Source organism: Prionailurus viverrinus, chromosome D4, assembly GCF_022837055.1.
Source record: "Prionailurus viverrinus isolate Anna chromosome D4, UM_Priviv_1.0, whole genome shotgun sequence".
In the NCBI taxonomy this organism is placed as follows: Eukaryota; Metazoa; Chordata; class Mammalia; order Carnivora; family Felidae; genus Prionailurus; species Prionailurus viverrinus.
In genome coordinates this window covers 14,642,251-14,874,100 of record NC_062573.1, presented here as the reverse complement: position 1 = coordinate 14,874,100, position 231,850 = coordinate 14,642,251, and the positions used below count along the sequence as shown (strand labels likewise).

Here is a 231,850-nt window from a genome sequence, read left to right as displayed (position 1 = left end):
AAGTTTTATTTTTATTTATTCTGAGAGAGAGAGAGAGAGAGAGAGAGAGAGAGAAAGAGAGAGAGAGGAGGAGGGGCAGAGAGAGAATTCCAAGCAGGCTCTGTATGGACAATGCAGACCGTGATGTGGGGCTCCAACACACCAACTGTGAGATCATGACCTGAGCCGAAATCAAGAGTCGGAAGCTGAACTGACTGAGCCACCCAGGCGCCCCAACTTTCTCTTTCAAATAAAGAATTGAAAATGGGGTCCTAACAGCAAGGGGCAAAAAGGAGCCAAACTGCACTTAGCACTATGTTTCCAGAGACTACAGTATGGGAAGAGGTGGGGCGCAGAGTAGGAGTGACAATAGTAATGAAACCTGGCCAACACTACTTGGACCAGGTGATCAAGGTTAACATCGTGATGACAAATCATGCTGAGCGTATGCACCTTTGATATGATATGAGGAGAGTAGCACTTTACCTCACCTTTGTGGTCTTCCTCCCCCAAACCCATAACCCCAGTCTAACCATGAGAAAAACAACAGACAAACTCAAATTGAGGGCTATTCTGTAAAATGCCTGATGGGCCTGATGCCCCAGCGAGGGCATCACAAACAAGGAAAGTCTGAGAACTGCCGTCAACCAGAGGAGGCTAAGAGACATGACTGTGCAATGTAATGAGGTATCCTGTCAAGATTCTGTAACAGAAAAAAGAGCACTAGGGAAAAACTAATAAAATCCAATAAAGTATACCATTTATTTAGTTAATAGTAACGTGCCAAGGTTGGCTTCTCATGACAAATGTACCATAGTGATATAGAGTGTTAACAATAGAAGACATTGGATGAGGAGTATTTGAAAACTTTCACACTATCTTTGCAACTGTTCTGTAAATCTAAAATTATTCTAAAATTTTTTAATTGGGGGAGGGGAAGCATTTTTGCTAGCCACATCCTTCCTGAGGGAGTATATCTATGCCAAGAAAGCATCCTGCTTTCCCAAAGAGTTGGTGTCTCTGCAACCTCATGCTTAATTTGAACAAATTTTGTAGGTGGGTCAGAAATGAATTTTGAAAAGTCATTTCCTTTGTCCAGATTCCCCAGCCAGCTCAGAGAAGCTTTCCAGAATAACTGATTCTGGTTGTCCTGGCCACTCCATGCCTCCTATCTTAGGAAGTTCAATGGGTCACAATGACATCCTTTACCCCCTCTTGCCCCAAGATGCTGCTCAAGACCACCAGAAGGCTTATTTTCTCAACGTGTTGTTCCTGGTTCTTGAACCCTGATTCTCTTCTTCCCCACTGACACTTGCTTTCATCCTCCCCTCTCTCTTTGCTTGAGTGAACAAGCAAGACCCCTTACCCTGGTTTTTCTATCTTGGCTTCTCACCTTACTCACCTCTATCATTCTTGACTTCTGTACTACCCGAAGCGGCAGGTGAGAAGTATTCCATCTACCATCTTTCCCTGCCCAACTAGCCTAAGTCCCCTGGGTCTCAGCTGGAAGGAGCAGATACGGTGTAGTTTCTCTTACCCATGTAATGGAATACTGTTAGCAGCAATGTTATCAAAACTAAAAGGCATCCTCTCTACTCCTGGAAAATTAGCTTAAAAAAGTACGATTTGTAATTATGCTAATATATCAAATTATGATTTTGTAGCATAAATTTTTTATTAAGGGAGAAGTGGCATGATTTAGTTTCTGGTATCCCCTTAAAGTTTCCTGATCTCCAGATAGTACGAGCCACGTAGCCCTCCAGGGGGTTCTGGGTAGTACTGGTGCTGGTGGATGGACTGAAATCGGCAGAGCAAAGCTTTTTGTCCTGAGACTGTACAGAAACCTCGTGTTCAAGGTGAAGTTACAACTCTGCTTTCATTTCAGTGTTCAATTACTTTAATGGCATCATCAATAACCTCCTAAGATCCCACTCTGAGGGACTGGATGTGTGGCTCTTCCTAGGAAGAACTTCAGTCTGCTTTGACTTGATGACAACAAGCAGTGGAATGAGTGAACTTAGAAGATTGACAGCCTCACAAGGATGCTGACTTGGAGGAGCCAAGATACACTACACGCACTAGAAATTGGGAGTTGAACGAACCTTCATTAGTGTAGGACAGTGTGATTTAAGAAGTCTTGCAAGGGACTGGGTTTGATTTTGGAAAAAATGAGCATGCCAGCAGATAAAACTTCTAGAAGTTTCCATATATTGGCCTAAACTCAAAGGCTACTATTTCAACAAGCAGAGAGAACCAGATTAGTGGGTATGTGGTGAGTGCGGCTTCCTGAATCTGCTGTTTCCTTCATGAGTGGGTGGTGATGGTGGGCTGCCTGCCACATCAAAGGAGGCCCCCGAGTGGGAAGACCAAGCCTCTTGCGCTGACAATCAGAGAATCTGAAATACCAGCATGATCAATGACCTTAGCTAGCAGATGGTGTGGGCCCTGCCGTTAGCAAGTCACCTCACCTGGACCAAAAGTCTGGGCACTGAGTGTAACTTCCTTGCTGTGCCCCCCGGCACCATCTTGCTACATTGCCCATAGGTTCTACAGAAAGACAAGGCCTCTTGGGGAGCTTGGGTGGTTAGGCGTCCGACTTCGGCTCAAGTCATGATCTTATGATTCCTGAGTTCGAGCCCCGCGTTGGGCTCTGTGCTGACAGCTCAGAGCCTGGAGCCTGGACCCTGCTTCAGATTGTGTCTCCCTTTCTCTCTGCCCCTCCCCTTTCATGCTCTGTCTCTCTCTCTCTCAAAACTAAATAAACTTAAAAAAAGAAAGATGAGGCCTCTTGTCTGCATTCCCCTTACCTCTGTATAGTGAGGACAAGACTGTGGGCCCACACAGTCATTGATCACTTGGGTGACAAGGCACAGGATGGGCTGAGCAGAGCAGGTCTGGCTAGACCTACTACAGTGGTCCAATCTGGGCCAAGGTTCTGGGAAGAGCTGGTAGAATTCCGAGGCTTTGGGAAGGCTCAGAAGCTCAACCTTAGGAAGCCAGGAACTCTATTCCTCTTCTGTTCTACAGCTCTTCCCACATCTTTAAAATTTATTTATTCATTCATTCATTTTTGAGAGAGAGAGAGAGAGAGAGACAGAGAGAGAGAATCCCAAGCAGGCTCCACACTGTCAGCACAGAGTCCTACACGGGGCTTGAACTCACGAACCGTGAGATCACGACCTCAGCCGAAGTCAAGAGTCGGATGCCTAACTGACTGAGCCACCCAGGTCCCCTCCTGTGTCTTTAGAGAGCAGTGTTTCTCAACCCTTTATCCTCATCACTGCCCCTAAGGGGAAAAGTGAAGTAGGTTTAAATTTGCCAAAACAAGAAACATTAAATACTGAAGAATAAAATTTTGTTGGTCAGCTTTGGAGAGCCATAAACCATTGTAATAGCTAAAACTTTTTTTTGCCCTACTGCTACCCCAAGAACCGATTTTCACCCCTTTGAGGGACAATATGGCCCCATTTGAGAATGCATATGATGGAAGGATGGTACCACTGCTGTGAATGTTGCTACCCACAAGGGGGACTCTCTTCTGAGATCCTCTCCTGCCTTCTTGTATTGTTCTTCCTCTGAATTCCTAAGGATGGGTTCAGCTGCATGTCACAGGGGTCCCAATTCAACTGCCTGGGACCATAGGAATGTTTACTTTTTACTTAAGAAATTTGGAGTCTGGTGCCTTGGCTCAATGATGCCCGAGTACTGGGAATATCTCCACTCATGGCCACAAGATGGCTGTAGCGGCTCCAGGCACCAAGCCCTTACAAGACTGCGTTCAAAAGGGAGGGTGGAAGAGAAACAGACAACCACCAGGGGAAAGGACAAATGACTGGTAGGCAAATACTAGCTGCTGACATCGCTGTCCTTCTCCTTTTTCTTTATGTCCTCACTCCTTTGCCTTTGGGTTTACTTGAGCAAGTATTGCCCAAACCCACGTGTGAATCACTATGCATCCAAATGGAAGGACGCACTTAACAGTAGGACAGCAACAGCTGATTGCCCTTGAGCAAGTTACTTAATATCTCTGGGCCTCAGTTTCCTCATTTAGGAAGTGAGGGTCATAGACCAGATGCCTTTTTTACATAAACTTTTAATGCAGCCTAACATGAAGGCTCACAAAATATGAATGTGTCGTGTGAAACCAGTCCCCAGATAAGAAAATACTATCAGTACCCCAGAAACCCCCGCAAAGACAAAGGTAACACTATTCTGACTTTTAGCACTGCATTTTAGTTTTGCCTGTTTTTGAACTTCAAACCATCCGAGTCATAAAGTAGATACTCTTTTGTATCTGGCTTCTTTCATTCAATACTGTGTTTGTGAGGGGCACCTGGCTGGCTCAGTCAGTAAAGCATGTGACACTTGATCTTGGGGGTCACGAGTGCGAGTCTCACCTTGGGCATAGAGATTCTATTTTTAAAGGTTTATTCATTTTTCAGAGACAGAGGCATAGTGTGAGGGGGGCAGGGGCAGCGAGAGAGGGAGACACAGAGTTTGAAGCAGGCTCCAGGCTCTGAGCTGTCAGCACAGAGCCCGACGCGGGGCTTGAACTCACAGACCATGAGATCATGACCTGAGTTGAAGTCGGACGCTTAACCGATTGAGCCACCCAGGTGCCCCAGGCATAGAGGTTACTTAAAAAAAATTGTGTTTGTGGGGTGCCTGGGTGGCTCAGTTGGTTAAGCATCCTATTCTTGATTTCTGCTCAAGTCATGATCTTGCAGTTGGTGGGATTGAGCCTTGTGTCAGGCTATGCACTGATAGCATAGCCTGCTTGGGATCCTCTCCCTCCCTCTCCCTCTGCCCCTTCTCTGCGCACACATGCACATGCATGCGTGTGCGCTCTCTCTCTCTCAAAATAAACATTTTAAAAAAAATTGTATTTGTGGGGTGCCTGGGTGTCTCAGTTGGTTAAACATCTGACTCTGGGTTTCAGCTCAGGTCATGATCTCACAGTTCGTGAGTTCAAGCCCCATGTCAGGCTCTGTGCTAACAGCATGGAGCCTGCTTGGAATTCTGTTTCCCTCTCTCTCTTAAAAATAAATTAAAAAAATAAATAAAGAAGTAAATAAATAAAATAAAAATAAACATTTAAAAAAAAGAAAAAAATTGTATTTGTGCGATTCACTCACCATGTTGTTCCTCCACTGTCATTGCTGTGTAACATTCCATTCGTGTGACTATACCACTGTTGACGGTTGCATAAATTATTTTTAGTTTTGGCTATTACAAATGCTGCTGCTGTAGAGATTCACAAATCCATTTTTGATGAATATACTCATGCATTTCTGTTGTGTTCTGGGAGTAGAACTACTGGGTCATAGGATATCTGAATGTTTACCTTCTAGATGCCTTGTAAGGATCATTCCTAGCAATGGAACCAAACACTATCATGTAAGTAGGTACACAGCCAGTAAGTAGGTTTTCCACCTTATCTAAAGATTCACTACTAATGAGGCTCAATGCCTGGGCTTCCAGTATTTGTCAGCTCTGTATCTTCTCCAGCTCACCCTCGCTAATGGGTAGCCACCAAAAAAGAATATGTACAAACCCACACCCTCCAGAGCCTGCCTGTGAAGAAAGCCAGGTAGCAGGTATCCCTTGTGAAGGTGGTGAATTACCTTTCTATGGCCAGACGAAGCCCAGTTACCAGGAGCTTGCAAGGCCATCCAAAGAATGGCCTTTTTGGGTGCTTTGAAAAATACCCACTCTGTTGTGAGGCATTCCACAGGCAGAGCTATGAAATGAATCTCTCAACAGACAGTTTAGTTCACCGAGCTTCTTCTCCAAAATTTTAAGCACCTGGTAGATGCTCCATAAAAAGAACCATTAAAGTTTAGGGCAAAAGTTCCCTGTAATAGAATTCTGCAAAAGAAATTTGTCTTTTAAGAAACTTCTCAGCAAACAGGAAATTTCTCCAAAGTAAGCACTTAAAATGCTGTTTACAAAAGGTGGTTTGGAATGTCAGCTTATGGTTTAGAGAAATGGGTGGAGCTCAGAGAACAGTGTTTCTCAAAGTGCAGTTTACAGATCAGCATCAGTATCACCGAGAGACTTGTTTAAAAATGTTGATTCCAGGCCCACGCAGAATCAGAATCTCTTGGATAGGGCCTAAAAATTTTCATTTTAACAAATTCACAGGTGGATCTGAGGCACCAGCTCCATGGCCTGGGTTGCATTATCCACTGCAGAAGGTCTCAGTGCTTTGGGGGCCAGGAGTCTCGATATGGAAATACAAAACGATCCTATGATTTAGCCACAAGCCTCTCTGCTGGTTCTGGGGCAAGGTCCAATTTCTTGTTTACAAAACTCTTCAGATCCTGGCCTCAAGTGGACCTGCTGGCTTTTTCTTTTTCTTGGGACATCACTGGCTGAATTAGATTGTCCATACAATTTTGCCTGTGTTGGCGATAGTGTCTTCTCAGTTGCCCTCTTGTTTGAGACAGGCTTCTGTGGCTTTCTACATGTCATTCTGAATGCTCTTTGAAAACCCCCTTTGTCCTCATCAGCCATCCACTTCAGAAGTGGTGGTGTTATTTTGAGGCAGGGTTTGGGATGCCGTATAAAATAAAGCTACGATTGTATTAAAAACCAGGAGAGGATAAGCAGCTAACACAAACATGAATAAGGCCTAAGCACATGCTGTACCAGGGGAGAGAAAGAGAGAATGCTTTGTTGCGACTCTGCTTTGTTTCTGAGGTCTGGGTGCTCGTGTAAAGCCCAGATAGACTTGCTAGTAAGGTTTACAGGATTCCGGCTTGGCAAACTTAAAAAATTCTGGGGTCCAAGACCCTGTCTCATGAAAGGTGCCAGCCTAAGTGCCTAAGATTCCCTTTGGATGCCGGAAGGCTCCATCCTGTGTTCTTGGGTTGGTGGCATCTACCCTGTGCCCCCACGTACATATAATATCCAGTGTGTTCTTCCTCAGAACTCAGCCCTAGAGATCCAAGCTTCCCTCCATAAACTCCAGCAAAGACGAGAACCTTCCGCTCAGATATAAAAACTTCACATTTCCTCCTTCCCACCATGTTGCTCTGAAAACTTTTAGTAGCACAGTCACATACTATAGGACACTTAACGTTATTTCAGTGGCAGTTTCCCACCACAAGGAATACTAAAATACAACAGGAAGTGGTGAGTATGAATAGGCAGTTCTGGGCTAAATTTGAATGGTGGAAACTTTATACCAAAATGTTTTCCATGGAAGTTCACTTTCTTTAGTTTTGATGACTACCCAGTGGATCATTGTGGCCAGATGCCATTGACCAACCAGGAAACTGGAAAATAAATAAACTCTTTCGTATGGCCTTTTAGGAACTCTGGTTTTCTGGGTTTTATTTTTTGTTTTTGGGAGGAGCACAGAAAAATGGTACTCTGACCCAAACGAAGCAAACAGAGGAGTTTGGAGTACAGCATGTTCAGTTATGAAAACTCTATAATTATTGTTTTGTAACAATAGTAGAGAAAACCGGATAGAGGGGGAAAGGAAGGGAATGAACATTTAGGGAGTGTCTATTCTGCATCAGCATTTTGCTAGGAACGTTACTTGCAGAATATGCTATTTCACAGCCACCACCAAGGTAACTATTATTATGCGCTCCCTCCTTTCTAGGTTAGGAAACAGGTTCATTAAGGTTAGGAAACTTGATCATGGTCACCCACTTGTAGTGACGAAGCAGGAATCCAAATGTGGCTCTCTTTTCACTCTTTCCTGGTGACCTGAGGAGAAAGCTATGTGGAGTCTTCGTAAAATAAGATCTCTATTATGTTAAGGTGGCCTGGTTGTTAAAATAAATAACACTATTCTGTAAAAATCACCTATATTATACATCTATAGAACATTCATTTCTAGTTATATCCGTGCTACATACTTTGATGTTATAAGAACAGTTAATAGGGTCTGTAGTCATTGTAAGCAGCCCTTGAATATAAAAGTATTAATTTTACCCATCTCCAGGAGGACCAGACGTTGGCATTCCTGGGAGGTAGACAAGAAGCAGAATTTAAAGTTGTTCCCAGTGCCCTCCGTGTCCTATTGTCCCCAAACAAGGCAGACCCATGTGGGGGAGAGAAAAGCTGGTAACTTGAGGGCTAAGGCTCAGCGAATTACCCCAGGGGAAATAAGGTCTTTGAAGCTCAGCGAGTCTCTGAGTGATATTTTAGCTCAGCTTCAATTCTTTGCATTCTCCTCCAGCTGAAGGATCACTTGTTTCTTCATAAAGGCATGGTGGAGACCACAGTGAATCCCAACTTCAAGATCTGTCAGGTGAGGGGCGCCTGGGTGGCTCAGTCGGTTGAGCATCTGACTCTTGATTTCCGCTCAGGTCATGATCTCAGTTTCATGAATTTGGAGGCCTGAGGCTCTGTGCTGACAAGAGTGGATGCAGCCTGCCTGGGTTTCTCTCTCTCCCTCTCTCTCCGCCCCTCCCCCACTCGCCCGCGTGCTCTCTCTCTCTCTCTCTCTCTCAAAATAAACTTAAAAAATAAAATAAAATCTTAAAGATTTGTCAGATTAAACTGGACAAACCTAAAGAGGTTGGAAATCCATAGGCAAAAATACTCCCTACCCATTCCTTTGCTAGAAGCCATCTATTCTTGCGCAGACTGATGCCCCCTACTGACCTGGCCCTAAGAAAATGCGGAGACAGGTAAGGTGGTTAAAGTCGGTGAACTTCCACCCCAAACGGGTCAAGTAACGCCTTGACTATCTCCACTCTGCTAGCAAATAAAAACGAGAATTCAGCCCAGCCAAAGGCCTAGAAAGGAAGCACAAACGCATGAAAAATTGGGTTCTCTCAAAAGGCACAGTTGGGTCAAGGTGTGAGTCTGGGTCCTACATCATTTGTAGCACTCCCTCCCTTTCTGATGCTCCCTCCTCTGAGGTTCACCGAGAGGGCCTGGGGATCTCTAGGCGCGCTTGGTCAGAACCCTCACACGGCCTCCTTGAATTCCCTTCTAGGTTTCCCACCCCGTGTCCTCCAGCTCCTTTGTGCCTCACAGTCTTTTATGCCATTCCTATAATATGCGGCGTGATTCCTTCCATTTTGGGTTATCTTCGAGGCCAGGCGATCCCGACTCCCGTGCGGGCCCCAAAGCCCCCAGCCCCCCGCATGCCTGCCGCGGGCGCCTCAGTAAACGCGGGTGGAATGGAACAGGATGCTCCAACGTCTTTTTCCACCTCTGATTTCCGTTAAATATTTGTCCGGGGGCCGCGCGCAGCCTCCACAGGGTAGCCTCTTGGAGGCAAGGGTGGCCACGCGGAGGACAGCGGCCGAGGGCTCAGGGCGCACTTCCTGCGGGCGGCGGGCGGGGGCGGAGCTTCGGGCGCGCCTCATCGTCCTCCCTCCTTCTCTCCTCCCCTCCTCCCTCCCCTCCTCCCGGGCAGGCCGAGGCGCCGCGGGGGCGGGGCCGCGAGCGGGCTGGGCGGCGTGGCGGAGCTGGCTGGGCGCCCCCGGCCAAGGTGCGAGCGAACCGCGGCGGGCTCGGGCGCGGAGCGGGGGCGCGCGGCGCGGAGCAGCCCAGCCCAGCGCAGCCGGGCCCGGAGCCTCGCGGGTAGACACGAGCCGGCGGGCGGCGGCGGCGGCGGGGGTGGTTCTCAGCCCGGCCGGTGCAGGGCCTCCGACCGACCGCGGCCGAGCGGGGCCTGGCCGCGGGCGCCGGGGAAGCCCGCCGCGGCGGGCACAGGAGGAAGCGGCGGCGGCGCGTCCCGAGCCGTGCGCGCCATGTCGGGCGGGCCCCCCAAGGGCCTGCCGTCCACCGGGCCCCACTCCCTGCTCGACATGCCGCACCCGCTGGCCGGCTCCAGCAGCGAGGAGGCCGTGGGCGGCGACAGCACGCCCAGCCCGGACCTGCTGATGGCCCGCAGCTTCGGCGACAAGGTGGGGCGCGCGGGGCTGGGGACCGGGAGGCGCGTTTCGCTCTCGCGGGGGATGGTGGACCCGGAGCTCTCCCTCCGGGCCCCGGGCCGCGCCCACCCTGGCGCCCCTGCCCGGGGGCGGGCGTTCCCTGGCTCCCCAGAGCCATCGGAAAATCGTCCCTCCCGGCCGCCCCCGCGGGGTCGTAGCCGCAGGGGGGGGGGGGCGGCAGGAGGGGGCGGGCATGCCCCGCCGTGACGGGTCGCGAGCGCGGGTGACAGCTGGAGGGGAGGGGTCCTGGCCGCGTGGTGCGGCCAGTGGCGGGTGTGCAGTGCCCGGCGCGTGTGCCCTGGGATGGGGTCCCGAGTTCCTCCCGGTGCATCCGCGAAGGCTGAGCTGCCGGGTGACTTGTAGCTCCCCTACTTTTCTGGCACTGTAAAGAAGCAGGAGTTAATGGTTTTCCCTGGTGGGAGCGGCAGTGTTGGTCTTGCTGCCCGAGTCGTCTTCCTCACGCTCTGTCATGTGGGGAGTGATCTTTGTTTAGGTTTGCTGTGTGCCCCGAGGAGTCACCTGACTCAGACCCCGGCCGGCGGGTGGGGAGAGTCTCGCTGTGGTTTTCTGTCTGGGGCTCTTTCTTTCACCTCTCACGGCCTTCCACACTGTTTAGTTTTGTCAGAGGCCCGTTTTTTGTGGTTGATGGAAGGAAAGCTCGCCCTTTGACCTTCTTTGTGCAGAAGGAAGCTCCTGATATTCTTACAGCGGCATAATAATCCTGCTGCTTTGAGAGACAGCAGAGTACGGTGAAGGGCGAGGGGCGGCATCCCCATGACCCCCTGCCCCATGGCCATTTCGGCTGTGACCAGGACTTGAGCTGTGATTCTCTCAGCGCTGCTGTGGCCACCTACTCACCGATATGCAGAAATTAGAATTGTTCTCAACACTTGTGATCAGGACGCCCTCCTCCCAGTAAAATACTGAATGAATTCCTCCTTGTCCCAATGTTAAATGCAATCAGAGGGGACCTCTTTCCCCCGTAGATGGGAGGGCATGTGATACAATAAAAATGAGTATTAGTGCACTGAGCACTCAAAATGGCTATGGAGGGGGACTTGATGTACCTTCCTGAAAGAGTTTATGAAAGCCAGGAGTGGGGAGTAGAGCATTAGGAGCAAAAAGACTTAAAAAGCTAATTAAACCAATGAATTGAGCAGGTTGAGGTGTGTGTTGTGGGGGAGGGGGTTCCTTGTGATTATTTCTCTTTATTTTATAGATGACAAACTGTATGAAGAGTTATGTTGCTTGGAACTACCTTGCCCATATTTGACGTTCAATAAGTAATTGTCAAATGACTGAAAGAATAATTTGTTGCTCTCTTAAAGACAAATTGTTCCTGCATGCATGTGTGCATGTAGGATACGAAGTTAAACCTTCTGATTTCCTTCTCAGGATAGTGAATTAATTGTCTATTGCTGTGTAACAAATTACACCAAAATTTAGCACCCGCAGATAGTTTGTGTGGGTCAATAGTGTCATGTCATCCAGGAGCAGCTGAGCTGGGTGGTTCTGACTCCGGTCTCTTTTGAGGTAGCAGTCAAGGCGTTGACCAGGGCTGGGGTCATCTGAAGATTGGGTTGGGGGAGGATCAGCTTCCAGGCTCATTCACTTGGCTGTTGACAGGCCTTAGTTCCTCTTTATAGGGCGGCTTGCCATGGCAGCTAGTTTTCCCCCAGAGAAAGTGGTCCAAGAGAGCAAGTGATCCCAAGACTCAAGCTATACTGTTGTATGATCTAATCTTGGAAGTTTCATAATTCTGCCGTATTCTATTGATCACACTGCTAGTACAAAGTGGGAAGAGGGTATAAATGTAGGAGGTAGGGGTCCCTGGGTGACTCAGTCCGTTGAGCATCTGACTTTGGGTTTTGGCTCGGGTCATGACCCCAGGGTTGTGGGATCAAGTCCTGTGTCCAGCTCTGTGCTGGGCGTGGGGTCTGTTTGGGATTCTCTCTCTCCCTCTGCCTCTGTCTTGCCCCCATGTGTGCACACGCCTCACATTCTCTCTTTCTATGCCTCTCTCAAATAAAAAAAATAAATAAAATCTTTAAAAAATATATCAGGAGACAGGGATTATCTGGCTATCTTGAATGCTGGATGACACTGATTGCTATTTTAGTTATTTATTTTAAAGTTTTTTAAAATTTATTATTATTTACTAATTGCGATACCCAACGTAGGGCTTGAACTCATGACCTTGAGATCAAGAGTCACATGGCTCTTTTTTACTGGGGCAGCTAGGTGCCCCCACTAATGGCTATTTTAAACATTTGCTTAGCGATCCACTCTTGGAGGACACTTGTCTCAGAAATATGGGCATTTTACTAATAAATACTGGGAGGACAAATGCCCTGTACCACCAAGGTCTTGTTGGTGGGCAGGAAGTCAGGCCCAAGTCTAATTACTCCTGGCTTCCAGTTCTAGGAGAAGACAGTCTTGAAGCCATTATTATTAATTATTGAATATTTAATAAGTCTCCATACAGCTGTAAGAAGCATCAAAATGACATCACTCCCAAGGGCCTGATTTATAGTAAGCCACTTTTCCTTGGAGGCTAAGTAATGTAATTTCTTTCTCTGACTGGAAGTAATATTTTCCTTGAATCTTGGCGTGCATGTATGTTCTAGCAACTCTGGAGAAATTTCTGTAGAGAGAAGCTAGCATGCAACAGAGGTGAGTCAGGACCAGTGGAAGGAAGGCTTCTCTTTGCCCTGCTTTCTCTTGCCCAGGCAGCATGCGGGTCATTGGAGGACAGGTAGGAAAGCTGAGTGCTGTGATCGGTCTTTGAAAAGAAACCTGTTTTCTTGCCTTTTTGGACAGTGCATTGTGACCCTGGATGCCTGGTTCAGAGTCAGTTCTGGGATTGGAGAACGAGGGTTTGACAGGCTGCTCGTGGTGCAGGGTTATTGTATTATGCGGAGGAGAATTGCTTTCTGTGGGCCCAGGATGTTGCCAAGCACAGGGAAGTCTTGTGTCTCGGTCCAGCAGACGCTACTGAGTGGCATCTGGGATGCTTGCTTGAGAAGGAGCAGCAACCAAATATGCCCTTTTCATCCACTGCCTTTGAAAATCATCCAAACCTTGGAGTTACGGGAGAATCCTTCCTATCTTCCCAGGGTTGCGTGAATTCTTTTCATGCCAGCTGAACTCACCAGGCCTTCTATCCCCACATCCTTCATCTCCTCCTAAAATGTAAATAAACCACTTGACCTGCCTCGCTTTTTTACTTTCATCTGCAAACCACTCTGGGCTACTTCTCCCCTGACTCAGCCTCCAACTCCTGCGTGCCTCCCAGAACTTAACACCAAGCCCGCTCAAGCCCCAGCTGTGGTTAACAACCCTTCCCACATCCTCAACCTCTTCACTGAACTCTTCTGCCTACTTCCTGCCCTCTTAGGTTACTGCTTCTGCCAAAGTCTTCAAAATGGAGCTGTCTTTTCCTCCTGTACTCCACTTATATCAGGATCAGGAGATGGAGGTCAGTTTCCTTTCTCTCCACTGCCCTTTTTTTTAATTTAAAAATTTTTTTTAAACATTTATTTATTTTTGAGAGAGAGACAGAGCATAAGTGGGGTCGGGGCTGAGAGAGAGAGGCAGACACAGAATCCGAAGCAGGCTCCAGGCTCTTTCTGAGCTGTCAGCACAGAGCCTGATGCGGGGCTCAGACTCATGAACCGTGAGATCATGACCTGAGCTGAAGTTGGACGCTTAGCCAACTGAGCCACCCAGGTGCCCCTCCACTGCCTTTAATAAACCAAGCTCTGCTCCCTGGAGGCTCATGTCATTTTATTTGTTCATTCACGTATTTGAGGACCTACTATGAGATAGGCACTGCTCCAGGAACTTGAGATGAGTCAACCAGTGAATACCGCTGCCCTCATGGGGTACTTTTTGTGACTATATACTATGTTATATAAAAAATGCTATGGGAGGGAGAAAAAATAGGATGAGGGGAGTCAGGATCACTGGCTGTGGGAGGGGGATTTGGAGAGGCTTTACTGAGAACTTGAGATTTGAGTAGAGACTTGGAGGAGATGAGGGATGGAATTAGTGAGTGGAAAGCTGGAGGAGTGTCCTTCTAGGTGGAAGGAACAGCCAAAGCAAAGTCTTGAAGGCATCTGCCTAGTGTGGACTGGAAGAGCCCAGAAGCCAGTGTGGCTGGGGCAGAGTGAACAGTGGAGAGTTGGCCGACAGCAGAGAGGGGAAGGGTCCGGATTGTGTAGGGCCTCATAGGTCACCCTGAGAACAGGCCTTTACTTTGAGTGCCATTGCAGTGTCTCCAGCAGAAGGAGGGACATGATTTGACTTATATGTTGAAAAGGCTCACACAGGCTGTTGAATTGAGAATCCTTTATTTGGCTCTTCCACTGAATTCATTTCCTTTTAGTGAAAAGGACATAAACCAAGTGCAAACTGGCCGAAGGGAAAAAAAAAAAAAAAAGCCTCCTGGCTTATGTTTTTGAAAAGCCCCAGGTATTTTGGTTTCAGGAGTGGCTGGAACTAGGTATTCAAATGATATTGGGAATCTGTCACCCCATCTCTTGGCTTTGCTTTCTTCTGTGTTAGTTTTATTCTCAAGCTAGTGAAGGGATACCTTCTACAAATAAGCTTCACAACTTCAGCAGAAAGAGAGCACCTCTTTGCTGAGCGCTCCAGCAAAAGCCCTGGGCTGCTGTCTCATGGGCCTAAATCGGGTAAGTGCCGAAACCAAGCTCTGTAAGTCTGATGCCCAGACCTGCACCAGGTCCTCATCTTTGGAGAGAGGAGAAGGGAAGTTTTTGGTAGGTCTGTTTGTTTGAACTGTGAAATGTACATGCAAAGTATATAAAATGTATCCCTATGGTTTGAAGAATAAAATGTATCTCCAAGGTTTAAAGAACAATAAACACTCATGTTCCTACCCCCCAGATTAAGAGAATATTACTAGTATTTTATTTTATTTATTTATTTAAAAAATTTTTTTTAAATGTATTTATTTTTGAGAGACAAAGCATGAGTGGGGGAGCGGGGTGGTACAGAGAGAGAGGGAGACAGAATCTGAAGCAGGCTCCAGGCTCCGAGCTGTCAGCACAGAGTCTGACATGGGGCTTGAACTCATGGACTGTGAGATCATGACCTGAGCTGAAGTAGGATGCTTAACTGACCGAGCCACTCAGGTGCCCCTTATTTATTTATTTTTAAAGATTTTATTTTTAAGTAATCTCTACACCTAATGTGGGGCTCGAACTCACAACCCTGAGATCAAGAGTTGCACACTCTACCAACGGAGCCAGCCAGGCACCCACAAGAATATTACGAGTATTTTAGAAGCCCCACGTGTGCCTGGGGAGGATGGAGGTGGTTACCAAAGCAGGATCAGGAGGCTGCTAACAGAAGGAGGAACAAAGGAATGTGAGGCAAGCAGAAACAAATGTCCGTTATAGGCCTTCCACGACCTTTTTCTTCCCTGTCATTTCTAACTTGCCGGCCTTTCACTCTTCTTCATTAAAATCTCTAGACCCCAAGTCACTGTCTTCTCAAGTCATGCCCTCACCTCACGGTGACTCTGTTCAAAGCTACAAAACTATCAGCTTCTTGACTTGAATCTGCACACACCTTCACCTCTTTTTTAATTCAGTTGCCCTCTCCCTGGCCACAGCCTTGCGCTATAATGCCCAGAACGGTTCGGGCTCAGAGATAATGCCATCAGATATCTTCTCTTGCCTTACCGTCCCCTCAGTTAGTCATTACTGCCTGCACCTGTTCTCTGACCACTTGTACTTCCCTCCCTCCTTTATTTTGTGTTTTTATTTTTTATTTAAGTAATCTCTACATCCCACATGGAGCTTGAACTCATGACCCTGAGATAAAGAGTCACCTGCTCTTCTGACTGAGCCAGCCAGGTGTCCCTCACCTCCCTCCTTTAGATGGGGTGGCTCATCTCATCAGTTGCTCCCTCCACTTCCTTTCTTCGACTCCCTTCTCTCCTCCTTTTATACCCAGTCTGGATCATTCCATTGCTTCAGATCTTTTCCTGCACCTTGAGAATTGCTGCCAGTGTAAATTCACTGGTTTTAACCATAACTGGGGCCTCAGTGGTGCTGGGCACTCCTTTCTTTCCATAGAGGCTCCCGTTCTGTGCCATGGCTGATCTGACGCTTTTCTCTGTTCCTCACACCTCCCCCTCCCCCCATTCTACCCTCCCATTCTGCTGATGAGAAGACAGAAGCCACCATAAAAGAACTTCCTTTTTCCAGACTGTGAAATGATGTGAATCCGTAGCCATTGTTTCTTGGTTGCCCCAGTCGCTGTAGAAGGGATTCTAAGGCACCCCTGGACTGTATGGCCCGCCCCCTCTGGCCTCTCTGAGACTTCGCTCCGTTCATCATCCTCACCCATTTCTGTGTCTTCACATTCCCTCTCACCTGGCTCATTCTATCAATAAACATACTCAGGGCGCCTGGATGGCTCAGTCGGTTAAGCCTCGGACTTCAGCACCAGCGATGATCTCACGGTTTGTGAGTTCAAGCACCGCGTCCGGCTCCGTGCTGACAGCTCTGAGCCTGGAGCCTGCTTCGGATTCTGTGTCTCCCTCTCTCTCTGCCCCTCCCTGGCTCGTGTTCTCTCTCTCTCTCTCTCTTAAAAACAAATAAACATTAATAAACATCTTCAGGTCACCGTTGCTTCTTAAACCAGGAGTAAAGACAACTTTGCCGTGATGCCTTTTGTTTTCTTTCCCCGTTTTGTGATCTGTTTTGTGACTGCTCTTCACAGACAGACTTTTTGAAAGTAAGGTCTGCTACTCTTCCTAACTCCTCAGCCTGCCGCTGTCGGGTTTCTGACTTTACTAGCCGAGTCCCCTTGTGACTTCCTTCTCGCAAAATCCAGTAGGTGCTTCACGGTCCCTATCCATCCTGACGTCTTGGCAGGTTGCACTTGCGCTGTTGAGTACCCTCTTACTTGAAATACTCTTTGCTTGGCACTCCAGAGCCAGCTTGTCAAATCCCAGCCCCGCCCGTCTTCAGTCTTTGTGAACCTCTCTGAGCCTCCGTGTCGTCATCTGTAAAAAGGGGATAACAGAAGTACCTGTATCACAAGGTTGATAGGAAGATCTGGGGAGTTCATGCCTAGAGTAGTGCCTGATAAGTAGTGAGCCTTTAATAAATGTGAGGTGCTGATGGTGGTTATCCCCAGGTATTATACTCTCCGTATTTTCTTGTGCGTTTCTGCCCATTCTCTGTCAATGTCTGTGTCAGTCGTGGTCAGGTCAGGGTGAAAGGCCCCTTAGGTGTTTCCAGCTGAGAGCCTATAATCCAGGGAATTAATCACATCAGTGATGAAAAACGTGAGAAGTCAAGAAGATGGTGAGATTAACCCGGAGAGAAGCAACCGCAAGGAAACTGCTGTCACTGTCAGCGCTGGAGGGTCAATGGGAGGAGGTGGTGTAGAATCTAGAAGCTTCTGTGGGAACTAGAGCTGTGGCAGGGCTGCTCAACAAGAGTGGGGTCCACAGAGGGGGATAACCCTGGAGAGAAGCAGCTGCTGCCAGGGATGCTTATCTAAACCAGAGGGAAAGTGTTTCGGGGGTGTCGGGGGCAGGGGGAAACACACTGGCCTCTCTGGTCTTTCATCAGTATCTTCCATTGACCAAAATATCTTCCTTGGTGGACGTGAGACTCTAGCAGAGCCAAACAGTCTTTCTTGGGTCTTTGCTCAGATGGGTGCTGGTGGAAAGAGCATCTCTTTCTGGTAGCCCGTGAACCTCTGTTTGCTGCAGTGTGGAGAGTGCCCGCTGAAGAATGAGGCCAGAGAGGAAAGTGGAGCTGGGAGAGAAAGAGGGGAAAAGGCCCTGAAGACCACCTGAGTCCTGGATCCGCCTGTGCTGGCAATGCCTGAAGCTAGCACTGCCTCTTGGTTCCAGAAGGTCACGGATTCCCTTTTACTGACACTGTTTTGAGTTGTGTTTGTCACTTGACACTTCAGAAAAATGTTGACCGAGGGGCGCCTGGGTGGTTGAGCGTCCGGCTTCAGCTCGGTCCCATCTCGCAGTTCATGGGTTTGAGCCTGGCGTTGGGCTCTGTGGTGATGTCCTGTGCATCAGCTATGGTGCTCTGTTCCTGTTGGTCAGCCCCACCATCAGGGTGTATGCCTACGCATCAGCTATGGTGGCAGAGGTGGTGTCTTCACGAGGTCCTTGGAGTTTGGGGAGCCTTTTTGGTCTAAGTGGGCAAAGCGTCACGGGCTGAGGGAGTAGCTGGAGCAAAGCTCCTGAGATGAGAAAGACCTGTGCCCGCTGGAGTTGGGTTGAGTCTAGTCATGTGTTGGGATGGGTTTTGAGGGTCTAGAGTGGGGATTAGTGAGAGAGGAGGCAGGGAAACCGGTCAGGAGGTGACCGAAGACACGGGGCTCGGACTCACGATCCGGGAGATCGTGACCTGAGCCATCTGAGCGGAAATCAAGAGCTGGATGTTTAACCGACCGAGCCACCCAGGCCACCCCTTAGCTTTTATTTCTTAGGCAGTAGCCAACCCTGGAGGGTTTTCGAGAGGGCGAACGTGCGGTCAGCGCTTGGGACGGGGAGTGACTGGCAGAGAAAGATGTCGTGGGAGTGCTAGCCGGGGATTTAGGTTGGGGCCGTTGCCTGCAAGAGGAAAGAGTAGGACATTAAGGATGGCTTGTTTTGGTGCAGTGGGGGTGACTGGTGCCCTCCCGGAGAGGGGCACATGGACTGGGGAGCAAGCGTGAGCAGGAAGTGGAGAGATGACTAGGGTGCAGTTTGAGGTCAGGAGTCAGGACAGGGGTTATCTGAACCCCACCTTTGAAAGCCTTAGCACAAACGCTGCTTCTGGAAAGCTCTTCTTCATTACATAGACACGTAACCCCAGTAGATCCAAGTAGAGACGGCAGTGGACGATGCAGAAGGTGACGTGGAGACCGACAATCAAATGCAAGGCAGGGGGTTGTGGTAGTTTGGTAATAAGAAGGGTGGTGGCTGGAGGGGAACACAGGGTGAAGGGAAGGGTGTAGGATAGGGGAGACTTGAACATTGTTAGTGAGGGTTACAGGGAAGAAGACAGATGTCTTGTATGAAAATGCAGAAATAACAGCTTGGCGAAGGTGCGCTGATTCATGTGTGAGCAATGGGGTTTGTTTACTAGATACTAGAGGGGTCATATGCTGTCTGGTGTCAGCCTTGCCCCACAGAATTCCTTATTTTGGCCGCCAGAGCAGTAATCAAGAATTACTGTTCTGTGGTGGTGGCGGGGGTGGTCTGGGAGGGGGGTGTGTGGACGAGGGCAAGAGAAGGGGCACCTGGGTGGCTCAGTCGGTTGAGCTTCTGACTCTTGGCTTCGACTCAGGTCATGAGCTCACGGTTTGTGGGTTCAAGCCCCGCTTCGGGCTCTGTGCTGACAGTGCAGAGTCTGCTTGGAATTCTTTCTCTCCCTCTCTCTCTGCCTACTTCTCCCCTCAAAATAAATAAATAAACTTAAAAAAAAAAAAAAAGAAAAGGGCAAGAGGGATATGAGAAACGGTGTTTCAGGACTCCTGTTTGAGAAAAGACACAGAGGCAAGAGAAACAGCGTGTTTGGGTAGCAGTGTGCAGGCACTTTAAAAAACCTTTATCTATCGAGCACGTGCCTGCCTGCCTAGCTCTGCTAGATGCTGAGGACGTTGAGAAAGATGAAAAAAGTAGGAACCTCCCTCGAGAGGTTCTTGGTCCAGTGGAGAAGAGATGGTTGCAACAGAATGTGAAAAATGCTAAATGTATTTACTAGCTCTGAGGCCTGGGGCACAATTCTTAACCTTGTAATGCCTCAGTGTCCCCCTAGGTAAATTTTGGGTTATTTTACGGGGGTGTCCTGAAGGTTGGGTGTTTAGAATAGTGTCTGGCACACGGTAAATACCGCGTAAATGCCCGGTGTTTGTATTGCCTTAGAAGCTGACCCTGAGAAAGGATTTAACTGCCAGTAGTTTGTTTGTGAGGTAAAGGAAAGTGAGACAGGGAACAGAAGGCACCAGTAAAAGGTAAGCTACCAAGCCGGTTTCCACTGAGCCCGGCTGGGTGTTACCCTGGGAAGCCTTGGAGCCTGTACCGAACACACGCCTCCGTTACCCACAGCCCGGGTGAGGCAGCTGGGTCTTCAGACAGTAACCTTGTCAGTCGTTGGTTGAGCGCTCCATGGATGGGGTGTTTGGGCATTTAATCCCCAAGCACTTTCCAGTCTGCTCCGTGGGTGGGCAAAGTAGGGGAGGCAGTCAGGCCGGGAAAAGCAGGTGCTGGCCCTTGGAAGTCAGGCCAGTGGGCACTGAACTGGTCAGGGCCAGGAGATACGGGTGGGTCACTGACAGTCTTGACTATGGTTATGATGGACGTAAGACGCAGGGATGCTTAGGGGGATGGTGGCTTTTCTAAAGGAGATGATGTTTGAGGTGACGAATGGAGAAGTAGTTCTTTTACAAATGGACAGAGGAAGGGACAGTAACCCGGGCGGAAAAGCTAGCGTGTGCCAAAGCTTGGCAGCGTCTGGTTGCATGAGTGGCCCGTGAGAGGGCTGCTGAGTAGTGCGGCTCGAGAGGTAGGTAGTGGGCAGCTGGCCGGCTATAATGGCAAACAGGAAGGGCTTTATCCTGAGCGATGGGGAGGCCAGTGGTATTTTAAGCAGGGAAGGTGCAGGGCCACGCTTGTTAGGTCACTGTGACTGAGCTCCAGCTGGGATAGGATCGGTCGACTCAAGAGGCTGGTAGTCCAGGGAGAAGACTGTGGCAGCAGAGGGTTGGGGGAGGAGACAGTTTAAGTGGAGTTTTGACTCACTGATCTCAAGGAGTGTATTACTCAGGAGTTTTGTTTGCAAATGAGAGAAAGCCAGCTCTCACTAACTTAATAAGCAAAAAGGTCAGCCTGTGGACGGGCTCACTTGAACCACAGAAATGAGCTGGAATTGGGTCCGAATGTTCCCAAGGGTCCGTTTCAGGCTCTCAGAGCAGCTTTATCCGTGAGGGAGGGAAATGGGGCAACTGGCAGCTCCCATCCCTCACAGTCTACAGCTGTGCCTCCAGAGGGGGAGTGAATCTCTCACACAGGGAAAAATCTCAGGGAGACCTGGCTTGCGTTACACCCCCAGTCTGAGACCAATCTACTGGGCCAGCGGCCTGAAGTACTGTGATGAGCCAGACTTGGCCCAGAGGTCTGACTGTGGGTGGAAAGAGTCTGAAAGTCAGCTCTCACTCCAGCTACACGGTCCCCGAGCAGCTAGGAGATGTACTGGGCAAACAGTAAAAGACTACTTACAAGGGAGACTCTCGAGTCAGAAGCTTTAGCGACTGGCTGAATCATCGTGGCAAGGATAAAACAAATTTTGAGAGAAACAGGTCAAAAAGTAAAACTGTAGATTTCCTAAGGTGTAAATGCTTTTCAAAAGAAAAACCGAGATATAATTCACAGACTATAAAACCCACTTTTTAAAAAACACACAGTGTGGTGGTTTAATATACTCACAAGGCTGTGCAACTGTCACCATTTTCTAATTCCAGAATATTCATCACCCCAAAGATACCTCATCATACCCATTAGCAGACACTCCCATCTCCCCCCTCTCCCAACTCCCGGTAACCACCATTCTATTTTCTGTCTTGATGAGTTTGATACCTCTCCCTTAGACACCTTATATAGATAGAATTGTGTAGTATTTATCTTTTTGTGACTGGCTTGTTTCCTTAGAATAAGATCCTCCAGGTTCATCCATGTTGTATGTAGCATGTGACAGGATTTTCTTCTTTCTAAAGACTGAATAACATTACATTGTGTGGGTCTGTCACATTTCTTTATCCATTCATCTTCTGGTGGACATTTAGTTTGCTTCTACCTTGGCTCTTGTAAATAATTCTGCAGTGGACATGGATGTATAAATATCTCTTTGAGATCCTGGTTTCATTTTTTTTTTTTTTTAAATACAAAGCCAGAAGTGGGATTGCTGGATCATATGGTAATTGTGTTTTTAATTTTTAAGGTACTTTCATACTGTTTTCCATAGCAGATGCACCATTTTACAGTCCCCCCCCCCAAAAGTGCACAAAGGTTCCAATTTCTCTACATCCTCATCAACACTTGTTATTTTGATAGTAGGCATCCTAATGGATGTGAACTTGTGTTTGATTTGTATTTCTCTGATGGTTAGTGCTACTCGGCATCTTTTCATATGCTTTCTGGCCATTTGCGTATCTTCTTTGGAGAAATGGCTGTTCAAGTCCTTTGCTCACTTTTATATTGGATTATTTGACTTTTTATTGTTGATTTATACGAGTTCTTTTTATATTCTGGATATTAACCCTGATCAGATACATGATTTGTAAGTATTTTCTCCCATTCCACAAATTGCCTTTGTGTCTTTGGCACAATTTTTTTAAGTTTTCTGTAATCTGGGGTGCCTGGGTGGCTCAGTTGGTTAAGCGTCAGACTTTGACTCAGGTCATGATCTCACGGTTTATGAGTTCAAGCCCTGTGTCAGGCTCTGTGCTGACAGCTCAGAGCCTGGAACCTGCTTCAGACTCTGTGTCTCCCTCTCTCTCTGCCCCTCCCCTGCTCATACTCTGTCTCTCTCTCAAAAATAAGTAAACATTAAAAAAAAAAAAGTTTGCTATAATCCCACTTGTCTATTTTTGCTTTTGTTGCCTGTGTTTTTAGTGTCATAGCCAAGAAATCATTGCTAAATCCAATGTCATGAAGATTTTCTCCTACGTTTCTTCTAGGATTTCTATAGTTTGGGGTCTTAGGTTTGGGTCTTTAATCCATTTTAATCTATTAATTTTTGTATATGGTGTAAAATCAGGGTCCCACTTTATTCTTTTACATGTGGATTTCCAGTTTTCTCAGCATCATTTGTTGAAAAGGCTGTCCTTTCCCCATTGAGGGTATATATATATTTTTAAAGCCGATTTCTTACTAAAATCAATAAATCATATTCATATTTGAAGTTCTAAGATGAATTTATTCTACAAGCATCTGAGTGACTTCTCTGTTCTGTGCGCTATGTAAGGCATGTTCCTTGGGAATGAAGATATCTCAATTCTGGAAATGGCATTAGTCTGGGACACGTCTATAATTAGAATAAACATGTTTGTGGAAAACTGTTTTATTGCAAACATGGAAGCCTAGGCCTTCTTTAGGGCTATTTCATTAGGGCAGATGTGTGATCTGAGGAACTGGGTGTGTGGTCATTCTGCTGGCATCAGCAACTATGCTGAAAAAGTGCAACATAGCAGCCTTTCTCTGCACTGTCTGGTCAAGCAAATCTTGTTTGTTTCGTGACTTGTATCAGCAGTTGTGAAGGGCACTTGGACTTTTTGTTCGTTTCTCGGAGCCTTATTTGGGCCTATTGTGTGTCATACCTGGGGGATACCTAGATGAACAAGATGACCTTACCTTTAGGCAGTCAAGGCCCAGGAAAGGAGGCAGAAGAGACACAAGTGAAGCGTGGCAGTTTAAGATGATGATAGGGGTATACATGGAATGCCACAAGGGTAGTCAGAGTGATTTTTTGAGTTGAAGAAATTCTAGAGTAAAGCATGTTTGAAGGAGGCATTGGGGCACCTGAGTGGCTCAGTTGGTTAAGCATTTGACTTCGGTTCAAGTTCTGATCTCATGGTTCATGGGTTCGAGCTCCGCATTGGGCTCTGCTTGGGATTTTTTTTCTCTCCCTCTGTCTCTGCTCGTCCCCCACTTGTGCTTTCTCTGTCTCTCAAAATAATTAAACTTTATTTTATTTTATTGTATTATTTAAAAATTTTTTTAATGTTTATTTTTGAGAGAGAGAGAGAGAGAGAGAGAGAGAGAGAGAGACAGAGCATGAGCAGGGAGGGTCAGAGAGGGAGAGGGAGACACAGAATCTGAAGCAGGCTCCAGGCTCTAAGCTGTCAGTGCAGAGCCCAATGCGGGGTTCAAACTCACAAACCATGAGATCATGACCTGAGCTGAAGTCAGACACTTAACTGACTGAGCCACCCAGGTGCCCCATAAATAAACTTTAAAAAAAAAATGAAGGAGGCATTGGGTTACCTATTACAGGTTTTATCTTTTTCATGGTCAATGTTGGGATTTCAGTGAGAATCTGAATAATTGTTTTCCGGTCTGATATAAATGGGAAATTATGATTTTTCAGGGCTTAGATTTTATTATGCACATGTTAATACGGTGAATGTTCTTTACTAGTGTATCCAAGATTGGCTAAGTAATTTGTGGGACCCAGTGCAAAATTAAAATGCTTGTCCCCTTGTTAAAATTTTTTTAAAGAATTCAAGATGGTGACAGCAGAGCATTAAACCCAGTGCAGAACCCTTCTGAGTACAGAGTCCTGTGGGAGCACAGGTCACACGGCCATGGAGCCGGCCCTGACTATCTCCTTTAGAGGTTTCCAAGTCCTGTTAAAATTACCGCTTACCATTTTAGTGCTGTAGGTCAGGACTATTGGATTCCTTGGGTGTGCTTGTGATGAGGCCTGCTTCCTGGGGCTTGCTTCTCCAGTCTGGGTTGATGGTGGCGCTTGCCTGGAATACTCTACTGCATCCCCTGTCAACATTCTAGCATTCCCTGTTTCTAGAAAAACAATGTGATCTCCCCCCATGCCCAGCCTTTCATGTTTAATGTGTGCTTGAGACTGTTTTTCATTTTTCTAACCCTTGCTTCTACTTTCTTTTCCCTTTGCTCTGGCCTCTTTCCCATAGAGGGTGCCCAGCATATATGTTCCCTCCGTTATCTCCACCTTCACCCAGAGATAACAACAGGGTATGCTTATAATCGCTGCTAACATTTACAGCACGCTAACTTTGGTTGGGAGCCTTGCTGTATCATCTCTGTGCATTCCCCTATGCTATAGCTACTGTCTTGGTCCCCTTTGACAGCCAGGAAAATGTAGAGAGGAGAAGTAACTTGTTCCAAGTCACAGAGCTAGAGGAGAGGTGGGGCTGGGAACTTGGGTCTGTCTGGGCGCCTGGCTGGCTCAGTATGAAGAGTGTGGGATTCTTGATCTTAGGGCTGTGAGTTAGAGCCCCATGTTGGGGATAGAGATTTAAGACTTTAAAAATCTTAAAACAAATTTTATCTGACTTCAGAGCCCATTCTTCTTAACCACTATCACTGCTAGAGAATTGGCATCCTTCCCCAAGCCCCCTCCCTGGTTTCTGAGGACTTACGCACATTAGGCATTATACGAGGCACTGCATGTTGCATTTCCTCTGAAGGGGTGGGGAATGAAACCAATCTCTCCTGTGTCTTACTTAGCTCCTGTCTCTTCTCTCATTTCACTTTCTAGCTTTTTCAGCCTTCGTCCTCACCATGCCAGTCTCCCTTGTTAGGGAAGTTTCCCAAGGCTTGCTGGCTTCTGCCTTCACTCTCCCCATCACCGCCAGGCTCCTCGGATGAGCGGTCTTTGCGCACCTCTCCCATCTGCCTCGCCATCTGCCTCCTCTTGCCTCGGTGTCCAGGTCTGTGGTCCAGGTCTGCCCCTACCGCTTGCTACTGCAGAGACCCGCAAAGGCTGTTTTCCTGATGTGGAGTCCCAGGCAGTTAGAGCTGCAGAGGCCCACCCAGGACCGTCTTTTTTCACTTGAAATTGTGGCCCTGAGAGAGAAGCGATTGGTCAGACCAGGGCCACCCAGCTAGCTCATGGCAGAACTGAGGTTAGGACCCAGGTTTCCAGACCACTGGTTGAGTGCCCATTTTCTGTGACTCATGATGTTAACCAACCTCCCCCCCTTTTTTTCTTCACTCTCTTTTTTTTCTCAGGGTCTCATTCCGTTCACTGCTGTTATTTCCCTAGCGTGATGCCTGGCACTTAGCAGATGCTTAATAAATATGTACCGAATGAATTGATTCTGTCCTCTCTTGGTCCTTCCCTGGTCTACCCCTGCCTCTCTGAATCCCCCCTCTTTTTCCTTCCGACTCCAACTGTGGGTCCACCCAGTCACGGTCCCTGCCCGTCGCTATCCTCCCGTACCATCTCTGGATGGACTTCACTACCACATCAGGGTTTAGGATTCCCAAATCTTCTGGTCTAGCTACAAAGTCATCTTCCCAAGTATTTTTAGGATTCTTGTTTTCAGCACCTTAAAATCACTCTGTGGCAAGAGTACTTAAAACCATACCTTTCTTGGCCTCACCTCTTAAGTATCTCTTTCCTGTACGCAGCATCGCTGTCTTTTTTAATATCTGTTTTCATTTCTATTGTCCTAGTCAACATCCTAATTAAGATGTATGATTATCTTATCTCATTTTCCTGCTTTTACTCAGCCTACTCTTTTCTGACCACTGTAGCCTGAATTCACCTTCCTAAAAATACTGCGTTGTTGTGTCATTTCCCATCTCTGAAGCCGTGCGGCGACCTCCCATTGCTTACACAGTGATGGTGCAAGCCCTGGCCTTCTGTGTTTGGTACCTGTTTCTCTCTCTGATCCTCTCCTAGGGCGTTATGTCCCTGCCAAATGGTTTCACTCATGAGCTGCCTGGCATGTTGTGGGAATTCTCACTTGCCCACCCTTGCCACGCTTGTCTCCACTGTGTTTGTGTCTCTTACTATTACTGTGGAACCTTGCTACTCAAAGTGTGGTCTGTGGACCAGTGGCATTGACATTAGCTGGGAGCTCATTGGAGATGCAGAATCTCAGGCCTAATTTAAGACTTACTGACTCAGAATCTGCATTTTGACATGATCCCTTAGTTATTTGTACGCACATTACAAATTGAGAGGCACTGTCTTAGAATAAGGTTATCAGGCTTGACTAAACATTCACATCATCAGAGGACTTCTTAGATGATGCTGATGTTTGGGCCTCACCTCAAGAAATTTGGATCTAATGAATCTCGGATGGCCCAGAGACCAGTATTGTTTTTTGTTTGTTTTTGTGGGTTTTTTGGTTTGTTTTTTAAATGTTTATTAATTTTGAGTGAGCATGAGTGACAGTATGCTGAGAGAGTATGCAAGTGGGGGAGGGACACAGAGAGAGAGGGAGAGAGAGAATCCTGAGTAGGCTCCACGCTGTCAGCACAGAGCCCTGACTCAGGCTCAAACCCACCTTGAGATCATGACCTGAGCCAAAATCAAGAGTTGGTTGCTTGACCGACTGAGCCACCCAGGTGCCCCAAGACCAATATTGTTAAAAATGGTTTTTGGGGCACCTGGGTGGGTCAGTCGGTTAAGCATCCAACTTCAACTCAAGTCATGATCTCATGGTTCATGAGTTCAAGCCCTACGTTGGGTTCTGTGCTGATAGCACAGAGCCTGCTTTGGATCCTCTGTCCCCCTCTTTCTCTGCCCCTCCCCCACTCGTGTGTGTGTGTGCACATGCACACACACTCTTCTCTTTCAAAAATAAATAAACATTAAAAAAAAGGTTTTTGTACGTAATTCTAATTTATAGCCAAGGTTGAGATCAGTTCCTCTCATTCGCCCAGTGGGAGTTTGCTGTCAGACATGTATATCTCCTACACTGTGCTCTAAGCTCCTTGAGAGCAGGGACTCTATCTGATTTGCTGATTGCTAGAATTTTAGGGCGTGAGCAAAGCGTAGGATGGGGTGGGTACTCACATGTTTGTTGACTCAGTTAATGGACATGTGCTAAATGATGTGTTTATAAGGGTATTTGTTGCAATATTATTTCTGATATTAGGCAATAAGAAAGAGCCCAAATATGCATCAGTAGGGAGCTATTTGTAAACTGTGTTAATTTACAAAATGCAGTGTTAAAGGGAATAAATAAGGCAGCCTTATATACACTGATATGCAACAATGGCAAGATATTTTAAGTAAAAAAAAAAGGAAAGAAAGAAAAGGTTCACACACACTGTGTAGTCTACTATTGTTCGTGTGTGTGTATGAGTGTAGGTGTGAATGTGCATACTAGCCTTGGAAGGATGCAACATTACCTCTCAGAGGGTCATGTTCTGACCCTTTGAGAGTGTAGTCATCCTCCCTTGGAGGCTATTTGATCAAAGTAGAAAGAAGCCTCCTACTCTTTTTCTAATTTGGTTAGTAATAGTTGATACTGATTAAAAAGGAAAAATTTTACTAACCAACCCCTGACTAACCCAGATCCAATTTCAGACAAACACAGAAAATGAAACTGTCACTGGTAGCTCTGTTGAGTAGATGTGGATGTTGTCACTGCTTGAAAACTGAACCGTAACTACTCAACACCTAAAAGGGATAAGGCTAAGCTGTTAACTGAAGGGATAAAAGAGATAATGCTTTTCTGGTAGTTTTTCATCTGTTCTGATCAAATACAGGTGAAGAGTAGCTCAGAGTGATCTTTACCCTTTTCTCCTGATGGCCAGTTTTTTGAGCTACCTTTTTTTCCTGAGTTAAGAAAGTCTTTTCTTTCCTGGTCCAGGTCAACTGTTGTTTCACTGGCTGTCCAGACTTTCCTGGACCCCCATTTCACTCTCTTGCCTCTGTCCCTCCTGCCAGAAGGGCTTCCCTGGCCATTGCCTGTCTCAGTGAAAGAGGAGGGGATGTTGTGTTTTCAGTCCAGTGATGGGAGCTCTTGTACTTCCCAGTTTCCCTGATCACAGTCTTTATCTTGGTGACATTGTAGCTTCCTAGAGAGAGGGATGGCCAACTTTCAAACAAGTGTAAATGGAAAAAGTGGTACTGAGAGGTGGTTATGTTAGTGATGAGACTGACATCTCTTTGTTAGGTGGTACAATTGAGTTGACTTAATTCTCTTGGTGTAACCAATACTCCTGGGGAGACATGGCTCATTATTTAGGTCTGTGAAACTTTCTGAGTAACCTAGAAATTGTCTTACACAGTATGGATAGACTAGACTGTGTAGGCTTTCAGACAGAATGAAATCCAAATTTGGGGCTAACATGCACAGCTACAGATTTCTAAGTGTGTCTCAAATGCCATGGTTTGAGCAAAATGGTCACATCTCCACTTTCAGCTGACTCTGAAGAACAAGGTAGCCACTGCCTTTGTTGTTGTCCTTATTTGTTTTGTTTTTCTTAAATTACTCTTATTCTCTTGGACCTTGCTGTGTCCAGTGCTAAGTGTTGAGTGGAAAGGGTCACATTTATTAAAGATGTATTAGGGCGTCCCAAGATTATAAATTATGGAAGCAATGTTTACATTTTACAAAGATCAGCTTCGGTATCATATATATGAGTATGTTTTCAAGTGTTGACCTTGGTGTGTTTGCTGCTTAATTTAAAACAAACAAAAACACAATACTGTTCATTTTAAACTTTCTTTGTCGTTAAATTATGATAAGGCTGAGGGAAAAGTCTTGCTGTTGATTTATATGTGAATCAAGAAAACATCTATCTATAGGTTTATGATTTTGCAGTAAGTGGATAAGAGGATCTGTTAATCATGAGAAATATTATTACCAGTAGCTGAGTGGATAAAGTTTATTTGCTACCCCTGTTTCCAAAGCAAGGAGGTACTCTATGTAAAGAAATTTAGAATTTACATTGGAGATGTTAGAGTAATGTAGGTTCAAAGCAGGTGCAGCTAAGTAGAAAGAATGGAGCCTTTGGAGTTAGTCAAGGGAATCCTAATACAGTCACTTACTGCTAGCAAGTAACTTACCTGCCCTGAACTTCTGTTTTCCTGTCAATAAAATGGGAATAATAATAGTGCGAACCACATAAGGTTTTCTGCTAACTTAATGAGATTATGCATTATGGGTCCCCAAAACTATTCTCATAGCTGATTTTCATTACTGATATGAGCAACATGTTTTAGACGACTATAAAGAGTATTCTTTGCCTATTGATAGATATTGATGGTAAGGATAGGTGCATCTTGTGGTGTGAATATTCAGAAAATAAAAGATGAAAGAAATGGAAAATGCTTTCTATTACCGCAAGGTTGTATGATGAAGGATTTTTACAAAACAACAGAAAAAATAGACCCAGTTCTTCAGAAGAGTATCTAAATTGTGGTAAAGAAAATCTTGAGTCCTTGCTAGGATTATTTTTTATAAAGTATGACTCCAAGGCCAAATTGTAGATACCTTTAACAAATAAATAGCCTACAATAAATATTCGCAATTATGTTCTATTACATTACAATTGATCTGATTATTACCATGATCTGATTATGGTAGATGTTTTCATTTCCTCTTTTTATTTGATTTTTATTTTGTTTGACTAAGTGAATCACTCTTGGCTCATTCAACATGATGCTGAAAAGCAAAAGAGGAATCTTTTTGATATGTGAGCTATATACCTTGAGAAGAAAGTTTTATTTCGTTTGGTATGAAAAGAGAATTCCCTCCCAAAGGAAATAGACGAGAAGAACCAGACTTAATCAGGAAGTTCATATTCCATTCACTTATTCATCAAATATTTATCTAGTGCCTGGCACTGTTCTAGGTGCTTATAGCCAAATCCTCTTGGGATAGTCTAATGCATTTCAGGGCTTTTCAGGTTCCTGTTTCTCTTCCCCTACCCCAAAATTAAAAGATAAAGGTTTAAAATCAAAATTGTTGCTGTTCTCTTCTAGCTTATTGCCAGTATGTCGGAAAGCTATTGATTTTTGTAATTTTATCTTGCATCTAGCCACCTTACTGAATTCATAATACCTTTCAAATCATTTTTCAGTTCATTGTCTACTTAGAAAAAAAAGGGATTAATATATTTTGCAATTCAATGCTTCCTTTCAAATAAGATTTTCCCCCCCATTTTATTGCATCGGTCAGGACCAATGGATACTCTAAATAGTGAGGGCATGCTTATGTTGTTACTTGTTGAAGGGAATGTACTAAGTATTTTCTCACTAGATAAACGTTTGCTGTTGGTTTCTTATCAAATTAATAGTTTTTTAAATTCCTAACTTACTATTTAAAAAAAATCAGGAGTGGAATTTGGATTTAATGCCTTCTTAGCATTTATGGAAATGGTAATTTGATTTTTCTGCATGAATTAATATAATTAATTGATTCTTAATACTGAACCTTATTTACATTTATACTTAGGGTGAATTTTACTTGGTTTGCGTTCAGTTTGCTAATTTTTTTTTTTAGCTTTATTTATTTTGAGAGAGAGAGAGCACGAGCAGGGAACAGGCAGAGAGAGAGAGGGAGAGAGAGAATCTCAAGCAGGCTCCATGGTATCAGCACAGAGCCCAGTGTGAGAGGCATGACAAACCATGACATTATGACCTGAGCTGAAACCAAGAGTCGGATGCTTAACTGACTGAGCCACTCAGGCGTGCAAGTTTGCTATAATGTTTTATATGGTGTTTTAGATTTATTATTTTCTGTTTATTCTGTCCTTTTTTCCCTCCCTTTTCTCCATTTCTTGACTTTGGTTGGATTGATCAGGTATGCTTTGTTCAATTTTATTTTCCCCCAAGTTCTATTTCCTGTTTCTCTTTGACCAATGTTTATATTTTTCTACTATAGGCAAGATTTAATTAGTAACTATAATTTTCTTCAGAACAGGAAAGACTTTGGGCTTGCTTTTACTTCCCCTTCAACGTTTTATTGAAATTATCCTGAATTTGAGTTCCTGATTGTGATAGATCTTTTTTTTTTAATTAATGCCTCTTCTATTTTATTAATTCATTTCTTAATTGCATCAAACCTCACAGTAACATCAGCTCTCCATTAAAAACTAATGTGTTCTTTCTTGAGCAAGGCTTTACTCTGATTTATTTTTCAGTATGCTACATTATGTCTGAAGTTAAAAGAGAAACCTTGGATGATATACATTATATGACAACACCTGAAGAATATACGTTACTCTTTTCTGAGTGGTAATTTGGCTGCGTTTTTCCCCTTCAGACACAAATAGAAGTTGCTCCATTGCCTGCTTAAAAAATTTTTTTTTGTAATGTTTATTTATTTTTTGAGAGAGAGAGAGAGAGACAGAGCGCAAGTGGGGGAGGGGCAGAGAGAGAGGGAGACACAAAATCCAAAGCAGGCTCCAGGCTCTGAGCTGTCAGCACGTTCAAGATACAGAACATCATCTACACAGGTTTTCTTCTGCCCCTTCATAGTCCATCCCTTCCTCCAGTCTTAGCCCCAGGTGACCACTGATTTGCTTTCTGTCACTATTGTTAGTTTACATTTTCTAGGCTTTTGTATATTTGGAAACATAAAATATATACTTTCCTGTGTCTGGCTTCTTTTACTCAACATAATGATCTTCATCATATCGTTATACGTGTAGCTTGTTTTTATTATGGTCAGTATGCCACTGGGTGAATGTACCACAATTTATTCATTCATTAATGGACATGTAGGTTGTTTCTAGTTTGGGGCTATTAAAAATTTAGCCACTGTACTTGGAAAAGAAGAGCAAACTAACCTAAAGCAAGCAGAGGAAGGAAATAACAAAGATTAGAGTGGAAACCAATGGAATGGCTAGAGGGTAGAAAAAAACCAGAAAATTAATGGGACCGAAATATTGGTTATGTGGGAAAAAAATCAACAAAATTGACAGACTTTTAGCAGGATTGACCAAGAAAAAGAGAAGATTCAAGTTACTAAAATGAGAAATGAAAGAGTAGTCTTTACTATGGAACTAACAGAAATAAAAAAGGATTATAAAGAAATATTGTGAACAATTCTATGCTAATAACTCAGATGGAATGGACAAATTTTTAGAAAGACACAATAAAGGGTTGCCTGGGTGGCTCAGTCTGTTAAGCATCTGACTCTTGATTTTGGCTCAGGTCATGACTTCATGGTTTGTGAGTTTGAGCTCTGAGTTAGGCTCTGCGCAGAAAGTGAGGAGCCTTTTTAGGCTCCCTCTCTCTCTCTACCTCTCTCTCTCTGCCCCTCCCCTATTCGCACGCACTCTCTCTCTCTCTCTCTCTCAAAATACATAAAACATAATAAAACTACTAAAAAAGAAACATACCCATCACCTCCAAGTTTTCTCCCACCCTCTTTGTATTATTAATACTATTATTACTATTTGTAACAAGAAAACTTAACATAAGGTCTACCCTCTTAGCAAAATTTTTTTAAAGTAGGTTTTACACCCAACACGGAGCCCAGCTCAGGGCTTGAACTCATGACCCTGAGATCAAGACCTGAGGTGAGATCAAGAGTTGGACACTTAACTGACTGAGCCACCCTGGCGCCCTGCTCTTAGCAAAATTTTAAGTATACTATACAGTATTGTTAACTGTAGGCAACTAAGCTGTACTTTAGATCTCTAGAATTTATTCACTTTGTATAATTGTAACTTTGTACCCTTTGACTAATACCTCCCTATTTTCCCCTCCCCCATCCCCTGGCGATCTCCCTTCCAGTCTTTGCTTCTGTGAGATAGACTGTTTTAGATTTCTCATATAAGTGGGATCATGTAGTATTTGTCCTTATGTGTCAGGCTTAATTCATTTAGCATAATGTCCTCCAAGTTTATTCATGTTATTGCAAACGGCAGGATTTTCTTTTTGAAGGCTGAATAACATTCCTGTGTGTATATGTGTATGTGTGCACTTACCCACTACATATATATTCTTACTGAGCTCTTGATATATTCTGGATACAAGTCTTTGTCAGATACATGTATTATATTTTCTTCTACTCTGTGGTTTGTATTTTTACTTTAAATTTATGTGTGTATATGTGTGTGTGTGTGTGTGTGTGTGTGTGTGTGTGTAAGAGAGGGAGAGAGAGCAAAAGAGAGAGATTGAAACTGAGATTTTCTTGTGTGTAGGCAATGCATCCAAATGGCAGAAAATACAGAAGATAACAAAATTTTATCTGGTGGTAAAGTGTCCCTTTTGCCCATCTCCTCCCTTCCTCTGGCAGCTGGTTCCCCTCGGCAGAGGCAACTAATGTTACCAGTTTCTGGAGAAACTTTCTAGAGACCTATGTTACGTTTAAATATAAAAATGCATACATCGAATCTTTTTTAAAAACTCAAATGGTAGGGGTGCGTGGGTGGCTAAGTCAGTTAAGCCTCTGACTTCAGCTCAGGTCATGATCTCACGGTTCTTGAGTTTGAGCCCCACATGGGGCTCTCTGCTGTCAGTGCAGAGCCTGCTTCGGATCCTCTGCCTCCCTCTTTCTCTGCCCCTCTTCTCTCTCTCTCTCTCTCTCTCTCTCTCTCTCTCTCTCTCTCAAAAATAAACATTTTTTAAAAATTAAAAAAGTAAATAAAAACGCAAATAGTAGCATACTTTAGCAGTGTTTTGTATCTTGCTTTAAGCTTAGCCATAGATCTTGGAGATTGTTCCATGTTGGGACATAAAGTTCTTTCCTCCCCTATCTTGCTCCTCTTTCAATGATGGCATAGCGTTCCATTTTTTCAGTGGGTTTAGCACTTAACACTCCCAGATAAGAAGTCTGTGCTGGTGATTCTTTTTCTTCTTTACCTAATCTTCCACATATTTCTAGATTTTTCCTTCCTAAGTTTAGACATTTCACCAGCCTGCTGCTATTTAGAGGTGTATTTTTCTTAGGTATTTCCCCTTGAAGCCCTTTCAATTTTACTGCTTTGTCTATGTCCTTTTCATTCTTCATTCCCCTTTTCAGGGAAAAGGACCGTCTGGATTTTAGTCTTTCCTTTTTGGGACTTCACTTTTTCTTGGCTCATTCTCTCATTTATATTTTCAGTCTTTTGGGAGGATTCTTTGATTTGATCTTCTGAATGATGGATTCATTTTTTATTTCATTCCCTTCCAATATTTCTACTTCTCTATTTAAATTTAATCTCGCTTCCATTTGTTTTAGCTCTCGTTTTTGGACCTGCTCTCAGAATGTGATGTCCAAGATGAGGATGTTGACTTAGGGCAGGAACTGACCTCCTGTAGACTGGAGTGGAGTTTCTGGTCTGCACATGGGGGGCCTGCTGCTTCTATCTTCTTGGAGAGGCACATGCTGTTGCCTCACACAATGAGACTTTGTTCTTGTGCTGCCACTGGGGTGTGTATTTGTGTGGTCATACGTGTGTGTGTGTGTGTGTGTGTGTGTGTGTGTAAACATGTCCATATGTATGCACAAGCAGTGCACAGAGACTCTATGGCCTTTGTCCTGACTGCAGTGATTGGGTGGGGAGGTAAGGAATGAGGTAAGGAGAGGATAAAGAAGAGACACTTGGAATTACTCTTGGTGGCCTTCCTGTCAGGGTGTGTGGCTGATAAAGGACAATAGGCTAGATGGACTACTCTTTTTTTTTTTTTAATGTTATTCACTTCTGAGAGAGGGAGAGAGAGACAGAGCACGAGCAGGGGAGGGGCAGAGAGAGACGGAGACACAGAATCCGACGCAGGCTCCAGGCTCCAACCTATCAGCACAGCGCCCGACGCGGGGCTCGAACCCATAAACCGTGAGCTCATGACCCGAGCCAAAGTCAGACACTCAACCAACTGAGCCACCCAGGCGCCCCTAGAGGGACTACTCTTAATTGAGGAAGTGGGGCCAGAGTTGCCCTACAGATGGAGAATTTCACAGCTGATCCCAAAGTATGCCTCCTCCTTTCTTTATTCAATTTGCGCTTCATCATCCCCCCCTAACCATCTCAGGGCCTGCTCCTGCTATGAGTCGCTGTCATTTCTGAATTGGGTTTTCTTCCCCAGGCCCTGTGCAGCTAGTCCCATCTCTTACTGTATCCCCCCGTTCCCACTGTGGCCCATTTCGGTTTTGGTTTCTCGACTCTGGCTAAGTTTGATTTTTCTGTAGGTTTGATCCTGTCTGCTGTACCTTTTACAGAAGCCCCTCAAATTTTTTTTTTGACTGATGGCATACCTCCCTGTTTTATGGCTTTTTAAATGGATTTATTCTTTAAAAAAATTTTTTTTTACTTACTATTTTTACATAGTGTCCATGCCCAGCCCAGAGCCCATCGTGGGGCTTGCACTCATGACCCTGAGATTGAGACGTGAGCTGAGATCAAGAGTCGGATGCCTAACCGGCTAAGCTACCCAGACCCCCCCTAAATGAATTCATTCTTATTTTTATGTTTCTTTTGTCATTTCCTTGGGATCTGAGTGACACGAGCAGCAAATACAGGGCTCAGCCACCACCATTGTGGACTTAGTGTTCCTCATTGCTTTCTACTGGCAGGGGTGTAATAGGCCCTTTAACCAGTTTCTCTCCTTGTTTATTCTCTATCCACCAACTTTTAATGATAGCGGCAGCTACTAAATTGTTTGCTCTGTGCCATATATTATGTCGGAGCTGATTTAACTGTTCTTTCATTTTGTACCTCCTGTGTACCATGCAGATATTATCCTGGTTATGCACTGCTGCTTAACAAACAACCCCAAAATGAAGTAGGTTAAAACACAAATTTATTCTTATCTCTTGCTGTTCTGTGAGTGGCCTGTCCTCAGCTATGTGGTTCCTGCTGGAAGTCTCTCATGTGGTCATCTGAGGGTTCAGCCGGACTGGATGCCTAAGATAATACACTTGTGGCTAGCAGTTGACTAGAGTGACATCTCTACGTGGCTTGGGCTGCTCAAAGTGTAGTAGACGGGTTCCTGGAGGACATGTCCCAAGAATGAGCATTCCAAGAGACAGGGAATGCAGCATCACTCCTGCGCTGTTCTTTCGGTCAGAGCAAGCATAGGGTCCACGTAGATGGAACAGGGTGGGTTGATGGACTCCAGCTCTTGATGGGGAAGCAGCCGCCTCACGCTGCAGATAAGCATGTGGGATATGAATTGCCACAGGCACCATGCTGAGGTACCAAGATAACTGATACCAGGTCCATAGTTCCTCACACCTTAGGGTTCCGTGGCAGGAACAGGTAGGTAAACAGGCGATGATAGTGCGAAAGACAAGTGTTATGAAAGGGCGAGGCCCAGGGGCCCGTTGACCGCATTGTGAGAGATATGTAACCCATACTGGGAAAGTGCTGGCGGACTGTGGATGGAGGAGGTCGGTTGAGAAAGAACACATCTTACCAGGGATTTTTTTGGATCCAAGTCTTGAAGCACACATGGGCATTGGCTAGGTGGACAAGAAGGAAGAAGGCATCCCAGGACATACCCACACCATGCTTCTGTCTGAGATGTGCATAGCATTAAAAATGTTCTCACACTGCTTCAGCACAGCATTTGGCCAACTGCCGTTTGTGTCCTTTGCTTTCTTGGGTGATTTTGAGGGCTGTGTACTTTCCTGGGGCTTGAATTTCCATAGTGAGATGAAATACACTGGCTATCAAGATTACCGTCTGCCAATAGTCACAACTGACAGAGGAAAAGCACTTGGGACATTGAAGACAAATGGATGTGGGTGATGTCTCCTGCACTTTTGTCCTTGGCGTGAGTATCAGTGACACTGAGGCATGGCTGAAGGTTAAAGAAGGGGACATCGGTTCTGTTGTCAACATTTTCTCTGTAGCTAAGGCAGTTCAACCTGTCACAGATTCCCCTAAACCGAGTATTGTCATTCAGCCCATGCTCTCTCTTCTTGTTTACAAAAGCCTTCCTTGCTCTTTTGACTCTGAACAGAGCTTTGAAAAAGACATTTTATTTTGTAGTTGTCCTAAGTATTTTTTTAGTGCGGTATAGGAGAAACAGTGTGGCTTTAGAAGATTTTTAAAAGATTTTTTTAGGGTTTTTTTTTGTTGATGACTATTTATACATATACGTACATGTATATATACAGATATATACATGTACGTATATATATGTATATACGTACCTATATATATATACATATATATATATACACATACGGATATATATATATATTTTTTTTTCTGATACATAAACACACACACACACACACACACACACACACACACACACACGTTTTATCCAAGTATAGTTGACACACAATGTTACATTAGTTTCAAGAATACAGCATGGTGATTTAACAAGTTTATACATTATGCTATGCTTACCAGAAGTTTAGCCACCATCTGTCACCACACAACACCATTACAATACCACTGACTATTTTTCCTATGCTGTACCTTTCCCCTGTGACTTACTCATCTCTTAACTGGAAGCTGTATCTCCCACTCCCCTTCACTCATGTTACCCATGCCCCACCCCTCCCTTCTGATAACCATCAATTTGTTTTCTGTATTTATGGATCTGTTTCTGCTTTTTGTTTGTTTATTTGTTTTGTTTCCTAGATACCACATGTAAGTGAAATCATATGATATTTGTCTTTGTCTGCCTTGTTTCACTTAGCATAATACTCTCTAGGTCCATCCGTGTTGCCACAAATGGCAAGATCTCATTCTTTTTATGGCTGAATAATATTCCATTGTATATACATATCATATTTTCTTTATCATTCATCTATGGATGGACATTTGGGTTGCTTCTATGTCTTATAAATGCTATTGTAAATGATGCTGCAGTAAACATGGTGTGTATATCTTTTTGAATTAGTGTTTTCATATTTTTGGGGTAAATACCAAGTAGTGGAATTTCTGGATCATATGGTATTTCTACTTTCAATTTTTTGAGGAACCTCCCCAGTGTTTTCCACAGTGGCTGTGTCAGTTTACATTCCCACCAACAGTGCGAGTGTTTCTTTTTCTCTACATCCCTGCCAGCACTTGTTATTTCTTGTGGGTTTTGTTTTTTTTCTTTTTTTTGATTTAAGCCATTCTGACAGGTGTGAGGTGGTATCTCATTGTGGTTTTGATTTGCATTTCCCCGATGATGAGTGATGTTGAGCATCTTTTCGTATGTCTGTTGGCCATCTGTATGTCTTCTTTGGAAAAATGCCCGTTTAGGTCCTCTGCCCATTTTTTAACTGGATTATTTGTTTTATCCAGAGGTAAAATTTTTTTAATCTTTGCCAATTCAATGGGAAAAATATCTAGTTTTCATTTTTGTTTTGTTTGCTGTTGATACAGAGTAATTATTGTTATTGGTCATGTTTACATCCATTTGTCCGTTTTTGCATCAGGCTGTTTTTTTAAGTTGATTTTCAAAACCTTTAATATGTTAAAGCAAACAACTTATGTTTATATATGCTCACATTCTTTTCCCAGTTTGCTATTATCTTTTCATTTTTACTAGTTGTGTGTTTTTGATGTAGAGAAAAAAATATGTTCATCTCGTAGTCTTTTCCTTCACGGATTCTGCTTTTGGTTTTGGGCTTAGAAAGCTCCTCCCTATATAATAGAAATAGAAAGCCCCTATCCTATATAATACATAGGATTATATGTACTCTTCATGTAAGTCGCGAATCATCAGACTAAGGCTAAGAGGTAAGATCTGGCCAGCCACCTGTTTTTGTACAGCCCATGAGTTAAGAACTTTTTTTTTTTTTTTTAAATAATTATAGAGTCATGGGAAGTTACCAAAAATGTCTAAGGAAGTCCCAGGTGCCCTTTAACCAGTTTCCTCCACAAATATCTTAGTAATACCAGGAAATTAACGTTGGTATAATCCACAGAACTCATTCACATTCCCCAGTTTTACATGTACTCATTTGTGTGTGGGTGCATGTATATATTTCGTTCTGTGCACTTCTGCCACATGTGTAGGTATTTCCAACCAGGACCACCCCAATCAAGATACAGACTGTTTCATTACTACAAGGCTCCCTCCCGCTGGCCTTTTATAGTCCTCCCCTATCCCTCACCCCTGACACCATCAGTCTTAAAAGTTGTTTTCACATTTTTAAATGGCTGGGGGAAAATATGTATTTCATGATATGTGGAAATTAGTGAAATTCAAAATTCAGTGTCCAAGTCAAAAAAATTTTTTTTAACATTTATTCATTTTTTGAGAGATAGAGAGTGAATGGGGGAGGGGCAGAGAGAGAGGGAGACACAGAATCCCAAGCAGGCTCCAGGCTCTGAACTGACAGCACAGAGCTCGATGCAGGGCTCAAACTCAGGGACCGCGAGACCATGACCTGAGCCAAAGTCGGATGCTCAACCGACTGAGCCACCTGAGCACCCCCCAAGAAAAATTATCCTGGAAAATAGCCACACTCATTCATTTACCTACTGTCTATGGCTGCTTTTGGACTACGACAGCAGACTTGAGATATTGCAACAGACACTGTATGACCTGCAAAGCTGGAAACATTTACTATCTGGCCCTTCACAAAACAAGTTTGCTGAACCCGATATAAATTGTCATATATAGGGCACCTGGGTGCCTCAGTCAGTTGAGCGTCTCTCTCTCTCTTTTTTTTTAATAAAAAAATGTTTATTTATTTTTGAGAGAGAGGGAGAGTGAAAGCAGGGGATGGGGAGAGAGAGAGAGAGTGAGGGAGACCCAGAATCCAAAGCAGGCTCTGGGCTCTGAGCTGTCAGCACAGAGCCCAATGTGGGGCTTGAACTCACAGGCCTTGAGATCATGACCTGAGCCAAAGGCAGAAGTTTAACCGACTGAGCCACCCAGGCACCCCTTGAGCACATCTGACTCTTGATTTTGGCTCAGGTCATGATCCCGGGATCGTGGCACTGAGCCCCACATTAGGCTCTGCCGAGCTTAAGATTCTCTCTTTCTCTCCCTCTGCCCACTTCTCGGTCCCCCCAGCAAATGCTCTCTCTCTTTCACTCTTAAACTCTCTCAAAAAAAGCCAAAACAAAACAAAACACAAAGTACCCTAAATCATCATATATTATTACTTTTTATGATATTTACTCCTGATATTTATTTTTGCTCTCGGTATTGGAGAAGGATATAACTTAATTGTTTTCTAAATGGCTAACCAAATTCTCCATCAGTATTTATTGAATAATCTTTTCTTCTTTCATTATTTGAAGTTCCGTGGTTACCATGTGTTAACTCAGATCCGTTCTGCCAATTTCAGGAATGACAGGGTGAATCATCAAGCTATTTGGGCAGGGTCTATGTTACCCCAGAGTTCTCTGGGGATGAGAAGCCCTTACTCCCTGCATTAACACTGAATGTTCAAGCCAGATGTGCCCATGCACAATGGTATCTAATCACTCAGGTGTATTTCTAAGTGCAGAAGCTGTGGTGGGGTCTTGTTTTATTTTTCTGGAGTCCATGGAGATCACTGACAGGCAGATGGAGCTGTGTGTTAGTGGGTTTTGTTCCTTTGTGTTGGCTCTCTCTGGAGCTGGCTGGCTCTTAAAATCCTTTGAGAGAAGTAGCTTCATTTATTTCTCTGACACTGGCGGATCAGGAATTATTTTTAAGAAACGACCTACGAAGGATTGCTTACCACCAGGTGCTGGTGCAGATGCGAAGGCACATGTGGTGGTAGTGGGGGTCTCTTGTCCAGTAGGTGCCTATTTAATGAAATCTATGACACGGGGGTGGGTAGTGGAGGGCTGTTAGCCTCTGCTGTGGACTCTTGGAGCTGTGCCTCTGCCTTTTCCTGGCTGAGTGATCTTGGGCCCATCCTGTAACCTCCCTGGATCTGTTCTCTTATAGGAAAACAGGGATAATAAAGCTCACGTCCTTCTCCTTACCCCACCCCTGCGTTATTTTAAAGGTTAAATGAGTTATTTTAAGGGTTAAAGCTTGCATAGTGCCTGGCAGAGAGTATGAGCTTAAATTTCATTTCTTTACCTTCCCTGCATTTGACTTAGAGGTATTTGTGTAGGTGGCTGTGTCTCCAAGTCCTGTCATCTTTCTTAGCCCTAAGAGTTTGCTTTCTATTTGGGGGCTGTGTTTTGTGTCTGGGTCAACTCATAGCCCAGGCTTCCATGGTGCTCAGTTGGCCACCTTTTGCCATCTGCCTAGGGTTGGTTCAGAAGACCCGAGGTGTCCCTCTGGCCAGGTGTCAGAGCTGGGCCATGATGACAGCCTGTGGGCTGTTTGTCCATCTGGCCTCCTTAAACAGACAATGGCGTAAGGCTCCCCGTGGGAGTTCCTGCAGTGAGGGGTGCTGGCTTGCGACAGTGGAAAACTGACTTGGATCAGGTATCACTGAAGCAGGTGACCGGAGGTGAGTGGGAGGAATCCACCCAGGGAGGCAGCTCCCATGTGGGTAGGAATGTCAGGTACCTGGTGACCTTGGTCTGAGTCTTTGCTGAACAGTCATTTTGACAGGACTTGCCCTCTTGACCTAAGGTTGGGCTCTGAGGATTTAAGGGCAGCACGCAGGGCTGTTGAACTTGGGTTTCCTTGATTTTGCTAGAACTGCAGCAGTTTCTAATCCTCTGTAATTTACGTGTGTTTGAAACATGACACCCTGCCCCCTACCCCCGGCCCCCCCTAGTGTGGCCAGACTGATTTTTCTGCCTAGGAAACATTCCTCAGAGTATCTCCCTGGCCATCCAACCTTAGCGTTGGCTTCTCATCTGTCCTTTCCTTTCCATGGGCATCTACACCTGGTTCAAGTACCATTCGGAAGGGCGAGTGTGTCTGGGCAATTACAGCAGCTGCTGAACTGATTCCTCCCTGATCTCTTCTTTCTTTCCCTTCTTAATCCTTGTGCTTTTTCCAAGATCTTTTTTGTAAAACTTAACGTTCGATTGCCACGTTTCTGCTTAAACGCTTAGCCATTGCCTACAGGGTGTACCTCAAATTCTTAAGCATGGTATTTAAGATCCCTCAGAGTCTGGAGCCAATCTGCCTTCCAGGCCCTGTTTCCTACCTGCGGCTCCCCCTGGACGGCTCATGACCACGTCCTGTCCACGATGATGTTCCCCAGCTGTGTCTTTGCACCTCACCCCGTGGCAAGTTCCATGCCAGAACGCCTTTCTCTTCCATTAAGTGGCTCTTCACTGTTTATACAGACATGTTCAAGCCTCTCCAGACAGCCTAGCCACCCGGACAGGGTGGTCTTGCCATTTTCCAGCAAACACTGGTGAATTTAAGTGGTTTTCTTGCAGCCACATAGCTATTAGGAGAGCTGGAGTTTTTTTTTTTTTTTTTTAACATGTTTGTTTATTTTTGAGAGAGAGAGAGAGAGAGAGTGCAAACTGGGGAGGGGCAGAGAGAGGGAGACAGAGGATCAGCAGCAGGCTCCAGGCTGACAGCAGCAAGCCTGATGTGGGGCTCAAACTCATGAACCATGAGCTCATGACCCGAGCCGAAGTCGCTTAACTGACTGAACCATCCAGGTGCCCCAGGAGAGCTGGAGTTTTAAGCCAAGACTCCCACCATCCTACGAAGCCCAGGCAGACTGTCCTCTCTGAAGCCTTCCTCAGCAGGCAGAGTTACCGTGGCTTTCCCTAAGACTGGAGCACGGTGGGGTTTCTCCGTAGTTCTGCATTGATCACATTATATCCCATTGTTGTTTGTCCTGGGCCTGTGCCGCACCCCATGCTCCGCCCTAACACTCGATTCCTTAAGTAAATCCCTTCCCGACTTGCTTTCCCCTGCATCTAGGTAGTACCTGGCTCTTAGTGAGAACTCTGTGTTTATTTGGACAGATACATGAATGAATAGACTTTTCTTTCTATATCCTCTGATTCATGGTGGAGTATAGTGCCGTGGTACTTAGGCTACTTGAATCCCCCATGTGTTGGAAAACATCTCTCTTTTGGTCTATAGAATAAAGAGAAAGTGATCTTTATTTTGCCCCATTCTGTCTGCTATCTCGTAGAGACAATCAAGTTTTTTGTTTTTTTTTTTTTACTATTTGAAGAAGGATGCTTAAAGCATTTAATTATGTGCAAAAGAGGAATATGATCTTTAGCTAAGTTTTGTCAGACAACAGATATACCTAAGGAGTGGCTTTGAAGAAAGTGTGCTCTCCTTTAATCTATCAGCACCCCTCCCTTCCCTGGCCAGCAACCTTAGCTAAAAAAATAGCAATCTTCACATCGGACAGTTGACGTTCTTCCCTAGCATGTGTGAAGAGTAAAGAAAGACGTCTTGAGAAATCGTTGCTGTTTATTGATCTCTTGCATATTGGCTTCAGGACAGGCCTCCCTGCCTCTCTGTGTAGATGGATATCCCACAGCCATTGCCACGCTGCCACATGGGAACCACCCACATCCAACATTTTGTCCTCGTTGTAGGCTCGTAAGGTCATGAGATGTTTTTCCTCATTCTTTCCTTGACTTTTTTCCTTCCTCTGTTTCTGTCCCCCTGCTGCTACCTGGAGGGCTTATTTCTGCCTCTGAGCTGGGAACACCCACATAAGAGGGCCAGTTGACCTTGGTAAAGCCCTCTTCTTGGATGCCCCTCTTTCCTGTCATTTTTCTGCTTTCCTTGTCTGGTTACTTAGTTGCAAAACTCTTTTGAGCTGTTTTGGTTTAGGATGTTCTATTCCTGCTTTTTCTTTTACTGTTTAGACTGTGATCAGACTCTCAGTTATTGAGTGCCTTTTTCTATGCCAGTGAATCAATTAACCTTGGGAATTAAAAGAAATCCCTCACATCCGGTGTGAGTCACATCAGCAGGAATGTGGGAATTAGATCTGGAGCAGCCAGGTGGATCTCAAGTCTGGAAATGCATTTGCACTTTGGGGTAAGGGCCGGACACACTTAAGCCTTCTCAAAGGGATGCTGTGGGGAAACCTTTTCTCAGGCTTTGAAGAGTTCCACAGAAAAAGTTTTTAGCTCCTTTGTGGTAAAGTGCAGATTCCTGAATCAAAACGACAGTGCTGAATGCCACAAAAGTCGTATTGAGAGAATACTATGTATGCATCCTGTACAAGGAGAAAAACAATGAGGTAAAAACTTTTTGGGGGGGGGGGGGCGCCTGAGCAGCTCAGTCTGTTAAGTGTCTGACCTCGGCTCAGGTCACGATCTCACAGCTCGTGAGTTCGAGCCCTGCGTCAGGCTTGGTGCGGACAGCTCAGAGCCTGGAGCCTGCTTCGGATTCTGTGTGTGTGTCTCTCTCTCTCTCTCTGCCCCTCCCCTGCTCACATTCTGTGTCTCTCTCAAGTATAAATAAACATCTTTTTTTTTTTTTTTTTTTTTAATTTTTTTTTTTTCAACGTTTTTTATTTTTTTTATTTTTGGGACAGAGAGAGACAGAGCATGAACAGGGGAGGGGCAGAGAGAGAGGGAGACACAGAATTGGAAACAGGCTCCAGGCTCTGAGCCATCAGCCCAGAGCCCGACGCGGGGCTCGAACTCCCGGACTGCGAGATCATGACCTGGCTGAAGTCGGACGCCCAACCGACTGCGCCACCCAGGCGCCCCAATAAACATCTTTTTTAAAAAACATTTTTTCAGCAAGCGTGACCTATTTGAATATAGTCACATAATTCTTTCTAATTTAACAAATTCTTGTCTCAGATTAGTTTTAGGTTTGGGTTGAGGGTTTAAGAATATCTCCACCCCCAAAAGTAGGGTATATGGGTCACAAGTCATGGCATGTGAGGGTACTTTACGAGATGGCAGTTTGAAGTTGGGGAGCTCATGGAAGTTGAAATGTACTTCTGTTTCCTCTTTTTAATTTAAGGAGTTTAGAATCCACAGTGCTTATTATTTCCCCGTGGGTATTTTGGGGACTCTAAAAATGGTAGGTTCTCTCTGAAGGAGGATTCAAATTCCCATGTGCACACACAGAAATTTGCACATAAATTTTTGGCATGCGGTGCTTATGAATTCCTGAGAAAGAGTCCCTGTTAGAGAGGAATGGTATACTTGAAGTAATTTTTGAGGCAAGGACACTTTTAGTTTTACTAAATGTGCAAGGCTTTTTTTTTTTCTTTAAAGATTTTATTTTTTAAGTCCTCTCTACACCCAACATGGGGCTCGAACACACAACCCCGAGATCAAGAATCACATGCCTCACTGGCTGAGCCAGCCAGGAGCCCCAGTGTGCTAGGCTTTTTAAGCATAGCCGAGGGGTGCGGGCGGTAAGCGAGGACTGCACAGTAGCCCCCTGGCACTTGCTGTTGGTAGTTGAGTCCTGCCTTGTTCTGCTTCTCACTTGAAAGGTTGTTGCCTTTGAAAATGTTTGGTCCGGAAAGACGGTTAATCAACAAGTATTTGGCCACCTAGTACATATTCAGCTATGTATAGTATATTGTTTCCTCCAAGTCCTTGTTCTGAAAACCAAAAATGCCCCTTCTTTAAATTTTAACTTGTTCCATCGAATACGGAGCGCATCCAGATGTGTAGTACTGTGTCACATGGTAGCACGAAAATGTGAAAATCAGAACCAGGTTTTTGTTTTGGTTTTTAAAGATTCTATTCTTACGTAATCTGTACACCCAGCATGGGGCTTGAACCCACAACTCTGCCGACTGAGCCAGCCAGGTGCCCCTAGACCCAGGTTTTGTAAGATGAATGAATGGTACAGTTAAGAGACATTCACGAAGGATGAGAAAGAACCAACATTTATTGAGGGGTTCTTCTAGGCACGTTATGGTTTTTCTTTAATATGTACACCCTCCATGTCTAGATGGAGACATGGGGGCTCCGAGAGATTGGGTGCCTTACCCCAGGCCTGGCAAGGAGCAAAGCCAGAATGCAAGCCCGGTCATTTGGACTCTAAGCCCAGATCTTCCTTCTTTGCTTCTTTTGTTACAGATCAAAGTGGAAGGAGTGGGTTTGGGTAGGAAGAACGTATAAAGGAGGACCTTAGACAGTATCACAGTAGATTAACTTCCTGATCTTTATGAAATGTCACTGATCCTCTGTTGATTACCAATCATAATGTAAGTTTTTCTCAATTGATCTTTTTTCTGCTTGTCTACATCACTCACCTTCTTATGTAAGATACAAGGAGGAAGCATCTAGGTTGTGTAGCACGACCCTAGAATAGAGACCAAAGAGCTGGATTCCTAGCATTTCCACTTACGTGACCTCTTGCATGCCACTTCTAAGGCTTTTCTTATATCTGACTCAGACAACTTGGATGGTCTCTGAGGGGTTCTATGCCCCAGACCCTTGTGTAATTTGATGCAGAAACGTCAGTGGGGGAATGTCTTTACCTAGCTTTTAATTGATAGAGTAGGTCAAGATGGGCAAAAAAGAGCAGGTTTTCACATTTTCTTTGAATATGTGCTTTTTGGGGAGATTTAATCCACATTTTGATTTTATTTATTATTATTATTATTATTATTATTATTATTATTATTATTATTTTAAGTAGGCTTCATGCCCAACATGGAACCCAACACAGGGCTTGAACTCACCACCCTGATATCAAGACCTGAGCCAAGATCAAGAGTCAGACGCTTAACTGACTGAGCCACCCAGTCAGTTTAACCCACACTTTTAGAAAGCTGCCTTCCTGGGTTTTTGAGTCCTCCAGATGGCCTGCACATACCTGGCTAGCAATAGAGGCAAAACCTTTGTGTTATGAGTCATAGTAACCATTCAGTTAGGGACAGACTTTTGAAAATACCTCTCCTCCTTCAAGGGTTGTGATTTCTCAGCTTGGTCTCCCACACCTTTGTTTTGCCTGTGGGTAAATTCACTGCTCTCCTTCTCATGTTGCCCCAACATCCTTTGTCCCCCTCCTTTGTTTTTTTTTTTTTTTTTTTAATTTTTTTTAACTTTTATTTATTTTTGGGACAGAGAGAGACAGAGCATGAACGGGGGAGGGGCAGAGAGAGAGGGAGACACAGAATCGGAAGCAGGCCCCAGGCTCTGAGCCATCAGCCCAGAGCCCGACGCGGGGCTCGAACTCACAAACCGAGAGATCGTGACCTGAGCTGAAGTCCGACGCTTAACCGACTGAGACACCCAGGCGCCCCCCCCTCCTTTGTTTTCATTAGGACTCATATTGCCTTGCACCTATAGAGGTTCTCATGCCCCTTCACCCAGCTGGATTGAGTCCTCGAAACACTTTTAAAGTGTTTGGTGGCCCTTTTGTGTTTGTGTGGTAGCTCTGCATCAGCACTTGAGCTAATGTGTGTTAGGTGTTCAATATGTGGTTGAACGGAGTTTCCTCCTTGGAATGAAAAGGGGTCATGTTTAAATTCATCTGAGGATGGGAGAAAAACCCTTGCTCCTAAGAATCACAAGAATGTCTGGAGAAGTGGTTATTAGTCTGGAGATTTTTAGAAAAAGCATTGGAATCTTAGCCAAAGAATGTAGACCTGTGCTCCTTCATTTGGGCTTCACTGTGTTCTCGTTGGAGGCCTTCTTTTGCATGAAGCCAGTCGGTGGATTTTACTTGAAGGGCAGGTTTTCTGATAGAAAATCTAGGCAAATATTTTCAGTTTCTAAACAGCTTTATTAATCTACAAATAAAGCTTTGAAACAGGTGATTTCTTTTTCTTCTTTCTTTCTTTCTTTCTTTCTTTCTTTCTTTCTTTTCTCCCTCCCTCCCTCCCCCCCTCCCTCCCTCCCTCCTTTCCTTCCTTCTTTCCTTCCTTCCTTCCTTCCTTCCTTCCTTCCTTCCTTCTTTCCTACCTTTCAAGAGTGCACACACTCAAGCAGGGGAGGGGCAGAGGGAGGGGGGAGAGAATCCCAAGCAGGCTCCATACCCAGTGCTGAGCCTGGCACAGGGCTTGATCTCAAGACCGTGAGTGAGATCATAATGTGAGCAGAAATCAAGAGTCCCATGCTTAACTGACTGAGCCACCCTGGCACCCTGTAACAGGTAGTTTCTTAACCCATGTCTGAAGAAGAGTCTTTACCTCATAAGAAATGGTCCAGGGGCGTCTGGATGGCTCCGTTGGTTGAGCATCTGACTTTTTTTTTTTTAATGTTTATTTATTTTTGAGAGAGAGACAGAGACAGAGACAGAGACAGGGTGCAAGCAGGGGAGGGTCAGAGAGAGAGACACACAGAATTCGAAGCAGGCTCCAGGCTCTAAGCTATCAGTATAGGAGCCTGATGTGGGGTGTGAACCCACGAGCCATGAGATCATGACCTGAGCCGAAGTCAGATGCTTAACCAACTGAGCCACCCAGGCACCCCTGACTCTTGGTCTGAGCTCAGGTCATGATCCCAGGGTTGTGGTATTGAAGCCTGAGTCAGGCTCTGAGAGCCTGCTTAAGATTCTCTCTCTCTGTGCCACTCTGTCCTTCCCCCCTTCTCTAAAATAAAAGAAGAAAAGGAAGGAAGGAAGGAAGGAAGGAAGGAAGGAAGGAAGGAAGGAAAGAAGGAAGGGAGGGAGGGAGGGAGGAAGGAAGGAAGGAAGGAAGGAAGGAAGGAAGGAAAGAAAGAAGGAAGGAAGGAAGGAAGGAAGGAAGGAAGGAAGGAAGGAAAGGAAAGAAAGGAAGAAAAAGAAACTGTCAAGAATCCAAAGCTAGAAAAGGTAAGATGTTCAGGGAAGATGCCAACCTAGAAACTGCAGACTTGTGGGTCTTGGGAACTTGGAGATACTTGTGCAAGCAACCTTGAGGTTTTGGAGTATATTTGTGATAGGGTTTCCAGGGCAGAGAGTAGGAAGGAAGGAGGACTGACCTTCCTGCTAGTAAGCAAGTAGGGTCCTGGAACTTAGGAAATAGAGTTAAGATGTATTTGAATAACTCTATGAGAAAAAAAAAAAAAGATAATGTTTCTACATCTTAAAAGTTTCATATTGTTCATCTCACTATTCCATATCTAGATTTAAAAAAATATATAGGAATTTGTATAATTATATGTATTAGTCAGCCTTGCTGTGGTAGTAACTCCAAAAATTCAAAGGTTTGCAGCAAACATTATTAATTTCTAGGTTACGGTATGTGTCGGTGGGTATGAGTCAGTCACTATGGCTCTTGTCCACAAGTATTCCATTCTGAAGGAGCAGCCCCAGTTGGGTCATGCCAGCTTCAGGGCAGAGGAGAGAGAACAAGAGAGCTGGTGGAAACATGCAGCGGCTCTAATAGTGTCTGCTCCCATCTGGTATGTGTGTCACATTTGCTCATGTGCCATTGGTCGGAGCAAGTCACATAGCCAAACCAGAAGGCATTGGGGTGGAGATGTGCCCTCCCTGTGGGCAGTCACCTGGCAATGGTAAGAATGTATAGTCCTCTTTTTTTTTTTAATTTTTTTAATGTTTTTATTTAGAGACAGAGAGAGACAGAGTATGAGCAGGGGAGGGGCAGAGAGAGAGGGACACGCAGAATCCAAAGCAGGCTCCAGGCTCTGAGCACAGAGCCTGATGCGGGGCTCGAACTCACGGGCTATGAGATCATGACCTGAGCTGAAGTTGGACACTTAACCGACTGAGCCACCCAGACGCCCCGTACAGTCCTCTTAAAGGAAGGAAGTTAATAACTGCAAATGATAATGCCATCTACCATATAGTTCATGTCCTCTCCTTTGTCCCTGAACACTGTTTAGTTCAGTACTTTATAGCAATTCAGATTGATCATTTTAAAATGTTTTAAATACATTTTCTGTTATGGTTATTAAAATTTCATATAATTTGGGGGGAAACTGACCTCTTGCCAGGGAGTGATATGATGGATCACTGCATGTTTTTAAGTCTTTAAAAAAAAAATTTTTTTTTTTAACGTTTATTTGTTATTGAGAGACAGAGAGACACAGAGCGTGAGCAGGGGAGGGGTAGAGAGAGGGGGAGACATAGAATCTGAAGTAGGCTCAAGGCTCTGAGCTGTCAGCACAGAGCCCGACACGGGGCTTGAACTGACAAACTGTGAGATCATGACCTGAGCCGAAGTCGGTCGCTTAACCAACTGAGCTTAAGTATTCTTAAGTATTCTTTTTAAATACTTCAATACATGGAGCTTTAGTGTATGTGCATCATTGCATTAGCTAGAGTCTCCAGAACAATTTGAATAATGGGGTAATATTAGGTATCAGAATCTTGTTTCTGAATTTAGTAGACAGGCCTTTAATGTTTCATATTGTTTGTTGCTTTCCAAATATTATTGAGATCTGATTCATGTACCCTAAAATCACCATCTTAAAGTATACAGTTGAGTGGGTTTTAGTGTATTCACAGCATTGTGCACACATCATTACTGTCTAATTCCAGAATATTTTTGTGACCCTCAAAAGAAGTCCTATACTCATCAAACATCCGATTCCCTGTTCTCCCTTCCCTCAAGCCCCTGGCCACCAAAAATCTGTTTTCTATCTCTAAGGATTTGTCTGTTTTGGACATTTCCCATGAATGGAATGATATGTGTGGTCTTTGATGTCTGGCTTCTTTCACGGAATGTTTTCAAGGTTCATTGTTGATGTTTTCTGATATAAACTCTTAAAAATATTTAGGAGCTTTATTTATTTTATTTTTTGTTTCTCCCCTACCCCTCCGCATTCTCTTTAAAAGTCTCATCATATCCAGCCTGGTTCCTGGAAAAATCTGTGGTGGAACCAGTATTGTTTTTGTTTCTTAAACAAATTTTATGTATTTGTTTTAAAAATTCTAGTATAATTAGGGGTGCCTGGGTGGCTCAGTAGGTTAAGCGCTGGCTTCAGCTCAGGTCATGATCTCGCGGTTCATGGGTTCGAGCTTTGCATCAGGCTCTGGGCTGACAGCTCAGAGCCTGGAGCCTGCTTCAGATTCTATGTCTCCCTCTCTCTGCCCCTCCCCCGCTCATGCTCTGTCTATCTCTCTCAAAAATAAATAAACACTAAATTTTTTTTTAATTCCAGTATAATTAGCATACAGTGTTATATTAGTTTCAGGCATATAATATAATGATCCAACAATTCCATACATTACTCAGTGCTCATCATGATAAGAGTACTCTTAATCCCTTCACCTGTTTCATCCATCCCTCTTTCACTTCCTCTCTGGCAACCACCAGTTTTTTCTCTGTATTTAAGAGTCTGGTTTTTGTTTCCCTTTTTTTTCTTTTTTTCTTTCTTAAATTCCACATATGAGTGAAATCATATGCTATTTGTCTTTTTCTGACTGACTTATTTCACTTGACATTGTACCCTCAAGATCCATCCATGTTGTTCCAAATGGCAAGATTTCATTATTTTTTATGGCTGATATTCCATTATATATATATATATATATATATATATATATATATATATACACACATATATATATATATATATATATATAATCTTTTTTTTTTTAATATTTATTTTGGGAGAGAGAGCAAGAGAGCGCATAGGCAGGGGAAGGGCAGAGAGATAGGGAGAGAGGTAGTCCTAAGCAGGCTCTGCACTTAGCAGGCGGAGCCTGACGCTGGGCTCAATCCCATGACAGCAAGATCATGACCTGAGCTGATATAGACAGTCATATGCTTAACCCTCGGAGCCATGCAAGTGCCCCTACACCACATCTTCTTTATCTCTTCATCTGTGGGTAGACTTGGGTTGCTTCCATATCTTGGCTGTTGTAAATAACGCTGCTATAAACAGTAGGGTGCAAATATCTTTTAAAATTTAGTGTTTTCATATTTCTTTGGTAAATACCTAGTAGTGGAATTACTGGGTCATATGGTAATTCTTTTTTTAATTTTTTGAGGACCCTCCCTACTGGTTTCCACAGTGGCTGCACCAGTTTGCATTCTCATTAAGAATGCAACAGTTCCGGGGCGCCTGGGTGGCGCAGTCGGTTGAGCGTCCGACTTCAGCCAGGTCACGATCTCACGGTCTGTGAGTTCGAGCCCCACGTCGGGCTCTGGGCTGATGGCTCAGAGCCTGGAGCCTGTTTCCGATTCTGTGTCTCCCTCTCTCTCTGCCCCTCCCCCGTTCATGCTCTGTCTCTCTCTGTCCCAAAAATAAATAAACATTAAAAAAAAAAAAAAAAAAAAAAAAGAATGCAACAGTTCCTTTTTCTCCACATCCTCCCAACGCTTGTTGTTTCCTGTGTTCTTGAGTTTAGCCATTCTGTCAGGTGTGAAGTGATTATCTCATTATGGTTTTGTTTGCATTTCCCCAATGATGAGTGACATTGAACATCTTTTCATGTGTCTGTTGGCCAAACAGAGATTATGTCAAAGAGATTACTGCCAATGTTTTTCTTCTAGGAATTTTATGGTTTTAGGTCTCACATTAATCCATCTTGAGTTTATTTTTTGTGTATGGTATAAGAAAATGGTCCAGTTTTGTTCTTTTGTATGTAGCTGTCCAGTTTTTCCAACACCGTTTGTTGAAGAAGCTGTCTTTTTCCCATTGCGTGTTCTTGACTCCTTTGTCGTAGATTAATTGACCATATAATTATGGGTTTGTTTCTGGACTGTAGATTTTGATCCACTGATGTGTCTGTTTTTGTGCCGCTACCATACCATTTTGATTACTATGGCTTTGTTGTACAACCTCAAATCTGGGATTGTGATACCTCCAGCTTTGTTCTTCTTCAAGATCGCTTTGGCTATTTGGAGTCTTTGTGGTTCCATACAAATTTTAGGCTTATTTGTTCTAGTTCTGTGAGAAATGCTATTGTTATTTTGATAGAGATTGTATTAGATATGTAGGTTGTTTGGGTGGTGTGGACATTTTGACAGTATTTGTTCTCCCAGTCCATGGACATGGAATATTTTTTATGTGTGTCATCTTCAGTTTCTTTCATCAATGTTTTATGGTTTTCAGATTATAAGTCTTTTACCTCCTTCGTTAAGTTTATTCCTAGGTATTTTATTATTTTTGATGCAATTGTAAATGGTATTATTTCCTTAATTTCTCTTTCCTGCTACTTCATTATCAGTGTACAGAAATTCAACTGCAAAGAAGTTTCACTTGTTTGCTTTTACTTTGAGCTTGTTTGCTTTACGTTTGAACTTTACTTTTATTTCTTAATTTTACTTTGAGATTTTATTGGAATGGCTGATACCAATTCATTACCAATGAGTGATACCAATAAGGACATGATTATATTCAACAATGATTATGTGATCAGTTAATATAATAAATTACATTAATAGATTTCCTAATGTTAAATTACTCTTGATTTCCTAGAATATATTCGACTTGATCCTGATATATTCTTCTTTTTTAAAAAATTTTTTGTATGTGAATATGCTTGTTTTAATTGAGTTTTACTTATTTTAGTTTATTTTAAAAAACATTTATTTATTTTGAGAGAGATTGAGAGCATGTGAGCAAGGGAGAGGTAGAGAGACAGGGAGAGAGAGAGAATCCCAAGCAGACTCCATTCACAGCACAGAGCCCAACATGAGGCTCTATCTCATGAATGTGAGATCATGACCTGAACCAAAATCAAGAGTCAGATGCTTAACCAGCTGAGCCACCGAGGCGCCCTGATATATTCTTCTTTTTAAAAATTCTTTTTTTAAAAATGTTTATTTATTTTTGAGAGAGCATGAGGGGAAAGGGGCAAAGAGAGAGAGAGGAACAGAGGATATAAAGCAGGCTCTGCACTGACAGCAGTGAGCCTGACATGGGGCTCAAACTCACAACCTATGAGATCATGACCCGAGCCGAAGTTAGATGCTCAACTGACTGAGCCACCCAGGTGCCCCTAAAAATTCTTTTAATATACCACTTGCTGTTACTTTATTGACATGTTTACACTTCTATCTAATTTCCTTTTCTGTACTGGTATTTTGATATCAGATATAGTTAATCCTTATAAAATGATTTAAAAGGTTTATTATTTCTTTTAAAAATTTTAAAGTTATTTATTTTTAATTTTATTAATGTTTACTTATTTCAGAAGTGGGAAGGGGTACAGAGAGGGAGACACAGAATCCAAAGCAGGCTCCAGGCTCTGAGCTGTCAGCACAGAGCCTGACGCGGGGCTCGAACCCACAAACTGTGAGATGATGACCTGAGCTGAAGTCGGACGCTTAACCGACTGAGCCACCCAGGTGCCCCAATATTTATTTATTTTGAGAGAGAGGGAGAGAGCACGAGCAGGGGAGGGAAAGAGAGAGGGGGAAAGAGAGGATCCCAAGCAGGCTCCATGCTGACAGCATGCGGGGCTTTTTTCCATGAGCTGTGATATCATGACCTGAGCCAAAATCAAGAGTTAGATGCTTTAAATGACTTAGCCACCCAGGTACCCCTCTCCATTTTTTAAAAGTATGTGTCTTAGAGTAATTGGATAAAACAGAACTTGCTCCTTGAGTTTCGGTGGAGCTGAGCTGTACAACCATGGGGCTTAGCTTACCTTTCAGTAAAAGTTCTGTGACAGCAGTTCTGTGGTTATTTAGATTTTCTACCTCAACTAAATTTCATTTTGGCCATGTATTTTCCTGCAAAGGTATCTATCTCATCTAGACTTGCAAGTTCATTGGCATAGTTTTTCACAGCATATCCTTGTAATTTATTTTTTAATTTTTTTATTAAAAAAAATTTTTTTAACATTTATTTATTTTTGAGACAGAGAGAGACAGGGCATGAACGGGGGAGGGGCAGAGAGAGAGGGAGACACAGAATTGGAAGCAGGCTCCAGGCTCTGAGCCATCAGCCCAGAGCCCGACGCGGGGCTCGAACTCACGGACCGCGAGATCGTGACCTGAGCTGAAATTGGGCGCTTAACCAACCGAGCCACTCAGGCACCCCTATCCTTGTAATTTATAATCATGCGAAGAGGTAATAGTTACTGCCTCTTCCTCTCCCTACCCCACCACTGTATATTGATCAGACTTCCTAAATTTTACTTGATCTAATTCATCTTTTAGAAGAAATGTATTCTGGTTTGGCTTGTAATATTTACTCTTTTCTGTTTTCAGTTTATACTTTAGCTTCTTTATTCCCTCTTCCAGTTTTGACTTTTGTTAGAGCCTAAAGTGTTCTATTTCATGAGGTAAATCATACGTATTTGTATTTATCTGCTCTTGAGGACTGGGCTACTTTCTTCATGTTTTGGTCTTCTTGGGTCTGAATGATGAGCGAAGATAGTCTGGATATATTTTTAGGTTTTCCTGTGTCTAATGAGGTAATGCAGGCCTGCCATTTGCCACCTATCAGAACAAGTGAATTAATGGATCCCCCCTTTTTCCCCATGATGTTAGAATTGTCTTCTCAGATCTTAGGTTATCAGTTGCCAGATCAGTTGCGTGATCTATCAGTGGGGAAGAGTCAGAAGGAAGAAAGCCAGAGTCCTGGATAGTCACTCAGGGAAACTTGGCCTCATTTCTCTCTGCATCTGGATCCAGCATAGCCTGGCTTCCTTCTTGTTTTGGGTTTTCTCCCCATCTCGGTGGAGCCTAGCTCCTTCAGTTTGCGGTCTCTGTGGTTGGTTGGATCTGCCCAGGGCAGCTGGCCAGCTGCCTTCATGTTCCTTTGGCTCTTGGCTTGCATTGGCATCTCTACCCTTCATGGTGAGAGGAAGCAGTGTGTGTGGGCAGACACCCTTTGCTGGTGGTCCTTACACGGTGTATCTGCCTGTGCTTGGCATCCCCTTGTCCACAGCAGCCAGATACTCTGGTGGTCCTCCTTTGCCCCGCTGTTGGCCCTCCCACTTGCCCATCCCCCCAGAAGTTTGCACTTTCAAATTAGAGTGTAGGTGAGGGCTTCAGGGCATTTTCTACTTCTTAGGAAACCTTGATAACCTTGAGTGACTTCAGGGACATGGGTTAAAGATACCTCTTAGTTCTTTTCCTCACTTGTGTCCCAATTATATCCCGTAGAAAACCTTTGGAGGTTTTAGCATTTGGATGGCATTCTTGCCTGGTTTCCAGTCTGGTCCAATTCTAGTCACTGCTTTTCTTTTTCTTTTTCTTTTTTTCCCCTCACTGCTGTTTCTCTTCCCTTCTGTAGCTTGTTAAGTGAGTATCTGGAGAATGGAAAGAGGGAGAGAGCAGGGTGTGTCTGTGCTCAGCTCACAGAGTTTATCTAGGAGTCTAGTTTTATAATCTTTAAATGAGTGTGTAACATTCCTATTAGTATAAACACGATCATTTCCTGGTTATCGAGCCTTTGGGATTTTTCCAGGGTTCACTCCGTGTTCTTTGCTCTGCTATGAACATCCTTGAACAGAACATTTTTGAGAGTTTCCCTTTGATTGTGTTCTCCAAAGTGGGCTTAAATTTAACTTTACGACAAAGTCAACAATCAGGAGTGTTCTGTTCAGTCTCTGTAGGACCTATTCATTCTTCAGGCATCTCCTGTGTGCCTGGCAGGAGGCAGGTAAATAGAGACGAGTCAGGTACATTATGAGCACTCTCCCCTTCAGTGTGAGGACGCCTTACATCAAGCTCTTCTGAAACTAGATCATGTTGCCCACTTCCCTCTCATAGTATCAAAAAGAGAGCTTTGAGTGTTTAAGCAGGACTTTTTTTTTTTTTTTTTAGTTTTTATTTTAGTCACCTGGTGCTCATCACAAGTGCTCTCCTTCATCCCCATCACCTATTTCACACACTCCCCACCCCCCACCCCCTCTGGTAACCATCAGTTTGTTCTCTATAGTTAAGAGTCTCTTTCTTGGTTTGTCTCTGTCTTTCTCTCCTTTTTTTTTCCCCTAAGCATGACTTTCTAAAAATCAAATCCATATTGACTCCTAATGTATACCACTTTCTTTTCATAAACCACGTGTATAATCTAATATAGAGTTTTGCCAGTGATTTATGTTAATTTAATAATCTGTCTTCTGCCTGGCTGACCACGATAGTGGATCTGGTAACTGAAATTCTTTGAACCAGAGGGGTTTCTGTAGCAGCTCATGTACGTATTTCTCTTCCTAGGTAAAAAGGGGTAGAGGGGGAGAAGAAATCCACTTATAACTGAAACCTGCGTTAGGTGAGAATTAATATTTGGGAACAACGAGGTGTTTTCATTTATTTATATGTTGTAATTTTCACAAGAGTTACTGTAGCTACAGGAAAATCATTAAGGAAAGTGTATTTGAGGCACCAGCGATGACTCCCCATACAGTTTTTATTTTCAGCAGCATTTGTTAAGTGTCTGTTGTGAGCCCAGCCCCATAGTCTACGGGGGGATGCAAGAATACTTGCAGGCAAGTTGATTTGGCTTTTTTTGTTGTTTTTTGTGTTTTAGTCTGTTACTAGTGTTGTAGCACCCACTGTGTTCCAGGCACTATTCCATCTGCTTCATGTACTAGCTAATTCAATCCCATTTTATAAACGAGGAGATTAGGGCATAGAGAGGTTAAGAAACTTGCCGGAGTCTACTCTGAACTGGGGTTCAGAACTGCCCAGTCATTGCCAGGCTCGGTGTCATTGTCATTTGACAGACCTTTATTGAGTCCCTTCTACTGGCAAGGGATTGAGTTGGATCATTTCTAAGACTCATTCATTTATCAGATATATGTTGAGTGCCTACTATGTAGAGGAGAAGAAAATATGACAAAGTCTCTCCTCTTGTCAGACCGTCAGTCAATACATAATAACTTTTCAGATGGTGAGAGTCTGTGACTAAAATAAAGGCAGGGAAGGCTCTGGGAAGTGATAGAGGGGTGCAGGGGTATTTTTAGATTTTTGTGGGCTGAGAAGGTGTCATTTGGGCAGGAACCTATTTTTTTTTAAATTTTTTTTAATGTTTATTTATTTTTGAGAGAGAGAGAGAACAAGTGGGAGAAAGCTAGAGAGAGAGGGAGACACAGAATTTGAAGCAGGCTCCAGGCTCTAAGCCATCAGCACAGAGCCTGACACAGGGTTCGAACCCATAGGCCATGGGACCACGACCCAAGCTGAAGTTGGACACTTAACCAACTGAGCCTGGCGCCCCTAGCAGGAACCTATTTGAAGAGAAGAGCCAGCCACGTGGGAATGTGAGGGGAGAGGACTGGTCCAGGTACAGTGAGCAGCAAACATGGAAGCACTCAGGTCTAGGTGAGCCGAGACCTGTGCATCTGGAACATGGTGAAGCAGGGGAAGAACGTCGAGGATGAGGTCAGGGGGAATGGTGAGGTCACATTGGCCCTCATAGGTTATGGGAGGGAGGTTGGATTTGATTCTGAGTGTGAGTGGGTGTCTTTGAGAGTTTTGAGCAGGGGAGTGACATGCTCTGATTAACACTTCTCAAAGAGCTGCCTGGCTGCAGTATGGAAGCCTGACCCTAGGGCAGCAAGAATGAACCAGAAGCCTTTTGCATTGAGCCAAGGATTCTGCCACTTCTCACATTCCATGGTTCATGTTGGTCAGAAACGTGCTGCTGTCCCATAGCACCTGCTCGAGAACTTAGGTCTCTCACTGTTGCATGCCTGCTGCTAGAGTACTGGACTGTCCTCTCTTCCTAGATTCTCATATTTTTGTTAAAATATTTTTTCTGAGGCGACTGGGTGGCTCAGTCAGTTGAGCGTCCGACTTCGGCTCAGGTCATGATCTCATAGTTTGTGGGTTCGAGCCCCGCATCGGGCTCTGTGCTGACAGCTCAGAGCCTGGAGCCTGCTTTGGATTCTGTGTCTCCCTCTTTATCTGTTCCTCCCCTGCTCATGCTCTGTCTCTGTCTCTCCTTCAAAAATAAATAAAAACATTAAAAAAATGTAAAATATTTTTTCTAATGTTTATTTATTTTTGAGAGACAGAGTGTGAGCAGGATGGGGACAGAGAGAGGGAGACACAGAATCCAAAGCAGGCTCCAGGCTCCTAGTTATATCAGCACAGAGCCCAACACGGGGCTCGAACCCTCAGGGCGTGAGGTCATGACCTGAGCTGAAGTCTGAGGCCCAACCAACTGAGCCACCCAGGCGCCCCTTGATTTTCATATTTTCCCATTTGCTTCTCATGGGGACCATATCTTGAGGGGGAGTCATTTGAGGGCGTAACTTGTATTAAGACCCTAAGGGAAGTGTTAGCTTTCCTTGACTGGCTTTGAAAACAGAAGCTTCATATTTACCCAGAAGGATTTATGGCCAGATGGTGGACATGAGGGATGTTGTTGGGTTGGAAAAAGCCACACAAAAGGCGTTCAGCTTGATAAGAACCTTGAACTCAGAACTAGAAACCTACGTTCAGCTCTTAGCATAGCAATGACTAGCTTCATTTGGACACATGACCTAACCTTTTTGAGTTGCCTCCTTCTTGGCAGAGACAGTATATCTGTCTTGCTAACCATCACAAGGCTGACATGAGCTGTAATGAAATAAGAATGTGGGGGCACCTGGGTGGCGCAGTCGGTTAAGCGTCCGACTTCAGCCAGGTCACGATCTCGCGGTCCGTGAGTTCGAGCCCCGCGTCGGGCTCTGGGCTGATGGCTCAGGGCCTGGAGCCTGTTTCTGATTCTGTGTCTCCCTCTCTCTCTGCCCCTCCCCCGTTCATGCTCTGTCTCTCTCTGTCCCAAAAATAAATACACGTTGAAATAAGAATGTGGACACAGGGGCGCCTGGGTGGCTCAGTTGGTTAAGCATCTGACTTCAGCTCAGGTCGTGATCTCCTGTTTGGTGAGTTTGAGCCCCACATCAGGCTCTGTGCTGACAGTGCAGAGCCTGCTTGGGATTCTCTCCCTCTCTCTCTGCCCCTCCCCTGCACTTGCGCATGTGTGTTCTCTCTCTCTCTCTCTCTCTCTCTCTCTCTCTGTATATGTGTGTGTGTGTGTGTGTGTATAAAGATTATATATATAGTCTTATATATATATATGTGTGTATATATATATATATATATGTATAGTGTACGTATATATAAAGAATGTGGAAACACTGTGTGCACATGTGCCATTGAAAGCTGAGCTGGGGGCTCCCATTTTAGGAAATTATAGACATTTGTAGGTCGTCGACTATTCATATGTGCTTACATAATACTCCGTGAAACACCTGATAGTAAGGGTATGAGTGTTTCCCTGGTCACGTAGTCCTGGGAGGAAAAAGTCTTCAGTGTGATAAGGTCTGTTTGACTGACTCTCCCTCCCCCACCCCACCCCCACCCCGACCAACTGACTTGAGAACAAGTTAACTTCCCACTGTCTGGCCAAGACATCTCAGACCTTTGTGTGGGCTGCTTTTGGAAAGTTATTGGCAGAGGTCCCAGAGCAAAGGTCAGGGAAGTTGGCTTGGAGTCACTGGGACACCTGCAAACAGATGTGTACACACACACACACACACACACACACACACACAGAGGTGAACAAGACAACAGTCACAGTTGTTGGGGACTCACAGTGTTTGTAGATGTTACATATGTAAATAAATGATTAAAACTGAAAACTGCTGGGGCGCCTGGGTGGCTCAGTCGTTAAGCGTCCAATTCTTGATTCCGGCTTAGGTCGTGTCTCATGGTTCTTGACTTTGAGCCCCGCATCGGGCTCTGCGCTGACAGTGCAAACTTGCTTGGAATTCTCTCTTTCCCTCTCTCTCTGCACCTGCTGTGTGCTCTTTCTCTTTCAAAATAAATAAAACAAACTTAAAAAAACCCCAAAACCCTGAAAACTGCTTCAGTGGTAGTATCTTCAAAGTACTGAGAAGGAGTAACTAATTTCTGCTAGGGGGTGGATCAACGGAGGATTCCAAGAGGAGAGTGCATTTGAACAGATTCAAGTGAGATACTTGGAGACCACTACATAAAAAAGAGGGGTAGCTTTGCAAGCAAAGGTGAGGAGCACGAAACAGCACGGTGGGTTCCAGAACTGAAGTCGTGAGAAACAAGGCCGGTAAGATCTGTCTAGGCCAGATGGTGGAAAGCTGCTGTCAGAGCCCATGTTGGCTTATCTGTCTAAAGATTTTGAGTTCTTTGTTTCTCTTGTGCAATGCTTAGCCATCGGCAGAGCCATTCTGAGGCCCAGTGTGCTAGTGTTGATGAAACGTAAGTAAGGGTGGGCCCCTGCAATGCCTGGTGCGGGCCGTGCCTGAGGTCAGTGTTTAAATATTTACTGAAATGATGGAGGCACGATGGTTATTATCGCAGAGCTCCAGAGAAGGTATCTTCTCAGATCCCTAGACGCTGGGGTATGGCCACTGCATGCCCTGTCTGTATGCTGACAGGGCAGTCAGATGAGCTGATGCTGCTGTAGCTAAGGTTCTACAGTCACGTCCACACTGAGGGCAGCTACTGTAGGGTTCGCCTTCCCAGCTGACAAGCCCTTGGGCTGACGAGAAGTGGAGAGTGGGGTCTTCTGTGAATATGGAATTTTTTTAACAATCACAAAAAATATTTTTGACATTGTGTAATCATGCATGTGATTAAATTATCTGCACTCTAGAAATGGAGACAAAGGAAGGTGCCTTATCTGTTTACTTTCCATCATCCATTGAGTTGGGTGACATTGCCCTTGACTCCAGACTCCACCTTGTCACAGCCCTCTTTCCAGCTAGAGCCCATGGATGTGACTGCTAGGTTGACCTCTCATTTCCTCTGTGTCCTCTTATCTGGGGGCTAAGTCATATCCAACCTGCAGACAAGAAGAGAGAATTCAAGGTAAAGCATCTCCCCATCTCCAACTTGTGATCTAATGACCAACAGGACAACAGTGTTTCCAAGGTCTTTTCCATGGTGTCATGTCTCTTATTGTATTCCTTAGTCTTTGCCTTCTGATGACTCCAAAGTGACATATAGATGCTCACATCTACTGCTAGACAGGGCTTTGTCTGTTATTAAACCTAAAAACCAAAAGAGGTAAGACTGACTACCTTTTTTGGATATTGCAGGAACATGATTTAATCAAGTGGCTTCCCACTGAGGCCTAAAAAGAGGTCCATAATTTAAAAAATTTTCCATCTCTTTCTTTTCTGTCATTTGTACCCCTCCCCCCATTTGAAAACTTGTATGTTGTGGACAAATTTATACATATACAAAAGAGGAGAAACCTACAGATACTGGCTTCTATAGTTATCAACCTTGGGGCATCTTGTATCATCTATATCTCCGTCTACCTATTCTTAATTATTTTGAAGCAAATACCGCATATCCTATCATTTCATCCATGAATATTTTTCTATATATTTCTAAGAGATGAAGTCTTTGTAAAATCATAATACTTTTGTTATCACACCTAATACATTTCTAAATTCCATCAAATAACTGATCAGTATTTACATTTCCCTGAATATCACCAAATCTGTTAACACTTTTTAAATGTTTATTATTTTAGAGAGAGAGAAAGCGAGCCAGGGAGGGGCAGAGGGAGAAGGAGACACAGAATCTGAAACAGGCTCCAGACTCCGAGCTGTCAGCACAGAGTCTGATGCGGGGCTCGAACCCACGAACCATAAGATCATGACCTGAGCCGAAGTCAGATGCTCAACCAACTGAGCCACCCAGGTGCCCCTAACGTTTTGTTTTAATCAGGATCCACTGCAGTTGTCAATAGGTCTCTCAGATCGCTTTACATCTCTAGGTGCTCCTTCTGTCTTTCTGTCTCCTTGCAGTTTATTTATTGAAGAAGCTCGGTCTTTGGTTCTCTTTAATTTCATACAGCATGGGTTTTTCTGATTTCATATTTATAGTATGGTTTAATATCTCCCTCATTCCTCTATATTTCCTACAAGTTGATGTTGTGTCTAGAGATTTATTCAGGATTCAGATTCAATATTTTGGCAAGTATACTTTTTAGGTGGTGGTGGGAACTGCTTTCAGGAGGCACATGATGTTGAGTGGTCTCTTTGTGATGGCTGATTGAGTTTTTAAATGTGCTAAGTATTTAAGAGGGTTCCAATGTGTTAATGTCTACCTGGGCCCAGGTGATCTTGAGAAAGGGGAAAAGGAGAATGCTCTTGCGGTGTGTGCATGGCATTCTTTCTCTGTCAAAGTCTGACGATGGTGGGGCTGTTATGTTCTCTGTCCCTCAACTGTTTGCTTCTGGTGGTTCCTCCAGTGCTTGCTGGAAAATGAATTGGCATGAATTTGGTGTAGAGTACTGCCACAGTTTGTTTCTATTAGTCACAGAAGACCTGTTCACTTAAAAGATGTTAAATAAAGGGCACCTGGGTGGCTCAATTGGTTAAGCGTCTGACTCTTGGTTTCAGCTCAGGTTATGATGTGGCGGTTCGTGAGTTTGAGCCCCACATCGGGCTCTGCGCTGACAGTGCAGAGCCTGCTTGGGATTCTCTCTTCCCTCTCTCTCTGCCCCTCCCCCACTCGTGTGCGCTCTCTCTCAAAATAATAAATAAATAAATAAATAAATAAATAAATAAATAAATAAATAAATGTTAAGTAAAGAAAGGATCAGTTTCTTTGAACATTACTTTTATGTTTAGAGATGTTTCTTGGTTTGGTTAAAGCAGCCACTTTTGCTGATGTTCTCCAGATGTGTGTTTTCATTTAATTTGTAAGGTGACTCTTCTCCTCTTTCAGGATCTCATTTTGCCCAACGGTGGTACCCCAGCAGGTACTTCGAGTCCAGCTTCTTCATCTTCCCTTCTCAACAGACTTCAGCTTGATGATGACATTGATGGTGAGACCAGAGATCTCTTTGTCACAGTTGATGACCCCAAGAAGCATGTCTGTACCATGGAGACCTACATTACGTATAGGATCACCACCAAAGTAGGTCCTGTCATTACCTTCCACCCCTGTTGAATAGTCTTAATGAATTGGAGGCCTACCTTCATGGTTCTTGCTTTCTTCCTTCCCTTTGTACGACTCGATTCACCTTCATTCAATGGTGGATGTGGCTTTTTGATACAGAGTAGATGTATTCAAATTAAAAGGATTATATGTGAATTTTTAATCTTAAAACGAAGGAGAAATTGTGACTGCGGTCTTTCAAATAAAACATTTAATCCCTCTGCTTTCACCAATTTTCGGTCATGATATTATTTAACGTTAATAATATCACATTACTATTGAAATTTATGAGTTGCTGTATCATTCGAAATCTCTGGCAAGACCATGGTTGTAATTTGGTGTATTTGAAATGGATCATAGGGGGAGGGGAAGAAGAGAAGATTAGGAACAAATATTTATTGCATTTTTGCTGTGTGCTAGGTGGGTAGTGGACAGGGTCCTGAGATTGTCTGGCTTAATGTTCGCAGCAACCCTAAAAGGTAGATCTTCTAGTTACAATTTTAGAGATGAGGAAACTGAGGCAGAGACTTTAACTTGTTCACTATTACAAAGTAGGTAACCAGGATTCTAAGTTGAATTTTTAGTACTATCAATCCCATATTTTTATTTTCAAATCCATACTCTTAAGCTAATTCTACTTATAAAAGAATAACTTTAATGTATCTTTACTTTTTCAATTGTTTTTTCAATATTTTAAGTAGCAGTACAATTTTAGGTTTCAAGCAGTGTTTCTTATCCTTGGCAGTATTGATGTTTTGGACTGAATAATTCTTTGTTGTGTGTGTGAGGGGGTGTCCTATGCATTGTAGGATGTTTCCCAGCATGCCTGGTCTCTACCCACTAGATGCCTGTAGTACCCACCTCCAACCTCCAGTGGAGACAACTAAAAATGTCTCCAGACATTGCCAAGTATTCCCTGGGGACAACATTACTCCTGGTTGAGAAGCACTGATCCAGAGGAAGAATAACAATATTTACACTATTAGGAGATGATCGCTATATATATATATATATATATATATATATATATATATATATATCTCAATACATAAACGTATACTTCTAACTGGTTTTACTCAGTTACCAGCTTATTATAAAAGGATACATTAAAAAAGAAACAAACCCGAAAATGGAGTCATTTGTTTCCCAGTACAGTAGACCAAGACTTAATTACAGTTTCAACCTATCTCAGGAGTCATCACTTTATATTTTTGAATAAAGAAAGTACTTTGTTCAGGAAACCATCCTGTTTGTTGGTATTCCCCCGCCACCACAGGCCACATGATGAAGAAGGATTTACAGATATTTTTAGAAGTTTTAATAGATTGAAGGTGGCTTTGTGAATGGTATTAGGAGAAGTGTTTATGAACATCCTCTCTTCTGTGCCTTTTCTCTTTTTCATTGTAGAAAATAAATGATTTTTAAAAATATTTTAAGGTTTACTTATTTTGAGAGAGAGAGAGTGTGTATGTGTGAGCAAGGGAGGGGCAGACAGAGGGAGAGAGAATCCCAAGCAGGTTCTGCACTGTCAACACAGAGCCTGATGTGGGGCTGGATCCCATGAACCGTGAGATCATGATCTGAGCCGAAATCAAGGCTTAACCGACTAAGCCCCCCAGGTGCCCCTGAATTAAGTTTTTATTTTGAAAATTTAGTAGGTTCTGTACTTGTCTAAATTCTTTGGGGGGGGGGAAGGCAGAGAGTAAAGTACACTCAGATTTGATCTTTTATTGGATGACAGTGCTATATTAAAAAAAATTTTTTTTAACATTTATTTATTTTTGAGACAGCGAGAGACAGAGCATGAACGGGGGAGGGGCAGAGAGAGAGGGAGACACAGAATCGGAAGCAGGCTCCAGGCTCTGAGCCATCAGCCCAGAGCCTGACGCGGGGCTCGAACTCACGGACCGCGAAATCGTGACCTGAGCCGAAGTCGGATCCTCAACCGACTGAGCCACCCAGGCGCCCCTGACAGTGCTATATTTAAAAAATGATGCGAGTACTGGAGCACTGTTTCAGTCTTTTAAGCCTCCAACTCTTGGTTTCGGCTCAGGTTGTAATCTCACAGTTCGTGAGTTTGAGCCCCATGTCGGGCTCTGTGCTGACAGCATGGAACCTGCTTGGGATTCTCTCTCTGCTCCTCCCAGGCTTGCACACTCTCTCTCTCAAAATAAATAAACGAAAACATTTAAAAAATTGTACAAGTACTATAAATACTTTATTTTGAAAAATAAAGTAAATGATGATAAAGACCAAATACAAGTCTCACTTAGCCCTTCTCACTTAAGTTGTTCTCGCTAAATGCTGCCATTGTTGAAATTTGGTATACATCCTTCCCAGTCTTTTTTTGTGTTTACATATGTGCATATATAGTTAAAATATATATAATTCAGATTTCACTGCAATATTGTTTTCTAGCTTCCCCCTCTACAATATTTTTGAAGACCTTTCCATGTTCATATGAATATAGACAGAGCTTAGTTTTTTAATCTCTATTTATGCAATGATTATAGAGTATCTTTTCCCTATGGACATCTCAGCCTTTGTCAGACGTTTCTTTGCTATTACTGCCCTGTCCTTTCTGCACCTGGTTCGCATTCGAAAATTTGTCCACGTATGTGTGCACATGTACATGCATCCACGCAATCTTCCCCTGTCACCGTTGACCCCGGGTGCCTGTTATTTCTCAGGCAGTGATCTAGATGCTTAGATGGATGTCAGGTCGTCAGAGGTCCTAGGTTGATACCCGTCTTCCCGTGAATTATTTCTGTTTTTTGCCCCAGGGCCAACTTATTTTTTACTCTGTAGTCAGCGAAATGCAAAACCTGTTTTTCTGAAATTTATGCTCTAAAACAGCTGAATGACGAGGTGACCGCCTCACTGGCACAGCAGTGCTCGCCAGCCTTACCACTTCCCACCCTCCTTGACTCCTCTGCCCTGCAGTGGACCTCCCAGAATGCTAGTACTGCGGGACCTCTGTTCACTGAGTCACAGGCTCAGGCGCCTGCTGCTGGCCACCGCTCTCCCCTGTGCCCGTCTGTTTCCGTCCTTCCTTACCCCCTTTCCTCGGTGTTCTTGTCTCTGTCCCTTCTTTGTGGGGTTATTTGATTCCCTGTAAGTCAGAACTTTTCCAAGTTCTAATTCCACATTTTCACTTCTCTGTGATGCTCCCACCTCTGGGTGAGCTCATTGCAGAATTAAGTTTTACTTCTTACTGTCAATTCTGTCTCAAACCAGAGTCCTTTTCTTTTCCTGGTTCAGGTAATGACACCAGGGTTAATGTCTTGGTGGTGCATTTGGGACCTTCTTTCTGAATGTTGCATTAAAGCGTATCTACACATATCACTACGTAGCCACGCACCCTGTGATGTGTGGGGATGAGAGGAGGATTACAAACAGGAACACAGGGTCTCACACACTGGTCTTGCCCTGGGACCCCCACTTCTGCTGTGGTTTTCTAGCAGAGATAGTGGTCAGAGGACGAGGTTGTACAAATACTTTATTACTTTGAGCTTTGACTCCCCTGTCCTACTTCAGATTCCTGATGACCAAAGCTGGACAAAGTAGAGAGCTGCTTTTGCTTGAGATAAAATGAGCCTAGGACTGAGAGCCAATGCAGGCAGAGCCCTTCTCTACCCCAACCCAAGTCATGGGCACCTTCCCTCTCCAGTGGTGGGGAGCCAGCCTGGGCATTTTCTTTTTTTTTTTTTAATTTTTTTTTTTAATGTTTATTTATTTTTGAGACAGAGAGAGACAGAGCATGAACAGGGGAGGGTCAGAGAGAGAGGGAGACACAGAATCTGAAACAGGCTCTGGGCTCCAAGCTGTCAGCACAGAGCCCGATGCGGGGCTCGAACCCACGGACCGCGAGATCGTGACCTGGGCCGAAGTCGGACGCTCAACCGACTGAGCCTCCCAGGCGCCCCAGCCTGGGCATTTTCAAGGCAAGCAGACAGACCCTGGCTCTTCTCTGCAGGCTTTTAGAAAGTATCATCATCATAGTAACTAATGACTGAGCACTTACCATGTGCTGGTGCTGTGCTTTTTTTGTAACAGAAACCTTTTATTTTATCTAAGTAATACGTGCTTGTTGTAGAGAAACTAGGAAATTCAAGTAAGCTAAAACAATAAAATAAAAGAGCATCTATAAGCTCACCAGCCGGAGATAATCATTTCTAAATTTCTGAGCAATTTGTCTCTATCCACGTCCAAAAATGAGTATTCTGCAGGCTGCCCATTCACTGCATGTGGTGCGGCATCTTTCTCTGCTAGCAAATGCCAGTAAGCACACCGTCATGCTGTCACTTCTAAGACGACAGCAGTGCTCTGCTATATGGGTGAGCTGCCATTTATTTCGTGCTAAGTGCTTTAAATATATTGTCAGTTAATCCTCTGTATACCGCTCACTGAAGCAGGTATAGGTGGTGTTTTTCCTTTGTGGATGAGGAAACGGAGACACAGACATATTAAGAAAATTACTCAAAGACATGCAGCTGATGTGTGATGGAGCTAGAACTTGAATCCAGATCTGTCTATGCTGTACTTCCACAAGGCATGATTTTCCAGAGAGGGATGGCTCCACCCACTTCCCCAGCACTGTGCACCGTCTACTACCTGGCCTGGCTGTTGAAACTGATGAAGTGGAAATAGACAGGAGCCTTCAGCTTCCTTTAGGAGCTGTCCTCCTCTTGTCTCTTACCCCATCTCCTTAGTAAGCACCAAGTCTTGTGCCTCAACTGGCTCTTCTCAGGCTAGGTGCCACTTAGAGATCAAGGATACACAAGGATTGCAAAGCGGGCATTAGATTTGATGACAAGAGGGCTATCCGTGACGGTGGTGAGCGCAATTGCCCTGGGGTCGTGGGGCAGAACCCAGTTGGCAGTGGGTTCGAGTGAGTGAGAAGAAAGACACGAGTGTTGGTAGTTTGCAGGTGAAGTGAGAACAGGAGCTGGAGGAGGTGTGGACTTGAAGGGAGGGGGGCGCTTTTTGTTTGGTTTTAAGGATGGACATGACCTGTGTAAGTGCCCAGAGCCCAGGGTTGCTAGGGGAGACATTCAGGTGAAGTTTGGAGGGGAGGATGGAAGCCGCAGAGCAGAGAGGGCGAATAGCCTGAGCAGAAGTGGATGGAATCAGTGGCCTCTTTTGGGGGAGGTATACTTTTTCCATTGTTTCTAGAGGAGGAAGGGAATTTTTGTCCTGTTTGGTTTTTGTGGCAGCAAGTTGAGGGCTCTGTGCTTCTAGCTGCAGTTTTCCCTCGAGGCCTTCTGCTAAGAAGGAAGGGGAGGTTTGGAAGTAAGGCTGAGAAGTTTTCAAGACTTCTACAGGCTTCTCGTTAACTGATGTGGAAAATGAGAGAGAAAGAGCTGACCAAGGAAGTATGAGACTACTTGGCAGTGTTGAGGGTCCAGTGGTAGATTTTATTGTGTCAGTTAGTGTGTTTGCCCGATGTTGCTTTTCCTCCAGGAGCGTGCTCACACACCTGGGTCTAGTAAAGCAGGAAGTGCACGGTTGCATTTTTGCCAAAGTTGTGTGAATGGACACTAGGAAAGGGATATTTAGGATATTGGCAAATAAAAGGGGATAGGTTATGGAATTGATGCTGAATAAGAAAGGAAGTAAATATGGGATTGGACAGAATGTCAAGGAATTGTAGGTTCCAAGAGGCTGCAGAACCAAGGGTGTCGGGAAATGGAAGAGTCTGAAATACAGGAGGTGCTGGTTGGCTAGAGGGAGGTCTGAACTTCTGCCAGGTGACAAAGCCTGATGGGAGTGGAAGGAGACGCTGGTGGCTCACAGGTGGGTGTTGTGTGCATGAACCACCTGGATCTCAGGGGCACCCAGACTCTGGAAGGGCTTTGGAAAGGAAGCCCGAGAGCTAGGCACTAGAGTCTTCTGGGAATCAGGAAAAGGATGGGTGTCAGCAGACGACAGGTGTGAGAGGTATAGAGACACATACCTTGATGGCCTGAGCCTCTGAAGGGTTTTCAAGGGGCTGGGGAGCGGTGTGGAGTGAAGGGGATAGCAACAGCACCTCTTGGTCTTGGGGGGTGGCGTGGAGTTTGTGAGATGTGAGAAAATGAGCAGCGTTCTACCTGATGGGACAGGAGGGAGGCTGTAGTCCCAGAGGAGAGCCAGCTTTCAGAATCCGAATAAGTGGAAGAAGGACAGGAATTTAATTATGGAATGGGTGTTCCAGAAGGGCTTGGTGTAAAATGAAGCTCTGAGAAAGGAAGCCCCGAGGAGTGTGAGGAGAGACCAGAAGCCTCCCTGGTCGTGATTCTCAGGTATTCTCTTAGGGTAGCAGGGTTTTGAAGCAGAATGAGATTAGCTGGCTAATATTTGGCAAGGGAAGAGGTCCCTTTGCAGGGAAGGGACGGGGATCCGGCTATGGCTTGGACAGATGACATTTCTGATGAAGACCAAATGTCTCTAGAGTACACTGGTTGTAAATTTTGGATTGAATGGGAATTCTCTGGAAGGGCTCCAGGCCACAGTAGTTAGGCACATCAGCTCCTGAGGAATAAGAGTTCTTTTGTGGTAACATGAGGCCCAATGGACAGATGCTCTGCGGGGTGGGGGGATTGATTGCCCTGTGGATCTGTGCTAGGTCTTCTAAAGTGTTGCATTTGCAAAACAAAAACAAAACACACACACACACACACAAAGACCACAAGTTGGCAGGGATGCCTGGAGATATTCACATAGAATGATGGCAAAAGTGAATATTCTTCAGTACAGCTCTTGCACTCTGTTACCTATTTGTAGATCTGACTTAAGGTGAGTACCCATGACCTTGTGATCTTGTGGGGCATTCTAGATTTTGGAGAGACACAAAACAGTATAGTGGTTGTCTCTGATTATGGAACTGTGGGTGTGCCCTTTTCTCTTTTTTATTGTTACTAGAAAATAGAGCAAAAAAACCCTTTTTACTTTATTTTCCTTACCAAGTTAGACCCTGAATTTCACAGAGGAAAATTTTACTACATGCTCCTGGTTGGAGTTTTTATTGGCCTGCATATTTTAGGAGCACTCTGAGTCTCAAAACTGACTGGGTTTCTCTCCAGAAATCCACAGTAGTGTCTGTGGCCCAGTTTTAGCAGGTGTGCAGAATTCCACGGTGAGTGTGCCTAGCCTCATTTGTGGCTCTAGTTTTTCTCTCTGTCCTTGTTTTTTTTTCCCTTGATCTTTCTCACCTACTTCTAATTTATGTCATTTAATCATATTTCATGTATCATATATCTTTTCTAGAACAAACTGTGATAAAAGTAAAGTATCATGAATATCCTTCTGCTTCATGATAGTTTTTGTTTACCTTATTGCTTTCCAAAGCATCAAATTTTTACTCCTTTATTTAAGCCATTATATCCATAAAGGAGCTTTATTTTTTGCGTGTGATTATGAAAGTATATGAGAATTGGGGCACCTGAATGGCTCAGTCGGTTAAGCATCTGATTTCAGCTCAGGTCATGATCTTACAGTCCATGAGTTCTAGCCCCGCATCGGGCTCTGTGCTGACAGCTCGGAGCCTGGAGCCTGCTTCAGATGCTGTGTCTCCCTCTCTCTCTGCCCCTCCCCTGTTCATGCTCTCTGTCTCTCTCTGTCTCTCTCTGTCTCAAAAATAAATAAACATTAAAAAAAATTTATAAAAAGAAAGTATTATATGAGAATGGTAGAAGATTTGGAAACAAGGATGGATATATGAGACACACTACCTAGTTTGCTAACGAGGCACCTAATAAGGATGAGTATAAAAAGGACAGTTGTCATTATGAGTTCTAGATTTTTTCTAACCTTTTATATCCATATTTTTATTTTTTATTTTATTTTTTTATTTTATTTTTTTTTCAACGTTTTTTATTTATTTTTGGGACAGAGAGAGACAGAGCATGAACGGGGGAGGGGCAGAGAGAAAGGGAGACACAGACTCAGAAACAGGCTCCAGGCTCTGAGCCATCAGCCCAGAGCCTGACGCGGGGCTCGAACTCCCGGACCGCGAGATCGTGACCTGGCTGAAGTCGGACGCTTAACTGACTGCGCCACCCAGGCGCCCCTATATCCATATTTTTAATACAAATGAAATCACAATGTATGTGCAATTAATTTTGAATCTTGGTGTTTTTTTCTTCAAACTATACTGAAGCAGGGGTGCCTGGGTGGTTAGCCAGTTAAGGATCTGACTCTTGATTTCGGCTCAGGTCATGATCTCACGGTCATGAGATAGAGCCCCGCGTCGGGCTCCATGCTGAATGTGGAGCCTGCTTAAGATTCTCTCTCTCTCTCCTTGTCCCTCTTCTTCTCACGCTCTCTCTCTCTCTCAAAAAAAACTATATTGAAGCATATTTGATCTTAAAGATGTCTTACAGACATGATTACTGATAATCATAGAATAAATATCCTATAACTTCACTGTTTTTATTGTTGGACATTTAGGTTGTTTTGATTCCTTTCCTATTTTATTTTACTGTATTTTAAAGTTCATTTATTTATTTTGAGAGAGAGTGCGCACAAGCAGATAAGGGGCAGAGAGAATGAGAGACAGAATCTCAAGCAGGCTCTGTGTCATCACCTCACGAACCATAAGATCATGATCTGAGCCGAGATCAAGAGTCAGACACTTAACTGAGCCACCTGAGTGCTCCATTCCTTTGCTATTTTAAATAGTACTGCAGTGAACATCATTATACAAATATCTTTGCTACCGTTTAAAAAGTATTTTCTAATGGTAGATTCCTAGAAGTAGAATGGTAGGAATTAAAGACAAAAATAAATAAACCATAAATAAAGGAGAGAACACAGGTTAATATTTTTAAAAGCTTGCAATGGGGACAGCATTCTTATTCATGACACCAAACTGTAGCCACCATAAAGGGGAATAATGGCTGAATTCTAAAATTCTGTATCAGAAAAACCCTTTGCTATAAAGAACTTACACAAGTGAAAAAGACCTGACTGACAATTTAAAAAAAGAAACTCCTCACAAAGAAAATCTATAGCCAACAATTATTTCAAAGGATGTTCGACTCCAATAGTCATTAAAAACAAAAGAAAACAGGGGCACCTGGGTGACTCAGTTGGTTGAGCGTCTGATGTCAGCTCAGGTCATGATCTCACGGTTTGTGAGTTCGAGCCCCGCGTCGGGCTCTGTGCTGACAGCTCAGAGCCTGGAGCCTGCTTCAGATTCTGTGTCTCCCCCTCTCTACCCCTCCCCTGCTCACACTCTGTGTCTCTCTGTCTCTCAATAATAAATATATGTTAAAAAAAATAAAACAAACAAAAGAAAACAAAGATGATGTACTGTTTTTCAGTTGTAAGTCCATTAAAGACAACCACTGGTTGAGGAGAAAATGCAGTTAAGAATATAAGCTGATATATTTCTGGAAGCAGTTTGTCAGTTAAAACTACACGTACTCTTTTCTCCAGTAATTCTGTCTTTAGGAATTTAAGAGATTCTTAGATTTGAACTTGCTAACAGAAAGATATCTAAGAATTGTTAGAGACTTAGAAAATATGAGTGAATGAATGGATATGCATAGAAAAAATATGGAAAGATATAAACCATAATACTAATCATGGGTTTTTTTTTCCCTCTTAATTTAAGAGAGTTTATGACCGATCTTTATTTTTTCTTCTTTTATTTTTCCTGAAGTTTTAAAATAAGTATGTCTAACCTGAATAAGTCGAAGGGGGGGAAAAAAAAGCCAGTTCCCCGACAGTGAGCTTGTTTACAGCGGAAACAAAACTTGTGTTTTATCATACTGCTTTTTATAGTTACCAAATACTGATTTCAAAGTTAGACACGTTACATAAACTACAATTTATGAAGAGGATTTTCAAAAGCATAATAAAGAGAAGTGATTGGTTGATAACATGTAACGTTTAGGAAGGCAAAAAGTAGACTCCTCCATCACTGCATTTACAGTGAAAACAGGTTGCATTTGCCACACATCACAATCCACCTTCTATGGGCCCATCGTCGGCAAGTCCTCAGATGGAGCCTGGTGGGGGATTTGAAGAATGTCCCTTCCAACCCTCTTCTTACTGTTGAGGAAACCTAGGCTCTGGGGGGCTTAGTGGCGTCTCAGGAATCTGGTAGGTGCTAGGAATGCTCCTGCCCAGGCCTTTCCTCACCCAGCCTTGGAAGGAGTGTCAGCCTACCTACCCTTCAAATTTCCATCAGCCTCATGCCTGAAAATTCATCAGCAGTGATTTTTTTTTCTTCTAATTCAAGCATTCTTTTTTTTTTTCCTCCCCAATTCCACAATGCTGATTCACTCGGGGAGTCTTCTAATAAATCACAAACACTTAGGTTGAATGAATTTCCTCACCTCTTCCCACCTGTACCCTCCATCATAGGGGAAGGTTGTGAATGGGACTTTGGAAAGGGGAAAAGCTACAGAAAGAGTTAATTGGGGTTCAGTCCAAGACCGAATCCTTTAATTTCACAATTTTGCTCGGACTGTGTGAGCACGGCTTTTGGGGAGGGTGAAATCATAATTTTCAATGCCAACACTGTTCCCAGCTTTTTCTTTGATGGCTAACTCTTGTTCATATGTTTTTAAGATTTTCTTAGGGTCATGGATTAAAACAGACTTCCGGCCTGAAAGAGTAAATTTATAAAATGTAGCTTGAGCCATTTTTATTTTTGACCTTTCATTTCTGAGAGCTATGACTGTGGTATACAGTCTATACCCTCATAGGGGAAAATGCTTTAGCTGAGACACGGTTTTAGTCTGGGCAAACTAACGTGTAAAAATCTTGTTTTGGTATAAATTAATTTCATTTTATTTAGCACTGGTTTTCATTACCAGAGTGCTGCAATCGCAATTTCAGAAAAATTAACAAGAACAGAGATGAGATGAATATTTTTCTGCAGTACAATGACATCTTGGCATTCCTTTCTAGTTTTTTTTTTTTTTCTAATCATCTAAAATACAATATAGTTCCAAGGTTATGGTTTTCGCAGAATATGGCACATGAAACAAGACGTTTTCTATTTTCATCCAATCTGGCTCTTGAACGAGCAGGTGTGCCCTTAGCTCTTTCTGTCTGCCTGTCTTCCCTCAGCCTTTGATAAAACTTGTCAGCATATTCAGCAGAAGGTGGAGACTTCATTTCTTTTAACAGAAAACATGGATTGGGATTCAGTAGCAATATCCTCAGAATTATTCTGCTAAAAGAAATCCTCAAAGTTAAGCCTGGAGGAAATGAATCAAATGTTTCTAAACACATTCTGAGTGATAGTGGAGTTCCATTTCCTAAGGGTAGGGGGAAAAAAACAAAAACAAAAGCCTCGACATTTTCATTCTAGATCCTGGACTTTTGAGCCGGGCCCTGGGGGCCTGGACTCCTCATTTTGTGTTGGTAATTGCTGCCTTTTGGCTGGTGCTTTGGTGGAAGGAAAGTGTGTTCTTGCCCAGTTTGGTTTCTCAAAGAGAGCTTTTTTCCTTCCTTTCTGCCAAGACATGGTACTATTCCCTTCGACTTACTTTGTTCCACCCTTCTTATTTGCAGAGTACACGGGTAGAGTTTGACCTGCCAGAATATTCTGTTCGTCGAAGATACCAGGATTTTGACTGGCTGAGGAACAAACTGGAGGAATCCCAGCCGACTCATCTCATTCCCGTAGGTACTAAGTCATTACAGCTGGTTCCTCTCTTTTCCTTCGTTGTCCTTCCTGAGGATGTTTACTCAGCCCTCACCCCTTAAATTCAGGGCGGATTCTGTCTTACCTTTTATACCACATTCTCCCACCAAACGTACATGAAACGTTTTCACAGATGCTGTCCAATGTATCACGTTCGGGGTTTTGGCTTCCGGTTTGCTGTCCTCATGCTGGTTTCTTGAGTAGGCTGGGGTAGATTTTCACTTTCATTATGACAGTTTTTTGAGGTATAAAGAGTCCTAATTCTGATTTGCTGCCACTGAAAGACTGTCTGTTTTACTACCTTTCCAGACATACGTTCTTGAGGTTTGGGCGGCTGCCACCAGGTGATGCCTTGCATGACAGCCAGCTGGGCTCTCTTTAGACACACGGGTAGTTCAGGGAGCAGGAATCTAGCACGGCGCCGTTCAATCCTAGTTTTTCATTTCAAAAACAGACCCCAAGCCACCTAACTCCGTTTACAGCAGCAGCATAATATTTATCTATTACTCATATCTACCCATTAAAAAAAAACAGAACTAGAGCAAATAAAATTTAAAAGACTACTTAAAGCTTACTTTATTTATTTTTTTTTTCAACGTTTATTTATTTTTGGGACAGAGAGAGACAGAGCATGAACGGGTGAGGGGCAGAGAGAGAGGGAGACACAGAATCGGAAACAGGCTCCAGGCTCTGAGCCATCAGCCCAGCCTGATGCGGGGCTCGAACTCACGGACCGCGAGATCGTGACCTGGCTGAAGTCGGACGCTTAACCGACTGCGCCACCCAGGCGCCCCTAAAAGACTACTTAAATCAACATACATATTGAGTACTTTTCTGACTACTTTTTTTCCCCCAGTAGAAATAACAACCATTTAGACCCCAGATGTTTCTTGGGTCTTTGGGGACTTGAGCGCAATTTGGGTCATAAAACTCTTCAGAGGGGCTTTATCTTTCAGTGAAACCCTTGGTTGAATAACTTCTTAGCACTGCCAATTTTCGTGTTGCGCATGCATCTTCCAGTGCTTTCCCGCCATGGTTTGAAGAGGCTGAATATGCCGTGATAGAAATGATGGAGTTTGCCGGGGACTGCATTCTTTCTCAGGGGAAGAAACTCATTTTTAAGCAGTTGGAACTGTTACTTAAAATAGAATCGTAATTGGGCAAAACTGGCAGCTGTGAATCATTTTTTTCATAGACTTTGTATTCGACAACAGTTTTAGATTTCCAGAATGATTGCGAAGGTAGTGTAGTGAATTCTCATATAGCCCACACCTGCCTTTGCCTAACGTTTTACATTAGTATGGCACATTTGTCACAATTAACGAACCAATAAGGATTCATGATTACTGACTAAAAGTCCTTTATTCAGATTTCCTCAGTTTTGCCTAATGTCCTTTATCGGTTCCAGGATCCCATCTAAGATGCCACCTTCCTTTTAGCTGTCATAGCTCCGTAGGTTCTTCTTGGTTGTGATACTTTCTCAGGCTTTCTTTATTTTCTATGGCTTTGACAATACTCAAAACTGTCAGGCGTTTTGTGGAATGTCCCTCATTTGAGATTTGTCTGATGTTTTCCTCATGATTAAACTTAGGGTAATGTGTTTTGCTGGGGGCAGGGGAAGTGCCGTTCTCATCACATCATACGAAAGGTACATGCTATCAGCAATATTTATCACTGTTGATATTAACCTCGATCACCTTATTTGACGTAGTGCTTGTCAGGTTTCTCCACTATCCGGTTACTCTTTTTTTCTCTCCTGTTCCATGCTGTACTGTTTGGAAGGAAGTCAGTCATTCTTTATGTTTAGCTCACACTGTGCCTGAGGGGGAATTATGCTCCACCTGCTGGCAGCTAGTGTATTTGAAGTTTGGTTAGACAGAGACACCTGCTGGTAGCACTCATGCATCGACCCTGAAGCCAGAACTGAAAGAGGATGGAAGTCTCCAGAATGCCTGGGGAATGAGTATCTTTGAGTATGGTTTCCTGTGGTCAGGGTAGAAACAATGAGTAGGAAAGTACTCTAGAAGCAAATGGAGACATAAATTTATTCATAAATTCTTGGTACGTGTTTGGGGTGGAGAGAGATATAATATAGGAAGGCATCTGTAACTCAAACATGAAAGTCGAACTGGAAACAAATTCTTGTTTTTCCCCTTCAGAAGTCATCCTCCAGCAACTTGACTCGAAAGTGTCTGTTATTAAGCATCGACTTTGTGTTAGTCTTTTACTAGGCCTGGTAAGTACTGTGGGGGAGGTCAGGGGTTATAAGATGGACAAGGGACCCTGCCTAGAAAGTTTGTTGTCAAATAGAGACCTAGTAGACATGCAACATAACTATTGTTTATATTTTCATTTTTTTAATCTAAAAAACGGGTTTATTAAGATATAATTCATACACCATACAATTTGCCCATTTAAAATATACAAGTCAAGGGCTTTTAGTATATTTAGTATTAGTATTTAGCATATTTGTATATCAATATTTAATATATTTAGTCTACAGAGTTGTGCAACCACTAGCATGATCAACCTTAGAGCCTTTTCATCATCCCAAAAGAAACCTTCCTCTCCTTGCTTGTAACTCCTAAACTTGTCTTTTCCAGCACCTGGCAACCACTAATCTCTCTGTCTCTATAAATTTGTCTATTCTGGACTTTTGTGTAAAGTAGAGTCGTACAGTATATCGTCTTTTGTGACTAGATTTTTCTCACTCTGCATAATGTTTTCAAGGCTAATCTGTGTTGAGGGACTTGTCAGGACTTCATTACTTTTTATTTTCGAATAATATTACATTGTATGGACCTGTCACTTTTAGTCTACCTGCTCACATTTGATGGATGTTAGAGTTATTTCCGCTTATTGGCTACTATGAGTAACGTGGCTGTGAACATTCGTGTGCAGGTTTTTGTGTGGTCTCATTTTTCTTGGGTGTATACCTGGGAGTGTCATTGCTGAATCATATGTAACTGTATATTTAATCTTGTAAGAAACTGCCAGGCTGTCTTCCAAAATGGCTGCATCATTTTGCGTTCCCACCAGCAGTGTATGAAGGTTCCAGTTTCTCCACATCTTCCTCAACACTGTTATTATCTGCCTCTTTGATTATAACCCTCCTAGCAGGTGTGAAGTGGTATCTCCTTGTGGTTTCGATTTGCATTTCCCTGACGGCTGAATGTTTTTTACGTACTTCTTGACCATTGGTCGTCTTCCCTGGAGAAATATCTTTAAGATCCTTTACCCATTTTAAAATTGGGTTATCTTTTTGTTATTGAGTTGTATTAGTTCTTTATATAATCTAGACACAAATCCCTCATTAGAGATAACAATTTGCAAAAAGTTTTACTGATGAATGAGTTGTCTCTTTACTTTTTTTTAACTTTTTAAAAATGTTTATTATTTATTTTTGAGAGAGAGAGACAGACAGACAGACAGAGCATGGGCAGGGGAGGGGAGGCGAGAGAGGGAGACACAGAATGCAAAGCAGGCTCCAGGCTCCGAGCTGTCAGCACAGAGCCCGACGTGGGCCTTGAACTCATGAACTGTGAGATCATGACCTGAGCCGAAGTTGGGTGCTTAACTGACTGAGCCATCCAGGTGCCCCTTTCTTTACTTTTCTGATGGTGTCTTTTGGAAGTGCAAACGTTTTTTAGTTATTTATCTGTTTATTCTTTCACTGTTTGTGCTTAAAGGTGTCTTATCTAAGAAATAATCGCCTAATCCTAGGTCATGAAGATTTACACCTGTGTTTTCTTTTAAAAATTTTACATGCTACAATCTTTTTTATATGCTAAATGCTTCTAAAATTTTATGTACTAAAAGGTATGTAGCTCATACCTTTTAGTTTTTTATCCATTTTGAGTTCATTTTTGTACAGTAAGTTTTCATGTCTTTAATGAGGCGGAATATCTTCCCATGACTTTATTGGACTTTGGCATTTCTTTTATGACTCGCCTCTTCGTTTTATGTTGTTTTTATTGGTTTGTAAAAACTCCATATCTGCAAATGAAGTTACCCTTCATTTTTGTATATTTAAAAAGCATTTGTTCTGGAGCGCCTGGGTTGCTCAGTCGGTTAAGTGTCCGACTTCAGCTCAGGTTATGATCCTGCGGTTTGTGAGTTCAAGTCCCACACTGGGCTCTCGTGCAAAGCCCGTCTCAGATCCTCTGTCTCCCTCTCTCTCTGCTCTTCACCCTCTCTCTCTCTCAAAAATAAACATTTAAAATTTTTTATGAAAACATAAAGAAGCATTTGTTTTGACGTGACATGGGAGGACCGTACTTTTTTCAGGTGGTGAAAACCACTGTTGTGTTTTTCTGTTTTCTGTTGTTCCAGAACCACTTATGAGTAATCATTCATTTTTATCATCATTTGTGCATCAGACCAAATCATGCATTAGACTTGGTGTGCCTGGGCTGCTTCTGATCCTTTGGTTCATTGATCTTTCTAGTCTGGTGCCCCTCCTACACTATCTGAATTATTATGACTTTACGGAACATTTCAACATCTGGTTGTACAGGTCCTCAACTCGCCTCCACCTGCCAATATACTTGTTTTCAGGGCTTTTCTAGATGTTTGCACATTTATTTTTCAAGATGAACTTTAGAGTCTTTTGAATTAGTTGGAAAAATTGGGAGAATGAGTTTCTGGGTATGTGTGTGTGTGTGTGTGTGTGTGTGTGTGTGTGTGCGCACGCGCCAGTTTAAGTCAGCTATGGTTAAAAATGTGTGAGAATTCCTGACCTTTCCGATTCTACTGCTTGTGTTAGGAACATGGAGATCAAGTTCGCATTTTACCTGGGCTTCATTGGGACCATAAGCAGTTGTAAGTGAACAGCCAGCCAGACTGTGGTTCTAGGGATAAACCCACATTCTTTCATTTTCCTTTCCCCATTGACTGTCCTCAGGCCTGTTTCCAGCCCCTCTGACTCTGAACTTGGCAGCTTCTGGGGCTGTACTGGAGAAACGCAGCCCTTTACTTCCTAGGCCAACCTTTCCTTTGCCTGAGTAGAATCACAAGATGGTCAATATTGACTGACTTTTCTCTCAATTCAGTCTTTTCTGCTTTGTGTCTTTAACAAATTCTGGCCTGTTAACAGTACTTTGATATTTTCTAGGGCTGCGGCACACACACATATATAAGTAAATATATATGTGTGCATTAGAGAGAGAGAGAGAACGCACGCACGCAAGAGGGGGAGGGGCAAGGAGAGGAGAGAGAGAATCGCAAGCAGGCTCTGCATTGTCAGTGCAAAGCCCCATGTAGGGCTTGAACTCACGAACCATGAGATCATGACCTGAGCCGAAACCAAGAGTCTGATGCTTAACCAACTGAGCCACCCAGGCTCCCTCTATATATTTTTTTCTTTTTATATTTATTGCTTTATTGCTCTGCAACTTGAAAAGCAGAAATGCTCACATGTTCTTAAAAGGTCACCTTACACCTAGAAGAGTGCTGGATGTGTCTGTCATCTAGTAGTGACAACTCACTGTATTATCTTTATAGTCAGAGTCACAGGAACGTCTTCATTGTAACATGGTTCTTGTTTCCTAGTTTATTTTTTGGCTCAGAAGTTGGTTTTAATACTTCTTTTGCTGGGGGCACAACCAGTTATGACAACAGATAGATCTCATGATTTGATGGGTGCGGATAGATTTTGGAGACGAAGCACAAGCATTTATTAAACTCTGTAGTGTTTCATTGTACTGGGAAATTTAACGTTTGCTTCAATTTTTGTGAAGGAAGCTTTGCTGGAAGGATGCATTCGTATTAATTATATACCCAGTTTGGTAGCGGTAAACTGGTAGGAATTATTAAGAAGAAATTTGGCATGCAGCAACTGTTTTTCTTAATGCGAAATGATCAGTAAAAACTCTAACTTCATTTTCTAGTTGGTCCTCTTTTTTGTACTGTTAAAAAAGCATATACATACTTTCAGCTTACTTAGTAGGTTAATAAGTAGTTGAACATTGGTTGAGGTTTCAAGTACTTTGAATTAAACCAAGCTTGATGGTGGTTCTTTATGGGGGTAAAGTTTCTTATCTTGATGCTCTTTTATTTATTTGTTTGTTATTTTTTTCTTAGGAGCAGTGTTTTCTGTTTGTTTGATAAGGGTAGGAAAATTAGTTTTCTGTCATGTAGTGGGTGTACTGCTAAGTATTTGTTGAATTGAAATGTGCCATTCATTGCAAATTAATATTTGACGAAGAAGCAATTTAAATGCTGACAAGGGGAAGTTGGACCGTTTCAAGATTGAGCAATTGAAATCTTTGTCCAGATTTCGCACTCCAAAATAGTAGCTTTCCATGACAATCTACAAGAAGCACGCTTTTGTTTCACAGATTATAAGATACTGTCTTATGAATTATTATGAAACATAATACACGTGAAAGTGCTCTACCAAAGTATCAAGTGCTATAAAAATGTAAATGTTTTATAAGATTATACCTTGAAATATTTAATGGGTTATTGTAATGCTTTGCAAATAGGATTTTTTGTAGGTTCAATATTTATGGGCATATGTAGTTTTTAAAAAACGTCTTCCTTATGGAAAATGTTAAATATACGAAAGCAGAGTGATTCAGTGCAATGAACCCCTCATGTACTCACACCCAGTTTCGGCATTTATCCCCAACGGCCGATCTTATTTCGTCTCTATTCTTACTCACTCCCCCTCGCATGAGCCAGCTGAGTTTTTTGTTTTTGTTTTTGTTTTTTTAAGTGATTTAAACAACAAAAATGTATTACTTTATAGTTCTGGAGGTCAAAAGTCCAAAACTGGTCTCAGTAGATTAATATCAAGGTGGCAGGGCTGCATTTCCTCTAGAAGACCCAGGGAGGAGTTTGTTCCTCGCCCTTTCCGGCTTCCAGAGGCTTCCTACATCCCTTGGCTCATGGCCCCTTCCCCCACCTTCAAAGCCAGCAGCACAGCCTCTTCTCTGCTCTCTGACATCTGCTTCCATCACCCCAGCTTATTTTAAAAATTGAGGTAAAATTCATATAACATAAAATTCACCATTTTGTTTTTTAAACCCTTTTTTTTAAGTTTATTTATTTATTTTGAGAGAGAGAGAGAGAGAGAGAGAGCACGAATGGAGAAAGGGCAGAGAGAGGGAGAGAGAGAGAATCCCAAGCAGGCTCCACACCACCAGCGCAGAGCCCGATGCGGGACTCGAACGCAAGAACTGCGAGACCATGACCTGAGCCAAAGTCAGACGCTTAATTGACTGAGCCACCCAGGCACCACTTGTTTGTTTTTTTAAAAGTAGGTCCCACACCCAACACAGAATCCAATGCACGCTTGAAGTTACAACCCCAAGATCAGGACGTGAGCTAAGAACAAGAGTTGGACACTTAACCGACTAAGCTACCCGGGTGCCTCTAAAATTCATCATTTTATTTATTTTTATTTATTTATTATTTGTTTTAATTTTTAGAGAGCACACATGACCAGGGGAGAGGGGCAGAGGGAGAGAGACAGAGAGAGAGAGAGAGAGAGAGAGAGAGAGAGAGAGAGAGAATGAATCCCAAGCAGACTCCATGTTCAGTGTGGAGCCCAAGGCGGGCACTATCCTGTGACCCTGGGATCATGACCTGAGCTGAAATCAGGAGTTGGACATTTAACCGACTGAGTCACTCAGGTGCCCCAAAAGTCACCATTTTAAAGTGTGCAACCCAGTGGCTGTTAGTGTATTCAAAGTGTGTTATAATCACCACCGCTATCTAATTCCAGAATATCTTCACCACCTCCAGAAGAATCCCGTACCCGCTAAGCAGTCACTTCTCATTCCCCTTTTCCCCAACCCAACTATTTTGAATCATGCTCCTTGAACATTGATTGTACAAGGTTTTGCTTGAACACTTGCTTTCAGTTATTTGGGCTGCATACCAAGGAATAGAATTCTGGATCTTATACTAGTTTTATGTTTAATTTTTTGAGGAGCCGCCAAGCTGTTTCCCACAGAGGCCACGCCATTTTACATTCTCACCAACCATGTATGAGGGTTCCAATTTCTCCACTACTTGCTTCCCGTTTTTTCCTGTTTTTTTTTTTTTTTTTACCCCCTTTTATAGCCATCCTAGTGGATGTGAAATGGTATACATATCCCAGAGGGTTTTTAAAAAACATTTTGGCCTAAAAGATACGTGGAAGTTCCACCCTTTGGTCCACTTCCCCTTTGCCTTCTGTTCTCAATGTTTAGAAGGTAATAAAAAGAGCTGGCATGCAGACGACATCTACCACGTGCTTGGAGCTTTGTTGAGCTCCTCACTTGCTCAATTACAATCTATAGATGTGCCTGATTTCATCAGCAACCCAGATTCCTCTGCACAAACAAGTCAGAAGGTAGAAGGTGAGGCTGATTGTAGGCATGTGCCCTTTAAGGCTTGAAATAGGAAGAAACAAATTTCTGAAGCCCTGTACCTTTGGGAATAATAATGGTTAGAAGGAAATTTCTGTTTGCAGAAGGATTCACTGCAGGGTTCCTTTAAATAGCACACTTCCCTGATTCATTAAACATAAAGTTCAATGTACTAAATCTGAAGAATGAATAACTATTTCAGATTATCTGTTATGTTAAATGAGGCACACCTAGCCACTTATCTGTTCATTAGGCTTTCCTCCCAAGTCCTATTCAGCATAAGCAAACCAGAATGTGTTCAACAGGATTCATGAAATACTAACAGAAAAATATCCACTGGATTTGATAATTAGAAAGTCATCAATCATCTTTAAAAGAGCAGTCTCCGGGGGCACCTGGGTGGCTCAGTCGGTTAAGTGTCCAACTCCTGATTTTGGCTCAGGTCGTGATCTCACAGTTCACGAGATTGAGCCCCATGTTGGGTTCTGTGCTGAAAGGGCAGCACCTGCTTGGGATTCTCTTTCTCCCTCTCTCTCTGGCTCACACAAGCACACTTTTTCTCTCTCAAAATAAATAAATAAACATAAAAAAAAAGGAGTCAGCATTGGATGGGGATAAGGCAGAGAAATGTAGCATTGAAGGCAGAACCAAAGACAGCTTTGTTTTGGGTGGAGGAAGGTTGTGGGTTGAGAAGTCAATGGAAAGAGTGGAAATTAAGATAAATGACTAGGGACACCTGAGTGCCTCAGTTGGTTGAGCATCTGACTCTTGATTTCTACTCAGGTCATGATCTTTTTTTTTTTTTTTTAGTTTTTTTTTAATGTTTATTTATTTATTTAATTTTTTTTTTCAACGTTTATTTATTTTTTGGGGACAGACAGAGACAGAGCATGAACGGGGGAGGGGCAGAGAGAGAGGGAGACACAGAATCGGAAACAGGCTCCAGGCTCTGAGCCATCAGCCCAGAGCCCAACGCGGGGCTCGAACTCACGGACCGCGAGATCGTGACCTGGCTGAAGTCGGACGCTTAACCGACTGCGCCACCCAGGCGCCCCAATGTTTATTTATTTTTGAGACAGAGAGAGACAGAGCATGAATGGGGGAGGGTCAGAGAGAGAGGGAGACACAGAATCTGAAGCAGGCTCCAGGCTCTGAGCTGTCAGCACAGAGCCCGAGGCAGGGCTCGAACTCACAGACCGTGAAATCAGGACCTGAGCCGAAGTCGGAAGCTCAACCAACTGAGCCACCCAGGCGCCCCTACTCAGGTCATGATCTTATTGTTCATGGGTTCGAGCCCCGCCTCAGGCTCCGTGCTGAACATGGAGTCTGCTTAAGATTCTCTCTCTCTCCCTCTGCCCCTCTCCCCTGCTCGTGCACTCTTTCTGTCTCTCTCTCAAATTAAAAAAAAAGAGAGAGAGAAACAATTCTTTCAAAAAGTTGAATGAGCCCCGAAGGAGAGTGGAGAGGATGTAAGGTCAAGGGGTAGTTGGGTTTATTATTTTTGGGTAGAAAGAGAACGAGCCGTATTTTTGTAGACTCAGGAACAGAGCCAGCCAAGGAGGAAATGTTGAAGATACAGGAAAGAGAAGGTATAATTAATTGATGACAACATAAGCATGATCGTGAAGTAACAGGTCAGAGACACAGATGGAATAGTTAGCTTTGTGGTGAGTTGGGGAGGTATGTTGTCCACAGGAACCTGAGAAATGGACGTGAGATGTCTATCTGTGGAGGAAGCAACATGGTTAGGGAATGTTTATGTGATGCCCTTATACCTGGTTCCTACTTCAGAGACATGGTAATCCGCTTAGTGTGAAAGGTTGGGGGTTGAGTGTAGTGTTTAAGGACAATGGCCATCTAAGGGAATGGGGGAAGAACTGATCAAAATAAGGAAGTTATCCTAAAGAACAACCATACCCTATTAAGACAGATTCTCCTGTGCTTTTGACTGGGCCAGAACACTGGGCTGGATAGTCTGTATATCTGACCCTGTCCTGTGTTTCTAATATTCTCCCCAGGCATGAGCTCCATTGGGCGTCCTACTTGGACATCTTACCTCCATGTGGCTCTGTAATTTTATTCTTGACCTGACTCCCCTCTCTTTCTTCATTTCCAAACCTTTCCACTGTGCTCTCTAGAACTCCTGATCTAGTTAAAAGAAGCCCCTCAGTTCATAGCCTCTTCTCTGCATCGTACTCCCACCATCTCAAGATTTCACTGAACATGCCTGCCTCTGAAGATCAGTATTTCCTGAAGCTTCTGCCACTCTGACAACAAAGAACCCCCCCTGCCTCCCCCCACCCCCCCCCCTCCCGCCACTGTTATTGGTGTTCACTCTGTGGCAGGAATTGTGTAAAGCAATTTCAGCCTAGTAGCTAATTTAATCCTCATAACAACACCAAGAGGCTGGCACTATTGCTAGTTTTTTTTTTTTTTAAACAAAGAAACTGAGGTACCAAGAGATTACAGAACTTGACCGAAGTCAGAAAGCTTGGCAGAGGTGGGATATGAACCCAGGAGGCATGGAACCACAGTCTTTATTTAGGAGTTAAATCATACTGACTTTCCAAAGCCCTTTCAAGTTGAGGGTTTTGGACCCCCTCATATCTCAAGTGCTGCATTCGAGGGGTGTTGATGTTGCCAGTTTCTAAGTCTTTGAAAGCGTTCTAAATCTGGATTGCTTCTTGATTTCCCCACTCCAAACACCTTAGGATTCCGCTTCTTGGGGTTGGTGAAGTCCTGTGTCTGTTTTTGTGTGTATGTGCGTGAACTTGAGGGTTTATTTATTTTTAAAGTTCATTTATTTGTTTTGAGAGAGAGAGAGACAGAGAGAGAGAGGGAGAGAGAGAATCCCAAGCAGGCTCCAAATTGTCAATGCAGAGCCTGACATGGGGCTCCAACTCACAAACAGTAAGATCATGACCTGAGCCGAGATCAAGAGTCAGATGCTTAACTGACTGAGCCACCCAGGTGCCCTGAGGGTTTATAATTTAAAAGAAAAAAAAAAAAACTCTGTATGGTCAGAATATGGGGCTGAAGGGGGTTGTGGACGTAAATGCTTGTTCCAGTTTTTCCAAATTGTTCTTTTCTTTGTTTTGCTGTTTTTCCTTCCTTCCCTCCCTTATTATGACCATTCTCATGGGTGTGAAGTGGTATCTCACTGTGGTTTTGATTTGTATTTCCCTAATGAGTAATGATATGAGTATCTTTTCAAGTACTTATTGGCCATTTGTAGGTCTTCTTTGAAAAAAATATCTACCAATCTTTTGCCCAATTAAAAAAAAATTTTTTTTTAACGTTTATTGATTTTTGAGACAGAGAGAGACAGAGAGCATGAACGGGGGAGGGGCAGAGAGAGGGAGACACAGAATCTGAAACAGGCTGCAGGCTCTGAGCTGTCAGCACAGGGCCCGACGCGGGGCTCGAACTCACGGACCGCGAGATCATGACCTGAGCTGAAGTCGGACGCTTAACCGACTGAGCCACCCAGGCGCCCCTCTTTTGCCCAATTTTTAATGCAAATGTTCTTTTAATATTTCATACCCCAGACATTTTCATATTGCACACTAGCAGACATGCAGTCTCCCTGTGACTGCAGTAACGAGAAAGGCCTTTTAATCAAGCATTTAATCAAGCTACTGTGGGAATAGGTCAAAGCTCAAAGATCCCTCAGTAGCCAGGTAGGTTTAAATTGCCCACAATATTGGCTCAAATATTACAGAGAAGTTTGTTTGGGTAAGAGCAACGGAAATTACATTAAAAATTTTTTTTTAACATTTATTTATTTCTTGAGAGAAAGAGAAAGAGACAGAGCATGAGTGGGGGAGGGGCAGAGAGAGAGACAGACAGACAGACAGAATCCGAAGCAGGCTCCAGACTCTGAGCTGTTAGCACAGAGCCCAACGCAGGGCTCAAACACACAAACTGTGAGATCATTACCTGAGCCGAAGTCAGCCGCTTAACCAACTGAGCTACCCAGGCACCCCAGGAAATTACATTTTTAAGACCTTTCTTTGCTGTGCAGGAGCTTTTTATCTTCATGAGGTCCCAGTAGTTCATTTTTGCTTTTAATTCCCTTGCCTTTGGAGATGTGTCAAGTAAGAAATTGCTGCGGCTGAGGTCAGAGAGGTCTTTTCCTGCTTTCTCCTCTAGGGTTTTGATGGTTTCCTGTCCCACATTCAGGTCCAGCCACTCTGGAAAACAGTGTGGAGGTTCCTCAAAAAATTAAAAATAGACCTACCCTATGACCCAGCAATAGCACTGCTAGGAATTTACCCAAGGGATACAGGAGTGCTGATGCATAGGGGCACTTGTACCCCAATGTTTATAGCAACACTCTCAACAATAGCCAAATTATGGAAAGAGCCTAAATGTCCATCAACTGATGAATGGATAAAGAAATTGTGGTTTATATACACAATAGAATACTAAGTGGCAATGAGAAAAAATGAAATATGGCCTTTTGTAGCAACGTGGATGGAACTGGAGAGTGTTATGCTAAGTGACATAAACCGTACAGAGAAAGACAGATACCATGTTTTCACTCTTATGTGGATCCTGAAAAACTTAACAGAAACCCATGGGGGAGGGGAAGAAAAAAAAAAAGAGGTTAGAGTGGGAGAGAGCCAAAGCATAAGAGACTCTTAAAAACTGAGAACAAACTGAGGGTTGATGGGGGGTGGGAGGAAGGGGAGGGGAGGTGATGGGTATTGAAGAGGGCACCTTTTGGGATGAGCACCGGGTGTTATATGGAAACCAATTTGACAATACATTTCATATATTAAAAAAAAAAAAAAAAAAAGAACTTTCAAGCATACACCTACACAAAAGATTGGCTTAGAAAAGGTATTTTTTAGCTACAAGGGTTTGCCTAATGTACTTATTTCACATTCATCAAGTTCTTTTACCCCTTGAACTGGGAATAGAATCGAAATATATTCAATTAAAATAATATATTTAAATATATTTAAATAAATTTTTGTGTGATTGATATTGTCTGCCTTCTCTCCTTAGACCATCTTTCCGGCCCTGACTCTCTCGTCGTACCCCCTGTGTGTTAAGCAATGTGTAGATAGCCATACTATCGGATTTACTGTCATCCTAGTGCAAAGGCCATGCTAACCTCTGTATTGTTCCAATTTTAGGGTATGTGCTGCTGAAGCGAGCATGACTGGATTTACTGGATAAATATTGACTGACTGTTTGCTGTATTCCAAGGACTATTCTCTAGCATCTTACTTCTTGAGTTCTAAAACTGAGAAGGATATTTGTGATTTACTACATCTCTGTGTTTCCGAAATGTTTCTGTTGATGCCTACCTAAAGAGCCAACTGAATAAGGAATATGTTCTTGGACAAATGAGTCCCAAGAATTATTTGCTAGCCTGTGGTTTTTCTTTCCACGGTCTTATCAATTACTCTGAATATTTTTCTTCCTGTCTTCATAGCCGCTTCCTGAGAAGTTTGTGGTGAAGGGTGTTGTAGATCGTTTTTCAGAAGAGTTTGTGGAGACCAGAAGAAAAGCTTTGGATAAATTCCTAAAAAGAATTACAGATCATCCTGTGCTCTCTTTCAATGAACACTTTAATGTTTTCCTTACTGCTAAGGTAAGAACAGAATTTTTCATATTCCTCCCCCAAATTAGCATTCTTCGGGCTCTTTTTTTTTTTTTTTCTTGAGTTTATTTATTTTGAGAGAGAGAGAGAGAGCATGCAGAAGAGGGGGTGGGGCAGGGGGAGAAGGAGAGAGAGAATCCCAAGTAGGCCTCACACCATCAGCACAGAGCCCGATACCGGGCTTGATCTCCAGAACCATGAGATCATGACCTGAGCCGAAGTCAAGAGTCAGATGCTTAACTGACTGAGTCTCCTAGGTGCCCCTCTTTGGGCTCTTTCTTAAAAGCTGCTTTGCTCTCTCACAAACCACCTTTGGGAATGGGCCACTATAGTGGATGTCATCAAATTCCTCTATGTTTTTGGTGTCCATTTGCATCATCCTGGTTTCCATGTTAGAATTCAGGAGAAACACCCCCACTGCAGCAGAGAGGAAGTATTTTCACTTGCCTAAACAAAGATAAGTGTTTCCTTGAATTCTTCTTGGCATTTCAATAGGTGAGGCCATTCTGACCAACAAGTGGGCCCTGAGGGAAAGAACATCTAATGAGTGTTTGATAAAGATGTTCTTCACCGGAACCCTGTGAGAGGTTACTCAACCTCTCATTCTACTGATAAGGAAACTGAAGTTCAGGGAATTGGTACATATTCAAGTGGCATCACTTGGGATTTAAAATTAGGTCTTTAAGGCCCCAGAGGCCGAACTTCCACTCTAAATCAGACTGCCTGACAAAGACTAGTTCAGTGTTGCTTGCCCGCAGCCAAATTCCTATTGGGTGGGCATTTTACAAGCATTTGCCAGAGAAACATTTGGGTCCCACACAGTTGCCGGATTCTGTGTGTTCACACCCAGGTTGGTCATTCACTGGCTTCTCTGTGCACTTCCGGTTGGCGGAACTGGCAGGAAGTCTGACACACTCTGCCCTCAATGTCTACAGAAATGGGATCTCAGGCTCACACTCTCATGCCAGCTCCTCGCGGCCCCATCTGTTTACTTTCGTGAATCATATTCCCAAACTCAGGCCACAGGTAGTTTGTTTCATGTTGGCAAGGGTGTTGAGGCTCCGGGATTCCCAGTTTTCTTTCTCCAAATGGCAAAATTGAGAAATATTTACAGATAACATCAGTCAATTTTAAAGATTTTAGAGAGGGTGCCGTTCTCCAGACAATGGAAACCACATGACAAAGTCCTTTAGTATTTTTTTTAAACCTCAGTTGACATTTTTTTGCCTCATTGATGACATGCCCATTCATCTTCTCTTTTTTCCCAGAGGCCTGTCCCCCACCGCCCATGTCAAACCCATGTTCTGTTTCAAAATAAGTATTTCCTGGTGAACAGATCCTCGAATATAGTTCTTTCAGCTCATATGCAGAGTGAAATCTATCCTGTTCTCCACACATGCAGCTCAGTGCCTCACCCATGTATCAGGTCGTTGTTCAGGCAGGCCTCAGTCTTGGTCATCTTTACTGAACAGAGAGACAATGGGAGAGAATGCACGGACCGTGGGTCATTAGGAATCTATGTGAAAAATAAAGTGGAAAGATTTGCGTGTGGTGGATGGTATTCAGTATGAAAGGTGATGTAAAAAAAAAAAAAAAAAGTCCTTCAGCGTCTTAATCAAAATCCAACTTCACGCGAGTGAATGCAGAGCATTGGCTCTAAAACAATCAATTCTAGCCCTCATTCAGTTCTACTTGCTGAATTAAATGTACCAAATACTCCCATCTTTTCTTTTCTTTCTTTTTGATTGTGGTAAAATACATCTAAAATTTACCACCCTAACCATTTTAAAAAATGCACATTTCAGTGGCGTTAAGTATATTCACACACTTACACGACTATTCTTCTTGTGAGCCTGAAACAGTGTACTGCACTGTGTGACATGAAACTACAGTGACTCCCCATCTCCCCCTCTCTTGTCTCCACCTTTTCACACACTTTGAAAACCTTTGTCTTGTTTTTTTGTTTTTTGGTTTTTTTTTATAATTTGTCGTCAAGTTAGCTAACATGCGTTGTATACAGTGTGCTCTTGCTTTTTGGAGATTCTCGTGACTCATCGCTTACCTACAACACCCAGTGCTCATCCCAACAAATGCCCTCCTCCCTTGGTCTTGTTCTTAGGCAAACCCTTTACATGTTCTGTCACAGCGAAGGAAGAGGTATTCCTCTTTCTTGGGATGACCCGATCTTGTTGCAAACCGGAAGCATCATTACAAAGAAGCCAGTAATGCTCGGAGAGGGTAGGGGAGATGCCCAGTATCAAGCGTGTTCGAATAAGTATTTTTCATCTTTGGCAGAATGCGTGCAGCAGTCAGATGCTACTAAATAGCTTCATTCTATATATGAATTGACTTGGTTAACTGGGGGTTCTCTTTTAAGCCTCTACTTGAAATAGAGCTTCTGCAGTCCACCGAGCCCTTTTGGATCTAGCCCCACTCCAAAAAATATTGTAGAAGCAATGCCAAGAACTGCCAGGCTTCGGTTAGAATCTTGTGAAAACCTGGTGTCTGCAGGGGTGTTTTTCGCCTAGAGTATCTGAGGTTGGAAGGGGAGATGGAATCTTTAGAAGAACATTCTCTCAGGTAGCCTGACTTCAAAAGGAAGAGGAGAGACTGGACAGGGGTGTGTGGAGGATGAAATTGCTGCCTTTTTGAAGATGGGTGAGCCCTGGCGTATTTTACAGACTCAAGGATTAGAAGTTGAAGATACAGGCGAAGTCTAGCTAGGAAAGAGTGGGATCAAGAGCAAAAGTGAAGGCTTTGGCTGCATAAAGAAGAAGGAGCAGACTATACTTTAGACACTTATGAAGATCGGAATCTGTGATTGTGTGTGATTGTGTGTTGTCACATGGGAGGACAGCTGTGTTAACCGCTATTCCCTGTTCTCGGCTCTATCCCTAAATCAGACGAGGTGACCAGAAAGCAATGGCCTTGTGCTATGTTCCCTTATCTCCCTGTAGACATGCCCTACTAGGACTGGGAATTACTTTTCTGTTTGTATTGAGGGTGGATATAAGGAACAGACATCTGATCTTGTGTAAAACCATTAACAATTTTTTTTAGAGAGAGAGCACCTGCACACACAAGTGAGGTAGGGCTGGGGTGGGAAGAGAGAGCAAGGGGGGAGGGAGAGAGAGAGGGAGAGGGAGAGAGAGAGGGAGAGGGAGAGGGAGAGAGAGAGGGAGAGAGAGAATGAATCTTACACAGGCTCCATGCTCATCATGGAGCCGGACTCAGGGCTCGATCCCATGACCCTGGGATCATGACCTAAGCCAAAACCAAGAGTTGGATGCTCAACCGAGTGAGCCATTAGGTGCCCCATGAAACCATTTTTGAAGGCATGACATAGAACAATCTGGAGATGCTACAGATTCCTCTTGGAGTTTGATGATAGGAAGTTTATTTGACCTGATAGATTAATATGCTCTTTAAATTTAGATACGGTAGATTATGTAGCTCAATGTATTTCCCGTTTTGCCCCAAAATGTTTTGTTGTTTACAACATCGATCCTTGGCTTAGATTTTCCTGCACTGCTTTTTCTGTCACTGTTTCCTGCGCTCACCCGCTTCTCCCTCCTTTCTTTATATGGCTTTGATTGAGATATAAATAAATGAATGGAATGAATTTCAGCTCTAGAATTTTTTTTTTCAACGTTTATTTATTTTTGGGACAGAGAGAGACAGAGCATGAACGGGGGAGGGGCAGAGAGAGAGGGAGACACAGAATCGGAAACAGGCTCCAGGCTCTGAGCCATCAGCCCAGAGCCTGACGCGGGGCTTGAACTCACGGACCGCGAGATCATGACCTGGCTGAAGTTGGACGCTTAACCGACTGCGCCACCCAGGCGCCCCGTAGAATTTTGTTCCTAAAGATGACTTAGGATATTTTGTATGGGAGAAAGAGACTTCTTCTTCTTCATCTTTGAGTTCGTTGTCTTCTTCATCTTCATCTTCTTCTGTCAGGGACGTTAAAAGAATCGTGTTAGAAATAGTGTTGAGTTTGAAGGACAGCATGCTCAGGTGCTCTGCTGAAAGCACACACCTGTGTGCTTGGTGTTTCCAATGGCAAGGGGAGGAGTACTGCTATGTACGTGGTCAGTCCTCTAACTCGGGTCCTTGTTTCTGGAGTCTTCCACGTCCAAGAAGAAACCACCTAAAGGAGTTGGTTCACCGAATCCTGGCTGTGGGAGTGACTGAGTTTGTCTGTTAACATGTCACCCTTAGGACCTGAACGCCTACAAGAGGCAGGGGATGGCATTGCTGTCTAGAGTGGGCGAGTCCGTCAAGCACGTCACCGGAGGCTACAAGCTGAGGAGTCGACCTCTGGAGTTTGCAGCCATAGGCGACTACTTAGATACCTTTGCACTCAAACTGGGAACCATTGATCGAATAGCCCAGCGGATCATCAAAGAAGAAATAGGTGAGCCCTTTGTGGAGATCTTGGTCATGCCCAGGGTGCGTGTGCGCATTCGTGTGTGCTCAGCAGAATCAAACTGCAGAAATACTGGCACGACAGAACGAGGCCGTGCTTCACTTCTAAAACTAATAAATAAATACAGGGAGCAGAGGAGGTCGCTGTGACCAGACTATAATTTTGCGCTCCATCCTTTGCCCTGCTCTTCAGCCTTGTGTTTGCTTTTGTGGCAAACAGCCACTTCTGAGCTTCCAGGCTTTTCCATGACTCTCTTTCTCTCTCAACTTTAGCTTTAAAAGTGGAGACATTGACTCAACTTCCCTTCATTCATAGGAATGATAATTTAAAAAGCAAAACTTTGGTACCTTTTCTGCCAGAAAGATGGTTCAAAAGGACAGCCTGGAGACCTGTGTTTGCCAAAGTTATGATCCTCATGAGCTTTCAACTTGAAATTGACTCACCTGCCCTACCCCTGCTTCATTTCAGACCCACTCTTCCTGACCTGGGGACTTGTTAGACCTTTCTTTAACCTACCAAGCTGTTACCACCACTTTCTCTCCAGCCCTCTTGTGGTCACCTGCTTCTCTGTATCCCAGAATGTTAGGACCTTTTGTCTTCTCACACATGTGGAGGCCAGAGAGATCAGACCAGTGTTGACAATCATGCTGGCCCAAGATCTGACACATATTGAAAAGAATTCTCCAGCAGCAGCCATCCACTGGTTACTAAAAAATGGCAACGTTTTGCTTTAAAGGCAAGAATCCTGGTGACAAATGATGGGCTAGATTTTCTTTCTGAGAGTAAATTGACATTTCCCATTGTTCCCTGTACTTTCATTATCCTCTACCCACTGATGGTATTATGGCTGCAGGTGCTAGAGATAGCTTTTGGTACCATCCACATCTAAGGAGCATGTGGAATAAATTCTGATGGGACCAAGGTGTTGGGGTTACCTCTGAGTGAGAGTAATTCTGCCTACGTAAGACCACATCCATATCAAAATACTTCCTAAAATCCCATTATTTTTCCATTGTGACTGGTTTTTCTTTCCTTTAAAAAATCCCTCTAAACCTATGTGAAACTCTGTCCCCATTGCTGCTAAAAATCTGTCTTCACTCTATGAGTAGGTGAGTGGTTATTTTTGAAGATAGTTGGTTGATGTAGCTCCTACCACTTCCCCCAGAAAGCACTGTGGTCCCCATTATCCAGAGTCATGGCATTCCCATTATGGGGTAAAGTCAGGTGATGTTATGATATTAACTATAAGATGGGTGTTTAGAGATTAAAAAAATTATAAACAATGTTGTGTTTAAAGGAGAGCACATTCAGTTCAGTGAATGGCCAAGGAAATACATCTGACTATAGGGAGTTCTTGTTACTGAGTCAGTAATACCAGTGATACCAGTGATTGTCTTAATTACCAGCCAAGGCTTAATTAGTTTCTTTTTCCCCTTCAGAGTACCTTGTAGAGCTGAGAGAATATGGGCCTGTGTACTCCACGTGGAGTGCGTTAGAAGGGGAGCTAGCTGAGCCCCTGGAGGGTGTCTCAGCTTGCATTGGCAACTGCTCGACGGCCTTGGAAGAGCTAACGGATGACATGACAGAAGACTTTTTACCTGTGCTCAGGGAATATATTTTATACTCTGACTCTATGAAGGTAAGTATGCTCACTTCTCGTGCACTTAAGTAAGTTCCTTGTTTTAGTCATTTTCAAAAAGTAACTATTGCCTATTCACACATAGTGTCGTTTTCCTTCTTCATGGGTGGGTAGGATCACACATATGGACTGACCTCATAGGCATATAAATAGAATTCGTGGTGAAACAAGGATGTGAATTAATGAAGGAAAAGAGTGTGGAAGAAACTCTTAATGTTCTCTGAGAGTTCATGAAGGTATAACATGTACTAAACAAGAACAGGATGCTATGGAAAAAGAATAATTGGATAATTAGAGCTCTTGGAAACTAAAATCTGACTTGCTGAGATGAAATTGAGGAGTAAAGTCGAAAAATGAGGCTGAGGAAATCTTGGAAAGTAAAATAAGGAAACCAAGTAGTTGGAAAGTAGAACAGAAATGTGAAAATACTGAAAATGTGAAAGAGTAAGAGACATAGAGGATTAATCTCAGAGGTTCAACATTTATCTGAGAAGAAATCCTAACTGGGAGAACAGAGAAGGCTGATGGAAGGGAATTATGAAAGAAATAATACAAGAAGATCTTCCAGAGCTGAGGGATGTGAGTTTTCAGATTAAAAGGGCATGCTGTAAAAAAAAAAATTAAAAAAAAAAAAAAAAAAGGCGGGGAGACACCTGGGTGGCTCAGTCGGTTGAGCGTCTGACTTTAGCTCAGGTCATGATCTTGCGGTTGTGAGTTTGAGCCCCGCGTCGGGCTCTGTGCTGACAGCTCAGAGCCTGGAGCCTGCTTCAGATTCTGTGTCTCCTTCTCTCTCTGCCCATCCCCCACTTGTGTTCTGTCTCTCTCTGTCTCTCAAAAATAAATAAATGTAAAAAAAAAATTTTTTTTTAAAAAGGGGGCATGCTGATTGCCCAGCAAAAGAAATGAAAAATGAGCCAACCCACAGCGTATCAGTACAAAATTTTAGAATGAAAGTTATAAGATTTTAGAAGATTTTAAAGAAAAAGGGAGAGGGGGATGATGCACAAATGGAATAAGAATCAGAATGGCTTTGATCTAACAGCAAGGGATGAGAAAAGACAGAGGAGCTGTGAGGACAAATGATTTCCAACCTCAAATTCTCCATGCAAAATAAGGATGGGGTCAGATGCTTTAATGCCTACCCCAGTAACTACTCCAGCCTGCACTTAAACCAGTTTGAGAGCATAGTTACAGGGACTCTTACAGTGTGGCATCAGCTAGACAAAAGGGTCAGGCTTCCTGACCAACAGAAAAGGACATTGGTTGGCTCTGTGTTGAACATCCCAAGTAGCCTCCTACCTCCTTCCCAATGGAGACCTCTGGTTTATCGATCTGTCTTTGGGACAGATCTAGGACACCCCTTTAAGAGAGGATTGACAAGAATCTCTTGAGAGAAACTCATCAGGCAACTTTGGGTTGTAAAAATGGAAACCCAGAAAGATCATGGCAATATGAAAGTATTCTATACCTTAAGAAGAGGAGTAAAAGGTAATGAATCAAATAGTTTAAAAAATTAAAAAAAAAACACCCTTATTATGGAAAATTTCAAGCACATATATAGAAGCAAAGAGAATAGTATGACAGACTCCCATATACCCATTACCCACATTCCATTTTGTTTCATCAGGTCTGAACCTTTTAAGGCTCTTGATACATGTTACGTTGTGGACAATGGAAACCGTTCCTGCTAGAATGACTCACTGTCTCTTGTATACTCTCTATAAAACTGCTAATGAAACAAACACTTTAATTAAAAAGACAAGGTTGGGTCTGGCTCTCACAGTGGGCAGGGAAATGATATGAATTTCCTTATCAGTAAGGTGGAAATGACGGTAGGTATGGTGATGATAAGGATAAAAGTCACATGTGAGATCATTAGCCTGAGGCAGTTTTGTTGGTAATTATCGGAACTGAGGCTGAAAACCACAGCTGTTGACTCCACGAATTTCCTACACATTTTTCTCTATTGCATTTTTTCTACCGAGACCCTCACATTGCATATTTAATTCTAACTTTCATTATAACTTCCAGTTATAAGTAATAAATAAGTCATGGGATGTTATGCACAGCATAGTGACCGTTGTTAATAATACGGTATTGTGTATTTGAAAGTTGCCAGGAGAGTGGATCTTAAAGTTCTTATCAAAGACAAATTTAGAGCCATCTGTGGTGATGGATATTAACTAGTCTTATGTGGGGAACATTCACAATATATACAAATATCCAATCATGATGCTGGACACCTGGAACTAATATGATGTTATATGTCAATTATATCTCAAAAAAAAAAAAAAGACATCCTGACTTGCTTAAAATGAGCCAGAATATTTTGCTTTACTTGTAAAGTTAATAGTATCTGTTTTTGTAAACAAAAAATTTTACAATCCCTGGGGTATCTTTGAATTTGTCTTTTATATAGACACATCCTCCATCAAAAATCCTCCCTTAACCTTGCTCGACTGAAAATCTGATGCATACACAGTCCTGGGATATTACAATACAAATTACTTTGTTCTTGCACTTGGCAAGTATGTTAGTACTTAATATATATTTGTACTTGAAGTAGGATTTCACGTTTGTCATTTAGCACAGGTTTATCTGGCGTCTTTATTAGAATATAATTATATAGTGAGATACAAGCTTATGTGAGTAACTGAAGTTCTACATCAAAGAAACACTTGTTTGTTTGCTCTCTTTCTTCACCCCGTGTATGAGGCATATGTATTGAGTTTCTTATTCACTGAGCCTGAAAACATATAATCAGGTTACTCAGGCTGGGAGAATGGGAGTGTATGCAGTGTTTTTTGGGAAGGGCAGAGGAAGGAGGAAGTGTTGACTGGAGGTCTCTGAAACCTTAGCTCTGTCCCATCGGTGAGCTGAGCTAAGCCCGGTTATAAAGAGACAAGGTCACCTGCTCCCTTTTTTCCAACAGGAAAAGGTCTCTGCAGAGTGGTCTGGGTAAGACAGGAGTCACTTGATGACAATGCCACGATGACATGGGTCCATGACCTCCAGCATTTTCTCCATGCAGGGCTAGACCAACACTCAACTATTTCAAATTCCTAAGGATTGTCAAGGTTCATGTGGCCAAGTCTAAGGACTTTGGGAGAAAGGAATAAGTGTCTTAAGTGGTTCCCTTGCCTTTGTCTCATGATATTGCTGCTCTTCAAGAATTCTTAGCTTGACTTTTTTTAAGTTTATTTAGTTTTGAAAGAGAGAGTGCCAGCAAGCATGGGGGAGGGGCAGGGAGACAGGGAGAGAGAGAATCGTGAGCAGGCTCTGTGCTGTCAGTGCAGAGTCCAATGCACGGCCTGAACTCACAAACCGTGAGGTCATCACCTGAGCCCAAATCAAGAGTTGGATGCTTAACCGATTGAGCCACCCAGACACCCCTCTTGGCTGAGTTTTATTCCTCTGAGAGAGTTATATGATTCCATTTCCAAACTAACTTTGTGATTTTGGAGGTAAGTGGGATAGACTTTGCTATTCAACATGAAAACGAAACATGCAGTAGAGAGCTTGCTGGAGGCCTGGCTGCGATGTGTTTGGTATCAACGACTGGATGTTTTTCAGGACTGAGACAGTCCTTCCAGTTTTGTTTTGGCGGGGAGGTCTTGGTGTGTTGATGTTTCATCAGTCTGTTTCTCTATGATGGTCTTGAGTGGATCAAAGTGAGAATTCGTCCTCATCATTTGGAGTCAGGGGCCTGGGCCGTAGGAATTTGAAGTACATGTGGGTCAGCTGATTCCCACATGAAGAAAATGTTGGAGATCATTGAGGTTCTCCTAATGGGGCTAAGGTGAAGGCTCCTCTCTGAGTTTGAAAAGGTCTCTGGGATCATCTTGTCTCTCTTGTTTACCTTATAGATGAAGGAATAGAGCCCCACTGATAAATCTTTACTCTGTTCCACAGCCACAGTTCTCAAGAATAGTCACCTGGTATCTGTGTCTTTACTATTGGCCAAGAAGCAAACCAGATCAGTTCCAGCTTTTCAAGGCTGAGTCTCAAATTGTCTCTCTTTAAATGCACTTGTGGGGTGCCTGGGTGGCGCAGTCGGTTAAGCGTCCGACTTCAGCCAGGTCACGATCTCGAGGTCCATGAGTTCGAGCCCTGCGTCGGGCTCTGGGCTGATGGCTCAGAGCCTGGAGCCTGTTTCCGATTCTGTGTCTCCCTCTCTCTCTGCCCCTCCCCCGTTCATGCTCTGTCTCTCTCTGTCCCAAAAATAAATAAGCGTTGAAAAAAAAAATTAAAAAAAAAAATAAATGCATTTGTGGCTGGGTATGTTCTGTTCCATTTGGAGGTAGAAAGAAAGCACAGAAAAGGTGGGGTTGTTATCAGGCCCTGTGGAACAGATGAACAATGTTCAGTGAACAATGAGGACAGCTTGTACTAGAAAGATGGTTGAAGTCATGTATTTCAAGGATGCTGAGGAGAGAGAGTGAACGATGTGTAAGAGGGAGGCGTACCAAAGTTACCCTCAGGTCCAAGACTCAAGTTAAACACCCTGAAGATATGTGCAGGTGAGCCCTTATATGGGATTTCACATCCTATAGACTGTGTGTAAAACATAATTAGGATAGTGATAGACTGGAAGAGAACATCTTAGAGTCCTTACCAAATTTTGGGCAGTGCCTTTTGAATACTGGCATCCTTATGACCAGGACATGGGTAGGAGAAGCTTTAAGAAGGTTAGGGTAGAACCGTCTTCTTTCCCACTGCCTTATTCATAGAAAAGTGGTCAGAAAATGTTTAATTGAATTTGACATGTCAGTTTGGAGCATTAATAATTATATAACGATTGTATGTCTCGTATCTTGTTATTTTTAAAAAATGGGTTTATCTACAACTCAAAGAGCATGCTTATCTCAGAGGTCTTGCTGAGTGACAAGGGTAGGGTGAGGGTCAGAAGAGGATGGTAAGGAACAGACACATGGAGGAGGTGGCCTCGGTTGCAGACTTGAATCAACATGTAGGAGTTAGCTGGGCAAGGACCAGAGAATTGACCATTTTAGGCAGAAGGAGTAGCTGGTACAAAGGTCCTAAAGCAGAATTGACCATTTTAGGCAGAAGGAGTAGCTGGTACAAAGGTCCTAAAGCAGAAATGACCTTGGTGGTCTTTGCAGACCAGAAAGGCCGGTGTGAGTGGAATCCAGTGAGCAAGGGAGCAAGTGGGAGGAGGCAAGGTCAAAGAGATAGGTAGGGGCCAGGACATGTATAGTAGTGTCTTCTTAAAGGCCATGGTTGGCAAGAGTCTGGATTTTAATCTTAGGAACAAAAGGGAAGGCATTTGGATTTATGCGGGTGAATGACAGGATACAATTTTTACTTTAAGCAGGCAGCTAGTGCTACAATGTGGAGAATGGGTTGTAGGGAATGATAGTGGAGGCAAGGAGACATTCAGGAGACCGTCACAGGGAGCCATGTGGCAGATAACCATGGTGGTAGAGCTTGGGCTACAGTGGTGGCTTTGGGTAGATTTTGAATGAAGGGCCAACCAGACTTGCTGCTTTATTAATGTGAAGTAAGAAAAGGAAGGATTGGTGATGACCTCTAGGTTTTTGGCTTTAGCGACTGGGTGGACAGTGGTTCCCGTTCATTGGGATGGGGAAGTTCGGGGCAGAACAGATTGGGCAGTTGGGAATCAAGTTGTCTGGGCCATATTGAGTGCAAAACTGCCTATTAGTCATTAAAGTAGAGATGTCATGGCAATTGGTTATGAATTTAATTCAGAGTGAGAATAGAAATTTGGGAGTCATTTGCGAATAGATGGTGTTTAAATCCATGGGAGGGGAGTAGACCATCTAGTGAGATGAGCTCCATGTGAATAGTCTAGGTCTGGCCCTGAGGCATGACAATATTTAGTGGCCCAGTACCTAATTATGAGGAGGAACAAGTGGAAAAGGAGACTCAGAGGATTGGTAGGGTAGTAGAAGAAAAAAAGTAGAGGAAGCCAAGAGAAAAGTTTTTAGGAGGATCATGATCAATAGTGACCATTGTATTCAATAATATGGGGGTCATTGGTGATCATGATTAGAGTTGTGAGATGTAGATGCAGAAGTCTGGTTTTAAAGACAGAGTTTTTCTTCGAGTTGGAGATACTTTGAACAATGTTCCAGGATAGCTTTTTTCAAATGTCAGTTATTTGTGTTTTTTTGCAGTCTGCCTACCTTTTTCCTTACAAGCCACAAGGTGGAGCTAATGAGTCAAGTGATGAAGCTTTACGTTTGGTCACTCGTAGTGCTTTTGGGTGTGGGGATGGGTTAAAGGGGTGATGGACATTATGGAGGGCACTTTTTAAGATGAGCACGGGTGTCATATGTAAGAGATGAATCACTGGGTTCTGCTCCTCAAGCTAAGACCACACTGTGTGTTAACTAACTTGAATAAAAAAAGAAAAAGAAAGAAAAAGAAAGCAAGGATGAAGATTTTCTGGAAAATTGAGTTGGGGGGGGAAGTCCTTTTTCCTAAACAAAAGTAATTATAGATTGAGGGCCTGATTTCTTGAAAATATGAAGAAGCAAGATGTAGAAATGTACATGATCTCAAATGTTTCAAAAAGTTAGAAAAATATGTGAAAATTAAAAATCTGAGATTCCCAGGGATGGCAGATTAAATATATAAGCTTCTTTTTCATGAGACCTCACCAAGATAACAGTAGAGTGTTTTTGTTTTGTTTGAAGTATAAGGCTGCAAAGATAAAAAGCAGCAGGGGAGGAAATAGTAGCAGTATAATGGGGACTGGAAAGCAAATTGAGAGGGGATAATGGTCTCAAGTGCCTCAGAAAAGCTGCCTTTGAAGCTGACTGTTTGGGGAAAAAACTAAGCAGCCACCTGGTTTATATCATAGAATCCTTCAAAAAAGGTCGAGAATCGGTAGTGCTAAGTAAGTAAGTACCTCTGGGATTGGGGGAGAGAAAGCTGAAGAGAAAAATTAGCCAGGAATCTGTTTAAGAAGTTAGAGGTTCTAGTTCTGACCTCCTTCCTCACACAGGGGTGACTGTCTCTTCTATACTCTGCCAGAACTGGAGGCATATTCTCTGGAGGGTAACAGAGAGGGTCTCTGGACACAGGGACCCCAGGCACCGTTGAGGATGAGGGCTAAAATCCTAAAATCAGGATGTTAAGTAAAAGAGTACCAAATGTTGACACTTTAGTCATCTTCCTGTGCTTGGTTCTCAGCCTTATATCTTCCCTTCAAGGATTAGAAGAGCCTTTTCTAGAAAGTCTAAACAGACCAAGAGAAGAAACTTGAAGATACTGGTATTGGAGAAGGTTCCTCAATGAAATGACCCAGCAGGGTCCCTGTAGAGAATTGTCAACAAGCCCTCAACATGCAGAGAGCTTTCAATTAGGTTTTTAGTGTTTCCCTATTGGATGAGTGGGCAGACAAGGTCACTGAATATTTAAGAGAAGGTTCTAAAATGAATACCAAGTAAAAACAAAGAAAAAAAAGTATTACCGAGTGAAACGTCATTGAGGGAGCAGAACATTTCCAAGAAAAAAGAATCATTAATATCTTCAGAAAGAGATGTCATAACAATAAAACAAGAATTTTTTAGCATCTAGAAAGCAGAGAGCTCATGGAAATTAAAACCATGATAGAAATGAGAAAAAAAAATTAGAAGTTAAGGAAGTCGCCTGTAAAGTGAAACAAAAAGATAGATGGAGGATCTGAGACAAAAAAATACATTTGAAAATGAGAGGACCAGAGACCTCAGTATCTACCATCTGAATAACAAGAGTGCCAGGAAGAGAAAACACAGAAATGGGAAGCATCAAAGAAGTCGTCCAAGAGAACAAACTAGAGAGTGAAGACATAACCGTGTTACCAGTTGTGCCCAGAAGATGAGAGGTCCCCTTCTTTTGTGTTTTTCTTTATATTCCAAATTTTCTGTAACAAATACCTTTTCTTTTAATTAAAAAATTTTAACTTTTGTAACAAATATCTCTTAAAACCAGGGGCAAATATGTGGTTTCAGTATTACCCACATGGCCTAGAAAATTTAACTCACAGGTGGTCCATTTCCAATAGAATGAATGTGTCAAAAGAGCATGTCAAAAGGGACGGCCTAAGTTCAATCATTTAATCAGAAATTATGTTACCAGGACCAAGGTCGGACTCATGTTCCTGCCTGCAGGTAAATACTCTCGTAGAGGGCCACCCAAAACCTAGCTACAGGGCTGTGTTGGGTGTTTGATTTTTATTCCCCTTTGAGCATCTTTCCTTATTACTGAACACTCATTATTCTACATGAATCCCCCTTGGGGGGGTGTTCTTTTGGGTCACCAGCCCCTGGCATATCACGGTGTGAACCATTCTGCTCTGCTGTTCTCTACGTGTGGCTGAGCAGTCCTCACTGCTCTCATCTGCCTCCTCAACCCTGCATCCTAACGTCCCTCTTACGAAAAGATTTGAAGCTTCAAAAACCTTCCGGACGTGAGGAGGCTTTTTGGTAGCTGCTGACCTTTTGCGTTGGGAGCTGTTTTTGCACTACCTCTTCCTCCTCCCACAAGTTTGTGAGCCCACAGTCTCACCGGCTGACCGACGACTGAGCGTGAGCTCTGGGGGTGGAGCTGGAATGTTGAGCTTTCCAGTCGATCCTGGCCATTGCGGTATTTTCCTGGAAAAAATCCAGTACAGAGATTGAACACCAAACCACAGAATGTGTCTGCTTTAACTTCCAGACACTGTTGTCATTGTAGTTAAGTGGTTATTTATTATTAGCTTGTTATTAGCATTTTGGATGACTGGTATTATATGTCCATTGTTTAACTTTCTTTTATTACGGAAAAATTGAAACGTCTAAAAGCAGAGTGGAAGTGTAACAATCCCCCACATCCCCATCTGCTTGCTCGAGCAGTTGCCCACTCATGGCCCATCTTGTTCTAGCTCTGTGCCCACCTGCTCTCCACCCCTTGGATTATTTTACTTTCATTTTATTTTATTTTATTTTATTTTATTTTATTTTATTTTAAGTTTTCTTTATTTATTTTGAGACAGAGAGAGGGAGAATGTGCACATACAAGCAGGGGAGGGGCAGAGAGAGAGGGAGAGAGAGAGAATCCCAAGCAAGCTCTGACAGCACAGAGCCCGACACGGGGCTCAGTCTCACCAGCCATGAGATCATGACCTGAGGTGAAACCAAGACTTGGACACTTAACTGACTAAACCACCCAGGTGCCCCCCTTTGGATTATTTTTTTTAATGTTTGTTTATTTTTGAGAGAGAGAGGGAGACACAGAATCAGAAGCAGGCTCCAGGCTCTGAGCTGTCAGCACAGAGCCTGACACGGGGCTCAAACCCATGAACCATGAGATCATGACCTGAGCCCAACTCGGATGCTCAACTGACTGAGCCACCCAGGCACTCGAACCCCTTAGATTATTTTAAAGCAAATCCCAGACATCAGAGCACTTCATACAAAAATATTTAGTACATATCTCTAAAATACAAGTGTTCTTTTAAAAAAAAGAACCACATTATCATCACACCTAAAATTTTTTCTTAAGATTTCTTCAAATATCCAGTAAACTGATAAACTGTAAAACTCCAATGAAGCTGGAGTGTTCATTCCCCAGGGTCTCAGGCACTGTTTTTGTAGGTGTTTTTCCAAATCGTGATCCAAATAAAATTCATAGTTTGATATGTTTCTTAAGTATTTAAAAAATCCCTCCCCATCTATTTTTCCTTACAATTTATTTGCTAAAAAATGGAGTCATTTTTTTTCTCTACATTTGAAAAGAAGGGTAGTGAAGTACCATATTACTAGGACCATTTCAAAATCACGATGAAGGGTTCTACATTAAGACAAACCCGCAGCATATGAGAGAAATTTATTTCACGTCTGATTAAAAGCCGCTTCCTCCTCGAGGCCCTTCCTGGCTACTTTGTGGACAGTTCTGTCATCCCCCAAACCCTTGGCGCTTTACGTCCTGCTGTCTTATTCTCTTTTTCCTCCTCAACGCTCGGCACTACCTCATTCACTCTGTATTAATATATTTTACTGTGTGATGTCTGCCTCCTCGCTGGAATGTGAGCTCCGTGAAGGCAAGAGTTTTGTGTGTGTTGTTCTCTGCTGTATCCCCAGGGCCTGGGTCACGAATGAAGACACAGAAAGGCAGGGCAGAAACAGGATGAGGACGGCTAGGTAGGAGAAGAGCAGACAGACGCAAAGTAGCAACGTGTCTCCATGCACGTCACCTTTGGGTTTATGGTACCCACTAGAATCAGGGACCCCTAGAGAGTTCTCTGAGACGCCCAGACGGTGAATATCTCTTGCTTGTCACTCAGGGATGGAGGGACCTCTCTGTAGCTGCTGACTGGGCCTCTTGGCCCCTGCAGTCTCAGGCTCAGGCCCCGTTAACCACAGGGTGGTCTGACCAGTTTTATCAACATAGCATGTGCTGTTTGGAGTACGAGGCTGCACCTTTCAGGTCATCACCAACCGTGAGCAAAGATGCTTCCAGCAAGGATGGTAGTCTTAGTTCAGCTGGATTCAGAACATGTTTCCCAACCTGTAGCGTGGTTGGGATCCCAGTCAGACTGGGAAACCCCACGCTGTGGGAACTCACTCAGGAACTGCCTGAGTGAGTCACCACTGTGCTGCTAGCAGTGTGACATCAGCCAGGTCCCTTGGCTGTACCTTAGTGTTCCCATCTATAAAATGGGGATAATACCCTTTTACTTCTGCAGGGTCGTCGTGAGTCTTTTCTGCTGCCCAGTGAGGTGGGGATGTACGTGCAAATCCTCCAGCAGCCTGCATGAGAAGGCAGCATTCTGGTCACTTCAGGTGACGTGGGGGTAGCAGGTGACCGAGGAGCCAGGGAGGGTCCACGCTAACTAGGGGAAGGAGTGTGGCTGAATCTGGGGATCCCCTCACCTGCTTTAGGAGAGGGAGAGGAGATAAATTTTGTCTGGTGTGGCTGTGTGAGGCTGACATCTCTTGCCATCCCTCCCCTTCTCGGGTCTTGGCATCCCCAGCAGAGAATCTTGGAACGGAACGGGGGGGACAGGAAGCCCCACACTGTGCTGACTGGATTCCAGGGCATTATTCTGAGAGCATTTCTAGCTTTGGTTATGCGGTTCTTGCCACAACTGACAGAGACTATATCACTGGAACAGCTCAACCCGTTCCTAGCCTGGGTATGTGCTTTTTCCAGGTGGATATGAGGTGTGCCATGAGGGGAGTCCATGGCAGTGATGAGGAGGCCAGTCGGCCCCTCCCTGCTGTCCCGTCATGCCTTGGGGAACCTTGTAAGTGTCTCCATGGATAGCACTGTGTGTTTCTTTCTCTTGGGTAGAGATTACAAGTTTTTATTACTGCTGGTACCAGACTAGTAGATTTAGAATATTTTCTGGGTTCTATGAAATCCATAAAAGACCCCTAACTTTTTTGTGTTTTTACTGTATGTATCTATGTGCTGTCCAATATGGCGGCCACTAGCCAGAGGTGGCTATTTAAGTTTAAATTCAAATCAGTTAAACACAAGTTTAAATCCAGTTCCTTGCTCAGACCAGCCAGTTTCAAGAGGTCAATCAGCAGGTGGGGCTAATGGCCCCTGTATTAAGTGTAGATTATGGGCAGTTTCCAGCACAGGAGAGAGTTGTGTGGAACAGCACTGCAAACATCCCTACTCAAAGCGTGATGGGTGTGGGGAGGGAACTTCAGAGCACTCAGGAGAAAGATGAGTGGCAAACAAAAGATTAGTTCTTGTAAGTTTTACCTCATGTTCTTCTCAAGGTAAAACTCTTCTCAAAGGAGATACTTCAGGGGAAGACTTGAGTTTGCCTGTGTTGGCACATTGCCTGAGAAGGTTTCCCCTCAGAGCGCACTCAGCTGTCCAGCTGCTCCTCACTCTTTAGCACATTATCAGGGACACAAGGTGCCCCCCGCCTAGCCAGGGAATGGCTCCTCCTGGCCTGACTCCATACTGTGCTGGAGGGTGCCTATGGGAAAAGCATGAGATTGGAAACTTCCGTAGCGCTTTGTGACTTCTGAGGTAGTGGGCGAGAAGATTCTTAATCACTCTTAATTTGCTGTTCATGCTTCTTACACTCAAAGAAGGAAAAAGAAACCCTTGGAGAAGCAGATGTTTTTCTAGACTGTGGATTGCATCCTTTTCTGTCCTACCGAGTGTGGTCTTAGCAGCTGAGCCAGAACCAGGTGAGGCAAGGGAGACGCCCAGGGCACAGATTTAGGGAGATGCTCAGCTCAGGTGCCGATCTTGCACTTACAGGAGCCCGAGAGAGATTTTTCTCCTTAAATTTTGCATCGTGGGCACCTGGCTTGCCTCATCCTGGTCCTGTCTAGGCTGGCCCTGTTTGAGCTCGTTTATCACTCACTCTAGATGACGCACCATGTGGTTCTAGGGATTCTGGACTTGTACATAGATGCAGCTCTGTACTATGCACCTCTTCCCTAGCTGGAACCCCTCAGGTAGGGGCTGTATCTCTTTGATCTTTGCATACGTGGTCCAGAGGGGTGGACAGATGAGCGGCTCTTGGATCAATGAGCGAATCAGTCCACCAGCGATCAACTCAATGAATCAGAGTCCAGAACTCTCCTGACATAGACTTTTCCGTAAACGGTTCAGAGAACATCCTGGATTGTCACTCTCCAGGCTCCACAGCTGAGTCCTCTCTGCACACGGAGAAGCTGAGACCTCTCATCAGTGTGGCTGAGGATGGGCAGTGTCCCCCACTTGTCCTTGCCCGGAGCTTCAGTTGCTTTCAGTATCAGGCTGTTACTGTGCTGGAAATCTCTGACAACAGGCCGCCCCGCTTCCACCCCACTTCCTCCGGAGTCCGTGTCACAAGCCTGTGTCACACCACAGCCAGACTGTCCCGGGAGCACGCGGCTGGGCCTCCTGCGCCGTGATTTGGGGGAGGAAAGGGGTCGTGAATCAACTGCCTGGGCCTTGGAGGCTCCTTTGTGAACTCTGTGTTACATTCTTCCCCTCTCTCCTCCCGCAGAGCGTACTGAAGAAGAGGGACCAAGTGCAAGCAGAGTACGAAGCCAAACTAGAAGCTGTGGCCCTGAGGAAGGAAGACCGCCCCAAGGTCAGGGGAGCCCCTGAGGGAGGGCTGGGCTCCACAAGGCTGCAGTCGCCTCGCCGGCGCTGAGTGAAGCCTTGTCCCCAGATCCACACAGCTAAGGTGGTCAGTGCCAGCTGGGCTGTGTTCACACTGTCATTTTTTCCTGTTTGTTCTCTTTGATGTCTTATTTCTGGAAGTTTCTTTTTCTTTCTCTTCTTTTTAATTTTTTTTTTTTTAATTTACATCCAAATTAGTTAGCATATGGTGGAACAATGATTTCAAGAGTAGATTCCTTAGTGCCCCTTACCCATTTAGCCCATCCCCCCCTCCTGCAACCCCTCCGGTAACCCTCAGTTTGTTCTCCATATTTATGAGTCTCTTCTGTTTTGTCCCCCTCCCTGTTTTTATATTATTTTTGTTTCCCTTCCCTTATGTTCGTCTGTTTTGTCTCTTAAAGTCCTCATATGAGTGAAGTCATATGATATTTGTCTTTCTCTGACTGACTAATTTCACTTAGCATAATACCCTCTAGTTCCATCCATGTAGTTGCAAATGGCAAGATTTCATTCTTTTTGATTGCCGAGTAATACTCCATTGTATATATATACCATGTCTTCTTTATCCATTCATCCATCGATGGTCATTTGGGCTCTTTCCATACTTTGGCTATTGTTGATAGTGCTGCTATAAACATGGGGGTGCCTGTGTCCCTTTGAAACAGCAATTCCTGGAAGCACGGGGGGTTGAGTTTTCTGCTGTTTCCTGAGTTGTTTTTTTTTTTTTTAAGACTTTCAGCGTTGCCATTCAAGGGCATTTCCTGTCTGTAAAATGGGATTGACGAGAAAGGGAAGAACAGTCTAGATCAGCGTTCTCACAAGTGTGGTTTGCTTACTCATCCATAAGCTGTCGCCAATCCATGACAGGAAAGGTGCAGAAGCTGAGAGTCAGCAGTTTTATAGCAATTTGACACTTGTTGAACACTGAGCATGAGTGTTGTCAAACTAGCTCATGTGGAGCAAACTACACACTAGTTATGCATAGTAGGTCTACAGCTCTGTCCTGTTGGGGAAAAAAGCCACCGAACAGTGGTTCTTTACCACAAAGTTTAAGGAGCACTGATTGAACTTAGGGAAGATACCCCCAGCTACAGGGCTCTGGGTCTAGATAGAGGATCATACTGTAAAAATGCATCTGGTGTACTAGTCCTTGCCATGTGTTGCCTTTTCCTTCCCCCAGCCGGGATTAAACACAAGAGTAGTAATAGCCGATGTGCGAGCGCTTACAACGTGCTAAGCTCTTTACCTTATCTCACTTACTCCATACGACAGTCATGTGGTTTGGGAGCCGTTATTATTCCCATTTGAGAGATGAGCAAACCAAGGCCCACGATCTCACAGCTAGCAAGTATGAGAGCCAGGATGAAATCCTGCAGCCTGACCTTAGCACCTTGCCAGTTACCATTATGTTGCTGTGTTCCTTTTTGTTTGCAATTGGAAGGTATAGCTGTTTTCTAAAAGGGGGTGGGGTAGGGAATGTTATTAAAAAAATAAATAGCAGGGGCCCAGGGTTCTGGGAAGTAGTTTTACATCAGAACTGTTTCTCTTCCTCTGCCTTGGTTCTTGCTGCTGTGGTAGCCATACTGTGATACACCCAGAAAGGAACCAGCTGCGGAAATTGGAAACCCAAACCTCAGAAGTGGCACACCCTGGCTCCATATAGCATTTTTTTTTTTTTTTAGTTTATTTTATTGATTTTGAGAGAGAAAGAGCGCATGAGTGAGTGTGCGAGTGGGGGAGGGGCAGATAGGGAGAGAGAGAGAGACAGAGAGACAGAGAGAGAGAGAGACAGAGAGACAGAGAGACAGAGAGAGAGAGAGAAAATATCCCAAGCAGGCTCCGTGCAGCCAGCGTGGAGCCTGATGCAGGGCTCAAACTCACAAACTGAGATCATGACCTAAGCTGAAATCAAGAGTTGGACACTTAACTGACTGAGCCGCGCAGGTGCCCCCATATGGTATTAAAATATATATATATATGTAAATTGTTTCACACGGTCACCACAACAGTCATCTGAGGCCCAGAGGGAAGGCATTATTCTTCCCCATTTCATGGGTGAAGAAAGAGCCACAAAACAGCTTGATGAATTGCCCAGCTTTGTTGATACCCAAGGTCTTTATCCAGTGTGCTGGGCGCAGCAGGCATACAATACATGCCTGTGGCATGGCCGCCCGTGTCACCCGTGGTGACCTACATGAGAGTGAAGTCTGCATACATCTGATGGAAATCCAGATGGTACGGAGAGGGACTCTTGTCACTGGCCCAGTGTGTGTAGCTGGGACTTGGCCAGAATGCTAGGCACCTCTCTTCCATTCCTCTTGCCACAGGCTGTTGGCCTGCTTCCGTCCTGTGTGTTGGGACCATGATGGGAATGCAGCTGTGTGCACAGCCACCCTCCATCTTCCAGCTGCCCGTTGCCTTGACTAGTTCCTAGCCATCCCTGTGATATTCTGGAACACGGTGCCATTTGCTGAGCCCATATCTCTGTCTCATTTAAAGGAATGACAAGAAATACTGTGTTTATAGATTTCAAAATTTCATTTCAACAATTTAGCTTTCCAATATAAATATAGAAGTCACTTTTCCTAGCTAGGGAGGGAGGGCTAGCACATTCTGTCACTGGCCTAGTTTGGAAGCCGAAGACCCTGTCTTTGGAAGATGTTCTGACAGCATTCATCGCTGCTCACCACTGAATACAAGCTTTCTCGCAGGCTGGTTTGTCATTTAATCTCTGTTGAGCTCCGTATGGAACAGTTCCTTTGTAAAGACAGGAGCCGAAGGTTATGAATAATACGCCAAAGTAAATGCTGACCTTGTCCTGGCTTGCCGGCTGCCTAAAGGTCACAGCACCTTGGAACAGATGGAGCCCAGGGAGCGGCCATTTCTGGCTCCCACGTTCCAGCCAGACGAGCTGCGGGGGCTCCTTTCTAATGCTCTCCACCTCTTGCCGGCCTGGGTGCCTCCTCTTCTCCCAGTGGGTGTCAAAATCTTCTTGCTATTGCCATCTTCACCTTCCCAGAGCATCACCTATACGACTCTTCTCTTGATCACAAGAGTTCTTAGAAGAGGGGGAAGGGTTGCTTCCCAGCCGGTGAGACTAAGTAGGTGGTCTAAACATGCCTCCGTTCTCTCACCACACTGTGGGCGAGCAGTCTTGGTCTGCCCTCTTTCTGGCAAGACACTGAGCCATGCCGGTGCTCATTTTGCCGTTTTTTAGCAATTGTGGTAATTAACAAAACAGGGACTGTCGTCACGGGGGTGGTGGTGCCCATGAGTGTGCTCTCACCGTGGGAGCGGCAGAAATTGCGCCTCCAGGTTTGGATCTGGGACAGCAGCTACTTTGGTGGGTGGAGGAGGGCTCCGTTGGCGGCCTCTGCAAATGGAAAAGGGCTTGGTAGAAAGAGCACAGAATTTGGACTCCGATCACCCTGGCTTCAGTTCCCCAGCTCCTCAGCTCCGTCTCCCCGCTTGCACCTGTTTGCTCATTAGCCCTGTGGGCTTCATACGTGTGACTTGTGGAGACGTGAAGGTCAGCGCAGCAGTGTCTGATGTAGGAGCCGACGCTCCACTGGTGGAGCCTCTGCTTCCCATACCAGCTCCGCTCGTCTCTAGGAGGAGTGCTGACCGAGAACCTCGTTTTCTGGTTTGTTGCCCTTATGGTTTTTGTTTTTAACATTGCTTTAAAAAATTTTTTTTGACTGCCCTGTTTCAGGCATGGTTTCCTTGCGTTCTAAAGTTTCCCCTGCCTTCCCAGCCCTCCCGAATGCCTGTCCTCCCTGACAGCCCATCAGAGGTACCCAGGAAGTGAGTAGCTGAAGGTTTTGCCGTGCTTTGTTTCGTGTGTGTGTGTGTGTGTGTGTGTGTTTATAAAGTTTATTTATTTATTCTGAGGGGAGGGGAAGAGATAGAGAGAGGGAGAGAGAAAGGATCCCAAGCAGGCTCTGTGCTACCAGCCCAGAGCCCGATGCGGGGCCCAAACTCTCAAGCCGTGAGATCATGACCTGAGCCAAAATCAAGAGTCAGACACTCAATGGACTGAGCCACCCAGGTGACCCTGTTTTGTGTGGTTTTGAGCTCCGCTTCCCAGAGCTACCACTGGTGAGAGAAAAGCCAGAGTGTCAGGAAGTGGGTTAGGGCGATTCTTAGCCCCAAGCACCTGGCGGACTCTGTCTGTGACTATGGCGGGAACAGCCTTGTTCATAGGACTGTCATGGGGATGCAGGAAAGAGAGTATCTTGCCCAAAGACGGGCAGTTTTCACAGGGGTCTGGGTGTGTTAACAACATCTGAGGGACGTAGCAAGCCTAGGGAATTAACCTGTTTTGAGGTTGAAATCTTGAAAAGAGGCTCTAAAGAGTGAGGGCAAGTTGATTTTTGTGAAGCCGTGGAGTGGCTCACTGATCAGTGATCACTGATCACCTTTCCAAAACCCAGAAGAGAGAAGTGGCCTTGCGGGTCTCCTCGGCCCTCACTGCGAATTTCACACCAGGGTGGCTGCTTTAGGAAGAAGGGGAGGGATCCTGTGGCCCCCCGCTGCTGGCTGGAAGCCCTGTGGCTGTGGCTTGTCCGTGTGCGGGGGTGAGCCTAGAGCTGAGGGCAAATGTTAGTATCATAGAACTTAAAGTTTTGCTTGTTGTTAGGGTTGAGAAAACTCAACAGACCCTGAAGAGGTTTCTTCTCAGGCAAGTGGACATTTGAATTATGTAGACTCGACTTACCTCATTTTAGCTTTGATGTCGGCGAAATGATAGGCACTTACTGGGCTGCCTTCTGCTGGACTTGTCAGGACCGCAGACTTGTGGAAATCCTCGAATATGATCCTCCCTAGAAGCCAGGGAGGACAGCAAAGCTGTTACTGGAAACAAAGAGGGGCTGAGGCATTGCATTTCAAACTGGACGGGAAGCTTATACGCTAACATGAACAATAGGAGTGAACGTGAAGGGAAGACTCCCTTCGACGCCAACATATTCATGTGAATTTCCTTCCCACCCTACTCCCCAACCCACAAAAATGCTTGAGCTCGTCCCACATTACCCCTCTCCCATCGCTCCAACAACCCATATTCTGTAACGAAAATTCTCACGAGAGAGAAGGGAGCCACTGTGACAAACGCAGCCTTGTTATCTACTTAGAGGTGTTATCTTTTGGAGTCTTACCTGGTGATTTTTTTCTGTGGTTGGTGTCTTGTGATAAGTGACAGCCAGCCGTCAGCATTGGGTATCACGATTGCCACGTCCTTCAGACACAAGATAGCACAATTCTGATGACACCTCAATCAAAAAATTAAAACACAGATGAGCAATGCTGGTTGTCCCTGGTCAGGGAACCGATGGTTACAAGGACACCATCCAGAAAGAAACAAAAGGGGGAACACCGGGAGCCTGAGTGTGTGGGCCGGCCGCCTTCCTCTTCATTAAGTTGGGCACCTTCAGTAGCTGGTTGCTTCAGACAGCTCATCCCAACTCCTGGTTCCTCTTGGTCCCTTCTTTTCCACCCTCCCCTCTCCTCCTCCTTCCTTCACCTCCTCCTCCCCTCTCCTCCTTCTCCATCCTTGTGTTTCTATGGCTCTGCTCACTCTGACTTCCTTCCTGCTTCTGGGCTCATTTTTCTTAGTATCCTTTGCTGATCCCCTTATTAACCCTACAGATTTAGGCTTCTCCATGAATTCCACCCTTTGACCCTCCAACCCTCTCTTTGATTTCCCCATATATTAAAAAATTTTTGCATCATGGCAAGATACACATAACCAAAATCATCGTCTTTACTGTTTTTGAGTATACGGTTCAGTCATGTTAAGTAAATCCACACCGTTGTGCAGTGGGTCTCCAGAGTACTTTTTTTATCTTGAGGAACTGAAATTCTGTACCCATTAAATTAGTCCCCATTTCCCCCTCCTCCCAGCCCCTGGAAACCACCATCGTGCTTTCTGTCTCTAGGAGTTTGACTACTCTATCACCTCTTGTAAGTAGAATCATATAATATTTGTTTGTTTTCATAACTGGCTTATTTCACTCAGCAAAATGTCCTCAAGGTTCATCCATGTTGTGGCATGTCAGAATTTTCTTCCTCTTTAAGGCTGAAGAATATTCCACTGTATGTCTGTACCCCTTTTTGTTTATTCATCCATCTGTGGACAGATACTTGAGTTGCTTTCACCTTTATCTGTTGTGAATATCACAGTGGATATGGGAGGACAGATATCTCCGTGAGATCCTGCTTTCAGTCTTTTGGTATTCACCCAGAAATGGAATCGCCAGGGATGCCTGACTGGCTCAGTCAGTAGAGCACGTGACTCTTGATCTTGAGGTTGTGATTTCCAACCCCCCCGAGTGGAGAGATTACTTAAAGATAAAATCTTAGGGGTTACCTGGGTGACTCAGTCAGTTAAGCATCCAACTCTTGATTTCAGCTCAGATCATGATCTCACGGTTGTGGGACTGAGCCCCATGTCCAGCTCTGTGCTGAGCGTGGAACCTTCTTGGGATTCTCTCTCTCTTTCTGTCTCTGTCTCTGTCTCTGTCTCTGTCTCTCTCTCTCTCCCTCTTGCTTTCTCTCTCTCTCAATAAACTTAAAAAAATAAGAATAGAGGCAACTGGGTGGCTCATTCAGTTTAGCATCCAACTTTGGCCCACGTCATGATCTTGTGGTTCGTGAACTTGAGCCCCACGTTGGGCTCTATGCTGACAGCTCAGAACCTGGGGCCTGCTTCAGATTCCGTGTCTCCCTCTCACTCTGCCCTTCACCTGCTTGCACTCTGTCTCTGTCTCTCTCTCTCAAAAATAAAATAAACCTTAAAAAATATGTTTTAAATAGAAAATTAAAAAAAATAAGATCTTAGAAAAAAGAAGTTGAATTGCTGGATCATATGGTGACTCCATTTTTGTTTTTTTGAGGAAGTGCCGTACTAAAGTTTTACACAAGTGCAGGGGTTCCAATTTCCTACATCCTGGCCAACACTTATTTTGTTGTTGTTGTAGTAGCCGTCTTAGTGGATTTGAGGTGGTTCTCACTGTGGTTTTGATTTGCATTTCCCTACTGATTAGGGATGTGCAGTGATTTTTTAATAGGCTCGCTGGCCATTTGTAGATCTTCCTTGGATAAATATCCATTTAAGTCCTTTGTCCATATTCAAACCAGGTGCTTGCTATGGTTGAGTTGTCTCAGCCCCCTCTTGGGTCGGGGGGTGGGGCTCACCCTTCCCGTGGCTGTAGCTGCCTCCTTTTTCTGGTCCACGGACCTGTCCTTTATCCTGAGCCCCACGATGCATTGTCGCCCCCCCAGTCACCCAGACTGTAAACTTCAGGCTCCTCTCTGACAGCTGTGTCTTATTTCTCACGTGCAGTGGGTTGCCACATGTGTCAGTTGTGTCTCCACCAGGTTAGTCTGATCTGCCGTCTCCCTTGTTGTGTTACAGCCGCCACCCTGGTTGCAGGGCACCTGGGGTGATCTCGTGCCAGTATATTTTGGTGTTGACTCATCTCTGATCTCTGGTGAAATCTCAGGGTGAGGTAGCATGGGTGAAGAGTGGTGTAAAGTATGAAAGAATATATTTAATAATGTTTTATATTTGGAAGACAAAAAAGAAACCTTTTTGTATGGCATGGAATAAAGTTCATAATGTTCATTCTTGCTGGAGGGGCTAGGCACATGCACTTACATCTTGTAAGAATAGCAATTTACAGTATCGATACTGATCCGAACTAAGAAATATTTGGGAGGCGTTTAATCTATGCCGGGCACCAAGTATTCTATGCATATTATCTTGTTCAACCTCATAGTAACTTTATAAGGTGGTTGGTATTATCCAGAAACAGAAGCTGAGGCATGGAGGCCCAACATCACCCATCTAGGAAGTGGTACCTGTGGTATTCAAATTCTGGAAGTCTGGCTCTAGAACTGTTTGTATAGTTAGAGGAAGCACAGGCTTTTCTATTTTCCAAAAAAGGGGGCAGCTGACCAAACCTGGCCTCAGGAACCCAGCCTTCTTGTTCTTTACTCTGCACCACTCCCCCCGCACTCACCCCTGCCTCCATCTCGCTGGCTGGCGTTCTCTCTCTATGCTTTTGTGGGCACTGTAGCCTGTGAGCTATTCCTGAGGTGGGCCCAGGTATTGTCTCCCTCTCTCACCTGTACATACTGTCACTCTGGGGTGCCCTCCTCCCACTGTCTCCTCAGCGTGATTGATTCTTCAAGGAGGCCCGATCCCTCATCCAAGCTGCACTGGCTGTCCAGGTCCCCCTCAGCATGCTTACCGCGGGGCTGGGTGAAGAGAAAGTACCAGTAACCTCTCACCCTGATGTCCAGGCACCTTTAGTGCCTTCCCGGCTCAACTGTAGGCAACCTGAGACGAGAGCCATCTACCGAGAGCAAGGTACCTCGGTCTTCCTCCGTGCCAAGCACAGAGTACGTCGTGAAAATGATGAGTCCCAAATGTTTCCCAAATTGAGGCTCAGGTAATCATAAAATCCAGAGCCATGGTTTTGACTCTTAACTTCTAAAAAATATTTTTTATTTATTTTGAGAGAGCGGGAGAGAGAGCGTGTGCGTGAGCAGGGGAGGGACAGAGAAAGAAAGGGAGAGAGAAAGAATCCCAAGCAGGCTCCACACTGTCAGTGCAGTCTGACACGGGGACCCAAACCCACGCACTGTGAGATCATGACCTGAGCTGAAATCAAAAGTCAGACGCTTAACCGACTGAGTCACCCAGCTGCCCCTTGACTCTTAATTTTTGTGGGTCAACCAGAATTCCCGTCTTCAGAACTGACCTGGGAATCTTTCCTAGAAAAGAATTCCTTTGTATCAGAGACCCTGGCCTCCCTCTTCTCAGCGGGCCCTGACCAGGTTCCCTTTTCAGACCTTTGCTTTCCCTCCTGGCCACAGCAGTTTTGTTAAGCAAAGAGGAAGTTGCTCCAGGGAACTTGCACCTTGATGCTTAAATGCGCAGGAGCCAGGAGAGGAATAAGGGAGGTGGACTGTGCCTGCTGGAGAGTGAGGCCCGGACACGCTGGCTCACGGGGCCTCCGCTGAGGCTGGTTCACTGTGTTACTGGGGAAGGCTCCGCTCCAAAGAGGCAAAGCGGGGGCTCACTTGGTCTTCACTTCCCCCCCCCACCGAGGTGGGCAACAAGTGACAGGTGAGGCAGCAGCGAAAGGCAGAGAGACTTCAGTCATGGCATCAGAAGAAAAAGTCAAGTCCTTTTTCTTTCTTCTTCCAGAACCTCAGCGCTTTGGAAAAGGCTTTTCTCCCTCTTCAAAGAAAAGTTCCTTACTTTTAAGTTTCCCGGGATGCCTCTCTCTGTTTCTTTCTTCCCAACTCCTTCTGCCTCACCCAAGCTCAGACCCCATGCCAGGCCAGCCTGAAACCCCCGCCCCTGGCTGCTCACGTTCCTTGCTCCCGCGTCTGCAGCCATCTCCACACGTTCTGTGTGGCCCTTGGCCCTTCTGGAAGCCCTGAATGTGTCCGGCTTCCTCAGCCTTTGCCTTCCCTTTATTGGTTTTTCTGGGTCCTCTACTTGCCTGTAAGGCCTGAGTATGAAACTTCCCAGGTTGGTAGGGATTGACCCCTCATGGCGCCCCACAGCTTGGAGACATTTGGGGTCACAGGCCTCAGCACTTACAATGTACAAGGCCTCATTTTTTTGTCCAGAAGCATCTGGCAGGTGGGCATCTGACCCAGTTTTAGGTATGTCGGCCCCTTGGCAGCCCTCAGAGGCTTGTGGTGCTCTTGAGTGAGGAGAGGAGCCAGCTTTGTGCTTTGGGGACCAGAGTAGCCACAAGGCCCTCCCTCCAACTGTGTAGGATGGATGAACTCACCAGAGCAAAGCAAAAGTCTAAACTTCTTTAAATAAAAGTTGAAATTGCCTGCTATATTTTTCTTCATGTTTCAGATTCTTTCGACATGCATAAGTGATCTTCTTCCTATTTCCTCAGAATTAACCTAACTTTGACTCATCATTTTTGATTATCTGCTCTCCGGGGGAGCAGAGACAGGTCTCTAGATTACTTGTACAGTGAGGTTCAGAGGAGCAGTGGGCCAGTAATCTTACTACAGTTAATTCTGTGATGAATGAGGGTAGTCATTATCAAATGTCGCATGTAAGGGAATAGCTCCTATGATACGGGAAAACCTTTTCTGGTTTCATTACAGGACCGAGGAGAATAGTAGGGCAATGCCCAATAAGTGCCGTACATTTGCAAAATCTACACGCGTTTTTATATAGGGATGGGTAAAAAGGGGGGACCAAAGATATTGGACTCTGTATTGCAGTGTTTCTTCCTGTTTGTAAACAGGGGCGGGGGTGGGTGTTTCCCCCATGAGTCTCTGCTGTGCTTGGATGGGTTCGAAGACTTGGGTCAGGATAGCACTTTTCGGAATTCCTTCTTAGACCTGAAAACCCAAGGCTCTGCCTTCAAATAAATGTCCCTCACCACCCCCCGCCGAGGAGGGAGTGTGTTTATGGCATTTAATGTAGTGATTTGGCCTCGTGCAAGGGAGCTCGAGGCATGAGTCACCAAGTTACACGTACAGAGCACCTCTTTAATGCACTCCCCTTCCAGGTGCCGGCAGATGTTGAGAAATGTCAGGATCGGATGGAGTGTTTCAACGCTGATCTGAAAGCCGACATGGAGCGGTGGCAGAGCAACAAGAGGCAGGACTTCCGGCAGCTGCTCATGGGAATGGCCGACAAGAACATCCAATACTACGAGAAGGTAATGAGTGTGCCGGCAAGACCCCAGCCCTCTCAGTGAGGAAGCACGTCTAATAGCCAGAGAGAGCCTGGGGCAAGGGCCTGCCCGAAATCCAGCAGCAGCCACCCCTGCGGGTCCTTGCCCCACTGTGCGAGATGCGGCGCCAGGTTTGGGAGCAGAGGCCCCCGTGGGGGTGCCCCCAGGGCATTCACGTGCACACGCTGCTCATGGAAGCGGCAGTTCTCTTCTCCCGGGCCCTTTGGGCCTGGCGGCTAGCTGCGCCCCTGAGTCAGGAGGCCTGCAGTCTAGGGAGAGAGCAGGACCCAGAGGGCCCTGGGGTCTCTCACTGAAAGCAAGCTCCTTGAGGCTCCTGGGGCTCCGTTACGTGGGGTAGGGTCTGAGTCTAGTTTCTACTCCAACCTCAGAGTCACCAAGGAAGGATGCATGGAGTAATTTTACCACTCCGCTCCCCAACTTGACCAAAGGATGCCTCTCTCCTCCTACCTGCTCAGAACTCCTTCCCAAATGACTCAGCACAAAGACCTGCTTCACCCCGAGCTCCTTCTACACAAGGTCTTGTGTGGTTCTTCTGTTGTGCCCTTTATGCAAGAGATTGCTCAAAGGGAGGATCACTTTGCCAAGTAGGGTGCTCTCAGAGGAGAGTGCCAGTCTTCAGGTTCTCGGCCCTTCACAAGGATCTGGAATGAAAGGGGATTGCTGCAGTGGAAAGAATATCCGCTTTGGCCACTTACTAGCTGCGTGTCTTAGACAAGTTACGTAACCACTCTGGGTCTCATCTTCTCCATATGAAGTGTGTGTGAGAGAGAGAGATGAGGAATAATGATCCTACTGCATGGAGTTGTGAGGACTAGCAATAGTGAATGTAAGATACATGATGATGTTTGGACCCGATGAAATGCAGTAAGTAGAGTTTCCTCCCCCTATATTCCCTGTTGGGAGATCTAAGAGTGGCCCGTTCAAGCAAAACATCTGAGGTCAGTAAGGAGGCGTGGGGTTTCCACCCACTCTGAGTCAGGTGGCTGGCTCACATCACCATCATTTACATCCTTGTGCAAGTCCTACCCACACCTGGAGCAAGTCTTCCTCTTGGCTGAGGACCTAGAGCCTCCCGAGGGCTTGCAGCTTGCCATCTTTTCTGCTTTTTGAAGGGACAGAATTTCTGCCAGCTGTGAGCTGTGTGGACGGTACATTAAGGCCTCATAGAGACCCCGCTGTCTTTCGTCTCAGAGACGGGGATGATATATTCAAAGCAAACACCGGCCACGTCCCCAGTTTCTAAGTGATGGATAATCCACGTAGACCTCGGATGTTACATTATGTACGTACATTACTTAGACAAGACATGAGACAGAGGTCACCCGGTGGGACTAACAATAAAAGGGTAGCTCAGAGAAGAGTTAAGAACCTGATCCTAAAATCTGATGTTGAAAATGTGTGTGTGTGTGTGTTGTCATTTCAGTGCCTCATGGCATGGGAGTCGATTATTCCACTACTACAGGAGAAACCAGAGGCCAAGTAAGTTCCTTCTTGGGACCGAGACTCTTCTACCTACACAGGGCATGGCACCCCACACCAGGACGTCCCTGTAGTGCCAGAGAGGTGGCACTGAGAAAACAGCCACAGAATCATCTCTCCTTTGTGTATTTCTCTCCCTTCCTGCCCCCCACCCACCTTTGTCTGACAGTGGTTCTCCATTAGTATTTATTCCTTGGTGGAGTCTGTAAGGCTATAATCATCTCTCAGCGAAAGAAGCATACCTCCGTGTTGTGAAGGAGCCCATTAAATCTGGAACACTAAGATCTGCAGCTGAGGGACGAGACAACCCAGCTGACGTTCTGACATCTCATTACAGTCTCCTGTTTGGGGACAGCACGGTTGCCTGCGGTGGAAGAGAGCCCGGTTCTTGCTTTTCCAGGACACGAAGAAGGCGGGCACAGAGGGCAGTCTCGTTTTCCACAGACACACGGGGACTCTGGAATTGACCTGTGTGGGCATCGACTTGTCTCAGCCTAGAAGGGGGTGTTGGCACCTCCACGGAAAGTCCTTAATGTACAGTGGCCTATAGCTGTGAGTGTGGCCTGCTGCCTGCTTGTGACGAGTGGCACCTCTTTTGTGGCTTCTGGTTCACATAGAACCATTTATATCAGCGTCTGTATGCGTCCGTGCCCAAATGAGCAAGCCAGTGTCCTTGTCCTCGTGCGATACCTCGGGGAGCCGAGGGGGCAGTGCTCCCCAAACTTGTTTCTGACACTAGAATGCAGTAGATTGGAAACTGTTTTTTGTGTAAAATGGGGGGGGGGGGGCATTTTTCTCTGTGAAGTTCTTCAGTGTTTTTCTTTTGCTTGTTCAGTGTCGTCAGAGTAGAGCTGAGGCCCGTGGTGGGAAGTCCGTGTTGTCTGAGGTCAGAGTAGCTCCCAGTAACTGGGGTCAGTGGGCGTACACTAGGCCCCATCTCCACGTCTGCTCTGTGCCGTCTGCCTTTACCTCACCCAGAACTCCTAATTTAGTGTCTCCTACCACGTCCACGGAGTGTTTGGGCGGCCTTTTGTTGAGAGGCTGGTGTGCTGTAGTGACACAGTGGAGGTTCTGGGAACTCCATGTGCATGTTCCATATGAAGTGCTTTAACCTTCGATAGTCCCTGGTCGGAAAGAAAAGTCGGTACCTGGACGGGCCTCGAAGATGACAAGTACTAACAGCGAGCCCTTTGCTTCTCGATAAGCTAAAACCTCTTCAACTTGCAGCCACGTTCCCCAGTGACCACTGGCTGCATCTCAAGTCTTCAAACCGACACGAAACCGACGAAGAGGATCTATCTTCCAACTCCTTTTCTTTCCTCCTGAAGTGAAGCTACCTATGCCACGTTTGCGCTCTCCCGTCTGTGGCTCATCTCCCCGTAAAATGATCAACCTGAGCCTCAAAGAGGCAGTTAGTGTTCTTGTCGCGACGCAGCCGGGCCGAGGCGCTGGCGCACACGCGGGTCGTAACCCGCAGGTACCCGGCCGCGTGCAGTGTGTCGAGGTTCCTCCACCCCCTCGCGCCCGCGGCGTTGACCTCGGGTGGCCACTGCCGTGATGCCAGGGGTGCAGCAGTAGGCCAGCGCAGAACAGTTCGGCTCTGTTTCATTCATGTTTTGAGGAAGTCACGGTTTCAGTTAGAACTTTTGTATCCGTCGGTACTTGCCTGCACCGTCAGACCCCCTCACGCCGTTCTCAAATCCTGCGATGTGAATTTTTGTTTGGTACAATTAGAAGTGATTCATCGAAGCAGAAGGGTAAGGACAGGCCATCTAGCCCGAGTGGTGAGTCCGTGTTTCATGCTACCTCTAAGCCATCACGTTGGTGCGGGTATGGATGATGGACGTCTGGGTCCAAGCTGACAGCTTGCTGGTAGAACAGGGTGTATATCCAATAACGGGTTGACGGCCCTCTCTTGATATTTCGTGGAAGGCACTAGACTGACCCAGCAGCGAGCGCTCATCTCCAGGAACGTGCGAAGCCTTGCCTTGTGGAATGCGTGCTTTAAAAACGTTGTCCGGTGTCATGAGTGCTTGGAAAGAATCGTGGAAAGAGTTGATGGGAAGACCGGGATCTCATCTGCCGCTAGTTGCCAAAGCCCAGGAGCATTCCCGTGGAAAGTTTAGTTGGAAAAGAAGGCAACCCTTCAAAACAGTCATGGGGCTCCTCTCTGGGACATACGGGAAGGGAGTGGAGGGGGGACGCAGTCGTTCCTTACGTTATTGGAGGCAGAAGACTAGCTCGGAGGGGACTCGGGCATCTTGCGGCTTGTCTTTCTCCATTTGTTTGCCATGTGATGTTTCTGTGCTTTAAGACACCAGGGAGAGCTGGGACACTGACGCCAGAGCTGGGAGAACCAGAATATGTTCCAGGCTCCCCTGGAGAAATGGTCTTGCCCGAGAAGGGACGCTTGCCCCTTCCTTCAGGCTGGCGGCAGATGAGGTGAGGAGGCCCAGGAAGAAGGGATGGTAGGCAGTGAAGGAGGCTCCCCAGGCCTCCCCGACCCCCATGGCTCGTCCAGCCTCTGCGGGTCAGGAGTCCCAGGCATTTGCCCTTTCATCTCTGTGAGCATGAAGGGGATTCCCTGTGAGAAGTGTGACCGGAGACTTCTGTGCCAAAGACTGCCTCGTAGAGGCTTCGTCACCCCGTCCTTCTTGGCTCCACAAAGTCGTGGTGCTGAGATCACTGCCTCCTCTCTCATAGTTGTGTCCCAAGAGGCTTTTGCTTGGGGACATGCTTGACCTCAGGCAGACAGACTTGGACAGGTTTTGAGTCTTGGGCACATGGCAGCAGAATGCAGAGTGACGCCTGTCAACTGCCTCTCGGGTGCGGGAAGTGAAGGGTTCATTCACCCAGGTTAAAAATCCAGGCTAAGGCAGAAGAGGAGAGAATTCCTAGAAACTGAGCAGATTTTAGAGATGCACTTGATGCTGAAGGGAGCACTTGTGCTTTGTGGCAGATACGGACACTGCGGTCTTCCTTGTCATGTGGTGGATCCACAAGGGGATTCTAGGCTACTCTGCCCAAAGCCAAAAAACCTCTGTTCTTCCTGAAGGAGGAGGGAACACGTTTCACAGCCAGGTTTGGGGTTGGGTTTTGTCCTTTAATAAGACTTACTAATGATTCCCAGTGACCTCAGATAAGTGCAATTATGGAGATGATTGGCTCGTATTTCACTGTGCTGCTCGTTGAACTCACCAGTCACCTTCCTTTAGGTGAAACAACAAAAGCCAGTAGGACTCCGGGGGTCGTGGTGAATGTAACGTTAAGTTTGTCTTCATGCCAAATTTCAGCCACACCTGGAGCGTGTTCTACATGTTGTCGAATTAAATGTCTTACCAGTCGCCATCCACATGAGGGATTCTCATTTCTCGTGAGGCCACCTTTGTTTTGAAGTGACAGGAAGTCCTGCTTTAGAGGAGGGCACGGTGACCTGACTGCCTGTCTGCAAGTGGAGTGTGTCTCTTGGGCCGGTAGGTGTCAGCCTGGGACACACCCAGGGTCCGAGTGACTTGGCCCTGCCGTCAAGAGCATTGACATTGCGGGCCCCTGGCTTTGTTTTCATGCCATTCATTACACTGCAGAGTAGTCCTTCTCTACCCTCTGCCCTGAGACAGGCAGGAGAGAGACATCGCCACAGCCTCCCGGGCCCATGTGGGCGTCGTCTGTTTGGATGTCGGGATGGGGTGACCTGGCCTCTCCTCGGGCTGCGCTGAAGGGTGCTCCCGCTCACGAGAGGCTGCCTGTGTTCAGGGCAGGGCACAGCAAGCCTGCGGCCCACCTTCCCGGATGCCTACTCTCAAAGGCCCGTGGAAACTGAGTAATCTAATTGTCAGGCTGGAGTAACACTGCAGTCCATCCCCATTTACAAAACATTTTGGGAATTTGGCTTTGCCTTCTCACTTTCAAGATGGCAACAGATTGGACATGGCCTCTTATGTTTTCTCCATTCAGATGGCAGGTGGCATTTATCAGTAAATTCGAGTAAAATGTCATGATGCCCTGGGTCAGACTGACCTATCAAGCTGGGTGTGTTGGAGTTGTTCTCTGCTTCCTCATGGGTTGTTTTTTTTTTTTTTTTTGTTTGTTTTTTTTTTATTTAGTGCATAAACCAGGAACCTGATTTTTCATCAGCCCACCCAATAGGTGGTTAGCTTTCTGCTTTAAGCATGTCTGGCCTCCCTACAGTCGCCTGGATGAGAGTGTGCACAGAGCTATCTGCGTTAGGAAAGGTGGAGGAAAGGCCTTTGTCACGGGGAGTTTGATCGTTGTTTCTTAATCGTATGTTTGAATTGCATTCCGGGTCTGGCTGTCTAACCCTTTCTATGTGGCAGAAAAATATGTTCTTCAGGCAGTTTTTACTACTATAGATAGCCTGTAAATAAGTACTTTGGAAAAAAATAACAAACCAGTAAGATATTTGTCTTATATAGAAACATTCTGTGTGTTTAGCACTTGAAAATCAACAAATCCAGACTTTTAAAATTACCACAGACTGTTGAAAGCCTAACTCTACTTTTTGAGAATTGTCAACACCTACTAATATGCCTTATTCTTCAACTAGTGTGTTTTAGATTCTGGATAGAAAGAATTTTTTAGAAACATAATCAGTTGTTCAGCTTAAATGCTAGAGGTCTAACATAGCCAGTCCTCAGCCCTCTTAAAGAAATAAGAAAGTGAGGTTCATAATTAGGGCTGCCTTTTGGGAAGAGAAAGCTAAGTATTGCTATTGCCAAATGATATTTTTGATAATGTAAGGAAACACAGGGACCACTGAACCGTGTGTGTGTGTGTGTGTGTGTGTGTGTGTGTGTGTTAAAGTGTGAAAGATTAACTTAGTGCCTTTTGGCACACTCTCGATTGTAGAGGATATATGGTATCAGCATTGACAAATCACGTAGATACAGAGAACTCTAGATGATGACAATATTAATGGTGTACCCCGATTCTGCGGAACAGTTTTTTAAAAGATAACTGGGGGCGGGGTGGGGGGGATCAGAGCAGCGTGTGTCAGATAGAAATTCTCCACAGGTTGAAATGCCAAAAACCTAAAACCCATTGATTCTTTAGTCCATTTTAATAGAGCTTTTACTATTAAAACCAGTGACGGAGTATTGCAACACGCATGTCCCTGGCAATGCCACCCCCTCACCAGGTGATTCTGGGCTTCCTGCATGCCAGGTCAGAGCAGGTCACACCTGTCCCCACCCCTGAGTAACAGGTTGTTCACAGTCTCAGACCAACCCTTCAGTCTCGATGGTACCGGAAGGAGAAAAGGGGGGTGGCTTTTTTCTGCAGTGTGGGAACGGGGAGGGGAAAGCAGATTGCCAACAAGATGAGAATCTGTATGACAAAAAGACACCTGTGTCAGCTGGGCCTTCGTCAGACAACAAACCAGCAGCTGTTAGCAGTCAGCACCACCACCTGGACACCCCTGAGGTCTGGTCCTGTCCCGTAGGCACCCCAACCATTGTACTTCCGTGTGCCTGATTCCTCGATGTCCGCGCATTGGGAATGCATTGAGAGATGATGTACATCTGATATATTTCCATAAAATAAACTGCCAGCAACCTTTCTAACTTGTATTTTAACTGTTGAAAAAGAGATTCAAAACTTTTGCTTAGGTCATGTCCAAAGTGTGGACTGTATTTCTTATTTTTAGAGGTCATTCTTCACATTTAAAATTTTAGAAGAACCCCTCCCCCCGCCCAAGGTATTGATGAAGTCCTCCCTCCGTGTAAATGTGTTCTCTTCTCTCCATGCTGCCAATAAGCCAAATCAGAAGCTGTGAAAAAAAAAAAAAAATGTGCTCAAGAATGTGTGTGGACGAGAAAGTGATTTATTCCCAGGTCAAAGTCTCTGTTTCATGAAGCTACCAAACTTTAAAAAGAATGTCACCTTTTTCTTTCTTTCTTTGTTATGGAACCCAGAGATTGTAAAAAGAAAAAAAAAGTTTTGTTGCATTTTTTGATGCTGGCACGAGGTTTTTGTCCACTTTTTTTCATATATCTGTGTATTAAAAAAACTGTCCATTGTTTACTATGAAATTAGTATTACATTTTGAGGTAAACAAAAGAATTTGTATTGCTTGTTAACTATTAGCTTGTAAATTTAAAAGGTTTCTTTACCTCAATTAACTTAAAGTAATGGACCAATAAACCTACGAATGATGCTTTCTTTACCTTGAATTGTGTTGTCATTTATAACACTTTACGCGACAGGAAAACACGTGTGCCTTGTATTTTGTTTTCTTGTTTTCTCTAAAGAGGTACGAGTTTGCCTGCAAGAATCAGGATATACAGAGCAACAGGAAAAAGATATAATTAAGCTATTTTTACTCCACTTCTCCGTAGATTTATCCTCAGTTTACCTTCTACACCCCACAGGTTGGCACCGATTTGGGGAAATGAAGAAACTACCTGGTGTCTGTTCACAACCACTGTGATTGGCGGGCAGCCTGGCAGCCAGCCCAGGTACTTTCGTGAGGATTTTTTCCTACTCCATCCCATAGCAAAGCACAACATCATCTCAGTCAGGACCAGTCATTTCCTGATTTTTTTTTTTTTAACTGCCCTGATGCTTTCAAAAAATCTGTTAGGCAAGAAGAAATGCCTGTGGTTCGTTAGGGTGTCAAGAGCGTGTTTCGAAGGGAGACCGGAATGCTCGGTTAATGACCCCAAAGTACTGGAAATGCACTTGAACTTACTGACAGTAGACATCACTAATCCAAGACTACAGTCATACACAATGAGGCAGCAAGGCGGGATAAGAGAGCTTTGGGATCAGATCTCAGCTTTTTCCACTCGTTACTTCTGTGGTTTTAGGCAAGTCCCATTTCTCTGAACTTCAGTATATTGATCTTTGCAATGAAGACGTGCTTTCCCTTGGTGGGTTGCTGATGGGTTTGGCAATAATGTATATATATAAAGCATCAACGTGTCTGCCAACACTTAGATGACTGGACTGCTTTTACGGGAAGACTCTTCTATTACTTGTTTAGATATGGCCAACTTAAATATCAAGCATTCCCATAACAATCCTTCCCGTTTGCTTTGTCAAATGAAAATTAAGGGGGGGGGGATATATATTTCTCGTAACTGCTTTAAGAAGGTGATGGAGATAGTAGGCTGGTGGACTGTGGTCAGACTGAAGCCCTGGGGAACAGATGGGAATAGATCATAAAAGTTGTGGCAATGGGCGATAGGAAGGGTGATGAATTTAAGAGATTTCTGTGGTGAGGGGAGGGGATCAGAGATGAGATGGAGTTTTCAAGCCTGGGAGCAGGGAGATGACGTCATTAACTCACACGTGAAAAAATCAGGAGAAAAATGTAAAGGTTGGAGTAGCTTAGATGGTGAGGTGGGAGAATAATTTGGTTTGGAATTATGTTTGAGGAAATCCAAGTGGAGGTGTCGACCAGATTGTTGGAAAAAGTGTTCTGGAATCCCTGAGAGTAGACTAGATTACTTGGGGAACATACCAAGGACAGAGCTTTATGGGCCTCAAGAATTAAGGATGGGGGCACCTGGGGGGAGGCTCAGTTGGTTAAGTGTCTGGCTATTGGTTTCGGCTCAGGTCATGATTTCCTGGTTTGTGGGTTTGAGCCTCAAGTCGGGCTTCACGCTGACAGCACTGAGCCTGCTTGGGATTCTCTCTCCCTCTCTCTCTCTTTGTCCCCCTCCCCAAAATAAATAAACTTAACAAAAACAAAAAAAATTAAGGATGCAGGAAGAGGAGGAGAGGGACTCAGGGAACATTCTTAAGAAGAGAAAGGCCCATAGATAACATTGGTTCTTAAGCTTGAGGGCTTGTGAAAACACCAATTGTTGGTCCCCACCTCTAGAGTTTGATTGGGGTGGAGCCAAATAATTTGCATCTCTAACAGGTTCCCTGGGGATAGTGAAGCTGCTGGTTCAGAAACCACACTTTGAGAAGATCAAAGGGGTTAGAACCTCTGTTAGAAGAATTGGTGACCTGTGGCAAGTGGAGAAGGGTCAAAACTGCCACCTTAGTGACAAATTGAAAAGGAGCCAGTGCTGGGGCTTTGAGAGCCCAGCTCAGGCTAAAACCCACAAGCGTATGGTGGGTGAGCGTGAGCAAATAAGGACATGTTTCTGGATGCTCCAAGCCAGCTTTTCAGGAGCACGAATGGAGCTGCCAATGATGAGATTCATCCGGGTTGGGGAGCCGATCAGGGGCTGGGACAGGAGGCAAGGAGCCAAGAGGAAGGAGCATAATCGGTGAGAATTTAGCAAGGTAAGCTTGGCCTTGAACTCCACTTCCCATCCCACCTCCGCCCATGTCGTCTGTCTCAGGGAGAGGCTCTGCCTTCTTCCTAGTTGCCTGAACCTCAAATCTGAGCATTCTTGCCTCTATCTGCCCCACCCTCTGCAGATCACCTGTCACCAACTCCTGCTGACCGCCAGCTCCCAAGGATTTCTCTAAGTCCCTCTACTGTTCTGCACCTTCACATCTTATCCAAAGTCAGTCCGCCATTGTCCGTCACCTGGGTTACTACCAGACTCTCTGCTCTTGTGTCCTTTCTGCAAGTCTTCTCTCTCCTTCTGCCCCTTCCTGCCCCAGTTCATTCTCAGGGATGCCAGGACGCATTCCATGCTCCTGCGTGAAATCTTCCACCAGCTATCCCTGTTACTTTAAAGAGAAACTTTCAGGGCGCCTGGGGTGGTTCAGTCGGCTAATCATCTTGACTTTGGCTCAGGTCATGATCCCTTGGTTCATGAGTTTGACCCCACATCGGGCTCTGTGCTGACAGCTTAGCCTGGAGCCTGCTTTGGATTCTCTGTCACCCTCTCTCTCTGCCCCTCCCCCTGTTGTCTCTCTCTCTCTCTCTCTCTCTCTCTCTCTCTCTCAAAAATAGATAAACATTAAACAAATTAAAGAGAAACTCTTTTTAAGGCTCTATATGTGTATTGTTGTTTCTCCCTACCACTCCAGTCTCCTGGTCTTGATTCTGTCCTTTTGGTACCTGTCCCTCCCCCTCTCTTTGCTCCCCTTATATTGAATTCCTATATCAAAAGATATTTTCACCTTCAGGCCTTCCAGCTTGTTATTTCTTCTGCCTGGACTGTCCCTTAACTTCTGGCCTGGGTGACTCCTTATCCTTCCAGGGTTACCGTAGTCCACTTCTTCTGAGAAGCCTTCCCTGCTCTCCTAAACCTGGTTAGATGCTCCCTTATGCTAGCATTTATTATAGGATATGTGGTTGCCAGCTGTTCTGTCTGTTCCACCTGCTGGACAGAACATTCTGTCAGGGCATGAGCAGTCACGTGCTTGCTGTATCTCAGCACCTAGCATGGTGCCGGGACTTTAGAAGACATGCCAGAAAGGCTTGTTTATTCCCTGCAAGAGATCAGAGGTGTAAACTCTCTGAGCCCAAACGCTTGGAGCTTGAAATGCATTCCCTAGCTTTAAGTTTTACCCCCGTATAAGAATGCCATGCCTGTAGTTATAGAGGGAGGCTGGCCAGGGAAGAACGATTCACACGCATACAGTAAATGTTGATTTTATTTGGAGGTGAGCCTGTTTTTCTATGTGTAAGTAAAATAGTCTGTAAAAATAGGTACCTCAAAATAAGACGGCTCTTGGCCTATCTCCTCTGCCCTCTCTCTCCACACCGCCCACTTTGGGAAGAAGTATTGTTGACTGAAAATATGCCATATAATAGTCACTAAAGAAAGTCGTTTGATATTTGCTTCTTAAAAACAACAGTAATGATGGCAGTAAAACTACCCTGAAGCCAAGAGCCTGAGCCCCAAATCTCTCCTGAGTGTTCACAGCTAACAAGGCCTCAGGGAAGAAAGCTTTTTTCAAGGTTTTATTTTAATTAAAATATATATATATATTGGCTGATGTTCACTGTTGGGAGTTCTTACAAAGCATCCCCTCTGCGCTCCCTCTAGGCTGTTGAAAATGCATGCTTTGGCTTGAGTTTTCCTGGGGGACCCCCAGCACGGCACCCAGGTGACTAGTTAGTGGTACCTTAGAGCCAACTCCTGGAAGAAAAGGGGCTGCTGTCTGAAGCCCTTTATGCGTCTCGTGTGACTGCGCACGGCCCCCTGCATCTAACCCTTGGAAGTTCACCCTCTACTGTCCCCAGAACCTAACCTCTGACAGGGACGTCTGAAAGCTGAGAAAGTTCAATCACCAAGAAAGTGCTTTTCCCCACCCGCCAGGGACCCCTGAGCCAGAGCAGCTCATGCCCAAGCCAACTCCGGCTGGAACCTGGGGTTTTGGAGCAGTGGCTTGCTTTGGTCACTAGCACCCAGTCCCTTCTTTTGACTTCAAAAGAAGCCATTGCTGGTATTTTCAGCTCCCGTCGGTCACCACCTTCATTTCTCTGCGATGTCTCCATATTGCAGCCATGAGGCTTGTTTGTAGGCCACGATGCTGTAAGAATTACAAGACAAACAGTTGGAATGGGGCAAAGGGTGTGCCTTTTCCTTCCCACCAATGGCCGCCTTTTTTATCACCTATAGACTGAGAGGCTCTGACCATTGTCCCCAGAATGTTGTTCTGAGTGGAGAGATGGCCCATTCCAGCCCTATAATATCTCAAGCCCTTTGCATCTACATTTTCCTTTTCCTGAAATCTCTCTCCATCTCACTACTGCCTGATGAACTCCCACATGTATTTCAAGATCAAAATTGGGCTAATCCAAGCAGAATTCGCTGCCTCATCTGTCCTTCCATAGCCCCTTTATCTGTTCCATAAATTCTCATTACATTGTTTTCAAATATTTGTAAAAGAAAAAAAAAGGGGGGGTGGGGAGGCCTGGGAATTAGGAGCTCTGACTTGAAGTCTCGGATCTGTGTGACCTTTGGCATGTCCTTCCACCTCTGGGATCCTCGGTTTTCTCATGCTTGAGCTCTAGGAACCTCAGTTTCTAGGCTACAGCAACCTCTTCCTGGCTGAAGGTCAACGCCTGGAAGCCGCTGGATGGGGTGCCAACTTCAGTCCAAACCTTCTAAGGGAAAGCTTTGTGGGAACTTCCAAAATCTCTGATGTCCCACCTTCCATGAGTCCCAGAGCTCTACAGGGAGGAACATGCACTGTACTTGAGACAAAACTCATTGTATTAAAGAGCTGGCAGGAAAGTCCAGATGTGGGCCAACACCAGATGGCAGCCCTGCCTCTGCGGCTGACCCCCCACTGTAAACCCCAGTAGCAAATCCAGGTGGCGATGGCTAGCCACTGTCTTCATGGTCAGCCGACAGGCAGCTCTGGGATACGGATGGCCAGCAATGCTGGCTAGTAGGTGCCACATCCTTCCAACAGATCGTTCATTAAACAAATACTTTTTGAGTACTTCTTCCAGGCCAGCCTCTCTGCTGGACACAGATGATATGTGCTGAGCCAAACGGCCATGGTTCCTCCCCTCAGGGAGCCTACAGTCTGGTGGGCAAGCGTATGAAAAGATAACCCCTAACCGTCAACTATCAGGCTATGAAGGAAAATGGAGGAAGCTTTGGGAGCATATGATAAAAGGACCTAATTTAGATTAAGAAAGGGATTTGTCTCAAAAGCTTTTTGAGAAAATGCTGCTTAAGACCACATCTAGTTGGGTTAAGAAGGAGGCATGGGCGCAGAAGGGGGAAGAGCATGAGGGGTCGCTCCTGGGGCTGACACCTGGGGTCGCGGAGGGTGGTTAGTGACAGAAACAGAAATTACGGAGGTTGGCAAAGCCAGGTTACAGAGGACCTTGTGGTCCATGGGAAGACATTGGGTTTGTATCCTAACAGCGGTGAAAGCCAAGAGCAGAGCTTTGAGCAGGAGATGATGTGATCTGTTTAAACACTTGAAGGAAATTGCTCTGAGCACCTGGTGGAGAGAGGATGGGAGGGAACAAGAGTGGACATGGGAGGAATGGTCCAGAGGCTAATCCGGTCGTTCAAGTGCTCTGGCCTAGGGGTGGTAGCAGTAGTGATTTAAAAAAAAAAAAAAAGGATGAATTTGAGGACTGTTTTGAAGGTAGAGTCAGTGAGGCCTGACGGATTGGAGGTGTGGGAGGTGAAGAAGAGGGCAGACTTCGATGACGGTTCCTCCCCCGGGTGAGTGGTGATGCCATTTAGGGAGGCGGCAAAGGCTGGAGGGGGAGCAGGCGGAGGAAGGCGTCAAGAACCCAATTTTGGAAACTCAGGTGGTAATTTGAAGTCTTGAAACAAGTGCTTTAGATTGCTTCGAGAGAGCATATGAAGCGAGAACCCAGAGCAGAGCCCCAAAGAATCTTCCATTTGGAGGTGTGTAGAGAAGAAGTGATGAGGTGCTGAGAAAGCCCAGTGACGGCCAAGAGTGAGCACGGGTGCTGGGGCCGCGGAGAAATCACGTGGGGTGAGATGAGGGCTGAGCGAGTCCACTGGATCCAGCTTTGAGAGTGGTCAGCGGCCCTAGTGAGAAGAGCGCTGCTGGTCGAGGGGGGACCTCGGACGTCTGGGCTGAGAAGTGAGTGGGCGGTGAGGACGCAGGCAGCAGGTGCACACGAGCCTTTGCAGAAGCTGACCGTGAGGAGGAGGTTGGGGAGAGAGAGGGTGGCCGCTCGCGTGTCCGTTCCGGTAAGAATCCAGGAGAGCGCAGCTAGCCCGCGGAGGGAGCTCTCTAAGGAGACGGCACAGGTGGCACCCTGGCACCTGGTGACTCTACTAAGAAGCAGTGCGGTGTAGAGGATCAGAGACTGCCTGCGTTCAAATCCTGTCTCTGCCACTTACTACGGGCTCTGAACCTTTGGCAGGTTACGTGATACCTCAGCGTCTCTGTATCCTTATTTGCAGAACAGTAATAGTAATTACGTCAGAGGGCTTTGGGGGAAGATTAAATTCATTAAAACATTTTAAGTAGTAGCTGGCACATGATAAGAGCTAGTTACAGGGTTGCTATTACTATTACTAAGAAACAGGTGGGGAGGGAGGAGAGGGATAGAGTGGCAAGTGGGTTGAGGATGGGCAGAGCCAGAAAGTTCTTTCTTCAGCATCTCCCAACTGCAAGAGGAGCAAGAGGGTGGGGCGCCTGGGTGGCTCAGTAGGTTGCTCATCTGACTTCGGACAGGTCATGATCTTGCAGTCCGTGGGTTTGAGCTCTGCGTCGTTGCTGACAGCTCAGAGCCTGGAGCCTGCTTTGGATTCTGTGGCTCCCTCGCTCTCTGCCCCTCCCCCACTTGTGCTTTGTCCCTCAAAAAAGAAATAAACATTAAAAAAAAAAAGAGGAGCAAGCAGGAGAGGGCAGGTTCTCACAGTCACGTGAAATGGGCTCACTCTGGTACCAGGCAGGCCTGGGTCACGGTCCCTTCTGGCAAGCAGGCTGTTGGCAGCTCTGACCCAGGGACCCCTCCTCCCCGCCTTCTGCCTCCACTGTGTCCTCTGCCTCCCTGCTCTGACATGCCTTCCTGGGCTTTTAAGTCATTGGAACGTAGCTTTTCTTTCTGTGGTTAGAAAGCTCTACTGGTTTTCCCTGTCGCTGTCACTTGATGATTGATGGTTCAGCCTTGGCCTCTTCTAGCTGTAAGAGTTTTTCAGGATCTCGTTTATTTAGTGACTTCACGGAAGGGAAAGGTAATGGAAACACTCCCTTTATACCAGAGTCCTCAATCTTGGTTGTATATTCGAATAACCCGGAGAGCTTTTAAAAAGGCCTGGGCCCAGGCTGCTCTCCCGATCAACCGAGTCAGAATCTCTGGGGGTGGGATCCAGACATCAGTGATTTTTTCAGCCTTTCTAGGTGATTCCAGCATACAGCGAATGAGGCTTTATTTGCACATGTGTCTCTTTACTGCTGAATGGCCACAAGACAGGGAAATAATTAGCAATTACTTAACGTGCCTCATTCACACAAGCACTCAGGTACTTACTCGACTGATACAAGATTCTGTCCCTGCATCTGTGATATAAGACTCTGTGCACGGAAAGTATGGCCAAGTCCAAGTGCGTGTTACACAGCGCACTGGGGTGAGACGTTCAAGGGCAGCCCACCTTCATGTGCCCTGAAGTCTCTTAACAAAGGCACAGGATCCCACTTAGTACGCACACGAAGCAACGAAACTGTGGGAAGGAAAACTGTTGCTATTTTCTCATGGCTTTCATTTGTTCGTTTATATCTCTAGCTGTGCCACCCATTAGTCAGACTGGTTTTCTTTTGTTTTCCTTTGTTTGTTTGTTTGTTTAGGTTAATGAGAATATTTCGCCCGTGTGCCAAATAGGGCTGGGTAAACTTCCAAGTGGCACAGCTACTAATCCATTACTCACTTGGACAAAAAACTGGGGCTCCTGACAGATTTGCATTGCGTGCTGAGTCTTGGTAGCTAAGCCCAACCCATTCAGCCAAGACTCGCATGAAAATAGGGGCACAGGAAAAGGCCTAAGGGCTGGGCAGTCTGAGGACAGGTCTGGCTCAGTCCCACACCTTGAAGAAATGAGAACTGGGCCAAGAAGGCCCTCATAATCATGCCGCTGCTTACACAGATTCTCAGCTGCTTGCCTGCCTTCCTTCCTCCCTTCCTTCCCTCCCTCCCCCTCCCTCCCTCCTTCCCTTCCTTCACTTCAAATCTTTCTTTTCTCAACTACGAAATAGAGCAAAGAGCCTTCATTATTGATGGCTTCTGTCTAAGGAGGCTCAACCTTCTATGTAGGCAGGGACCTACATTATGATGTGATGTGAGAATTCCAACAAGGGTCTTCCCCCCATCCACTTCCCACTTCTTTCAACCTGCCTTCAGTTATTTTCTATTCTGCTGCCTGTAATGCCACCATTATTGATGTGTAGACTTCTCTGTGCTACCAGGCAGACCCTTTAAAAATGCAAATCTTTGGGGCGCCTGGGTAGGTAGGTCAGTAGGTTAAGCTTAAGCGTCCGACTTCAGCTCAGGTCATGACCTCACAGTCTGAGTTCGAGCCCCTCGTCGGGCTCTGTGCTGACAGGTCGGAGCCTGGAGCCTGCTTCCGATTCTGTGTCTCCCTCTCTCTCTGCCACTTCCCTGCTTGCTCTCTGTCTCTCTCGCTCTCAAAAATAATACACATTAAAAAAAATTAAAAAATTAAATAAAACAAAATGCAAATCTTTATCAAATCCCTCACATGTTATGGTGGGTAGGTTTATTGTATTCCTTTCTCCTCTGGTGGGAGTGATACAAGCCTGAGAGGACCTCACTAAATGAGAAGGGGTAAACAGGCCTAAACAGGTTGAAGCTGTGCTGTCTAATGTAGCGGTCACTAGCTATGCCAGCCGCTTAACACCTGAAATGTGTTCAACCTGGGTCCAAACTGAGATGTGCCATCAGCATAAAACATGTAGCAGATTTCAGAGACTTAGTTAAAAAAACAAACAAACAAACAACAACTCATTGATTAATTTTGTAAATTGATGACATGTTGGAGTGGTATTTTGGATATGCTGGGTCAAGTCCAATGTGTTACTAAAATTAATTTCAGCCATCTTCCCATTTTTAAACGTCACGAGATGGTTTAAAATCACATACATGGCTTGCTCTTGGGACTCACGCTGGACAGGGCTGGTCAAAGACCATCTTGGTGATGTCCTAGGCTAGTGCTCTTACCGTGGAACCAGACTGCCTCTTTTTTTTTTTTTTTAACGTTTATTTATTTTTGAGACAGAGAGAGACACAGCATGAACGGGGGAGGGGCAGAGAGAGAGGGAGACACAGAATCGGAAGCAGGCTCCAGGCTCCCAGCCATCAGCCCAGAGCCCGACGCGGGGCTTGAACTCGCTGACCTCGAGATCGTGACCTGAGCTGAAGTCGGACGCTTAACCGACTGAGCCACCCAGGGGCCCCGCAGACTGCCTCTCTTGGGCTTCTCCAGCCTTCCTCCTGCTTGTTATCTCCCTGACCTGAGTGTTCTTATTTTACAAATGAGACGACTCCCCCACAGAGATCAAAGGAATTGCTCAAGTCCTACCAAGAGCTCCCACAGTCCAGGGGCATGTGAGATTCCGGGGCACTGCCAGGTGCCCAGCCCTTGGAGGGCGTGGAGAGAACACTAGGAAGTGAGGCAGGATGATTCTCCTCTAAAACGACCTCAGAAAAGACGTTGGAGTGGTTCAAGAGGAGATCTAATCCCAGCCTCTAATCAAAAGGAAGTATAAAACTGCCAGGAAGTAACCAGCTGATTGTGGCCCTCTATTCATTATTTACGAGTTCGGGGGTTTCCCAGATTGGCAGATTATTAGCTTGGGAGAACAGGAGGACGTCTTATTTATGGGAGAGCCCCCTCAGAACCCACTGCGTAAATGCTGCAAATAAATAATTCTTTATGATAATAGACTGGAGAGGGTCCAAGAGGCCCTGACCTAAGCCCAAAAGCCCCAGCCCAAACCAGACTCTCCTTTCTTACCCAATCGGGATGATGGCCAGGAAGGAGAGAAAGGAGGAGAGAGCAAAACAGGTGCCCACAAACTTCTCCATGGTGAGCTGATAGATCTTGTTGTACACCGTGGACGTCACCACCCCAGTCAGAGCCAGGGACAGCTGCAGGATGACGAACACCTTTCCTGTGGAAGGGACAGAGGTTACCAAGAAGATATGTTGCTGTCCCTTCCATTTTAGCTGCTAGCCGAGTCTCTAGGGAGCTCTCAGGAGACTCCGCATCCTTCCCAGGGCCGCCTCTCAGTCTTGGCTCGTTCCAGCGGGACTCCTGGCTCCGTCGGCTGCACCTTCCTGCAGCCTGCGGGTAGCAGTGTCCTCCTTTGACGGTGGCTTTTCAGTGACCGACTTTCTGAGTCTCTCCCATCCTCCTGGTTTCACCCCCTCTGCTCTAATGGACACCGGAGTGTTCCTAGAGTATGCCAGGCTGCTTCTGGCACCATCTCATGGGCCTTTTGCAAGTCCGAACCCTATGCCTCAAGCCAAGCCGCTCTGAAACCGCCCGGGCAGAGAACTTCTGAGAGATTCCTTTCACTCACCGTAAGAGGAGTCCTTTATGAGTTTGGACATTGCCGATCGGATGGTTGTGACGGGGATGAGAGCGAACAGCATGACAGCTCGAGCTGGAAAGAAATCACAAGAGAACACTCCTCGTCGTGCCCAGGCTTGGCCAAGGACTCAGTGGGAAAAAGCAAAAGCCTCACCAGGAACCTCCCCCTCACCCCACAATCCCCACGGGCTTGCCCCGCAGGGAGTGGTTTCTCCGCCTGCAGGCTGACACCCTCTCCGGGGCGGGCTGAGCCCCTGAGCTCTGACGGTGCCATAGATGCCGCAGACCCATCTGCGAGGTGGCAGGGCACAGCTGGCACGGTGACGGGTAGTGAAGGGTGTCTTCGTCGGCAGAGTTACGTGGCATCTAGGGAAGTAGAGCTGATGTCATGGGAGTGACTTTAGGCTCCTCTCCTTGTCCCTGGGACAGAGGTGTCTTCTGTCGCCATTCATGAAGCCCTCTGGTAGTGCCAGGAACTTTGGCAAACTGCATCCAGGAGTGTATACCACACGTACAGCCACCACCACCTTTCCTTCTCACATGCCTTATTCCTAATCCCAATGTGCTGTGTGTTTAAGTGTGGGGGGACGGGGGGGACGGGGGGGACAAAGGTAGAGGTGGTGGGAGGGGAAGGGGAGAGGGGTACTCTGGCTTTTGCACGTGGCCCGTTTATCTGGGAGTCGGCCAAACCTAAGTTGCCATTTTGTTAGGTGTCTTCTGAGATGTGTGACCTCAGCCAAGGGAGAGCCTCTGATAACCGTGTAGAGTTGTTTTTTTCTAATGTGTTAGCCACTGGCCACATGTGACTATATGAGTTAATTAAAATCAAATCAAGTCAAATTGAAAATTCTGCTCCTCAGCTGTGCCAGCCCCATTTCAAGTGCTCAATAGCCACACATGGCGTGCGGCTGCTTTTATCAGACAGACCAGATTTAGGACATTTCTATCAGTGTAGAAAGTTCTATTCCAACATTGGTCTAAAGAGCGCTCTGCTTGTGGTTGTCCGACCTGTGTCCTCAGGTGGAAACTTCATTCTGCTTCCTTGAAAGAATTTATTACATTGGTCGTGGAAGGCATTTGTGCCTTTTTTTTAATCCATTTTTGAGTAGCCCATGCTTGGCCCCAAATGACTTTAATTAAGGGACCTTTTCAGCCTGATTACCTTAATGTTTTATCCCTTTAAAATTGGAGAGAAGAAATCCAACCCCGTCTCCGAAGGCCAACCTGAAACCTTCCCTCCTGACCACGGGCCCCACCGACCAACCTCCGCTGACCTCCTAGAGCCACAGGCATCACTCTGAGGCCAATTCGGCGGGTAACACACAGATGACCCTGTAGACAGTACAACTCAGATGAACTCAACTGCACATGATCCTGTCTCCCTTGTAACTTCCTAGGCAGGGGGTATGGTCTCGGCTGCTGAGCCGGGGACACCGGACCACAGCATCCCTGGTGTCGGCCCCACAACTCAAGGGGCTGGCCGTGCCCTCGTCCTGCCTCCCCGAGAATGCCAGACTCACCGATGTAGAACATGTATGTCTCTTTCACGAAAGCCAAGAGGAGGGCTCCCGACCCAAAGGAGACCATCCCAATCATGATCATAGTGGTGTCCCGGAAGCAGCGGGAGAAGAGCAGGACGCCCAGGAAGCTGGTGATGAAGATGGTGTACCCGGCTGCCATACCATAGCCCACCTGCACTTGATTCCACCTGAGAGGCTCCCTGAGCACAAAAAGGGGCATCACGTCCACGGTGCCCACCACTGCCAGGTCATATATGACAGCACCCACAAAGAGCAGGGCGATGACAGTCTTTTTGGGCACTGCTTTCCCGGGAGATGGAGGGTACCCCTCCACACCCTGCTTGTCTGACTGATCGGGATCCAGGGTACGATACGTGCCAATTGTGCCTGACACCGTATCCACAGCGGGGAGTGCCGTCCTGGGACTGGCCGTCGACTCGGGGACCTTCAGCACCAAGAGGCTGTACACAAGTGCGAAAGTGGCACAGCTCACGCTGCAGGCCGTCAGCACCAGGCCCTGCCCCGAGTGGTGCCGAGTCATCTGCTTGAAGAGGTGCCCCGAGGCCATGCTCCCGCAGAATCCCGCCAGGCCCAGGATCAGGTCGAGGAGGATGAGGCGCAGGGAGCGTCGGTCCTCGGAGGAGCCGAGGGATCCCAGGGCCATGACGCCCGACCAGAAGGCGGAGAAGCCGCCGCACAGCCCGTTCAGCGCCGCCGCCCCGTACAGCACCTCCACGGGCCAGTCCAGCAGCACCTTGAGCAGCAGCCCCAGGCGGGAGAGCAGGAAGCCCAGCAGGGACACGCAGATGGAGATCTTGCGGTGGTAGCGGTCGCTGAGCCAGCCCAGCCCGTAGGCGGACAGCAGGGGCGTCAGGCCCGCCACCAGGTTGTAGACGATGTAGAAGTTGGAGATGGCCCTCTGCTGTTCGTCCTCCAGAGCGTCCCGGGGCGACGGGCTGGCGCTGTGGTTGGAGGAGGCCCCGGCTCCGAAGGACGCCTTCACCACGAGGAGCAGCCCCGCCTCGTAGAGGGAGGCGGCCACCTGCGTGGACGCCACCACGGGCTCGATCAAGGTCCTCACCCGGAGGCGAGGCAGGGGGCCGCTCCACGGGCAGGTGGCCTCGGGGCCCATGAGGGCTCTCGGAGACGGGCCGGAAGGGCTGGCGGGACTCGGTGCGAGCGCGACTGTGCGCCTTGCTCCCGGGTGCGCGCGGGACGGGGCCGAGCCGGGGCGCGTGTGACAGCGGCCGACCCTGTGCCGGTGACCCCCGGGCACGGCCACTCCTCCCGGCCTTTTAAGGCCGCGCCCCGCCCCCGCCCCCGCCGGCCGAGCAGGGCTAGCGGCCGCCCAGGAAGCCGGGCGCCGGGGAGCGCACCGCCCGTTTCGGCCCCCCGCGTCGCCGCCCTCCGGTCGCCGCGTCACGCTGCTCCGGCGAGCGCGGCCGCCTGACGAGGGCCGATTGCCCCACAGCCAGGCGTGCCCCGACCTTCCCCTAGCTTGTCCCGGCGGCCGGGGCTGAGACCCCCCCACCCACCCCCTCGCGGCAGGGAGCAAGATTCCACTGTTTCTGGAGGGCAGGTCTGGGCGCGTGGTGGGGAGGGCTTAGGATTCTGCCTGGGCTCGGGGCTTCGGTGTGAGGTTTTATTTTATTGGGTTTAAAAGCAACAGGGGACCCGTGTTGCTTGCTGTAGGGATCTGGGTAGCAAGACTTTGAGAGAAGCGCCACTATCTCTTTGAGATGTTGATTGCAGCTCTTTTGGATGAAAACCCAGCAGTGGGATCCCACGATCATAGGGTCGGTCTAGTTTTAATTTTTTGAGGAACTCCCATGCTATTTTCCATAGAAGCTGCACCATTTTGCATTCCCACCAACAGTGCACAAGGCTTCCAATTTCTCACACCCTCACTAATACTTGTTGTCTTGTTATCTTCTTTCTTTTTTTAATGATAGGATAACCATCCCGACAGGTGTGAGCGATTTCTCGTTGTGGTTTTGATTTGCATTTCTCTGATGATGAGTGATGTTGAGTATGTTTTCATGCTGGTTGGCCACCTGTGTGTCTTCTTTGGAGAACTATTCAGGTCATTAACTCATTTTCAATGGGCTAATAACCCAACTAATAATTGGGCTATTAGTTTGTTTTTGTTTTTGTTCTTACAATTAAATTGTAGGTGTTCTCTATATATTCTGGAGATTAGCCTCTTATCAGTTGGAAAGTGTGCAATATTTTCTCCCATTTTGGGGTTGTGTTTCACTCTGATGTTTCCTTTGCTGTGTAGAAGCTTTTTAGTTTGATGGAGTCCCACTTGTTTATTTTCAGGATCTTGAAGAGATGTCCGTACTCCTGTGTTCACTGCAGTATTGTTCACAATAGCCAAGATGTGGAAATAACCTGAATGTCCACCGATGGATGAATGGATAAACAAAATGTGATATGTGTGCATACAATGGAATACTATTCAGCCTTTAAAAAGAAGGAAATTGTGCAATTGGTGACATTTATGAAACTTGAGGACATTATGCTAAGTGAAATAAGCAGGTCATAGAAAAACAAATACTGCGTGATGTCACTTACATGAGGTATCTAAAATAGTCAAATTCATAGAGTCAAAGAGTGGAATGGTGGTTTCAGAGGTGGAGGAATCACTAATCAATGGCATAAAGTTTCTGTTAAGCAAATAAAGAATCTCCAGAGGTCTGCTGTACAACATTGTACAATGCGTTTTATACTTAAAAGTTTGTTAAAACTCTCGTGTTAAGTGTTCTTACCACAATTAACAAGCAAGCAAGCAAGCAAGCAAGCAAACAAAAAATCCAAACAAACAAAACCTCAGGAGAAGCTAGGCTCAGCCCTTTGACCAAGCCAAAGGCCTCTGGGAGAACAGTCCCGCTTCGAGTGCCTGCACTGGCGGGCCTGGAGTTAGCATGTGCCCCAGCCTGCAGGATCCAGCCTCAAACCTCAGGGCCAAGGGACAGAGAGGTCCTGCCAGCCCTAGGTGTCCCTCCAGATGACAAAACTCTCTGGCAGGGGGTAGATCCCACCAGAAAGAAGAGAGTTGCCAGAGTCATCTGCTCCCGAATAAAATCCCCAGGACCCTTTCTGTTTCCTTGCGATTGCTCTTCCGTTTCACAGGCTCGCTGCCCTGGATTGGCCTGAGCCCTCTGCTACTCTGGCTGCCTTGCTTCCTCCTTTAAGTGCACACTTCTGCAAAAAGGATCAGGCTGATGGGTGGTGCAGGGGCAAAAATGTACCAAGAAGGGAGCGCCTGGGTGGCTCAGTCGGTTAAGCGTCCAATGTCAGCTCAGGTCATGATCTTACGGCTCATGGGTTCAAGCCCCAAGTCAGTCTCTGAGCTGACAGCCTGGAGCCTGTTTTGGATTCTGTGTCTCCCTCTCTCTGCCCTTCCCCCATTGTTCTCTCTTTCTCTCTCTCTCTCTCTCAAAAATAAATAAACATTAAAAAAAAATTTTTTTAATGCCCCAAGAAGAAAGACGCTTCTTCAGGGTCACTGCAGGGATGGAGAGTCAAAACACACAACCTGTCTCCTTGTCTGTTTGGCCCCGACACAGCCATGGCAGCATGGACCAGCAGGACCCTGAAGCCGCACAAGGGAGACTCAGGTGTGCAGGGAGCATTTATAAAGTCAAACAGATAATGTATTCATGGAAGAAGGGACTAAACTCCAAATGAGTTTGTGCAGATATGTTTGCCTTGTAACTGAGCTATAATCTTCTGTTCCCCTCCCGGTCACTGCTCAGCCCTTTGTGTCCGACCCAGACAACTCTGCCTTCTGCAAATAGACCCATCTCCCATTAAGATGTGTCCTGCAGTCCCCCTCAAAGCTTTCTCATTCCCTTCTTCCTCCCCTTGCCTAGGCCCACCTTGGGAGGTGCCGGTTTCACCCAGCCCATGCCTGGCTCTCCCACTCCGTTCCTAACCCTGTTTTTTCAGAGGCTGCAGCGAACCAGTTCAAGCCAGCCTGTCCCTGTGTGGGGCAGAGGCTCCAGGGGATGGGTAGGTTACAGGAAAATGGTATTCAGCAGTCAGATATGGCCATGAGAATGGCAACCTGAACTGTATGGGCCACTTTGGCCATTTCATCAAGCAGTCTGTCTACTCTTGGGGTTGCAGACTCTAGAGGGTAGACTTTATCCTCCCTGGGAGGGTCCATGTTGTCTCAATTCTTCTCATCCTCTTATGAAACTAAGGAAATTTGAGGGGCCTCTGAGAGATTCCCCCCGGATCTAGGACAGGTCATCATGATGCTAGCCAGCCCCGGGACCCTCCAACCTTGGACCTCATCCTCTGACCCGGAAATGAACTAGACCCGGGGCAGTCTGTATTTCTGCCAGTTTCGGCCACTCTAGTTTGGATTATATTTTCATCATGTCCCACTACCCCCTCCATCTCTGACTGTAGGCTCCAGCTGAGTTAGTGCCTGGCCATCCTAGACTATTAGCAGGGTATGGCCTTGAGCCAAGGTGAACCCTGACCCTGCCACTTTAGTCTCTAGCTCAAGGTTGACTTTATTAAAGTACAAAAGTCACACTATTTGAGGAGAAAGGGACTTAAAAAAAAAAAAAAGAGGAGCAGCTAATATTTACTGAGCCCTTACTGTGTTCTAAGCACTTTACAGGAATGAATGAATGTAGTCCTCCCAAGAAGTCCATAAGCTAGTCTATCACTTCATTTTATGGTTGGAGAAACTGGGGCCAGCGAGGTTAAGTAATTTGTACAAGGCCACACAGCTAGTAAGTTGGGAAGTCAGTATTTGGCACTAGTCTTTGCAAGCCTATAGCTATTGGGAAAATACAAGCACTAGGGACTTTATTTGAGGGTGCCCTCTCAACCAGCACAGGAATGTGGAAAGGAGCAGAAACGCCTTAGTCATCATGTAATTATTATTGATCAACAGTGTATTACATAAGTGGAGAGGAACAAAGGAGTGGATGGAACTTTATTCATCAAATGTATATCCCAGGCACTTTACAATCAAGTTAGGAAACACTTCTGTTTTCTTAACGGATGGCTCCAAAATTCATTTTAGAAAGGAACGGTGTTTGTTGGGAAAACACCTTAGATCGGTTAGAAGGTGAAATCCCCAGGCCTGGGTTTCAGCTATGCACGAGGCTCCTGAGAGGGGGTAGAAGCTCTGTGAGTGAGTTGAGGACAGGGACTCGTCTGGTGCTCTCCAGAGGGAGGGGTGGGGAGAGAAGCGGGGGAGGGGGGGGGGGGTGCGGGGGAGGGGCGAGGAAAAAGAGGTGTGGGGAGGAAGTGAGTGAGTCTGGGGCATTGGTGGGATGGGCCAGGACAGGAATCCCCCATGTCTGGGTGGTCAGGACTTTAGAACAATAGAAATGTCTAATAAGGGTTTTAAGCAGATCGTTCCTTGTCTTCTTGTGTGTATGTGAACCCTTCCTGAGGCTGCTCCCTGCTCCCTCAGTTCTTTAGAAAAGTCTCCTCGGGAATGTTTTGGTGGAGTGAGTGCTGTGTTTGGTGGAAATGAGTAAAAAAGCTGCGGTTGGTGTCTGGGCGGACACAATGCTGAGCAGCAGGAGGAGGAGGAGGAGGACACCACAAGAACATCGATCTCCCAGGGATTTGCTGGAATCTGGAACAAGGCTTAGGACTTAATAGGCTACGGACTTGGGGAGTTAGGCCATTGATCCAGATCTTGAGGACCAGGGACACCCTTGAGGTGTTATTCTCTGTTGTTAATATTTCAGGGGCTGAGTTCAGTCTTTCCCCCAGACATTGCAAATGGGGAAAATCAGATGCCCTCGCGGACACAAAAATGTAATGGAACCAAGGGAAGATGTACCAACTCATCCTAGGAGGCAGAGACAAGCCCTGTCAGTGACCATCCAAGCCCTGTCTGTGAAGGGTTTCCCAGTGGCCAGTCCATCACCCCCAGCAAGAGGCAGCCTCAGTCCCCTTGCATGACCACGAGCAATCTTCTGGTCATGGTTTTTACTTCCTATGGTACTTTCCTATGGTAAATTATTAAGTTGACATTCTGGTTCATCTATCCGCCTTTGTAAGTTGGTTCACGTGGGACTCTATCTGGAAATGGCTTCCTCTCCACGTGCTGACGAAATGGAGTTTTTTTTTTTTTTATAGTGTCAGGCTGAAAGCTGGGCCCCGTCTGTAATCAATGTATCAACATAATGAGTGACACCTCTTGGGAGATTGTCTCATCGACCTTTCTGCTGGAGGCGGCCCTGTCGTGCTGCCCAATTTTATAGGTGAGAAAACAGAGACTGTGGGAGCTTGTCATTTGCACAAGCTCATACAGAGCCAGAATTCGCACCTGGGTTTGTGTGACTTTGGAGTCTGTTATTTTCATGGTGCTCCGTTTCTGACATAATTGAATAGAAGAGAGATGTTTTAAAAATGAATTTCTTTGGGGCGCCTGGGTGGCTCAGTCGGTTAAGCGTCCGACTTCGGCTCAGGTCATGATCTCACGTTCCGTGAGTTCGAGCCCCGCGTCGAGCTCTGTGCTGACAGCTCAGAGCCTGGAGCCTGTTTCAGATTCTGTGTCTCCCTCTCTCTGACCCTCCCCCGTTCATGCTCTGTCTCTCTCTGTCTCAAAAATAAACGTTAAAAAAAAAATTTAAAAAAAAATGAATTTCTTTGTTGAACACTTCCATCAAATACTGTGAACCTGTTCCTGCTGAGGATATTTTCAAACTCAGTGCTTCATTTGCTCATTCATTCATTATCCATCCATCCACCCACCCATCTACCTATCCATCCATCCATCCATCCATCCATCCATATACAAGCATTTTTTAAATATCAAGCCCGCTAGAAAGTACCAGGGATGCAAGATCCTTTGTCCTCAAAGATGTTTCAGTCTGTAGAGTTATCAAAAGGTACTTGTACTAATACTCCAGTTCTGCTTCACACATGACGTCACTGATGCCAGGCCAGACCAGGCTCTTCTTTCATCACAGACTCTGGCTTTATAGGATTCCTCTCTACCCCAGGCTATGCTTCCAACCTGAATAGCTTCTTGAACAACCTGCTCAACACTGCAGAAGAAGAAAGACATCTGCTGGTTTTGCCGGTCAGGATACATCGACTCTTACTCTGGTAACAACACTCAGCTCCGGCCCATCGCAGTGAGTGTCTTGGGATCACAGTGATTGGTTTAGAGAAGGAAATGTGACCCAGATTCAGACCAATAAGACTGAGGCCCAGGACTTTGGCTTAAATAGTTAGGGAAGAGAATATTGACTGGTGAGGATAAAAGCCTGGTGCTGGCAGCTGTTTTGCTGCTACCAGAGAAGAGCTTGCCAGAGATGGGAATCTGTACGGAGGAGAGCCTGAGCAGAGCACATTGAGCTATGCCTGAGGCTAAACCACTCCCTCTCCTTTTTAGTAAAAAAGCTTCTGCATTCTCTTTTGTAATTGCCAGTTCGATTCCGGTTTTCTATCAATTGCAAATGGCAGAGATTTGATGGAGTCAAACCCATGGCCTCTCATCTCTAGTGAACTTACCCCTTCGTGAGTCACAGACCCCCTTGGATTCTGGATCTGTTCATCAGCTATAGCTGTGTCACCTCCAAAACCATCCATGCAAAGATCCCACTCTGACTACAGCCTCTTCTTCTGTGTTGCTTGTTCAACTGCTTTCACGTCCGTGATTGTATGGTCCAATCAGGAGCCACATAACCCTATACTAATGTATGATTTTCCAAACCATAGCCTTTTCCTTCTCTTCCCTTCCTCTACTATTTATCTTTGATTTCTTGGAACATTATTTCAACAACACCCTCTAAAATAGATCAAACTCTCTGGTGCTTCTGTCTTTTCAACTCACATCAACCCCTTGATGAACCCAATGACCCTCTGGCATTCAAGTAACTGAGGACTGTTGGGGGAAGTGTCACCGTAGGGCAGATTTGAATGATACCTTCACTAACTCCAATGACAGTCCAACTGTTTCACAGTCCACAGTCCTACCTTGTTTCTCCAGCCAACCCTCAGTCTTTCATTCTCCAAAATCACACGTTCAGACTTTAGCCGTTCTTCTCAAGCTTTCAAGCCCTTCTACCATATTCTACTTTACTTCCAGCTCTTTCGTGTCAGAAAACAGGTTTTCTGAGGTCACCAGTGATCCCACATCACCCTACTTGACTCTGAGCAAACTTTGAGCATTTTGACCTCTTTCCTAGACCTTTCAGTTTACTCTCTTGTTTAGGTGACACCACACCCTCCTGGCTTATCTCTATGACCACTCTTCTCTTTCACTTTTGGAGATTCCTCAAACTCTAATCAGTCTCTAAAGTTAGAATTCCTCAGGCTCCTTTCATAGGCTTTCTCCTTAGTCTCTCCTCTAAATAATCTCATCCACACATGTAGCTTTAACTACCGTGTGTATGTAGATGACTTAAGTTGTCTCCAAGAGACACCCATGAACTACCTGCTGGATGTCTTCTCAACATAAGACCAAACTCACCCCCATTACAGCATTCCCTATCACTGTGACAGCACTGTCATTCATCCAGATGTATAAGCTAGAAGATGAAAGATACACTTGATATCTTTCTCTAGCCTTCTTGACACAATCCCTTACAAAAGCATATTGATTTAACCTCCTAAATATCTCTAGATTCTAGCCACTTCTTTCTGTTTTTAGCGCAGCACCCTACTTTGAGTTGTCATCTCCTGCTTGGCCCAACACAATAAACTACTAATTGGTTTATCTGTATCCATTTTCATTCCTCTCCTGGACTAAAACCAGATTTGTCTCTACACAACACACATTCTGTTCTAAAGCTGAGTCCCCATACCAGTGGCCTGCCAGCCTTGCATAGTCTGGTCATTACTTACTTTTCCCCCTTCATCTTGTACCATGTTTCCTTCTTATTGTCTTTACTCCAGCCATATTGGCTTCCCAAATGTTCTTTGCTCTTCCTACCACAGGCCTTTGCACATGCTGTTACTTCTATCTAGAACCGGCTAATGTCCTGTGTTTTGCCTAGCTACCATCTACTTATCGTTTGGGCCTCAGCTCCAGTCCTACTTCCTCAGGAAAGCATTTGCTGACTTTTCTAGATAAGTCATTGTTCCCCTCCCCCCCTTATAGGGGTCCTTGGTACTATATAACTCCTTTTCTTGTCACAGTTGCAATTTTTACAGTGGCTCTGGTGATAAATTTGATTCATATATTTGGTGCCATTGGACTGTAAAATCAACGAGGGCTGGGACCACGTTCTTGTTGCCATCAAAGCGAAAACACATCATCTGGCACCTAGCGGCATGCAATTCGTGGTTGTCAAATCAGTGAATAAATATACTCCGTTGATCTTATCTGAGGAACCCATGGGTTCAGACTTTTAGAGATAGGAAAGCGAAATGTTAGTTATTATTTAGACCAGCCTCCTGAAAAAGCTGAGGCCCCAAGTCCTCGTTAGTAAGGACTAGTCTTTAAGTTCTGTGACTCAGACCTTCCAAGGCATTACTTGCCCTGTCTCCAGCAGTGATGGTGGATACACTAAACTTAACCCTCCGGCATCTTAGCATGGATTTGCAGCAGAGTAGCATGTGGCCATGGGGCTAAGTTTAACATCCTTTGGGATGAGACTCTTAGCCTCATCAGTACTCACTTTGGACAGATTGTCACTGCTCAGTAAAATCTACAAAGGTCAACTCAGAATTCTGCTAAATTTCTCCAAGCCCCGATTTATTGAAAGCTTTGCAGTGGGGCCGGATGTACAGCCAGGAGTTACAGCCCACATTTCCATATTTCCTGTCTCGTTACCTCCTGGCAGCTCCTCATATATATACACCAAGAAACCTTTCTGGCAAAGGAGGCTTTGGGATCACATCCACCTCAGCTAACCAGCTCTGGCTGATCCTCTTTGGTTGGGATATAACAACTCTTCGCACACACACACACACACACACACACACACATTTGTGCTTCTCAGCTCAGCCTAACCACCCTAACCACCCTCCCCCCCCCCCAACTTCTATCCCCTCAGGAGCCTCACCACAGGGATTCTCTAGGATGAAAGATCCCACCTGTCAGGTGCTGATGGAGACTTGAACTTCCCTAATTTAGGGAGTGGGGCTCTGAGCTCTACTCCTCACCCAACACGTGATCAGCTACCTCGAAGTGAAAAATGCTCACAATGTTAAAAAAAAAAATTAAGAAATGAGAATAGAGTTTCCATTCCTAAGTACCTAAGCCCTGTCTCAAAAACCATGCCGTGTTATTTAGGGAAGACAGAAAGCAAGAAAAAAAGGGCAGCATTCCTTCTATTTTAAAACTGAAATATGTGTGCATATGAGTCACCCTGACTCAGTATCTGCTTGCCTGAACTATTATTTTCTCAGTCAGATCTCGCTTTGTGAAATAGAAAAAGTAGATCGTGGAGAAGCATGGCCATCACACTGTCCTGGAAACAGCTCTGTAGCTGATTAGGCACATAGTCACTTTCTGGTTTCAGGGAGTGAAAGTGTTAGGGACACACAAACCTGGTGTAAAAGGCTGAGGAAGAAATGGAACAGTTAAGGGGATTTCCCACATGTGGATATTGTGAAACTTGCAGAATCACAGAAGGGCCAAGAAGAAAATAATATGCCTCTGCTTCCCCTTCCAGGAGTCAAGTCCGTGTGTTGAACATTTGGGTTGAGTCATTGCAGTGGGAGTTTGTCACATGACTTCCCTTTAATAAAGGGGCAGAACGGCACTCTCTCTCTCCTCTTTCGACTGGTTTGCTTTTGGGGACTTCTCTGCTCCATGGGTTTTGCCTTCAATCGGATTCTATCTGCTCAGCATTTTCCAGATGTTCCTTGATCATCCTGGGTCACTGATGGCCTCTATCCTGTTTGTTTCTGACTCAATGGAGCTATTCTTATTTATGCTTATATTCCCTCTGCATTCAATATTTTGAGTGGAAGAAGGGGTAATGCGTATATCCATTCATCATCTTGAGATAAAAGCCATATTATATCTTGGACAAGCTTTCATATAATAAAGATAATCTGCAGCTCATTTGACATAAACCTATATTTGTGATTATGTTATGTAACTCCCGATTCCAGAACATTAAATGAAAAATATGAAATTAGTGTGATCCATTGCACTGGTACTCAGTGCGTGTAAAATTGTGTCCTCTGGCTGATCACTTAAATGTGTAGGAGATGTATTCTGTTGATATGAGGTAACAATTCTTGTCATAATTTTCTATAAATGTTAGACGACGAGATAGAAGTATACAGAATGGTTGACATCTTTCATGCTCAATTTTCTTCTTCTTTTTATTAAAAACATTTTTAATTTTTTTACCATTTGTTTATTTTTGAGAGAGAGAGAGAGACAGAGTGCGAGTGGAGGAGGGGCACAGAGAACCCGAAGCAGGCTCCAGGCTCTGAGCTGTCAGCACAGAGCCCGATGCGGGGCTCAAACCCATGAACTGTGAGATCATGACCTGAACTGAAGTCGGACGCTTAACCCACTGAGCCACCTAAGTGCCCCTAAAAACATTTTTTTAATGCTTATTTATTTTTGAGAGAGACAGTGTAAGGCAGGGAGGGGCACAGAGAGGGAGACACAGAATCTGAAGCAGGCTTCAGGCTCTGAGCTGTCAGGACAGAGCCCGACATGGGGCTCGAACTCACAAACTGGGATGTCATGACCTGAGCCGAAGTCTAAGTGACTGAGCCACCCAGGGACCCCTCTTCTTCTTCTTCTTCCTTAGAAGAGAGAGAGAGAGCACACAAGCCAGGGGTAGAGGGAGAGAGAGAGAGAACCTTAAGTTCTCAGCAAGGAGCCTTACATGAGGCTCGATCCCTTAACCCTGGGATCATGACCTGAGCTGAAATCAAGAGTCTCATGCTCAACCAATTGAGCCACCCTAACACCCCTAGATTTTCTTCTAATAATAAACATATAAATGCCATTTCTAAGGTAGATGTATGTTTTAAATAGGTGAATATTGAATATAAAATTATAAAAATAAATGCCAACATATAGACAAGCTCTGAAGAAAAAATAAAAATCCAATCCAACTGAGAGACATGACCACTGTCAACACTCTAGCACTTTGTTTTTAAATTTAAAAGTTTTTGGGGTGCTTGGGTGGCTCAGTCAAAGGTCTGACTCTTGACTTGGGCTCAGGTCATGAGCTCATGGTTCATGAGTTCGAGCCCCACATCGGGCTCAGTGCTGACAGCATAGAGTCTGGAATTCTCTCTCTCTTTCTCTCTCTCTCTCTTTCTCTCTCTCTGCCCCTCCCCTGCTCATGCTCTCTTTCTCTCTCGCTCTCTCACTCTCTCAAAAATAAATAAACTTGTAAACAGTTTAAATTTGAAAGTTTGTATTCTCACTTAATATATCAAGGGCATTTTCCCATATCATGAAATGACTATATGAAATTCTTGATTGAATATGGAAAGAAATATAAAGTACTCAATAGTTCATAGAGCTAATATTCTGATAACTAATGAATTACAAAAGACATGTGTATCAGTCATGATTGGCTTGGTTATGCTGTGGTAACAAATAATTTCCAAATCTCAGTGACTTAAAATGACAAAGATTTATTTCTCTCTCAGGCTACATTTCTATTACCATGGGTTAGCAGGAGGGCTCTGCTCACTGTAATCCTTCAGGACCACCACCAACTAAAACACTTCTGGTCACCATTTAAAGTGAGTTCTAGAGATACTCACATTGGCAATTAAATAGTTGGCCCAGGAAGTGACGTCCATCCACCACTCATGCTCAAAACTCACCGGCCAATTGGATTTCATCCAGATCAGAAACTTTTGTGTTCTAAAGAACACCTTCAAGAAAATTAAAAAACAACCCACAGAATGAGAGAAAATGTTTACAAATCGTATATATAATAAAGGACTTGTATCTAGGATATATAAAGAATGCCTACAACTCAATAATAAAAGGATAGATGACTCAGTTTAAAAATCGGCAAAGGATGGGCACCTGGGTGGCTCAGGTGTTAAGCATCTGACTTCAGCTCAGGTAACAATCTTATGCTTCATGAGTTTGAGTCCCACATCGGGTGAGCTTGAGTCCCACTTCAGGTAAGCCCCACTTCTCTCTCTCTCTCTTTCTTTCTCTTTCTTTCCTTCTTTGTTTCTTTATTTCTTTGTTTCTTTCTTTCTTTGTTTCTTTCTTTCTCTTTCTTTCCTTGTTTCTTTCTTTTTCTTTCCTTCTTTTTCTTTCTTTCCTTCTTTCTTTCTTTCTTTCTCTTTCTTTCTTTCTTTCTTTCCTTCTTTTTCTCTCTCTCTCTCTCTCTGCCCCTCACTCATGTGTGGTTTCTCTCTCTCTCTCTCTCAAAAAAAATATATATATATATATATATATACGGGCAAAAGATACCAATAGATGTTTCTCCAGAGCACATATACAAATGACCAATCAGTACATGAAAATATGCTCAACATCATCATCCGTCAGGGAAATGCAAATTAAAACTACATGAGATATCACTTCACACCCCCTAGGATGGCTATAATAAGAAAAAGAAAGACAATAATAAATGTTGCCTTGCATACTGCTGGTGGAGTGGAAAATGGTGTAGCCACTTTGGAAAACATTCTGGCAAATCCTCAAAAGGCTAGACATAGACTCAGCATGTGATCCAGCAGTCCTACTCCTAGGTATATACCCCAGAAAATAGAAAGCATATGTCCACACAAAAACTGGAACATAAAAGTTCGTAGCAGCATTATGTATAATAGCCAAAAAGTGGGAACAACCCATATTTTCATCAGCTGATGAACAGATAAAATGTGACATGTCCCTACAATAGGATATTATTCCATCATAAAAAACAATGAAGTGCACGTACATGCTATACCATGGATGAACCTTGAACGTATTCTAAGTGAAAGAAGTCAGACAGAAAAGGCCTCATATTCTGTGATTTCATTTATATGCAATATCCAGGTTAGGCAAATCCATAGAGACAGAAAATAGATCTGTGGTCACCGGGGCCTGTAGGGAGGTGGCAATAGAAAGGGTGCTGAATTTGTGGCAGTGGCTGCAGAACCTTGTGAATATACTAAAATCCACTACCTTGTACCATTAAAGAGAATGAATTTTATGGCGTATGAAGTATATCTCAGTAAGTCTTAAAACTGACTTATTAAGCACATTCTTCACGTTCAGTTTTTAAATTAAGGTTTTTAACGATGTTTCAATGATTTGTGTAGTATAATTTTAGAACCTTAATTTTTATTCTAATTTTAGGCATAATCTTCCTGTAAGACTACGCTCCAACTTTTAATGGCATTGGAAGATTTTAAATATGGATTTCCATTGTGTACAATTCATTAAAATAATATAATAGAAGAGCCATTTGCAGTCTGGCTTTTCACTAAAAAACCAGAAACTTCTCTGGGACCAATTTCTTAAATAACTATAGCACATTTGGTTTATGACTCAGTTGATAATTATGCCCCCATTTTTGTAATTACTGTATCAGTAATGATATGACTCACTGGAAAGTTGCTTGAGGATAGGAACCCTGTTTCAACTCTCCAGCACCAAGCAGTCTGTGTGGCTTGGAGCAGATTTTCAAGAAATATTTGTGAAAAATGAGTGGGTAACTGGTTAAAAGAGCCAGAATTTCAGAGCCTTTTCTAAAGCTATTTGGTACTTCCCGGACAATGATAAAAGATACTAGTAGGGAAGTGAGGTAAGATGGAGAGAAATATAAAGGAAGTCAGTTCCTTAAAAGCGATCCTTTCTCTGTTTTGGAAATTTGTCTTTTTAATTTGTTGAGCATCTCCAGCCATCTTCCAATATTTCTTAAAGATGAGCGACTTATTTTGGATTTATATCTGACTCTTCATTTGTTGTCTTAAAATATTTTTCATTTGGGCGTTATATTGGAATTTAATCAAGTGATTCTGAATTCTTTGGTTATCTTCTTCTCTAAGCCATTTTGGGTTAATTCCTTTTCATCATATTTTTCCCTTTCAAGTTTGAAGATAATTTTCTTTGTCCAGGAAGGCAGGGTAGTGTGGTCGCTCAGAGCACAGGCCCTTGAAGTCAGGCTAGTCTTTGCGTCCTGGCTCTGATGCCTACCGGCCATGTGATTTTAGTCTCCCCTACCTTTTTTCCTCATTAGTGGAATGGGAACAATGTTAGGACCTACCCTAAGGGTTGTCGTGAGGACAAAGTGAGTTAAAGTATGTAATATGTTTAAAAGAGTCTCGATAACTGTTGATTTTTGTTATTGTCAGCCTGATGGAGACTAGGGTGTTAATTTCTGGTTTTCTAGCTGCCAGGTTGTAGGTTTAACTCTTTCTTGTTTGTCTTCGTACTGTAATCAGGGCACCATCTCAGTGCCATCTTTTGCGTTCATATTAATCTTCCAGAAGCTTGGGCCCATTGAGGGATTTGGTCTTTATTGGCCAACTAAGATTGTTCCAAAAGGGGCAGTGAAGACAGTGAGTTAATATTTAGTACATCTGAGGACCTGTAAGAAGAATCATACCTTCTTAAACAGGAAGAAAGGAGGATGAAGTGATGAGGACAAGATGGAACAGTCTCAGTTGGCCAAAAAAGACCAAATCCCTCAATAAGCTCAAGTGAAAAGGAGGTGGGACAGCCCATTCCTTAATCTACTTAAAGGACCGCCATGTTGATGGGGAGTTGACTTGTTCTTTGTGATCCCAGAAGAAATTGCCAGGGCCACTAGAGGTAAGTTTTGCTTTGCTCTAAGGCAAGAATTCCTTGCAAACACCTACCTCCGTCCAAGCCACCAACTTCTCTCTCCCAATCTACTACAATAATCTTATCAATTATTTCCCACATCAGTAAGGCCCCTCCACTATGTTAGCCATGCTGCAGCCAAAGTTCTTTGTGTAAAGTGCAGACATGATCAAATCATTTTCCTACTTATTACCTTTCAGCGGTTTCCAATTATTGTCGGAATAAAGACCACAGTCTGTGTCATGGCCTGGAAGGCTTATTGGGTCTGGCTCTCCCTACTGCTCCTGTCTGCCCTCACCCCCACTCAACACTCCTTTGCTCACAGTGGTCCACCCACACTGGTCTTCATCATTTGCTTCCTCAAACTCCCCTCATGCTTTTATCTCTGCTCATGACATTCCACTTCCATTTTATCTCATCAACGCCTACTCTCCCTTCAGATGTTAACTCAGTCATCCAGTCTCAAGGAAGCCTTCCCTGGACTTCATGTCTTGAGCAATTAAGTGTTCTCATAGCATCGTGTACCTCTCATCTGCAGTTCTTTCCACTGTTACAGTTTAACGGTATTTGTATGAATTTTTGATTAATGCCTGCAAGGTCCATGAGTGTAGACATCATGCTTTTTTTCTTTTTATCCTCACCTGAATCCTCATTATAGAGCACAGTGCCTGATACATAGTAGGTGCTCAGTAAATGCTTCTTGAATGAATGTACAGGCAAATGACTGAACAGCAGATAAGCTGTTTTAGTAGGAATTATACTACTAGAGATGTTTAAAGCTGAGGCTATGCAAACTCAAAACTTTTTTAAAGACTGAGTCCAGGGATGCCTGGGTGGCTCGGTCAGTTGAGCATCTCTTTATTTCCTCTCAGGTCATGATGTCAAGATTGTGGAATCGAGCCCCACGTCAGGCTCTGTGCTGAGCGTGGAGCCTGCTTGGAAATCTCTCTCTCTCCCTCTGCCCCTGTCCCCCGCTTGTGCTCCCTCTCTCTCAAATAAAAAAAAAATAATAATAATAAAAATAAAATAAAGAATCTGAGTCTATAATCCCAGGACCCTTGTAATAGAGGGTTACTTGACTTAAAAAATGGTAATAAACTCACCAAATCGGTTTGGTCAATCTCTGAACCATCGGCACATCGTGCAGTTGAAAACTGCCTGAGCGCCACCTAGTGAGCAGAGGGAGCTCCCTTCCCCATCCATCACTGTTGACGCATCCCATCGTGTGCCCTCCTCAGCTCCAGGAGGTGGCATTCACATAGACCATGGTGTCAGCGGTGCCTTGTGGAATTCTGCAACATGATGTTGGCCTTCAAGCGTAGTTATTGGGGAGGATTTGGGACAGAGGGAAGAGAGGCACTGGAAAGGAGCCTGTTGAAGAATTAGGATGGTGAGGGATCAAGTAACGGATCAGGATTCTACAGTAAAGAGGAAGGACTGGAGGCACTGGAGAAGGCCACAGGGAAGAAGGTACTATGGGCCACATGTACATAAGGTATTACATGGGAAGAAGGCACCCTAGGGGAGAACATCTTGTGTTCTGGGCAGTTTTGAGCTTTTAAGCTACTCAAAGATAAATACTTTTTCACTGAACATGTCTTAGGAAAATATCACATGAGGCAAGTTTTCTCAAATTTACCACATTTCACCGAGAATAGGAGACCTGCTCTAATTGTTTTCTGAAATCAGAGATTCCTGCCTCTGTCCCCTTGTCATATAGGAGACAACAAGTGTAAGCCTAGACTTTTCACGGGGTTTGGGCTCAGAGGACACAGAGGAGTTCCTTTCTACTGGCTCACTTCCCTCAGTGTGAGAACTCTCTCCCAATTCCCTGTCAGCACATAGTCCTTCTTTTTCCAAAACCCCAGGCTTATACTGCCCTGTTTTGGTATCTTTGGACCTCAACCTTTTTTAGCTGAGGCCTCGGTTTTTCTTTAGAGGTAGGTAGATAGGGCTCAATTTCTCACCACCTTACCACCTCTGAGGACCAAGACACCAGAGCACCTATTTTAGAGAAGGGATCAGAGACTGGAGCCCCAGTCCAGGAGTTAGCAAGTGACCCCACTTTGGGTCAACAATCTCTTCCATATCATATCTTAGCTCAGAAGAGCAAGATGGGGAAGGAAGGTGAGGACAGTCCCATAATAAAGGGTAAGAGAGGAGGCACCTGGGTGGCTCAGTTCGTTGAGCATCCGACTTCGGCCCAGGTCATGATCTCACGGTTCATGAGTTCAAGCCCTGCATCAGGCTCTGTGCTGACAGCTCAAAGCCTGGAGCCTGCTTCGGATTCTGTCTCCCTTTCTCTGCCCCTCCCCCACTCATGCTCTGTCTCTCTCTGTCTCTCAAAAAATGAAACATTAAAAAAAAATTTTTTTTAACAATAAGACAGATATTCTCAGGTTTTAAAAATGGGCGCATACATTGGGTTCCCTATGGAGCGGACTCTGAGATAGAGATTTGTGTGTGGGAGGTTTATCATGGAGTGCTGCGGGGACCATCACCAGGAGGGAGAGGGAGAAGGGCCGTCAGAGGGTGGAAGTGAACTGCAATGCAGTTGCAATAAGGCCTCAGCTGACCTTATGGGGAGGTGGGATGATCCTTCAGAGCTGGCCCAGCTTGAGGCAAGGCCGCTAAGCCTTTTTTTTTTTAATGAAATTTATTGTCAAATTGGTTTCCATACAACACACAGTGCTCATCCCAAAAGGTGCCCTCCTCAATACCCATCACCCACCCACCCCTCCCTCCCACCCCCCATAAACCCTCAGTTTGTTCTCAGTTTTTAGGAGTCTCTTATGTTGTGGCTCCCTCCCTCTCTAACCTTTTTTTTTTTCTTCACCTCCCCCGTGGTCTTCTGTTAAGTTTAGGTCTCCCTCCCCACAACTTGATCAGCCACTGGGTTCAGACTGTCCTGGAGAAGGGGGTGTGACTTCCGGTGAAGCAGCTCTCTCCTCAGCTGAAATCTGTTCCCAGTAGCTCTCTCCTCAGCTGACCGCCGACAGCCATGAACCCTCTTAGCATCTGAGGGGCTTAATGTGTCAGTCCCGGAAGAGCGAGCTGGGGAGAGTGCCACAGATTCCACTACAGTGACCAGAAGAGTCGATTCAAATAGGAAAAGGTAATTTTCACCTTGAACAAGTGCTCAGCCTCATAAGTAGTGCCGTGTGCAAAATTTAACAGCATAGCACTCTTAGCCTATCAGATTTGTGATTTAATAAAAACGATGGGTCATGAATAACGGAGTTATAGCTAGCATACTTTTAGATCCTGGGATGGTAATGGTGATTGATCTAAGACATGGCATACTGGTAGTAGAAGCCGTGGGAATAAATGCGATCACTCAGAAAGAGTGTACATAAAGAACCCAATAATTCGACCAGCTCACAGGAAAATTAATATAAAATACACAGAATAAAATGTATTTAAGGAAAGCTCAATACCATTGTGCCTGGAAGGCTTTTCCCATGAAAATTTACAGAACTTACTTAAAGCCTGGCTCTGAAGTCCACAGGAGGGGCAAAGACATTCTGGTGAAGATTCCTTACCACAGGGTTAGGAAATTTGGCTCTTTTGACTAGTGGGGAGAAGCTTAGAGGCGTAATAGTAGTGATAAAGATAAAATATGCAGTGACCAACTATCTATCAATGACCAAAAAAAGAATATTTTTTAAACACGTTTAATGTTTATTTATTTATTTATTTTTAAATGTTTATTTTTGAGAGAGACAGAGACAGGGTGTGAGCCAGGGAGGGGCAGAGAGAAAGGGAGACAGAATCCGGAGCAGCCTCCAGGCTCCAAGCAAGCTGTCAGCACAGAGCCTGACGTGGGCTTGAGCCCACAAACTGTGAGATCATGACCCAAGCCAAAGTCGGACACTTAACCCACTGAGCCACCCAGGCACCCCTAATGCTTATTTATTTTTGAGAGACAGAGCTCGAGTCAGGGAAGGGCAGAGAGAGAGGGAGACACAGAATCCGAAGCAGGCTCCAGGCTCTGAGCTGTCAGCACAGAGCCCGACGTGGGGCTCGAACTCACAAATAGATCATGACCTGAGCCGAAGTCGCATGCTTAACCCGCTAAGCCACCCAGGCACCCCTGAGGAAGAATATTTCTGGCCTCTGGGATTAAAATGTAACCCAGACCAGAGAGAACAATATGATTAAAACTCTGTTAACCTACTCGAATTCCAAATTCCATGAAGGAGAACGTAGTGGATATTGCACTTACTGGAGAAAGGCTATGCCATCTATAGACTAGCGAACTGTGAGGTTGGGTGGGCCTAGAGCGATTTGTCATAAGATGAAGGGGGTACACTGGGATGGGACACAAGGAGGGCCAGAGGACGGCGAGCTTGCTGCACGAACAGGTGGCCCAGATCCCATGTCATCCAGTGCCTCTCTCTCAGCACTAGCTGCCTGAGGGATTTCTTAGGACAGCTGATGGAGGGGCAAAGAAAGTTGAGGTCGGTTCACAAATGTGTCCGTTTAATAAGCCCACGCAAGCCGAGGGTCTGCTGCTGTACCAGCGCCTTTCTCAGGAGTGATGCTGCTAGAGAGCAGGAAGTCCTCCCAACAGAAAATTTCTGGGAGGTATAGCTGGTTGTGTAAGTTTGCCAAGGTAGGAATGTTGCATCTGTTGAAAGTCCGGCCTGTTGGAAGCCGAGACCAGCACTGAGCCCCTGACAGAGCATCATCCCCACGGAAACTAACCAGCCACTTGACGGCAACTTGACTGTAATATGTCCCTTGTGCACTAGAAGGGGCAGCTATCGCCTTGACCAGGATCAATACATATTCTTTATATGGGTCTATCTTCCCTGATGTGGGGTCTCAGCCAGCACCACCCCCTGAGATCTTATAGACTGTTTGGTATCAGCAAGTGATCAAAGCTAAGGGTCCTACTTTGCAGCAAAAGAAACATGGTAGCTGGTGCACGGTCGTGGGATCCACTAGTTCTATCACATATTTCATCACCTAGAGGTCACCAGCCTGGTAGAGCGGTGGAATAGTCTTTGTAAGACCAGCCAAGATATCAGTTTAGAGTTAACATCCTGTCAGGATGAGGTACCATATCCAGGACATCCTAAATCAGTGACCATTAGAAGGTGCTTTTCCCTGTTCCCGGAAGGCAGAATGTATAGCTCTGGAAACCAAAAGATGGAAGTAGAAATGGCTCCACTTACCATCACTCCAAGTGACCCCCTTGGGGGAATTTGTGCTTCCCGTCCCTGTAGCTTTCACTTTGCGGGTCTGGAAGGGACCGCTTCCATCAGGGAACACAGTAAGAATTCCTTCGAACTTTAAGCTATGGCTCTTGCTCAGGCACTTCTAGCCTCGTGTGTCAAGAGACTAGCAGGCAAGAAAGGAAATTCAGGAGTAATTAGTGCTGCTGCTACTCAGTGGGGTAGGGAAGGATATGTTTAGTGCTCGAAAGATCCATGAAGGGCCAGTTTTAATGGTAAGTGGACAAGGGTAGTAGCCAAAGCCTGGGAAAGACAGTAGATTTAGGCACAGCCACCTTAGGGATGATGGTCTTGGTCATCTCTCCAGGTAAGTTACGCAGATCAGCGGGGGCTGAGGGGAATATGTAATGGGAGGTGGAGAGGGGATGATGAGTATCATTTATACCCTCAATTTAGCTGTGGCAGTGTGTGTGGGGGGGAGGGAGGCCTATAGTTTTTCTCACTAGCCCTTGTTTTGTAAGTTTCCCAGCAAACCAAGCCAACCAGAATTATGGAGAAGTCATTCCCAGATGCATCTGAGAGGCAAAGCATGAGCTTCAGTGGATATTGTAGAATTTACTCAGATCCCTTCTTCAGGGCAAATGCATCTAATATTGGCTGCTGGCAATATTGCCGGCCCATAGCTGTATTTCTCCCTAGTAATTACATAATCACACTCGGCACAATGAACCATTTTGCCCGAATTTCCATGTCATTCCCAGGAAGCACAGCTCCAGAACTATGGTGTCCGTTGCAATCCTACTGCAATCTCTCTGCTTCTGCCCAATCCTGCCTTCCTGATTTCCTCGTAGGGGTACCTCCAAGAACACTCCTTGACGGACCTTCTACATACTCTGTTTCAGAGTCTGTCCTGAGGGAACCCAGTATAAAACAGTGTCTGTTTCCATGAATGAACGGTCTGCAGGGATAATCATTGATTGGTTGAACCCAGCAGTTCTTTATCAAATGAAGAAAAAACACTTTAATTGTTTACACAGGGTTCTTTTCACTCAGAGAACTGTCTGTTGTTTAGGCAAATGTCTTGATAAACTGATTAATAGAGAATGGGACTCAAGAGCAAGAACGATGGTGACAAAGTAGGATGATTAAATGACTCTGCTACAATGATGAAACATGTTGGGATAGGTTGGAGAAGAAAGGATGGAGAGAGATGGTACGATTAGATGGGGTGTTTTGTGTGGGGATTTAAAGTATATATAGTTTTTAAAGTTTCTTTATTTATTTTGAGAAAGATAAAGAGTGGGCATGAGCAGGGGAGGGGCAGAGAGCGAGGGAGAGAGAATCCCAAGCAGGCTCCATGCCATCAGCATGGAGCCTGATGCGGGGCTTGATCCCACGAATCATGAGATCATGACCTGAGCCAAAATCAAGAGTCAGATGCTTAACTGACTGAGCCACCCAGGTGGATATTTTTGAGAATGGTGATATCTCAAGTTCAATATGAGGTTGCTTCCACTACTGAACTTGCGCCAAATTTTTGAGAAAATATAAAACACTTAAAATTGTTTGTGAACATGGGAATTCTGTGAAAATTGTAGAAGAGGCTGAGCAGAGAAAAGCAGCCCACAACGAGGCTGGAAGCCAGGAAAACTTGAGGACCCCCTGGGAACTTATAGGGAATATTGAGAAAGCTTTGGGCTTCTATAGACTGTTGGGGGGGGGGGTGGTGCAAGCCAGTGTTCTCTAGAAGTTAAAGGGCTAGGAGGCACCACCTCACACATGGATTACATTAATGAAGAACTGACCCACTGAAGTTTGAAAGTGGAAGATGACTTTAAATTTCTAGAGTTGAAGTGAGAATTCTTCAAAGGACAATATGGGAATCTGAAGTAAAATTTTGCATTACCTGAGGAGATCTGATCAAAATTGTATCCCTCAATTGGAAACCCGAAAGTTGAAAGCAGTGATCCCAGGTCTTGGATAATGTAGCCAATATTTCTTTGGTGATTTCTGAGGCCAGAATTGCTTTCTGGAAGAACTCACACCATCACAAAGCTGATAGGAATCAGGAATGTGAAGTTCTTTTCTCCACGTCTGGGCTTCATTGTCATGTGAACGCTCTGTTCTCTCATATGATTCTATGGCAACTGCCTCACAGCTATTCGCTCTGGAAAATACTGTACAAGGAAATGATGGCCCTGGAATGTCTATGGAAAGTAACCCGTCCCTGAGGTCAAAGGTGCCAAAGGAGACAGAGAGCTTTCCTTGTGTTCCCAAAGGAAGGAGAGCAGGGAGGAAGCCCTCAAAGTTACACTTCTAGGCTTTATCCTTCTCTGGGGTCACAAATAGTATGGTCTCATACTGAGAGGAGACCTCACTTTGTCCACAGCCAGCAGCTTTGTACTCCTGAGGCTTCTTGGCATGGTCATTCCTGACTGTGTGAAGCACTTGCCAGGTATCCGTGGAAGGTCTGTCTCTCCCGCGGCCAGCTGCCCTCTGGGTGTCCACACTGGAGTAGCTCTGGAGGAAAGTACACCTTGCTGCGAGGCCAGCCTCAAACCCTCCTATGATCTGTACAGAGCTTTCTAATATCGCTGTTATTCCCCCTCTTCAGGCAGAAAACGGCTTGGTGTTTCGATTTTAAAGTCGTGTAGCAATGGAAATATGTTTGAGATTTGACCGGAAAAGTCCAAGTGTACGTGGGAAGAAAACCCACAGGATTAAAAAGTTTAATTTTGTCATGCAAGTCATGTGAACACAAAATTTTATCATACTGTATTTGAGAAAACACTACCCTTAGGTAACTGGCCTGGCCTCCTCTGTTAGTATATACAGATTGCTTCATTTCTCCTTCATTCAAAAAATACTGGAGCGCCTGGGTGGCTGCGTCGGTTAAGCGTCTGACTCTTGATCACAGCTCAGGTCATGATCTCACAGTTGATGAGTTCGGGCCCCACATCGGGTCCTGTGCTGGCAGGGGGGAGCCTGCTTGGGATTCTGTCTTTCCTCACTGCCCCTCCCCCACTTGTGCTCTCTCTCTCAAAGTAAAGAAATAAACTTAAAAAAAAAGAAAGAAAAAGCGTTTATTGAACATCTGCTTGTGCAAGATACTTGCAATGTAAGGGAGACTGTCTCCAAGATCTTCACTTTTGACACCAATGGTGAGTTTGGAGAGTTCCCAAGACGACCTGCAGGTCTGATAATTCATTCAAAAGACTCGCAGAATTCAATGAAAGCTGTGATACTCACAGTTATGCTTGATTACAGCAGAAGGATACAGATTGAAGTCATCCAAGGGAAACAGGGCATAGGACAGAGCCTACAGCTGTCTTCTCTCAAGGGAGCCATGGACAACACCGGTTCTACTCTTCTGGAAAAAATGTGTGACAATATGCATGGAGTATTGCCAACCGGAGAAACTCACCTGAGCCTCGGTATTCAGAGTTATTATTAGAGCTCCATCATGCAGACAGAGTTGGGAGCCTGTGTGGCTGAACTTTCTTTAGTCTCTAGTCCCTTGGAGGTCCAGCTGAAACTGTGTGGCCTTAACCCCCCATCATAAGCCACGCTGTTAGACTATCTGGTATAGCCCAAGGCCCGTAGGTAAACCAAAGCACTCCTATCAGGTGGGATATTCTAAGGGCCTAGTGGTCACCTCTCAGTAACTAGGGGCAAAGGCCTCCTTCAGGGATCCTGTCCATCTGATGGATCTGAACACCTGTTCTCTGCTGTTGGGGACCCAGGGAACCGGTGTCTGATCCAGAGCTGAATATGCCAAAGTGGCCATGGAACACAGTAGAGTGTGCACTTGGAAAACAACTGTATTCCCCACAAAAGGCAGGACAAAACCCACAGATTCTCAGAAATGGTTACAGAAAATATTCATGATTAATCCAAGAGGATGACCTTCCAGGGAAGATTGTAGGACATATTATAGGAAGATGCTGGAGATGGATGTACGGACAGGAAGAAGCAAGTCAAAGGAGCCCTGGCTACAGCATGGGGTAGCAGTTAGGACAACCCCTCATGGGCACCCACACAAGAAAGTGTCAGCTTTAACCGCCTGCCAAGGTCAGAGAACACAAAGCCATCTTATGTAGTATCGGCCAAGCACTAACCTTTTCACTTCTCCCTGCAATCCAAACTCAGACAGGCTAGGAGCTGCCGTTAGGAATCTGAGGGACGAGTAGCAGGAAAAAAGAGAAAAAGGCATTCCCCTGAAGTCTGCAGTTGGCCTCAGCCCTAGGAGAAGGGAGAAGACCTATTTGTGCAACGAACATAAAAATGTCAATGAATATATTGAAGGGGACATTCTAATTTCAGGTTTAAGACTATGTGACCTAAAGTAACCCCTGGTGTATAAAGATGTGTTTTATTTAATGCTCCATTTTTGATGAGGGCACTGTGCAAACAGGCAGAGACTTAATTCTACCTCTCTCCCTCCTTGCATAAAGGTTTGATCTTCTCTTCCTTGGCCTGCAGCCACCCCTGCCTCTCACATGCTTTTGAGGTCTTGGACCGGCGTGCTCAGCCTGATCAGCCAGGAGCGTCCTGCCAGCGTTGTCTATTTCCAGCTTTGCACGACATCTCACGAGAATCCACTTTATTTGGGGTGAGTATGTATAAAATACAAGTTTATTAACATTTGAGCTCCCCCCATGTAAAGCCATATAAAAATTTCTCAGAGTTTTGATCAGTCTAGATGTTGTCTACATGATTAAAATAGCATATGATTTAGCATCTCACAATGTATTATTATATATCAGGAATTCTGTTAAATATGTGTGCTCACTTTCTGATCAAATATTTGAAAAGAATAATTTCTTTATTCGTACTTTAACAGGTGAATTAGTATAAAAGGCTTTTTATTTAAAAACATGATCTGAGGGGCGCCTGGTGACTCAGTGGTTTAAATGTCCGACTCTTGATTTCGGCTCAGGTCATGATCTCGCGGTTTGTGAGTTTGAGCCCTGCATTGGGCTCTGTGCTGACAGTGTGGGGGCCTGTTTGGGATTTTCTGTCTCTCTCCCTCTCTCTCTGCTCCTCCCCTGCTCGTGCTCTCTCGTGCTCTCTCTCTCAAAAATAGATAAATAAACTTTCAATAAATAAATAAATAAGTAAACATGATCTGAGAATCAACAGAAAAGTCCCTCAAGTTCAGCTTTTCTGTGTAAGAAGAGTTCCTCATCTTTCTCGTTTGCTCATGCCTAATCAAAACCTTTAAGGATTCTGGCATTTGGGAAATTAAGGCCAGAGACATATTAGTTTAGCTGCTGAATCAAAGTATTACACAACACTACTGTGTAATAGATAATACACAGTATTATTTATTTTTTAATTCAATAATTAATATTATATAAAATATAAATTTTAATAATATTTTAAAAGAATGAGACAGTGAGAGAGAGAGAGAGAGAGCATGTGTGGGGGAGGAGGGGCAGAGAGAGAGGGAGACACGGAATCTGAAGCAGGCTCCGAGCTGTCAGCACAGAGCCCATCGCGGGGCTCGAACTCACAAACTGCAAGGTCATGCCCTGAGCCGCAGTCACCCAGGCGCCCCGTGGATAATCCTTTTAAAGTGATTGTTTTCTAATCTGTGCTGCCCCAAACAGCTGCTGCCAGCGCAGGCCCATCTGGTAGACAGAGGGCAAAGATGGTTATTGAGAGTGTCTGTTTCTCAGGATGCCTGGCTGGTTCAGCTGGTGGAGCCTGTGACTGTTGATCTCGGGGTCATGAGTTCAAGCCCCCTGCTGGGTGTGGAGCTTACTTAAAAGAAGAGTGTCTGTTTCTCTCTGAAGAAAACCAGTAAATGGCTGAACTTGCTGTCACAAATAGTGGCGATTTGGGGCAATCTCAGAACAAAAAGGCATTTTAAATCAATAGTGCTAGGTAGTTTTTTGTTTTGTAATATAGGGGGTGGGCCCAGGTTGACTGTGGTATAGCAACAATACTGCTCCCCTACAGGAAACACGTGTGCACATTGTGAGCTAATTTGATTTACAAGCTGTACTGCCAGCATTTTTAAAAAATGTTTTATGCTATATGTTATGCCAAAAGGTGGTCTGATGCTTGAGTTAAGGCACCTTTATAGTATCGCTTATAAGTGAAATGAAGTAAACCCCCGTGTGTAAACACCTGATTGAAAAACTGTTAGCAAACCGATTAAGTTGTGGAATCATATAATGAATCGTTTCTACGGAGATAGCTTAAAGGGACAGGAAATCCAAGTATATGACTAAATAAACATGAAAAAAATTTTTAAGTTTATTTATTTATTTTGAGAGGGGGAGAAGGGAGGGAGGAAGGGGGAGGAGCAGAGAGAGAGGGAGAGAGAATCCCAAGCAGGTTCCACACTGTCAGCACAGAGCCTGACTTGGGGCTTGAATTCATGAAACCGTGAGATCATGACCTGAGGCGAAATCAAGAGTCAGACACTTAGCCACCCGAGCCACCCAGGCGCCCCTAAAGAACCGTCTTAAAGGGGAAAGTGCTATCAGGTTTTAAACAACCCTTCTCGTTGCGGTCTCTCCTGAAGTTTGGGTAAAGCTCACAGCTGGATCCCTAGCTCTTGAAAACCTGTCCTCACCTTTTCCCACTTGGACTCTTGCATTAGGCGGCCCTGGGTCTCCCTGATCCGGGGCTCCCCTACAAGGCTCATGGAAGTTCTGATCTCTGATCACGTTACTCCCTTGCCTAGGGCTCTTCTTGGCTCCCTGTTTTCTGCAAGAGAAAAGCCCCTTAGCGTCAAGACCTTTTGTGGCTTGCCCTCGGTTCCCTTCTCCAGCTTCATTACTGTCCCTTTCCCACCGCCCCTCCCCACTCTCCAGGCTTGGAGGGAAAGCACCTTGTCTGACATCACATTCAGACCCAAGTTTTGTGGGACCTGAGCTTATATAATTTTGGGGACCTTCTTAACAAAATTTAAAATTACTCAAACAAAATTAGACCCCAAAATGAGTACTTATTAAGAATAAGAAAATAGGGGTGCTTGGGTGGCTCAGTTGGTTAAGCATGTGACTCTTGATCTCAGGGTTGTGAGTTCAAGTCCTGCTGAGCATGGAGCTTTAAAAAAAATGGGAAAATAAATCACAACAAATTGCAAATGTCACAAAGCTAAACTGTACCTCAAATATCACAAAGCTAAAACATACCTCAAATATCACAAATTATATTAACTGCCTGACACATCTCTGTAATATTGGTTTTTTTTTTCCCCTTCAGGTTTGTTGCACACTGATCACTTTTTGACAGTGTGGGCAGTTTTATAACTGATGGTTTAGAAAAGTTCCTTTCAACTCCACAACTTATTAGTAACGTCTTGCAGCTTTCTGGGATTTTGTCAAATGTAAGCACCATGCAGTTCTTTACCTCATCTACCAAAAAATGTGACTCTATTGGCTACAGTGAACCTTTATCAGAAACTTCAAGTAACAGATCAGTGATCAATAGTACCCTGAGAACAATCCTCCTACTGTTTTCCCTACATCATTGACTTTTTGCCGCCACGATTTTGACTTTTTGAAGAGAATAGGCCAGGTGTTTGTTTGTTTTTTGTTTTGTTTTGTGTTTTAATACTCTACCTTCTGGAATGGTCTGTTTCCCCATTGTGCTATTTAACCTGTTCCTGTATCCCTTGCATGTCCTGTAAACTGGAGCCTAGGGCTAAAGGCCCGATTAACTTCAAGTTAAACATTTAGGGCAAGAATTTGTCATAGGTGATGCAGTGTGCTTCCTAGTATATCACACAAGGAGACACATCATCTCAGATTGTTCCACTGTTGGTGGTGCTTCATTTAGTCGTTTGGTTAAGAGGGTGACCACCAGATGTCGCCATTGTAACAGTTTTCATTTTGGAATTCTAAAGCGACCAGTGGGGTTGCTTGAAAAGTATTCTCATTGACAAATACTCTTGACCCCATACTGTAATGGATTTGGAGCTCTCTTGTCATCTTGATGCAGCGCTCTGTTCATCTGTGACTCAAACATATAGAAAACAAAAGGCACAGCATTATGTTAGACACCTAATGCATGGATTTTCATGTTGCCATGTTCAGTCCATCGCAGTCATCATTTGTTTTGGTGCTCCTCAGCAATATATTTACATTTAAAGATCACTGAAGATTTATTATTATCAATAAAAGCTGGTAGTGTGTGCACGTGTGACTTTCTTAACGGAATGAGGCCTGTCACAGTTGGAAACATAAATCAGGCAATGGTTTTAGTTAGAGGAAAGTGATGAAAGTTTTTTTAGAAAAGTAAAATTCAGCAAAAATAATTTAAAAGGCTTAATACACACATTATCTCCAGTGATTTAAAGAAGACAAAAAGGGGGGGGGGATTTCAAATCCTTTCTACCAGTTGTTTCAACTTTTAAAAAAAAGGTCATCTGCTTTTTTTTTTTTTTTTTTTTTTTTTTTTTAATTTGACATTTGCAGCAGGTGGTGCTATAGTCCTGCTGGCTGGTTTACATGAACCTCCAGAGAAAGACCCCAGAAGACCACCGGCGGCTTCTGAGAGCACCTGTCTGCCCGTTGCCTCACCAACACAGCAGATGGTCGGACTGGGGAGTTTCTGCCAATTGGATGGGTAAGAAATTGTATCTCGGTATAATTTTAACTTGTTTTTCTCCTCTGAGTGAGGTGCATTATCTCTTCATATTTAAGGGTCATCTGCATTTATGCTTCTGTGGTCTGTTCCTATTTTTTCCCCATTTTTTCTCATCCTGACATCAATTATTTTCTTTTTGAATTTTAAAAGCTTTTAAGAAAATTAGCAATATTCACACTTTGTGATATGTTACCAACATTTTTTTCTCAGTTTGTCAGTTATCTTTTGATTGTTCCATAGAGTATATTTTGTCATGCAAAAGCTTTCTGATTTTTGTGTGCAGTCAATTTTATCAATATTTTCTTTTATTGCTTCTCGTTCTTCTGGTTTCTCCCCCCTTATCTGTAGCTCTCTGAGCCATTTTGAAGCATATCCTAGTGTTCTCTTTTTCCATGGACCTAGTCAGTCATGGCAATACCACTTATTAAAAGTCTACCCTTTCCCTGGTGACGGGATATACTGCCTTATTTTATATAAAATTCCCATATGCGCTTGGTTACATATCTGGATTTTCTGTTTTGTTTTCTCCATTGGCCTTTCTATTTAGTGATTCGCCTGTTTTTTGGTCGATGCTTGATTAGTCCAACTGAACAGACTGCATTCCTATAAACAATTGGTCCCTTTTATGAACCGGAAGGTCACATCCCATGAGGAGCAGGAAGTTTGCAGTCAGTTCTTAGCTTACAGACATTTGGATAGGCAGACTTTCAACACTCCCCTCCTGAGCCCTGTTATTTGTGGGGACAGTCACCTCAGAGTATGATGTGCAAAAGACATGTTTAGCACCAGGAAGTGTCACTGAACTCTTAATTCTTAAAGTACTTGTATGAACAAGGCTATAATGTCTCAAGGTTTCCCATTTAATAGCACTGTGACTTAACATCTAGAGTTTTAAAAGATTTTATTTGGGGGTGCCTACGTGACTCAGTTGGTTAAGTGTGCAACTTTGGCCCAGGTCATGATCTCCTGGTCTGTGAGTTCAAGCCCCTCATCTGTGAGTTCGAGCCCTGCATCGGGCTCTGTGCTGACAGCTCAGAGCCTAGAGCCTGCTTCGGATTCTATGTCTCTATCTCTCTCTGCCCCTTCCCTGTTCACTCTCTCTCTCAAAAATAAGTAAACATCAAAAAAAAATTTTAAAGATTTTTTTTTAGGGGTGTCTGGGTGGCTCAGTTGGTTAAGTGTCTGACTCTTGATTTTGGCTCAGGTCATGATCTTGAGTTCGTAAGATCAATCCCCAGGTCAGGCTCTTCACTGAGCACGGAGCCTACTTGGGATTCTTTGTCTCCTCTCACTTCCCCTCCCCTGCTCACGTGCACACTCTCTATCAAAATAAATAAATAAATAAATAAATAAATAAATAAACAAACAAACATTTAAAAAGAGTTTTAAAAGATTAAATCAAAGTTTTAAATTTTCTATAACCACGGAATTAATGAATAATTTCCTTGTGGCCTAAAACATGACCACAGGTTGGGAGTGCAAGCTGGTGCAGCCACTCTGGAAAACAGTATGGAGGTTCCTCAAAAAAACTAAAAATAGAACTACCCTAGGACCCAGCAATTGCACTACTAGGTATTTATGCAAGGGATAGAGGTATGCTGTTTTGAAGGGGCACATGCACCCCAATGTTTGCAGCAGCACTATCGACAATAGCCAAAGTATGGAAAGCGCCCAAATGTCCATCGATGGATGAATGGATAAAGAAAATGTGATATATATATATATATATATATATATATATATGATGGAGTATTATTCGGCAATCAAAAAGAATGAAATCTTGCCATTTACAACTATGTGGATGGAACTGGAGGGTATTATGCTAAGTGAAATTACTCAGTCAGAGAAAGACAAATATCATATGATTTCATTCATATGAGGACTTTAAGGGACAAAACAGATGAACATAAGGGAAGGGAAACAAAAAAATATATAAAAAACAGGGAAGGGGACAAAACAGAAGAGACTCATAAATATGGAGAACAAACTGAGGGTTACTGGAGGGGTTGTGGGAGGGGGGGATGGGCTAAATGGGTAAGGGGCACTAAGGAATCTACTCCTGAAATCATTGTTGTATTATATGCTAACTTGGATGTAAATTTAAAAAAATAAAATAAAATAAACCCATGACCACAGGTATTATACCCCCCCAAAATAGTGAATATATGCTATTTTCATAGTCCTCTCTCTCTCTCTCTATATATATATGTATATATATAATATTTGGATTATTAATAATGATTATCTAAATTTTCTATATTCTTATATTTTGTTATTTAATCTGGAATTTTCCAAATAAAAATATTCTATAGTGATGGGTATAGAGTTTTAATATTATAAGTTGGAAAACATTTTGGAGGTGAGTGGTAATGATGGTTGCACAACCCTGTGAATGTACTTAACACCTGCTAAAACGGTACACTTGAAAATAGGTAAGAGGGTAAAGTTTATATCATGTGTGTTTTACCACAATAAAAAAAGAAAAAATTCCTTATGGTTACAATTTTACCCATTTCTGTTTATTTAGATCTTACAACCAGGATGTGAATGGGAAAAAGCAGTTGCAGAAGGAAAAGTGTGATGCCACATCGACATAAAGTTTTAATTCATGCAAAACACGCTATTTTTCAAGGAGCAAAAGGCTTATGTATATGCAGCAAAAGGCTTAACATATGAATGGGACATATTTTCCTTTAAGAGGAAAAAAAAATCCTTTTTTCATGCACAAGGGACTTACAATTTACGCCCAGGTGCACCAGTAACTTACTGAGAGAGGCAGAATCATCCTCACTTGTAGGTTGGCTCCTAGAAGGCTCCTGAACCAATCAGCCATGGGTCAGGGATTGCTGCCTCCTGTCTGCACAGCTGGGGTCAGTTGACTCACCTGTAGCCTGCAGTCCAGCCCCGCTCCAGCTTGGGGCTCATCTGGGGGAAAGTATTTAAGCACAGAAGCCTGACACTGCTAGGACGTTGAAACTCTTGGTCTTGGCGGTTCAGACAACAGTGAACATGGACTTCAAGCTGCTGGCAGTGAGATTCTTGTCTTGGGGGGAAACTTCAGATGGTAAGCTCTGTCCCGGGGTTTGGAAGAATGGCTCTTTCTGTCTCTCTCCCTCCCACGTACCCCCTGTGGTTGCCAGAGGGCAGGCTGAGACCAGCCTACAGCACACAGGACATATCAGGCCACCAAACCAGTCTCCCTTGGTCTACAAGATCTTGGCATTACTTAAAACCAAGACATTTCATGCACATCTCCAGGTTGCTGGCTTTTCTTGGAAAAGTAGGAAGCTCTGGCAGAGTTCGTACGTGACAGCTCCCGGTGGTCAGCAGGACCCCAGCACCAGCTCCCTTCCCCTCAATTGTCAGCTGTAACCATCAAGGTAACTTTTCTTCCCTATTTGTGTCCTTTTCTTCCCCTCCCTCTTACCACCGTCACAGCTCAACACCCAAGAGGCTGCTTTTCCCCTCAGGGCTTCCAATTATGGAGGTCTGAAGCTGAGGCCAGAGTGTGACCACTTGTTCTGGATTCTGTACGCCCCCAGGTGCCCTGGCCTAGGGGTCTGTTGCCTTACGAATAACTAAGGACCTGGAAGAAAGCTGCTTCTATCCACAGAACAAGGACGTGAGTTGGCCTGAGAATTGGAAGGGAATGTTAAGAGCGTTCTGTGTTGGTGAGTGTTTCTGAGTGACCCTGAGCTACCTCTTTCTGGTGCCCCCCAGTACTAAGGAGTGGGGTCACAACTGAAGCCCCAGACCAGATTTCTGGGGGAGTGTGAGGAGAGGCAGAGAATGAAGGTGACCTGTACGGAAAGCGCCTCCAGCTAGGCCACCGCAGCAGAGCGGGGTGGTGGCTGGAGGTGGGGAAGTGAGAGGTCAAACCCACTCCCCCCCACCCCCCCAGCAGTCCTCTGGGCTCTGGAGTGTTGTAGGGCGAGCGGGAGACCATTCCTCACTGCTTGGGAATGGTAATCCTCCCAGAAAGAGGAGCGGGGTACCTGCACTGGCCCCCTTCTTAGGAAGAGCAGCTGAGAAGAGACCAGGGAAGTGGAGGGGAGAGGACACGGGGCTGGGAAGGGCTTTAGCATTGGGGGCAGCAGGGGCTGGATGCCCCTGAAAGTCAGCACGAGCCAGCGGGCACTTGATGGCTGTCACTGCCGTCTCCCCAAAGTGAGAACAATCCCCCCTAGGAATTTTTTTCAGGGAGTGAAAAACAAAAATAAGGGAGAAATCCTGAAAGCATGGGGTACTAATCCAAAAGAGATTCAATCTCAAATAGAAAGGGTCAAAGTCTATTTTGAAATCAGGAAGACTATTTTCTGCTGGAGGCAGACAGTGGCGCTTCAGAGAAAATTATGGAAAATCTCTTTAAGCCTAATAGGGGATGTTCTGTGCACCCAGGGCACCTGGGTGGCTCGGTTGGTTGAGCATCCCACTTCGGCTCAGGCCATGATCTCATGGTTTGTCAGTGCAGAGGCTGCTTCCGAACTTCTGTCCCTCTCTCTCCCTCTGCTTCTCTCCTCATGCTTTCTCTCAAAAATAACAAACTTTTAAAAATACATCTAAAAAAACTCAGTGCACCTGTATGAAGTGTCTGAATGAGGTATTTCTGTGCCTTAAACGCCAACCGAGCTCCTCTGAGGGTAGACTTACACTCACCCCTTGCAAGGTTTCTCCTCCTCGGCACTACTGATCCTTGGGACTGTGTAATTCTTTACTGTGGGGGGCAGGTGGACTATCTTATGCACTTGGGATGTTTAACAACAACTCTGGCCTCCACCCACTAGATGTCAGTAGCATCCCCTTCCTAGCTGCAATAACCAAAACATGTATCTATTGCCAAACGTTCCCTGGGGACAGAAATCACTCCCCATGGAGAGCAACTTTGCTAAGGCTCTCTTCTCCCATTCGTTGGGTTGGGCCCGGGGACACAAAGGAAAACACCTGGAGCCTGGACCCAAGTAGGAAGTGTGAGGATGATGAGGCCTGGCTGTATGCTGAGGTTGAGCACTTGGCAAGTTTCACCTGTTCACTTCCGGGGTGGAGGGTGGTTTTAAGTTAATTTTGAGAGAGGACGTGAGGGGCAGAGAGGAAGAGAGAATCCCAAGTAGGCTCCACACTCAGCGCAAAGCCTGCTTGGGATCCTCTCTCCCTGCCTCTCCTCTGCTTGCTCGTGTGCTTGCTCTAGCTCTCTCGAAACTTAAATTGTTTTCTTTTTTAACAAACACCTCCACTTTTCTTCTTCACTCTCCTAATTGGCTTCGAATTCAATGATTCCCTAGGGCAGCCTTGGTCATCGGAGAGCCTCTCCTGAAAAATGAGCGCAGTGTAGGCCTGAGTTAAAACTCAGACTTCTCCATATCCCCCAGTCCCATTCTGCCAGCCGAAATACCAGGCCCCTGCAACCCTCTTCGCTCTCACCAAACCAGCAGACTTTCCTGACAGACCCCAGACTCCGAAGGCCTCAAACCTGGAATTTGAGGAAGTTAAATACTAATGGGGGACCGTGAAGACCATTAAAAAGTAATCTTCATTTGGAGGGAATGGGAAGAGAGCACTCCTGTCAGGACAAGGTAGGTCCCCTGGTTCTTCCCAAGAGAACACCCCCTGGGAAAGGGGAAGGAGTGTCCCCTGTGTGATGTAAGTTTGCTTCCACAGGTCCCACCCACAGCACTGAGCAAGTCAAGGGACCACATCCTCAAAGAAAAAAATGGAATCTCCTATACAAGCAGGAGGCCAGGCCATATTGTCAGAACCACAGCACGGAGCTGATGGGGAACAAAATGGGCTCTGGATTTCAGCCAGACCCAAGCTGAGGGCTGGTGTTGGAGGATCTAGCAAGATGTGGGAGGAGAGCAGTAGGAACTGGTAGGCACTGGTACCTCTATTGCAGAGATCCGTATCTCGCCGGAATTCCATTTGTAAGTCACTGAAAACTAAGCTGGTTTTTTCCTGAATACTCCTGAGGAAATGTTCTTATGATAGGTGGCTGAAATCCGCCATTTTGTTGGCAGCCTCTTTAAACTGGTGGGGTTTCCGGATATTAGGGTTCCTGTGACAGCCATGCTGTGCATAGAATCAACCTGAGCCTGATCCACGTTGCTGCCAGGGGACTTGGGGTGGGGGTGGGGGGGCAAAGGGACTCCAAATGTGAAGCTCCTGCCGTCTGCTGGGAAGCATGTAGAACGTGGCAGGTCTCCTTAGCTTACAAGCAAGATAGTCTCAGACTCTCCACAGTTCTTGATCGTTTTGATAGAGTGGGATGCTGAATGAAATGTGGCTTTCTGGGAAAGAAAGGACAAGACCCTTTGCAGCCTGGGTTAGGGGATAGGAGAAGCAAATACCCTGGGATCTGGTAGCAAGTGCTCTTGGCCCAAATGGTGATAGGCTAAGAGCCTCTCTCTGGCCTACCCGTGAAGGAGACTGACCGGTGCAAGGTGGGATTGAAACCTGAAGCCCAAATAGTGCTGTTGGTGGTGGCTCACTCTTCCACTGGGAGATGCTATGAGCAGTTGACGGGCTGTTGGAAACAGTACATAAGCCTTGCTTGCTGGTGCGGAGCTGGACTCTGCCTCTCCGCTGCTCCTGCATCCCTCCCACCAGCCACTCTAAGGAAAAAGCCATATCTAGGGAATACTGGATGGGGGCAGTGTGGGGACACAGGCACCAAAGTCTCCATCCTACTTGGGTCGAGGGCAGGAAGGGATGCCTGGATGGGGCTTAAGGTCCTGGTGAGGAGAAAAACTAATGTGATCTGGGTTATGGGATCCTTTGGGCTGACCCAGTATGCTTTCTTTGTTGTGTCTACATCTGACTGTGGGAGTTTAAATTTCATTTTTTATTGATCTTAAGTGTACTGCTTAATCCCCTTCACTTATCTGACCCATTCCCCCCCCCCCCCCTTTCTGGTAACCATCAGTTCTCTTTAGTTTTTTTTTTCTTCGCTCATTTGTTTAAATTCCACGTGAGTGAGATCATCTGGTATTTGTCTTTCTGACTTCTCACATAGCATTGTACTCTGTAGCTCTAGCCATGTTGTTGCAAATGGCAAGATTTCATTATGGCTGAATAATCACATACCACATATTTATCCGTTCATCCATCGATGGACACTGACACCTTACATATCTTGGCTATTGTAAATAATGCAATAAACATTGGAGTGTATGTATCCCTTTGAATTTGTGTGTGTGTGTGTGTGTGTGTGTGTGTGTGTGTGTGTGTGGTATTTCTCTGGGTAAATACCCAGTAGTGCAGTTACTGGAAGCAAGGTAGTTAGATTTTTAACTTTTTGAGGAAGCTTCATGCAGTTTTCCAGAGCTGTTACACCAGTCTGTATTCCCACCAATACACAATGGTTCCTTTGTCTCCACATCCTTGCTAACACTTTCTTCGTGTGTGTGTGTGTGTGTGTGTGTGTTTGCCATCCTGATAGGACTGAGGTGATATCTGTTTTGATTTGCATTTTCCATATGATGAATGAGGTTGAACATATTTTCATGTCTGTCGGCCATCTCTATGTCCTCTTTGGAGAAATGTCGACATCTGCCCACTTTTTAAATGGATTATTTTTTGGGTGTTGTCACTGTTCTTTATATACTTTTGTTGCTCTTTGTTGGATACATCACTTGCAAATATCTTCTCCCGTTCCTTCACTGTGCAGGAACTCTATTTTGGGGTAGTCACAATAGTTGTGTTGTATTTTTTGTTTTTGCCTTAGGAGACTGATCTAGAAAAACATTGCTGTAGCTGATGTCAGATTACTGCCTGTGCTCTCAAGGATTTTTGTGGTTTTAGGTCTCCCACTTAGGTCTTTAATCCATTACTGAGTTTTTGTTCATGGTGAAAGAGTGGTCCAGTTTCATTCTTTTGCATGTAGCTGTCCAGTTTCCCAGTACCATTTGAGACTTTTTCCCATTGTATGTTCATACCTCCTTATTAAAGATTAATTGACCACATAATTGTGGGTTATTTCTAGGTTTTTCTGCCCTATTCCATTGATCTGTTTACTTTTGTGCCAGTTCCATACTGTTCTAATTATTACTGCTTTATAATATATAACTTAATCTAGAATTGACACTTCTTGTTTGGTTTTTCTTTTCCAAGATTTCTTTGGCTACTTGAGGTCTTCTATGGTTCCATACAAATCTTAGGGTTCCATACACTTTAGGTTGTTGTAGTTTTGTGGAAAAAATACTGTTGGTATTTTTGACAGGGATTGTATTAAATCTGCAGATTGTTTTGTGTAGTATAGACATCTTAATGATATTTGTTCTTTCAACTCAAGTATGGAATGTCTTTCCATTTCTTTGCATCTTGAATTTCATCTGTTAGCTTTTCGAGTACAGGTCTTTCACCTCTTTGGATAAGTTTATTCAATAATTTACTGTCTTTGGTGCAGTTGTGGATGGGATGGTTTTCTTTGTAAATCTTTTAATGCTTATTTTTGAGAGTATGAGCGGGGGAGGGGCAGATAGGAGACCCAGACTCTGAAGCAAGGTCTGCTCTGAGCTGTCAGAGCCCAATGCAAGGCTCTAACTCCCAAACTGTGTGATCATGACCTGAGATGAAGCTGGATGCTTAACTGAGCCACTCAGGCACCCCATGAGTGGGATTGTCTGCTTAATTTCACTTTCTGCTGCTTCGTTATTAGTGGAGAGGAATACAAATTTCTGTACACTGATGTTTAAAATTGTTTTTCTTTAAACTCCTACCTCCCATATGGGGCTCAAATTCACCACCCCAAGATCAAGAGTTGCATGCACTACTGACTGAGCCAGCCCTGACAGGTGCCCCTGTATACTGATTTTATATCCTGTGACTTTACAGAATACAATAATCAGTTCTAATAGTTTTTGGTGGAGCTTTAAGGTTTTTTACATACAGCAGGTCATCTATAAGTAGTTTTATTTCTTTGCTAATTTGGATGCCTTTGATTTACGTTGTCTGACTGCTATGGCTAGGACTTACAGCACTATGATGAATAAAAGTGGACATCATTGTCTTATTCCTGACCTTAGGGGAAAATTGTTTTTCACTACTGAGTATGATGTTCACTGTGGGTTTTTCATACATGGCCTTTGTTATGTTGAGGTATGTTTTCTCTAAACTTGGCAGAGTTTTTAACGTGAATACATGTTATACTTCGTCAAATGCTTTTTCTGCATCTATTTGATCATGTGGTTTTCATGCTTGGTCTTATTGATGTGATGTATCATGTTGATAAGTGAAAACTGAACCAATCTTGCATCCCAGGAATAAATCCCACTTGATCGTGCTGTAGGATTTTTTAAATGGTTACTTGATTTGGTTTGCTTAAGTTTTGAGGATTTTTGCATCTATATTTGTGAGATATTGGCCTATGGTTGTGTGTGTGTCCCCCCCCCCCCCCACCCCCCCCCCCCCCCCGCCCCAGCCCTTCAGATGTAGGTGTAAGGTTAGGTCGCAGTTTTTCTTGAGGTAGACCTGTATTGCTATAAACGTCCCTCTTAGAACCACTTTTGCTGCATCCTGTAAGAGTTGTTGTATGCTTGCCTTTCCCCATTCCAGAGGGGATTAGCCTGCTAGGGGAAGAGCTCTATATAGAAAATCACTAGTAGGACTAACTCCACTGCCATCTGCTGCCAGTATGAGGGTCAGAATTCATCATGGGAGCCTCTACCCTCTGATGTCCGAAGTTCTCACTACATAGGCTTCTGACTGCCAACCAACAAGACCTCTGTTTCCATGGCCCTGACCAGTGTTACACACTTCTGTCAGCAGGGGTGGTGGACAAATCTGAAAAAATCCGAGGGGCTGGGTGCCAAGTAAAATTTCTTCTGTTCGTATAGGTGGGTTCAGGATATTCCATCTCTCCAGCACTCAAGGGGGAAAGGGGCTATCTTTGCCCTAACTTCTACATCCTAACCCCACAAACAAAGGACCCCTAACACCTTAGATTCTTTAAGCATTTGAGACCGAACAAGTTTGACTCTGCAGATTAGAGCCTTTAACAAAGGGAGACAGATTTTACCTGGACTTGCCCTTGGGGTTTTAAGACTTCTAGCCACATCAGAGGGACTCCTTTTGGAAAGCTGCTCTTAGCTCTTAGTGAGTTGGAATAATTGATCTGTGAAGGCCTTGTGATGCTCAGTTCTCAAATTGCCATTCTGGGGTTGGTTAACTTGGACTCTGAGACTAACAAGGGAGAAAAAGCCCAAAAGTCTTGTCAAGAAATGGCCTCATCTATTCAAGAACATTGCTGTCTTGACCCCAGCAGTATCTTGTCTTGTCTTGGGGGAAAAGCACACAATTCCTTATGGAAGCTTCAGTTACTGCACACACCCCGTTTGTCCCCAGCTGGAGCCAAAGACCCTAGCCCAGTGGGGCCATCTTCTGAGCCTACAACGCACTGGCTTGATGAGGTTTTAGAGAAGTTGAAACCTAGCAGTGTCCACTGAGCTGGTATAGCTGTTCCCCCTCAGAGCCAGCCCTGCAGTAGAAGTAGATGTGGTCACCCCATTGGGCAGAACACAGACGTGTGGGCTGTTGTCAATGGCCTGGCTGTCTGGGCAAGCTGCACTTCTCCAAGTGGAAGAACAATCAAAGATGTTATGCTTGCTGATTGAACCGTCTGGGTCACTCAGAACTGGCTTATGCCCAGGCATCTGAGACCTACTGGGATCAACTGTCTGATCGAACCTAACTCTGCTCTTGATGCAGAGGCTACTGTTGCATGTCAGCCTGTGACTTGAGCCGTAAGTTGACCTGCTTCTCCCACAGTGGGGATGGCCATATCGCAAGGGAGGTTTCCCCTTCTCCTGCTTTACAGATGGATTTCAGTAGCCCTTTGACCACCCCCACCTGTGGCAGTCAGGGCCTGTCTCGCCCCTGATAGTACTTCAGGTTGTTTATCAGCCTCTTCCCTGAAAGGGATGCCCAAGGGATTCCAACTTAAGTATCAAGTTTTATAAAAAGGTCTGTCTCTCACCTGATTCTTGATGAAAAGCTCGAATGAGTAAGGGATGACTGGACAGAAAGTGGCTATAGCTACTGACATGGGACAGAAGAACTGGGTGGTGGGGAACAACAAAGCAGCTCAGGTCGGGGAGGAAAGGGCATTAATGACCTGTCTTTCAGAACTGTCCTCAGCTGTGTTGTAGGAGAAAGTCCACGGTAGGTCCCTCCCAAATGGGTGAAAGAAATTTACTGGCTGAGTCTGCCCTCCTCGGTCAGATGGCTCTGACCATTCTATGATGTAGATAGATGTGACCCAGCTAGCACTGGGACAAACTAAATGGTCTTCAGACCTTCCAAACGGATGAGCCGGAGACCCAAAGACTTTCTGTCGGCTAGGAGGCCATGTTGGAGCTGCTGTCAACCTGTGCTTTCTGCAGAATGTAGATCCTAGTTCAGGGAACTTACCAAAACTAAACTCTTCCAAGGGCACTATATTCTCTCCTGGGATTGTATGGCTTATGTGGAAGCTACACATCAGCTTTTCTCTCTCCTAAAACAGTGGCTTACACCTGAAGAGGTCACCTGGAAGTGTTTAAGGAAGCACTTCCTTGGTCCTAGTGGGCACCCAGGTCAGCCTTAATTCTCTGGCTTGGGTTGTTATGGATGAGGGAATTACCCTAGACTTCCCCCTTGGGGGCCAAGGTAACTGCAATTGTTACTACATCCTGTACCTTGTGGATTAATGCTTTAGTTGATACAGAAACCTAAGGAAAGAGCCACTTATGTAGATGGACACTAGTGGCTTCGTGGGCTTGCTTCAGCTGGAACCCTGGGGTATACCTGAGGACAATATTGCAGATTCTGATATTGTTAGAGTACAAATTGAATGGATCTGGTCTTGACTCCTGTTGGCTTAACTATGCCAGTCAGTGAACCATTATGATTTTTCATAGGAAAACTTGCCAGAAGCCAAGACAATATAGAAATGAGGAGTGAATATTGTTTGGGGAGGGGAGCAGCCAATCTTCAATGGCATTTCCGTATGTGTTGTGATCACTTACATCTGGATTTTTTTCACGTGCCTGGGTGACAGACTGGGAAGACAGAAGGGTAGAAGGCATGTTAGTTTCCTGACCACTGATAACGGGTAATGGCTCACCATTGCCACTTGGATGTCCAGTAGGCATCTCAAACTTGTCTACATGTGAATGCCTGGTCTTTTTTAAACTTGTAATTTTCTTTCAGCTAACGTCAACTCCACTTTTCCTGTTGCTTGGGCAAAAACCCAAGATGTCATTCTTTTTCTCTTCCTACACGTACCATCAAGAAATCCTATTGGTTGTCTTTCAAAATACATCCAGAAACTTGCTACTCCTCACTGCCCTTGCTACTCTCCCCCTGGTACCAATCTGGACCATCTCCTTTCTTGGCTTGCCACAGGGGTGGTGCCATAGGGCATTTCAGATCTCTCGTACCAGATGTTCCTTTTGTCCCTTTTGTTCCGGAGTGCTGCATAAAAGATCCCAATTCTTCTTAGCTTTCTCTTTCCCCAGCAGATGCTGCATTCTGACTCTCTCTGGTTTGCTAACACAGCCTTTGATGTTCTGCTTGCCAACTCCCAAATCTGTTTTCATTCTTTTCTATTACCTCCTCTTATTCTTTGGTTTTTAAGGGATTCTGCCTCCATTCTCCTCTCAAACATCTAAGTTCGCTATAGTTGGGGTTTCAGGATAGAACACAGGCAATCCTGTGTCCAAGTTACCATGTTTAACTGGGAGCCCTAGCAGTAATCTTGTAAATAGAAGCAGCCTTCCAGGCCACATAGCTAATTGTGCTATTCTCTTAACACATTCTCCAAGCATTTTACAGATGTATTTGTAAACATGCCTTGAAGCAGTAAGAACGTTGTTGGAAACTTAAGCTTAAAACTGTTAAATACATCTAGAGGGTGGCCTGAGAAGGCTGAAGCATTTTGAAGATGGAGGCTAAGATTTCTAATGCAGGTAACATCTAAGAGTCACCTGGATGTAGAACTCTAACAGTAAATTTGTGCTTTGTTCTGTTTGTATCTATTCTTTTGTGATAACAACATGGTTCTCTTATCCATGTGCTTTTCTACAAATCTTCCTGCATATTATGTGTCATATTTTTGGTGCTCAGTAGGACTTCCTACTGCATGTGGTATACTGGAGTTACAAAAACAAAACGGTTTTTCTTCCCCCTGAAATTCCACTTGAATCAAGTTCCTGAGCTACCCAGGTGCCCCTCTTTTCTTTTCTTAATTTACATATAAGTTAGCGTAATAGTGCAGTAATTTCAGGAGTAGATTCCAGTGACTCATCCCCTACGTATAACACAGTGCTCATCCCAACAGGTGTCCTCCTTAATGCCCCTTACCCATTTAGCCTATCTCTCCACCCACAACCCCTCCAGCAACCCTCAGTTCTCTGTATTTGAAGTCTCTTATGTTTTGTCCCCTTTCTTGTTCTTACATTTTTGCTTCTCCCTTATGTTCTTCTGTTCTGTACCTTAAATTCATGAGTGAAGTTACATTTGTCTTCCTCTAATTTTGCTTAGCATAATACTCTCTAGTTCCATCCATGTAGTTTTCAAATGGCAAGATTTCCATTCCTTTTGATTGCCAAGTAATACTCCGTTATGTATATATATGTGTATATATGTACACACACGTATCTTTATCCACTCCTCAACTGATGGACATTTGGGTTCTTTCCACACTTTGGCTATTGATAGCACTGCTGTAAACACTGGGGTGCAGGTACCCTTTCGAAACAGCTTTGTTTAAAAAAAAAAAAAAACCACCAATGGAAACCAATTTGACAATAAATTTCATATTACAAAAATAAAAAACACAAAGATGTAAAAGAAACCTTGTTCCCATAAGATTAAAGTTATACAGGCTTGTACATACTAAGAACATAAGATAAATCCTGTAATGTTCTGGAATGTTCTTTGTCATTTGTAACTTTTTGTATAAAAACACCTATAACCCTGTACTAAATGTTCCTTCACTGGAGCACTCTTTGTGCCCAGGCAGCTGCCCTAACTTAGGCTAAAGACAAAATAAAACTTTTGTCTTTAAAATAAAAGTTTGTTCGTCTTTGTCAATAGGTTGATTCATATAGCACAAGAGTAGAATTAGATTAAGAAAGGCAACACACCTAATAACATAATTAGACAAGACTACAAAATACACGAGAATGTTAGGTATAACTCCATGGCAATATACTTGAAAACTTAAAGGAATTTTGCTTTCCTAGCAAAACCTGAGGGTCCATAATGGACTCCCATGTATTGGGCAGGGTAGGCCATGTTACACTGTGATAACAGCCTTCAAATCCCAGTGGCTCAATGCTATAAAGATTTCTTTCTCAAAGCAAACCACCATCACAAGTTGGAGCTTTGGGTCATCACCCTCTGGGACCAGGTAGATAGAGTGACTATTGAGTACTGGCAATGTGGCAAAGGAAGAGATGAATAAAATACATACTGGCTCTCAGAAAGTGATGTACATCACTTCTAATGATTACTGCTCGAACAAGCCACATGGTCACACCCAGCTCCAAGACGTGTGGTGCAGGGGTGGGTGGGTGAGTGGAGAGAGTAATACTAGGATGTACCCCAGGGGAAAACCAGAAATAAAGGCATACACTAGACAATGTTCCTGGTCTTCTAGTTTGCAATACCCAACTGTTCATGGAATAGTTGTATCAGAATAATGGGTTTGGGGACAAATGTTTAGGGAAAACTTACATTTAAAAACCACATTTTTTGAGGATGCAGAGAATGATTTTGCACTGTTGGTGAGAATGCACACTGGTACAGCCACTCTGGAAAACAGTATGGAGGTTCCTTCAAAAAATTAGAACTACCCTGTAACCCAGAAATTGCACTACTAGGTATTTATCCAAAGGATTAAAAAAAATGCTGTTTTGAAGGGGCACATGCACTCCAATGTTTATAGCAGTGCTATCAACAACAGCCCAAATGTCCAACTGATGAATGGGGTAAAGAAGATGTGGTATAGATATATACAAGGGAATATTACTCCGTGATCAAAAGAATGAGATCTTGCCATTTGCAACAACATGGATGGAACTAAGCAAAATAAAGACAAATATCATGATTTCACTTGTGGAATTTAAGAAACAGATGAACATAAGGAAAGGCAAGTAAAAATAAGATAAAAACAGGGAGGCAAACCATAAGAGACTCTTAAATGCAGAGAACAAACAGGGTTGCTTAGAGGGGTGTTGGGTGGGGGGATGGGCTAAATGGACAAGGGGCATCAAGGAGGGCACTTGTTGGGATGAGCACTGGGTGTTATATGTAAGTGATCAATCACTAAATTCTGTTCCTGAAATCATTATTACACTGTAAACTAAAATATGAGAAAGAGCAAAAAACCCCACATTTTTAATCTGTGGGGAAAGATTGAATTATATTCCGAATACAATTGGTAGAACTTCAGAATCAACAAAAGGGATACACATCTTTGTTCTAGGAAAAGCATCCCAGTCTTACTGAACACAAAGCAACCACGTTCATTTCTGGTGATGAAGCAATGTTTTAAGCTTTTTACATGCCAGTATTACAATTTACTGGTTTTGTAACTGAACCCACGTTCATCTGCCCGACGGGCAGCAAAGCCAACCCTGGAGACTTCAAGGAAAGTCCAAAGAAAGGGCAGTCAAATTAAGAGTCTGGAGAGCATGCCTCAAACCTGCCTCTGAGTTTTAGAATGGCTAATTCTTACAAGTGCTTGCCTTTAAACCAAGGAAATAAAGCTCTTTTTACAAGCTGATCTCAGCAATACCACCGAAGGTTAGAGAAAATATCTCACACTGACAATATACATGACCACATACAAATATGCAAATCAGGTGCAAACAAAATCTTAAAGGCCCAATTTCCAAATATCTCCTTTTTATAAAATAAAATCGCAAGATGGTGTAATTTACAGATCCATTATTGGCCATTTTTCTCCAGAGTCAAATGAATATTTCTGTCAAACAATGTTATAAAAAAAAAATTGCCCAGTTTTGGAGAATACAGCCCAAAGGGGCTGCAGGCAGGAAATGAATCGTCATTTCCCATTTTCCAGTTAGAACATGGCTGGTTTTATCTGAAGATACCAAAAGCTGTGGCGGCAAACCAAAGAAGCTCAGAGTACCTCTGTGAGCATTCATGTGTTCCTCTCTGAAAGTCGGGGCTTCATCAATTGAACCAAATGGCTTTCTAGTTAACCCCTTCTTGCTCCATTAAGGAGCAAGAAAAAAGAGGGTAAGAGAGCCAACCCACATGGGAGGAAGAAGAACCTACCCTCACGGGGTACTCGCCAAATGGAAACTAAAAAAGACCCAGAAACAGGTTTCTTTGCCACAAGAATTAAGCATCAAAGAAGGTCGGTGGCCCTCTGTCAGGGTGGAGTCCTGGGGACAGTCCCTAGGACAAAGAGCCTAGGCAGCTGCTTGCCTTCCTCATGGGACTTGTGTTACAGCTGGGGACCCATGAACCACAGGCAAAGAGCGTGTGGCTGGCTTGCCTAATTTGTAACTGACCCTGGCTTTGTGAGCCTGACACACAGCAAAGCCAGACTGTGGGATACCAAGGCAGTCAAATGAGGAGATGGGAGAACAAGCCTCAAATCTGTCTCCCAGAAGCAGGACAGTCAGGGATAGCTAGCTAGTTAGTTAATATTTTATTTTTAAGTATAATTTATTGTCAAGCTAGCAAACATACAGTATATACAGCGTACTCTTGGCTTCGAGAGTAGATTCCCATGATTCATCACTTACATACAACACCCAGTGCTCATCCAACAAATGCCCTCCTCAATGCCCATCATCCATTTTCCCCTCTATCCCCTCCCCACACCCCCCCCCCACCCTATCAACCCTCAGTTTGTTCTCTGCATTTAAGAGTCTCTTACGGTTTGCCTCCCTCTTTCTTTGAGACTATTTTTTCCCTTCCCTTCTCCCATGGTCTTCTGTTAAGTTTCTCAAATTCCACATAGGAGTGAAAACATGTCTTTCTCTGACTGGTTTATTTCACTTAGCATAATACCCTCCAGTTCCATCCACACTGTTGCAAATGGCAAGATTTCATTCTTTCTCGTTGTCAAGTGATATTCCATTGTGTCTATAAACCACATATTCTTTATCCGTTCATCAGTTGATGGACATTTGGGCTCTTTCCATAATTTGACTATTGTTGAAAGTGCTGCTATAAACATTGGGGTACATGGGCCCCTATGAATCAGCACTCCTGTATCCTTTAGATACATTCCTAGTAGTGCTATTGCTGGGTTGTAGGGTAATTCTATTTTTAATTTTTTGAGGAAACTCCACGCTGTTTTCCGGAGTGGATGTACCAGTTTGCATTCCCACCAACAGTGCAAGAGGGTTCCCATTTCTCCACATCCTCACCACCATCTGTTGTTGCCTGGGTTGTTCATTTTAGCCATTCTGACCAGTGTGAGGTGGTATCTCATTGTGGTTTTGATTTGTATTTCTGATGGTGAGTGCTGTTGAGCATCTTTTCATGTGTCTGTTGGCCATCTGGATGTCTTCTTTGGAAAAGTGTCTATTCATGTCTTGTACCCATTTCTTCACTGGATTATTTTTTTTGGGGTGTTGAGTTTGGTAAGTTCTTTTTTTTTTTTTTAATTTTCTTTTTTTTTTTTGAATGTTTATTTATTTTTGGGACAGAGAGAAACAGAGCATGAATGGGGGAGGGGCAGAGAGAGAGGGAGACACAGAATCGGAAACAGGCCCCAGGCTCTGAGCCATCAGCCCAGAGCCTGATGCGGGGCTCAAACTCACGGACCGCGAGATCGTGACCTGGCTGAAGTCGGATGCTTAACCGACTGCGCCACCCAGGCGCCCCGAGTTTGGTAAGTTCTTTATAGATTTTGAATACTAACCCTTTATTCGGTATGTCATTTGCAAATATCTTCTCTCATTCCGTTGGTTGTCTTTTAGTTTTGCTGACTGTTTCCTTTGCTGTGCAGAAGCTTTTTATCTTGATGAGGTCCCAATAGTTCATTTTTGCTTTTATATTCCTTGCCTTGGGAGACATGTGGAGTAAGAAATTGCTGCAGCTGAGGTCAAAGAGATTGTTGCCTGTTTTGTCCTCTAGGGTTTTGATGGTTTCCTGTCTCACATTTAGGTCTTTCATCCATTTTGAGTTTATTTTTGTATATGGTGTAAGAGAGTGGTCCACTTTCATTCCCCTTCATGTTGCTATCCAGTTCTCCCAGCACCACTTGCTAAAGAGACCATCTTCTTTCCATTGGATAGTCTTTCCTGTAGTCAGGGATATTTAAAGGCAAAGGAGGAAAAAAAAAAAAAAAAGGTCTGGGTAATAAGTTGCAAAGGTACTTAGTACATCTGTTAACCCTTTGGTTACCAGTTTCATTTCCACATAGGCACTTCATGTGTTTTCCTTGGATTTTAGGGAACGTTGGGAAGTTTGGGGTTCTGTGTAACACATTAATTTTTCCTACCTAAAATACCAAGTGGGGGCGCCTGGGTGGCCCAGTTGGCTAAATTTCTGACTTCACGTCAGAGTCACACAGTTCGTGAGATCTCGCCCTGTGTCAGGCTCTGTGCTGACAGCTCAGAGCCTGAAGCCTGCTTCGGATTCTGTGTCTCCCTCTCTCTCTGGCCCTTCCCCACTAGCGTTCTGTCTCTCTCAAAAATAAACATTAAAATACCAGGTGTTGGTGAGGATATGGAAGAACTGGAAATCTCATAAACTGCTGATGGAAACGTAAAATGATGCAGCCACTCTAGAGTCTGTCAATTTCTTTAAAAACTTAAACACACACCTAGTAAATGGCCCAGCTATTCCGCTCCTAGGTATGACCCAAAAGAAGCATGTCCATAGATAGACTTATACGTGAATGTTCATTGTGCTTTAGTTATTAAAGCCAAGTGTCCACTAACAGATGAATAGATTAAAAATTTTAATACATTGTAAAACAGGACACTATTCACCAATAAAAAGGAACAGACTACTGACGAGCACAAAATCAATGAGCCTCAAAATAATTACGCCAGCTGAAATTAGCCAGAACAACAAAAGAAGCATACATACTGGTGACAGCATTGACATAAATCTCTAGAAAATGCAAAAAATTATATGCATAACTGGGGCGCCTGGGTGGCTCAGTCGGTTGAGCGGCCGACTTTGGCTCAGGTCACGATCTCACAGTCCGTGAGTTCAAGCCCCGCGTCGGGCTCTGTGCTGACAGCTCAGAGTCTGGAGCCTGTTTTGGATTCTGTGTCTCCCTCTCTCTGACCCTCTGCCGTTCATGCTCTGTCTCTGTCTCAAAAATAAATAAACGTTAAAAAAAAAATTAAAAAAAAAATTATGTGCATAACTAATTCAGCCTTGACAGAAACATGGAGAATGAAGGTAGCTATGTTAGGTTGTGGGAATCCTGGCAGCTGGATAATCGTTGTCTGTGCTGTTGACCAGGTCTTATTTCCTGGCCAGGCTCTCCTGAACAATCTGGCACTCCAGCCCTCTTTCTTTACCAAAATTGTCTATTATTCTAATAACCAAAACATATCCATCATAAATTTCTTGAAACCAACAGAACAGTGTTTCTGAAATGCTAATTTTTAACAATAACAGCTAGTATCTTAATGGGCTTGCTTCCAGGAACAGACAGTTTCAACTAAAGTTCTGGGACAGGAGAAATCAAATGACAAGGTCCTCTAAGCCAAGAATAGAGATTTGGAATCTTTATCCTTGTCCTTGAAATCCCCAAATAACCTCAGGGTGTCCTAGTTTGATATTTACTCTGGGAGTTTATTTGACATTTATCTAAATTTCCTCCATTCAGGTTTAAGTCAGTCATGATATTTGAAGAAGAGCAGTAATGGGACAGCTTATAAATATCTCTTTCATCCCACAATCATGTATAATCAAATGCCCATCTTACTGAAAGCACTCTGAGGGGTTCAGTTTGGCAAACCTGTTTATTTGTGGGGGAAAGAGGCCATGTATAGAAAAGAGGACCGGCAAACTTCTTTCTCTAAAAGACCGCATAATAAATATTTTAGGCTTTGCAGGCCAAGAGGTGAAAATCAAAAATATTATGTAGGTACCAATATAATAACACAAAACGTATTTTCATATTTCTGATGAAATTTAAAATATATTGAGTATAATTTATTTTAATGTAGGTCTATTAGAATGGAATTGGAGGAGGGAATAACATTTTGCTTAATTGGGGTTGAAAATTAGTGTTTCTAATATCACATGGATTGCAAATGTTCTTGGCTCATGGGCTATCCAAAAATAGGCAGAGGGAAGGATTGGCCTGTGGGCTACAGTTTGCCAAACGCTAGTAAAGAAAGTGTGGTTTCAATGTTTAAAGTATTCCTGAGGTTCTGGCTAATGTTACAGGGAGAAAAGAGAAAAAAAGAGAAAGAGACGTGTACGGATTGGAAGACCTACATTAACATGTATTTGCAGATAATATGACCATATCTATAAAACCAACAGAATCCACAAAGTATTAGATTGATTTTATTGTAATTAAAAAATGCCATCAAGGTCGCTAAAGAGATCAACTTACAAAAATCAATAACATTTCTCTATACGAGCAAAAACTCATGGTAATAACTAATGGTTAAAAAACCCAGAAAACAAAGAGTGAAAGTATATGGGAACCAACAACCAAGAACACACAAGAAAATTAGAAAATTACTAAGGTGAAGGGCGCCTGGGTGGCTCAGTCGGTTAAGTCTCTGACTTTGGCTCACGGCATGATCACACAATTCGTGAGTTCGAGCCCCACATCAGGCTCTCTGTTGTCAGCACAGAGCCTGCTTGGGATCCTCTGTCTCCCTCTGTTCCTCCCCTGCTCGCTCACTCTTTCTCAAAAATAAATAAAAAACATTACTAAGGAGAAAACTTAAAAACTCTAAGAAAGGACATAGAAGATTATCTGAATAAATTGACAGACTTGGGGTTCACTTAGTTTTGGCCCAGTGGGCCCTGTGTCAGTCTTCTGACCTCCAAAATTTGTGCTGTTTTGAAGCCACTAAATTTGTAGTGATTTGTTACAGTGAACAGAAAATCAATCCGGGACCCATTTCTCCTGTCCAGCTGAAGGCCAAAGAAGAGTCTTCACTGCATTTGATGCACAAGCAGAGTTTCCTCGCATATACTTTTAACTCTTGGAAGGAAACGTGGTACATATGATCTACAGAGTAATCTTAATTCACACTTGCCTGCATTTGGAGTATTCTGTGGTGTTCGTTGCAGTAGATTTATTTTCCTTCCTTTAATCAGCTCAATTTGTTTTCAGACCCAAGAATGTGCTGATGGGCAATGAGATGATAAGAAACTATTAAAAAACAACTAAGAATTTATGATGGTGGAAAATTCCCAAGGGGATTGGCCCTCCAGTTCCTGAACAGTGTACAAAGAAACAATAGCATAGCTCCCCGCAATGGCTGCTTCCACCATAACTTTCATCTGATGCCTGATTCATTTGATACTCTAGAAAACAGGTTTGAAAACTCAATGTCCTTCTCTCTGTGTCTTTTTGGTGAGCTAATCTGGGTTGACATCAGCAAGATGGTGGAATAGGCGGTGTGACCCCTCATCGCATACCCCAACAGAAACACCTATTTTAGCAACCACTCATGGATGAAAATAACTTTGTGGGAGTTGGGAAGTACAGGTAAGAGTTTCAGTGTGAGCTCCAGCTGCCATCTTGACCTAGGAACAACAGAGGGTCTTTTTGTGCTTCCCTCTTGGCTGACATGTGGCACACCCAGCCATCTTCCCTCATCGATCATCATTGTGGCCCTCCTTGCACTGTTATTGTTGGTAATGTCTTAAGCACTCTCAGGGTTATGTTGGGCCATGCCCCTCTGGGTAACAGCTGTTCTATCCCTTAAGTGCTAACATTTAAAAACGAGGGGTCCTAGATTTTCTTGAGTTCTGGCATCGGGGAGATGGCACTCCATTTTGGTAGACTTGTTTAATCACTGTGTTGTATACCTGATACTAACAGCATTGTCTGTCAACCACACTTCAATTAAACAAAAAAAAGGATCTTCGCATACATGACAGGTTGACTTTCTACAAAGCCTATTGACGTATTTCAGCCAATAAGACCAAATGCTTAAGTCTGGAGCAATTAAGTCTGAACCTAACTTATTCTTCTGACCTGGAGGCAGAGTAAGATGTGGGGAGGGTCACATGCCTATAAAGCTCTCCCTAATTAACCGTACGTTCATAACGACTGAGTCATTCTTTTTGTATGATAACTCCCACCCAGGTCTTGCTCTGCCCCAACACCCATGTGTAAGTTTTACACTGTTGCAAAAGGATTGTGAGTGGAAGATCATTAATTTCCTTTTCCCTTTCCCTGTAAGCTCCCAAAAGAAGAGGCTGATAGCATTTTGCCTCCTTGATGCCTCCTGACTGTACCAAGCCCAGATTATTGAAGGTAGGTATTGCTCACACTTAATGGAATCTCACTTAATATGTTCACAACAGATAACAGTGATGATTGAAGGAACTTTTCCAAGAGTACGGAAGGACATTAACCATCTAATAGGACGGATGACACAGAGAAGCTAAAATATGGGGACAGTCCTGAAACATGTTGAGCTGGTACCAGCCTCAGCAACAGTCCATGGAGAAAGAGAATTCTAAGACGGGGCAAATTATGGGAAAGTTTATCTTATCAGATCATCAAGAAACAGGCAAATCAAAGGGCAACCAGCACTCATGGGGACAGAGAATTACTGCAGAGGGAGAAACTCAGGAAAGATTCTGAGAAGCTAGAGAAGGATTATGGGTGCAGAGCCAAGGAGGTTCCCCCCATTTGCTTTTTGTCGGCCCCACACTCCCATATACACAAACCACAGGACTGCAAGGCTAATCATTTATTGACCAGGTACAGGAAGTTCTTATTCATGATAGAGTTCTCCTGGGTATGGGAAAGACAGCTGGAAAATTTGGAGAAAATCTTGAAATCTTGGTTGGTTGATGTTTTCCTAGACAATTAAGGAAGATTCTGAAGATGCAGAGATAATGCTTTCCTATGTGATTATGATGGAAATCAGGTCACAGCACTTGTCACTAGATGGTGTGGGGACCACAGAAGGGAAGATCCTGGAGCCCAGGTAAGGAAGCATTCACTCAACACTAAATAAGCAAATGAAAAAGAGAACACAGAAACTTATTAAGCATTCCTTGGATTGAATTGAAGCAAAAAGAACTTCTGTTATAGAGACAAATGGTGAACAGTAGATGTCAAGCTGTATTGTAACATGTTATTTGCCCAAATAGGGGAGGGAGGGCAATGAATAAATGCCCCCCCCCTTTTTTCTACTGCTGATCTCATATTTATTGTCCCCAAACTGAATCTATGAAAAAAAGAGAGCAATGAAGGATCCGAGGCTTGTTCTGCCACCTTCAGCACTAGAAGTTTTGAAGAGTTTTAGATAAATTGAGAGATAACGGCAAAGCCATAAGCTACCTTTTATTAAATGTCTGCTTTACGCAAGCTACATATCTGAATGAAGCTCCACAATAAATCTAAGGTAGGAAACTGATGAGAAGATTCAGTGTCTGTTTTCCAGCTTAAAAGACAACTGGAAGTTCAGACAGCTCTATTCCCAGGTGAAAAGTTAAGGATGTACAAAGATCAAAGGAAGAAATGTTTGTTGTAAATTGGGAGGGTGAAATGCCTTCTGGGCTTGGAAGACCAACCATAAACACAGAAATGGATGTGAGTTTCATACTCGTGTCCTATTACCCTTTCTCCATTTCAAATTTTAAGTCTTAATGATTTTTAGCATGTCATCAATTACTGAAGTCTTTTGCCAGCATTATGTCCACATGGTAACTCTGCAGGGTAGACATCATTATTCCCTTGGTAAATGCTTAGGTCATTTGTTCAAAAGTTCATGGTAGGAGTGAGTCCTGAACCCAGCTCCTCCAATTCCACGTCTCAAGCTCTCCTCACAAGCTTCCTTACCAAATTATTTTTATTGTCATCTTTGGACACAAACTCCTAATGCTTTTGGAAGGCACTGATCCCAGGGCCACCCCCTTTCCATCAGAGATCACCAACCTGGAGTCCTGGGCCACTTCACTTCCTCGGGCCTGTAAACAGCGATCTGTAGAGACAGAACACATACAAACACCGAACCCAGTTTATTTGCCAGAGAGAAACCAAATGATTCTCTAGGTTAAGGCAAAGGGGACTGATTGGGGGTACTGCCTTCTCTTGTTTTTTTTTTTTTTGTTGTTGTTGTTGTTATTGTTTTTTTCCCCCTTCAGTAACATGGGAATTTAAGAAGAGAAAACTAGAAAATAACAATACTTACCAACTTCAGTCAGGTCAACTATGTTAACAATCCCATGTTCTTGGCAGTATTTCACAAACTTTTCCTTGAGTTTTTGGCTCACATCTGGTTCTCGGGCTGTGGGGAGAGTGACAGTAACTGCTGTGTCTTATGTATTTGTCACTGAGGCTCATAAGGGGGTGGCTCCAGATGGATGGAAAATGGACAGCACTGATTGGGTGCTTAGGCGGAAGTCTTGGGGATGGGTTATAACCTGTCTTGAATTTGACATCTTTAGGATATGGTTCTGGCAGGAAGACAGATTACCAAAGGTCAGCATCTGTCTTCAGAGGAGGAGAGACATTCCAGGATAAAAACTGGGAGGACCACTTTGTCTCCAGGTTTACCTTCCTTCCCCTCCTTCCCCACCCCAAGATGAGTGTCAGCATGAAAATACTGTACCATAGAACTCTACCAGTTGGAATGGTCTCTTCTTGTCAAAATTCAGAAGATGTAACAGGATATACTCATCATAGACCGTTTCAACTATGCTAAATATATTGTATCCATCATCTGTGGAGGAAACAGAACACAGTTCAGAACCTGTGCCACCGTGTGCTGGCCTCTCAGAGCTTGATAGGTCAGAGCTTGTTAGATCCACGGGAAGTAAGGAAACCCCTTTACTTATTTTCAACCATGAAACAAATTCAAGTGCATATCCTGGAAGATATAGAGAGTAATAGAGAGAGTAATATTTAATGTCTTCATTTACATCTCCCTGGGCTTCATGAGGCGACATCCAAGGGATACTGGTATTTGACTACTAGTAGTAGAAAAATTCAGCCATAGCAGCAACTTATGCTCTATCATCCTCCCTGAGACTCACCCACCTCCCTTGACCATTTCTGCCAACTATGTGTCTCTATCCTCTCTATAGGCCCGCTGGCATTACACACCCAGTGCTCTATATCCTGAGCGATGATGTGCTAAAGCAATGACCAGCAGACATCATCAGAAAGTAGGCAGGGAATGAGAAGCTGTCCCACCACTTATTTTTTTGTCAATTTTCTTGCTGGAGGTACATATAAGCAAACTACCTTCTTTATCTGATGGTATTATGTGCCAGGCATTGACTTTTTTTACCCAAGGTTCTTCCAGGTTCAGGGTTTGGCTATTAGATGGCCCCTCATTATATAATGTACATAAGCTATTGATCAGGAATTGGTCAAGATCTTGAAGATATTGGCGTTTATTAAATTCTTGGAGTGGAAGTAGAATTTAGAAAGACTTTTTAATATACTTACACACAACACTATATACACCATCCTCTGTTTTGTCAGCAACCAGAAATATTTCAGTACACTTTCCGTTCTCTCTGTAAAACAGAATAAGCTGATGTCCAAGAGATATTGATGCCCCAGCTCCCTCACACTCTACCTATAATTTGGGCTTCTGATTCCACTTCACTGTTGAATGTTTTTGGAGTACAGTTTCCAAAGAGCTTTTATTTACATTATTTTACTCTGTGATACTTTAAGAATGAGTCAACTACTTCCATTACTGTCACTCTGCCACTACTTCCCACTATTATCACTACAACTACCTGTCTAGATAATTAGCTTAGTGTTCACCATGTGCCAGCCTCTCACAGAAGTGCTCTCCAAACATTACCTCACATGGTCCTTGCAAAAAAAATAAACCATTAAAGAGAATTATCATCCTCTTTACCCAAGGGAAAATTGGGGTGGAAACAGATGAAGTTTCTTGGTCATACATAGATTCAAGAGAGAGACAGGCTGTCAATTCCAAGTCCTGTGCTCCAAACTTATGCTGTACTGTTACATTACTTATGATTCTGATACCCTCTACCCCGTCCGTACTTCCTCTACTCCTATTTGAATTTGTTTCTGTCATAATTCTTATCTTTGAATCTAGAAAAGGCCCAGGTTCTTCAGGTCCTGGATCAGTGTCAGATAATGGACTCTTATTCTCAATACAAACCCAGAAGGTATGTGTACCCTCACACACACAGAGTTCCAACACCATATTCAGACTCCCGTGTTTCCTCTCCCAAGTGACAAAGACCACACTTACTTTGTATGAAATACAAAGGACAGAGAAGAGTTGTCCAGGGCTTTGATGTGTTCGACAAAAACCCTCATGCTACCATTTTCTTCTATCTTTTCCTTAACATCTGAAGCCAAGAGAATGGAATACCACTCTCCTGAAATCTGCAATAAATCAGTAAAATGATTGGGTAAGAAAAGGGGAGAGGGAACTCCATAGGAATACTTGTCTCCTTGAACCTGGCCTGTGCGCCAGGACTCATAATAATGATGTGAAGATGGAATTAGAACTCAGGTCAATTGGTACTACATCTAGGGCTCTTTCCACCATCCCTAAAGCAAGAACAGAGGTCCCCAAGTGTTCTCTTTTAATATGGTACAACTGCTCTTAGTCAAAAGTCTGAAACCACCCCTTTGGTCTAATACATCAAGGAACTCCTGTCCTCTGGTAGGGCCACGTTACTTCAGAATCCTCCACGCTACCCCACAAGGGCAGAAGCTACTATACTCTACAGACTCTACCTTTGAAATATCGATGTTGCTTCTCACAACGTTTTCTTCCTCATGGGCACAGACTAGAATCAGCCCTAGACACAGCAACAGCAGCTTCATCTTGGCAGGAAAACAGCACGGTCTTCCCTATAGTCACTGGCAGCGAGTCTCTCCCTGATGGTGGCTCTACTCCCCGGCTCCTCTGTTTTTATATCTGTTCTGGGTCCAGTTTTTTCGTCCATTGGACACCACCTTCCCTCCTCCCCCTCCACGAAATGGTATATCATTCACTGGTGTGAGGCCAAAGACTGTTCTTGCCCTTTTGAAACTTGGCAATCTCCTCTCTTTTAGATCTACTTAATGACCTTAAATTTCTCAAAACACACACTCAAGAAAAATAGTGGAAAAAACCCTGCCTTTTGGAACCAGATTTAACTGTGGATCTGGCTTGGAATCAGAGAGCCAATTATGTGAGGCAGGAATGGAATAAAAATTGGAAAGGGAATGTGTAGGGAATCTATGTTCCATTGTTCACATGGTGTGCAGAATTGGGTGCATCACTTCAATTTTACTAATTTCAGAAGCAAAGACACTGCCTCTACCAAAGATGATAGTACCTTCCACAAAGCAGTAAAATAGAGTTGATCAAAACAGGTTTGAATAAAATAATGAAATATGGCTTCTATTCAGTATATTTTAATTTCTTTTCCTTATTCTCTGAACTCAATCACTACATTTTTTTCTTTCCCCACAATGAATGGACAAGTGTTTAATCACTGAGTATACCTCACTATACCATATGCCCCATAAGAGAAATGGAGAAGTACAAGATATCATCCCTTGCTTCAAGTAACTATCAATGGAGTTGGGGAAACACTTCATATAATCAATAAAAACCTGACACTACAAGCATATGAAATAACCCAACTGAGTGGGATTAAGTCCATACCATTGTAGGTCAGAAAAGGAGTGACACTAGAGAGGTGGTATCACGTAGAAAGGGCTTAAGAGCACGCCTTTGGGGGTGCCTGAGTGGCTCAGTTGGTTAAGCATCTGACTCTTGATTTCCACTCAGGTCATGATCTCAGAGTTCATGAGTTCTGGCTCTGCACTGACATCATGGAGCTTGGTTAGGATTCATTCATTCTCTCTCTCTCCCCCTCCCCACCCCCCACCCCCAAATAAATAAATGAACATTTAAAAAAAGAGGGAGCATGACTCTGGAGTTATGTAGATCTGGGCTTCCTTCCTATTTCTGTCATTTTGAAGCCATGAGGACAGATTTAACTTCCTCTGATACTTAGTTTCCTTATACATGCCTCATAGATTACTATAGGGATTCAATGAGATGATGTGTATAGAAAGAACCCTCATCATGTTTAGCACATATTGGGCTGGTAAGGTCAGAGAATTATTTCTGGAGAAGGTGGGATTTAGCATAGGTCTTGAAAGTTAGAAAGGGGCTTGTTAAAGTTATGGTTCATTTCTGCCTTGTGCCTTGTCCCCTTTTTCACTTCCCCCAAACAGAAAGAGGTTGGTATCAAAGGAGGAGCTGGGTAGAGAGCAGTGAATCTAGGGGTTGTGGCATTCAATCTGTGGCTCGCTTTAAAAAGTCTTGCCAGCTCCTGTGTGGCCATTCCTAATTTATGTTCAACTGATATCCAGGCACTGGTATTTTGAGGTCTATATAATTTTAGCCATTATGGGCTGGTTATGGGTTTTCTGTCCCTTGAGATGGGAGAACTGACCTTCAATTGGTGGCAAAGTCTGTGTACTTTATTCCCTCCATTTGATTAACCAAAAATCAATATCCCTGTAGTCATTTTTTGTGAGAAATTGGCAAATATATTTTAAAAATTTGAAAATGCAAAGGGTCTAGAATAGCTAAAATAAATTTGAAATTGATGAACTTGGAAGATAAACATTGTTCTATTTCAAGATTTTTAAAATAAAGCTATCATAATAAAGACAGTGTTGTATTAATGAATGACTGATTTTTGACAAAGGATATATTCTCAACAAATGATGCTGGGGAGTTCAATCCTTATGTCGTATACAAAAATTAACTCAAAATGGATCATAGACACAAATTGAAAAATCTAAAGCTACAAAACTTTTTTTAATGTCTATTTTTGAGAGCACAAGCAGGGGAGGGGCAGAGAGAGAGAGAGAGAGAATCTGAAGCAGGCTCCAGGCTCTGAGCTGTCAGTGCAGAGCCCAACGTGGGGCTTGAACCCACAAACCGTAAATGGTGACCTGAGCCAAGGTCAGACACTTAACCAACTGAGCCACCCAGGTGCCCCTACAGAACTTTTCAAAAACAGAGAAGAAAACCTCTGTGACCCTACGTTAGGCAAAGATATCCTAGATACAATACCAAAAGCATGAGTCATAAATTGGATATCATCAAAATCAAATAGTTCTGTTCTTTAAAAGTCATTCTTTAAAAGGAATGAAAGGGGGCGCCTGGGTGGCGCAGTCGGTTAAGCGTCCGACTTCAGCCAGGTCACGATCTCGCGGTCCGGGAGTTCGAGCCCCGCGTTGGGCTCTGGGCTGATGGCTCAGAGCCTGGAGCCTGTTTACGATTCTGTGTCTCCCTCTCTCTCTGCCCCTCCCCCGTTCATGCTCTGTCTCTCTCTGTCCCAAAAATAAATAAACGTTGAAAAAAAAAAATTTTTTTTTAAATAAAAAAATAAAATAAAAGGAATGAAAGACAAGCCACAGACCAGGAGAAAGTACTGGCAAATATATATACATATATATATTTACACACACACACACACACACACACACACACACATATAAAAACAGAAGCCTACTGTAATGAAGACAAAAGACAAGCCACAGACTGGGAGAAAATACTGGCAAAAAAAAAAAAAAATATATATATATATATATACACACACACACACACGTATATAAAATGTATATATATGCACACACACATATACACATATATAAAAACAGAGAGGCCAATAGTAATGAAGATGAATAAAAGGAGAAAAAAAACATAATTTGATTCAATTAAAAACCAATCACTTAATTTCAGGTACACAGCCAGAACTTTTTCCCTCCAGATGACTGAAGCTTCATCTAAGGAACACACGCTTTAAAAGACTTCAGCCCTCTCCCAGTCCAGTGAAGAGGGATAGAGAGGGTCTCTGGGAAGTAAAGGTTTTGTGGAGAAAGGGGTGAGAATTGACTTGGTTTGCTAGCCAATGAGCCCCAAGGAAATGGACTCCTTCATCTCTGCTAGCGGACAAACAGCACTTCTGATGAGCCGGTCTCAGTCAGCACAACAGCAGCAGATGGACTAAGTGTACCTCATGGCTTCTGCTGCTGTGCTGGGGAGCTGACCTTTGCATCTTCTCTTCTATGGGATCAGCTGAGATGGTCCTCATTCTTGTTAAGGGTAGCCAGTTATTCCAGGGCTGAACTTCCTAGGCCCCGAATATCTACCGACCTCTTAAGACCAGAGAGCTAATATGCAATCATATAGCCACATTTCAAACATGACACCTGAATCCAAACTGCTATATTACAGTCAAGTTGCATCAGCAACTGTTATATTTAAAGCTTTTAGAGTTCATCAAACTTGGGAACAATTTGGTAATCAAAGAAAGAAGGCCTTGTTCAAAGTCACTTTTAAAAGTTCAAGGATTGGACTGTGCCAGAATCCACTTACTAAGGCAAATAGTTACAATGAGGATACAGCAGTACAAGTATCCTCTGTCCAAGGGCCTGATATGTAAAAATAATATTTTAATGTCAGAAATAAAGAGCTCCATACTAGATAAGTGCTTTACAAATAGTTTTTCATATAATCCTCATAATACCTCTATATGATAGGTTTCCTGTTTTACAGAGGTATGAACTAAGACTTGAGAGGTTAAGTAAACCAACCAAGATCACACAGCCAGTCTGTGGGAGAACCCATATTTGAACCCAAGACTGTCTGACCCCAGACTCCCTACTCTCATGACTTCACTGCACAGGTCAAAGCTTAATGTTTCTGACATGAAGGACCAACGGAACAGGAAACAGTAATGCTCAGAGGCGTCTGCTTTGTAGTTACTACTGAAGCAGCTGCGTGTAGATTCCTCAAAAATACAGTTCTGTAGTTGTAGCTGCCAAGAGCCTGATCAAGTGAAGGACAAGTAACAACTCTTTTTAGTAAACAAATATTTGAAAGATGAATGGATGGATTGATGATTTGGAGATACTGTTCTTCTCATAAGGAATTAGGAGATACTTCCATACCAAAAAGCAAAAACTATTCTTTTCCATTCATGGCTTCAAGTTAAGTTAACTTGGTCACTAAGACCTTAAGACATTAAGTCTTAAGACTTAATGCCACATTAAGTGACATTAGTGACCTTAATGTCACTAAGACATTAAGACTTCCTCACTCAATGCCAAATATAGGGCATTTTATAAGTGACCCAAAGGAAGGGGGACAGTCTGCCAGGTGGTTGAGAAATGATTGGCATACAAGCCCCCAAATGACTGGGGCTTATGGAATCCATATATAAATAGATAACCGTCAATTTATAGCCCAGCAACTTGACTCACGCCAACTGGCTGGCTGGAAATGGACTTAGTGACCTTGTCTTCAGTCACACTCTTGACTAATTGAACAAATCACTCATTGAGAAAGCCAGTGAGAACATTCAAGCCATGTTATATAATACCAAGACATTACCAGTGCCAAGAAGAACAGGAAGAAACACAAGTTTATTTAATTCATGTGCCAGAGTAGAAGTATTTCTTGGTTCCCAGCACCCATTCTGCCGGTACCAGCTCAAATCCAGTTCTAAAATATCCACTCCCTTCACTGATGAAAGGTTGTTTGGAGCTAACTACAATCCATCTGTGGTAGCTGGGTCCTCAAAAAGCAGATGCTGAGACAGATTTAGTGGTATAAAAGGCTTATCAGGGAATAACATTTGTGAAAGGAAAAAGGAGGCAGCAAGACTATGGAAGGATTAGGAAAAGATGACATAGAGCTGACAACGTCTCTGTCAGGCCAGTAGGAAGCTCTGAAGCATGTTAGAAGCATCCTGCATTAGGCAGACACAGATAGGACCTTGTACCACAGTAGTGCTCAGTCATTGGCTGGGCCACCCCAAGAAGACCAGTACCTTAGCTCAAGAACTGAGGCAAATCTGAATGAGTTAACAGTGGAGGCTATCAGCTAACCTCACTCTCACAGCTCAGCCATGAGCACTTTCTTGGAAGGAGAATCTGAGTAATACATCTTTATGTCTGGCACACCATCCTAATATCTAGAAATAAGTAGTCTTCTCAAAAGAAGTCCAGAGTTCTCTTCCCACATAGAGTAGGAGCAGGGGTGAAAACATAAGCCTTTACCTTCTTTTCTAATTTAAAGTTTCTACCACAGCATGAGGACTCCCTGTAGGTAAACAAACCAAGAATCCAGTGATAGTTGCCTCCAGATCCACCCATTGAAATTCAGCAAGTAATTATGTACATATGGCTCCAGGTTACCCAGAAGGCCATCTTTCCATTGAAAAGATAATAGTGACTTTGGAGTCATAAAAAAACTGGGTTCAAATTCTGACTACAATTAACCCCTGTGAGCCTTTGGTTTCCTCAAAGAATTGTTGCAAAGATAACAGAAAAGGTTTGAAAGTGCTAGAATGCAGTAAGTTCCTAATAAAAATTAGTCTTTGCACTCTCTTCCTCTCTTCTGAGGCTAGAGACCACGTTTTGTATTTCTTGTGTTCTTCCCCCTCCCCACCCCAGCCAGCTTCTAGTAGAATGCCTGGGCTCCGTGTAGCAAGTTATCAATAAATCTTCTCTGATTATTTTATATATGTCTTGTCTGTGACTTAGGCAATTTCTTCCCCTTCTCTGGCCTCCATTTACCTGGGATAAAAATGCAAAGATTCAGTAGTTCATAACTATGGAGGGCACTAGTCCTGGGAGGTTTTGGAAATGGGGGAGGAGTGTGACATTTTTGTTTTTTACAGTAACTGGAGAGTGCTACTGACATTTGGTGACCAGAATCCAGGGATGCTAACCCTTCTGCCATACCTAGGCTGGTCCCCCACAGAACTATTTCATCCAACATATCAATAGCACCCCCATTAGGAAGCATTGAATGATCTCTATAGGACTTGGCAAATTTCACCATCTAACAACAAATTGATGTTTCTCTGGTGTTTTTTCCCAAAGGATGGGCGATTACAGCTGCACTACAAAGGCCTGTTTTGCTTAAAGAAAAGTATACTTTATTTTAAAACATTTCAGCAATTCCCAGGTTATTCCAGGCCAAAAATGGCAGAAGTACAGCAAGGGTAGGGAGGTCAAGTACAAGCTGGGTGTGCCTGCATCTATCTGTCCACCACCTCATCTGACTATAATGAACTTCAGAGAGTAATGGCCATTGCTTTACTTCTGCCTTCCAAATGTCATGCAAGCTCTTCTTTTGGCCAACTCTAACCGGAACTATATAGAGGAAGCATTGCTGAGTAATCTGGTTCTCGGTTTAACCAAGTTGATGGAACACCAGCCACCATGTGGTCAAGAAGACAACTCAGGTCAAGTCCTGAGCTGAGACCAGAAGGCTGAGAATGTGCCAAACACAGGAAGTATGTAGGCAACAGCTTTCAGACAGAGGGAGGAGTAAGTGCGAAGGCTTAGCTTATGTGAAGAAAAAACAGACCAGGGTGGCTGGATGCTAAAGAGAGAGGGGGTAAAGGGTATGAAACAAAATTAAGCTAGAAATAGGGAATGGGTTTTATAAGACGAGGAGTTTAGATTTTACCTCAAGTACAAGTCATTGAAGGGTTTTATAAGCAGGGAAGTGATATGATGGGATTTGAGTTTTCAGAGGTGACCCCTGGCTGCTGTGAACTAGAATGCACTGCAGTGGGACAAGAGAGGAAACACTTGTGAAACCCTTGCACACTTGTGTGTATGTGTGTAGGTGTGTATATTTCTGTAATCTGGATTTCTACAGGAGAAATCTCTTGATCAAGAGGTAAACATATTGAAGACATCCAGATGGCCAACCAACACATGAAAACATGCTCAACATCACACATCATCAGGGAAATACAAATCAAAACCACAATGAGATACCACCTCACACCTGTCAGAATGGCTAACATTAACAACTCAGGCAACAACAGATGTTGGCGAGGATGCAGAGAAAGAGGAACCCTTTTGCACTGTTGGTGGGAATGCAAGCTGGTGCATCCACTCTGGAAAACAGTATGGAGGTGCCTCAAAAAACTAAAAATAGAACTACCCTGCAACCCAGCAATTGCACTACTAGGCATTTATCCAAGGGGTACAGGTGTGCTGTTTTGAAGGGACACCTGCATCCCCATGTTTACAGCAGCACTATCGACAATAGCCACAGTATGGAAAGAGCCCAAATGTCCATAGATGGATGAATGGATAAAGACAATGTGGTGTGTGTGTATGTATGTATGTGTGTATGTATATATATATATACACACACACACATATATACGTGTATATATATATATATATGTATATATATGTGTGTGTGTGTATACATACATATTCCGGCAATCAAAAAGAATGAAATCTTGCCATCTGCAACTATGTGGATGGAACTGGAGGGTATTATGCTAAATGAAATTAGAGAAAGACAAAAATCATATGACTTCACTCATGTGAGGACTTTAAGAGACAAAACAGATGAACATAAGGGAAGGGAAACAAAAATAATACAAAAACAGGGATGGGGACAAAACAGAAGAGACTCATAAATATGGAGAACAAACTGAGGGTTACCGGAGGAGTTGTGGGAGGGGGGATGGGCTAAATGGGTAAGGAGCACTAAGGAATCTACTCCTGAAATCATTGTTGCACTATATGGTAACTAATTTGGATGTAAATTAAAAAAAAAAAAAAAAGAGGTAAACACATTTTACTTTTAGTTAAGAATCCAAATTGCTTACATATCACCTTCTTGAAGGGCCTTCTATGACCCTGCCATCTAGTTTGCCAACCTCCAATCTTCACTTTGTGGCATACCATTTACTTTCTTCTTAGCAGTGACGACGATATAAAAGATCTTGTGTTTATTTTATCATCTGTTTTTCTCATTAAGACTGACTTTGTCTTACCCCCCATTTTACTTAGTGCTTAGGACAGTGCCTGGCATAGTAGACAGGAAGTGAAGATTTATTTAATAGATAATTCCCATCCAAAAGGCCTGCACAGATAGATACTTTAGCAACAATATATAAAAGTCTCGTTTCCAAATTCCTCAACCAAAAAGGATATTACTACTCTTTTTCGTACGGGGAGGAAGTGAACCTAAATGACATTTTGATATTTTTGTTGTTTACGTTTAAAAATTCTTTTTAATGTTTATTTATTTTTGAGAGAGAGCACGAGCGGGGGAGGAACAGAGAGAGAGGGAGACACAGAATCCGAAACAGGCTCCAGGCTCTGAGCTGTCAGCACAGAGCCTGACACGGGACTCAAACTCACGAACTGTGAGACCATGACCTGAGCTGAAGCTGGATGCTCAACCGACTGAGCCATCCAGGAGCCCCTGTTTGTTTACATTTTAAAATGAAAACTACATGGGGCGCCTGGGTGGCGCAGTCGGTTAAGCGTCCGACTTCAGCCAGGTCACGATCTCACGGTCTGTGGGTTTGAGCCCCGCGTCGGGCTCTGGGCTGATGGCTCAGAGCCTGGAGCCTGTTTCGGATTCTGTGTCTCCCTCTCTCTCTGCCCCTCCCCCGTTCATGCTCTGTCTCTCTCTGTCCCAAAAATAAATAAAAAACGTTGAAAAAAAAATTTTTTTTAAATAAAATGAAAACTACAATGACCTATTTCTATACACTAACGAGAATGGCAAGAACAAAATCAAAACTAAACACCTGACAACAACACACACCAGAAGAATTTCCATACGTTGTTGGTAGAATGTAAAATGATACAATGGGGCACCTGGGTGGCTCAGTCAGTTAAGTGTCCAACTTCAGCTCAGGTCACGATCTCATGGTTTGTGAGTATGAGCCCATGTTGGGCTGGTCTGCTGTCAGCGTGGAGCCCACTTGGGATCCTCTGTCCCCCCCTCTCTCTGCCCCTCCCCTGCTTTCTCTCTCTCTCTCTCAAAAATAAATAAACATTTAGGGGCACCTGGGTGACTCAGTCAGTTGAGCATCCGACTTCAGCTCAGGTCATGATCTTGCAGTTTGTGAGTTCGAGCCGCATGTTGGGCTCTGTGCTGACAGCTCAGAGCCTGGAGCCTGCTTCAGATTCTGTGTCCCCTTCTCTCTCTGCCCCACCCCTGCTTGTGCTCTGTCTCTGTCTTTCAAAAATGAATAAACATTAAAAAAATTTTTTTAAATAAACATTTAAAAAAAATTTTAAGTTAAAAAAATAAAATAAAATAAAGTGATAACAATGGATTTATAGGACAGTGAATGGAAGAAACCAAAATCAAGGAATACCACACTTAAATGAGAACACTGGAGAAAAAGAATCTAAGAGCTATATAAAAAAAAATATCATTTGAAAAACTATAGCACCCTTTCTTGATCAAAACCCTTAAGAAAGTAGGAATAGAAGGAATATACCTTAAGATCATAAAGGCCATATACAAAAGACCCATAGTTAATATCATCCTCAATGGGGAAAAACTGAGAGCTTCCCCCTAAGGTCAGGAAAAGACAGGGATGTCCACTCTCACCACTGTTATTCAACATAGTATTGGAAGTCTTAGCCTCAGCAATCAGACAACACAAAGAAATAAAAGGCATCCAAATCGGCCAGGAGGAGGTGAAACTTTCACTCTTTGCAGATGACATGATACTCTATATGGGAAACCCAATAGATTCCACCAAAAAGCTGCTAAAACTGACCCATGAATTCAGCAAAGTCACAGGATATAAAATCAATGTACAGAAATCAGTTGCACTTCTATACATCAGTAACAAAGCAGCAGAAAGAGAAATCAAGGAATCAGTCCCATTTATAATGACACCAAGAACCATAAAATACCTAGGAATAAACCTAACCAAAGAGGCGAAAAATCTATACAGTGAAAACTATAGAAGAAAGCTTATGAAAGAAATTGAAGACACAAAAAAATGGAAAAACAGTCCATGCTCATGGATTGGAAGAACAAATATTGTTGAAATGTCGATACTGCCCAAAGAAATCTACATATTCAATGCAATCCCTATCAAAGTAACACCAGCATTCTTTACAGGGCTAGAACAAATAATTCTAAAATCTGCGTGGAACCAGAAAAGACCCTGAATAGTCAAAGTAATGTTGAAAAAGAAAACCAAAGCTGGAGGCACCACAATTAGGACTTAGCTGTATGACAAAGCTGTAATCGTCAAGACGTTATCGTACTGGCACAAAGAGAGACACACAGATAGATCAATGGAACAGAATAAGAGAACCCAGAAATGAACCCACAAATGTATGGCCAGCTAATCTTTGACAAAGCAGAAAAGAATATACAATGGAAATAAGACAGTCTCTTCAACAAATGGTGTTGGGAAAAATAGACAGCAACATGCAGAAGAATGAACCTGGACTATTTTCTTATACCATACACAAAAAATAAACTCAAAATGGATGGAAGACATAAACACAGGAAGCCATCAAATCCTAGAGAAGAAAACAGGCAACAACCTCTTTGACCTCAGCCACAGCAACTTCCTACTCATCACATCTCCAAAGGCAAGGGAAATAAAAGCAAAAATGAACTACTGGGACCTCATCAAGATAAAAAGCTTCTGCATAGCGAAGGAAACAATCAACAAAACTAAAAGGCAACTGACAGAATGGGAGAAGATATTTGCAAATGACATATCAAATAAAGGGTTAGTATCCAAAATCTACAAAGAACTTCTCAAACTCAACACCCAAAAAACAAGTAATCCAGTGAAGAAATGGGCAAAGACATGAATAGACACTTCTCCAAAGAAGACATCCAGATAGCTACCAGACACACAAAGAGATGCTCAACATTACTCCTCGTAAGGGAAATACAAATCACAACCACAATGAGCTACCACCTCACACCTGTCAGAATAGCTAACATTAACAACTCAGGTAACAACAGATATTGGCGAGGATGCAGAGAAAGAGGATCTCTTTTGCGCTGCTGGTGGGAATGCAAACTGGTGCAGCCACTCTGGAAAACAGTATGAAGGTTCCTCAAAAAATTAAAAATAGAACTACCCTACAACCCAGCAATTGCACTACTAGGTATTTATCCAAAGGATACAAAAATGCTGTTTTGAAGGGGCACACACACCCTCCCCCAATGTTTATAGCAGCACTATCAACAATAGCCAAACTATGGAAACAGTCCAAATGTTCATTGACTGATGAATGGATAAAGAAAATGTAGTATATGTATGTCTATATGTACATATATATATGGAATATTACTTGTCTGTCAAAAAGAATGAAATCTTGCCATTCGCAACAATGTGGATAGAACTAGAGTGTATTATGCTAAACCAAATGAGTCAATCACAGAAAGACAAATATCACATGATTTCATTCATATGTGGAATTTAAGAAACAAAACAGATGAACATACGGTAAGGGAAGTAAAAATAAGATAAAAACAGAGAGGGAGACAAGCCATAAGAGACTCTTAAATACAGAAAACAAGGGTTTTCTGGAGGGGTTTTCTGAGGGCTGCTGGAGGGGAGGTGGGTGAGGGGGATGGACTAAATGGGTGATGGGAATTAAAGAGGGCACTTGTTGGGATGAGCACTGGTGTCATATGTAAGTGATGAGTCATTAAATTCTATTCCTGAAATCATTATTACACTACCTTGGATTAACTACCTTGGATTAAAATTTTTTTAAAAAAAGGAAACAAGAAAAAAATGTCACATGCAAAATAGGATGGCATTTTTTTTTTTAATTTTTAATGTTTATTTTTGAGAGTGAGAGAGACACAGAGCGGGAGCAGGGGAGGGGCAGAGAGAGAGGAAGACACAGAATCCAAAGCAGCCTCCAGGCTCTGAGTGTTGGCACAGAGACCAACGGGGGGGGGGGGGGGGGTTAAACCCACAAACAGTGAGATCATGCCCCAAGGCAAAGTCAAGTGCTCAACTGACTGAGCCACCCAGGTGCCCCAATTAGATGGCATTCTTAAACAGAAACATTAGAAGCTAAAAAATGATGGCAAAATAACTTTAAAAGTCTGAAAGTCATTTTTAACCTAGAGTTTACAAAATACAGCCAATCAAATGTAGGAATAGGATGAACACTGTTTCACATAGGAAAAGTTGAACATTTTCATTTCCACGAATCCTTTATTGGGAAGTTTCTGGTAGAAGAGAGTCATAAAATGAGGAAGGAAGCAAAGAACAAGAAAGATGTGGAAATGGGATGGTACACAAGAGAGAAGCAAAGGGAACTCTTGGAATAATGGCAAAGGAATGTTCTAAGAGCGACAAAGTTAGCATAAGAGCAAGTACCTGACTGGACGGGGGAAGAGTGCCAGGAATGTGTCTTCAAGTTTAAAAGAAGGAGGAGGAGAAGAAAAAAAAAACAGAAAGAAGAGGAAGAAAAGAAATAATTAAAAGGCGGGGAGTTTGGATGGCTCAGTCACTTGAGCGACGACTCCTGATTTTGGCTCAGGTCATGAGCTCAGGGTTCATGAGTTCAAGCCCCTCATTGGGCTCTGTGCTGACAGTGCAGAGCCTGCTTGGGATTCTCTCTCTCCCACTCTCTCTGTTCTTCCCCTGCTTGTGCTCTCTCACTCTCTCAAAATAAATAAATAAACTTAAAAAAATTTTTTTCAAGAAAGAAAAAGCAACTTATACTTCTGCCAGATACTTAATGAATAGGGGAGACATACATAAAGAAAACAAAACTACAAAGCAGTAAGTGACTCTCAGGAAAATGGAAGTTTTGCGAAGAAAAGATGTGTAATAACATTATACTACAAAGTTCCAGCATACCTCATATTAAAAAGAACCAAGTAAAGACTTCAGCACAGCCACCTGTCTGGAAGCCTGCACACCCAGCCTGATGTTCATGTTCTTCACACATGGAAGAATACTTCAAGTAGCCCTGGACAAGCTGGAGGCTCACCCTCCTGTCAGTGGGTACACAGTCCACAGCCCTGCGGTGTAGCTGGCTCAGTGGTAAGTTGACCCTCCCCTGGGGCAGCCTTGAACTAGGCCATCACCATGCCGCATGCTCCACTCACCAGTTAGGCAGCAGGGATCAATCTGTAAACTGACTAGATGAATCAAATGTATTGGGCTGTGCACATGGAGAGCTTTTTCACAAGAGTGCAACCCATTGGGACAATGGAGCATGTGCGTGGACAGAGGATATATGCACAGTACTTATGTCTGCTATTCCCTACCATCCCTTTGCACATGATGTTTTCCCCGTCCCATGAACAGAGAATTGCAGTGGACCCACAGCATGTAGGAATTCAGTTAAGACTTAAGAAAGGTTAAGTGTTTTGTATCTACAACTGAATAAGTACAGGTGGTGACATCGAAAGTAGGCGGAGCTGTTTGAATGAGAAATTCATTTCTATCTCAGAAAGCAAGCAATGGTTTAAGAAATACAAACGATGCCAAGGAACCATATCTTAGCTTTTGTCACTAGAGTTACATACTTGCATTTACTGATGCTGAAAATTATGACACAGACAGAAAAGAAAAGGTAGTACAACACATAGTTCCTTTTCCTCTTGGTCCTTACTCATCAGGAAGCTGGAGGGAAAGAGTGTTGGTAGAATGTGCACATGTCAAGAAGTGAAATAAAGAGTATTTGTTTTGTGCAACATTTTCCTCCTCTTCTGGGAGAATGAAATGCATGTGCATATGTGAATTACAAAACCCAACTTGCTTAATTTTGGTGATCCCACATATGAGTTGAATGCTGTTTGTTGCATTTAAAGCTGACATTGCACAATAGAAAGATAAAAGCAAAATTTATGTTAATACTTTAAATTTTGCTTTAGTTAGAATGGTATTAAATAGAAAATTAAAAAGCACCAAAAAGACCACAGAAAGGAAAAAAAACCTCTTAATATTTTTGTACCTTTCAGGGCACATTTTTGAACAAGGATTCCTGATTTTCAAGGATTCCTGAATTTTCATTTTGCCCTGGGCCCCACAAATCAGATTCATGCCATAATTCTGTCAGTGGTTATATTAAAACTTTTTCAAAATTATTAAATTTGTATTTATCCAATAATGGTTGTGGAATGATCTGAAGAAAACTTCAGACTTATGTGCCCAGCTTTCTCATGGAAAACTACCATAAAATAGCATTCATTTATTCCCTTCTAGAATTTAGTTTTGTGTATGCTGAGGTAATTGTTTTTCCAAGTAAATAGCCAATCATCCCAATATCATTTAGTCTATTCTTTCTCTACTATTCTATGCTGTTACCATAAACTATATTCTCATATATACACATTTTTCTGTTTTCTATTCTCCAGATCTAATGGTTTCATCTATGGTGTACCAACTATTTTGTTTCCGACAGGCTACTGTGTGAATTGCTTGGAAGACAAGCCCCATTTGTTGTTCCTAATTTTTAACATTCTTTTAATTACTCAAGTATATTTATATTTAGTGTGCTAAAGTTTTTAAATCTCACTGAATGACAAGGATGCTCAATTAAATGTGGGAAATAGTCTTTTTAACAAAGGTACTGGGACAACTGAATATCATGCAGAAGAATGATGTTGGACTCCTATCTCACACCATATACAAAAAAGTTAAATCAAAATGGATGATAGATCTAACAGTAAGCACTAAAACTGTAAACTCTTAGAATACATAAATCTTCAACTTTCCATTACACCCAAGGGACAAACAATAAAAGAAAAAATAAGTAAGTTGGACTACATCAAAATTAAGACCTTTTCTGCTTCAAAGAATGTCCAAAGAAAACCCACAAAATGGGACAGATATTTGCAAATTATAAGGGTTTTAGTATCTAGAATACATAAAGAACTCTTACAATTCAACAATAAAAAGACAATTAATCTGGGAAGCCTGGGTGGCTCAGTCAGTTAAATGTATGACTTTGGCTCAGGTCATGATCGTGTGGTTTACAAGTTTGGGCCCTGGGTCAGGCTCTGTATGGACAGCTCAGAGCCTGGAACCTGCTTCAGATTCTGTGTCTGCCTCTCTCTCTGCCCCTCCTCTACTCGTGCACACTCTCTCTCTCTCAAAAATAAATAAAAACATTTAAAACTTTTTAAATAAAGACAATCTAATTTAAAATGGGCAAGGGATCTGAACATTTCTTCAAAGAAAACATACATATATGTATATTTATAAAAATATTTATGAAAATATACCTACTGTATGTATGTGTAAATATTTTTGAAAATATGCACATATCTTCTACAGAGAAAACAAGTGTTGACAAGGATGTGGAAAAATAGGAACCCTCACACGTTGCTGGTTGGCTTGTAAAATGGTGCAGCTACTTTAGAAAATAATCTGGCATTTCCTCAAACAGGTAAACACAGAGTTAACTTGTGACTCAACTCTCTCTCTCCAAGGCACATATCCAAGAGAACTGAAAACAGGTCCACACAAAAAATTATACATGAGTGTTTACAGCAGCATTATCTATAATAACCAAAAAGTGGAAATAACTGAAATGTCCATCAACTCATGAATGAACTGTGGTAGATCCATACAATGGAGTTTCATTTAGCCATAAAGCAAAATAAAGTACTGATACTTACTACATGGATGAATCTTGAAAATATTACGCTAAGTGAAAGAAGCCAGCCACAAAAGGCTACATATTCTGTTATTTCACTGATATGAAAAGACCATAGTAGAAAAACCCACAGAAAGAGAAAGTAAATGAGTGGTCACCTGAGGCTGGAGGGAGAAGGGCAATCGTGAATTACTGCTCATGGGTATGGGGTTTCTTTTTGAGGTGATGAAAATGTTCTGAAATTAGATAGTGGTGATGGTCCCACAACTCTGAATATACTAAAAACCAATGAATTGTACTTTAAAAGAGTGAACTGTGTGGTGTGAGAATATCACAATAAAAATGTTATTTTAAAAAATTTCATTGAGTTACAAAGATAAATTTGAAATAAATTGACAACTACTTTTCCAAATATGTTTCCCTTGTTATTACATTATTCTATGTTCTTCAGGAAAGATTTATCCTATAAACATCTCTTGGATTATTTCTTATTTCTGGTATTTTAAAATTTGTTGTCAATATTGTGACAGTCACTTTTTCCCATATACATTTTCTATTTCTTCTATTTAAGACAGCTTTTTACTTATACACTGTTGATAGTTTATATATCTCCACCTTACTAGTTCTACCAGTTGGATTTTCTAGTCACCCAACATATCATTTCAAATGATATCAGTTCTTTTTCTCTTCTTTTGAAATATTACCAGTTCGTTTTTTTTTTTTTTTCTATTATCTGGGGCCTTCAGAGCAATGCTAATAGTAGTGACATGAAAAATCATTTCTCATTACTGCTTCTGGTAAGAATGCTTCTAGTTATTCACAATGTTTACATAAGTTTCTGGTAAATATCCTGTAAGTTCCCTTCTATCCCTAACTTTAAAAAACACCATGGCACAAAAACAGACACTTAGATCAATGGAACAGAATACAAAACCCACAAACATATGGCCAACTAATCTTTGACAAAGCAGGAAAGGATATCCAGTGGAATAAAGACAGTCTCTTCAGCAAGTGGTGCTGGAAAAACTGGACAGCGGCATGCAGAAGAATGAACCTGGACCACTTTCTTACACCATACACAAAAATAAACTCAAAATGGATAAAATACCTAAATGTAAGACAGGAAGCCATCAAAATCCTCAAGAAGAAAGCAAGCAAAAACCTCTCTGATCTTGGCTGCAGCAACTTCTTACTCAACACGGCTCTGGAGGCAAGGGAAACAAAAGCAAAAATGAACTATTGGGACCTCATCAAAATAAAAAGCTTCTGCACAGCGAAGGAAACAATCAGCAAAACTAAAAGGCAACTGACAAGAATGGGAGAAGATATTTGCAAATGACATATCAGATAAAGGGTTAGTATCCAAAATCTACAAAGAACTTACCAAACTCAACACCCAAAAAACAAATAATCCAGTTAAGAAATGGGCAAAGACATGAATAGACACTTCTCCAAAGAAGACATCCAGATGGCCAACCGACACATGAAAACATGCTCAACATCACTCATCATCAGGGAAATACAAATCAAAAGCACAATGAGATACCACCCTACACCGGTCAGAATGGCTAACATTAACAATTCAGGCAACAACAGATGTTGGTGAGGATGTGGAGAAAGAGGATCTCTTTTTGCACTGCTGGTGGGAATGCAAGCTGGTACAGCCACTCTGGAAAACAGTATGGAGGTTCCTCAAAAAATTAAAACTAGAACTACCCTATGACCCAGCAATTCCACTACTAAGTATTTATCCAAGGAATACAGGTATGCTGTTTCAGAGGGGCACATGCACCCCGATGTTTATAGCAGCACTATCAACAATACCCAAAATATGGAAAGAGCCCAAATGTCCCTTGATGGATGAATGAATAAAGATGTGGTATATATATATACAATAGAGTATCACTCGGCAATCAAAAAAAAATGAAATCTTGCCATTTGCAACAACGTGGATGGAACTAGAGGGTATTATGCTAAGCGAAATTAGAGAAATATCATGTGATTTCGCTCATATGAGGACTTTAAGACACAGAACAGATGAACATAAGGGATGGTAAGCAAAAATAATATAAAAACAGGAAGGGGGACAAAACAGAAGAGACTCTTAAATATGGAGAACAAACAGGGTTACTGGAGGGACTGTGGGAGGGGGGATGGGGTAATGGGTAGGGGGCGTTAGGGAATCTACTCCTGAAATCACTGTTGCACTATATGCTAACTAATTTGGGTGTAAATTAAAAATATTACATTAAAAAAATTTTTAATTTAAAAAATCCATAATCTATGTCAAATTTTAGATTTATGTTGACAGATTCCTTCAAAAATAAACCATATATTTGCCTCAAAAAAAACACAAAGGCTGTAAAATTTTACCAAATACTTTTACATTATGTATTAAGTATATTATCTTTATTAATGTACATTTCTACTTTTGAACTAGTTTGGAAATCCTATGATCTCAGTATTGATTTTACTAAACTGCTAGATTTGACCTGTTAATCACTGAATTAGAAAATGTAACTTCCCTTTTATGTTCCTTTTCTTCTAGATGTTGTTTTTGTTTCCTTTTTTCCTGTTGTCCTACTTGCTAGAGTTTGTCTATTGACTTATCAAACATATTTCTTGTATCTAATTAATGTATATTTTTGTGTTTATTAATGCATTCCTTTTATTTTCTTTGGGTTTGTATCATTATTCTATTTCCTCTTTTAAAAAACTGAATACTTCATTTATGTTTAAATTTTATTATTTTCTAATAATTATATTTTTTTCTGTGTGGATTTATTCTTTTTTTTTTTTTTTTAATTTTTTTTTTCAACATTTATTTATTTTTGGGACAGAGAGAGACAGAGCATGAACAGGGGAGGGGCAGAGAGAGAGGGAGACACAGAATCGGAAACAGGCTCCAGGCTCTGAGCCATCAGCCCAGAGCCTGACGCGGGGCTCGAACTCACGGGCCGCGAGATCGTGACCTGGCTGAAGTCGGACGCTTAACCGACTGCGCCACCCAGGCGCCCCTGGATTTATTCTTTAACACCAAAGTTACTTATAAAATTATTTTTTAATTTCTAAATAACTTTGTGGTGCTATTTTAAGTTGTTCATCTACTTTTATCTCATTGTAGTTAAAAAAACAAAACAAAACAAAACAAAATAGGATGGGCTTGACTATTTCCCTTGGGGAGATTTTCTTTGTACCTATATATAGCCTGTTAAAAAAAATTCCATGAATACTGGAAAATAACGCATACTTCTCTGTGGAGGAAAGCATTCTCTTATATGGCTATTACACAAACTTGTTAATTTAAAAAAAACCCACTATGAAGGTATTTTTTTAACATTGAAAAATAATAGGAGAATTACTAAAAATATAAAGGATGATATATAAACAACTTTCATTATCCCACTACAACTTTTGTGTACCTGAAAAGCCTTTTATTATAAGCAAATATGTATACTTATAATAAGTTATTTCTAAAAATAATCTTCTAAATATATTTTTAACAACAAACCAGTTTGGGGATAATTCCATTATAAGTTTTTCTCTCAATGATAACACTTTTTTTTCAGAATTAATTGCAAGAACAGTGTTTTTTCTCCATACAAACATAGTATTGAGTAAATGAGCATTTTACCTAAAGTTTTTTTCTTTTTTTTTTTTTAATACTTTAAATTTTTTTTTTTCAACGTTTATTTATTTTTGGGACAGAGAGAGACAGAGCATGAATGGGGGAGGGGCAGAGAGAGAGGGAGACACAGAATCGGAAACAGGCTCCAGGCTCTGAGCCATCAGCCCAGAGCCTGACGCGGGGCTCGAACTCCCGGACCGCGAGATCGTGACCTGGCTGAAGTCGGACGCTTAACTGACTGCGCCACCCAGGCGCCCCCCTAAAGTTTTTCTTGCATAACAATTTACCACTGAGTGCTCAGGTATATGTGATGACATATGGCTGCAGGCTTTCCCAAATTCATTACTCTGATAAGATTTCATTTCTAAAATGAATTCTTTGGTATCAAATTAAATATGTACTATGACAAAAAAACATCACTACATTTATTACATTGATAAGGTTTCTTCCCTGTGTGTGTTCGCTTATGTTTAGTAAGGGCTGAGCTTAAGCCGAAAGATTTCCCACATTCATTACATTGGTAGGGTTTCTCTCCTGTATGAGTTCTCTGATGTCGAATTAATGATGTTCTATAGCAAAATAGTTTTTGACATAGATTACATCGATAGGGTTTCTCCCCAGAATGAATTTTTAGATGTTCAGTAAGGTGTGTTCTTCGGCTGAAAGTCTTTCCACATTCCTTATAAACATAAGGTTTCTCTCCAGTATGAGTTCTCTGGTGTTGAGTAAGATGTACGCTCCAATTGAAGGCCTTTCCACATTCATTACATTCATAGGGATTCTCTCCCATATGAATTCTCTGATGTTGAATGAAGGCTGGGGTATGACTGAAGGCTGTTCCACATTCATTACATTTATAGGGCTTTTCTCCTGTGTGAGTTCTCTGATGTTGGATTAGTGATGTGCTATGGCAAAAAACTTTGCGACATTCCTTACATTGGTAGGATTTTTCCCCAGAATGAATTCCCTGATGTTCAATAAGATGTGTGCTCCAGCTGAAAGTTTTCCTACATTCAGTACACGCATATGGTCTTTCCAGTATGAATTCTGTGATGTTGAGTATGGGCTGAAATATGGCTAAAAGCCTTCCCACATTCATGACAAGGATAGGGTTTTTCTCTGGTATGAATTCTCTCATGATTTCTAAGGGATGACCTATAACTAAATGTTTTTTCACATTCATTACACTCATAAGGTTTCTCACCAGTATGGACTCTTTGATGTTGAATAAGATTAGTGCTCTGACTAAAAGCTTTTCCACATTCATTACATTCATAAGGCTTCTCTTCAGTGTGTATTCTTTGATGTTGAATAAGATTAGTGGTCCGGCTGAAGGATTTACCACATTTTCCATTCATGTTTCTCTCTCACAAAGATTTTCTCAGGTTCCATTAGCACTGAAATATGGCTTTACATTTTTTAAATTGTTTCCAGAATAAGTAAAGTTTGAGGTAAAAATGCATCTTTTCTTATATCTAATAAGCTATTTTCCACTTATAAGTTGCCTTTAAAAAAAAATCAACTGAAACAGAACTATGCTTTAAGCTCCCATCATTTTTGGCATGATTATGTCATCATTATCTTTAGAAAACTCTCAGTTGTTTAAAAAGACTTGAGCTCAGGGGCGCCTGGGTGGCACAGTCGGTTAAGCGTCCGACTTCAGCCAGATCACGATCTCACGGTCCGTGAGTTCGAGCCCCGCGTCGGGCTCTGGGCTGATCGCTCAGAGCCTGGAGCCTGTTTCCGTGTCTGTGTCTCCCTCTCTTTCTGCCCCTCCCCCGTTCGTGCTTTGTCTCTCTCTGTCCCAAAAATAAATAAACATTGAAAAAAAAAATCAAAAAAAAAAAAAAAGAGTTGAGCTCAGGTTAAATATTTCCTCAAAATTATTACAGTAATGATCTTCCTCTTATCTTTGTAACTTGGTTTTACTAGTGTTTCTCAAACTGGTTATCTAATTCCAATTCTTCTAATGCAAAGTTTTAGGAACCATCATTTAGAAAAATGTCTACAACCATGCCATGACACTATCTGTTTTTCAGAAGCTTTCTGCTTTGGAGCTGATGTTCTGACTTTGGATATAGTATCCAGGATTAAACAGAAGACAGTATCTCTTCCCTCTAGAACATAAAAGGAAAAAATAAAACTCGCTCATCAGTTACAGAAAAAAAATAATAAAAATAAAAATGAACTAGTGCTATGATGACACAAAAGATTATACAAGATAGGTGCGGATTAATATGCAAGTTTAAAGAAGGGAAAGATTAAAATAGATAAGTATGGTAAAAAAAGTGGAAGTATTGAGGCAAAATACGTAGCATAATCAAAAATGAAGATGCAGAAAAGTACATGACATGACAAAAAGTGACACTAATTCAAATGAATGTCTTTGGAAAGCAGAGGTTAAAAAAAAAAGGCAAAGTGAATGGGATTAGACAATAAAAACTCTGACAAGCACAGAAATTCAATGCTATATAATAGGATAGGAAAATTAAAGTTTTGTCATAGTGGTTAACATGATAAATATGAGATGTTTTAGATGAAGATGCTTAACTTAATCTAAAGTGGATAATGAGAATATAAAGCTACTGAATTTAGTGAAACAGTATAACATAAATGATATGGGCCCGGACTGGGATAGTAGTAATAATAATTTAGTATAGGAGTAAATATAAAACATAAAAGAAAAGAAAAGAAAAGAAAAAAGAATGAACACTGATTATGGGGAATTTTTACAAAATGAAATTAATACAGATACAGTAGTTTCTAGCCAGTAAATTTGGAACTAATAATGGTAATAATTGTGGTACTAACAGAAGAACTAATAACATCCTAATAGTGGTACTAATGAAATATTGAAGGAAAAGGGAAAGTTGGTGATTTCATTTTTCACCATATCGAATTTAAAGTGATCTAAAGTTGGGGCGCCTGGGTGGCTCAGTCAGCAGTTGGCTGAGCGTCCAACTTCGGCTCAGGTCATGATCTCATGGTTCATGAGTTCGAGCCCTGCATCGATCAGGCTCTGTGCTGACAGCTCAGAGCCTGGAGCCCGTTTCAAATTCTGTGTCTCCCTCTCTGCCTCTCCCCCATCATGCTCTGTCTCTCTCTCTCCTTCAAAAAGAAATAAACATTAAAAATTAGAGTAAAAAAAGCACATGCGTTTGTGTTAGGGAGAAAATGAAGCTTAATTAAAAAGCATTTGGAAAGGGACTAGAACAAAAAAGAGTCCACTGATGTCACACAAGCAAAGAAAAAAACATAAAATGCAGCAATAAGTCTGAATACAGAAAGGACTAAGATTAGTGTACCATCAAGGAAGAATTCAGGATTCAGGAGTGTCTTCCAAATAATGTTAATATGAAAATAGAAGAATCTAACTTCAAAGAGTACAACAGAATAGGAATTCAGGCTGTAGCTACTAGTCTAGTAATGAAAGGAGAGAATAAAATTGAAAGGTGGATAAAAATTAAATTATTGTTATGCAAGGTGTTCTTTTAAAAGAAAAACTTTTGACTACCTGAAATTAGAACTAGAAGTGACTGAATCATGAAATAATCATTAAATCAAGGCCATAAAACTTGATGAGTAAGAATGGAATCTGGGAGTATAGAGAGGTATCTTTTTCTCTGAGATAGAGTTATGTGAGAAGATGAATAAAGATATGTAGAAACGAAGTTGATGTTCACATTAGACAAACTCTGTTTTCTACACCAGTAAAAGGGCTCTGCACAGTGGGCACTAACCAACATTTCCAAATCTACCTCCTAGTACCAACATTGTTACCACCACCACCACAATGGACAGATGGACTATTGGTTACAAGGATTTCTAGCTATTTTGTTGTTACTTAGCTATCTGATTTTTTCTTGGTTAAGTATTTTGTGACATTTCTCCATTCTTCCCTGTTAACCATAAATATGGTTCTTCCTACTTGAAAGACAACATAGGCTTGGGTGATTTGATGGACCTCACAAGTGTGTCCTATGTTGCCTTCTGGAACTCTGAGATACACAATGTTGACGCTAAGGTAACATAATAAAGCTATCCATTTATAATGTTTTACAGAAAAGAGGTATCACCTGTTTAATAGTAAAAGAAATACCTTATCTCTGTGCACAAATAAAATTAAAAATCTCTGGTCCCAAAACTCAAAGCCCAATCTCAAATATGCAGTTATAAAATATATTTTGACATTTCAGGGGAAGAGTCACTGTAATCAGTAGTAGTTACAAAGCTTTACTTATCCAAAGAGACAAGCCTCCTGCAATTGTCATTGCATCCCTTATGGTGTCTGAGAATGATCCAGCTCTTTTCTTTCCTGTAAGGTGAAGTTCACTGGCACATCCTCCAATGCCACTGGTTCCTAAAACATCAAATACCTACTCACTAAAGGATCACTTATGCAACCATTTATGAAAGAAGAGTAAAGCTAAGAACTGAAATTAACAAAGTAGAGGGCTAGAAAGTTGTACAAAGAGGACTCAGGGTTCTAAGTAAAAAAGTGATTAAAAGTACATTATTTGTTACCATTATATATCTATGGAGTACAGAGAAGCAAAACAAGAGGAGACAATTGAGAATGTTACTATACACACACACACACACACACACACACACACACACACACACACACATTTTAATGTTTATTCTTGAGAGAGAGAGAGAGAGAGATCGCGCGCGACAGCAAGCTGGGGAGGGGCAGAGAGAGGGGGAGACACAGAATCCGAAGCAGGCTCCAGGCTCTGAATTGTCAGCACAGTCTGACGTGGGGCCCGAACTCACTAACGGTGAGATCATGACCTGAGCCGAAGTCAGACAACCAACAGACTGAGCTACCCAGGCGCCCCAGGAATGTTGCAGTATTTGAAGGAATAAGGATGGAAGATTTTCCCAATTGATGACTCACAGATTCAAGAAGTCCCAAACCATAAGCAAGCTAAATACAAAGAAAAGCACATCCAAGGATATCATAGCCTAACTTCTGAAAATCAGCAACATCTTTTTTTTCCTTTTATTTTTTTTTAATTTACATCCAAATTAGTTAGCATATAGTGCAACAATGATTTCAGGAGTGGATTCCTTAATGCCCCTTACCCATTTAGCCCACCCCCCCAACAACCCCTCCAGTAACCCTGTTTGTTCTCCATATTTAAGAGTCTCTTATGTTTTGTCCCCTTCCCTGTTCTTATATTGTTTCCCTTCCCTTATGTTCATCTGTTTTGTCTCTTAAAGTCCTCATATGAGTGAAGTCATATGATATTTGTCTTTCTCTGACTAATTTCGCTTAGCATAATACCCTCCAGTTCCATCCATGTAGTTGCAAATAGCAAGATTTCATTCTTGACAAAAAGAACAATCTTAAAAGCAGTTTAAGAAACAGGCACGGCAAGTTCAAAATAGCACACTGCTCACTTCTCAGCAATTAAAGAGCATCAACTGGAAAAATGCATGTTTCTGGATGAAATGACTCAATATTTTAAAGATGCCAGTTCTCTCTTATGAGTTGAAGGTACCACCCCCCTCATACGCTGAAGTCCTAACCCCTAATACCTCAGAATGTGACCCTATTTGGTAAGAGTCAATGCAGATACATATGAGATACTACAGTAGGGTAAGCCCCTAATCCAGCATGACTGGTATCTTTGAAAGAAGATGGTCATGTGAAGACCAAAGACACACAGGGAGTACACCATGTGACAATGAAAGCACAGATTAAAGTTATACAGCTGTGAGCAAGAATGCCAAAGACTGCCAGCAAAACACCGAAAGCCAGGAAGGATTCCCCTACACGTTTCACAGGCAGCATGGTCTGGCCAACATGTAGATTTTGGACTTCCAGCCTCCAGAACTGTAAGATGATACATTTCTGTTGTTTTAAACCACCCAGTTTGTGGTACTTTGCTACAGAAGCTCTATGAAACTAATATGCCTCCCAATTTTACTTACAGAACATATATTTTTGAAAAAGAAAAACAAAATGAGGCTGAAGGGGGATATGTCCATACTATACATTAAAGCATACAGTTATGTTAATTAAAACAGGGTAGTCCCGACATAAGAATCGACAGAAAAAGTAAAACAGAATTAAAAGCCTGGAAATAGGCCCATTCTTTTATAGGAATTATTACATGATAAATATGGCATCTCAAATATTTGGGGAAAGATGGAGATTCAATTAACGATCTTGGGACAACCGGCCTATCCATTTAGAGAAAAATAAACTTTACACTATTGCCTTATAAAAATAATTGGTGAATTCGAGGGAAACATTAAAAATAAAACTACAAAATAACCAGAAAACATATTAGAAAATATTTTCATAATCTTGCAGTGGGGAAGTCCTTTAAAAATGTAAAAACTGGAGCTTATACAGGAATGACTCAGATTGGACTACACAAACCTACAAGGCAATCAATGAAACTAAAAGAAAAAAGTCATATTAGGAATAAATATTTGCAACCAATAAAACAAAAGGACCATTAGCTGTATTATACAGAATTTCTACAAGTCATAGAAAAAAATATAATGCAATACAAATATGAGCAATGGTAACAAACAGTAAATTTACAGAAAAGGCCAACAAAGGACAAGATTTTCAACCTCATTTTTAATCATGGAAATACAAATTAAAATGAGATCTCATTTTTCAAACATCAGACTGGCAAAAATGTTAAAAACAGGTAATATCCAGTACTGCTTACATATGTGGGGAAACGGGTGCTCTCATATACCATTTAGTGGGTGTTTAAAATGCAATAGCTGTTTCAGGAGGGGATCTTTTTTGAAAAGGGTGCTTATTTATATGTATTAAAGCCTCATTATAATCATAGCAGGTTCATGACAGTAATTTCTCTTTGCTTGACTCATATATTTTAATAATAATTATGTTATCTGCAAAAATTAACCCATGGCATATTATACTTGCTCTACTACATTTATTATACTACAATGTTCTACTTCCAATGTTTTGTCTTCCTTCCTAGACTATGCGCTTCTGGAGGACAGTGACACTAACTGACTCTTCTGTCTTTAGTACCATACACGGAACCTGGCATATATCATACATCCAACAAATATTTATTTGAATGAGTGAAGACTTCTCTTGATTCCCAATCTGCTGGTCTTCATACTATAGCATCCTACCAGTTAAACCTGCTACCTACCTTAAAGGAGTGTGATTTAAGACACTATTTTTCCCTATGCCTCAACAGTCAAAGTGTACAGACTGCATTGTGATACTACCAGAAAATTCAGAATTGAACAGGATTAGGATCCTAAAATTTCATCTTATCTGTTCCCCCTTCCTCTATGCAGGCCTACCTACAGCTAAACCATTACTCACTATGTTTCTCACTTTAACATTTACTGAACGTATTCTAACTGCAAAGGAAATGTAGAGTTAATGCTTCCTGTGGTACGCTTTCCTATTTCTACACAAGGACTATAATCACTAATTTTTTTTTAATCCCCATGCACTTGGTAGGGTGCACCTTGCATTCTAGATGTTTCAATGAGTACTTGTTGATTAATAGTCTACAGACTGATATTTAATCCTTTATCAGCTTAGTTTCTGGAAGCCTGCATCTCAAAATTCTAAACCATACCTCTGCTGTTGCTGCTGAATCTGTGAAGTCTGGATCTGTGTAGCCAGACAGACCCATGACAACCCTCCAAAAATGTAATTGTAGACCCTGTTGTTCTTACTTCCTAGTAAGCTAGTGACCTGACATGTTATTAAAACTCTGTGGTTACTATTCTTTCAACTCAGAACCATCCCCACAATTGATCACGCAAAGATGCGTGACTGTCCTAAACTTTGCCACATCCCTCAGATCATCCAACTGTGAATCCTTTGGGGTTTTTCCAGACTGACTCTGCTGTTGATAGAGCAGTAAAGACAAAAAGATGAACACAAGGACCAGATTCTAGAGGCTTTTACTTTCTGAACCTCACAAAGGATGTCATGATGCCAAGCATTTGAACTAGAAAGAGGCTCAGGAAACATGAAGACTAACTTCCTAGTTTGCCCAAGACACAATTCAAGCCAACAATAATTAAGTAACTTGCCTAAGGTCACACAGTTAGCCGGGTATGGCTAGCACTATATTCTTCTCATCTGTTCTCAAGTTCAGTATTATTTCTATTTAAAAATAGCCAAAGCACTACTTTTGGGGGAAAAAAATGACAAGAATGACCAAAAGAATAATTTTGAATTATTAGTCTGAAAGGGCGGGCCTACGCCAGCCGACTCCATCTTGTTCTGTGTCCTTCACCTTGACCACACCTCCTCCCCTTGAGTAAACCCTCCCTCACCTGCCGGACCCTTCCCCGGGACCCCTCCCCAGCCAATCGGCTGAGGCCATAGCCATTACCTCACCAACTGCCCCCAGGCCCCAATAAAACCTTTGTCCTTTTGAAACTCGCTCTCTTTCCCTGGTATCTCACCGCTGCGTCGGTGCAGGTAGGGGATTGAGCTCGAGCTAGCTCGAATAAAGGCTCTTTGCTTTTGTATCGGACTCGGCTCCCTGGTGGTCTTTGGGGATCACGAATTCTGGGCATAACATTTGGGGGCTCGTCCGGGATCCCCAAGACCCCCAAGGGACCCCCGACCCAGAGAGCCTGACTGGCCACGGTTAGTGTCTGTTTGTTCTGTCTTTTCTGTGTGAGCTCATTTCTGGAATTCTGGTAGTGCCCGACACGGTCTAAGTGGACGCACTGGAGGACCATGGGCCGGGAGTTTCGGAAGACGTTCCGATTCTCCCTTCTGGAGGGATGTGGAATCCCCTCATCTGTTTCGGAGGGACGTGGAATCCCCTCAAAGGTCTGAGACGAGGCGGGTCGCTCCCGCTGGTCGGCGTGAGGCCATCATCTTTGGAGGGACGTGGAATCCCCTCATCGGTTTTGGAGGGACATGGGATCCCCTCAAAAGCTAGCTTTCCGTTTTGCTTCCATGGAGTTGGAAGACTTTCTAGGGGCCCTCTGTTTGTCTGTTTTTGTGTTTCTCTGTTTTGCTCTGTGGACTTACTGGATGGACGTTATGGGACAGACTCGGACTACTCCTCTAAGTATTATGATTGATCACTTTAAGGATGTGAGGGGAAGAGCTAACAACCTCAGTGTGGAAGTCCGAAAGGGTCGGTTGCAGTTTTTTTGTTCTAGCGAGTGGCCAACTTTCAATGTCGGATGGCCACCAGAGGGGACCTTCGACCTCCCTACCATCCACCGAGTCAGGAGTATCATCACTCAGCCTAAGACGGGCCATCTTGATCAGCTCCCTTACATTATCACTTGGCAGGACCTTGTAGAAGACCCATCCTCTTGGCTTAAGCCCTTCCTAACCCTGATCCCTCCGGAGCCAAAACCCATTCTTGCTTTGCAGGAGACAGAGAAGAGGAAACGTCTTACCCAGCCTTCAGCACCCCTCTACCCTGTCCTACAGGGGGGTACTGAAGAAGAATTAATTTTTCCTCCCCTGTATAACCCCTCTAGAATGCCGGAAGAACACCATCCTCCCCCTCCAGGGGAGGCAGGCAGACGCTGTTCCGAGAGCGGGAGGCAGAAACGCTCCATGGGGAAGCCCGCCCTTTACCAGACAAAGGGCTCAGAGGGAGCAATCCGCCTCCGCCGCCGACTCCACTATTCTGCCCCTGCGAGCCACCGGACCCCCAGATGCGGAGGGGAATCAGCCCCATCACTATTGGCCTTTTGCCACTAGTGACCTCTACAATTGGAAAGCTCAGAATCCTAAGTTTTCCGAGAAACCGGCAGGGCTTATTGATTTATTAGACTCTGTTCTTTTTACCCATCAGCCCACGTGGGATGATTGCCAGCAGCTTTTGCAGGTCCTGTTCACGACTGAAGAAAGAGAAAGAATCCTCAATGGGGCCCGAAAACTAGTTCCAGGCGCAGATGGGAATCCCACCACCAACCAGGCTCAGATAGATGTCTCCTTCCCCTTAACTCGGCCCCAGTGGGATTTCAACATGGCAGAAGGTAAGGAGAGGCTCCAGGTCTACCGCCAGACTCTAATGGGGGGTCTCCGAATGGCTGCTAGAAAGCCAACCAATTTGGCCAAGGTAGGAAATGTACAACAGGGAAAAGATGAATCTCCGGCTGCCTTTTTAGAAAGGATCATGGAGGCATTCCGTACCTATACCCCCATGGATCCAGAGGCTCCGGAAAGCAAGGCAGCTGTTATCATGGCCTTTGTAAACCAATCGGCCGTAGACATTAGGAGAAAATTACAGAAAATAGATAGACGAGGAGAAAAAAGTCTGCAGGACTTACTGGTGGTAGCCGAAAAGGTATATAATAACCGGGAGCCTCCTGAGGACAAGCAGGCTCGCGCCATGGCGGCTGCCAGCAGTAAGCAGACTCGAGACCTGGCCAGAATACTGCTAGCTACCACTGCTGACTTCCCCGAGGAACGAGACCGCCGTCTCCGGCAGCTGGCAGACGACGCAAGAAAAGGTAAAAGCACCACCAAGGGGGGGAAGCAGAGGCTGCAGAAGGATCAGTGCGCATACTGCAAGGAGATAGGGCATTGGGCCTGAGATTGTCTGAAAAGGGCCGGCGGGAAGGGAAGCAAGGCTGATCGAGTAAAAGTCCTAGAGCTGGATGAACTAAGTGATTAGGGGAGTCAGGGTTCGGACCCTCTCCCCGAACCCAGGGTAACTCTTAAAGTGGAGGGGACCCCTATTGACTTCCTTGTCAACACCGGAGCACAACATTCGGTCCTCCGCACCCCACAAGGAAAACTAGCAAGAAATCCTGGGTACAAGAGGCAACTGGTATGAGCCAGTATTCATGGACTACCCGAAGAACAGTAGATTTGGGAACGGGCCGGGTATCCCACTCCTTTATGGTAATACCAGAATGCCCCTACCCGCTGTTAGGACGGGACTTACTGACCAAGATTGGAGCTCAGATAACTTTCAGACAAGGGGGCCTCAGGTCACCGATGGCAAGGGCCACCCCATCCAGGTCCTGACCATGAAACTGGAGGATGAATACCTCCTCCACCAGGAGGCGCTCCCGAGAGAGGATAATATAGACAGATGGCTACAAGAATTCCCCTCGGTTTGGGCAGAGACAGGGGGGATGGGACTAGCCGCTCATAGGACCCCAGTCCTGGTAGAGCTCAAGCCAGGAGAGAGTCTGGTAAGGATCAAACAATACCCCATGTCTCAGGAGGCCTGGAAGGGGATCCAGCCACACATCCGGAGACTACGAAGCCTAGGGGTACTAGTTCCTTGCCAGTCTGCCTGGAACACCCCCTTACTGCCGGTCAAAAAGCCTCACACAAATGACTACCGACCGGTACAAGACCTCCGGGAAGTAAATAAGAGGGTCGTGGACATACACCCAACTGTTCCCAACCCATATACTCTCTTGAGCTCCTTAGCGCCCTCTAGGGTCTGGTATACTGTACTAGATTTAAAGGACGCCTTCTTCAGTCGGCCGCTGGCACCCCAGAGCCAACCCTTGTTCGCCTTCGAGTGGCATGATCCGGAGGAGGGCTACAGTGGGCAACTCACCTGGACACGGCTACCTCAGGGATTCAAAAATTCACCCACCATCTTCGACGAGGCACTACACGAGGACCTGGGGAGTACAGAAGGGAGCACCCTGGCCTCACCCTTCTACAGTACGTAGATGACATCCTGATTGCTGCCGACACTGCCAAAGACTATGAGCGAGGGACCCAGGACCTGCTGGCTACCCTGGGGGCCTTAGGATACCGCGCATCCGCGAAGAAGGCTCAGATATGCAGGGAGAGGGTAAGTTACCTGGGATATATCCTGGAGGGTGGACAGCGGCGGTTATCAGAAGCCAGAAAAGAAACTGTCCTAAAGATCCCTACTCCCACCTCCCGAAGAGAAGTGAGGGAATTCCTAGGATCAGCCGGCTACTGCCACCTCTGGGTTCCAGGTTTTGCTGAGATCGCCAGGCCCCTATATGAAGCTACCAAAGAGGGGAAAACATTTAAATGGGCTGAAAAAGAAGAAACTGCCTTTAATCAGTTAAAAAGGGCCCTCCTAAGTGCCCCAGCCCTGGGCCTACCGGACATTACGAAGCCCTTCCACCTCTTTGTAGACGAGCATAAGGGAATAGCAAAAGGAGTTCTAACTCAAGCCTTAGGCCCCTGGAACTGTCCAGTGGCTTACCTGTCTAAGAAACTAGACCCAGTGGCTGCCGGCTGGCCGCCATGCCTAAGAATTATTGCAGCGACAGCACTCCTAGTCAAGAATGCAGACAAACTGACCCTAGGACAGGAGATCTGGATCACGACCCCACACGCCATTGAAGGGGTCCTGAAACAGCCTCCAGATAGATGGATGAGCAATACACGTATGACTCATTACCAGAGCCTCCTACTCAACCCTCCACGAGTGCGGTTCCACCCCAGTGCAGCCCTCAATCCTGCAACCCTGCTGCCCGACCCTGACCTAGGTGCTCCATTACATGACTGTGCGGGAATCCTGGAACAAGTACATGGATTCCGGACGGACCTGACCAACCGGCCCCTCCCCGATGCTGAGGCTACTTGGTTCACTGATGGCAGCAGCTTTGTGCGAGGCGGACACAGGTATGCGGGTGCAGCGGTGGTCACCGAAACCGACACCGTATGGGCGGAGGCTCTACCCTCCGGAACGTCAGCCCAGCGAGCAGAGCTCATAGCCCTCACCAAGGCGCTGATGCTGGGAGCTGGAAAACGGCTCAACATCTACACAGACAGCTGTTATGCATTTGCCACAGCTCATATTCATGGGGCAATTTATCAGGAGAGGGGGTTACTGACAGCAGAAGGACGGACTATAAAAAATAAGCAGGAGATACTTAACCTGCTTACGGCCTTATGGCTTCCTGCCAAGCTAGCCATTATCCACTGCCAAGGGCACCAAAAAGCTGATAACCCAGTAGCTAGAGGTAATCGAAAGGCTGACCAGGCAGCCAAGGCAGTAGCCCTTACTCCAGTCCCCACCATGACTATACAACTACCAGACCCGGGAGACCCAGTTTTACCAGACCAGCCCAAGTACTCCCAGGAGGAATTACAGCGGATCAAGAAACTCCCCATGGCCCAGGAGATAAAGGGATGGTGGTATACACCTAACAAGGAGCTCGTGTTGCCAGACCAGCTTGGAGTCTCAATATTAGAGCACATGCATCGGTCTACTCACATGGGGGCCCGAAAATTAAAAGACTTAATCCAACATGCCGGAATTAAGATTCACCAACAGGACACCAAAATAGAGCAAATTGTATCTGCCTGCAAGACCTGCCAACTCACCAACGCGAGGGCCACATCAAATAAAAAAGGAACCAGGCTCAGAGGCACCAGACCGGGAGCCCAATGGGAAGTCGACTTCACTGAAGTCAAACCAGGAAAGTATGGTTTTAAATATCTTTTAGTATTTACAGACACCTTCTCTGGCTGGGTGGAGGCATACCCAACCAAGCATGAAACGGCTCAGACGGTGGCTAAGAAGCTACTAGAAGACATCTTACCCAGGTATGGTTTTCCTGCCCTGGTAGGATCAGACAATGGACCAGATTTTATCTCGCAGGTAACACAGGCAGTAGCCAAGGCGGTGGGGGCAAACTGGAAATTACATTGTGCTTATAGGCCCCAGAGCTCAGGACAGGTAGAAAGAATGAATAGAACCCTAAAAGAGACCCTTACCAAATTAACCATGGAGACTGGCGGGGACTGGGTGACTCTCCTACCGTACGCCCTTTACCGGGTTAGAAACACTCCTTACACTCTGGGTTTTACTCCCTACGAGATCATGTTTGGCAGGCCACCCCCTGTTATTCCCAGCCTTCGAGCTGAACTTATTGCTGAGTTTAAAGATCAAGAACTTTTTCTTTCCTTGAGCGGGCTCCAGAGGGCGCACGAGGACATTTGGCCGCGCCTCCGTGCCATCTACGAGGCTGGCCTGATCCCGACACCTCATCAGTACAGGCCGGGAGACTGGGTCTACGTCAAGAGGCACCACCGAGAGACTCTCGAGCCACGCTGGAAGGGACCCTACATCGTGGTGTTGACAACCCCCACCGATCTCAAGGTAGACGGCATCACGACCTGGGTCCATCACACCCACACTCAGCCAGCGGACCCCTCCTCGATCCGGAAGGACTTCGTCACGCGATGGGCCATCAGTCGGGACCAACACAACCCGCTCAAGCTCAAGCTACAGCGCATTCGACCTACCTAATATTGGTAACTCTGTTAACTCTGCTTGTCATTGCTCATGCTGCCGGGAGTCCCCACGCCCCCCAAAACATCACCTGGCAGATCATAGACACCAGCTCGGGGACAATACTTAATCAGACCTCCCAGAGCCACCCCAGGGACACTTGGTTCCCAGAACTTTGCGTAAACCTCCAGACTCTGTTCTCCTTGTCACCATAAATGCAGCCGGTCCCATGATTGGGTCCGTAAGCTACATGACAAGGGGGGAATGAAAGGGCGGGCCTACGCCAGCCGACTCCATCTTGTTCTGTGTCCTTCACCTTGACCACACCTCCTCCCCTTGAGTAAACCCTCCCTCACCTGCCGGACCCTTCCCCGGGACCCCTCCCCAGCCAATCGGCTGAGGCCATAGCCATTACCTCACCAACTGCCCCCAGGCCCCAATAAAACCTTTGTCCTTTTGAAACTCGCTCTCTTTCCCTGGTATCTCACCGCTGCGTCGGTGCAGGTAGGGGATTGAGCTCGAGCTAGCTCGAATAAAGGCTCTTTGCTTTTGTATCGGACTCGGCTCCCTGGTGGTCTTTGGGGATCATGAATTCTGGGCATAACAAGTCAAATTCATAGAGGAAAAAGTTTAGAAGTCTATAGAAGAACTATTTTAAGTTTATTTATTTTAAGAGAGAGAGAGAGAGAGGCAGATAGAGAGAAACCCAAGCAGGTTCCATGCTCCACACTGAGCTCAACGCAGGGGCTCGATCTCATGATCATAAGATTGTGACCTGAGCCAAAATCAAGAGTCAGACACTTAACCAACTGAGCCACCCATGTGCCCCTGTAGAAATTTTTTGAAAGAGCAATGGGCTATTCAAGTTTCCGTGAGTCTTTCTAAAGACAGGAATACATTATAAATTAAGTTTTTAAATAATTATAACACTGTATTCATTTTTAATCAAATGCATAGACAGCTGTAAGCATCTTTAATGGACAGCCTCATGGTTGCCACATGCAACTTGAATGGCTGTAAAGCAAATCTCCATTCACGAATGACAATGGAATCTGTACTCAACTTAAGGGAAATCAATATGCATTTCAATGGTCTCAGCCCAAGCTGAAAACATAGATAGCAAAGCTTTGAGAATTGGCTGGGATGTCTTGTCTTTTCTATATTTGACATAAACCAAACTGAAAATGAGTCGTACTTGGAAGAGAAGGAAATTCCATGCATTAGTTCTGTTCCAACAGGGCTATAGTTGAACTCTTTGAACGGAAGTCCCTTGTAACTCAAGGATGATAGATGCATGAAATAACAGTACAGATTTCTTCCAGAGCAAATTAGTGTTGATGAATATTATCTCATTTATAATATTTATAATCTGCATTTGAATTTTTTAATTTTTTTCTGGAAAAATTAGTGTTGTTGGTATATCCAAATAAAAATATATATATGAGTTGCAGAACTATCAGGAATTCTGCCCAGTGATGATCCCAGACAGTGGCCTGGGTACATGAGAGGAAGCGGGATCTAATGCACAAGTAGAGCGGTTAGCCATACATTGGAGCACAGACCTTTTCTCTATAGTAACAGGAGGACGAACGACAGGAAAATACTTCCAGGAAGGCTGGTGGATGTAAGGGTGAGAGCCTTTGGAAGTTCTTTTCTGGTTCTCGTGTCTCAGTGAAATAGGAACCAGGATCATCAGCTGAGGGTGAAGGCGGGCAAGGAGCTGGAGGTCTGATGTGAGCAATGTATCAAATGGTTGGCAGGAATGGGGCACTGGATCACTGCCTTAGCTTCCTAACTAAATGTCCTATGTCTTGCTCCCATGGAGTTTATTCTCAACCGAGCATCCAAAATGGTTCCTTTAACATATAAGTCAAATCATGTCACTTCTCTCGTCAAAAACCCTCCTACAAAAACTGGTAAATTGCACGTAAATTATACCTCAATAGAGCTGATCAAACAAAAACTACCACAAACCACCTTCCTATGGCTTCTCATCTCGGAGTAAAAGCCAAACTCCTACACAGCCCTGAGATGTGGAGCCGTCTTACCTCTCTGATCTCAACATCTACTGTCATCTACTGTCAACATCAACTTACTCTTCTGTCCAAGTGGCCTCCATAAAGGCTCAGTGCATTTGAGCCTCTGGGTCTTTGCATTTGCTCCTCCCTCTATGAATTCCCCACCGCAACCTCAGCTATCTGCAAGGCTCAGCCCCTCGTTTTCTTCAAGTCTCTACTCAGTGTCACACTACATGAAAGAACAGCTGTCCTGAGCCTCCCCTAAGCCCATTACTCTAGCGTAGCTTCCTCTGCTAGTCACTATCTGACACGCTGTATATTTACTTATTTATTGTCTGTGTTCCCATCCTAGACCATCAGTTCCATGTACGCAGGGACTTTGTTTTGTTCACCACTGTGTCCCCAGTGCCTCACACACTACCTGGCAAAAAGCAGGCCATTAACATTTACTCAACGACAAAAAAGAAAGATCTTTCTTTCCTCCCTTTGGGCACAGAGATGATATTTCAGGGAAGAAAAAGTGAAAATCACATTGCATAACAGACTCACTTGTATGTTTTATGCATATAACATTGCCAAAGAGACTCAAGAAAGTATATACTACTGGGAGTTAAGTGTGAGATGGAAGATTCTGCTGTTTCCTCAGTCTCACTTCTCACATGCCTCTCATAAGTGAGCATCTTGCCATGCTAAGAGTTATTCTG

General features: G+C 44.0%; 4 protein-coding genes and 1 non-coding gene across 9 annotated transcripts; 1 reads left to right on the top strand and 4 right to left on the bottom strand.

Moving 5' to 3' along the window:
* Positions 1-9,405: 9,405 nt before the first annotated feature.
* On the top strand, positions 9,406-126,993 carry SNX30 (sorting nexin family member 30). Of its 3 annotated transcripts, none has more exons than XR_007146339.1 (10): positions 9,406-9,860; positions 63,594-63,785; positions 75,318-75,428; positions 89,254-89,412; positions 93,643-93,838; positions 95,290-95,489; positions 108,463-108,549; positions 119,138-119,290; positions 119,695-119,842; positions 120,750-126,993. XR_007146339.1 is itself a non-coding variant. In XM_047830273.1 (10 exons), the coding sequence occupies exons 1-10, from the start codon at positions 9,705-9,707 to the stop codon at positions 121,012-121,014; spliced, it is 1,350 nt and encodes a 449-aa protein (XP_047686229.1). In that variant the 5' UTR covers positions 9,406-9,704; the 3' UTR covers positions 121,015-126,993. The 3 variants fall into 3 exon arrangements, 2 of the variants coding, with proteins under 2 accessions (XP_047686229.1, XP_047686230.1); XM_047830273.1 differs by lacking the exon at positions 119,695-119,842 and having other exon boundaries at positions 120,750-120,805; positions 120,975-126,993; XM_047830274.1 differs by lacking the exon at positions 119,695-119,842 and having other exon boundaries at positions 9,410-9,860.
* LOC125151032 (U6 spliceosomal RNA) lies at positions 88,871-88,975 on the bottom strand. The gene has a single exon (XR_007146592.1). It is a non-coding gene; the product is annotated as a U6 spliceosomal RNA (small nuclear RNA).
* Positions 126,994-130,327: 3,334 nt separating the features above from the next.
* SLC46A2 (solute carrier family 46 member 2) lies at positions 130,328-140,781 on the bottom strand. Of its 3 annotated transcripts, none has more exons than XM_047831427.1 (4): positions 139,260-140,773; positions 137,729-137,812; positions 137,161-137,317; positions 130,328-131,212 (listed from the first exon to the last, which is right to left on the bottom strand). In XM_047831427.1, the coding sequence occupies exons 1-4, from the start codon at positions 140,389-140,391 to the stop codon at positions 131,155-131,157; spliced, it is 1,431 nt and encodes a 476-aa protein (XP_047687383.1). In that variant the 5' UTR covers positions 140,392-140,773; the 3' UTR covers positions 130,328-131,154. The 3 variants fall into 3 exon arrangements, 2 of the variants coding, with proteins under 2 accessions (XP_047687383.1, XP_047687384.1); XR_007146549.1 differs by lacking the exon at positions 130,328-131,212 and adding an exon at positions 139,004-139,071 and having other exon boundaries at positions 137,252-137,317; positions 137,729-138,105; positions 139,260-140,781; XM_047831428.1 differs by lacking the exons at positions 130,328-131,212; positions 137,161-137,317; positions 137,729-137,812 and adding an exon at positions 138,000-138,105 and having other exon boundaries at positions 139,014-140,780.
* Positions 140,782-191,611: 50,830 nt separating this feature from the next.
* Positions 191,612-195,768, bottom strand: LOC125150513 (allergen Fel d 4). The gene is made up of 7 exons (XM_047830484.1): positions 195,622-195,768; positions 195,128-195,264; positions 194,338-194,408; positions 193,496-193,606; positions 193,076-193,171; positions 192,820-192,865; positions 191,612-191,888 (listed from the first exon to the last, which is right to left on the bottom strand). The coding sequence occupies exons 1-7, from the start codon at positions 195,709-195,711 to the stop codon at positions 191,879-191,881; spliced, it is 561 nt and encodes a 186-aa protein (XP_047686440.1). The 5' UTR covers positions 195,712-195,768; the 3' UTR covers positions 191,612-191,878.
* Positions 195,769-215,269: 19,501 nt separating this feature from the next.
* Positions 215,270-216,285, bottom strand: ZNF883 (zinc finger protein 883). The gene is given in 3 exon segments (XM_047830452.1): positions 215,270-215,338; positions 215,340-215,958; positions 215,960-216,285. Coding segments are annotated over 3 exon segments (1,014 nt in total).
* Positions 216,286-231,850: the final 15,565 nt, after the last annotated feature.

Excerpts from the sequence above, each read along its gene's own strand:
- SNX30 (XM_047830273.1), top strand. The coding sequence starts at position 9,705 with ATGTCGGGCGGGCCCCCCAAGGGCCTGCCGTCCACCGGGCCCCACTCC. Across the intron at positions 63,786-75,317 it reads CGTATAGGATCACCACCAAA|AGTACACGGGTAGAGTTTGA; the intron begins GTAGGTCCTGTC and ends TCTTATTTGCAG. Across the intron at positions 75,429-89,253 it reads AGCCGACTCATCTCATTCCC|CCGCTTCCTGAGAAGTTTGT; the intron begins GTAGGTACTAAG and ends CTGTCTTCATAG.
- SLC46A2 (XM_047831427.1), bottom strand. The coding sequence starts at position 140,391 with ATGGGCCCCGAGGCCACCTGCCCGTGGAGCGGCCCCCTGCCTCGCCTC. Across the intron at positions 137,318-137,728 it reads CATAAAGGACTCCTCTTACG|GAAAGGTGTTCGTCATCCTG; the intron begins GTGAGTGAAAGG and ends TCCCTTCCACAG. Across the intron at positions 131,213-137,160 it reads CTGGCCATCATCCCGATTGG|CATCGTGGCCTACAAACAAG; the intron begins GTAAGAAAGGAG and ends TAATTCTTACAG.
- LOC125150513 (XM_047830484.1), bottom strand. The coding sequence starts at position 195,711 with ATGAAGCTGCTGTTGCTGTGTCTAGGGCTGATTCTAGTCTGTGCCCAT. Across the intron at positions 195,265-195,621 it reads GCAACATCGATATTTCAAAG|ATTTCAGGAGAGTGGTATTC; the intron begins GTAGAGTCTGTA and ends GATTTATTGCAG. Across the intron at positions 193,172-193,495 it reads CCAACTGGTAGAGTTCTATG|CCCGAGAACCAGATGTGAGC; the intron begins GTACAGTATTTT and ends CTCTCCCCACAG.